This window comes from Pteronotus mesoamericanus, unplaced genomic scaffold, assembly GCF_021234165.1.
Source record: "Pteronotus mesoamericanus isolate MK-2021 breed Mesoamerican mustached bat unplaced genomic scaffold, CSHL_Meso_final contig_78, whole genome shotgun sequence".
Taxonomy (NCBI): Eukaryota; Metazoa; Chordata; class Mammalia; order Chiroptera; family Mormoopidae; genus Pteronotus; species Pteronotus mesoamericanus.
In genome coordinates, this window is record NW_026555258.1 from 25,426,473 (window position 1) to 25,708,733 (window position 282,261).

Below are 282,261 nucleotides of genomic sequence, written 5' to 3' on the forward strand. Positions count from 1 at the left end.
ATCATGATCATTTCAACACCATTTATCCAGAGATCCCAGTACAGGACATGCTCAATGTTTTCTAAAAATTGATGGGGTTGGTGTCAAGAGATCAGTTCATAAAAAAGACCTAGAAGTTTCTTCATAAGGCTTTATCCTCAACATAGGGAGGGTTGCAGTGGCACACAGATTGGACCCAGCATATCAGGCCAGTGATAAAGACTGGACAAAGAGGGGAGAGGACTCTAAACCCAGAACAGTGCCTATCCCTGAAATTGTTGGGGTTTTTGTTTTGTTTTGTTTTGTTTTTGTTTTTTGATTACGCTGGATTCTTGAAACAACCCAACATTTTTTTTTAATTTTTTAAAGATTTTATTTATTTATTTTTTTAGAGAGAGGGGATGGGAAGAAGAAAGAGAGGGAGAGAAACATCAATGGGTTTCTTCTCACCCATCCTCTACTGGGGACCTGGCCCGCAGCCCAGGCACATACCTTGACTGGATATCAAACCAGCGACTCCTTGGTTCGAAGGCGGGCACTCAATCCACTGAGCTACACCAGCCAGGACTGAGACTTTATTCTGACCCCGGCTTGATAATCCAAAACATGAGTTTCAGGAAAAGGGCCAAAACAGGAGAGCCAGTATCACCATACTCTCTAAAACACTGGAAATAAAAGTTGTGATCTATAGGACTGTCCCAGAAATTTCATTTGTTTGACAAGAAGCTTACAGATGCTTCACTGCATTGACAGCTCCACATGGCATCAGAACCCCAAGTCCTCATCAGCAGTCATTACTTTGAAAATCTGTAGACAGAAAAAGAGAAAAGGATACGGCAGACCACATGTACCACGTCCAATAATGTCACTGGCTGTGCTGAGAACTTAGAGAGACCCGGAATGGAGCTGAAGTTACTGCCTTTGTAGAAAGACCCAGAGAAGTGCCATTTTTATTATAAGACTGTAATATATAGTTTTACTCTCAGGTTTATGTGGGCTGAGAAATAAGAATCACATGGTAAGTTTCCTTCTGCGGCATTCAGTCATGTCTTAGAGAGGGAAGCTTACTATGTGATCCATTCACACCTCGGCAGTTCATTATCCCCTTGCCTTCTGTTAAACTGATTCCCAGAAAACATTAGGAAAAATCAGAGGACATAATCAAGCTTCCAGTTCCTTCTCCATGAAGACATTAGTTTCCAAAGTATTCATTTGATCGGGACATTAAAAATAAGTGTAAACTCAAGGGAGGTTGATCCTTCTCTGAGACATTTGTCTTATGAGATCAGAAGACCCAGGTTGCTGTTGGTCTCTGTCTGTAAGGAAACTAACTGGGCAGCACCTAATATGGACTATAAAGAAGATATGCTCTAGAGAAGTTAAGAGATAGTAATTTATTCCACACCTACACTTAGCCCTAGCACCCAAAACGAGTATTCTCCTAATCCTATTGACCTCAGTTTTCTCACCTCTAATCCCTTCCAGTTTCTTTTTTTTTTCCTTCTTTTCTTAAGGGTATAACAGAACATTTGTGGTGACTCACATGAGATCAAGACATTATCAAAATAACATTTTAGTGTGTCATTCCTTACCAAGCTGTATGGGAAATCCTGGCTTATCTGAAGAATGGAGGAGTTTGCTCTGGAGGGAAGTACTAGGAGTGGAACGTGACAGGGAAAAGAGGAACCCCCATCTGTTATTAGCGGGGTGAAGAACTGACCGCTGCAGACCTGTCTTCATGAGGTTTTCATCAACAGGCATAACCAGAATTTTACTCATCTTCGCAAATGAGACTTCGGGAGACCAGAAGAGCTGCTTTGAGGGCACTCATGACAGAGTGAGATCATAGTCAAGGAGCAAATAGATCTTCCTTCATCAGTTTGCATGGAACTCAGAACAAGTCTGGTCTCCTGAGGGTGAGCTACCTTAAAAGCAACTGGAGTTGGCATCCTTCACAAGGGCATTAGGGCACTCAGGGTAGGCAATTGGCAGCATTGTGGATTGTCTGAGCCAAGTGATTTAATGGGTGACGGCCATGGGGAAATGGAATACTGAACAGGAGAGAAAAGTCAGCATGTTTGCTGGGCAGAGGCGGCTGCAGCTGACCCATTGTAGGCACAGAAAAGTCTACCTTCTGAAACTCTCAAAATAACTCCTGTCAGTAAGAAAACTCAATGTAAATAAATGAGATTTTATACTCCACGCAGTCCCCCATGTCTGACGTTTGGTAGGCGCTCAAAAATAATTGTTGTGGAATACATTCTGGATGCTTTAAATTTAACGGAAGCTGATTTCCAACAATTAGTTCAGTGAGTACTTAAGCTAGCATACTTTAATCATTAAAATATTTGTGACATAACTTTGTAGACACAGAGTAGCGGGTGGTATTTGTTTTGTGGGCAGAACTATTTAGTTTAGGTCCCTCTGTAAATAAGGCTTTTCTCCTTTGCACAGGGATGGGGAAGGGAGAGGCCGTCAGGGCGAAGGGCAGCATGATTCCTGCGGGTCCCAGTGGGTCTGGGTCACGGTTGTATGTTTGCGCGTGTAAGGATGCTGCCCTCCCCCCGCTCTGCTCAGCGTCGCTGATCAGACAAAGAATGCCTGTGGGCAGAGCGCTCTAGAATATAGCTTTCCTTCGTGTGATCTCAAATACCAAGACATAGGAACTGCAGCGGCTCCCAAAGTTTCCTTTGAATCGAAAACTTCCTCACACCAGTTTGTACCAAGGCTCTGATAATCCCTCATCAGGCAGTTTTTCAGCAAAAGGTGCCTGTTTAAAATGCAAATATAGTACCCTGGAGGGTTAACATATTAATCCATTACCAGCCTTTAATACTACAACACAAATTAGTTTATCAGTCAGTCAGTCACTGAGTAGGCATTGCCTCAGGGAATTGTACATAGGGTGAATTTGTTCATTCCCCCCCCATCTTATATTATGATTTACAGTGTAAACAAAAATTGCAGCAGCAATAAACAAATCTAAAAAAGGACTAAACTCCCCCCATGGTTCTACTGCAGTAACATATTAATTGTTTTATCTGGGTTCCCTTTCATCTCCTATTCAAATTCAGAATCAGCTTCAATGCAAATGTTTTCCATTTTTTCTGAGTAATATGCTAACATTTATTAAGTGCTTACTGTGTGTCAGGCACTGTGCCAGAAACACTTAAACAAATTAAATCATGTCATCTTAGCAACAGCTCATGAAGTAGGTACAGTTTTATCCTCATTTTGTACCTCAGGGGATTGAGGCTGGAAGAAGTAAAGTTGCTAAAGCCAGTAAATAATTCAAACACAAGCATTTGGCTCCAACATCCATGCTTTTAAACCCTAAACCAAACATCCCATTTACCAATAAGGAAATAGAGTCATCGTAAGTTAATTAACTTGTCTACAGTTCCATAAATAATATGTGGCAGAACCCGAGTCTGAGCAGGCTGTCTGGTTATGTTTTGTCCCCCATCCTTCTTAAATGTACTGTACGTATAATAGGCACTTTATCGTAGTTGATACTCACAGCCTCTGAATGAGGTTGATGTCGTTATGCCCATTTTACAATGTTGAGGTTCAAGAAGACTGATTAATTTGCCCAAGTGCAGATCATAAATGACAAATCCAGGTTATAAATCCAGATTGCCTGACTCTGAGTTCAGTACTTGTTTGTTTATGTTCTTTGTTAACTGCCTCTACTGACATTCAAATTTTCCAGTATAGTTTAAACAAAACATATGATCATTATGTTTTCTACTTTACTCATTCGATGTAATTCAAGGACATCTTCCCTTGTTACTTGGTAGTTTTCATATTTATCATTGTATTGACAGTCCAATAGTACCCTGGGGTGATAAATCATAATGTATTGTACTTAAACACCTTGGTCGAATTTTTTGTTCTCTTTTATGTTTTTCTGCTATGATAAATAATGTCACAATAAAGACATCTGTGCAATACCATTTTTCTTTTCAAGTGTTTCTTCATGAATGGTTAAGTACAGCATCTCTCATTTTGTTTGATTTTCCAACAATGATTCAAACTTATCCAGAAAACAAAGCATCATCTCCTTGCAGACAGCAATAGCAACTAACAGTTCCCAGCAGCTCCTCTGTGCTAGCTGCCTGGGGAGACTTGAATTTTCTACTCTGTGGCTGCTACGGAGGTATTCAGCAAATTGAGCTGGCAGAGTGACCATTAACCGGAACACCTCCTTCTGCCTTCTGGTGGCAGTTTTCTTACAGCTGCTGTGTGCAAGGACCCAAGCCTGAATCTCAGAATAGTTCTGGTTGGGCTTTGGATTGATGCCACCTATCTAGGAATAAGAGTGTACATTTGGGAATTGCCCAACCCCCTGAGGACCTGCCCCAAGTGTGCCTGTCCAGTTGGGCTAAAGGGCACAGATACCCAGTAATTAATGGAGCATCTCTCTTAATATTTTCACCAAGACAAAGTAAATTCTTATCATTCTTGGCTCATCTGTTCTCTAGGATATAAACTCCTTGGTAACAGAAACTGGGTCTTGGCTGGGCCTCAATGGGGTCCCTACACCCAGCGGATGCTCAACTATTAACTGATGACTTCATGTTGAGCAGCGCCTTACGCTCTATAGTTAGCGAACTCAAACGACCACTTTTATTAAAATGAAAGATTAATGACTATGGAGAGAATGTGTGTACTTTAGATTGCATTACAGAAGTAATCTATTTATGCTAATTATAATGTCTCATTCCATAACATTTTCATGAGTGAAATATTGATTTTTTTTAAAAATACAAATCACCTTGAAAAAGCAATGGTTAACATATTCAGCACAAAATTGATAAAATATAATTATTTTTAATTAATCTAATCTCGGTACATAAATAGAGTTTTAAAAATTAATACTTTGCAAAGCTTTATTATTAAAAATTCTTAGGGTTATATTTTTCTGTAAGCACTCTGACTTAGAAAGAAAATAAGATCATTAGAAGGTCTCCTTTCAAAATAAATGATTGAGTTAAAAAAAAATGAAGTTAAAGTTTCAAAGCCAGGATAGAAGTATGCATTCACTTATCTCAGCCGCAGCCAAGAGCTTTCCATTACTAGCTGCAAAATATGAGCTCAGCTCTAGAGAAAACCTACGTTTAGGGCAATTTATGTCATCATTACTTTGAACATTTGAACAAATTCAGTTATGATCTTTAAAATTATTTATCATCTAATTGTATTCTATGTAGCACCTGAACATGAACTGTAACCAGCTGGAAGGTAAGAAATAGATATGTACTGTGACAACCTCTAAATATAAGAATATTAATGCCTCAGTTGTTACAGTCAATAACCAAAGTGAGTTACAAGCTATTAAATATTACTATTAGATAATTTCCCAAGTTCTATAATTTTCATAACCTATAGAGCAGAATTAATGAACACTTGTGTTATGATCTAAATTTCAAATTATATTTTATAGAAACTTGGAAAGAAGAAAGTCGATTGTTGAAATAATGAAATCACATCTAAGGCTTATCTCTGAAATAAAATTCCCCTGGAAGTATTCTGCTCTTTTCTAACTCTGCAGTAGGTTGGGCTCCCATGGATAAATCCATTGATCATCAGCGTAGCTGGTTAATGTTAAAATTCAGTAGTTTTCAAACCACTAAAGAGAAAGTGGAGGGTTCTGTAGAGGTACATCAACCACTGCAGCAGTAGAGGGCGGCCAAGGACTCGGGGATCCCAGCCCTCCTACTGCTTCCCACCAGGGCAGCGCCATTTTTGTCTGTTTTATCTAAAAGTTCCTTCATGGGCATTCACAGACAATAAGAAGTTTTACTGCTAAAACTACTGATATATTTTAACGAAGATTATAATTTATAGAGTAGGACAAGTGAATCATGTTTCTGTTTTTGGCATTCTAGACAAAACATAATTTTAGTATAGACTTAAAACAATCCACAAAGTGAAAGTGGGGTTAACAGACACCAAAAGGAATATATTTGGACCTTTAAGTGATCTAATATACTCAGCGACAGAAATAAAATAGAAGAGGCCTAAGAAAGTAAATCGGGCGGTAGGAAAAGAAAACAGAGCTGTGAGTCCAGAGGGAAAAAAATGCAAGACTATGTTTTCACTTAAAGTTTCAGTTCAGATATTTAAAGGGGAAAGTGTTATTTTTTCAACATTGATTCTGGCTCATCACGACCAAGATTTTTATAGATCTTGTTCAATTGAGCTTATAAACTAAAAAAGAAGAAAAGAGGCTAAACCAGGAAACAAGACTCAAAGGAGGGCAGAATGCAATAAAACGTGAAGCTTCCCCAGGAACCAAGGTCTTTCTCTGTCTGTTAGAAGTTCCAATTTACTCTTTCATTGCATTATTTCCTCAACAAATAATTATTAAGGCTTTACAGTGTACCAAGCCATTCTAGGTCCAGCAAAAAATGAAGAATGGCTTTATTGTCTCCATTAGAGGAGAGATTTATATAGTTGGAAACTTTAAACCCCCACTCTTATTTCAACTTCTTCTGGGTTCCTATTGTAGTTTCTAATATTTTGGGCAGTGTTTATCACATACTTTTAAAAATACAGTTATGTTTGCATGTTATTCCCTGTACTCGACTGCAAACACCTTAAGGTATAAACTATGATATGTTGCCTTTTACATAGCATGTGTTCAATACATCCTTGATGAATTAAATTTTTAAAAACCATAGAGGTAACTATCACTTAAAATAAATTGTCATAAAGCATGCCTTCAATAATGAATGAAGAGCAGGCAGAGAGTGAACTTTCATCTACTTGCTATTGCACTAGGCCATTCTTAGAGTTACACAGGGCCTTTCCTCAAAGAGCTATCATATTTTTCATTTATTTTCACCAGTGGCCTTCAAGGTGAATAAAGATAAGTATTATTAACTCTACTTTAAATATGGAGCAGCTGAGTAGCTGAAATAAGATTAAATACCATTTATTTTATGGAAGAAAAATCCAGGTCAAGTATGCAGTTCTCATACTTTATACTTCAGTATTTTTTTTATAACTTTCCACTATCTATGGCAATTGTTGGCCCATGCATTTGGCCAGCCTCTCTCTCCATTTTGGTCAGAGAGTGAAAACTTCACATTACTGTTCACCTATCAGACAGTTCTTGTCACATATCTGTTCAAACAATCAGGTTTGTATGTTGGTAAAGATGACTTGAGAGTTACTTACTGCTGGGTTCAGACATGAGATATTTATACTACACACAGATGTGCCAGATATTGAAAAGTGAAAATGTTGCCTATTCATCTGTTTTTTCAATACATATTTTAGAATGTTTAAAATATTTACTATGTGCTTGGCACTCAGAAAAACTTCATGGAGTTTATTATACAATGGGGAGATAAAAATAATGAATGAGAAAATCCCACTAATAAATAAAAATTATTAAATATAAAAGGCAATGAAAGGATCAAACATAATACTATGATAGAGAATAAGGTGGGGAGGAACCTGTTTAGAAAGTGTAACTAGTCTTTATGTTGCTCTTGGAGATGATAATTAAACTGAGAAGGAGCCAGTCATGTGAAATTAAGAGAAAGAGTGTTCACAGAAGAAAAAATAGAATGAACAGATATTCTAAAGTGGGTGAAATCTTGGGAGGGAAAGTAAAAGGCAATATGACAAGAGTATAGTGAAAGATGTAAGTTGAGATTCTAGAGATATGCAGGAGTCATTCCATACCAGGCCTTTAATGCCAATATATGAAGTTTGGATTTGATTCAAAGTGCAGTGGAAATCTATTCAAATGTTTTTAATCAGGCAAGTAGCAAAATCTATTTTTAAAAGATCATTCTGGATGCTATAGGGAGAATGGATTGCAGGGGAAGGATCAGTAAATGGAGTAAGGAAACCCGGGAGACTGCTGAAGTAGTTCCAAGTACTACTATATTATATGGCTTAAATTGGAGTGCTGGTAATGGATGTGGAGAGGAGAGAGGTGAGATGCGAGATGTAATTTGTGAGCAAAACGTGCGGGACTTACTAATCGATTGGAAGTGGAGGGATTGGGAGAAGAAAGCATAAAGGATTTTCCCCAGGTTTCCAATTAAGCAGCTGAGGTTGCACCATTTACCGACATGAGGAAGACTATGGATGGAAAAGAATTCACAAGACTGATGTTAAATGTGGGATGTCCATAAAATATCCAAATGAAAATGTCAAATGGGCAGTAGATGTATAAGATTGGAGATCTGAGAAAAGGTTAGACCCAGAGATATAAATTGTAAGTCACCAGCATATAATGGTATTTAAATCAATGGAAACATGGGAAATCTACTACTGAATGAAGCCTCTAGGGAGAAAAATACAGGCCTATTACCAAGTACCGAAGAATCAACAGTAAGGCTGAGAAGAACAAAGGGAGAGGAGAACTAGGAAAGAGAAGTGATACCAAACGATAGAGAAGAATATTTCAGAGAGGTCCTTATTGTCAACATAAAGTAAAAGGAAGACAGAAAGCGTATACAAGACCTCATAACATGCATGTGTCAGAGAGCTTAACAAGAATGGTTTGGGGACAGCATTGGAGAAAGAAGCCAGGCTGGAATGGGGTTAAATGAAGAGCACCTGACTCAGTGCAAGGGCCATTCATTCATTAGACTCTTTTATTCAATTTATTAAAGAAAGAATATCTCATCTTAGCTATGGAATTATCTGATGATCCTTTCAAGACAGATCAATTGGAAAATGTACTTGTGAGTAATGCAATGACTTGATTTGATATATAGAATGATTGACTGTTAGCCAAATAATTATAAAGGATGTCTGGCCCCTGCCCCCCAAAAATGATGAAGTTGGTTTTAAAACAGTTGATCTTAAGCCATTTTTCTGACAGTATTTAAAAGCCAAGACTGATGGTCTAATGAGACCATTAGGAGCATATGTTAATAAAACCTTATCATAAGCAGATAAGAGTATGTATACCTTTTCTTTTTATCTCAGTAACAGGAAGTATATGTATAATTCAACTGGAAGTTGTTTTGGGTCATTAAGAAGCACAGTAGGAGCCAAGCTTAAATCTTTTTTCTCAAGATGCTTAAACTAAGACATGGCACAAGCACTTTTAAATTATAAAGCAGGATCAGCATAAATGATAGAAATGATAAGAGCTGTGAGAGTTTGAAGAAGCATGAGGGTAGATCCCTTATACGTTTTAATTAAACTTACAAGTTAAACAACTAACTCCCATGGATCTGAGCTTTTACATAAGTGCATGACAAAATTATAGCATACGAGTGAAACGGATACTTCACTGAGCCAGGGATACAGTGTGAGTGGGGATATTACAATGAAACCTCACTCTATTATGATGAGAGAAGATTTGCCTGGCAAGCTGTACCTTTCAAAAACTTGTTGATAGAGTGTTTTCCAACATTTTCTTTTATCCAAACATAAATATATTCTGTAGGTATTATCATATATCATCATCTGTTACCAAAGGAAAAAAAAATAGTCTTGTAACAGTTAGTAGTTTTTCAGTTGCACATGAAGGAAAACATAACCTGAAGCGGCCAGGGGAAGCGGTAACCCTGCTGCAAATCACAGGACAAAAATAAGCGCTGGAACCTTTACCAAAGGTACTTCTAGAAAGGCGGAAAGTGGGTATTTATGCCATAAATGATGCTGCAGTCAAACAAGAGCGAAGTCCCAATACACTGACCTTTCTAAAAGTGTTCATGGCTTATAGCGATCAGGACCAGAGAATGAGAACAAGCAAAACGCATTTCCCCGGAGTAAGGTACTGCTCTCAGATGCCTTCCTTAGGTCCATTCCTGTGGGATTGTCAAATTTTAATTTTCCTTCTAAAAACTATTTCAGGTATCTTTACTGAAATAGTGATTTTCTACTCTGCTAATTAGCTTTTTGTATGTCTCCTCAAAGACGACTTCTGATGTACAAACTAGTGCAATACATGAAAGGTTGACCTATATATTTAAAAATAATCACCATGAGTTTGAATTTCTACCAGGGAACTAAAACTATATATAAATTTCTTTGCCATAAGCAATGGGCTTTCTTTCATAAGAAATGGGTTATTGGCTACTTTGTATCATTTTCATTAAATTATCTTTCAGGATCTTTCCACTACTAAAGGTATAATTTCTAAATCTGTTATTCAAGTGGAACACAACACAAATTGTATTTTCATTTTTATCTAGGAAGCTCTGTATTAACTGATCCAAGGAGATTAATATTCCTGTCAGACTATTATATTATATTGAGCTTATAGTATATTTTAAATGCTTGTGTGTGTACATATAGTGTCTTCCCAACTTAAAAAATATCTTTGTATGATAGTCTTTGTACTAAAAGATGAGTGAACAGAACCATTTTTTAATTTCAGTATTTACTACCTTTGGGTTTTAATCTAAGAGATTATATTCAATTTCTCAAATCAAATATGGTTTCACAAGTAGATGTCAAAAATGTGCCAAAATAATTTAATATTTCTAAAGGGGTGTTTGCCAGGATTTGTAATCTGTTCTTTTACACTACCTCCTAAAATCCTATTTTAATTAAAATACTCTGTGGACTCTAACGCAATTGCCTTCGCTTGTAAGATCTATGCGTTCCCTGCAACTGTGCAAGGCTTTTCGGTTCTGAGGTGTCTGGGCTCTCACAGAGCTGCTTGGAGAAGTCAAATCAAAGGCAGAAATCCTTGGCAGAAGATGGCAAAAGAACCTGAGGTACCATGAAGCAAATGCAATTCAAGGGCCCTTCTTTTGCACAAGTACCTCCCAAAGTCTGAGTGAGGCCCCAGCATTGTAATCACCTGCTTCTTCCTTTTTATAAAATTTTCAAAGGTTAGACATGTTAAGAGTAGTCAGTTAAGACCTTGTCTCTCCTTATGGCCAGAGTGGAGGAAGGTTGGGGGACTGGGTGAAAAATGCTAAGGGATTAAGAAGTACAGGTTGGTCGTTACAAAATAGCCAGGGGGATGTGAAGTGCAACACGGGTAATATAGCCAATAATATTGTAATAACTATACAGTAGTGCCAAGTGGGTACTTGAGATACTGGGGGAACCACTTTGTAAAGTATATGATTATCTAACCACTATGCTGTACACCTGAAACTAATACAAAATAATACTTGAAAGTAAACTGCAATTGAAACTAATAATAATAATAATTTTTTAAGGACCCTGTCTTTCCACTCTGCGTTTCCCTCAACTTTGCTTCCTATAGGGTGATGTTAAAGCAGCTGTGGCCACTTTGGGGCTCTAGCTGACAGGATATTTCATGCTTGTATTTAGTTCCTCTATGAAGGAAACTTGATATAAAAATTCCCAAATTTGACAGCTACTAAAAATGTACATGACGTAACCAATAACGAGTTATGAAACTGACAGAAACTCCTACCTTATCTGTGCTTCTGACCATAGCAGAGTAACTGGTTTCAGACTTACTCTGCCATGAGAAACAACCGTACTGCTGAGAAAGTATGTGATATCACTGTTTTCAGGCATTTGGCTCTGGGCAGGACTGTGATTCCTGAGAGAGGGAAAGCACGTGGGCGAAGGCTACTTTGGCCCTGGCTTTCTGTCACAGAACAGTTTCCCATCACGAAGGTGGGAGTTGAGGTCCAAGAAGAGAGCAATGATCTAGCCGAGCCAGGGAGGAAGACAGGGGAGAGGAGGGTGCTGAGGTGCCTGGCATCTGCTGAGCGGGACATCAGAAAGGTGGCACCCCACGGGTCCTTGGTGGAGGCCAGCTGCACGCATGCAGGGCAAAATTATCTCCGCGGGTTGACAAAGCCCCAAGGCAGGGATCTCTGGGAGGCCTGGAGGCAGTGTCAGAGTTCAGCCACCAGAATGTTAAGTGGGGCTGTCATTCTCAGAACAGCCTGGGAGAGCAGGGCAGCGTTCCAGGATGCTAACAAGGAGCATCACAGGTCATCAAAACAAAACCCTGAACGTGTACTCGGTTAAGAGATCTTGGGTGTATGGCAGGGTCAGGCCAACAGCAAGTGGCGGTCAAACAGTTTCAGTACTTCCTGTCTCCAGTCAGAGTTAGTGCTAGGAACTGTGGGCAAGGCTGACACCATGGACTAGAAGGGATTCAATAAAGGGATTTCTCGAGAAAAATCCCTTGGTGACCATAAGTCGGGGTTCAGAGGAGCCAGCGATGGTCATATCTGGACAAGAGAGGCCCAAATGAAATAGGGTGGATAGCGGAGAAGCACAGTGTAAGCTCAGATTCCAGAGGCTGTGAGACCCTCTGTTCAGAGAGGACACACTGGAACAAAGAAAGCAACGTGCCTCCACTGCAAAAGTGCCCTAAGGGCCAGCCTGAGTTTTCTTCCTGCCATTTTAAATGCACAGTCTGGTTCCTAATTAGGACCATGTGTCACTCACAGACCAGGATGACAGTGACCGTTATGTGCTTCTAAGATTACCAATAACTGTGTAAGTGAAAGAGTAACATTGCATTCCTGAGATGACATGGACACTCACTAGATAGACATTGTTAATACAGATCAAAGAACTAATTAGCAATCAAGGGGAGTATTTTTGCCACACAGAGCTGTCTGAAGCTGACTGCATCTGAATACCTTGGCAGTGCTAGGAAATCAAGCATTAGGAATCTGCTCTGGATCCTTCAGGCCAGAAGCAGCCTTGCCAGAGTAATTATAGGAGACTGAATGGGCCGAGCAACAAAAAGAATAATGAGCCGGTCTTGAATAACTGGGAGTTCCAGAATGCAGAGCTTGCTGGTTTCTTCCATGAGCAACAGCAGGTTTGAGGGTTTATTACTACAGAACTTTTCGGGAAACAAAGCACAGAAACAGGAGAGAAAATGTGTGTAAATGAATAGATACTGTGGACAATTATAGATGAAATGATTGTGGTAACGTAAAAACACAAGGAAATGAACATTCTAAAATAATTATCAAGGTGATTAGATTAAGAAATTAATACCCTTCTAATGTTAATGCCTCTGTTTCTACCAACTTCCCCCATTCATAGCCTGATGGAGAATTTCATACCCAGGTTTCTATTATTACATTTTATTGATTTATATTATTAATCTCTTAAAATCTGTTTTGCAATTTATATATTGGTTATGTTTGTAACCATCATAATTACTTAGATTATTCATTTAATTGACTTTACTACTCACTATTGTGCTCCAATATATAAGGTCGCCATCCTCAATGGGTCTTTATTGATCCATCTCTTCATCAGTTAGAGACTATCTCTGAGTAATGTCATCAGGGTTGGAACTTGTGTGTTGTATCTCATGAGTTGTGCATTTTAATACAATGTCTTTTTGTTGCCACCTCACAAGAAAGATAATATGCCTGCAAGTGGGATCTTGACTTGTAATATTGTCAAAGTCTCCCTCGCCACTAGCCTTGTCTTCCAGCAATAGAAACATTCTAGATTCACTTAATTTTTCTTCTACACAAATAATCTGATTTTTCCAACTTGGATGTTTGTAAGAGACTTTTTTTTCTTTATCCTTTGAAATTCACATACCTTCAGCAGGAGGTGCCTAAATATCAGCTTCGTTTCATTAATGCCACTGCTTCTCAGTGAGACTCTTCATTCTGCAGACGCAGTGCTTTCTTCAGTGTAGCAAAGTTTTCTATAGTCACGACTTTGATTATGGATTTTTTTTTTTTACCATTTGTACTGATATCTTGTTCATTTATCTGTTATGTCAGTTCTCTTTAATCTTTCATGTTTCATCTTTACTGTCATCATCTTCATATCTAAATCCTTTCACCCTGTATCCTGGAAAAGTTTCTCAAATACGTGTTTCACATCACTGATCCCCTTTCCTGCAGTATCAGTTTTTATCTTTATTATATCTAATGCATATTTTACTTCTCATATGGCAGTTTTTGGTATCACCCTAAAATTTAATTACCTGTCTGGCTCTGTTTTCATCTCATTCTTTTGCCTTATTTCCTCTTTGTTTACGTGCTTCATAGCATTCATGTTTTAAATCATTGAAATTGTAAATCAACAACATTTAAAATTTCCCTCCGTGTGCTACAATGTGTTATTTCATATTTGCACCTGCACCTGAAATCTGTTCTCCTTTTATGCCACCAATCTGTTCATAGATCTCATGTTAGTATATATTGTTTCCCTATTTACTCATCTTTGAAATCAAACACAATATCTGCCTATATCTGGGGTAGGAGAGAGGAATTCTTCATGACTTCCTCACTCTCCACCTGTATGTTCTAAAAACCACCATCTCAAATACTGATCTGATTTACACATCTTGCTGGCAGTGTTCCCATATTTAGCCATCACTTACCTACCGTCTCTGCAGGGCTAAGAAGGGGCTGCTCTCCCCATACCTAGCCAGCCAAATGTGTACATGGACATATATTCCTGCACGATCAGTTGGGGAGGGGGAAGCTCAGAGCTAACGAAGAGCAACTGTCTGTGGCCACCCTTTCTCACTAACACCTTCAGTTCTTATAATGAAAAGCATCATTTATATGCTTCTCTTTTGCCCCTAACCAATGTTGAATTACTAGGAGTTCTAGACCCTCAATGGACATTGAAAGAGAGGCTCATTGGAAAGATTGATGTGGGGGTAAATTGGGCCCAGCTGCTTCTGCCATTTGGTTGCCTAAGATCTTAAATCTTTGTGATAGATGCATTCAAAGAGGAGAAGAGAAATTATTCTCTCTTTTCCTGTCTGACTTAAATGCTTGTACCCTAGATCCCCATGCTGCCTAAGTAACTGGAAATTTCTCCTAGGACCTGGCAGAGCATTGGAACAATATTCTTAATTGTGTATGTTGTTATGAATGCATATATTTCTGTAACTGTAGTAATACTCAATTGGAATTTGTGACCGTTTGTATTTATTCAAAAACCGCAGACCGTTAAGGAAGGGACATACTCAAGACTATGTCTTTCCCTACATTCTTTCTTTTTCTTGCTCCAGACTGCACATATTGGAAAGAAAAATTTTATTAATCTAATTGATCAGATTCTGGGAGAATAATTAGCCCCCCATTGCCAGTTGAAAAACTAATTATCTATTAAAAGTTTTTATACAGGGGTAAAGCTCCTTTTTTTCCATTACTGGGAAAGTAAGGTTCTCTAAGCACCTGCCTTCTCTGAAAGGACCCTGTCACTTTCCTCTGTCTTCTCTCCTTCCACACCAGCACCCAGAGGGCAGGGAGAGCCAAGACTTGGATTAGAGGAGCAGCGCTATCAGTGGGACGCTGAAAGGCCCCGGCCGTGTCCAGTTTTCCAAAGGGGCGAATTTTGGATGCAAACCTAGGCAATGGTGAAATCACAGTTCCCTGCGGCTTTCTCTCTTTTTAGAATTGTGCGAAGAGAAGCCATGATTTGAGGCAGTAGAGAGTTTTTGTTCCTTGGCCTGTGGCCTAATTTTATCTAACAAACCTTAATCTGTTATAAATTTAATGAAGAAGTAAGCAGCAAATCATCTGTCAGTTGCTTAACCCAGCCTGTGGGTTAACTTTGTACTAACTTAACTCATATTTAAAATATTGGAAAGTTTGTATATAACATAAAAAGTGACCAAGAGCAACTTCAATAAGGAACACACTATGAAAGGCAACAAAAGTCACTGTGTTATTATGCTGGCTAATAACAATGTTGTCTTAGTGGTGGCAAATAGTACATTTATACACATACATTTTTCTTTCCTCAGAGAATTATTTTTAATAAGCACTGTCCCTCCCATTCAGTATGCCTATTATGTATATATGTGATATTATATAATTACATTTACATATAAACTCTATTATATAATTATTATTACTTGTTTTGTTGTCTTATATATACACAGAATGGGTAGTGTGTGTAATATTTATATTAAAAAATTATTAACAAAGATTTGTGTAGAATACTCAGATATACTTTCAAGTGTATCTAATGCGTGCAAACAATAAGAATTCTTAATCAACTTCAGTTTGCAAACACCAAATCCTTTGCCCATGTTTATTCAAAAAATATTTTCAATATGACTCTTTCTTAAATACTTGTGGTATAGACAAAAATAAGACAGAAATGGTCTCTAGTACATGACCATTGATTTAACTCCTTTTCCATACAGGGCAGACAAAACATTACTTACACTTGCTTGCTTGTTTACCATTGCAATAATCTGGAACTCTTCCATACCCACAGAATCTTAAAAAGGAGCATGAATTTTATATCAGCTTGATTTCTAATGGATAATCAGCTCCTGCTTCTGCAAGCACGGTAGCCACCTTTTAGTTATACAGGGATTGTGATAGGCTCACACCGTGGGATGCACAGGCCACACCTAACTTACTCTAGGTGAGCACTATGTCATTTCTCTTCTTTCCTCCCTAGGTTTCCCTCACCCCCTGAGTCATTAGCACCACGTGGACTTTTCCAAGGGCCCTTCAGTTTCCCTTCCTTCACTGCAGTTTATCACTTTACTGTTGCCTTATTATATGCATCACAGTGGAATTGCCACATCTTTGCACTTCATGTAGTGGGTCTGCGTTTACCTGAATAGGATTTGTGGGTTAACAAAGTTGTCGGAGCTGTCACAACTATACTTCGTCATGCTTATGCCTCTTGTTGGTTAAAATACTGTGTTAGTTATAGTTGTCAAAATGCTCAGTGAGTTTTTGTTCCTTTTGACTTTCTGCAGTCATTTGCTATAGTGATTTAGGGTGAAGTTAGCCTAGGGTAGGTATTTGTAGCAATAAAGCACTGTCTTCTGGAAGATTTGCTAGTCCCTTACCTGTTTATTCCTGCTCTCCCATTGCGTACTGAAATGCAATCACTCTATATCATAGCAATTGTTCCCCCATTTATGATGAGCTGATCTTTTACAGGGTATGACAGAGCCTATGTGAAAATGTCTTATAGGCAAAGTTTTAGACAGCTACAATCTAAAAGATTTTCCAAACACATTGCCAAGCAACTCAATGTTTCTGGCTATAACATTTGTACTTTTGAACTCTACAGTGTTGGTACATTCACAGTAAGTGACGTACTGTGAAATCTATTCTGTAAAAAGTGAAACATGCTATAGTAATTCAAGGGTCTCAGGGTTTAACAAATGCATGTGCACGCACGCACACGCGCACACACACACACACACACACACACACACACCTCTCTGAATGTCTCTTACGGCAATTACATTCAATGCTCTTACTTTTTACCTGAAACCCAGTGACTGGGAACTGACCATATTCCAGACTAAGAGAAAATACAGAAATGTGTTATTAAAGAGATGAAGGTAGATAGATATTAGATGCAATCTTATTTCTAAGTGCCTCACCAGTCAGCCAATGATCCTTCTGGGACCAGAGAGATGTACTGGAAAATATCCAATAACAAATGACAAATGCTCTCTTAGCCTACTTCTTTAGGATGTTTGTTGCCTTTTTGTTTCTTCAAAGAGAAAGCAACCAACCCTAGACTTTCCAATATGCCTGTACTCACCTGACTTTAGCATCCCCTTCTCATATATTTTGATTAAAGGCTTGGCAACCTCCCAACCTGATACTAGGAGTTTTAAAAAGCAGCTCCCAAATTTGTACGGAGTATGAAACTAGAACTGGTAAAATCCATTTAATGAGTGAGAGGAATAATATTCACATGTCAGCCAACCAGCAGAGACTCATCTTCTGATCTTTTATCTGACTATACTCTGGGGAATGGACCGGACTGACCCACAGACCCAAGCACCATTGGATTTCAGGGGAAGATAAGGAAACCCAGAGAGTCCAACTAAGCAGAAATGTCTGCTCTGATACACCTAATAGGCATCTTTCTATTTCATTAGGAATACAATTAATGAAAGAGATGAAAGGTTTATATACGGAAAACCATAAAACATTGATGAAAGAAATCAAACAAGAAAAACAAGTGGAAAAAATATCCTATGTTCATGAATTGGGGGACTTAATATTTTAAATTATTCATACTACCCAAAGGAATCTACAGATTCTATTGAATCCCTATCAAAAATCCCAAAGACATTTTTTATAGAATTAGAATTTCATCTCTTAACACCATCCACAACCACCTTCCCAGCGTTAAGCATCAGGGCTGATTCACACAGACCTTTATTCCAATGAGACCAGGCTTTTGTCAGTTCATAGTCTTTGATCACACCTGTCTCTTGAAAGGTATTTTCTACAATACATTTCTTGTACACAATAAAATTCTTTTACCTGAGAGAATTTCTAAACATTATTTAATAAAAACAAAATGACATAAAAATATATAAAGGTATTTGTACTTGAGTAATCTTACCATCCGCATTGTGGTTCAGTTGTGGAACTAATTAATCTCCCTCCCCTAGTCCAGCTGCCTTTCCTTTGCCAGAAACTCATGCTACTAGGTCCCTACATGTTACATGGTAAGAGCTGTCCTATTACTGACATGTCCACTGCCGAGAAAAAAAATAGCAATATAATGTTTTCTCTTTACTGAATCAACATCAAGACTATAAATCCTATAACTATAGTTTTTTTCTAAATAAATATTGATATACTTTTAAAAGGAAAGGAATATTCAAGCACTGAATATTCACTGTACTTAAGCAAACAGAGGTAGAATTACAAAGACTCATGTCTCCCTGTTTAAATGTGTCTCCAGTAAGGAGAAGACCTCCAGCACAATAAAATCTTCAGCATGTGGGACGAGGCCTGAAATTAAGGCTCAATATTACGCACTGCCCTGACCAATGCAGCTTAGTTGATTGGACGTCATCCTGCAGAGCGAAAGGTTGCCAGTTGAATTCACGGTCAGAGCACATGCCTAAGTTGTAGGTTTGGTTCCCGGTCAAGACTCGTACAACAGACAATCAATCGATGTTTCTCTCTCTCACACTGATGTTTCTTCTGCTCTCTTTATCTCTCCCTTTCCCTCGCTCTAAAGATAAATAAATAAATCTTTTAAAAAATACTATGTGCTGCCTTGACATGTGGTAAAATCAGGAGAGCCTACAATTGTCTAACCCCAGGGTCCCTCCCAAGCCTGTTCCCTCAGATAAGGTCCCCTAGCCAAACAGCCCTCTTTATCGAACGGACCAGCACAGCTCCTGCTCATTCCTGAGCAGCGGGATTCAATTTCCTGCCAACCTGCAGAATTATTCAAACAAGCCAGTCATACCTTCCCACAGGAACTAGGGCAACCCTCAACCCTTATTGCTGCAAAGCCTGTTCACACTGTTCCCAAGCCCTGTCTCGTGTGACCCTGCATGACATAAAGTATCCTCCTCCCCTACGCCATGAGTTTATATAGCCAATAAACTACTGTTGAACGCATCTGCCCAGTGCTGTGTCGTTCGTTTGCCCGTGCCCATAACCCTAAGATGGGAATCTCTCCCTCACCCACACGGCGAATAGGAGACAATTACACCATATTAGTAAAAGGGCTTCTTAAAGATGTTTGGCATGCTCACATGCATGAATTTGTTCTTCCTTCAGACTACAGTTCTCAATAAGATGTAGTTTCTTCTTATAGAATCCTCACAATTAGATGTGGCTGAGTGTTGGGTCTAGAACAACATCTGTGTAGTCAATGTTACTCTTTTTGTTTCTCTCTCAAGCACACCAAACATACTCAGCAATGTCCAGACTGCAGCTATCTATTTTCTTCCCTAAAACCTTCAAACCACACACACTGAAAATATTGTCATTATTATGATCAGGGCAAGGATTTCTGTCAAGGTAAGACGAGACGATGCAGATCTTTTAGCATAATGGTGGAGAGAAGTTGTTCCTGGCAAGTGTTTTCCAATTTCATAAGCCAGAATCAAAATATGTTCATATGATAGCTTAAATGGACATTCTATATTTTACCTCTGTTTCTTTATGCTTTTGCTACTGTCCTTAAGGAAAAAAGGAGAATGACTCCAAGGGTGGTGTGACAGAGTACAAGTTGTTCCCAACATCTACTCTTTAGCTACCATCTTGACTATGAGATAGAAGTATAGCATCCCAGTTTAAAAACTAAATTGTTCAATTCTGCTTGCTCCTCCTGCATGTGGCTTTATAGTTAAGCACCAAACCAAAAAAGAAAAGTGCTTTGTGGGGCTTCCAAGAAGTCTTCTTAAAAGAATGCTTTCCCTCCATTTTCCTACCTTCCTGCTGGCTGGAACATGGCAGGGTGACTGGAGTTTGAGCAGCTTTTTTAAACCATGAGACAAAATGCCAAGTAAGACAAAACATCAGAAGAAAAGAGACAAAACCTAGACTTCTAAAGACTATCAAGCTACCATACCAGCCCCGAACTGCCTATCTCCAGACTCTCTTATATAAGGAAGAAAAAAAAAGTCTTTCTTGTTTAAACTATCCTTATATGCAGCCGTATTTCATCTTCACTGATACAGATGGTATACCTAGAATTGATTTTCCACCAGTTTATACCAATATAGTCATACTGAAATTTAAATTATGAAGTTCTTCTGTATGGCTTATTGAGAAAAACACTGCGTAAACGTTGTGCGGCAGGAGAGACGGGCTATCGAACCCGGGAATCTCACTAGTACCAACGTGGGCAATCTCTGATTGCTGAGTAGACCGACCTGGTAGCAGCAACAGTGCCAGTGACATGCTCCAGGCCTGCCTGCTGTTTTGGAGGAACCCAGTATTTGCAGGGGTAAAGTGGCAGAGCAGGTGACAAGAGCAGTAGAACTGGTGGCAATGTTATCATCACTGATTGAAAATCAGGCTCTCTATGTATGCAGACAGGACAGCCAGCCGTCTCCAAGGTGGGAATAATACAGGTACCTGGAACTTATTTACTAACCATCTAATAAAGAAGTCACTGAAATAGTATATGTGATTGCCAATATCATATGATGGCCCAGACAGGAGCAACATATAGTGAGTGAAAGCCATGATGAACAAAAAAAATCATGCTATTAATTTCTAGACAAATCAACAACTGATTTAAAATTTATTAAAATGGGTGAATAATTTATGTCAGCAGTTAAGCAACTGTATGATTTTATACACATACCCAGACATACTTAAAGAATAGAAATAATTTTAAATGCATTTTCATTTACAAATTAATTTGTAATGCCATATCCATTGTTACATTTTGGAATATCACTCCTGATCGTTGTTGGTAGAAGAAAGTCTTATTAAGTTAGAATTTCGTAAGAGGAGCTACCTTTCTATTTTTCCCACTCTGGACACTAAGTTCTTGCCTGCAAATTGCCAGGGATGGTTTATCTATCTATAAAAATAGCTGAGGGATATTTTACTTTAGTATCTCATATGTTTAAAAAGAAAACACTCATGATGAAATAACATCCCTAAATAAAAGCAATGAAACATGAAACAATGAGCAAAAAACTAAGAAGATGTAACAATAAACATAAAGTACAAAACACTGTGATCTAATATTAACTCACCACCCAACTTTAATAGGAAACTGGTGAATCAGTTAGCTCGATGTTGGTAAGGGAAATTTGTCTCCTCTAATCTGTCTTCTATTTTTATTTCACCATAATGATTCATTGATCCTTTAACAATTAATTTTGGAGGCTGATGAACTTCTTATATTAAGGACTTTAATAATAACTGCAGAGATTTCTCTGTCTCACATCAATTGTTCTTTTGTCAGACTTAGTTAAATACAGTTTTTATTAACTGTATCTTTTAAGATTTTTCCTTGTCACAGCTATGACCTGCATAGTTGTTATCCCCATTTACTAAGAGCAGTGGTTTTCAAATAGCAATCTTTTGGGCAGCTGCATCAGAATCACAGGATTTTTAAAAAATTCATATTTCCAGGCTAGACTCCCATAAAATATTCTCAGTGGAGCCCAGGAAACTGTAGTTAAGCAAGATCTTCAGCCCTAAAATCAAAAGCACAGATTGGAGAAATCGATATTTAGGGAAGGGCTGCCTTTGCTACCCCGTGAGGCTGAAACACTGCTCTGACTTTTTGCCTCTTCTGTTGAAGTTCTTTGGGATCTCTCCCTCACCCTAAAAGGGAAAAGTTTTAAGATCTCACTCTGAATTTGGATAAACAGATGGGTTCTCCAGATTCAAACATGGCACCAACTCCATGTGGAAATGTTTCATCCCTAAAATGCAGAAATGTTTATATGTGTTTCTTCCTGAGAAACATCATCCCATACCTCCTGGTGGCTGCAATCCCCTCGGGTTTTACTGTATATTTCACATTCATTGTCAAGTATCCAAGAGATGACTCTGAAAGAGAACAATGAATAATAATTAGGAAAACTGCAGACTAATCAAAGTAAAGCATAAAAGATCATGCGCAAGCACTGATGAGGGCAGTGAGCATCAGACAGAGCAAAATGAGAAGTTTTGAATTCCAACCTGATTTGAGCAGCTACCAACATGAAGTCAGAAGAGGCAATGGGTCAGGATTCCCTTGGGATTTGGAAGACAGAAGTCTGGGGTCAGCAGAGAGCAGGAAAGGGTTAAGTCCATGGTTTTAGGCAAGACTGGAGAGTTTAACAGAATCTTGAAGGTTAAGGCAGGTAGAGAATCCAACAGCTTAGAGAATTTGAAGCGGCAGCATCCATGAGTAGAAACATTAAAGGCTTTCTGAGCCTAAGGCAGTGGATGATTGTCTCTGCTCATGTTGTTTTCTACCTCCTGTTGGATAGCGTAGCCCTGAGACCACCAGTGTGTAATAACTGACAGAGGATGATCAAAGACCAGAAGGACACTCTGTACCCAACTGAAGTGGAGACAGAAGCATGACAGTTGCTGGGACCTCTCAAACATTTCAACTACCCAGCAGGCAATTCATTCCTCCACATTTATTAATCTCTCCCCTGTACTTCACAATATGCAAAGGCAAGTTCTGGTCTCTGCCTGCTGAATGTTTACAATATATAAAAGACCTGAGGAAAATCTTTCATCTCAAATATCTCAGATAGCTTAATTTCTTAATAGCTTTCATAAAGCCAATTTAGTAGGTCAAACTCTGTGCTGTTGTAGAAATTAAAATAGTCTAACCAGAGAAAGTGTCTTAGCATCCACTTGAATAAGAAAGTGGAAGTTGTTGGTAGGAAGTGTGAAGTGCTCAGCCATCACAGCAGTGGGGGTGAGAGGGGTGGGAACCCTAACCTGTGACCTTGAACAAGTCATTTAACATCTCCAGGCCTCAGTGGCCTCCAGTATAAAATCAAGAGCACTGCCCACAGCATTGCAGAGATTACAATGAGGCCAAACTAAGTTAATATTTAGCAAAGCATTTGAGAAGTAAAGCACTATTCATATCATAATTCATTATATTCCTTACATTTCTTTGTCCAGTATTTTATTTAATTAAACATATTTACATGAGTAAGTAATTGCAAATAATCACATTTCAATAGCACAAAGAGTGCAAAACCATTCAGAAAAATGGAAAAAATATAATAGTTGCATAATTTTTAAAATGCATACAATAGAAAAATTCCACAGGACAGGAGAAAATATAGTCCAGATTTAACATTGTTTCATGATGTCATGTTTATTTTCTTCTTTCTCATTGCACAAAAACATTTTAAAAATTATGAGTAGTAGTAAATTTGATAACAATTGATATTTGTAACTAGGTAGATGTTTAATTCTGCTTTTGACAAGCAAATTTTGAAAGAACATATGAACTTAGAAGAAGTAGAGCATGGGAAAGAAATATACCATTCCTGGCTAGATGCTATTTAACTAGTATAGACTTTAAGAAGAACCTCTCTGCCTTATCCAAATGATTCTGAGAGACATAGACCTAAAGTAGGGTGGAACACTTTGCTTATTTCTATATCGATTGTTGAGCTCAAATCTCTATACTCTTACCTTCTTACCTCTCCAAGGCAAGTAAAGATCAATAAACAGAACATGAACAAATGAAAATAAAAAGAGAAGCTAGAGAATTCATGCCAGTGCCTAGAGTATAGCTAGCATAGTCTATACATTCAGCCATGCAAAGAGTTTTCACCCACAGAAATGTAGCCCATGTGTGGAAAGAGAAAATTTTTACTGGGAAATGATGGTTGAAGGGGCTCAACACTTAGCCCTTTAGCCTGCAATGCTTCTTTTGAGAAATTAGCTAATAGTCTGTGGGAGCTCCTTTGTAGGTTACTCTCTGCTTTTCTCTTGCTCCTTTTGAGATTCTCTCTTTATCTTTAACCTTTGGCAATTTAATTACCATGTGTCTTGGTGTAATTCTCTTTGGGTCCAACTTGTTTGGGACTCTCTGTGCTTCCTGGACTTGTATGTCTATTTCCTTCACAAAATTAAGGAAGTTTTCTTTCATTATTTTTTCAAATAAGTTTTCAAATTCTTGCTCTTCCTTTTTTCCTTCTGGCATCTCTATGATTTAGATGTTGGTACATTTGGAAATGTCCCTAGGTAAAGCTAAAGGAGTTCATCATCACCAAGACATTATTACATTAAATGTTAAAGGGACCTATTTAAGAAAAGAAGAAGATCAAAACTATGAACATTAAAATGGCAACAAATTCACAAATATCAACAACTGAACCTAAAAAACAAACTAAGCAAACAATTAGAACAGGAACAGATCCATAGATATGGAGATCATGTGGAGGATTATCAGCTGGGAGGGGGAGGAGGAGAATGGGGGGAAAGGTGCAGGGATTAAGAAGCACAATTGATGGGTACAAAATAGACAGGGAGATGTTAATAATAATATAGGAAATGGAGAAGCCAAAAAGATTATATGCATGACCCATGGACATGACCAATGGACATGAATAAGGTGGGGGGATTGCTGGAGGGAAGGGGGGTACCTGGCAGAAGGGGGCAAAGGGGAAAATATTGGGGCAACTATAATAGCATAACTAATAAAATATATTTAAAAAACACTTAGCGGTTTAAAAACTCTACTTGTGGAAAGTGCTGCCCAATAAAGTATCTCAAAATGATAATTATTAGTGATATAGTCAGCAAATTTTTCCTAGTTCATAATTCTTTGAATTAATCTTTCTGTTGAAATGACTAGTGTGATTTCTGTCTCCTGATTGGACCCTGACTAATCCAGGATAGAAGGTATTTAAGCCATGAGGTAAGATGGCATCACCAAAAGAGTGAGTATAAATAGAGAAGTCAAGAGTTCTCAGGAGTGAGCTTTGGAGCACTTTAACTAATTTGAAGAAGAAAACAGAAAATAAAAGACAGGAAAAAAATAATAACTAGTGAAGTAGAAGGAAAATTCAATGGTGTGATGCTCTGGAAGAAAAGTAGAAATAGACTTTCAAGGAAGAGGGAATGGTCAAAGCAGGCAAAGCAGAGGTCATCAGCAACCTACGAGTGGAGGGGAAAAATCCTTAACTAATATATGCTTAAAATATATCAGAAATTATGATGTTAAAGACAGATATGGTTGAATTCAGGGGAAATTGCATCAAATTAGGAAAAGTGTGCTTTATCATTATAAAGAGGACAATTTGTTCTGAAGGAGTAACAGTTAATATACAGGAATTAGCAAAAGTAGGTTTACAGTTGTGAGTATGTAAAACAGTTTATTTTTGCATTATTATTTATTAATTATTGTACTATTTATTTGTATTACAACTGTAAAGCTATTTTTATCCACCTCTGTATATACCAGATAACATTTATAAAGCTTAATATCACAGAGGATACAAAGATCAATAGAATTTTTTTAAATAATGGGTTTTCGTTTTCTTCCCTCAGCTCATCATAGCTCAAAAGGACAAAATACATTTTTTAAACTAAACGTCATGAATAAAAAGTATATATAATTGATATATATGAAATTCTATACCTTGAATATAGATAATATCTTTAAGTGTTCATGAAACAGTCAGCAAAAAAGTGATCATATATTTAACCACTAACTAAACTTTCATAAATTCAAAAATTTAGAAAGAGTACAGGCAACATCTCTGATCATACCAAAACCAAGAAGAAAAATGTCTCCATCTGGTGTATTACACTAATGCTCGTCATCCATATCTCTAGTATTTCTGCTTTTTGTCATTCCAGGACACAGTGGGATTGTCTCCCTATGCCCTTGAACTTAGACAAGGTGGCATGACTTGAATTAGCCTATCAATATGAGCAGGAGCTAGTCCCCATTTTTCTCCAGCATCTGCTGCAGTAACTAGAAACATTTCAGAAGATTCTGCGTATTAATGAACCTCACTGACACTAATGAACATAAAGTTAGTGTTCACTTATCCTATATTGATTGATACAAACACTTGAGTTTTTTAAAAAACTAAATAGAAATTATAGAACACCTACAGAATAGACTAAAACACTATATGTATATGTCAAAACCTATGGAAATATACCTTTTTAAAAAGCTAGGCTTTAAGCACACATAAAAACATATAGGAAGAGCCTTCCTTCTAGCGAATTGTCATTAATATGACCCAGTTTCAAAACTCACATCCTCATTGTCTCCCCCCTCCCCAATTTACATTCCCAGGGAATAAAATCCAATTGGCCCAGCTTGGATCAGTTATAGAGCCAAAAGTGTGGGATTCAGCAACACAGACATGGTCTCTTGGGCTTTACAGGCCCTCCACTGTTTTGAGGCCAATTCCGGAGGGGGAAATGCAAATTTTATTACATTTCACCCCTTAGTCTCCCAGCTGCCTACAGTGATTCAACTCTCTAGGTTCTGAACTCTGTAAACAGTGACATCAAAGATAGTTGCTGGGTGGAAAATCTCTACCTAACTGAGAAATTACTTGGCATTAATTATGTGTGTCAGGTAGACAGAGCTATTATTGAATAAGAAAATAAAGAACACGCATTGAAAAATGTATGTTCTAAACCAGTTTCTATCAGAATTGTCATGAATTCTAAACTAAGAGTCTATAAATTGATCATATTTTATTATAATGCTACTTTTCTGTGTACATACTCTGTGAAGAGAAATTGTGTTTATGGAGAAAAATAGGAGAAGCAGCATATGTTTCTCTGAATTAATCATTTGAGGCATTTTGCTCCAAATTTGTTTTGGCATAGTTGTTTATAGGTCCTGACTCCTAGAACCACCACAAATGTCTGGTGCAGGTTTTCCAGGCTTTCTCTCTTGTCCTTTCCATAAAAACAGTGGACTTCCATCCAACTTGACTCTTAGCTTTAATGGGACAAAAGCCTTTTTTTTTTAAATTCAGCAAGCCTTACTCTTTAAGCAGCTTCCAGAAGCAGAATATGTACTCCAAAAGGAGCCATGGACATCACTAAACCCTCTTCAGTGGCAAGAGTAAGAGGGAAAAAGAACATCCAGATGGCTCAGCTGGAAGTTTTTTCTCTCTTCTGGATCTACCCAGGGATGGATTTCTGATCAGATGAATGCTCCTGGACTCCTTTCGAGGCATTACATGTAATTAGCTGTTTATTGTTATTGCTAAAAGACTCTGCTGAGTGGCTATCAGGGCACCATCTGGACAGCTCATCACATTGCCCGGTGAAACCCTGAAATCTCCATCCAAAAATGTGTGTCACTTGCAACGTCGACAATACCTGTCAAAAGGTTTCCTCTGTATCCAGTAGGAAACTTGTTTACAGATTATTGCTATTAAAAAACAGAAATACTCTTTCTGTGAGTCAAAATTCTACTTTATAATGTTTGTACTTCTTTAAAACAATAACTTATGAGTAAGTTTAAAGAGTAGTAAGTTTTCCTGTATCTTTAACAATACCATCTATATCACTTTGGGCATTTGATTGCAAACAACAGAAAATGACATAATCTGAAAATAAAAAGAAAATGTATTGGAATGATATTGGAAGACTGAAGGGCCAGGCTTAAAACTTGACCGGTACCAAGTGAGCTCTGGAGGGCTACACAGAAGATAACTAGCAAAGGTCACCCAACTCTAATGGTTACTGTGTTGTGTTATCACTTGCTCAAGATACAAAGTCCTATAAGATAACACGTATTGGCCAAGCGTATATCATAGTTTTACTGTCTGATTTTGTTGGGATGAAAGAGAGAGGGCCCATGTCTCCTTTACTTTCTAGAGTAGGTGACTGTTGCCTTTATGGATGAGGTCTCCAAATTAATGTGAGAGTACAAGTGAAAAACTCACCTAGGAGCTGAACCTCCCCACAAACAGCAAATATTAACTAAATCATTTCACAATGAATCAAATCTGTTTCAGCTGTGTTCCAGTTATATTTGGAAAATCATTCCTGATTCAATTATTAACCTCACATTTTGTTACAAGGTATGATAGGGAAATCTTGGGAATTTAGGGTGAGGTAATACATTTGACCTTTCCTTTTGAGATCAATACCATAAAAAGAAAAAAATGTTCTTCTTCAAGATAGAATACTGGTCTCGGTGGACCATGTTTATGACAAACACAAGCATGTTAAAAATTCCACTGATTTTTTACTTATTCATTTCATATGCATCTACTAAGATGTTTGTGTCACTGTGTAAGGTGATGGTAGGTTAGTACAGAATAGTATCTAGCACAGATTCTACTTAGCCTAACTGGGAAAATAAAACACAGCTATTCAAAACAGGATAATATAAAGTACACACTTTGATTAAAGTCAGTTAAAATTCTATATAACCTGATGTTTATCTAAGAGTACCTCTGCACATAATATTCAGTTCCAAATAATTTGTTCCTTTTACTGGGATATTTAAGTACATCTTACCTAGTTCTAGCTTCCTGTCCCTTCCCTTTTCATCTTTTTAACTCCAGTACATCTTTCAGGATCAACTCATATGTACTTCCTGTAGGAAGGGTTTCCTATTGCACATTATGTGGGTTAGGTACCCGTAAGCTGTGTCCTGAACATCTTGCTTCCTGTCTTTATGGCACGATACCCTAACCACTCAGAAACTCAGGTCCTCCCCTGCGTCCCTGCTCCCCTTCAGTTCATCCAATAAGAATCAAAGACAAAATGGAATTCTCAGACACATACACATAAACCAGAATATCATGGGGTGACACAGTTTAGTGTTGTGGGGTGAATAAGTGGATGGGAGAAAATGCTGACTCTTGGAGTTTTGGCAGCTTCCAGAAGTTCTGGACAAGTTAAATAATGACCCCGCTGCAGGCTCCAACATTACCCTTCTTTAGCATGTAGCTGACTGAATATCAACTGCACCCCGGCCAGACTAGCAGATTGACATTATTATGGAATCTCAACGTGAAATATATAGGAAAGGGTCGGGTTCTGCACCTCTGTGACAAAATCAGAACAGCACTGGGCCCTATTGTATACATTCCTGCACAGTCACACTCACCAGTGATTTTAAAGGGAATTTAATATAAAGAATTAATGAATGGGATAAAAGGAGTAAAAAGGTCCCAGAAATGGTAACTGCAAGAAGCATCTACTGCCCTAGGGTAGTAAGAACTGAGAAGCTTAGTTAGAAGAAAGGTCTGAAAACACTGGACATAGACCTCTGAGAAGGGGCACTGCTACCCGCCACTAGTGCCCCGGAGTTCAGTGGAGGATGCCTGGGACACTCCACTGAACTGGGACTCGGCCTTGTGACGAGAGACCCCAGCTGGCTGGTGCTGGAAATCTAGAGGGATTCAGTGAGGCTGGTACAGGAAATATAGGAAAAGTCACGGAACCTGGAACCACCTGCTGTGTTCAAGATAAAGCACATTTGCACCGTGACAGACGGTTGCTAGGAGGTAGTGGGGTGATCACATCGTAAGGTATAAAAATGATGAATCACTATATTGTACACCTGAAACTAATATAACCAATATAAGATTGTATGCCAATTCTACTTAAATAAAAAATGCATTAAAAAAAAATGAAGTACCAATGCTAAAGTGACCCTGATGGGATGAGGGAACAAAAGATAAAAAAGAAGAAGAAGGAGCAAGCCCCTTTTCCTCCTTCAGCTTCTCCGTTTCTCCCCCGGTCCCTGTAGGAACCAGCTGGCAAAAGGGAACCAGAGTCTGCATAGTCCCAGGCAGAGGATGACAAGGCCAAGGCTGAGAGATCACACTTCCTGATCAGTAGGGAAGGGAGTGAGCAGGAAAGGAATCTCTCCAGTTAAAGAGAGACTCCAGTTCTTCCTATCTCTGTCCCTTTTTCAATTTCAGATTCTCTTAAGATTAATTTTCAAGTCTTCTGAGGCCCTCCAATGATACTGTCACAAGCCTCACAATTACACTTTTCCATCAGACATGAACCAACTTGTCTGTCCATTGGAGAATGACCTTTAAGTTGCCTCTAAGTTACCAACTTGTCCATTTTCTAAGTTGCTCTGCCAATTTTTTTTTTAAAGTTTCTAGAAAGCGACTCATTTCTTGCTTCCCCTTTCATCACCATATTTTCTAATCTAATTAGAAAAACAATGTTTAACACAAATTTTCCTTTGCTTCCAGTCTTGTCTGGAAATGTAGGGATCCATTCCTACTCAACATCCCTGACCCTCTGGATAAAGAAAGAATCACCACTACCACACTGTGCAGGGCAGAGTGAGGCCTATCTCCAGGCAGCCCTGAGCTACCAGTTACATTTAACTCTCAGACATTTAGCAACTTTTATTCTTAATTTTTTTTTTAATCTCTGCATACCCTTCTCTAAGCAGCATTCACCAACACAGACAGAAGTGAGAGGTAAGTTTTCCTTCAGTCTCACAAGGCTGATCTGCAGCTGAGCACTGAGTACAGTTTCATCGGTGAAATGATGATGAATGGGTTTTTTGCTCATACCTAAGCACAACATTCAGTTTAGATTAACACTGCATGACTCACTTTTAAAACTCTTCTGACATTTCCACCCTGTAGCTGGGCCTTAAGCCTGTCTTGCTCTATGGGTTATCACATTTATTCAAGAATCTCCAACAAGCAGCAGCCCTCAGTACCTGCAGCTTTGTGGCTCCTCATGGAGGAAACATCCTTTCCTGCCTTCAAATCTGCTAAAGTAATTTCTCCCCCTCTGATTTTTACAGCTGGTGTCCAGTTGGTCAGTCAAGCATATCTGCAGTGAAAGGAAAATAGCTTTGGGGATGTACCATGGACTGCGTAGAGTAAATCAGTCAAGATAGGAAAGGTCCTATACAGTGTATTTATTCCCTCTCAGTTTTTGGAAAACATCTTTCGCACTTTCCTTCAAAAATAGAGTAATTTAAAATTGTTCAAGTCAATAAATTAGCTTTTACAATGACAACCACAGGCAGCGTGTCTGACACAGTAAATCAAACAGTCTTACAATTAAAAAACTCTTGACAATCTAGTAGGAATAATACACATTTTTTATTCAACATTGTAATGTAACTGTGGAGAGGTGGGGGCCTATGTCCCTTCCCTGTGACCTTGTGTGTGCTCTGTGATTGCTTTAATGCACAGGAAGCTGCAGAGACGAAATAGAAGGTAACATCTTCAAGACATTTTGAGGTTCTTTGTCCAACACACTAGAAACCTTCTTTATTTTTCCACCAGCACACATATTTCCAACCATTAACATATACTCTGAAAGAGGGAAAAGATGTTGATATAAAAAAGTATATCGTAAGAGAGAAAATTCTAAGTCCCACGTCCTATGATTTACCTTGACATGAGCAGCCATCTCAGGAAGGGGGGCTAGTTGCCATTGCCTTGTATTTCTTTCCTTCCACTTCTCCCTCAGCCATTGTGCCCTCCTCACTCATTCCCCCCTTATCTCTGTTTCTTATCTCAACAAATTCAAAATAAAAACTATGGCCCTAAGAGGGGTAGGGAGAGTAGAGCAGGAAAGGGAATGTCAAACCACCAAAAATAATCTTTCATCAACCACAAAGCATCGTTCCTTTCATTTGTGTTCGGAGCACCTAACCCATTTCTTCAACCACTGCAGTGAAAACCACCTAGTTACAGTTGCATTCCTACCAACACACTCTATACCCGCCCCCTTCCTAATTTGTTTCTCTGCTTAGCACTTATTGCCAGATACCATTCCACCTATTTACTTCTGTCTTGCTCTTTTTGTCCATACTAATAGAATATAAGCTCCATGAGAACAGGAATATTAGCCTGTTGTGTTCACTAATACAGAGATGGGCAAAAGTAGGTTTGAATTCAACCACCTCAGGAGGCAGTAGGCTAACCCAAGCAGTCACAGAAATTTAGGTTTGTTAACTGATTTTCAAAAACTACACGAATGTGTAAATAATGAAGGCTGGTAATTTGAGCACTTACAAAATTGTGCACTAAGTGCACTGTGCCATTGTGGCTTTCTTTTGAGCTAAAGGAACTATCGTAATAATCATAACCTGCACGTCTTTTTCCATAAGAACAACTGTAAACATACTTTTGCCCACCCCTGTATATCTCTGTCCCCGGCAACAGTCAGGCCTATGTAAGTTTCCCCATAAATACTTGTTAAATTCTTTCTTCTAAATGGACTCGTATACGTAACCCTTAGAACATATTATTGTTAATATTGGAAAAATGTGCGCCAAAATCCAAAGAGCCAACTGTTAAAAACTAGCTTTTAGAGCACATTCTACTCAGAAATAGGGGATTTATTTTTTATTTATTCTTGCAGCATCGAATTTTTCTAAAAATCAGCAATGTAAAAATATTCCATAAATCAATGTTAAGTATCAAAATCATAATTTTCTTCTTGGATTTTTTTTATTCTTGACTTTGATCAAGACAAACTATTAATAACTTACTGAGAAAAAAACTCTTGGCTGTTTGCTAATGAAAATTTCTGTACTTAAATGAAGCGAACACAATTCGGTGACTTTCTTCCATATCTAGCTCTTAGCATTGGACTTCCCTCTGCTGTTTCCTTTTTTAAATAATTATTTATAAGAAGTAAGAACTAAGTTATTTGGACAAGTAAATATGTGACCACAATAAATATACTACACATTACATATATCTGAACAACAACTACTAAAAAAATAAAGATTGACAGAATAACTTGGACACTTGAATGGATGCTAGAAATAACTAAAATCTATATCTTGTCACTCTTCTGTGTCCTCATCTCCAATAACCCATTGGCCTGAAGGATTTTTAAAACTCATACTATTTCACCATTTGCAAAGTATATTCATGTGTATTGTCTTATTTAATTCCCACAGAAACAAGGACGTATTTTTATTCATTCACTACTGCTGCATAATAAGCCAACACAAAACCTCTGTGGCATAAAACAATGATCATTTACCTTTGCTCATGAGTTGCTGGTATTGGCTGCACAATTCAGCTGAGCCGGGTGACGTTCATTCATGCCCCTGCAGCTGGCTGCAGGTCACCTAGGCAGCTGTGATTCCCTTAGCTGGGTTGTCTCAAGTGCCTTGGGCCTTAGCTGGACAAAGGGGCTGTCTTGACTCTGCTCCACATGCTCATCCCCTAGTTTAGGTATCTTCTCATAATAAGGAAGAAGAACAAGAAGAAGAGCAAAAGCACATTTTCAAGCCTCAGCGTGCATCATTTGCTACTGTCCCATTGACCAAAGCAAGTCACGTTGTTGACCTCAGAGCTATAGTGTGAGGGAAAATATGTTACTACAGGGATGCCATTAATTGTGGTCATTAATACAATCAATCTACCACAAGTGTGTGCTATTATTTTAATGGTTTTACATTTGAAAAAAATGTCCAAGGGGAATCAACTATGGAAATGAGTTAGAAGCTCAGGTCTTCTGACTCTAAATATGTTTTGTTTTTTTTTGTTTGGTTTTGTTTTGTTTTGTTTTGTTTTACTAACCATGTGTGGTCTATACAGTTACATTCATAGGAGCTGAATTTATTGTTTCTAGAAAGATAGAGCCAATTTTCCATTGTTGTGATATCTCAAATGTTCCAAAAACAAACGTTAGGATTACTTACCTTTTTGGAAACTGGATAAATGTGTATCCTGTTAGTCCACACAAATCTCTAATATTTCTAATATTTTTAATATTTTATTCTCTAATAATTTTTAATTTTAACAATTTGAATTGTTATTGAATCTTTGAGCATGAATTGCTTGTCATTCCAGCTAAATTGTCACCTCCTTCCAGACAAAAACTCCATGTTATACAAGATTTATGTCTTTGTATTTCTTCTAGTGCCTGACACAGTGCTGATACAGGTAGTAGGTGTACCACTTGATTGATAAAGCTAAAAGAACATGATGTCAACTTGATAGAGTTCTCTGTTGGAGAAATTAAAATTAAAAGAACAAATCAAAACTGATGTGGAATTGAGTGAAAAGTGGTCATTTTCAACTGTACTTACATAAGAAAAGAAAAAATGTATTCATGTTTTGTTTTCAAATCCTTCATTTGAGCAAATAGATTTCTTATGCTTATTTGCTCTGCCTCAGAGTTGAATCACCTGAGATGAACTGCCAAGAGCTAATCGGTAAACTAATTCTTTTATTCAGTATAGTAGCCATGACAAACGTTGAGTTCAAAGAGGTACTCACTTTTCCATTAAAATAATCGAATCCAGATTTTCTTTACTGCACTCTGAGAGTTAACAGGGTCAATGTCATTCTGTACCCTCTATAGCTTTTTTATTCAATAACTTGATCAGACTTGCGAAAGATAATGGTTTAAAGAAATACAAGGTTTTGTCAAATATTTTTGTTTATGGGTAAATCAGGTTGCCCCTTTTCCCATTGTCCGAGTCACACACAAGAAATAAAAGGGAACAAGAAAGTAATGTAATGATTTCTGTGAAAACTCTGAACATTCCATCCTTTTTTAGCAGTGTGAGTTTTAGAGGAATACACCAGATGATACATGTTGTTTAGTTCCCATTGACAAGACTCTCTATAGAGGAAGGTACTGGAAAAACTCTACAGTGCTAAAATATATGGTCATAAATTTCCACATTTCAGTGAAAACCAAAATTCTTTCTTTAATGTTCAGTTTTAGATCTTCAGTTGGGAGCAACTCAGAGCCAAATCAATGTGTATTGGCACCTCGGAATCCTTGAAAAAAGAAACTTGTCTTCCTCATAAATAAGCCTCTCTAAAGGACCCAGTCCATAGTCATGGCTAACTTCACTATTAAGGCAACAATTAAGTGGCTATAAATGTGAAGAATGCTTCACTTCTCCTATAAATAGATCTATCCTTTTTGAAACATTGCAATAGTGCTTGGGGATAATGTTGTTTCCTTCTGACTTAGATGACATGGCTGGATTGTTACAGGTGTGGAAACACTGATTGATAGTGACACAGGCAAACAAAAGTGCTGTACAAAATTTGAGATCAGGGTGGATTCATTGGTAGATAATTTTTCAACAATAGGACAGTGTAGACACTATTTTGAGTTCAGAGTTAGACTCAATCAATGTCAGTTTCTGAAAATAAAAAACACAACCACTATGACGGTTATTTTTATGTGTCAACTTGACTGGGCAAAGATGCCCAGATAGTAAGAAGACATTGTTTATGGGTATGTCTGTGAGATATTCCTGGAAGAGATTAGCATTTGAATTATGAGACTGAGTGAAACATATCTGCTCTCACCCATGTGGGCTGGCATCATCCAATCTACGCAGGGCCCAAAAAGGGAAAGGAAGGGCAAGTTTTTTTCTTTTCTTGAACTGAGATGTCCATCTTCTCCTGCTCTTGGACATCAGATCTTCTGGTCCTCAGCCTTTACTCTACAATTCAGTTATGCCATTGGTTTTCCTAGTTCTCCAGTTTACAGATTGCAGATCACAGGATTTCTATTCCCACAATAAATCTCCCTTTTAATATCAGCACATATCCTCTTGTTCTGTTTCTCTGGAGAACCCTGATTTATACAATCACTAAGAAGAATCTTTTTCTATGTACAGATTCCTCCCTCCAACAACAGTCTCATGAAAGAAATGCATGGCCCTGTCTGAGTAGCTCAGTTGGTTACAGCGTGATTCCCGTATGCTAAAGTTATGAGTTCGATCTCTGGTCAAGGCACACATAAGAAGCAACCAACGAATGCATAAATGAACAGAACAACAAATTGATGTGTGTGTGTGTGTATGTGTGTGTGTGTGTGTGTGTGTCTTTCTCTGAAATCAATTTTAAAAGAGAAGAAATGAACCAGCAGGAGCACCTTCACTGTGGAATAACAACTGCATAGCACTAAGATGATTTCATTCAAGACTCTTCATAAATTATAAGAAGAATCATTTATGTATATGAAAATTAGACAAAGCCTAAATCTTACAAGACTTCCTGTAAGATTTTTTATATGTAATAATGAAGTATATTTTTAAGTGACTGCAGTTCATTGTCACCAGGTATAGTTCATAGTCATAATGATGAAGTTAAAAAAGATATCAAAAATTTGGTGGAAGAATGATTACAACCAGCATAGTTTAATAAACTGTCTTAAGAATGGAAGTTAGAAGAAATGGATGCTACATGCCTATACGCCACCAACAAGCCTTAGGAAGGTCATGTAAACTCTCTTTGGTTTTCTCTCCAGCTCAGTGGGCAGTCAGATTCTATGATTCCAAAATCCCCATGTCTAATTTTCATCACACTTTAATGTATTCTCTATGCTAATTTTTATGTTATTTAATACCAAAAAACATTACCTCCTATTTGGTTCACAATGATCATGTAGATTTTTAAGTCTATAGCATTCATTTTAATTCCTCGGAGGTGACTAATAGAAAAAGGACATTTTCTACTTTAAATACTATTATATAATGATTGTGAGTTTTTTTTAAATAAAATCACAATTCTCATAAAGACAAATTACACTTATCAATAGTATTAAAATATTTTAAATATTATTATTAAAATTATGTTAAATAAGCATTAAGTAATTATTTATTAAATATTTTAATATTATAAATATTAATATTTTTAATAATTTTAAATAACTATTACAATATTTTTCAAGTGACATTTTTTTGCTGATGATTATATAACAAAGGTTGTACTTTGATAGATTGTTAGTGAATGACATAGATTAGTACAAACCTAATAGAACGAAATGTGATTGTTTGAACATGCAGGAAAATATTCAATATTTAGTTTCACAGTGGGCCGTAGAATTCAAGCAGTTTGGTCCTACACAAATAAGCAAATTAGAGGTCAAATCTGTATTATTATATCATATTTTTAAAATATGTTAAGACAGAAAATGGGATCAAGCAGAAAATTACAAACTCAACACTTTGGCTTGTGGATCTTAAAATGTTTCCAGAGGTTTCAGATGCAAGAACTCAGGTTGTTTCTACTGTTCTATTAAAAACAAAAGTCAGTGCCTGAAGTTCAATTCCCAAAATAATGGTAATACAAGAAAAGAACAGAATAAACCAATACATAGAAAAGAATAGCTAATATTGCCTAAGTCTAAAGAATTAAAATAGCAATTTATCAAATATAAGATTTATTTGATTACACTGAAAAATAATGGCTTCTGTCCTTGTATTTTTGTTCTTGTGGTGGTGATGGTGGTGGTGGTTGATGTTAAGGGGAGAGGTCACCAAAAAATCATCAGAGCTGGTGGCAGGAAGGTGGGATGCTATTAACAGCCCAACGTTCAGGAATCAGGGGTTCACGTAGTCTATCAGGTGCTGTCTCTGAATAAAGTACTATGCCTGTGGAGATGTTTTAAGATTTCAAAAATATATGTCTTCTTCACACGTGTCACTTTTTTATTTTCCTTTTTTTGGAGGATCATCAGCTAAGACATTAGAACCAGCAACCTGGAGTTCCCATGTCGGTGTACGACAAGAAGGTAAGTTGAGCAGAGAAGAAGTACTGGGAGGTGTAGAAAGACAATCCTACTTCCTGGGGAAGCAGATGCCCGAGGGCTATGTAGACAAACTGCAAAAATGAAATGGAGGTGCAGGTCCCAATCTGAAAAGCAGGAGGACTTAGCTGGAGAAAAGTTGGGGGAGAGGGACATTCAGGGGGGTTCAGAGAGCCAAACAAATGGCCATAGCAAATTTAGAAATTGGCTTGAGATGAGTCCAGAGACTCAGTTTGCTAGAAAAGTGCAGTAGTTGTTTTCCTCCCAAGGATTACGATTCTGTGATCTGCAGGCATGTGTATTAAAATTTTTCCATGGCCATGTTCCCTCCAGCAATTCCTTCATTGCATCACACCTCTAACACTCTGCTGCTGAAGGCCAGTTCTGGACTTCACTTCAAATGAAAATGTTCACAGTTTGAGTTTGCAAATCAATGATACTAATTCCCTCTAAGGTATCAGCCACCTATAGGAAAGTGAGAAATTTCATAATTTTCTAAATTTCTGAAATCTATAGTAAATATGGCATATATATATACACATATATGCACATGCACACTCATACATATGTTATACGGTGTGTGTGTGTGTGTGTGTGTGTGTGTGTGTGTGTGTATGTATATATATATATATGCATATATATATAGAAGTGCAGCAGTTTCTTCCTGGGCATCAAGGTCCTTAGAGGTACAAACATCCTCCAGGTGCTTTCAGAAATAGCTGCAAGGAGACTTAAGAATGGAAAACTCACAGAGTGAGTGCAAGGAAATCTGGAAATGTAGATATGACCATATTTGGGAATCTAGTTTGATACCTAGGCTAGTTTGATCTAGAAAACATAATTTATGTTTTTGTAGCAAGTTTACATAAAGTATATTGTGAAATATCTCAGAAGATCGCGTTCAGAACCTTTGCAACTGCTTGTACGATTATGACCAAGGAAGAAATAAGACTGAAGAAGTATATCTAGTGCAAGAGTATGGAACATTAGTATAATATTAGAAATGTTTAAAAAGGTTAAAAGAATATGATATGGAATAGAGAAAACAGACAAAATAGCCTATAGAAAAAAGAGGGGCTAGTTGTAAAATACAGTGAGTGTGTATTTAGGGGATGGAGACCATAGGCCAATAGATTCAGTGGGAGTCTGTGCTCTAACGGGGTGTCTAACCCGTGACCCACAGGCCGCAGGCAGCCCAGGATGGCTATGAATGTGACCCAACACAGAGCTGTAAATTTACTTAAAACCTTTTTTTGCTTATCAGTTTTCATTAATGTTTGTGTATTTAAAGTGTGGCCCAAGACAACTCTTCTTCCAGTGTGGCCCGGAGACACCTAAAGATTGGATACCCTTGCCAGGGTATGACTATCTTTACAGTCTTAATTTAGTCTATTCTTAATTTAGGAAAGGCACTCCCTAAAATTAAACAAATCTATTTTCATCAAATGAGCCTTGTGATTAAATGTTGTAGCCTTTGTCTATTGCCTGCAGGGAAACAATATGCTGATCTGCTAACAAGAGTAATTCAGTCCTAGCTACAGTCATATTTCTCATTACAAGTGAGTAAATTGATATTCTAGTTTCTACATCTCTTTTTTTATTGAAATGAAGCAATTTCCTAAAGTCTAATTATCTCAGAGTTCTGACAAGATCAAATTTCTGGCCTTGCAAGGCTGAAGACTAGACCCTGAAATGTGATCACTCAACCCCTACTCTGTCCCTAAATGGCCCTCTAAGCCGCAGCTGGCATCCCTCGGGGACATCGCAGCATCATAAACCTGGGACATCAACACACCTCGCTCTCTGAATTTCTTACAAATTTAATTGTTTGTTTTCTTAATACTTTGATTTGGTATATTTCCTAAAAGATGCTCACCACTTGAGCAATTAGGGGATGTACGTGGTTTATACATGGTGAATAATTTAAGTGAAGAGTAATTTGCATGCATACACAAGAAGTTAAATTCTAAGTCTTTCCATGGAAGGTTGAGGTGATTTTTAATAACATAAAATAGGAATAAAAATGAAGCCAATACCTTTTGCATCATATGCAAAACATTTTCCAGTATTTAACCTAGAAGTCGTTCTCATTTAATCAAAGGCTAGCACAATCTAAAAAGCCCTGTTATATTAATATCATGATAGAAGAGACAGAAACCATCGTGGATGAAAGGTAGCTTCAGCAAGAATTTTTTCAAGTTTGTATCATAGAAAATTGATCTCCTCAATTTCTAATTAAAGAGCTAAGGTGTTAAATAAAGAATTGATGAGGACTGCACTTAAAAATCTTACAGTAGAGAAATTACAGCTGAGGACTGGGAATTCTCTGCAATTAGTGCAGTATTTTAATATATTCCCCTCCCCCCACCCCCAAAAAAGATATATTTGGTCTTCATTGCTGTATCTGGCACAGAGTTCCTACGAGCCTTGGAATCTCCTAAGTAATAAGAGAAACGGAAGTGTGTCTTTTGTTATGTTAATGGGGTGACTTTTGTAAAGCACCTTGGGATAGGGGCAGGTTACCAGAAGAGCCAGCCAGTCTGGTTAGAAGGTTGGAATATTCAGGTCTATCCCTCTAACCTCCAGGGAAGGGAGGGGGGATGGAGCTTGAAACAATCACCAATGGCCAATGATTTTTCAGTCATGTCTATGTAATAAAGCATCCATAAAAACCCCAAAGGACAGAGTTTGGAGTGCTTCTGGGTCGGTGAACACACGGAGACTTGGGAAAATGGCAAGTTCCAAGAGGACAGGGAAGCTCGGTGCCGCTTCCCTCATACCTTGCCCTGTGCATCTCTTCCATCCGGCTGTCTCTGAATTACTTCTCATTATAAACTGGTAATCCAGTCATTAAAATGTTTCTCTGAGTTCTATGAGCCTCTCTACAAATTAATCACACCGAGAAGGAGGTTGTGGGATCCTCTGATTTACAGCCAGTTAGTCAGAAGCACTGGTGACAACCTGAACTCATGATTGGTGTCAAAAGTCCAAGGAGTGGGTCCTTGAAACCTCCAGTTTGTAGTCAGTAGGTCAGAAGTACATTTAACAACCTGAGTTTACCACAGGAGCCTGAAGTGTGCGGTGGGGGCAGGGAGGCACCTTGTGGGAATAAACCCTTAAACTATGGAATCTGATGCAATCAATCCTCTGGTAGATAGTGTCAGAATTGACACCCAGCTGATGTCTGAGAATTGCTTGCTGGTATGGGGAAACTCCACCCCACTGAGACACACAAACTTTGGAACAGGGTCCAGGAACCCAAAAATACCTGTGCTTGGGTAGATCCATACATATTGTATAGAGGTCCTAAGTAAGTGGTTTGCCATATGTTATACACTTAAAATTTTCACATAGACCATTAGGCAAAAATATGTCTGTGTTCCTTTCTAACCACAGGGAATTAAATTTACTTCTCTGTCTTAAAAATAAAATCAACTAAAAGCTATTAGACAAGTTTGCAGAATCATCACCACTGCCTTCTGGCTTTGTTTCAGTAAGGAGATCACTTAATGTGCCTGTGTTCCCAGACGTGAAATGAAAATAATCAAACCAAATGATCCAAGGTTCCTTTCATCTCTGACTAAGATTCTCTAAGACCTCCAAACTGAGAGGTTCTGAAGATTAGTTGAAAAATAACCATAGTTCTCTTTAAAAAAAAACTCATACTGGAAAGTGATTTTGCATTTATGGCCAGTAACATTCTCAGTTCATAATACTTCATTAAGTGTGCTTCTATAGTAATATTCTTCTGCTTAGAGTAGTTAGAACTTTCAGAGTATAATTAATAGTGGAATATTAAATAGCGTTTTTACTAATATCTTCATGAATATCCTGATTGTCTCCTATAACTGTATTTTTAAATGTTTTAAGGTTTCAAGTGAAAGACATGGCTTTTAAAAAAATTTCCTGTTTTTCTAAAAATATAATTAATATGTTTATAACATTTTACTAAATTTAGAAGATTTAGCAAAATAAAAATTACTTACAATTTCTTAGATGATTCCTACAAAGATCAAAGATATGCACTAAAAACTAGAAAAACTGTTAAAAGTATAGATAATTGTTATTTAAAATTATAAACATTCTTTTAATAACTTACATTTTCCCTTTGACAATATATCTTAAGCATTTAAATGTCATTAAATATTATTACTAAATATGATTTTAATAATTGTACAATACTTTATTCAGTTCTTTATGGTTAAACATTCAGTTTGTTTTAAATATTTCAATGTTATAAATCATGCATCAACAAAGATTCCTACACATACAGTCATCAGTTGATCTCTTTAGATGTTCTAAGAATATGTCCCTAGAGAAATTACCCAGTCAAAAGTAAATTTTAAGGTTTCTCCAGCATGTTACAAAATTTCCCTCCAGAGTAGTCAGAATTGCTCCCTAACCAAAATTGGGTATTACCGTTTCTCAAACTATGCAAATTTGAAAATTTAAATCTGGTAACATGTTTCTATTTATTTTACTCTGGTCATTCTTGGTATTGAATATTTTTCCATATTTATTCATTCTTTTCCTTCTTGTGATTATTCGATCATATTCCTGACCTATTTGCCTATTGGAGTGTTTTTATTTATTGTACTGATTGCTAGTACTGTTTTTATTTTTAAGATACTAAACTCTCTTTCACAAAATGTCAAAATTCTTATACCAAGCTGCCATATGCTCTTTAGTAGGTATATTTTTTTTAAGTTTTCAGATATTTTTCATAAAGTCTCATTCTTATATGTTATTTCCTTTGACCTTGTTTGGAAAATACTTTCCTACCTGAAGATCAGAACCATATCCAGCACTATTTTCTTCTATTTTTCTATAGTTTTATTTTTTACCTTTAACTCTATTCATATTGAATTTATTCTGATATGGAATCTGAGATAGAGAACTAACTTCATCTTAATTCCAAGAAGTTTATCAATTGTTAAAATAATATTTGTTTAATAATCCCTGTAATCTGAAAAGTTAGTGAGTAATCCATTCAACGTGTTATTGGGTGCCTATTCTGTCTCCTTTTCTGTCATACCCTGTATTTTTACTGATTTTATGGTCTGCATCTAGGCTCTAATTGGATTCATTGGCTTGTCTCTTATCCTCAGGCCGATGTCATACTTTTTAAAATTATTGTAGCTTTATATGTCATTGAAAGAATTTCTCTCCAGTTGTTCTTATTATCAATTGTCTTTAGTCATAGTCTGATGTTAATTTTGGCCCAATGCTTATTGAGAATGTCTTTTTTTTTTTTTTCATTTCCAACATAGATGGGTTTATGCTCATATGGGAGATGAATAAACTTCTGTTAATCTCAAATCTTCACATATTTTGATCAAAGAATATGGCCTTACAATTCCTGGTTTGGGGAAATAATCGATGCTTTTTGTGCCCAATTTAAGAAAATTTTTCCAAATTTTCTATAGAATTTTAAAAGGAAAGTATATTCTCTGTGCACACAAAGTTTGTTAGCTATCAAATTACTCTGGAAAACTTCTTCTTAAATAATTTTCAAATACTTAGTTTATTTATGTTATTCCTTTTGTTCAACAAATGGTTGTTGAATTCTGCAAGGCACTGCATGAAAAATGAGCAAAAAACAATATGGCCCCTGTCTTTGAATATGAAATTTTGATATACTGATGTTTATCTGAATGACTTACATATTCTAGTTTGAACCTTGTTTTCTCTCTTCCTTATCTACTGGCTCTTATTGTTTTTAATTCCTTTCCTCCCCCTACCCCCATCTGCATTGAGGTAGAGCCTCTCAGTCTTATTTACCCATTGTTGATGTGACTTTTTTCGTATTGTTCATTTTGCTTTTTCCTGTCAATAATGCAAGTGTGGATTTAGACCCCAGGTAACCACTTCTTATTTCCTCAGTCTCTATTTTTATCTAAAGTTGTTTTCTATTTATGACTTTCTGCTGCTTTGTCTTGATTATATATTCTTGCATCATATTGGGAATATCAAACAATTATCTGTGTCCTGCAGTACAAATTATCAGAAAATTTTCAGAATTTTCTGAGTCTCCAGGATGTTGTTCCCTCCCTTCTGCTTCCTTTATTTACTCATGGGTTTTTTTTTTCTCTTTAGTCATTTTTGAACAAGATTTATCAAACTCAATTCTTACCATTAGAGAAAGTTTGTATTTTGCCTTCAGCTTTGATCGCTTTGTCACTTTGTGTGACCATGAGTTCTATTTTTACGAACTACAGCTGGAGGAAAAACCAGCAATTTTCAACCCAATTTCTGGTTTGTAGAAATTACATATATAGTTCATCCTGCTGCACTGAGGCAGAGTCTACTAAACATCCAGAAAACCCATCAATAGAACGGTCGTCAAATTATAGTACATATGTTGCATGTAGTGCAATGCCACTGTTAACAAGAATTAACTGGTTCTTTATGTGGAGGTGCGGAAGAGTCTCAAAGCATGATGTTAAGTAAAAAATTAAGTCCAGGTACATAACAAAGATACATATTATACTCTTAAGGATGGTCCAATGAAGACTCTACAGCTGGATAGATTTATGAAAAAATATGATGGTGGTGGTTCCTAAAAGTTTACTAATTTATTAAGCACGTATTTATTGTTCATTTATTATGTGCCGGATACTGTTCTAGTTAGTAAAGATACAAAGAGAATAATTTAGTTATTTGCTGATCAGTTTTTGCATTAGTCCCTAAATATTTCCATAGAAACTTACCCCAGTCTACTGACATATTTAAGGTCCAGATATATCATCTCTTTTGTTAATGGTTTGTCAAGATCTTCATTACTCTCTAATCAGCCATATTTATTTTCTTTCCTTTTTCTATTGATGAGCAATGGATGTATTATTGCCTCCATTTTAGAGTCATTAATTTTATACTCTTCATTTCCTGGAATAATAGAATCTAATGACAGAAAGAGACTTCAAATGCCACTTTATGTAAAAATCCATCTGATTCTTGAATCTTTTGTAGTGTCTTGACCAATTGCATGTTCAATCCATATTAAATACCTCCCATGATAGGAACTCTCTCCCTCAAAAGGCTGTGTATTCAGTACATTTGTCTAGCAAATGCTTATTAAGCCACTTATAAATCAGGTGTTATACTATACAGTGAGAAGTAAAACGCAAACGATCTTTGCTCCTCAGAGGAAGGGAGACAATAAACGAGAAATAAATGAATGCATTATGATAAACAGTTATGGGTGTTCTAAAGGAAGCGAGCATTTGCTGTGACAGAGAATAACAGAGGAGAGTTGGAAAAGAGCTCTCTTAGGGAATAATAATTAAGTTAAGATCTGAAGGATGGTGAAAATCCAACCACGCAGATAGTGAAGCAGCAGGAAACTTCTTGGTGTGTTTAAGGAATTGAAAGGAAGCCAGCGTGGCTCTAGTGTGGTGGACAAGGCAGGGGAGTGGCATGATGTGAGGCTGAGGGAGTACTCGTTTTGAATTGAAATCACTTTCCCTGTCATCCCCACACATTAATCCTGGTTTTTCTCCTTTGGGACGATTCCAAACAGATGAATCTGATCTGCCTCTAAAAGGCAGGCTCTCCGGCATTAACTTGAAGCATCTTCCTTGTGCATATGTGGCATCCCTTCAGTCGACTAAACTTCCCCATCCCTTCCCCTCTCCTTTGTATGACTGAAAGGCTGCACTTTCAGGGTCAAACTCCTGTATCTGTTTCATAAGAAACAGAATGGAGGCTTGGCCTGGGTTTCAAAGGATGCCATTGTCAGTAAAATCACAATTAAGGCAAGGAGAAAGTACCTTGCTACTTCCTGTTTCGTCCCCTGGTTTTAAGATTTTAATTTTCCTTCCAATACCCTCTTCAGACAAGAGCACTTCCCAACTCTCTCCTTGATAACCCTACCTCCATAGTGCTAGCTTCTATTAAAAAAGAAAAAAAAAAACACCACCACCACCACCACCACCAACAAAACACCCTATCACCCTATGCTCGGCACCCAAAACACTCTGAATTTTGTATTCTCTCACATCAGCTGTCCTCTGCACCACTTCCAATCACCTCTTGTCTGTGACCCTCTGCTGCCCTCTTTTGGTCCTGATCAATGTGAGCCGATGAACAAGCAACTTAACCCCTCCCTTTGAGGCTCCCCACCTCCCCTTAAACACTGAGGGCAGAAAAACTCCTCCTAATGCAGAACACCTCCGCCGAGCACAGTTCCTCAGAGAGAAGGTGCAATACCCACAGGATGAACCGGCCCCACCCACCTACTGTGTGTGTGTGTGTGTGTGTGTGTGTATGTGTGTGTGTGTGTGTGTGTGCGAGTGTAGGGAAATAGTTCACACATTATGCCAGTTTCTAAAAATACATCAGTAGATCAGAAATTTCTTGTCCTTTGAAGAGTATGTCCTAACAGAGGATATAGCTACATAAACTGGTGATAATATATATTTTGGTCAATACTATGATTAGGAAATTATATAGTGCTACAGGAGCATTTAAAAGGGGGCATGCAACTGTGACTCGAGGGATAAAGAAGGCTTCATATCTCAAATTGTGATCTGAAAATGAGAGTGACAGGTGTCCCAGGTAGTACAGAGGTCAGCACATAGAACCCAACACGCTCTACCACTCTGCAGAAAATTGGGTCACTCACACAGTTCATGCCATCATTCTAGACCTTTGGGGGCACAAACTTCACTTTCAGATCTATTCATTTATCACAAGCTATGACTCCACTGGCCAAAGATGATTCCTAGGAAACCAAAGAGCTCCACTCAACTACAGGATAAAACAAAGACTGATTATCTAGTAACTTTACTAACCATTAAACCCATCAACCCCAAACCCTGCTATCTTTAGATATCAAAAAGGAAAACCTTCTTGTATACAGTCATTGACCAGATCACCTATTGCCCGCCTCTGTCCCCAAGCTTTCACTGCAACCTCTACAATCCTAAGCCTGGGGTTATAAAATCCCTCTATAACCACAGTCTTTTAACTGTTTCCTTCATCCCTCTCATACCTTAAGTTCAACTTGTTCTCATCCACTGCAGCTGCTATAACAGAATACTATAGACTGGGTGATTTATATGCAGCAGAAATTTACTTCTCACAGTTCTGGAGGGTGGAAAGTTCAAGATCAAGGTGTTGGCAGATTCAGTGTCCTGTGAGGACCCACATCCTGGTTCACAGACTGCCATCTTCAAGCTGTGTCTTCACACTGCAGACAAGGCGAGGGAGCCCTCTGGAGTCTCTTTCCGAAGGGCATCAATGCCATTCAAATGGGCTCTATCCTCACGACCCAGTCATCTCCCAGAGGTACTTCTAAATACCATCACCTTGGGGATAGGGTTTCAACATAGGAATCTTGGGGGACACAAACATTTAGTCTATAGCACTCCTCTCAGAATCTTCTTTTTCCTGCAAACTTCTCAAAGGAAGATTTCTTATTCTCTCAGATTCAAAACTCTGTGTTCATTTTCCCTTTTTTTTTTTTTTTAAGATTTTATGTGTTTGTCTTTAAAGAGGAGGAGGGAGGGAGAGAAACATCAATGTGTTGTTGCCACTCACGCACCCCATACTGGGGACCTGGCCAGCAATCCAGGCATGTGCTTTAGACTGGGAATTAAACTGGCAACCCTTTGATTCACAGGCCCACACTCAATCCACTGAGCCACACCAGCCAGAGCCAAAACTCTTTGTTCTGACCACAGTGAAGCACCTTTGAGTCATCCAGTCACTCTCTCCCATGCTAGTCAACAGGAGTCACCATCGTCTACTATCACCTGATCAGTCCCCTTTCCCATGAAAGACCTTGACAATAACAGTCTTCCCCTACACTCTGCTCTTATCCCAAGGAACTTCAAGATCCATGTAGATGATGGGAGTTATAATGGGTCCATTGCTTACAGATATGATTTTCTCTGGCATCTTCATCACAGTCTCATTTAGAGGATCCTATTCTCTGTACATCCCTGTATTAAGAGACCACTATAGTGGCTTTCTTTTCTTCTCACTCTGCACCCTCTCCCCAGGAAATCTTATCTACAACCATGACTTCAATTAACATCTGTGTGCTAATAAATACCAAATATTTACCTCCATCCAAATATCTCTCTTGAGATCCAGAGACACACGCCTAACTATTTAAACAGACATTCTTTTTGATGGACCACAGGCATCAAAACTCAGTCTGTTCATTCATGAATTCATAATTTTTTCCCCCAAAGGAGCTACTTCTCTTGAGAGTGCCACCTAAATGCTCATCTTTTATCATTCCCTCTCCAGTTCACCCACACCCCCACCTCAAGGCCGTCTCAATATTTCTTCCTCTCCCATTGCCATTTTTCTAAAGCAGGCCCGCATGAGCCCTTAGGTAGATTGTTTTGCATCTCATCCAGCCTCCCCTTCAATCCGCTCTTTGTACCATATCCATACTGATTGTCCAGACATGTCGATCTGATTATGCCATTCTCCTGTTTAAAAAATAAAATAAAATAAAACAAAATAAAATACTTCAATAGAACACTGCTTCCCTCAATATAAAGTTGAAACTCCCCAGTAAAACAAAACATACTCTTTTGATCTGGCTCCCCAGTTACTCCCCAGCCTTACCTTTCATTCCTCTCATCCATGGTTGGGTACGCCACAACCATGCTAAACCACTAGATGGCACACTGCAGGATGGGAGAAAATGAACAAGTTTCTTGGAATCATTACAATCCCACTTGAATCCAAGAATAGAAGATTTCCTTATTAAGTGTCTGAGAGTGGGGGAACAGGTTTCTAAATAAATCCATGTTAACGAACCCCAGATTTGTAATTAAAGAGAGCCAGTTACACATCAATTTGATTTCTATAGAGAATTCTGGTGAGTCCTGGGGTGGGGCCAGGGTTAGGGTGCACTAGAGAGGGGAAAAAAAATAACACCATAAAGAAAATTTTAGCTCTACCATGTTCCTTAAATTATGACAACACTTACACATGATTGGCCTAGAATTTAGGCTGCAGTGAACCATCTCTAATGGCTCAATTCCAAGGCTAATAGAGCCAAACAACTCCTTGGAAATCCTCTCTGTCCTCTCATTTTTAAATCCCCAGATGCTGGCACATAATCAATGCTTGAATCTATGCTGAAGGTCCCTTTGCAGAGACTGTGCCCACACAACCCAAATTCTCAGGACAATTGTGATTTAAGACAATCTCCCATCTAAACCATGAAGTTAACAATTTTTATAAAAATAGTCATGGAGAGGATCAAGCACGTAAGCATTGCAATAATATTATACATGTTAAAAGACAAAAAACAAAATCTAATAAATGAGAAGTCAAGGAAGTATATTGTGATCTATCATGAAAATACTGCATACTAACCCATGTCATAGATGTCTAGGTATGTAATGTTAAATGTGTACAAAAACAAATCAGATGAAGGTAATGTTAAGGCAGCATTCTTAAAGGTCACTGTCCTAGTTGACACACATCAGAATTGAAATGAACAGTGAGAGCGTTTGCCTTCCTTTTAAAAAAAAAATTCTTACGACTTCATTAAGAAATTAGTTGAGAAAACTGAAAAACCTGAGTCAATTATGTAAAAAGAAAACAATATACATTTTACAATAAGGTTAAGTCAATATAGGAATTTATAATCATTTTGTCCACCATAAGATGTTTTGATAGACTCCCAGAGCCCTATTTGTTCACTCATTTAATGAATACTGAGCACCTTCTATGTGTCAGGTATTACCTTAGGTACTTGGGATATGAACCCAATGAACAAAACTAACAGAGGTCTCTGCCTTCAAGAAGCTTACATTCTAGCAGTTAAGAGACAGTACCAATAAGTGTGTAAATTAGTAAATCGCATAACATGTTAGGAGATGATAAATTCCATGAAAAAAATAAAAAGTATTGTTGAGAAAGAGGACTGGGAATGCCAGTCAAGGGAGGTGGGCGGAAGCTATACTATTAACAGGGTGATCAGGGCAGGCTCCATGTGCAAGATGTGAGCAACCACTTCAAAACGGTGAGAGAACTAAGCCAACAGCTGAGAAAGCGTGCCCCAGGCAGAGGGAACAGCAGGACTTTCACAATTGTGATATCACATTTCTGTTTTGATAGAAATACTAGAAAAACTCTTCACCTGTTTTGACTAAGACAACATTTTCTTATCTCACCTACTCTGGACTATGCTCCTTCCTTTGCTTTTCAGCAGATCCTGGTTTTGCGTCTTACCCCGTTACTGACGCATCCTAGTCTATAATGGGATGATTGCTTCCCTGCATCAGGATACCAATTACTAATTATGAAAATCTCCAGCCTCATTCTCTACCTGATTACTTTAAGTACAAGAATTCTTATAAACCTTCCCATACTATCTAATAAATGTCTGCAACTGATTGCTTTTTCCCATGGAATTATTTCTGCTTTCTCTTAGCATGGCTGAGCAGGTCCTTTTTTCTCTTTTTTATTCTCCGGCTGGCTGCCTGTATTCTGTGGAATCGGTATTCTGCTCTGCTATGTGATGGACAGGGGTTATCCCACTTCTTTTTGACAGCAAGAGAATCTTCAAGTTTGCCTCTGGGCCGGAAATCAGTAACACATGAAAAAATAAGATCTCCACTATCCTCCCTGTATAATTGCCATTAACCATTTTCTTTGCATGAATTAGCTGAGGAGTTTTGCTGCTTAACTATTTGGGGTCCAATGCAATAACAGATAGAAAGGTACATTATGCTGATGAATTCCACAGCACATATGAAAACCTGAGCAACTATGGTTTAATACATGTTATAATCGAGATAAAGTTTATAGAGTACCTACTGTATTCTAAGATTAAATATTATAGTACATGTAAAATATATCTGTTTATAATAAACACATAATAAATATAAGATAGTTTTATCACCATGAGTGCACTTTTATGATGCATTCATCCCTGAGTTTAATACAGAATAATACTAAAGTAAACCTCATAGAAGAATCTGATCTCACTTAACAAATTTAATGTAAGCAATGCCAGTTAACCCTCAAATGTGTAATATGCAGAAATTCAATAAAGGTGTCAAATAGAATTTGTCTCAAAGGAGGAGATAATTCTATATTGCAATATTTACATTGATCAGTTTTGTGTATTGATTAAAAGGTTATTTTTCCAAGGCAGGCTCTTTGAGTTGAATCTCAATTACTTACTAGCCATGTGCCCATGAGCAAATTAGCTAATCTTTCTGAGTCTTTGTTTATTTCATCTACAAAATGAAGTTAAAAATATGACCTACCTGTGACAGTTTATTTTGTGTGTCTTAGGGTTATTGTTACCGAACAGCAAATGGGGTCCTATTGCCCATGGCCACCCTCTAGGCTAAGTTCCTGAAGCAAAGGTTTGGTGATAAAGGAAAGGAGACTTTATTCAAAAGTTATGCAGTTTTGGAACAGCAGCTTTTCACAGGCATTACTCGCTTAAGCCTATCAATTATGCTAAATTCTTTAACTCTTTAGTTACAGCTTTAATCACTTCAACCTACAATTAAGGCTAAACTCTTTAACACCTGAGTTCTAGCAGGCACCCTGTTAGTTTTTAATTCTTATTTCTATAGGGTTAGTTTACAAACTAAAACAACATAAAATAAAAAAAGCTACACAATTTTGGAAAAACGGCAGGCTTCTGCTTCAGAGCTTGTCCCCTCTAGATCACTCAAAGGATAACCCTGCCACCCTCTGCCAAGTCAGCCTGATCCTAGGCTGTGCCCAGTTCCTTCCCATCCAAACTCTGGTCCAGTCTGTTGGGGAAACGCAGGCCGCTGCAGAAGGATCATCCAAGCATCCTCAAGGAAGAAGAGAGAGAGAGAGAGAGAAAGAGAGCCAGAAAGCCCTTCTTTTACTTCAAATCTTCTGGCTCATAATGCCATGCCCTCTGGAGACATTCACCTCTCAGCCAGTCCCTCCCGAGATTATTTACCATTGTCTCGGGCAAGCTCCTCCTACACACCTTCTCCCTGTTCCGCCCCAATGATCAGATCAGATCTTTATCATAACCGTGGGTCTTTCTAACTCTTAAGATCAGAAAGTCACTTCCACAGATATGTTATAAAAGTATGAGTTTCACTGTGACATTCTTGAACTTGAAGTCCTGCCACATGGGGCAAATAACAAATTTAATGATGATGTTTACCCTTCTCAGAGAAAAGCAGATTTGATAAGGCTGTAAGTACATCAGTGGAAAAAAGGAAGTTCCAGGTTCAGTATCTCAAAAACACAAAGATGATAAAGATTTCATGACGCCATCAATTAACTGCAAAAGAACAAGATTAGGACTAAGGAGCAAGGAAGGGCCTAGTGCACAATCATTGTGCTGAATAATTCATCAATTTTTTTCTTCAGTTGTTATGGTAGTTATTGTAAAATACCCTGTTGTTTCCATAAACATACCATATAAAAAATTAAACTTATGGCATTCTATGAATTTATTCAAGCAAAGTTCAGACTTTGTCACACGCAAATGTATGATTTCTAAAGCCTGTATTTAATCCTGAAATAATACCAATATGTATTAGTTATTTCATTACAAAAATATTTTAAAGAAAAAATGGTCCCCATTATTCCACTATCCTGTTGGAAAAAAATAAAATAAAATAATCAAGAGATAAACTATGAAAAAATGACATCTTTTATCTTTTACCTTTATTCCTATCTGCTTGCTTCTTTGTGGATTTTGACAAGTTGCTCTCATTTAAGGTTTGGTTTGGGTATTTTCAGGAGACTCTTCACTGTCTGGCCTTTTGTTTTGTGATATGCAACTAATGAACTGTAATCATAATGAGACATAATTATCAATTTTGGAATTACTCTCTTTTTAGACAACATCTTAACTCTCAAGACTGAGATTAATTTGATTACTTATCTGAAACTTACTGACCTATCTGAACTAATTCTATCTTTTGCAAAAATTAGAAATAGTAGAACTTTGGGGGACAAGAATTTTGTTCTTAAATTGCCATGATTTCATACTTATTCTCTCCTTTGAGAACTAACAAGAGAGTTTGTGGAGAGAAAAGAAAACTGAGGGAAAAATCAAAGAGTCTTTTTCACTCAAGAATAAAACTACCATGTGGATCAAGAGATTTCCACTGAATAATCTAAAAAAATAAGTCAAGAAAGAGGCTACGAAAAACTCTATCCTGGTAATATTTGGAGTCTATAATTGATTAAGGGATAACATTTAAAATGTCTTTAATTCCCATACTTATTTCCATTTTTCTCTGCATAGTATCCTGTAGTGAACAGCAGAAGGACTCTAAACAAAGAGTAGCCGTGTGCCTGTTTAAAGGAACATAGGGATACTACCTAGTAGACAGAGTTTTCTATCTTAGTTTTCTCACCCAGGTGGTTGCCTGAGTTCTGATCCTGACTCTGTGGTTTAACACTTGTATTCAGACAAGTATTTAATTCCTCTAAGACTTGGTTTTCTTGAGTGTAAAATAAAGTATCAGCAATAATACTTAACTCACATAACTCTTGTCAAGATTAATGAGAAAATGCCCCTAGAATAGTCAGTACTTAGTAAAAAGAAAAAGGGAAATCTAATGTTTATTATATGTCAACTATTGCCAGATATTTATGCATCTTATATACATGATTTCTAATTCTCGCACAGTAGCCATGATATTTTTCGTCTCAAAAATTAAGAAACAGCTCAAATGGATAACTCACCCAAGAGCAAACATCTAGCAATTGACATAGTTAGAATTAAAATCCAGATCTTTCTCAATTAAAAGGTTTTCTTCCCTTTATACCCCAGAGTCTGTCAAGCAGGGCAAGCTGATTGTAAATAGGGATATATTTCTTACTGGGAGATGCTATTATCGTCACGTAATTACCTGTGAATGTTTTAAGAAGATAACACATAAGGGCTTACGCCAGTATTTGACACATACTTACCGTCATTATCACAACGTCCCATTTTGCTTCCTAACAGCCCTGTCGGGTGTGGGGTTCTGTGTTCCACCCTCACATTGCTCAGTCTCTGGCACTTTCTTTTTAAAGTATATCCTAGTTGGCCACTTGATTCATGGGTTAGATTACTAGAAATTTTTGTTCTGTATTAATACTATACACATATCACACTATAAGTATCGTAAAATAGAAGCATGATGTTAATTATAATATTAATTTTTTTCCCCAAATGCACACATACCCCAGACTACCCTGTTACTTCAAATGAGCCAAGCCTAAGGGGAAATCTTCAAAGGAAGGAGCCATTTTTGTATATACAGATAAATATTTTTTAAAAAGAGGAGAAAATGCAGAGTCCACATTATCCATACTATTCAAAGTATTTGCATTTTTTCCAGCTTTAGTGAGGAATAATTGACATACAACAGTGTGCATAATATGCACATTTTTTGCCCAGATGTTTGAAGGAAAACTAAAGATGAGCATTATACATGGGTAGTACCTGAAATACCTTGTATCTCCTCTGTATTTTGTAATTTTTTTGTCACATAAAATTTCTTGTACCATAATATGTTTAAAAAATAAATGCTGCAATTCCTTTATAATACAAAAAACAAGCGTCTACATATAAATAAATAAATAATTGAATTTAAAAATTAAAACAGAAGATTTTTTTTTCCTGAACATTTGGGTCAAAAACATGACTCTGCATTATACATGGCAAAATATGGGTATACAGGGCCCAGCACAAATAATGCCCCTTTTTTATTATAAAATCTTTTATTACATAATCATAAGCATGTGATTCTGTAACATAACAATATCACACTCAAGCACACCATGTGACATTTTTAGTTGAAATGCTCAAATTGCTGTCCACCTCATATAAGACATTCATGTTCCCACAATCAAGCAAGCCTTACTTCTGCTGGACCCTATATATGTTGATTGCGAAATGATTGTCACAATTAGGTTTGTTAACATATCTATCACCTCACATAATTACTATTTGTGTGCGTATGTGTTGAGAACATTTAAGACCTACTCTCTTAGCAGCTTTTAAGTTTATAGCACAGTATTGTTAAACATAGCTACCATGCTGTACATTAGATCCCTGAAATTCGTAACTAGAAATTTGTACCCTTTGGCCAATATCTTCCCATGCGCTGTACCTTACGGCCCCTGGAAACTATCATTTTCACTCTTTGTGATTTAGGCTTTTTAGTGTCTATACAAGGTGGAGCAAAAGTAGGTTTACAGTTGTGCGTCGGTGAAACATAGAATTTATTCTTTTATTGTTTATTAAGCATTGTATTATTTTCCATACAAACTGTAAACCTACTTTTGCCCAACTCAGTATATAAGCGAGATCATATGAATTTGTCTTTCAAGTCTGATTGATTTCGCTTAGCATAATGCTCTCAGAGTTCATCCATGTTGTTGCAAATGGCAGGAGTTTTTTCTTTCTGAATAATATTCCACTATATCTATACCAGCTTTCCTTTATTCCTTCATTCATTCATGGACACTAAGGTTTGTCTCCAGCTCTTAGCTGTTGTGATAATGCTGCAAAGAACATGGGAGTGCAGATACCCCTTCAAGCTCCTGATTTCATTTCCTTTGGGTGTAAACCCAGAGTAGTATTGCTAGGTCATACAGAGGTAGCTTTAGCTTTAATTTTGAGGACCTTCCATATAGTTTTCCTTAGTGGGTATGCCAATTTTTAATGTAGCTTAATTTATTAAGACTTTCTTAATAAATAAGGTATTATCTTCTCTTTAAATGAATTAGGATGCATCTCAAAGCACCTATCTGATTGTACCTGGTTTCATTCAGCAATTCTCAATTGGGGGCAATTTTGCCCCTCAAGAAAATTTGGTAATGCTTGGAGAAATTTTAGTTGCCACATCTGATGAGGAAGAAAGTGCTGCTGACATCCAGTGGATAGAGGACAAGGATGCTGCTCATCATCTGTAATACACAGGGCAGCGCCACAACAAAAAATTACCCACCACAAAATGTCAGTAGTGCTGAGGTTGAGAAACTCTAGTCTAGATCAGGAGATCTCAACTCTGGCTGCACATTAGAGCTACCAAGGGAGCTTTTAATATGCCAGTGATGCTTGGGTGTCCCCCTACCCAGAAATTCAGACCTAAGTGGTCTGAGAGAGACATTAGCATATATAATTGACACTGGCTGTGACCTGTCCAGAAAGTATCCAGCCGCGTACTATGCTAAAGAGAGGCGTTTATTGAAGAAGATTCAAGATACGAGGAAAATTGTACATAGAACAATGACACCACAGTCCCCTTCAAAGTAGACACATTGGGACCCCACACAGTTCTCCCAATCACTATCAGCTGCCCAATCATATTTTCCTGAATCTCATTGATGATCTGAAGTCTCTTCCCTTTCAAAGGTGATTTTAGTTTTGAGAATAACCGGAAGTTGTCGTGCACCAAAGCTGGGATGTAGAGGGGATGAATCACCTTAGTGATTTGATGTTTCACCAAAAAACTCTACACAAGATGTGATGCCCAAGTGGGCATATTGTTGTGATGAAGCTATCAATCACCAGTTGTCCGTACCTGCAAGGCCTTCTGAATCATCTGAATAATTTCTGTGAAGGAATGTTCAAGCCTCATGCAAAATTTGATGTAGATTCATTGCTCTACTGGCTCAGTCATTTTGAATGCAACAGCCACACAGTACATGCGCTCACTCAATAGCATCTACCGCCTCCACTGACTAGTACAGGGAAGTCATCATTGTTCACACATGTGCATTCCCATCCACTCTCCTTGGCTGCCAGGTTACATCAATATCATGCAAACCGTTCTTGTTATATTAACAATGGCTGGACTTTTTCTGAACAGACCTCATCATATATTTAGGCACACATATATTACATATCATATATGCCAGTTCCATAGGTGATTGTATTGTGCTATGCAACCAGAATTGTAAACCACTGGGCTAGATGAAGCTAACTAGTTCAAATAAAGAAATGGAAGAGATCATTGCAATGAGAGGAAATCCTTCCTGTGATTTTGCCGGAAAGGTTCCTGCCCTCCCCCTTCCCTCTCCAGTGTGCCAAAGAGAGTCCTAGCTTTTACCAGAAATCTCAGTAGAATTTTTTTTGTTACGGCATTTTCCAAAATAGTATGTTTACTAATAGGATTAATTCTTAACTAGACAGAAAAACCAAAAGCAGAAAACAGTATCTTGTCCCCACACAGAATATTCCCTACTAACAGCATCACATATATGGCTTTTATCTGCAATCCTTCCTGTGAACAGCCATGGGGTATTTTTTTCTTTGTCTCTAAAATTAACTAAAAGTTTACCTGTCTTAACTTGGACTTGCCATGTCGTTATCCTTCCTGCAAATTCACCTTGTCCTTGCCTCCTCGTTCCTGTGCTCTCTTTGGTCTACTGCTTAATTACCTCCAACTCATCCCAGAAATGAACCTCTTCCAGCTAAATTTTCTCATGTGATGTTAAGCCAAAGTGTGGAAGAATTTGAGGATCCCATTAAATACTGGTCTTTCAGAATCTCTCCAGGGTCTCTCCTCAGTACAGGAAGTAGCTTATTAAATTACTACCATTATTGTTTAATGAAAAATCAAAATGAGTGAGGAGAAAGAGGTTATTTAATTTTTCTAATTTAAGTTTCTCCACACATATTGACTTAGAAATCTCTCTAGGCTGAGTGAAAGATTTAAAAATACACAATGGAAGATGATTTCAGGCACATTTATAAGAGAGCTGATGACTGTAAATGCTACAGAATAAATGTTCAGAGCATTCCCTCCTCCAGATAACAGCTTTGCCATTGGCTGCTGGAAGTCCGATTCCTGCCAAAGGAGCAAAGTTATTTTTAGTTATTTGACAAAATGGTTTTAACTCCGAGAAATAAAGCAAGCTGCTTTAATGAGTATCAACTGTAGTCTTTACTTCCTCCTCATGTAACATGTTTGTGCAGAGTAAATGGAAAACTCCTACACTACATGGGACTTGGACATTTTCTGTTATAAAATATGGCAAATGTAAATGGAAGAAGCAACATAGTGAGAAATTTAGAACTCCATTAGTTGCCATATGGCAAAGGTAACCCAGTAACACATGTCAAGAAGAGGAGACCATTAAAAATAATGTAATTTGCATCATGAAAATATTGCTCATCAGTGCCAAAGAGAATCTGAGGGCTGTCTGAACAAGAAATAACTTGGAGTGAATGAATACTCATGAATTACAAAGGAACTATCCCTTCCTTAGCAATTTTCTCTCTCAACTCCCTGTATTCAATAAACCTGAGAGGTGTTGAATTATGAACTTTAAAGCCCTATGAACTTTTTCTGTAAATGGCCAAATAGTAAATATTTTAGGCTTTGGGCCATGCTCTATCTGGCTCAACAACTCATCTCTGCCACTGTGGTGGTAAAGCTGCCACAGACAACACATAAACCAATGAGCTTGAATGTATTCCAGTAAAACTTTATTTATAGACACTGAAATTTTAATTTCATGTAATTTTCACATGTCAGAAAATATTATTCTTCCTTGTTTTTGACCTTGTAAAATGTTAAAATCATTTTTACCTCACAGGCTATACCAAAAGAGGCAGTGGACTCAACTTGACCCATGGACCCTCGCTTACAAAACCCTGCCTTACAGGATTAGTATTTCTTTTCTAATATTCAATTTGAAGCTTTCTTTTTAATTGTTGGAAATCAAAGTCATCAACTGAGTGTAAGGTGGAAGTCAGTGGGAAGATATGAGAGTTTGAGAGAGTATGGAATAATTGTTAAAAAGGGTTGAAGAGTGAATGAAGAGGAAAATAGAGCCTGATTGCTGCCAACATTAACAGTCTTGAGGTTTGTGGTCATGAATTTAAAGCAAGGCCATTCAGCTTTGGAAGTACAGGAAGATGGCAGGCGGGGAGTTGGATTTAATCAGGGCTGGGTTTTGGCAAAGTGAAGAAAATGCATTGATATAGAAACAAGGAATACAAAGCTGTACAAAATGTGATTATAATGATTTGGCTAAGTAAAGAAAAAAGTGAAAAAATGAAGTGGGTGAGAAACAATTAGAATATGGTAGAAAATAAATATAAGGTTCAGCTGGAATCACATGAATGAAATCAGAACAGCAGAGTAAACAGCCTGGGAAAGATAGAAGGCAGTGGTCAAGGAGTAGCCAGCTCCAAGAGCTTATGGAGGGCTTGTAGTTTTTGGTAACAACAAAGGCCTTCAAGGAGAAGACTGTGGAAGTGATGAGCTGAATCAAGCTCTCTGAGGGGAAGAAATTCAAAAAACTGAGAGGCCAAGAGTGTCAGAAGGATTTTCTATGTGCATATTAAAATTAACAAGAACTAAACTGGGAACTGTTGAAAGGAGGGACAGTGAGCTAAGAGTTAAATTTTCTAGAAACAAAGCGTAGTGACCTAGAAGACATTAGATGACTACAGCATAAAGAGATAGTGGGTGTTACAGACAGATGACATTAGTTTCAAAGAAAGCTAAGTTTTAATGAGGAAGGATGGAGGACGGTCTGGATGTGTCAGTGAAGACTGTCCTGTGCATGGTAAGATGTTTAGCAGCTTACTTGTCCTCTATTGCCTAGTTGTCAGTAGCGCTCCTGGTCCCAGTTGTAACAAATAAAAATGTCTCCAGACATTACCAAATTTCCACCACAGAAAATTGCTCCAACTGAAAAATCACTGCTCTGTAGCAAAACTTCACGCCAAATCCTCCATTCTATTCAATTTCTCTACTCTTATTTTCTCATCTTTTTTATCTCACATCCACTTCTACAACTCCATTAAATGTGCTATGATTAAGGTCACTGATGAACTTCCCATTGCTAAATTCAGTGTTTAGTGCTTGGTCTCCCTTACATGCCTCCCAGCATTTGACAGAGTTGATCATTAAAATACTATTGTTGCTTGGGTAACAAGGCATCTCATTCAGCTGATTTTTATATTCTCCCACCAGCTGCTTTTTCTCACATCCTTTCCAATCTCTGATATCGGTCAAGTGCCTAAGATTCAATTGTTGAGCCTCTTCTTTTTTCTAATCTCACTCCTTGGGTGTCCTCATTCAATCTCATAGATTTAAATACCATTTATATATTAATGACTCTCAGTCTGATGTCACTATCCAAGTCTTTTTCATTGCATTAGGCTTATATGTCCAATTACATAATTGACATGTTCACTTCCATATTAAATTGGCATCTGAATTTATATAAAAAATGAATCATCCAATATTTCCCTTAAACTTGTCCCACCCACAGCCTTTCTTATTTTGGTTGATGGCAACTCCTCTTTTCCTGAAGTGCCAGAAGTCAAAAATTTCGAGAAGCGCTCCCCTCCTAGGAGCACACCTGTACTTTTGCCTTCCCTCTCTTCTCCCCACAGAGACATACACCTCCTGTTCTCTAAGTGTCCCCAAGAGACTTGCAATCAGGGGAGCAATGGACAGTGACAGCTCATTGTGGATTAACACCTGAACCTGTCCCCAAGGCCTCCTTTTCTCTGACTCTCCAGTGAGCTGAGAGCAGCCCCTCCTTGGCTCATTTCTTTTCTATAACATTTTTAGAGAGCCAAAGCAGCCCTGCCTAGACTCTCCTGTTGCTTCTTCTATCCTAAGCCCTTCCTTGTTTCACCCTCCCCAGCTTTAATAAACATACTCTCAAGAAACTTTTTTTTTTTTAAATCTTTAGCCTCTTTTTCTTTCATGCCACCTCCAATCCACTGAAATATCCTGTTGGCTCTACTTTCAAAACACTCAGAATATAATCATTTTTCATTCCTTTGGTCCCACTACAATCCAAAACATTATCTCCTGGCATCTGAATTATTTTAGCAATAGTTGGAGGCTAGCCTCCCCTCTTCCTACCCCTGTCCCCTACAATCTATTCTAAACACAGCAGCAGGTAACCTTTTCAACACTTACTAGATCATGTCACTTCTTGGCTCAAAGCTCTCCTATGGCTTCCCATTTTCCTCAGAGTAAAATCCAAATATATTGCAACAGCCTACAAAGATCTCCTTGTTACTTCTTATACTGGGTTGTATACGTCTACAAAACATTCATGTTTATGTCTTCCTAGAACCTCAGAATCTCATTTATTAGGAAATAGAGCCATTGCAGATGTAGTTAGTTAAGATGAGGTCATACTGGATTAGGATGGGCTCTAATCAATGACTGGCATCCTTATAAGAAGAGAAAACAAATATAGACGCACACAAGTTGTGTGGGAGAAGGGGTAGGAAAGAAGGCAATGGAAAGTGATATTGGAGTAATGTATCTATAAACCAAGGAAAGCCAAGAATTACCAGCAGCCACCAGAAGCTAGGAGAGAGGCATGAAACAGTTTCTCCCTGAGAACCCCCAAAAGGAATCAACCTGCCAACACCTATATTTCAGACTTCTAGCCTCCAGAACCCTGAAAGAATAAATTTATGTTGTTTTAAGTTACTAGTAACTTAAAACATTTTTGTTGGACTTTGTTATGGGAGCCCTTGGAAACTAATAGCCATCTTTAATTATGTCTTTCTACTCTTTCCCTTGCTCATTCTCCCCCAGTTAAACAGACTTGCTAGCCCTTGAATACCTAGGCATGCTTCTGCCTCAAAATCTTTCTATTTCCTGTTTCCTCTGCCAGGAACACCCTTCCCCCAGATGTTTGCATATCTCTTCTCTCCTGTATGTCTGTTCAAAAGTCACCTTTGCATGATATCTGATGTATTTAAAAGTGCAACAGCACTTCCTTCCCTCTTCCCAGCTTTATTTATCAACCTAGATATAAATTTTGACCTCCCAAAGGTCTATAAAATATACTTATTTTTAAAGTTGTCTTTCTCTTTGTACCAGAATGTAAACACAATGAAGGCAGGAATTTTGGTCTCTTTTATTCATTGACATATCTCCAGTGCTTAGAAATATGATTGGCCCATGGTAAGATATACAGGCCTCTGCGTTACTTACCACCGATGATACTAGCTTTGATCACCTGGACAAAGCAGTGTTTTCCAGGTTTCTCCACTTGAAGTTATTGTTACTATTTTTCATGCTCTATTCTTTGGAAGCAAGTAGCTAAATGAAGTGCACATTATTGGAGGATGGGAACGGGGAAGGGAAAAGCTTAAGTTTCACCTTTGGAGGAGGCTGTGTATTTACATAAATTATCTGCAATTCCTTCTTTAAGGAAGACTTGTTCCTTACTCAATTTATTCAATCATTTATTTGTATCAGTTTGAACTTTTGAAATTGTATTTATATTTTAAGTTGTAATTCAATACTGCATTATTGTTTTACTCAAAATATTCTAGTTTTGGTCTTTAGGAGCTTTTCAAGTTGGCCCCTGTGAATATTGATATATTCAGAGAATTATATCAATCAGACCACATTTGCTGAATTCAATGGGATAAATCTTAAAAATTATTATAAAAATATGGCAATCCTACATAGTCATGGAAATTTAAAAGCATTTCTCTAAATGACTCATGGGTCAAAAACAAAATCATAATGAGAATATTAAAATATTAATAATTGAACAGTAATGAAAATATGACATACTATGGCTTAATGAATACAACTAAAATAGTACTTAGAGAAAAATATGGAGCGGTAATTGCTTTCATTAAATTTTTTTTCAAAATAATTACCTAAACATACAAAGTAAGACCTTAAAAAAAGATCATCTGAATAAAGCCAAATAAAGCAGACAGAAAGAAAGGTTAGAGCAGAAAATAATGAAATGGCAACCAAACATGGGATAAAGAGACCAACAAAGCAAAATGTTGGTGCTTTGAAAAGATAAATAAAACAGAGGAACAAGATTAATCAAGAACAAATGAGATCATGTAAAACAAAACATAGTGAAAATACTAGGAATTAAACCACAGATGTAGCAGAGACTAAACAGATAAGAAGGCATGATGAATAAGAGCTTTTAAAACAAGTGAAATGAACAAATTCCTAAAAAATACCAAGACTGATTCCAGAGGAAATAGAGCATGCTAATAGTCAGTCCTACAGCCATTAAAAAGTTGAGCCAGCTTAAATCTTTCTATCAAGAAAATAGGAAGATCAAATGGAAATTCAGGTGATTTCTACCAAGCATTCAAAAATACGTATTCTTCCAGAAATATTATACAATCTTACACAAATTCTTCCAGAAATAAAGAGGAAACTCCCCAACTCACTTGATGAGGCTAGTATAACTTTGATACAAAACCTTAAAAAGAGAGAAGATTAAATAACAGTCTGTTTCATGCATTAACATAGACAAATAATAATAATTTTAGACTTTAGTAAACCAAATCCAATAATGCTTAAAAAGGATAACTAATCATAATTATTTTTGTTTATCTCAGGCCTGCAAGTTAGTTTAATATTATAAAAACAAAAAAAGTAATATACCATGAATAAATTAAGGAAGAAAAATTACATGATAATCAATAGATGAAAAATCATTTCTGATAAAATTCATTATCTTTTCATGATACTATAAAAACAAGAAGCTTCCTGTCAAGATGGCGGCATAGGCAGACATGGCTCACCTCTTCACACAACCATAGCAAAATTACAACTAAAAAACAGAACAACCATCACTAAGGACCATCAGAAATCAAGCTGGATGGAAGTCTGACAACTACGGAATTAAAGAAACCACATCTATGAAAGCTAATAGGAGGGGTGCAGATGCGGAAAAGGTTGGTCTCTTACCCATGTGTGGTATATAAAAATTTAAGAGAGCTGTCTTGGAATCAAGAAGTCCCAGCCCCACACCAGGCCCCACAGTCCAGGGGTCCAGTGCCAGAAAGATAAATACCCACAACTTCTGGCTGCAAAAACCAGTGGAGTTTGAGGCAGTGGAAGAAACTGCTAGAGCTCTAAGCAGTTCCTCTTAAAGAACCCACACACAGACTCGCCTACTCAGAGTCACTCCCTCTGAGCTCCAGCACCAGGGTGGCAGCTTGAAGGGCACCAGTGGCATACTGGGAGAGGCTGATGTATCTGGCATTGGGACGAGCAGAAGCCACTGTCCCTTTTCTGACAAAAACCACGTTGTCAAAAAACTGCATTGTCCCTGCAGAACCACAAAGCTAGCAGGCTGGTGCCATATTTGAGACTCCATCAACCTGGCTATCACTGTTTGCCCCACATTGGAGATCCCCAGAGACTCCGCCCCACTCCACATAGGAACCCACCCAAGCTGTTTTTCCATCTGAATGGTAGTCTTGGCTCATGCTTCACAACTTCTTAAATCTTATCAAACAAGCAACAGCTGGCCTCAGTGAACTCCAGGACAGGCACTAGCAGCAGCCAGATTACCACAGTTTCACAGCTTGGCTTCAACTGGGGATCTCCAAGCCCAGCACAAGTAGCAGCAATCTCAGCTTGCTTTCTAGCTCAGGAACAAGCGGCTCCAGGCAAAACACAGGCTGGGGCTGATCTTGGTCTGTGCCACCCGGGAAACTCCAGGGCCAGCACACCCAGTGGACAGATACAGACCACTTCAGAGAACCACTACTCTGCCCCTGCACAGCTGATCCTCTGTGGAGGGTAGAGATTGATGGTAAATGGCACAGCCAATCCTTGCAACTGACTGGCTTGTGTAAATCCCTTCCATTGATCAGTCAATAGCAACAAGGATCAACTACAAGAGGAGGGTGTATTCAGAGCACATGAAGGACAAACCCTGAATACCCTTTGGGTGATAGGGGAAGCTTTGCCACTGGACCCAACATGATACCTACTACATTAGGCCACTCTACCAAGCCTGGGAGACAAAGCAGCTCTACCTAGTACATAAAAACAAATACAGGGAGGCTGCCAAAATGAGGAGCCAAAGAAACATGGCCCAAATGAAAAAACAGATCAAATCTCCAGAAAAAAGAGTTAAAAAAAAATGTAGATAAGCAATCTATCAGATGCAGAGTTCAAAACACTGGTTATAAGGATGCTCAACGAACTTAGCAGCATAAAAAAATACAGTCAGAAGCAAAGGATAGACTAATTGAAATAGAGAACAACTTACAGGGAAACAACAGTAAAGTGAATGAAGCCAAGAATCGAATCAATGATTTGGAACATAAGGAAGCAGAAAACAATCGTGCAGAACAACAAGAAGAAAAGAGAATCCAAAAATATGAGTGTAGTATAAGCAGGCTCTGGGACAACTTCAAGACGTTCAATATTCACATCATAGGGGTGCCAGGAGGAGAAGAGAAACGGCAAGAAATTGGAAATCTATTTGAGAAAAGTAATGAAAGGAACCTTCCCTAATTTGGTGAAGGAAATAGACATGCAAGCCCAGAAAGCACAAAGAGTCCCAATCAATTTGGACCCAAAGAGGACCACACCAAGACACATCATAATTAAAATACCAAGGGTTAAAGATAAGAATCTTACAAGCAGCAAGAGAAAGCAGAGAGTTACCTACAAAGAAGTTCCCATAAGACTATCAGCTGATTTATCAAAAGAAACTTTGTGGACAAGGAGCGGCTGGCAAGAAGTATTGTGATGAAAAAGCAAAGGACTTACAGCCAAAGTTACTTTATCCAGCAAAGCTATCATTCAGAATGGAAGAGCAGATAAAGTGCTTCCCAGACAAGGTAAAGCTAAAGGAATTCCTATCACCAAGCCATTATTACATGATATGTCAAAAGGACTTATTTAAGAAAAAGATCAAAACTATGAATGTTAAAATGACAAAAAACTCACAACTATCAACAACTGCATCTAAAAAATAAAAACAAAATAAACTAAGCAAACAACCAGAACAGGAACAGAATCATAGGTACAGGGATCATTTGGAGGGTTATCAGCTGGGAGGGGGAAACAGGGAAAGGAGGAAACGGTACAGGGATTAAGAAGCATAATTGGTAGGTACAAAATAGACAGGGGGATATTAAGAATAATATAGGAAAGGAAAAAGCCGAAGAACTTATATGCACGACCCATGGCCATAAACTAAGTGGGGAATTGCTGGAGGGAAGGTTGGTACCAGGCAGAGCGGGCCTAAGGGGAAAAAAGTTGGGACACTTTTTCCCATCAATGCAGGATTTAAGGCAGGGGGCGGGAGAATGAAAGTTATAAGGATAAGAAATGAATACACTGAACTGCTAACATTTGCAAATGCAATTAGGCCCCAGAGAAACCTAAAAAGAATACACAGATATATTTTTAGAAATACTAAAATGTTTTAATGATGTTGCTAAATATAAAATCAATACACAAAATCCATTGCATTTCTGGACATTAGCAACAGTTTGATGAAAATGTAGGTTTAAAAATATAACCATTTATCATAGCAAAAAATACATAAACTGCCTATAAATAAATCTAACAAATGATGTACAGGACCTTAATAGGTAGAGCTATAATACTTCATTAAAAGCTATTAAAGACATCCCCCAAAATATAGTGATAAACCATGTTCTTATAAAGAAAAATTCAAAATCATAAAGATGTCTATTCTGTCAACTTGATCTATAGAGTCAAAGCAATTGAATCAATCTAATCAGAATCCCAATAGGATTTTTTTCTCATGAAACTTGGCAAGTTGATTCTAAAATTCATATGAGAAAGCAAAGAGCCAAAACTACACAAAATATTCCTATGGAAGAAAACAAAGTTGGAGAATTTGCCATACTGACTACCAATACTTTATTTTACAGCTGTGGGTATTAAGTCAATGTAGTGCTTCATCAATGTTAGTAAAATAGAGCAACAGAATGCAGAGTCCCAAAACAAGCCCACAGGTGTATGGAAACTGATTTACCACAGAGACAGTACTACAGAGCAATAGGAAAAGGATAGACTATTTAATAAATGGTGAGAAGATAACTGTTTATTCGTATTGAAAAAATAAAATCGGATCACAACGACACACCATATATAAAATCAATTCCTAGAGGGTTAAAAATTAAGATGAAAAGCAAACCCGTAAAATATCAATATTTAGAAAACAATCTAGGAGAATATCTTTGTGAATGTATAATAGAAAAATATTTCATGAAAAACTCAAAAGACACAAACCATTAAGGAAAATATTGATCAACTTAACCACATTAAAATTTAAAGTGAGAACTGCTGTGGGGAGAAGGGTATAAGGGGGCTAATTAATTGGTAATGGAAAACAAAGAGAATAAAGATTAAATAAAAAATAAAATAAAATAAAATAAAAGCTTAAAATAATAGGTCCCTTGCAACAATTAGCAGGAAAAAAAGTATAGTAAGAATTGCTAATCAGGGAGAAAAAAATCTATGTATATATGCATGTATGCATATGTGTTGACATACACACACAAATACATACACAAGGGTCAGAGGATTAGTAGGTACAGATTGTAAAGATCTCCAAATTATGAAAAAGACAACTAAGTTTTCAGAGAGAAGGGGAGAACCACTTTAACAAGCATTTCATAGAAAAGAAGGCACAAATGGCTCATAATTAAAAGAAAAATTGCCCTTCTTCATTAGTAATAATAAAATGCTAATTAAAATCACGATTCTAAGCTTCATAATTTATATACTCTTTGTAACGTATAATGAATTTTACCAAAACATTATTAAAAAATCACTCTAGTAGTAAGGTAAAGAACTGACTAAAGAAAGATTGAACCAGTAGATTCAGAATATTACCACCATAAACAGTAAATAATGACTAAACTTTTAAAGCTATACTAATAGAGAAAAAGGAGAGGATATTCTAGTGAATGATATTAAGGAAGACCTATTCATAATTCACCCTTAGACATACAGTAGTGTCTAGCACACAGTAGATATTTAATGAATATATGCCAAATTTGTAAATAATTCAATGATTAATAAAATGTGAGAGATAAAATAACCAAAAGAATCTATAATTATTGTCAAGTTATTTTTCATTTTTATTCTTATTTTCATAAGTATAAAATTGTTCCTCTGTATGTTATGATTTTAATTTTTATACCTAGTTAAATAAAAAAGTGAACATTTTTAATAAATGGCAGTAGGACAATTTCATTTATTTCATCATTAATGAAGAAAAAATCTTCTATATTCTTGTTTATAGTTGTATCTCTTTTTTAAATGAATTATGCTTTTGTCAATTTAGTGTTTAAAATTTTTAATATTTTGTAAAATGATGTTGGTATAAATCCTTTGTCTCTCATTTTCTAAATGCTATTTCTAAATTTGTTGATTTTTATTTTGCTTTGGTAATGTTCATTTAAATTTTACAAATGTGTAAAATGTTATTTAATTGAATTGGATTATTTTGAATGTACTAGATAGAAAAGTATTAACTCTACAATTTTAACTCAACTCTAATCAAAATTAGGTGTATAATAATCTAGATTTTGTCTATCATTTGACTTTCATACTTATTTATCTACTTACACATATACTTAGGTTTATGATACAAAGTATGTATGGATTTTAATTATATTTCCCTAGACTCCAACAATTTTCCCAATTCCACTATATTGTCACAGAAAAAATATATAAATCAAGGTCATTTCCTGACTTTTCTGTTATTGCATTTATCTACATTGTTGATTTTCAACTAGTGTGCCACGAGTTTTAAAACATGAAATACCTGACTTGCATCTGACTTCTTTTCCCTTAGATTGTCAAATAAAAAAGTTACAACAGCCAACACAACAATAACCTTCCAGTGTGAATGCTCTGCCTTGAACCATAAATACAGACTTGCATCTTATTGGTCACTTTGTGTAATAAGGTTGCATCTTATTGATTAATTCTTGATAGCAGAAATCCTTATATACAAGAATAGGCACTTGATTTTTTTAAAAAGTCACTTTGGAGTAAAAAGTGTAATTATTATTTTTTGTAAGTCAATCAAAATTATACCTGTTTTTGTCAGATTGTCAAAAAATATATATTTCGGTGTGCTACAGAATTTTAGTACTCCGTTTATGTGTGCCATGAGATGAAAAAGGTTGAAAATTGCTGATCTATATTTCTGTTCTTGAATGTAAATGTAGCTTTTTATATATATATTATATTTTATTGTTTATGCTATTATAGTTGCCCTCATTTTACCCATTCGTCTCCCTCCACGGAGTCCACCCCACTCCCTCAGGCAATCTCCACACCATTGTCAATGTCCATGTGTCATGCATATATGTTCTTTGGATACTCTATTCCCTATGCCTTACTTTACATCCCCGTGACTATTCTGTATCTACCAATTTGTACTTAATCCTTTCAGCTTTTTCATTCATCCCCCCAACTCCCCCCGCATCTGGCAAGCATCAAAAAGTTCTCTGTATCTATGATTCTGTTTCTATACTACTTGTTTATTTTGGTTTTTAGAATCAGTTGTTGATAGATAATGTATTTATTAACATTTTATTGCTCATATTTTTTATTTTCTTCTTTTTCTTCTTAAAGAAGACCCTTTAACATTTCATATAATACTGGTTTAGTAGTGATGAAATTCTTTAGCTTTTTCGTGTCTAGAAAGCTCTTTGTTTGTCCTTTGATTCTAAACGATAGCTTTGCTGGGTAGAGTAATCTTGGTTGCAGGTCCTTGCTTTTCATCACTTTAAATATTTCTTGCCAATCCCTTCTAGCCTACAAAGTTTCTTTTGAGAAATCAGCTGACAGTCTTTTAGGAGCTTTCTTGTAGGTAACTAATTGCTTTTTTCTTACAGCTTTTAATATTCTCCCTTTGCCTTAATGTTTGACATTTTAATTATGATGTGTCTTGGTGTGGGCCTCTTTGGGCTCATCTCGTTTGGGACTCTCTGTGTTTCCTGGACTTGTATGTCTCTTTCCTTCACCAAGTTAGAGAAGGTTTGTGTCATCTTTTCAAATAGGTTTTCAGTTTCTTGCTCTCTCTCTTCTCCTTCTGGCACCCACAAGATGCAAATATTGGTATTCTTGAGGTTGCCCCAGGGGCTCCTACACTACCCTCATTTTTTGTATTCTTTTTCCTTCCTACTGTTCTGAGTGGTTGATTTTTGCTTCCTTAAATTCCAAATCATTGATTTGATTATTGGCTTCATCCACTCTACTGTTGTTTCCCTGTAAATTGTTTTTCATTTCAATTAGTGTATCCTTCATTTCTGAATGGATATTTTTAATGCTGTTGAGGTCCTCACTAAGTTCTTTGAACATCCTTATAATCAGCGTTTTGAACTCTGCCTCCAGTAGATTGCTTGTCTCCATTTTGTTTAGTTCTTTCTCTGAAGTTTTGATCTGTTTTTTCACTTGGGCCATGTTTCTTTGTCTTCTCATTTTGGCAGCCTCCCTGTGTTTGTTTTTATATATTAGGTAGAGCTGCTACATCTCCCAGGCTTGGTAGAGTGGCCTAACATAGTCAGTGTCCTATAGGGTCCAGTGGGACTGCCTCCCCTATTACTTAAACTTGGTACTTAAGGTGTGCCGAGTGTGTGGGCTGTGTATACCCTCTTGTTTTAGTTGAGCCCTAATTGCTATTGGCATGTCCAAAGGTCAGCCACCAACTGTGTTCTGTCCATGGTCACACAGCATAAGCTACAAAGGGACTGCAGATGGCTGGTAATTGTGCTGGGCTTTGAGGTGCCTGGGAGAGGCCAAACTGCAATCCAAGGCCAGCTGCTGCTAATGCCAGGCCTCAGGCAACTTAGCAAGAGGTATGGGGCTTGCTGAAGCCAAATGCTGCTTGCTTGAGAGAATCTAGGGAAATCTGATGCATGGGCCAGGATACGCCATTCATATGGAAAAGCCACTGGAAACAGCTTAGATGGGCCCAAAATTTGGGTGGGGCATAGCCTCGGGGAATCACCAGGGTAGGGTGAACAGTGTGAGCTATGTTGATGAAGTTTCAAATACAGTGCCCACCTGCCAGCTCTGTGGCTCTGTGGAAGGAGGGCTCAGAAAAAGAACAATGGCCTCTGCCAGCACTTCTGTCTTGGAGAAAACTGCCCCCCAGCTCTCAACCTAATGCAGATCCTTCATAGCAGACTCATAAGAATCCACCATAGGAAGCATTGTGGAAACTTACAATGCACTACACCCTTCCCTCCAAGTGGTCAGATTGTCTGAAAACAAATCAACACATGTTGAGTGCCCAAGTGCCTATCTGCCAGCCAGTTTCAGTGGGGTCAAAGGGATTCTCCAACCCTCTCCCTCAAAAACCAAGTGAAAAGCTGCACTGAAACTCTGAAATCTAATTTGGAAATGCATTACAGTGGAAACTCAGGTTCCTTGATTAATCTGATGTTTCCCCTTCACCTCCTCCTTGATGAATAAGCCATCCATTGTCTCATTGTCCAATCAGTACAACTTTGAGTTGCAACAAAGGAGTCGGCTTTTGCATGAACACAGTTCTCTACAGGGGAAAGCAGCACAGACTCACTGAGTTGTTCAGGGCCAGCTGTCAAATCAGAGATGAAAGGAATGATTTTTTTTGCAGGAGTTCACAGAGCAGATGATGAAAACACTTTTAAAGTGTTGTCAAGGTACAGCTGTCCTTGAAGAAATGGCTTCCTGACAGCTGCTGGTGCCTTCTTTCCTGCCAATGTTTAATTTCTCTCGGAGAGGCAGGGCTTTAATTAGGTTCCTAGGGCAGCTCACTCTGTATCTTTGACCTTATCAAGGATGCAGGGTTTCAAACCACAGACTCAGATAGGTCTCCCTTTATTACTGATCAAAAGTCTCCCCAAGAACACTCCTAGGCTCAAGCTTCAGTTCCTCTGAAAGCAAAGATGCCTTTTCGTCTTCCTCCTAGTGGGTAGTCTTGTAACAGCATCCCTGTTCTTCAACTCAGAAGGGACTGTTCAGAAGACAGAAATTAGATGGAATTCATATAAGAAACTTTTCATATCTGAAACTACTTGCATATATCACTGTGAAGGCCTTCTAATATTAGAAGAGCTTTGCTTCTGGTTTATTGACTTGGTTTTCCAATGTATAACATTCAGTCAAAAAAAAAATTTCTGTAATTGAATACTAGGGCTTATTTTCAACCTGGTTGAGAGTGAGTAATTCCTCTAAAAAGACAGGTGTTGAATTTTAATAATAGAATTTTTCGGCATGTAAAAGTAAGCATAGAGCATCTGCTTTTACAATGCCAACATCTGTTTCTTTGACATCCTTGCCTTCCCTCTGCTAGAGCCAGCTGTGAATTTGCTTTAGAACTGATATGAAAAACAGATAAAATTGTTCTTGACATGCTGAATTCTACAGAGCCAGCAGAAACTAAGCTATCATGATTAAACTCCTATTCTAAAAGAAGAAAAATGTCATCATATTCAGATTTCCAATTAAAATAAAGAAATGCATAATTTCTCAAGGAAAGGGTAACATCATTTACAAATGACATTGTGGGTTCTGTGACTTTCTTTTGAAAAACTTTTTAAAAAATATTTAAAAGACAACTGTTTAAGACTATCATTCATAGTATCACTCAGTATATGTCAGTCTTATAACACCAAGAAAATTCCCTCCAGAAAAGAAATTTTATTGATTATAAACTTTAAACAAAAGCATTCAGAGAGACTAAAATCATTAAAAATGCAATACATTTTCATAGTAAGAAGAAAATTATCATATTAGGTAACCATAATAATCTTGTACTAAAGCAAAGCAAATTCTTGGTTCAATGATGGGCTGCTGAATTTTTCACTCCTACATCACTTTAATTCCCATGTATTTACCTATTGATTCATCAGATGTTATTAGAGTCTAATTCTGTGCCGCAGGGTTAGTTGTTAGGCATATCACTAACTCAGGCAAACATAGGCCCTGCCCTTGAGAAGTGTAAGGCCTAGTAGAAGAAACATATATTCAACATATAAACATTCAAGTAAATATATAATTACAAATTTTCCAAAGATCTCTGAGAAAAACCTACAAATTGTTCTGAGATAAAGTAGAAGTGTTGTATATTTTAGAATTATTAGTCGAGGAAGGGATGTTTAACCCGAAACATGAAGAATGATTAGGGATTAAAAATGAGGAGAAAGTAAGGTCTTCAGGAGAGAAAGAGCAACACTTAAGAAATGGGAAAAGGCCAATGTGACTAGGCAGTATAATGAGTAAGAACAAAGAAGAAGGTGAGACTGGAGAAATATTACTGAGTTCATATGGGTCCTAGCAACTGCCTCGATCTTGCACTAGGTTCAAAAGCCACTGTTGTTCTTGGCCTGGGAGAATAAGAAGACAAAGATTCAGTTGTCAACACACTGGTAATATGACCTTACTACTGGATCCACTCTATTCATAAGCCATGGTCATAAGCCCAACCTTATATCCCAGTCTTAATAATGTGTCACTTGGCATGACTCCTGCCTCAGTCCTATGCTTAGGACCCCCATTAATGTACCCAGTTCTGCTGGGCCTGGGGCCAGACTAATACTGTCAGTACCCCTGAGCTGATCGTCAATCCTCAGCACCATAACTGAGCACTTTTCTCCTATTCTCTAGGGTAACAAACAAATGAATGAACAAAAAAACAGAAAACAAACAAACAAACAAAAAACAAACAGCAATTTATTCAAGGTCCTGCAGGCAATGGCAGTAGTATATGAAAACCTAAACATCCAGGCCTCAGGAACAGCAGAGACTGGAGACTCGTGTTGAGTCTATGGCAGCTCTGGGGACCTCATGCCTTTCCCCTCAAATACTCATCGATTTACGTGACTCAGAAACAGTCTCCCTACTTCTATACCAACTTTGCCACTTGTGTCTATTACCCCCAGCTTGTGCTCCATCCTAACTTTGGCTGCACATGGCATTGCCATTTTCTCTCAGCATTCTGCAGGGATAGAATCAGACAGGCTCAATTTGTCTTTTTTGCATCAAAGTAGCTAACTGATTGGTTCAACTTGGATCAGTGCCATCCCTTAATCTCATAAGTTATGTCCAAATGAAATAGAGTCTGATATCAAAAAAATTGCCAGTCTTGATTTTAAACTATATTACAAAGCTACAGTAATCAAAACTGTATGATACTGGCATAAAAATAGAGACATAGACTCATACAACAGAATCAAGTAAAAAAAAATAAAGAGTTAGTCTTTCAATAAATAGTGTTGGGAGAACTGGCTAATCACATGCAGAAGAAAGAAATTACCAGTAGACCTCTACCCTTCACCACTCACAAAAATTAGCTCAAAATGAATTAAAGACATAAAAATAACACTTGGAACCATAAAAATCCTAAAAGAAAACATAAGGAAAAGTTCCCTTATTGATCTTGGCAATAATTTTCTGGATATAACACCAAAAGCAAAAATAACAAATACAAAAATTAATAAATGGGACTACATCAAACTAAAAAGCTCTGTACAGCAAGTGAAACAATCAGCAAAATGAAAAAGCAACCTACAGAATACAAGAAAATATTTTTCTAGGGTTATGAAATCATCTAAAAATAAAAGTCACATTTTGTGGTTCAGGCATTATTATACTTAAAATATTATTATAAGTGTCAAATTAAAGTACAACAAACAAAATTCCACCGGATTGCTATAATATAAAGGGAGAAGCATACCGTGGATTTAATCTCTACTTTCAACACCATCTCACCTTCTTGTTTGTGTATCTCTATCTCCCCGATTAGGCAACTAATTAAGCAAGTATTTTTTGTACCAGACACTATGCTAGGAATCTGATATGCAACACTAAACAATTAAACTCAAGGAGCTCATTGTCTAACCAGAAAGACAGACAACTAAAAAGCCATACCTATAAACAATGATAAGCATATGATAGCTTTGTATGTCCTACTTAATGTATAGTACTTAAGTGCGTATTCATATGAGGCAGTGACCATGCTTTGTGTTCTAGGACCCAGTTCTAATGTGTAGTAGAGAGGTCCCCACACCAACAGGCTATTCTCTGGACACCAACTGAGTGTCCTACATTTAACTCAATTCTAACACTATCTATTCAATTCCACAGATTAAGGGTTCAGTATCACAATACTCCCCATACCCCCACTTCAGACATCAGTCGCAAGTCCAGGTTAATTCCTGTGCTTCTAAAAGACCAGTTAGAGATTGGACATTCTCATAATGTCCTTCTTGGACTTTAAGACACCAGCAGCAAGCCCAGGTTATTATCTGTGCTTCTGACCAACTGACAATTAATAAAGGGTTCCCATGATCCCCACCTTCTTTGGGTTCAATTAATTTGCTAGAGTGGCTCACAGAATTCAGAAAAACATTTTACTTACTGGATTGCCAGTTTATTATAAAAGGATATAACTCAGGTACAGCACATGTAAGAGATACATAGAGAGAAGTGCGGGGAAAGGGCACAGAGCATCCACGCCCTCACCAGGGGCGCCACTCTCAGCACCTCGATGTCTCCACCAGCCTGGGGGCTCTCTGAAGCCTGGCCTTTGGATTATTATGGAGGCTTTATTACATAGGCATGAATGATTAAATCATTGGCCATTGGGAATCTATTCAACCTTCAATTCCTGTCCACCAGGGATCAAGGCAGGGGAACTGAAAGTTCCAGCTCTGTAATCACACCTTTGGGTTTCCTGGCAACAAGCCCCCAACCCTTTGGGTTCCTGAAGTCACCTCATTAACATAACAAAAGACACCTTTCCTCGAGTCATTTAGGAAGTTCCAAAGGGTTTTCGGATCTCTGTGCCAGAAAAGGGAGTGAAGACAAAGAAAGTATTTCTTATTATAAATCACAGTATCACAATGTGTAATTATTATCTTACTTTCCAGTAGATACTATAAACTCCTGCCTCATACCAGATGATGAGCTCATGTTTAGTAAGTTCAGCCTTCTGGGACCCAATGAGGAAAAGAATAAAGTCTAGTGTGAAACAGAGAGGAGGATTTCTCAAGAAACTCTTTGCCAACCTAGAGAGGCCACTTACAAAGAGTTAGCTGATGAAATATGTATATGTGTTTATGTGTACATGTATGTGCATGTGTATATATACATGTATATATACACGTATATGTATATATACACACACATATATACACATGTATATGTATATACACATGTATATGTATACACACACATATATATACATATAGAATATATATATATTCTATAAATGGAAGTAATAAGTACATAGTTAAGCACTCCATAAATGTTAGCTGTTATTATTATTACTATTGTCTCTGGACTGATTGCAAATATGCCATTACAGTGAAGAATCAAGCCAAGCATTTAGAAGCTTTTCACATTAAATTTAAAAAGGTGCACATAAACCATGTACAAAGAGCAAATTATTTGACTTGCATTATAATTGAATTAGGGCTAAAATGAGGTGTCTCCTGGTAGGGAGGGAGGCTACAAAATCACTTTTATTCCTCTGATTGTCTTTGAAAATGATCCTGTAAATGTATAATACAAACAATAAGGACAGAGAGGGGATAATCAAACAAGTTATATTTTGTAAGAACAATGAACGTTTGTTGTGTTTAAATTTCTAGGAATGTGATTCATTGCATAACTTGTTTCACTCTCATTGCATTCCATTAAGTTTGGAAGATTGTCGGTTGGTTATGCTGAGTGCTCCTTTTCATTAGCCTTAGAGCACAAATAATAAGTTGATTTTCAAACTACAAGTGCTTTCTTTTTAATCAAGCTTTTGCCAAAGTAGAGCTTAAGTTCAAGAGTTGTTATTACTTTAAAAATCTGTTTTAACAACACAAATCACTGTGGTTTCTAAGCTCTCTCTTGCCTCTAGATCATATTAACATGAGCACCTGTAGACTGGGGTGTTGGGCCAGATCTCAGAAATCTAAATGAGAAAGAAAAATTCACTGACCGTAGATAGTGTAAATGTCCTGGTTTTAAATACTTTTGGTTGTTTCAAAGATCATACAGACAGACCATGTGAAGATAATTTCTACATATTTTTTCCTCAGATTCCTGATTCTGAAAAGTACACAGAATGTCTTCATTGGATATCTGCATGTACCCTAATTTAAAGAAAAGATATTGTACAAGAATAAGATCTTCACAATTAGAAAGATGCCATATGAATCAACACTTGACTCTTTTGAATTCATTTAGAAGTTTTGGGGGGGAGGGTAACACTACAGTCAATTATATGATTATCCTAGTATCTACTACCCAAATTAATGATGAAGAATCTATTGAATTGCCTTTTCCAAAAATTCAAAATAGTATATACTGTATTTCATGAATCCATCTGATGTTTGACTATCCTGAGATTGCAAGGAGCCTTCTAGGTATCATCTAGGATTTCTATTTTATCTGCTTCCTGAATATTTTCTGTGGCAAGCCTATGTCTAAGGCTTGACCCAAAGGTGAGGAAATTACTACCAATTATTACTAATAATTACTAATACCTACTAAAGCTAGTTTAATTGAAAAACCTCTCTTGAACTCAGCCCAGGACCTCCAAAGTTTACCTCTGGGGGAAAAAAAATCTGCAAAGACAATCAAGAGATTCTAACTAGGTTCTTAAGTTCTAACTTTTCCCCTTGTATTTTACTCTTGGATTCCTACAGCCACTATCGTACTAGCTCTTGGAGATTGTACTATTTTCCCATTAAAGCTCTGGCTCAGGAATAGATGATAACTCTCCTCTCTCTCCAATTTCTTTTGGATGCTTCAGCAGTGTGGGAGACTTCAAAATATCCCTGAAAGCAAAGAGGAAAGCATAGGGTCTACAAAAGCTAAGTCTGGCTCCTGCTATAGCCAGTGCTCTTCCTGGCTACATGAAGCCCAACAAGTTGTTGTCACTTCTTCCTTCTGCTTCATAAACTAGATCCTCAGGAGCACCCGGACAGATTCCAGTGCCTACAGAACTGAAAAACAGGCATGTGGGCCTAAGATGCCTTTAGCACAACAATGCTGCTGTCACCAGCACTAAACACTGGTCATGATACTGAGAAAGGGGGGAAAGAAGAGAGCCCTTAATGCAGAGCTTAATGGAGCAGCAGTGGAAGATTCTAAGCAATGTCTTTAAAGAAGCGTGTCATGTGCATACGTGGTCTGGGAAACCTGTGTGAGTCCTTTGGAAGAATTAGGTCACTTTAACAACTATGTTCCATGTACCCATTTTCAGTATGCCATACATGCTTTTGCATTTCTTTCATCCAATCTCTGGCACCACTCTCACTATTCATAGCCCCTCTCCTGGTTCCCCCTACCACACACTCAACATGCAGAGGACACTTCCAGCCTATGGCCTGAGAAGCACACCTCACTTTATCTTGACTCTACCTCTTGGACAGGAGACCAAAGTGCCATGGTTGTTTCTCACTTACTGACGTGCTCAATTTCAGTTGACTAGCACTCCCTTTTCCAAGTAGCTGAAGACTTCATAATACTCATTGTAAGTCTTCAGTATTCAGAAGCCTGCCTGGTCCATTTTAGGATCATGGTTTGGTCTAAGGTCAGAACCAGCATATTATGGGCCTATTAATGGACTCATTAGAAAAAGTATTGAATGCCATTGATGAGATTTTTGGAACATCTGAAGTTCAAGGGTTAAGCTTATTTGGCATCCAAATGAGCTGGTCAGGTAAGAGGACAAGAGTAGAGCCTACATGTAGAGGGCTCATCTAGGCTGCAATGTTGGGCAACTGCATAATATAGATAAGAACAGTGGAGCTTGGGGCTTGGGAAATTCTAACGATTGTGCTAAATGATTGTTGTTATCCCCTTATCATTTAAGACCACTTTGCCTTAGGAGTAGACTTAAACACACACCAGGAAGCTTTTGATGTTAATCTGCCTCTATCATGGAATAGCCTCTTCTGAGTAGGCAGGAAGGGATCAAAGAATAGCCCTATTCTGCAGTCTTCTTCAAACATTCAACTAAAACAGAGTGGGTTGCATGGAAGACACAAACTCTTCACAAAACGGCATATATTTACTTGGTGTTTTTAAAATATACACACAGAAAGAAAGCTATGATGGTCTTGGAGATTTTCAAATGTCACTACACATATACCTGACTTCTTGGAACTGCCACATACATGGTGTTCTGTAAATGCAACCACCGTAGTGTATTCAACTAATTATCAATTTATGAATTTTGCTCATACCAATAATACTGGGGTGTGCATCCTTCTACCTACTATGTCCACATAGAAATAGTTCTCAAAAACAGACACCTAGAAGTGGGGTTGCTACCTCGATGATTAAACACATTTAAGTTTTTACAAGAGGCTGACAAATTGCCATCCAAAAAGCGATACCAATTTATAAATCTAGAAGCCAAGCATAAATGGGACTTCCCACAACTTCATGATTATCATGATTAAAACTCTGTCAGTGTGTTAGGTGAAAATATTTTATTGTTTTTATTTGCATTTTCTGATTATTAATAAGGTTGAGCATCTTTTCATATGTTCACGGATCTTTTGCATTTCTTCTTAATCATATTATTTTGTGCTATACATCCTCTAGATGGATAGCTTTTCTCCTGAAAAGACAATTTAAAGAACTGGGCTTTGAGGCGAAGGATGGTACTTCAATAAGAAAATGAAAAACACTATAGACAAACATATATATTGCATTGTTACTGAAAATTGTAACACAGAACCTCTTGGAGATAAATACAGTCAATATTGTTAGCCATTAAGTAGATTTAACATATTAACATAAGATAGAATACTGTGTAAGTTTAATTTAGTGCTTCACAAAACTTTTGACAAATTACTTCTCTGTAGCTCAGTTATCTCACCTGTAAAATGGAGGTATTACCCACCTGATAGAATTTTTTTGAGGATTAAATGAGTTTGATGTTTATAAAGGACTTGGAATAATGCCTAACATATAGTAAGTGCTATATAAATATGAACTATTATTATAATTTCCAGGAGGAAGATTGTGCACTTGTGCAGTTGAGCAGAGTTTATACAAAAAGTGGTGATTTAAGAAGCCATTCAAGAGTTATATGTGTATGTGTGTATGAATTTATCATGTGACTTGAGGAATAGGGTAGTGATATATATGAAATCTCCCAAGAGAGGATCAGGTATCTGAGAAGTCTACCTGATGCAGCCAGCTAGCTGTTTGAGTTGTATTTATCTCCTGGAGTCCAGATAGGTAAGTAGGTGGAAGCCAGGAAAGCCAGCTGAGCAGGGTATCCTACCAAAGGACATTTAAAGCAGGGGATGCCAGTAACACATCCAAGACAAAATCCTTCTGAGTGACATGAAAGTTAGGAGCTTTTCAAACACAAAGAATAAGAGAGATGCAGCCCAGTACCAGGAATTGAACAGGAGTTAAGTCAGAATGATAACATGCAACAAGAGAAGACGAAGTAGGACAATCACATTACTCTTGTTGAAACTACTTGCCTCACTTTTATGAGTCAGTGGATGTTAGGCAGTACTTAAAAGCAAAGGATAAAAGGATTCACCACCTAAACCAAGTGGAGAATGATCGTGATCCAGATTGACTAGACTAAAACCACCATGACCTTGAATTTCTACATTGTTCCTTTGTGCCGAAGACATGATACGCGGCAAGCTCTCTGAATTCAGGGCTCTACTGACTGAATATGACACTAAGAATCTGCTCATTGTGCTAGATTTCTAGGGTTCAAACACCTAGATCAATTTTATTAGGCATCAAACAAATGAACATTATTAACATTAACCTGTTTCTTCTGCTCAAGGAAACACTTCATCCCCAGTTGATAAATGTAGACATGAAAGTGGATTTCAAATGTGTAAATATTAAGAGGCTCCTGTAAGTAGAAACAAATGACATCAATGAGAGAACAAGAGGTTGTATTTTTTTCTAAGCCATGAAGAATAATCATTGCAAATTCTTCCTAAACTAAGAATACAACAATGAAAAGTTTGCTTCATGCCTTTCTCCTGCTGTTTCTAGTGTATGCTTTGTATTAGCAGAAAGGTGTCTTTCACTTCCATTTTAAAGTTTTGTCTGAATATGTAATCTTGACATATCCTCTGAAATATTTCTGGAAATTCATTCTAGTATTGTAACCTTTCACAGTTTGACATATCTGTATGTTATTGAAATCTTACAGGGATTGTTCATGAGTCATTGGATTAATTTTGAGTATCTGGTCACTGCTATTATAGACTTATACAAACAGCATAAATTGTAAGAGCATCTTGTCCATATCTGAGAGCAGAGGGGAGGACAAGGAGATGGGGAACAGGAAGAAGGGGTGTGAAAAGGGACAGGAAGCGGGTTGTGAAAAAGGCCTTGAACTTGGAGTCAAAAGATGCATAATTGAGATAAATATTACCACTTACCAGCTCGTCAAGTCATTGAACTAACTTTCTTACATTTGCAAAGTAAATAACTGTATGAGTTATAAAGCTAATGTATATAAATTTTTCCCATAATAATAGCTAACACATTTGAATGCAAATTAAGTGCCAGAAAGTTGGCTAAGTGCATTATGTGGATCATTTCATTTAATCCTCATAGCAACCCTGTGAGTTAGGAATTATTAGTTGCCACATTTTACAGACAAACAGCCCAGAGAAGACAAATAACTGATCCAAAGTGAAAAAGTTTGTAAGTGTAGAAAGTGGAGTTTCAAGCTCAGCACTAACTCCAAAATTAAACGGTATCTAGTACTTTTTTCTGCATTTTATTGGCTCCTAATACATATATCAGTACAAATCAGCTTTTAGCTGTTAAGCCTACCCTGACTCTCTGGAGTTCTATGTTTGATAATGAGTTTTCTTTTTTAATTTAGTTATTTAATTTTTTCCATCACCATTTATCGCTGCTAAACCTCTCTTCAACCTCCACCCACTGCTCTCTCCCCTGCAATCACCAAACTGTTATCTATGTCCTTGAGTTCTTCCTCTTTTTTTTCTTTCTAGCCCAATTCCTCCACCCTCCCTCAAAGCTCCCCAGAGCTGTCAGCCTGCTCTCTATCTATGAGTCTGTCTCTATTTTGCTTGTTAGTTCAGTTTGTTCATTAGATTCTACATATGAGTGAAATCATATGGAACTTGTCTTTCTCTGACTGGCTTATTTCACTTAGCATAATGTTCTCCGGGTCCATCCATGTTGTCACAAAGGTAAAATTTTCTACTTTTTGTGGCAGAATAGTATTCCATTGTGTAAATGTACCACAGTAGTTTTATCCATCATCTACTGATGGTCATTAGGGCTGCTTCCAAATCTTGGCTTTGGTAAATAACGCTGCAATGAACAGAGGGGTGCTTATATTCTTTCAAGTTAGCGTTCCGGGTTTCTTCAAATGAATTCCCGGAAGTGGAATCACTAAGTCATAAGGCAGTTGTATTTTCAATTTTTTGAGGTGGCTCCATACTGCTTTCCACAGGGGATATACCGCTCTGCATTCCTACCAACAGAGCACAAGGGATTCCTTTCTCCACATACTCATCAACTCTTGTTTGTTGATTTATTGACGGTAGGATTTTTCTGAATAGACAACTTATTGCTCATTGTGCTAAGTGTTTTATGTGTTTCCATTTAATCCTCATGACAACCCTATATTATAGGCTTATCCCCATATTTCAGAAGAGGAAAATAAATAAATCATGAGAAGTTAATTGAAGTCCTCAATATCCCACATGGTATGTAGGAAATGTGATTCAAACCCTGACTTTGAATGAGGCTCCATTCAGGGTCCATTTGTTTAATGACAATACTATATGGAGTCACATGATATTCAAGGGTTAAGTTCTAAAGTCAGTATATAAGACAAAAAAAATGCATATAATTGGAATTTTCACTAAAAACCCCTTTAATTACAGATCAACTACCACACATGGGCTATTCTATACCACCCTGGAGACCAATAAGTTCAATGCAAGAAATTTTTTCCTGAAGAATTGAAACAGATTGCTGTTTCTTTAATTTAGATGCAATAGATGAAATAGTTTATGTTTAGAGGCCATGTGTTGGAAAACTAAGTGCCTTTAACTTAAGAATCATGCCCAGTTCAGTAAAGTGTTCATATTATAAGAAATAAATGGAAACTAAAGCTAAATGACTGAATAGCAAAGGAATATTTCCCATTTCATGTTCTCTCCAGGGCATGTAGTCGATGAAAGTAATGGCTCACCTCTACTACTAAATTTTCACTTTTTTAAATTTCCTTTTGAGCATATTTAATGTGATTCTAGTACATACTGTGAAGCCACATCCAGGGTCAGGGGGAATAGGGTAATCATTATTGATTTATGAAGGTTTTGAGTATAAGAGTGGCAGTTTTGGCTGTAACTGTAGGAAGTATTTAAGGATTAACTGAATCTGAAGCTTACTCTTCTTCTCATATCCACATAGCTCATATTTCCTTTTTACAAAATTTAACACACTTTCCTTACTTGACCATAAGTCTTCAAGCACAGGAACAATGATGGTCCCACTATCCACTTTACCTCTGAGTCCAGCATAATAGCCGCAACACAATGGTCCAACTCAAAAAAAAAATGTTTGTTGAATAATGAATGCATAAGCAGATAAATTACTATGTTCTCTTTAAAATTAGAATCTTGCTGCATTGTCAGAAAAACCCATATGATTTTATGGAGTTAATCTTCACTCGGTGTGACCCTCTCATCCGAAAGACGTGGAGAACACAATCTATTCAATTTCCTTGATCTCTACCCATCAAATACACTTAGTACTTTATTACAGAAAATGTTCAGAAAATGGATTCAGTAGTCAATTTGTCCGAGTTCATGTGCTGTGGCATTTATCAAACCTCACTAAGCCTCAGTTTTCTCTTTGTAAAATAGATAAGAACAATAATTATAACTAACGTTTCTTAAGTATAAATTATATGACAATTGCTCTTCTAAATGCTTTCTACGAACAAGTTCATTTAACATTCCCAGGTGTCCTGTGAGACTGCATCTGTGAGTTTAAGGATCTTGATCTGGGCTGCACAGCCAAACAGGCACTTTACTCAAGCACTTTGACTCCAAAGCCTCTGTTTCTAACCAATGCTCTATATTGCTTCACAGCATGGTCACTCTTAAAGTGACCAGCCTCATAAAGCATCAGGCACAGTGTCCAATGCATAAAGAGGCCTCAATAACTGTTAGCTCTAATCATCAGCAATAACAATACTCATATAATAATTGCATGCTCTGCATCCAGCAGGGCATGGTAACCACGGAGACTGCTGTGGTCAAGGCCCACTAATCCCCCTTCAGGACAGAGACCACATTATCCCAGCTACCAGGAGTGGTGATGGTAGATAACTCACAACCAAGCTACTTTCTGGGACATGCCCTCTGATAGATGGAGCAGCCTTTGCCAAGGTTCTTACCCTCTGGAGGCAGCCTTCTTCCAATGTCTGGTTGATAAGGCAAGGTTGGGGGAGACAGAGCAAAAGCCCTGTCCCCTTGCAGCAATGCAGGACAGTTCTGAGAGGCCAGCCCTGCCAGCACTCCCTGTGGGATCTGTTAAGTCCTCTGTTACAATTGCAGCACCTTCTCCCTCTGCTCAATCCCTCACCCCCTCCCCTCCTACAAGTATCATTCCTCCTGTAAACTTCCTACATTCAACTCTTCGTGTCAGAGTCTGATTCTGGAGAACCTGACCCAAGACCATAAGCAAAGACTCTACAGTGCCTCACAGCTTCCTAAGCCACAGGCTGCTCCACAAGTGCTTGGTTTCCCATGGAGAACTGTCACCCAGGTCTCCTACAGAACATGAAGGGTAGGACTGTCTCCTGATAGGTAAGCTCTGTTCCTGGCATCATTTTTCTCTGACTGCTACATACTTACCCAAACACCTTTCTTGTTATACAACTCTCTGTACCCTCTTACTTCGGTCTTGAAACTGTCATAAACTTTTTCACTGAAAATTTGATGATTAAAGTATATAAAATTACTTAACTATATAAAATTACTTAACAAGTATGGAGCCAATTCATCTACTGTAATGAAAATAAATTAAAACATGCCAAAATTTTAGAGTTTCCAAGGAAATCTAATATCGCATCCAATTTAAAATGTCTTACATTTGTTTCTTAATTTTGCTGCCTAAATTGGAATGTCATCCTGAAAGTAATCTTAAATTGACTTATGCACAAACATCAGCTTTCATGTTTTTAACTTAAAAACTCAAGTTAGTAACAGCAAGTTGGTAACAATCTTGCAACTTCCCTAAATTGTACTGTAAAACAAAATCTCCGTCTCAGATTGCTCCTTGCTGGAGCCCAAGTGAGGTGACAATTTTATATATTCTGGGTTGGCTGAGTTGAGCTTCTCTGACCAGACTTCTCTATGGAAAGAGTTATGTATATGTTAATGGAATTAACCAGAAAAAAAAAAGACATGTTCATAATTCTCCAATGTCTGAATGAATATAAAAACATAATAATCCACTCTTAATTCTAGCAGAAGAATTATGTGGGTCACTTGCCATGCCCTTGGCAATGGATAGTGTCTCACTTGACAATTGATCAAATCTGGTTAGAATATTAATATTTGAGTGAACTTGTATAGACATTATTTTGAAAGTAAAAGACTGTTTATTTCTATCTATATCCAAATACTTCCACATATGACAATAAAGTAATTTTTCACTAATTGGCTCATTGAACATTTGATGTTCTGAAGTGATACACAACAAAGTACAAACATAAGAGAAAGAAAAGAGTAAACACAAGCTGTCACCCCAAGACTGCAGTCCTTGCAGGAAATGCGCCAGACATTTGCCCAGGAAGACATACCCATGGTCTTCAGTTTCGGGGTAGCCCTCAGCCTATTTCTGGTACTGGTATAAATTTAAATTGGGGGACGCAAGAAACACTTTGCAAGGGTTTTCTATGGTCTGCATGTTTTTGTCCCTTGCCCCAGATTCATATGTTGAAATTTTAACCCCTAATAGTATTAGCAGGAGGGGCTTTGGAGAGGCGATTAGGTCTTGAGGGCGAGGTCTTCATAAATGGGATTAGTGCCCTTATTAGATAGACCCCACAGAGCACCCTCACCGCTTCCATCAACTGAAGACACAAGGAGAAGCCTACAACCCAGAAGAGGGCCCTCACTGGGCTGTGCTGGCAGCCTGAAATCGAACTTTAGGCTCCAGAAGTGTGAGAAATAAACTTCTGCTGTTTACAACCTCCAGTCTATGGTATTTCTTATAGTAGCTCAAATGGACTAAGACAGGGTTCTCCCATTGAACGGTGTCTTCTCTAAGCACCCACAGAAGTTCTTCATCATAGAATGAGTACTTTGGGTCTAACTGAAATAAACAAGTGAAGATTTTCTCCCTTCCTTTCTCAGGGAAAGGAACTGCTACAACCATTTATGCCTGACTCAACTTTTCTTAGAAGGAAGTGTTTCCACAGACAATGCCTCTGCAGAGGCTCGTGGAATCAGGGAAGTGGATGGTTCAAAGGGCAGGATTTTACCACCGCCGTTAACAGGAGCCTCTTCTCTCAACACAGTCCAGCAACCCCAGCTGCGATGACTGCCCATTCCTACACAGAACCAACCATAACAAGCAGTTTTATTTTCATTGGCAGCTACTTTTATGATTCAGATGTCCCCAGTTCCTCAGTGAGGCTTTCCAGAGCCGTTGAACAATTTTTCCATGTTGTCTGCAACTTGACAGGGTGCTGGGGAGAGTGGGACAGAGGTCACTGACAAACTGGGGTGTGCTTGCTCCCCGTGCTTGAGATGAACTGTTTACCAAGTTTCTAGGCTTTTTTTTAAACTTAATACTGACTAAATTTTGAGCCTAGGCACAAATTTAAATAATGATAAAAGATAAATGCCATATGATCTCACCTATAAGTGGAAACCAAAACAAACAAGCGAGCAAAATAGAACCAGAGACATGGAAATAAAGAAAAACTGACAGTGCCCAGAGGGGAGGAGAGATGGGCTTACCGTGGGCCAGATGGGGAAGGGGTAAGTCAGGGAACATGTATGAAGGACCCATGGGCATGGACAACGGGGTGAGGATTGACTGTGGGAGCGGCAGCGTGGGGGGCGGGGCGGGGGAGAGCAACGGGTGGGGGGACGACTGTAATTGAACAACAATAAAAAATTTGCTCGACCTTTTTTCAAATCTTAGAAAAATTTACAAAGGCACAAATTAGATGTTATATTTAGATAGCAGATAATGCTTACCTACCAACACTCAGATGAATGTAAATAAATCAGAAATAAGTGGTTTGAATGAGCCTTGGGATATGAATGTATAAATAAAATACATTTACACAAGTAAAACAAAAAGGATTAAAATGCTTTCACTTTTAGTTAAAATTATGTGGTATGCTGATGTATGTTATCATTATTGAACACTCCTACCTAAATTTAAATGAATATGTTTTTAAAATGCTTATTTGTTACAAGATTCAAAAATAACTATACACCAAGCTTTACAAAATCTTCAGAAAATATGATGTCAACAGGAATGGAATAAGCTAAGGGATTGAAGATGAAACTAGGTGATCTCTGAAATTCTTTCAGTTCTAAGTGTCTAACATCTAGAATAACTTTGTATTTGGCTGAGCATTTCCCTTATCAAACTTAATAAATTTAGGTAAATGCATCATGTGTCATCTTTAAATGTGTATTGTGTCATCTGCACACTTTTCTCTTCAAACAGAATACACAAAACTTGGTGGACTTGATTGATGGATTGAAAGCATGGTTTAATTTTGATCTATTATTTTCTACAAAGGATTTGAAGACAGCTGGAAAAAGGAAAAAAAGCATGAAATGCAATAGTGGAATATAAATGGTGTAAAACACAAAATCAATTTAATGTTATTGAGGTGGTAAATATACAATATACAGATGATGTATTGTAGAATTTTATACCTAAAACCTATACAATTTTATTAACCCCAATAATTTTAATTTAAAAAAGAAATTAATATTAACAAGGCCAAAGAAAATTGTCTGCATCTGTATGCTCTGACCTCAGCAGCTCCTACCAAGTACTTCTTTGTCTTGACTGTTTATTTGTGAGTAAGGACTTTCGTTGTTCTTCTATCATTTTGTTTTTCAAAAGTGTTTATGAAACATATAGATATATATTCTTACAAACCAGGGCGGGAGGGTGGGAAGGAGGACCAGAGCTGAGACCTCTAGTGGCCCTGGCCACTTACATTCATTCATCAGTCCAAGTATGTGAAACATCTGTTCTCCAGACTGGTGGAAGGCAAGTAGAATATGGTTAATTCAGCTAGTTTCTACCTGCTGATAGCAGGAAAATCTGAATTTTCCAATAGTTACTGCACATCTAATTGGTATCATAAGCAAGTTAGGGAGGTATCAAAGAATTAAGTTTATATATATCATCATCCAAGGAAGAGTAGATCCCATTATCTCTTTATATACACAATCAGTCCTGTTTTCCTGGGTTCAAAGTTTAACTTGTTAAAACAAAGACATGACAGAAATGTAATTTAAGATAGTAAATGTCAAGGATGTGTGGTGTTTGCGCATGTGCCCTGTGTATGTTGAAAAAATTACCGGCACCAAAATTACTTCTCTGAGCAGTCCTTTTTATGGTCCAAGGTAATCTAGAAAATACCAATTAATCTGGCCAGAAACACTTTAGAAAATATTAAATACTTCATGAAGTCAAAAGACAACATGAGAAAGAATAACATGATGCCTCAAGCTCATTTCAAAGGAGCACCAATTGACTCAGGTTTCTGTAGATCACAGAAGTCTTTGCTCATGATGGAAGCTTTTGAGGTCCATTTTTCAGGGCCTTGCCTTCTTTCTAAAATCCATGCTACAACAGCAAGTAAAATTGTACATATTTCCATTCACTAAGATGTACTAGAATGAAAAGTGGCACCTGTATTTGAAAAATCCCAGTGTTCCTGACTTTTTTATTCTGTGATTAGAATGAAATCCATAGAGGCTAGGAGAACGTGAAGATTCAGAGTGGCAAGGATGTTCAGAAGAGAAACAAGCATCTGTATGTATGCACACACTTAAGATTTGTTTGCCTTAAACTAATGTCAAATTCCAAAGTGAAGTAGGCAGTGCAGGAATTTGTTCAGTTTATTCCGTGTCCTGCTTTAGCTTCAAGTACATGTGTATTGTCCTTAAAGTTTTTCCATTCTGCCAGTTAGACACTATGCCAACCACTTTAAATGCATTTTCTCATTCAATTATCACAACAGCCCTAAAAATGTTTTCCTCATTTTATAAATGAAGAAATTGAGTCTTAGAATTGCCATATAGCAGCAGGTAAGTCAGGAGTTAAGAACAAGTCTGACTGATCTGGGACCTGCTTTGCTGACCTTTCAAGTTGGCAGACAATCGGATGTCACTCTGCACAACTGCAAAACAGCAGATGCAGTGAAGGTGAAGAGATTAAGGAATTTGAATTTACCAGGAAGTTACACAACCTTGAGCAAAGACATTTAACCACTTAGGTGTCGATTTTCTCTTCTGCCAAACAGGCACAATGAAAAAAATAATATCTCAAAGTTTTTGTATGAACCAAATGAAATAACAGATGTGAATGCACTTTACAAATAGAGAGATTGTTTGGCTCTTATTATTAACATTAATCTTCTGGGGTTCTGTCTTTGTCTCCTGATTAGCTCTTTAAATCTGCCAGGGTATAGGAATCAGTCTCCATAAGATGCCCTGAATAAAAGTTGGAAGTATTTTTCTATAAATAAAATGTGTGAACTTCAGTGCATTGGCCCTCCAGTGATTTATTTTTCTCTTTTGCTCCTCAGATACACATTTACTTATTTTCTGGTTCTTAATAATTTTTTAAATAAAAGGTAACTAGGTAATTACTTGTTGAATTAGTTACAACTTTAATTTGAACATTACTTTTTTCACATTAAGATGTGTAAATGGGGTGCTATTTATTTAAAAGAGATGATAACTATTATTTTATTTCTCTGATCTTCAATTTCTATCAATGTGTAATTTTATTTTTTTAATTTTATTTTAATTTATTTTTTCAAATACATTTGTCTCTGCCTACCCCCCACTACTTTCCCTTGCCCCCTCCCTCCTACCCTCCCTCAGCTCTCCCCCTTTGGTTTTGTCCATGAGTCCTTGCTATATGTTCCTTGACTGTGTAATTTTATATACAGAATTGTAATCAAAGAGTATGCAGTCCATACTTGATTTGTTTTCATATTTGTAGGTGATTTACCAAAAGCTAAAATTTTCAAGTTCATCACTTTTACTGAATGAATGAAATAACGTAGAATATGCCATAAATAACTTAATTATTTCCTTATTACTAAACATTTATGTTGCTTTGGGGCTATCCATAATGTTTCAATTGTGCTGGAAAATACATTTCTACTTACACTTTTTGGTTTTTCTTCTTTTCTTTCTTCATTTTCTTTTGGTATTAATTTCCATGAACCAGATGATTTTATCAAAAAGGATCAACAGTTACATGGTCCTCCATATGTGTTGGTAGCTTAATTTTTATAATCAGCATAGGCATATTCCTATTTTTTCAAAATATCAATGATATTACCTTAAGTACTTTGATCTATACATTTTCCTATGTGATTATATTTAGCTCTTTAACCAAAATATATTAGTTAAAAAGTGAGTTTTCTCAATGTTGATATGCAAACTTCCAAGAAGCAGTCATTTCATTATAATAATAGCATTCCCCACTGATTTTATGCCTATGGACCAGAATTGTATTTTGAACATCATTTGATATACTTTTTCTCCTTGATAATTAATTTGTTGTTAATTTTGCATCCATCCCATCATTAAAACTGGACAGAAAGGAGGAAGTTTATTACATAATTTAAGAAAGAACAGAGAGGACAGGATCATCTTTTAGCTTTTTAGCTCCTGAGTAGATTTTTTCAACTTTTTACATTTTGTATTTTCTTCAATCACAGTTAATATTCAATATTATTTTGTATTAGTTTTCGGTGTATAGCATAATGGTTAGACAATCATATGCTTTCCTGGGTAGGTTTTTGAGAGATGATTATTCTTTTTTTTAAGTTTTTATTGTATTTTTCTATAACCATTTAACCCCCTTCTAGCCCCTGCCCCCCTGCAATCACCACACTGTTGTCCGTATCCATGAGTCATTTTCCCTTTTTGCTAGATCCCTCCATCCCATAACCCACCCCTCACTCAATAGCTGCAGCCTGCTCTCTATGTATCTGTCTCTATTTTGCTTGTTTGTTCATTTTGTTTATTATATTCCACATATGAATGAAATCATATGGTATTTGTCTTTCTCTGGCTGGCTTATTTCACTTAGTATAATGTTCTCCAGGTCCATCCATGCTGCTGCAAAGAGCAAACTTTTCTTCTTTTTTTACAGCCAAGTAAAATTCCATTGTGTAAATGTCTCATAGTTGTTTTATCCACTCATCTACTGATGGACACTTGGGCTGCTTCCATATCTTAGAGATTTAAGTAACACTGCAATAAACATAGGGGTGCTTATGTTCTTTTGAATTAGTGTTTTGGGCTTCTGCAGATATATTCCCAGAAGTGGAAGCGCTGGGTCAAAAGGCAGATCCATTTTTAATTTTTTGAGGTACCTCCATACCGCTTCCCACAGTGGCTGCACCAGTCTGCATTCCCACCAGCAGTGCAAAGCGTTCCCCTTTCTCCACACTGGAGAAATGGAAATTTGAAAGCTAAATTGTTTTATTTATAGAGAAGTAAAGGGACATTTTTACAACCTAACATGCCAGCTACTTCATCACAAAATTTGGGAACACTTGTGTTTACTGACAAATACAAAATATATACTTATGTTTGTACACATATGCTAATATTGTATTTGGGCTTTATTTTGAACTATTAGCCCACTTTCTAATTTTTGGCATGTATTCTATATTCTGTGACCTGATGTTTTCTGTTGATTCCTTTATGCTTGACATTCTTATAAGGAAACCTATGAACAATTCAGGAAGTATTTTCTATTTCAAGCTTTATTCCTCCTATCTTTGTTAGAATGACAAAATTCTCTAACACTATTGAGATATCAAATCAGGGACCCTTTCATTTGTGTCTGCATTCTATACCAGTCATCTATCATGTCCCCAACACAGAGCTGATTTCGTTTCTACAGTGATGTGTCAACAGTTATTAAATTATGAGTGTTCCTAGCCTTTATCCTAACTCTGGCCACCAAAGACAATTCTGGCTTGAAATCCTCAGTCTCCTGACAACTGGGTTTGGCATGCAGAACCAGGAGGAAAGGTGGAGGCAGAGGAAGATTGGGATAAAGACTGTGGCTGAGGAAATCTTCAAATGAGGAGGTTTGAAGATTTTAGGGATAATTTAGGATAGAAGAAATGTGGAAGCAATTACAATGAGTAAAGTAAATGAATAGGAAAGATTAAGAAAACTTTAAATTATTACTGCAGCGTATGGCTCTCTCTTCATTCCCTTTTGAAAAGAACACATAAAGTATTTGTTATTTTAAAATTATTTTGTGACTGGATGTGTTCATTTTCACCTTGATATCCCTTATTCTACATACTATGTGAATGATAGAATTGTCTTTTGTCACAAGTACATGCTGAGTATTTCAGTTTCCTGAGGGTTCAAGATCTTTATTGTGGTGGATCATGCAGTGTGAGGAACTTCACTGTTTGATGTTATAGAAGTAAATGTGAGTGCTTGGACTGAACGTGGGCTCTCCTCAGGATATACTATGGAGATATTTGAAGGTTTTTTTCCTGAATCGATTAATCTATGGTTTATTTTCCCCCTAAAGGTGAACAGGATGCATCTCGTTACATTTTTTTCCCAGAGATTTATACATGTGTTTCAGTCATTCTGCTGCAAAACAGGTAACAAAATCTCGGTGGCATAAAACACAGCATTTCTCTATCACTCACCAGACTGTTGTTTACTCGGGTTCAGCTGATCTAGGCTGAGGTCAGTCGGACTTGGTTCCAAACTGCAATTGGGTCCAGATACGTTTTACGTACCTCTCATGGTCTTTGGACAAGCAGCTGTCCAAAGAATGTCCTCTGGGTAAAGGCGTCAGCCCAGGAAATGGCAAGCACATTTCAAGGCTTTGTTAGCATCATGTCCACTGAAATCCCTTTGGTCAAAACAATGGCTTTGCCAACCCCCAAGGCAAGGACTAGAGCTATACCCTCCATCAAACATGAGGACGTACTACAGAAGAATGGAAAATTGAGACTAATAATTTAACTTGTACATATTGCTAAGTTACATTTTAATACATACATTTTACATTATATGACATATGAATATATTGCTATAGCCTTTCCTAATACACTCCTAGGACTCAGTGTAATGTCACTATCATATATTTTCTGAGTTTATAAAAAATATAGTCAAAGATCATATTGACTGGTTTTCATTTCTTTAAACCATATCCGCTGACTATATAGATAAATGAGACTTGCTGGCATTAGCAGAATCAGAATGAAATGATGTATGACCAACGCACAGACATTGTAGTCACTTGAAAACTGTGGATGCAGAAGCAAAAAAACTATAGGCAATCGCCCCCACCCATCCCATACACATACAGATGACTGCACCACTAACTGTGGACACTGTCAGAAATAAGTTTCTGACCACCCACTTCTGGAGTGAAGATGCTGTATTTTGGCACTAGAGAAGATATCGTTGGGGGGGGTGTGAAAATCTGTAATAGCAAATTTAAACCCCACGATGGAGAGGCTGATAAACCAGGAAAATCACATCTTGATTTAGAAAGCAGCAGGGAGCTAGTAAGGAGACTTAAAGAGGAAGATTGAATAGCAGCAACACTAGAAAAAGAAGATTGCTTTTGCTGAAGACCGTTTTTGAAACTTCACAGAAACATGACTGTGCTGCCAACCAGAGGAAGGACTTCAGGAAGAAGCCATACTAAGATGGAAAGAAATTATAACTCTCCCAGTTTAAAAAAAAAAAACAACGGAATGAAGATTAAGGCAGATATGGCCATATAAACAAATGGGCTATGAGCATTTTCATTACCAGCAAAGCTCAGCTCACACCTTAATGGCATCTAACAGCAAAATCAAACAGGGGTCGTTCTGCATGGGATCAGACCAGAGGAGAAACACCAGCCTGCACAGCACCAGCTCCCCCATCTGTGTTCACGGTAGTAAATGCTGCTTTCTCACTGCTATAAAGAAACAGGATTTTAGTCCTCATCTGCCATATGTGTGGAAGCTTGGCCTATCAATTTATTGACTGCCTCAGGCATCAGCTATTCACAATTGATTTAAAACTATATAAATACATTAATATCTGCCCTCTCCTTACGTTAGAAAGTATTTTTTTAATCTGCACAAAACATGTGTGTAAAAAGGGGGTGTCATCTTATTTCAGAATACAGTAGATGTAATTTTCATCCTACCTCATCCCAGTTAGTCTCATTATACCAGCACTTTTAATGGACGGAATGTTTTCCTATTGAGTTCTTGGTAGAGCTCCATGTGATCGTAAGCTAATCGCCATGGCCATTGTCTAGTCACTGCAGTATTGCTCAGTCTGCACTCCATAGTGTGATAATACTGTTAGGGGAGAGGAGCTGCTCCTTTATTTTAACCCAATGATGTCACCCCAAAAGAAAGAGGTACAGTGTGGAGGGAATTTCAAATTCAAGAAGAAAGCTTATTCATCTTTCAATAACAATGTCTAGATGACTAGCAATCATTTCAGAGGTATAGTTCCCAGAAGATTTTCCTTCAGCATAACCATAAATTTTTTTTCTGCACAGAGGGCAACTCTGTTTAGCAAAAGCTCCCCTATCACCATATGAAGCATATCCAAAATCATTTTTGAGTGCACTAACTTACACCAAGCAAACTGTCTAGTCCTTTGATCAAGATAAAAGTCTTGTCAATGAGAGTATGTGAAGAAGCAGCTCCAGTATGCCTTATAGGAAATAAAAGTTCCCCTTGATTGACATTTTCCCAGCGAGAACATTCTAGAAGCACCATCCCAAATTGCCCAAATTTTCACATATTAAAGTATTCCTTAATATCTTGAGTATGTGGTTGCTGAACAGAGACCCTAAGGAGGATAATGAGTTATGTCCAATGACATTTGAAACTACAACTGAGGTAGATGTTATCATATATGAAACAGAAAAAAGATATCTGCTGGATATTTTGTGGCCCAATAGAAAATCATAATAATTCATTATGTGTAGTATCAAAGTAAGAAAACCATTTTCTAAGATCTCCTTATATATTAAAACTTTTATAGTTTTTATTTATATGCTCTGAAAAATGCTAATCAAATAGCTTTGTGATGATGTTCATCCCTGTACGTTGGTTAGATAATGGTTCTAGAGTCAGCCAAGCCTGATCATGATGCTTCCATCCACCTGAAGAGGGAAATGAAAAGCTCATGGTGTTTGGAGTCCGAGAATCGGATCTGGGTTTGCTTCCCAGTTCTTAGCAAATGGCTCAACCTCACCGAGTATTGGTTTCATCATCTATAAAATAAACATAAACACCACCTATTCACTAAATTAGGAGATCATGCATATAAAGTGTCTGGCATGTAGAAGTCCCTTATGATAATAAGCTCCAGAATAGTAGAGATCTCATAATTCTCATACCTGTCCTGAAAATCTTCCTGAAAGTCTCTTTCTAAAGAAACAAAAACATTTTTTCTTAAACAAAATGCTTTTACCAATGTAAAGTATTAGATCCATGAAGGCAAATAGCACTTAGAAAATCCCCAAATTCTTTTGGCTTCAGTTATAAAATTTGTGCTACAAACTGGGCACAAAAATTCCTTTATAAATGCCGCAGTCCACGATGGGCCAAGTTTTATTTCATAACTCATTTGGATAAAGACTAAGGTGAAATTATTGCCACCAAAGGGGGGGGAGAGAGAGAGAGAGAGAGAGAGAGAGATGAGAGAGGTGAGAAACCCTGCCTTATTGGCCCCTCCAAGTCCTATCTGATTTCCTTGTAGTGCATAGTTTAGGAGAGGCATCGGGAAATCCAAATACTCAGCTAATAATCTTCAGTGGAGGTTGAAAAAGCCACATGCTTGTCACAACTGATAACTTACTCCCCTGACAACAACTAAAGTAAGGATATCACAGTGTACTTTTTCATTTTTGAAAGGTAAACAACTATTGGCAAATCCTAATTTATAGATAGGTAATGGCGCTGGCCTGAATTTGTTTTTCTGGTATAGCTGATCACATGGTGCAAAAAAGAAGACCTTTCCCTTTATATGTTCTAGGATAAGGGCAAAGCTTAAGCACTATTTGAAATAGACAGAGTTAGTTTTTTGTTTCTTTTTCTGCACACCATTTTCTTACTACCTAATACCCCTCTTACCCTGTTACCAGTCCTTTCAGTTATCCAAAACTCCTTTTGTGAGATCCCAGCTTGTCCTTTTCAACCAAATTTCCATATAATGCCAAATGAATTCCTCCTCCCCCTAAAATTCCCAAGAGAATATTAATTTTACAATAATCAGACTAAAGTAATTTATGCCAATGTTTGATAGATAGTCCCATAATCACGAGTTCTTTGGACTTTTAAAAAGGAGGACTATTGCCAAAATTAATATCTAAATAGTAGAATACAGGACAGTGTTTTTAGGTATCAAGTCAATATAAGCTTTTCTTTTTTTAATTGGGAGAATAAGAAAAGAATGATTAGCATTTAGACAGGGTATACTCCACTAAACTGACCTAGTTTGTTTGTTGTTGTTTTTTTTTTTTTCTTCTAGATTTATTCCTTTCTCAGATTGTGCTACCACAATCAGATAGCTTTTCTACCAACTCCAGATATTTTTTGGTTGGTTTTTACCCAGAAAATTTCTCAAAACAGCAGGGTCTCTGACAACGGACACAAAGAAGTTGATGTGAGAAAAGGCGCAATTTGGGTTTACAGATATTATTAGTGAGAAGTAAGCATATTTTTCACCTGAATATTGATTTAAAAAAACAAACCTACCTTGCTACGACTGCATAAAACCCTGAATGACTGTGAGTTACAAACATGCCTCTTAATATTATTCCCATCTGCAAAAACTAGAAATGGGTAGAACTTGAAATATGTCAGGGCATAGGCAACGGAAAAAAAAGAAGATAGTTGTCCAAACTTTTCTTAATATATTACGACTAAACTGATAGTGCTGGAGAAGCCTCCTATTTCGTGTGGAACTTGAAGAGTCACCGGAGCCCACACACTGCTGTGTAGACAACTGGAAAGAGCTGTCGCGAGGACCCCAATAGAAAGGAGGAAGCTTGAGCTTTGGGAGGCTAAATGTCACACCCATAGGGAACCAGTGCTGAAAATAGAAGGGAAGTTCTGACTGCCACAGCATCCCTCGCCGCAGCCTTTCCTGGGCTACCTCCAGAATATCTCAGTTTTCAGTCGACCCTTTTCTGGTACCAGGAAGCGCAGATGTGCACAAAAGCACATTTTAAATTGCCAGCATTTAGATTCATTTTTGTTTCTTTGACTCTCCAACATGGGTTCTTAGATTAGTAGTCCTCATTTCCAACCTGGTAATAAAAAGAGCTTCATCTTCTCTGGGTGAGCCAATTTTGAAATTTGGCTGATTCTTGCTACCAACAATGCAGCTGGGATGAACTTAGAATTTCAAATCCACGCTGCCACTCACTAACTGCGTGATGACTTTGTGCAAATAACCCAACGTTTGTCAAATACAATTTCCTCTCTACAGAATAAGGATAACACTAACCTGATATGGTTGTTTTTGTGATTTTACAGTAATGTTATCTCTTATGTGGGTTATTGCAACAGCCTCATATCTGGCCTCGGACATCCATCCTTGACCGCCTCTTATCTACTATCAACATGGCAACCAGAATGGCCCTGTTACCGGATAAGTTCTGTAATTCTTCTGCAAAATGCCCCCTCCCCAATGCCTTCTCACTGCTTTCCGTGTAGAAACCAAAGTTGTTCGCTGGCTTACACGATCTGCCACGTCCTCACTGCCTTCCTGACCTCCTCTGCCACCACTCTCATTCTGCTACCACAACTCTGGACACCTCACTGTCCTTCAAACATACCAGAGACACTCCTGCCTCAGGACATTTGCACTTCTGTTTCATCTGCTTGGAAATTCTTAAGTGTCCAAATAGAGTACTCTCTCATCTCCCTTTAGGTCTTTATTCAAAAGTTATCTTCTCAGCCAGGTTTTCCCTGGCTGCTCTATCGAAAGTTTCAACTCCTCTTCTCCTAATATTTCCTCTTGGTGCTTCATTTTTCTCCCTACCATGAACTAACATAGCCTACGTTTCCTTGTGTGTGTTACACTGTCTGTCTCTCCCAAGGTTAGCATTTTGTTTACTCACTAACAATGTGATTTTGTTGGGGGGAAACTCAAATTGACTGAACTAGACTTTATTCATCTATCCCCACGACAGTCCTACAGCAATGCCTGGCACATAGGAGTTTAATAAATGGTTGTTGAACAGATGGCTGAATCTCAAAAATTATGACCATTGAAACATGGAAAAGAAGGAGAAGAAGGAGAATGAAAAAAGAAAAAAAGGAAGATGTGGGGAAAGGAATGAAAAGAATCGTGTCAGAGACTCTCAGATTATAGTGATATGGAAAAAAGAGAACCAAGCAGCAAAATAAACAGAGGGAAAACTAGTGTATTATAACTGAAAAGCCCAGAAAAGAAACAAACAAAAAAAAAAGCACAGGAAGGAAGGGGTGTTTTTCACTGTTCACTCAGTATTCTCGTGATTCAGCTGCAGTTTTATCATGACTTGGGGCAGCACTAACCCCAGAACCATGGGGATCATCCTCTCTACTATAAACCATAAGTCAAACTGTTCCCTCAAAGTAGTCATGAACTTATGAGAGGCCTAAAGGGCACACAGTGACTGTAAGATGCCATTAACCATTAGACCTGTTAACGGCAAATGGCACCAGATGTTAGACCTCAGTCCTTGAGTTCGGCTAAGAAAGAATTCAGAGCCAAGAACCCAAATACATGCAAAAGTTTATTTGGAAAGTCACAGATGTAGAAGAAATGAGTCATAGAAGAAGCAAGCCCCCTGGGCTGTGTGGTCTCAGGAAACAAGTTGCAAAGGCAAAAGAAGGGCCCTTGGAGGTTAGGAGAAAGAAAGGCAAAGAAAAGGTACCTGGGGAAAGAAGAGGAGGGGGAAGGCACAGCACACTCCAGAGACAATATGCTTGGCGAAACAAGGAGTAGGGAAAGGCATGGGCATGAGAGAGAGAGAGAGAGAGAGGGAGAGAGAAACAAAATGTGTTTGGTCCTTTATCGTAACCATTTCCAAAGGCAGGGATTTTAGGGAAGGTCTCAGGGGAGGATCTCAACTGAATATTCATCAGCTTTCCATGTGTGTCCTTACAGGATCCTGGTCTCTAATGATTGGTTGGCACTAAGGTAGGGGATCATTAGTAATTGCAGCTGGTCCTGATGTCAGCCATACTATCAATTAGCCTGGTTTTGCCATTTCTCTGGGCCTGGAGCTGAAATGCAACTGAGGGCTGGATGTTATGCCTAGTTTGACCAAAACTCTCTCTGTTTTATCTGTTTTCCAAAGGTAGGGATTTTCAAGAGACCCGAAGCTTTGTTCTTAAGATTATTTGATGCCAGGGCCAGAGCCTCATGGCCCGGAGGGTTTAAGGCTTAAGGGAGAGGTCGTACAGGGCTTATATTCTCCTGTTTCCTCGCTCCTCCTCGTAAGGGGCCTACCACAGATCTAGAGACTTGCCAGGGAGAGGAAAAGTCAGAGGAGGGTCCAAACTGCATGACCAGTGATGTGAAGGGTCAGGGGGTCAAAACCACATGACATTTACATGCTAGGGCAGGAAAGGTTACCCTGGGGGCGAGGTCCCACCCTATAATACTTATTTTCCCAGTTTTGTCCTGGCTAGGCAACCAGGACTCTCTGCCATAGTGACCTTCTGTACCTGGCCTATTGTTCCCACTCTACACCTGTCTGTCTAACTACCTACTATATCAGACCTATCTATTCTTCATCACCACCTGTTTTCTTGGGAACCTCATTTGAATGTATATGTAATTCCGAGAACCATTCTGGGGCATGGACACCAGCTGGAATGTGATACTCCTCAATGCACACAAACACTTACATAGACAAATACACCTTCTTACTACACAGTTCATAGAGTCCCACTTTCTGCAATATAAAGACCAGAGAATTCTACATTCTTCTTACTTAGATCCCAATCAGTGGTACCCTCTGGGGCATCCATGCATGGGGTGCCCTCTAGGAAATCAGGAGAAACCTTTTCCATTTTGGTTTAGCCTCTATTTTGACTTTCACTTTTCCCCCTTGGAAGCCTTTTTTCTCTGGCACCCCAGCCTTGCAAGAGCTATTTTGAGTGTTAGGTAAGTTTTGCTCTGAGATGCCTTTAAATGCCTGAGGAAAACAGCGTTCACTTTGCAAACTTCTTGGGAATGCTATTTAGCTAGACCCTCTTCATCCCAAGGATTTAAAGCCTGATGGAAACTTTGGCTCATGAGTCAAAACAGCTCTCCAGAGCTAAAAGCTAACTGTATTTGCATAACACTTCAACAGATCCAAACAACAGAGAAAGGTCAAGTGAAATAAATTGTCAAGGTCGTGGTTCTCTTGAAGTGGCTGGCGTTGAAATTCAGAATTGCTGATGCCCAGTGCTTGCTTTGCCGCTACTCTCCTAAATGATACTGTGGCATAAAATTTACTGTATGTGTGAAAACCACAGACCTGCCCTTAAATTTCTCCTTTCCTTCTAATTCCAGGTCATGTAAATCATGGAGGAAAAGATCATAGCATAACCCACTGACCTCACTGTATTAGCATACAAATGAAAGAACTCACTAGACACGGCAATCTGGGGAACTCCTCCTGGTCTAAACCAGGAAACGCTGTTGACTGTGCTTGAAACTCTACAAGTATTTGGTGTCTCTTTAATTTCTTGATCAAATGATTGCTTTTAATTCACTGTTTTAATTCTGAGCATCTAAAATCATAGGGATCCTTAAAAACCGCAGAGGCCCACATGCTAGCGAGGAACTGAGGAGGTGAAATGTGTCAACGATTCTCGCTCTAATACCCTTAACTCAAAACAACTTTAAAGCGACACATGGGAAAGAAAGAAGTTCGTTCAAGTCACAGCCTCTTTGAATTTATCCCAGTGAACAACTGGATTTCAGATTCCTCGGGCGCAATTCCGAATTCAGAATTCGCCGCCGCTCGTAGTCCTCGCTCTCTGAGGTCGCAGGGAAAGTCGCACACTACGACTCCCAGCCTTTGAAGGGAGAGGACTTTTCCGGCGCGCAGGCAGCGCGGCCGGGGAATCTCACCACCAGTGGGCGTTTAGCGCAGCCAAGCGACTGGCTGGTGCCAGGGCTCAGCAACAGGGAGGCGCCGGCTGAGGCGGGGAGAACTTTGCGCTCCGAGCAGAACCACCCTTTGCTGTCCAGTCGCGTTGCTCCTCCGAGGAAGCAAGCGGCAGCGGCAACTGGGCGGGAAGAGGACAAAAGGAAGAGAGGAAGAAGCGAGAGAAGGAAAATGAAGCCAGAGCTGGTGGAGCCCGCGATGAGGTGGCCCGCGGTGGAGCAAGACGGATTTAGCTTCTTTTCCGCACCCCGGGCTTGAACGCCTTCTCCTGCGCGACCCCAAGGAAATAAGTGGGTCTCGCCTGGGTGGAAGAGGAAGAGAAAAGACTCCAAGTGAGCGCGTTGCCTTCGCGATCGCCGCTGCCCCCTAGGACTCCGGGGACTTGTCAGACCAGCCTCCCCGCGGGGCCAGACGCAGTGCCCGAGCAGCCCTGCAGATGGGGCAGATAGGGAACCGGCGCCCCAGCCGCGGGTGAGCGGCACCGGCCCGCCCGTCTGCCCGGCTCCGCTCAGGGACCGGGCGGGAAAAGGATGCGAGGCGCACGGACCCGGGAGCGGGATCTGAGACTGCCGAGGGCGCGCTAGGCTACCACTTGGATGGCCCCGAGACCGCTCCAGCTCCTGGGACCGCTTCACCGCGCCAAGTGAGCTGTGCGCTGGAACTAGGGGCGGAGACCTTAGGCGGCGGCTGCAGGGGGGGCGAGCCGGGCGCAGGAGGGGGCGCGCTTTCTCCCTGCGGGTCTCAGTAATGAGGAGACTGAGTTTGTGGTGGCTGCTGAGCAGGGTCTGTCTGCTGCTACCGCCGCCCTGCGCACTGGTGCTGGCCGGGGTGCCCGGCTCCTCCTCGCACCCGCAGCCCTGCCAGATCCTCAAGCGCATCGGGCACGCGGTGAGGGTCGGCGCGGTGCACTTGCAGCCCTGGACCACGGCCCCCCGCGCAGTCAGCCGCGCTCCGGACGGCAGCCGGGCAGGCGCCCCGCGGGATGAGCCCCAGCCAGGGACTTGGCGGCCCCCGGCGCCCTGGCCCGGCGTTCGCTGGTTGGGGAGCGCCTTGCATGGCCGGGGGCTGCCTGGTGCCCGGAAGCCCGGGGAGAGTGCCAGGGCGGAGACCCTGTGGCCTCGGGACGCCCTCCTCTTTGCCGTGGACAACCTGAACCGCGTGGAAGGGCTGCTGCCCTACAACCTGTCTTTAGAAGTAGTGATGGCCATCGAGGCGGGCCTGGGCGATCTGCCGCTCTTGCCCTTCTCCTCCCCTAGCTCGCCGTGGAGCAGTGACCCTTTCTCCTTTCTGCAGAGCGTGTGCCACACCGTGGTGGTGCAAGGGGTATCGGCGCTGCTCGCCTTCCCCCAGAGCCAAGGAGAAATGATGGAGCTCGACTTGGTCAGCTCCGTCCTGCACATTCCAGTGATCAGCATCGTGCGCCACGAGTTTCCACGGGAGAGTCAGGTGAGAGGACGCTGGCGCGTGGAGTGGAGATGGGCGCCGCTGGGGGCTGGTACCGCCGCGGAGGTTGGGTGTGGGGTGGGGGGGGCGGGTTAAGGCTAAAGGGACTTTGGGATTTACAACTTTGATACTGTTTAAAGATTGGACTATATCCGTAGGTGGTAGGTAGGAGTAAAATAAAAACATTTTAAGCGCGAATGGGAATAAAATGAGAGATAAGGGTAGCAGGTGGGAGGAAGGAAGGGAGAGGAAAAAAAATAATGTTTTAACTAACTGCGAGAAACCTAGTGGATGCCGGACGGAAGTAGAAGTCTAAATTCAAGATTTTGGAGAGCGATGGCGTTCTAGTGACTAGCGCCGGGTAGGGGGCGGGGGAGGGAGGGTGGGGGCGCGAACGGGAAGGGGAGGGATGGAGGATCCCTGACTGCGCGAGTTTCACTCCCTAGAGGAACTCGGAGAGCATGTGGCGGAGAGAACAGCATCTGCTCTCTGACTTCTTTAGAACATGTGCCTGAGCCATAGGCGATGGTGTAAGGAAAGAAGCACATCTCTCTGAATTCCTCTGAGTAAATAAGGAATCTGTAACTAGTACAGAAGCAATAGTTAAAGCAGAGCAGCTAATTAGGCTTCAGTATTAGAAGTAGTATGTGATCGCGTGCAAATGGATGGGATGAGTCATTTGGGATAATTTATTTGTGACTACCTTCTTTTTTATGTGATGGTGGGCTCAAAGACTGACAATATGCAGCAGTTGCTCTGTTCAGCCCATTTCTGCTCCAGTTTTCTAGAAATAAGGAAGAAGACTGTAGTGATTCAGTTTCCTATGGGTAAAAAAATCAAATATATTTTCAATAAAAGAAGCTATTTGTGAATTTAGTTGTTGACAGCAATGATGAGATACATATTTAAGGAGAGGGCGGGGTCTTTTAAACTGGATGTTTTCTGCATTTTGTACATTACTTTTATCAAAATATCAAGGTTCATTAAGCCTTTCACAAAGTACGATGAAACAAATAGGTTAATTGGTATTGGTCCCATTTTAAAGACTGAGAAACTAAGGAAAGTTCTGGGGCTTGATCAATGTTGGTCAGCGTACTAGTAGAAGAGTCCAGAGACTGGAGAATTTCTAACTCTATCCTTTTCACTAGAAAAAAAATAATTCTAATCCCTCTTCTTTCAACAAAAATATATATACATGAAAATGAGTAAGGGCAAATATCAAAAGTTTGCTTAAATCCATGCATAAAATGTCAAGAGAGTGCTAAAGATTTATTTTTCTAGAAAAATGAACCTTACATTTTTAATCTTACGAAGGGTGGGCACAAGCTACTTTCAGCAGTTGCCCAAAAGGTTCCTGTGTAATGCTGAACTGTAGAGATTTGATCTGCAGAGTGCAAGCTAATTAACTTTTATGTGAAATATTTCTGTCACCTGAATCTGAATGACTATAGACAGCAGATGGGAAGGCATGGAAAACACAGGTGCACAGTGCTGCCAATGACCAAAGTGTTATAAACATGAAATTGCATCCGTAGGGTACGTCATTATTAATATATATGCAGAATCAGATCTAATGAAATGCACGAGTCAGCATCACTTGCTTCTCTTCATTGCTTCTTTATTATCTAATATTTCATAAGCTGCCAATAGTGTCCACAGTCTCCAGACTCCTCTCCATTTGTAGATTGTTTGGCATGAGTCCTAAATAGCAAGAATCTCCCCTCAAATTAGCGTTCCTTGGTTAGAAGGAAAATTGTCTGTGTTCCCTGATGGATTTGTGTGATACACAGCAAGGGGACCAGAGCAGGCCATGAAGCAGCATCCAGCGTCAGCCTTCAAAGCTTTAGGACCCCTAGGGGAACAAAGTCCTCTAGGGACAATCCCTACAAGCAGACAATAAAACAAATACTCTGCAAAACACATTAACTTCTGTATTTGAATTCAGAAAGTTCCTTTAAATCACTGCTGTCACTGTTATTTTCATAGCACGCATCTTGAAAGGGAGAAATTATTATATTACTCAGATCTAGTTTGCCCCAACGGAGGACGTTTTCTTTCGTTTATCTCTGTATTTTAGATTCAAACATATCTAACTTGTCTTACTTTAATATATCATGTAAATGTCATTCTGTAATGTTGTATATTAAGAATGTCTAGCTCAAGGCCAAATCACTGTAATATATAATTTTAGGATCATGACCATAATCCGCTTTCAGCAAAAATAATAACTGATCTTGCTTCTCAAAAATAGACCTTTCTCTAATACATTGGTGTGATTTAAAAAAAAAAAAACACTATATATAAAAGACTGTTGAAGTCATTTTACACATTAAATAAAATTGACTTAATTTAGCCACTGTCCTTTTTAGAAGCTACTGCCCAGTGACCCGAATTGTTGATTGTGCCAGTGTCTAAAGAAAGGATTCTAGAAGAAAGTGGACTTGTCCACCCAACCAAGGAAAATAAAATTGTATCTCTTTTTCAGACAAATCAAAAGTGCTTTTAGAGAAGGAGCCCAATGGTGTTTTCTCTCCCACTCAAGCTGCTGGTTTCTCTCCTGTGAAGCCTTTAATTAATAAATAATGGTGTTTGTGCTATCCTGCCACAACTTCTGGATAGAAGGAGAAACCACTGGTGTGATAAAACTCCTGAGGAAAGCATAGTAGTTTTATTTCAATGTATTATTTACTCAAAACATAAACACAGATCATCAGCTTGGATGGAATCGACTTCCTTCAAGCAGGGAAATCCATTAAAAGTAAGATAGTTGACCACTCACTTTGGGAAACCATATGTGTGTTAGCACAATATAATAAAAGCTTAAAGCAGCATTACACATAGGTTAGGATCAAAGCACGTTTCCATCCAAAAAGTTCTGACGTTACTACCACACTCAAACCTCTGCTTAAGGATAATTTATGTTATTAGTTCTAAATTCTTTTCCCATGACCTTCAAATACTTATGTTGCCTGTAGGTCCAGTTATATTTACATGTAAGTTACACTGAGTTTCTATACTTGGTCTTTCTTTTTCTTCCCTCCCCATAGTATTTTTTCATGTAGTGGTTTTGTACAGTCTCTCCAAAGTTAACTTCTTAAAATTTACCTGCTGAGGTAGTGACAGATACTCATTTCTCTCTAAAATGTATATCTCCTGTTAATAACATGTTGGTTTCATTAGGCAGTTAATGGAGTAATATAATTGGCTTAGAGCCAAACTCATGCAATTAAAAAGTGACTACACTACTATTTTCAACTCTTGTTGGCTATACCATCCACAGTTTGTCTGTCTTGTGAGTCATATATACTAATTAACATATGTTTATTCTCATAGAAATGCAAGTGCTTTAGATGGTCCATTTTCTTGACGATACATGGCTAGGTACTGAAGGCTCTTTATTAGAATTCGGCTAACACAGCACCACTTTTGTATGGGACAGGGGACAGAACAACAATACCACTACATAACTTCAGTGCCTCGTGAGGGGATAAATAAAGGACATTTATTTTTAAAACATCTGCTCTCAATTGTGTTGGCTTTCCTTGACTTGCTCCATGCTAAGCACCGTTCTCTCACTGGAGGAAATGTATTCTGCAATTCATGATGAATGGCTGATAGTAGCACCTAATTATTGCTGACTTGAAGATAAACGATTGCAAATTAAATGTCAAGTGATGCGAAACTTTTCTTAGCAGTGATCTTTTACAGGATCCCCTTAAAGAACTGAGACCTGGGATTAATTTGGAAATTTTTATTGTTTAGGAATTGTTTTACAATATTAATTTATTTTTTCTAGACAAATAAAAAAGCAGAGACTAGCAGACACTATTCATTAGGCAATTAGTCCATCTCATCCACGTTTCTTTGTGCCTGCCACAGTGTAGTCACCTTGTTCTCTACCTACTCCCCCATTTTCTTTCTCTTAAAAAAAAAATAGATTCACACACACACACACTCCCCCAAATAAAGGGGGAAAAAAAAGAACTGAGTTCCTAAGTAGGTTGCATACTTGCCTAGGAATGGAAGGCATGCCATATTAGAAGCTTCAATACAATGCCCCGGGTTTTTCAGAAATGTTGGTCTCTCACATTGATCATAAGTTTCTCCCATAGACACACTCATAGTACAGCGTTCATGAGATTATGGCCACGTAGTTTAACCTCTCTCTCCACCCCCAGGCCACCCACTCTACCACTAAGCACACTGGCTCATTTGACATCATTTTCACAGTATGTCTTTCTTCATGAAGAAAGCAGTCTGTTGGTTCACACTGGCACAAGCTTCTTATCTCAACATGGAGAGAGAACAGCTTGCAAAGCAGCTACTTTGAGTACCATTGCCCTAGACAATTATATGGGGCTTCTCATATCATAGAGGCCCAACTTAATGTAGAGATGGGAATCTCATTGCCTTTTCTCCTGCCCACTCTAGCTACTCCCATTGATGTACACAGAAGAGTAGAGGAACCATACAGCACCAGAAACATGATGCCACTTCTCTAAAACTAGGCAAGGAAGAAAAAGAGTATCTTAGCATCTGCCACACTGCTTTCTAAGAGAATACACGAATAACAGACTAATGGAAACCGTTAAGCCACTCATTTGTGATTCTCAGATCTTTCCTTTATGGGATGGTGAGAGAAAAGAGCAATGGGGGGAAAAAAAGTAAGCAAGGAGTAAGCCAGCCATCTGCTGCCTCCCACCTCTTCCCCCAAGCTAACACCTCAGCCAGATGCTCAGATCTCCTTCTGAATGTGTAAGATTCAGACACTTTCAGGGGAGACTGTGTTTGATCTCCTGCATACAGGGAGCACGGAGCAGCCTGGGCTGGTATTAACCGTGACACTGAAACCCTAAGTATCTGGTTGGCCAGGATGGTCTACTGGTGGACATGAGCCTTCAAGGTTCAAGTGGTAAAGAATGAAGCAAAGTGACTTCTTTTTTAGTCAGGCTGAAATATGCCTCATAATTATTCATGTGAGATGTAGATATAGGAAAAAAACTCTCATATATATTTTTGCAGAATTTATGTTTTATAAGGCTTCTTCACAAATGTGCTCCTGTAATCCTCCCAGCAGTGCTCTGAAGCAGAAACAATGTACACACAACACACAGAGTACCAGGACAAGCCAGGCATTGTAGAAAGTGAGAAGTCAACAAGAAGAGAAGAGACAGCGCCTTCTGAGTTTAGTGTATTTGTCAGCCTACAATCCAAAAACAGACTGGATCCATCACTGTTTTTGAATTATCTCAGAGAAAAGGATAAATGAGAGCGATCTACCTCTAGGTTTGATTATTAAAAGAATATTTCATACTAAATATCCAATGAGAATTAATTAAATGAATTTATATAATGGAATACTATTCATTCAAAATAAAAACAATTATTGACACAGAGAGATAGAAAAAAATTTATGTAAAATATGGCCTGCAAAATGCAGGATTGGCAAAAGTAGGTTTACAGTTGTGAGTATGTGAAACACAGAGTTTATTCTTGTATTATTATTAATGTTATTTTCCATATTAACAACTGTAAACCTACTTTGCCCCACCCTGTATAAAGTCTAGAATTTTATTCATAAAAATGTTTACAGTGACTATAACTAGATGGTAGAAGTCCACAATCTCCCCTATCCATGCTTCAATTTTTCTAAAAATAAGTATGTATTACCTACACAATTAAAAACAGTAAGAGAAAAAAAGATGTTACCTTCACATTTCCTCACCAATGCTTCCAATACTTCAATATGAAAATGTAAATTTCAGGAAAAAATACATTGTAGAGTATGTTTAAATTTATCAAAGTCATGCCCTGGCTGGTGTGGCTCAGTGGATTGAGTGCCAGCCTGTGAACCCAAGGGTCACAGGTTCAATTCCAAATATTTGGGTTGGGACATACGGCTTGGGCTTCAGGTTTCTATAGCATTTTCTAATTCTAATTGTTGATATCTACTACCCTATATCCAGGAAAATCCGAAACAAGAAAGTGGCAAAAAAAGAAAAGAGATCGTGGACCAGAAGTATGGGTTCTGGAAGAACAGGAGTTAGCTCACTTTGCTGTGGTAGGCAGGACTGTGGTCTCCCAAAGACCTTTATGTCCAAATCCCCAGAACCTGTGAATAGGTTACCTTCTACAGTAAAAGGGACTTTGCAGCTCTGATTACATTAAATATCACGAGAGAGGGAGGTTATCTTGGAACATCCAGTTGGACTCACAGGCTCCTTGTAAAAATGATGCAGGAAGTGTCTGAAGAGAAGTCATTGTGCTGATGCAATGGTGAAAACGGAGAATTGGGGTGACGCACGTCGAAGGTGGAAGGAGGGGCCATAGCCAAGGAATATGGGCAGCTACTAGAAGCTAAAAGACAAGGAACAGAATTATTTCCTCAGAGGCGCCATAAAAAAATGCAGCCCTACCAACACCTTGATTTTAGCCCAGTGAAACTGATTTCAGACTTATGAATTCCAGGCATAAGCGGTAAGAGAATAAATTTGTGTTGCTTTAGATCACTAAGTTTTGGTAATTTGTTACAGCTGCATTAAAGACTAGTAAAGACATAGACTTGTGCCTTGGGGAGGTGAAAAAGAGAGGGTCACCTGACCCAGGCTGCCCTGGGGAGGCAGGTTCTTGTTGGGCTTACACGTGTTGCAGCTGGACAAAAGGAAAAAATTAAATAGAGAGGTAGAGCTTGTATCTCTTAAGGTAGAGTGACCCCACCCACTTGTAACCACAACCCAACTGATGTTGTGGGCTTCTTAGGGGAGAATGGGGTTGTTAGAAAGGGCAGAGTCTAACTTGTGGTAGATTGAAGATTCAAAAGTATCCCCTCTTTCTTACAGGCTTTATCTGTGCTAATGTAACTGACTTGTGGCACACGTTAGCTCACGGTTGAAAGGACTATAGCCCTATATTATACTGAGGCTTATAGGAAAATGATACCCATAAAGCAAACTCTGTGTTTTATTGAATGCTGACTATATCAAAATTGTTTGATTCATACCACTTTGAGGGACTTGTTAAATGTGTATTGCTTTTATGATCATAAAAGTAATGCATATGCATTACTACCCCGCAGCATCCACAGATCACCTTGAGTAACATTTTGAGGCCTTTGTTCTCTCAAGCCTATAATGGTTTAAAAATTTTAGAAGCAGTCGGGGGACAATTAAAGAAAGCCTATTGTCACTCCAACTGAGCACTGGCATCAAAGAATAGAGGAAAGCAAAATCTTTTTTTTTTTTTTAATTTTTAAGAAAGCTCACAGTTGACATGGTTTTTTGAAGCCTGAGCACTCTGAGTTGATGGTATTTCTACATTAAAAGGTAGGATTTTTCCTTTGTATTTGCAATCTAGTTTTATATTGTCATTATTCAGCAAAAGGGCAGAGTCTGTACAGTTCCAAAGATAGCTCTCTGTCTGGACCTTTCAGTGGAATTCTTAGAAATGACTTACAAATGGGTGGCCACTACTGTCCTCTCAATCAGGGATGGTCCTGAGCTGAACTTTTAGAATGAAGCACTTTGATGGCTGCGCAACCTGCATCTAATCTATTCGTGTGTGTATATTGAAAGCCTCACCTTGAAGTCAAACAAAAGTTGGGTTTATATTCTCTAGGTCAAATGAAAAAAAAAATAAAACTTTATTTCCATAAACAAAGTTAGATGCTCAGCACGTCTTTAACTAATAGAATCACAGTCTGGCTCAGTTATGGAATTTATTTGTTCAGTCCCAACCATAAGTACTTAAACAAGAATTTCATTAAACAAAGAATTTGCTTCTGTATATGGTGAATTTAATAGGTACAGAGAGCTGTTATTATGTTGGTGCTATACGTGGAATTAATTTGAATCACATCATGCATTGTGTTATACACATAAGGAAATGCTTCATTGTATGCCTGAAAATGAATGATAAATCCATACCTGAATTAATCCAATGTGCCTTCTCCTGGTCGCAGGCACAAGAGAGCCATCTAGTGGTCCCTAAAATATAGCTTTAAGTCAAAGCATCCTAGGAATCCAACCTCACAAGACACACAAAGGACTCCAAGCAACTTTTAGTCCTTTTCGTGGTCTTTTAACAGTGGATATATAAATCTAGGTTAATCTATGAAAGAAAAGACCTTCTGCCTTCTAAAAAGATCCAACAATATCTTTGTTCTTCCACCATATCTCGTAACTGCAGTTATAAACAATTAAGTAAGATATCTCAAAGTGTGTATCTAGAGTGGTTGGGAGAAAATTGTGAATGACTCTTACTAACTTTAGAAATGTAGTGTGGTTAATATTTTAGTAGCTGTATTTACAATTATCAGGTTCACAATACAATGTGAAAAGATGCAGCCATTTATTTTGTTAAGTAGAACATTTTTTCTTTCATCTCTGATTATATAAATTTTATATTCTATGTAGGTAATTCTGAAAATTAATAAAATGATGAAGAATAAAATAAAAATTACCCATAAACCCAAAACCTAGAAGATATATGTATGAGTTATAAAATTGGGGGATGCTGTATTACGAATTTTTTGGCTTATCTATATATTATAAATATCTACATTATTAATATTTTTCCATTATTTTTATTGGCTAGATAATTTTCCTTTAATTGGGCTGTTTTATGAGTAGTTTAACCCTTGTTGTTTGCATTCAGGCTTTTCCCATTACAAAATCAGTAACACTGCTACTAATGGAACTCAGTCAGACTTATCCTCCCTTAGCGTTCCCATAATTTGTGGAGTTGTGTGACACTCACTGCTTGAGTTCTATGACACCATCATGGTTTTTTTTCTGTGTTTTTCTCTCTTTCATTGTGTTTTACTGATTGTGCTTTTTGTCTTTGACCCCTTATAGTAATAATAACCATAGTACTACGCTAACATGATAGCTACTAGCCTTCTATAAATACTTAAGTTTAAATTATTTAAAATGACATAAAATTTAAGTCAGTTTTCCAAGCATTCTAACCCCATTTCAGATACTCAGTGGTCGTATGTGGATAGTGGCTACTGTGTCCAACAGTGCAGATATACAAGATTTTCCATCTTCATGAAGTTCTGTTGGATAGTTCTGTTGCTGACTAAGGGCATGCAGTTGTACGAAACGGAAACTCCACTGAGCTCAGAAGCAAAGGGTTTGTGCTAAAAAAAATAAAAATAAAAACACTACAAGAAAATGAAAAGAAGTGGAATTGCAGGACACACAGCTGGGCCATACCACTGGAGAGTGTTAGGACAGCCACTTTTTTCTTCGGACTTTGTAACTCTAATCAAATCATCTGACTGTGGTCCTTATCTCTCTTAGTTTACATTCTCCAGACCTCTGCTTGGCCCAACCCACAAATTGTTTCCCTCTCCATCCCCAGTTACCTGTCCCTCCTTAATCCAATCAGCAGTGGCCAGATTCCTGAGTTAAGTGCTCAGCATAAACCTTAGAATAGAGCAGTAAGTAAAATATCCAAACCCATATCTCAAAGAACTTACATTCTGGTCGGGGAGACAGATGATAAAACATAGAAACAAATAAATACATACTATGATATTATTAAGTAGAAGCAAATGTGACAGAGAAAAATAAAGCAGTGTAAAGGACCGGAGAATGACTATGGTTAGTCAACGAGGCTTGTCTGAAGAGGTGATGTTTGAGCAAAGAATGAAGGAATGAACCTTGCAAGTTTCCAAGGGAAGTGCATTACAAGCAAAGAGAATAAAAGTGCAAAGAACTGGAGGCAGGAATGAGCATAGCAATAAATATTTATTGAATAAATGAGTAAATGGACTATCCTTAGCATTATTCATTTCAAGATTTGTTAGTGGGCAAATTTCAAGGAAGGAAATGCCAATAGTAAGACCATCGCAAGACCTAGTATACTCACGTACGGGTATTTTTCAAAGTTTAGATTCCTGAATTTGTCTCTTTACATGTGCAACACCAGAAATTTCAAACTGGAATTTCCAGTTATACCTCTCATTCTCACCTTAAGCCCCAAATTTCTAAAGATACCCTAAGACAGTGTTCCTTCTCACCTATAGCAAGATTCACATAACATCTTTAACTTTTCCCTTTCCTTCTTACTGGGCTCTCTTGCCTTCCTGAGTATATTTCTCACATCCCTATCCTTCTTGCTTATTTTCAAAAGACGTTAGTTCCTCTCACCAATACTCTTGAATAGCCTTTAAATATCTAGGATTTTTCCTCCAAACCCATTGTGCATACTGATGCTAGATAAATCTTCCTAAAGCAGAGCAACTTTCATTTATTTATTCCTTTTTTTATTCATTCAATAAACACATATCGAGTATAATGCACTGAGCTTCATGCCACCTTCTTGCTCAAAAGTCATTTTATTTTACTATGACAATATTATCATTCCTTTCCCATAATCCATTCTTTTCCTGAGGAGTGAACACACACCTTAACATTGCAGATTTGCTACAAGAGTAATTTGCACAATAGGAACAGGGTTCACACCCTTAAGAGAATGTATCACATTCTCCAGGTTTTGTGATTATAGTTCAAAAAACAAACCATTCCATCCCAACTCAAGATTTGGGCATGCCTTCCCTGAAGCCAGAGAAACACAGGCTAGTAATTATTAACAAACTTATAGAACCTGGTTCTCAAGGCCTTCCACAAACATGTGCAAATGACCCCAATTTGTGGCAGTCTGTTAAGATAGAGGTGCCCTAAAAGCGTAAGATCCCTAGAAATAGAAATAATGTGTGTGATATTTTTATTGATAAATGTAAATCATTATATTAAAAAGCTTTTTTCTATAATATATCTATACAGAAAGACAGATATACACCCAAGTTGTAACAATCTGCAGATGAATTAAGTTCCAATTCAGAATTGATTTTTCCATTGAAACAATGTTATCTGTGGCTATTAAGACCTCAGGCTGGGCCAAAAAGCCTGTTTGACCCATAATATAGCCGAGCTACGGTACTAATAGTTCTATATACACTAAACATTATCTGTAACTAGTTCTTTCTGCTTGAGACCAAGGGGATGTGGAGTGAGGAGGAAAGCTGGAAGGCCTGGCTTCAAGTCATAGCTCCAGGCTCATCTGTATAGCCTTGGAAAATCTCTCTGAGCCCCAGTTTCCTCTATGATACATGATAGTCAGTAAAGAGGTATTCATGGAGTGCCTACTACGCTATTTTAAAGAATTGATATGGGTCTCAATGATTTAATATACATAAAAACACTTTGCAAATTCAAATTTAAAAAAAAAAAACAGATGGGAAGTATTTTTATTGAAACATCTTTCTCTTCAGAAAAACATTCCCCAGCTCCAATTTTGGAAGCCAGGACATACCTTCCTTAGAACTAATTTGACAGGAGGAACCCTTGTTCTAGCCTCCTGCTTCAAACCAGGCTGGCCACACCTTAACTCCTGAAGGGTCAGCAGTAGCTGGAAAGGGAGGCCTAGGGGGCAAGGTTTCCCCCTTCCCAAACAGGCACTAAATGCCCGCTGGTCCAGGTGCCTATCGGAGAGGGAAGAAGGGAGTTTGAGGAGCTGACAGGGTAGGAGGACCACAGCCAGGATGCAGATTAGAATGAGAGAGACACTTCGGAAACCAAGTATTAAAACCAAGATTGTCTGCTTCTGTCCTATAACATAGATTAGGTAAGATTTTTGGATTGTATCTGGTTCTAAATAATACCTCATACTGGGTTGGGTCACTGGAAAATAATTAAATTCCACTGAAACCTTCATTCTGAGTCTGCCTTTTAATACTTGTTGGGCAGCCAGCTGGTACAGATCTTTGCATCTCCATCAGGATTTAGCCCGGGCCAGGAGAAGCTTAGGATTTTCTTTGTGCAAAGGAGCACCAGGAAAGATCAGGAATAAACCAACAGGATTAACCACAGCCACAGGTCTCTGCCACGGCATTTCAGTGACCTTCTAACCTGACTTCTCTGCCTCCATCCTTGACTTTACATGATATTCTCTAAGCTGCTGTCAGAAAGAAAACCAACTCACTACCCTGCTTAACCTCTTGCACTGCTCCCTAAGAACAACAGCATTGTTTCCTAAACTTCAGGCATTCACATTACTGCCTTCATGATGTTTGCTGTATCTCTGCATCCTCTATTGCTATTCATTTGGAAAATTAACTTACGGTTTTCCTTAAATAAATTTATTTTTAAAAAATCTTTCCATCATGACATTAATGAAAACCCTTGCCACAAATAGAAGTTAACTGTAAAAATAAGTACACAGTGAAATCAAAACAATTTTAGCTAGGTACCCTTGCCTGAGCCCTTTTTTAAATGAGAAAATGTCCAGGTGTTAAAGAAGTATTAAAGACAAACTGAGGTTTTCTCCTTGATTTAACAGAAGGATTAAGTGCTAATTGAAATGGGATTAACTTTCTCACTTTGTGATTCAATGTTATTTAATGTCAGGTCCCTGAACAACCTAAATTCTCCCTTGAACCAACTGTGCTCTGCCAAACTCTAACTCACAGGATGAATTCTAAGCAGCATTCAAGACCTTTCATTACCTGAGCCTTGCCTGACTCTCATTTCTTCTAGATCTTAACCCTCACCCTTTGTACTCTGTGCTCAGCAATGCCTGAACATACAATGCTGTTCCAACCCTTGGCACATGCTCTTCTCGCTGCTTGGAATGCCCTTTGCTCTGTATCTGCCTGAAACTCCTATTCAACCTTCAGACCTTTGGTCAAACATCACCTGTGCACAGTTCACTGCCCACCCTCTTCCTACCATGCCCTACCCTTTCCTTTTCTCTTCTGTGTGACTTTTCTACCTGTACTTTTTTCTTTTCGAGATCTATGACACAGCAGTGTAATTATTTGTTAACATGTGACTCTCTCCTTCACTAAACAGAACCCTAAGCTCCTCGCACAGTGTGTGGCTCATAATTGATGCTTAGTGACTGTTGATTAAACTCGATTAATGGTCCATTTCCATCCCTTCCAGTGTAACAGAACTAAGTAACATCTGTGGAAACTCACCATCTGTCAAGGTGGGGTTATGTGAACCAAATAAATTGTACTGCCTTATGAAAAAGGGTCCTCATTCACCGTGGTGGATAGAGTTCATGACCACCCAGAATTTACTATGTTATGTAGAACAAAGCTGGAAGAGAAAGGCCTTCAGAAAATTGATTTTGTAAGAAATAGGAAACCTGTTTCTACTACCCTTTTGAACTTTTCATGCGTCCTTCATTGTCCCTCAATTGGTTTTCAATTTCCTGGAGGCTACAAGTGACAGAAAAGGGACATTGTTCTCATGTCTTTGAGTCATGGCTTTCCCTAATTCCCATCCCCTCCCCTCGTCAGCCAATTTCACTATATTTTGAAGCCAAAATTTCTTGACATGTAAAATTAGAGAAAGCCAGAGTTAATGAAATGTAAAATTACTGGAAATAATCATCAATGAAAAAGAGAAAAAGCCTGGAATTGTAGTTTATCACGTCATCTCTTGTCAAACAGTCAGGAAATCAGACAAGAGTTCAGATCTGCTAAGAATACCCAGGTCTATTCCTGGCTTCCCATTGTATTCACTGCCTTTCTTTCATCAAGTACAATTTCTTAGGTTTTCAGCCTTCTGGAGTGTCAGTCTTCTGTGTGGGAGTCACACCCAGATAACTTTTCAGAATATAGATTCCCAGGCTTATCAAATGAAAACCCATAGAGCTGGAGCATAGAAGTCTACTTAAAAAACAATTCCATAAGCAATTGTGTCCACAGGTGATTCTGAGTGTTTTGGGCGACCACATTATCCTAAGAGTCTCCCCTCATGTGATTTTAAAATTGTGACTAGGAGCCACCTGAAACAAAATTGAATTAGGTAATTTTTTAAAGTGTAGATTTTCAGCCTCACTGAACTGCACTCACCTATGGCCTAATACATACATTAAGAAGAAACTCCTCAGGCGAGTCATATAGGCACAGTAGTTTGAGAAGCAACAACCTGGGGCAGAGGTCTCAAATTCAGATGCCTTAAAGGGGAATGGGAAGGTAATGAAAATGTGAAATAAACAGTCCCAGATAATACAGTAGGGAGTCATAGAAATTGCAGGTAACTGAGGAGGGCCTGACCTTTCTAAAGGAGGCAGACAGCCAGCCACCTGCAATGCATGGGGACGTCGCCAGATATTGTAACTTTTCAAAAGAAGCCAGGCTATGGATTTGTTTAAATGTAAACACTTAAATGTTGACAATAAACTCATTTTTAATGAATTATAATGGATAAAACTAATATATTTAAAGTATACACATGATGACTTGATATATCTATACAGTTGACTTTTAAATAACGTGAGGGGGTACAAACACCCTGTGCAGTCAAAAGTCTGCATGTAAGTTTTCACTCCCCCAAAACTTAACTACTAATAGCCTACTGTTAACCAGAAGCCTTATTGATAACATAGTCAACAATACATACTTTGTATACTATATATAATATACTATATTCTTACAATAGAGTAAGCTATAGAAAAGAAAATATTACTAAGAAAATGATAAGGAAGAGAATATACATTTACAGTATTAGTTTAAAATTTTGCATATAAGTAGACCCACCCAGTTCGAACTGTGTTGTTCAAGGGTCAACTATGCATTGTGAAAGCTTTCTACCATCAAGTTAATTGAGTAACTCACATTTTAAAAAATAATCTGCAGGCCCACTAGGGCTGGCGGGTTACCAGTTTGACACCTTTGGAATAGGAAATATCAATGCCTTTGTTGTAAAGAAGTATTAACCAGAACTACTTCAATGCCTTGCAGAGTAATAAGAGGTGACATATGACAGTAGCCATAATAGGTACAGTGGCTTTAAGGTGCAGACAGAAAGAGATAGAATAAGTACATATTGTAAAGGAGAAGTAGCCAGCTTCATCTGAAAGCAAGAAAACAAGAGGAAAAAAAGACACTAAAAGATAATAAATGTAATCCATTCCAAGTATACTTGTAAACGAATCTTAGAAACCTTAGTAAAATAGAGATATTGAGATAACAATAGCTACTTTTAATGTTTGAGGTATTAAGTAGAGTGGTTTGTATCAAGCGGATTAGCAGCATCATGTACATATAGCAGGTACTCAATTTAAAATAAAAATTATATGCTGGCTCCCTTATTTTCTGTTTTCTTAAGCCTCTGTTCCCTTACACTAAAATTCAAAAGGCACTAAAAAAAGCCAAGCTCATGACAAAAAAAACCTGAAAAATTCCCTTGATATTTGTGTGTGTATTTTTTTAAAAAAAGAAAACTAATAACGTCTCTGTGATGAGATAATTAACAAGGTAGTGATGACAAAGTGACTGAAGTGCCTCATAAGAAATGTTATTTCAAAATAGAAAAATGTCCTTGAATCTCATCATTGGATTTCTTTCCACTACTGTGGATTCTGTGATTCTAAATTCTGTGCAAAAGAAGATGCTAAGCAAATGGTCTGCAGGATTCTCATGGATAATTCTGAAAAAGCTAATAATATTCTGGTTCAGGAAGGTTGCTTACTTTATGGCACTCTATTATTCATTGAGTTTTTGGTTTTTTAACATTTTATTTATTTTTAAAGAGAGGGGAAGGGAGAGAGAAAGAGAGAGAGAAATATCAATGTGAAAGAGATACATCAGTCAGTTTCCTCTCACACGCCCCCAGCTGGGGACCTGGCCCACAACCCAGGCATGTGCCCTGACTGGGAATCGAACCAGTGACCTTTCAGTTCGCAGGCTGATGCTCAATCCACTGAGTCACATTAGCCAGGACTTCATCAACTTTTTAAAAAAATAATAATTTTATATTTTAAAAACAGTGCAATGATTACATGAAAAAAAATGTATTTACCGTTCTAAAGACTAATAATTTCATCACCTTAACATACATTCTGATCTAATTTTTGTCCCCTTGTATACATGGTTTTTATCTCTGAGGTCAATATTTTCTGTTTTACTTGCCATAATAATCCAAGGGCCTATAACAGTCCTCTGCACATAGTAGACACTCATATATCTGTTTAGGGAATAAATGAATGAACTTCTGAAATGATAAATATACAATCAATTTTGTATTCTGCTTTGCTCATTTCTATTATGTCATGAATCTTTTAGTCACCACAGACTTCAAACAAATCATGTTTCTCTGTTTGGTTGATTTTTTTCTAATTATAAAATCAGAAAAATATGAAAAGCTAGGAAAAAATTTCTTAATCTCACTCAAGAAATAATCACTCTTAACTTGCTGAGATATTTCTCCTAGTATTTGTTACATAAAATTTGTTCTTAAACGTGGGGAGTCTTTATTCAGATTCTTTCACTTGATGTGACATTGCTAGTGTATTCCCATGTTATAAGAAACCTGTTTTTATTTTATTTATTATTTTTGAAAACAATACTTCATTGCTTTTTCTTCCAAAGCTTTGTGAATTTATTTAAAAAAAAAAAAAAAGGATCAAAGTTTACAGATTGCTTTGTAAACAACCTGGTCCACTGTGGTTTCTGGGTGTTCCCAGACACGCACGGCCATCTGAACGACTCCCCCCCACTTGCTTTATAGCCTTTAGAGGCGCTGCATTCCAGACACAGCATCTCCCATGACCTGCTTGGGTCATTAGTCAAAGTCACTGGAATGGTACAGAGGATTTTTTGTGAGGTTTTTCGTTGTTGTTTTTGTTGTTTTTATTGCCTTCCCGCTGTAAAATGAAAATTTCAATTTATTTCTGAAAAATATATTGGTCAATAAATTCATTTTGTTCTGCTTCTACTTTACACAAAGCTTCATATTCAACCCAATACCTTTCAAGCTGCATTTTCGTTTCTGCTGTGAGTGCTTGGAGTGGCTGCTATTGGGCTTCTCTCTGCTTTGCGGTAGATTTGAGCAAGTTCCAAGCACCAATGACCTCCATCTTCTCATTTCCTGCTTCTTCTGCAAGTTGTTCAACAAGCTTAATTGAACCACCAACTATTTTCTGAAATTGGCAGTTTTGTCCCCAAAGTCCTTGCTCTCTTCCTTGAGCTCTATGATCTGCTGGATGACCCCTGGGTCCAACACCCAAAGCTTGTTCATCTCATCGAAGTGCAGCCCTGCTTCACCCAGCATGTCCTTGACCATAGCTCTTTCCCTTTCGGCTTCTCTACTGACCTATAGCAGCCAAGCGCTGCCTGTCATCATTATGTGTTAACTGAATATTATCTCAAGCATTTTGGATATACCTGGAATGCTGACAGTTAAGTTCTTTTTACAGTTTTTGTCATAAAATGTTCCACAATAAATGCCTTTGTTAATAGACTCATCGTCCACTTTGTAGATTACTTCCTTAGCACAGATTTCTGGAAGGGGAAAATAAATGCTAATTAATTGAAGTATTTCCAGGGATCTATGTCATATAAGGTATATTTTCTACACCTTATATATCTCAGCATGTCTTCATTATTTTTCTTACAAATAAAAGGTTGACAAGGCATAAAATTCAATCCCAAACAAATTCAGTTTGATATCACTTTATTGTCTGAGCATTTAATGTAACAGAAATGAGAAACCCATGATATTTATATTTATCCCTTTGAAATTTACTTTTTTCCTTTTCTTTCTTCTCAAATGCTTGACAGTATTTTTTTTAATTAAAACATTTTGACAGATGTGTTTAAGTGCAGTTCATTTTTATTGAGTTTGCCAAGAATGAGGTGAGCCTATCAAGCTGAGTTTTTTTAAACAAAATTTTTCTTCAAATCTGTCTTTAATTGATCCTTCTGTTCCTGTGGTTATGGTTTCTTTCTTAAGCACACTATAATTCTTAAATTTACTTCCCATATTTAGGTGACCAAATAGTTTATATCCAAACCCGGACAATTTTGAAAGTGAAAAGGAGAGCAGTTATTAATTACACAGGACAGTAGACATAAAACGGAAACTGTCTGAGTAAGACTGAAACACACAGCCACCCTGACCATCCTTTCTCATTATTTACAGGTCTTGATTCTTTTGTTCTGTATCCTGAAAGATATTCTAAATTTGTTTTCCATATCCGTAATTCAGTATTTCACAATATTTATTATGCCTTTTATGCTTTCAAAGCATATTTGAAATCTATTATTGAATTTTCAGTTTTCCTGTTTCTTTCCATGTAACACTATTCTTTTCCATTCGATCCTATTATTGTTCATCTCAACATGTTCTCCTCTTGTGAATTACTCATATTTTATAAATGTTATTCTGTTTATTGTGTAAATGTCAGGGTCTTTGTGGGTTTCTTCCTAATTTTCTTTTGGCTTCTAAAATACACCATTTTCCGAATGTCTTTCCTTTTCTTTGCCTGTTCTACAGCATTTGTAGAACAAATGGTCTGTGTTATTTTGAGTTTTGTTTTTTTTATAGGGTGGGTGGAGGAGTTCTTATTCTAGAACAATAAGAAATCTATCTAAACCTTCTGTTTACCAACAAACAGGCTACTTAGATTGCTAATGGCCTTCCTTGACATTCACTTAGGTTCTCTCTGAATCCCCTTCTGATAAATACAGCTGGACATTCCACATCGCCTCTAAATCCCAGTCTTTAGCTGTCACCAAGCATGTGGTGTTACTCTGCTGCACAAAGAGCTGGAATCTCCTTCTCCCCTACTGTGTTGCTTTCTGATAATATGAACCAGTAGCTCTTAATCAGTTCTTCAACCTAGGCAGCCTTTTCAAAGTATACACCTAGGCTCCATCCTAGACCTCCTGGTCCAGAATCTTAGGAAATGTAAGCCTTTGTATGTAAAAGATTTCCCTGGTGTTTCTGATGTGCCCACTTGGTTGGGAATCACTGATCTGAACCAAAAGTTCAATACACTGATCTCTATTGAATGAAGTATATGAAAAACAAAAAACACTGCTATTGGTTTGAATGCCTACTGGGGTGATTTCTGATTCTTCTACCTTCTATGACACTTTTCCTGTGAGAATTAAACCTCTCCAATACACACTCCTCTTGGAGATGCAGTTTTTACCTACATTTAGGAATAAAAATACTAATCAGAGGAGTAAAGTGATTGAATGTTATTCTGACTACTTCAAAAAGCAGAGCCCATGCAGTAAAGGGGCCGTGGCAGCTCTTCTAATTGAACTAAGTGGCAGAAGGAGAGAGATGATAGTCATAGGAGTGAGGAGCCAAAGGACCCAGACTGACTGAGTTTGAATCCTATCCCTGCCACTTACTAGCTGAATGCTACTAGGTAAGTAGCTTACCCTCTTGTGCATTACTTCCTTCATCTAAGACATGGATAATAGGACCTATTTCATTGAGTTTTAAAGAAGATTAAATGAAATAACTTATAGAAAATGTTTTTTTAATGCTTGATATGTATTACATATTCAAGAAATATTAGCTACTTTTAGTTCCCGGCACAATTATCAACTTTATATATTTTTTTCTGATTCCACCAGCTTGTAGTTTGTGCAATATCCTTCCATTCCAGCAATAAGTTGACTGTAAGAGTTTTTTTAGAGTTGTGGGCTTTCATATTTTTATGTCTCATTTGATACTTTAGTAGGAAGTTGTAGAGTGCTGCATCAGATCAGTTCCTGAGTTTTATTGGAATTTTATGGATAAGTACTTGCATGGTGATCCATCACTGTAATTTCAGTCTGAACGGGCAATCGATCATTTCATTTCCACCCATGCCTTCATGCTGTTTCCTAGTGGCTGCCTTGTCTACCTCACCTCTTGTTCCGCCTCGTTCTGTGCCTTTGGAGCAGTAACTGGTTTGAAACATTCTAGCACTGGATGAGCTAGTGAAGTCCAGGAGGGGAGCAGTTCTGTGTGCTTCGAAAGGCTCCCAAAGGTGATTGTCACTACGAGAGAAGTTTAGCTCAAAACCAAGGGCTTTCTAAGCTGTCCAAGTGGTTCAATAAACTGATAGCAAATGTATCAGTGAGTGCCACTCAGGAAATAGAAACCATACCAGTTATTTAAGGAGAAAAGCTTTAATATGATGAATAATTAACTAGGTACAGAGTCATTAGATAACTGGAAGGATTTTAAGAGATAAGATAACTGTATGGTGTGAAGATGGCAAATCCTGGAACAAGTTACCACCCATGGAACTGAGGATCAGTAGGAAGAGACTGGAATATTAACATTTACAAACTAGAGAAAAAGCTACGTGAAGCTGAAACTCAGATATTTGAGAAAAAAGAACGCGCTGTTCGGGGGAGCGATGGTGTCTCTGAGCTCCGAGGAGAGCCCAACGGGCTCGGATCCAGACCTCTAACTCGCAGGCCAAAGTGGCTCTGCAAGTGCTGGAAACGGGGTGCAGGATTTAGCTGTTTCCTGGAAAGGAACCACTGCAGGGATGAAGAAGTATCGCTGGAGTGATGCTTAAAGGAACCTCAAACAAAAAACCCACAGAAAACAGACAGGAGGAAGGTCCTTCTCTTCCTTCAGTGTTGCAGTCTCCCCAGAGTGACCTCCAGTGGCAAAGCCCCCAGGATTTTTTTGGCAAAGCAGAAAGGTGGTTTGTAGACTACTGGCTCCAGCATCCCAAAGCAGAGAAGAGCAAAGTGGGTTTGGAGTTGAGACAAATAGTCATATCTGAGACTCCAGGTATAAAAAAAATAGCAGTAAGGATTGCTGGCTTTCATTGCACCATTGCTGTGCACTAGGCATCGTGCAGTATCGCATTTAATTCTCCCTAAATCTTCTCTCGTAGCTAATATTTTTATCCTCATATTATTGTGAAAAGATTAGAGGCTACTTGCTTATGGTCGCCCAACTAGTAAGAGGCACAGCCAGGAATCAAGTTCAGTCTTTGTAGCTCCAAAGCCTCTACACAGCAGTGCCTCCTACAATGGATGGCAGCAGTGCTATGATTTCTTCTAATTCTGAGATGCATTTATGAGTAATTAATGTCTCTTTGCTCAACATTGTTTGATTTTGTTTTATTACCAATGAAATTATTATTTCACAACACTTAATTTAGTATGTTAGGCATGTGTGCCTAACAGCTGAGAGCTGTGGAGACTGGGCAATTTTCCAGTTCATCTGAACTAAACAGATAGTTGAATCAGACATTATGAAATTTAGAAAAAAAAATATATTAATGTGAATTATTTGCTTTGGCTATCTACTTTGTCTTTCCGATTGCCTGGAACAATGCCTGGTTGCCAATTGACTTTATGCCACATAATGTCACTGTAATTGTTTGGCAAAATTCCTCCCTTGGGTACCTCATCACCAGAGGTTGACTCTCCTCAGTAGCCTCTTCATTAGAAAAGCAATTTGGATTTGTACAATTTTGCCATAAGTAGAAATCTCTGAGTTGCAAGATGGATCTATGGAACAGGGTCGAAATTGGAAAATATCAGCTTACTGCAGATCTCTAGGCTAGAAATCTCTATTTAGATAATAAATTATTGCTCTTGAGAACAGATTTGGGGCATTAATCTTTGCCAAACCTTAATATACCCACGGATTTCTGCAAAAGATTACTAAAATGTGCACATATTTTGACATTCTCCATGCAACAATAAATTTTTGTCTTAATTTGTATTTATACTTGAGACTCAAAATTAAAATAAGAATTCTCTGACATAGCAAATTTGGTTGGAATACACAATACTATTATTCATCATTTGAGATTCTTTGATAGTTGAGACCTAGATCATTAATTATCTTAACTCCTTAGTTCCCACTCACCCACCCCAACTCTACCCAGACTCCCTGTTATTACTTACCTATACATACTAAACCATTTTTTTAAAGATTGGACTGATATTGCCAACACATAAAGTCTAATCTCTTTATAGTTCCTTCTTCCAGCCTCCCAAATTACTGGGATTCATTCAGAGGTCTCCAAAACAAAGGACTTCCATGAAACACAATTTAAAACAAAGGACTTCCATGAAACACAATTTAAAAGAGTAATGGTAAAAGAGACACAATGTATATAGAATAAGTTTAAATTTGGGATATTTAAACAACACTTTTTAAAGGCCCTCTACATCCTTATATTATTGATATGATAGATCACAAAAATACTATTCCTACATTGTCTAACAAGCTCTTTCATAGCTAAAAGAGGAATAAGTACAGTATGGAGTTGCAGTAGAGTGTCTCATTTCCTCTCTGTCTTGGGTATAGGGCATGTGCCTTTTTTGTATCTGTATAATACAAACAATAACTCTCATTTTATGAGGGTTTTACAATATACAAAGTAATTTTAGTTCACATAACCTCAGACACACAGAACAATCTACAAGAACTCTCGAAGAAAAGACTCCCCCAAATTACAAATGAAGTTATAAAGAAACTGAGCCTCAGATAGACTGTTTTACTGAGCAGGTATTAAAATGAAATTTTCTGATTTTTAGTCCAGTCCTCTGTTACCTAAAACACTGCAGATTCAGAGAGTCTTCCTCTGAGAACTTAGCTAGTACGCATGAGAGCTGCTGTGGCATCAACCTCAGAATCCAAAGGTCCTGACTCCTCTCTTAAGACTTTAATCACCAGGCTCTGTTTCCACAAAAAAACCAGGGATAGATCCCTGGTTTTGGCAGGGATAGTCTGCCAAGGATCCCAACAGCAGAGAGTTGTCCTCTGTTTCAATAAATGATAGATTCTTTAAAGCTGCCTTTAGATTACCCCTTTGGCATCTGAAAATGCTATCATCTGTGGTTGTTGAGATGAATAAATAATGAATCTTGTTTTTTCTGGAAGACATTGTTAAAATTTTCTGAAATGTATTTGACCTTGAATACATATTTACTATTAGCTTCCCTGATTCATATCTGGCCCCTAGAAATTTTAAGCAACCCATTCTCCTAGGATGAGTAAGTTTCAAAAGAAAAAAAAATACTAATTGCAACCCAGGATATGGCTGGGAAAATATGAACATGCTGTTGAAAGAGTGAACACATTGCCAAGGGTCATGGGAGCATTTTGAAATGGCCTGTGTGTTATGATCATTTTGAATAGTTTTCAGAGTTTTTTGAAAATATTTACAAGAGTTAAAAATTTAATATTGAGCTTCCTACTATAATGTGAGATTCATAAAATATATTCATGTTGCAAATTTATTGCAACATCTTTCGTATAAGTCCACCAAGTTACTTTGAGAACTTTTAATAAACATCTGGGAGACATTAGTGGAGACTGTATAATTTTGGAGCTAGAGGTTCAATGCATCTGGTATAAAAATGCCAGGCTTAGAAATGCATAGGAGAAATCATTATTCCGCTATTTCTGAAGATTGATGCTTTGAACAGATATTAAATTTAATTCTGTATCTCTAAAACAAAATGGCATATTCATTATTAATTATAATTATATAAACAGAACCTTATCATGCCAGGTGTCATATAGATAATTCCTGGGTCACATTGACATCTGTCTTTGACCTTGAGCTCACTGAGGGGAGCGGGGGACTAAGCCACAGTACCCCATCTCTCCTTTCGTGCAGAACATTCTCCTCCCACTATGGCTTAGCAATACTGTCACACAGTTCCCTCGTGCCAGTGGAGCAAAACATACTTCAGTTGGCTCTGTGTATAAAGCCATCACAAAACCCACATTATCTTGTTTGAAAAAATGTTTACAAGGCATATGATGCTAGTCTCTCTACCATTGGACATCCCATTCCCCATAATAAATAATATTAAATCCCGGAAAAATCATAAAATTCAATTAGCTATTCAAATCCAAAAATGAGATTGCATTAGTCACTCAGTGATCTATTTATTGACTACCATTAGCACACAATCACTGACAGCTTGGCCTCAGGACCCTTTATAATGAAAAATATTTTATTCTCATGAGAGAACTCATTTTAGACTCTTTATCCAAATTGTAGAATGTCCCATTCTCTTTTTAGTTAAGTCTGTTACACAGGCAGCACCTCTATGGACTGCCCCCTTCCACTTTTTGCACTGAGGAACTCCCTCTTGTCCTCACCTGATAATCAGCAAGATCCAGCTGGTTACCAGTAAGGGGAAAGTCTTGCCAAAGAACTATTAAAAGAGAAGCACAAGTAACTGATGGGTTTTTTTCTGCTTTCCACTGTCTTCCTCGTCAGAAACATTAAACGTGAAGAAGGGAAGGGCATTCATTACCCTTTCCCTGAAGGTTCGCACATTCCTAGAGGGAAGGAAAAGCTCACTATCTACTATTTTCACATCATTAGGATGCATAGTCTGTTACAGTTAGGGATGAAGACAATTGCCTTGATATCACCTTAAAACTGCATGCATATTATGTAGTGTTAGAAATGTTTGCTTAAACTAGAGAGATAAATATATTAGTAATTACTTCTTAATTAGATGACTCCTGTCTATATCTGTTTCATATTTCTGGGAGCTGCCAATCTGGGATATTTTCAAAGCATATAAAGAAGGTATCACCAGGGCAACCAAAAGGGAGTTCTCTCTTGATTGTGTCAAATATATGCAGAACCAGACAATAAACAAGCCATGAAGTAGAGCAGTCAAATGGATGTATATAGGATTTGGGTTTGAATTTTATCCTTTTATCTTCAGGCATAAGTAAGCTAGCCAGTGTGTGTCCAGTTCAGCTCATTAATGATTACCATAGACAAAGCACTAAAGACATTTCTGCTGATATAGTTATAACCCGGGGACTGTTTGTGGACCGTTGTGCATAATGCTGTACTCCGTAAGACAAAATATGCTGCTGGGAAATTTTACACTGCATTTTTAACATACTATTTCCACAGTTGACATTTCAACATCATGATTGTTTACTCTCCTGGGAAATGCTGGCATCTTTTGCAAATTTCAGTGGCTGTTGAATAATTACCATTGGGATGCCTCTTGTTTCTCATTTGCTGATTTAGTCTCCTGCCTCATTACAAGTCTGATTTCTTTTCTGAAATCTGTGAGTTTCATCTGCAAGTTTAAAAAAAACACAAGGAGATCAGTCGTCTTGGACTTGGTCATTTAGCAATACCTTCATTCTTCTTTCTCTCCCTTGTGTGCAACGTTCTATATTTTTAGATAAGGATTTGGGTGAAGAATGAAATCTGTGACCAAGGAACAAACTGAAGCTTCCTGGTCTCTCTGGGAACTAGGTGAACTGTTGTTTCAAAGGAGCCTTAATGATGACCATTATCAGCACGTTCTTGTGCTTTGGTGCTTTGCCCCCTGGGCAGGGAGGAATGTTTTCCTAACAATGTGTCATAAATTAAATGTTATAATGTCATTTCTTCTAGTACCCTGATTACATAAAGTGATATTCTTAAATACTTCCTTTTCAGACTATAGTTTCATCTACAAGTGGCTAGAAGGGGTCACAAAAGAATGGGAGTTAATATAGTTCACTTCTTAAGGTTATTATTGAAGGCATCATATTCATCCTGAATTCACATTTAACCTAAGACATATCATGGCCACCCAGAGAGTTTTATATGTGCATCTGATTCATACGTGTTTGTTCTAACTCCACATTAAGTTAAACAATAGCAGGGATTGATTATATCTCTGCTATTAGGAAAGTGGAAAGGTCAGGAAAAAAAATTAACTACCAAATTATCAATAAGGAGTATATGCATTCCTTTGAAAAGAAGGTTCTAGTATTAGGTGGGGCATAACTGGGTTGGAGGGAATGAAATATAAATTAATTCGATCTTTCCCATCTCAGTTCTAATACCTCTTCCCTAAAAAAAAATCTCTGATTCCCCAGATGAGGTCACTCTGGAATGTACTCTCTTCATGCTCTTTACCTTAGGTTCATAGAACTATCATTACAATTATGAACTTGTTTAAAAATAAATGATACCTTGTTAAAAAAATAAAAATAAATGAGAGGTATCATTTATTTTTAAACAAGTCTCATGAGGGAGTAAAATGTGGTGATTAAAAGTATGTCTCTTGAGCCTGATTTTGAATCCCATCTGGGCTTCTTACCAGTTGTGTGACCTTACTATGCAAAATGGGGATGTTCGGAATTCCTTCAACACAGAGGGTTGTTGTGAGGATTAAATGAGTTAGTGGTTGTAAAACACTTAAGACACTGTCTAGCACACAGTAAGCATTCATCCAACAATCAATACCTAATATTAATTTTTATTTTATTAATATATGCCGCTCCCTTAAAGCTCTAAGCTCTGTGGAGACAGATGTCATGTTTGTTTTGTTCACTCCCATCACATTCCCAATATATGTTACAATGCCCGGCACATTGTTGCACTTCAACAGATATTTTCTGAATGAAAAATGTTGTCTAAAAACATGAGTTAATTACTCTGAAAGTGAACATAACCTCAAATGCCAAAGGATTAAATTGTGCCTCTCTGTAACATTGCATGAAGTTATTGAATGAACTAATGAGCCCTATTCAATCAAAATATACTGTTTGAGAATATTTTAGGAAACATGATTTGATCTACTGTTATCCAATTTTTCAGTAAAGGGCTGTGTCACAATGAGTTATTTTCTAATAGCTAAACTGTCTCATTGTTTTAAGACAATTGCAAAGTGTTTGAATATGATGATAATGGTTTCTAATGCTCAGCAAATATAGTCATTTGCCATTATTGTGCTCCATTGAAAGGAAACCCTTTTCTTTTTTTGTTTTAATTGTTCAAGCAGGAGAGAAAGCTAGAGATAGAGCCACAAAGGAGGTTTAGGTAAAGAAATTTAGGGACCCAGGTAGATCAAGATCAAGACAGAGACAGAAGTACAAGTAACAGAGAAAGTACCCAATAGGCTTGAAAGGAGCCAGAGACTGCAAAGAAAGACAGATTTCAATAAGTCAACCACCACAAAATAATTGTCAGATATGTCTTATCAATAAAAAAAAAAGAGTTTTTGAAGTAATCAGTAGAAAGATAAATTTTAATATGTGATCGAGAGGCATCCTGAGTCCATGAGTCAGCCAGCCAACAAACACCATCAAACATACATCTAGGTCCTGAGGACATAGTTAGAATCAACGGTCTGGACCCTCTAGAAACTTTCATTTTAGTAGTGAGAAAATATTCAACAAACAAGATAATTTTCCTACTGATCAATGCTCTAAAGAAGATAAAATTGTTCTGTGGAGAAAATGAGGGATTTCATGGCGGGTGATGCAGTGGGGAGGCTGCTAATGTTCGGTGGAAAGCCCAGACACTTGAGCTGAGACCTGAATGGTGAGAAAGAATCAGTCATCTGGGGGAAGAGCATCCCCACTTTGCATGAGGAAGAAGGGGCAGCAAGGGCAAGGTTGGAGCGTAACGGCTTTGAGACCACACAGGCGGGGTGAATGAGCAGGGCCAGATCATTGAGGGCGGCATAGGGCAAAGAGCTTACATTTTGCTTTCACTGCAGAGGAAAGCTATTAAAGTGTTTTAAGCAAAAGAATGATGTGGATCTTGGGTTTTTTTAAAAAGATCACTCTGACTGCTTTGTGTAAAACCGACTGCCAGCCAGGCAGTGTGGAGGCAGGGAGAGTAGTGAGGGGCTGTCACATTAGTCCAGGTGATAGATGGAGGCTCACTCTAGAGGCAGTGAGATGATGAAAGTGATTGAGTTTTGGACATATTTTGGAGGGAACAGGACTTATGAATGGATTAATGAGTGATGTGAGGGGGGGAAGGGGACTAAAAGCTGATGTCTTAGACTTTGGTCTAAGTAATTGATGTGCATGATGGTACAATCATGGTGACTTGGGGAGGGCTTTAAGGGAAGTGGATTTGGCAGGGGTATCTGGAGTCGGGGGGTAAAAGGAAAGAACGCAGTGAATCTCTGGACTTGTTGTTTCAGATGCCTAACAGGAACCCAAAAGGAGATATCAAGAAGGCAGTTGTATATGCAAGGTCCAGGTTACAGAATAAAGGGTATAGGTGATATTTAAATGTAGTAGGCTGGAGTGTAGCTAGGAAAAGGAGAGGCAAGGACAGAGCCCTGGGGCACCTCAAATTTAGAAAGTGATACCCTGAGGCAACTGGTGAGATAAGAATAAAACAAGATGTATGGACTGAGAAGCGTTGAGGATGAAGTGTTTCAAGAGGAAGTAAACAATTGTGTCAAATGGTATTTAGAGGTTGGGTCACAGGTAGAGTGAAAATCATCCTTCAGTTTCAGTAGTATTTGGTCACTGATTGCTTTAATGAAGGTTGTTATGGTAAGTTTGAAATCCTAATTGGATAAGAAAAATGGAAAATGAGGAAGTGGAAACTTTAAGCATTAAGAAATCTTCAGACTTATGCTGAAGAAAAGGAGTAAAATTTGGAGTAGGAGCTGGAGGAAGAAAGTGGCTGATATAAGGAAATTTGTAAGCTGATCAAAGATCTCAGGGGAGAGAAATTGCTGAAACAAATTCCAGAACAAGGTCACTATGGAGATGAGAGAGAGGAATGAAAAACTCCCCATCATTTCTATACCCAAAAGTTGCTAGACCCTTCAGGAACTAATTTTGAGCCTGCCTGACTTGAGCTCCTAGAAGTCTGCATTTTATTTCCTTAAGAAAGTTAAGCATCCTCACTCTTCCACCATATACACTGCGGCAAACTAGACTAGTTCAGGGCAAGAAGAGGTTTATACTGAGCTTAGTTGTCCGTATTTCCTTCTCCCCATCCTCCACGCAATGCAGAGCTGTGTCTCTGAATTCAAGTGAACAGAAGCCTGATTACTTTCTTTGTTATGCAAAATGCAAGATACTTTCATAGTAATAATAAATGCATAGTAACAACAGATGTGTTATATTTAAGTTTAAAAATCCTGATAAAACTTCTGCCATCTTCTCTTCTGTCTCCTCTTCATAGTCCATATACCCTTAACATAGTCTTGTTTACTTCCTGTTGTTTCCATTTACTTTCTTTGGATACTATTCTAGGTTGGTTGCTGAGATTCCGATTATTTCCCCAGTTGTATAATGGTACCTCACGTTAGGTAACAGATAAGTAACTGAAAGTTTGCCTCAATGTTGATACCTCTTAATGTTGAATCATATTTAAATGCATCAGTTGAACATTCAAATAAATTCGATTATGAATAATTTATAAAGCACAATAAATGTTTCCCCACAACCACCTTGAGTATAGAGAAAATGGCTGACATTCCCTGAGTTTGTGCAGATCATGATTCACTTGTATTTCTAAACAGCGCCGCAGGTGCAGATGCACTCGAGCAGTTCTGTCAATCCTCTCGGCGTTCAGGTGCCACCATTTTGATTGACACCGGAGAAGATCTGTGTCTTCTTAGAAGGATAAGGCTTTACGGGAATGCAGATAATAATTACTCGTGCCTCTGGAGAGAAACTGTTTTAGTCAAATGTTACGGAAAATGGCTCATATAAAATAGACACACATCTCAGCTAACAGTCAGGCTTCTGTGTCTAAATCTAAACTACGCATCACCATTTATTCATTCAACCCACAGATCTTCGCTGTGAGTTTCCTATATTCAGGGCACTGTTATTTGGAATTTTAGTATAAAAGACAAACATCTCTAGCCCCCAAATAGTCCAGGAAGGAGGGAGAGGAGTAAGCTCATGATGACTATGCCGCGTGTAAGTGATTGGGGGTGTACGGAGTGCGGTGGAGCAGCAGTTCAAAGCGAGGCAAGTACTACAACTTAAGGGCGAGGCAAGTCAGGAATGTTGACCTGGAGAAAAGAATCCCAAGTGCAGCCCTGAAAGAGGACTGGGAGTTAGGATGTAAAGAGGGGGGTAGAGAGAAAATGAGAGATAGTAGGGTGTACAAGTCGGGTAGAGCCTGAATCTTTCCTTTAAAATTCAGGAGATAAAATTAAACACAAGCAGCTATTCCTAAATATTAAAATGTAGTCATATTCACTAAAGACCATATGAAGACAGACCACATCAGCTCAGCACATTATTAACCCGTCTGTTAGAAGGAGAAATGCCTCTAACTCTCCCCCTGATTCATGGCATTCTATAAACTGTACAGGAATTTGGGTTTGGTGAGCTTCAAGGTCCCTTCCAAACCAAATGCTAAAATCATAAGTGTACCATTTGGCTTTTGGTGAATCATTCAAACTTAATATTTCTGCCCTATGTGATTATTATTTAATTATTGAATGGATATGGGCAAACATTTGACAAGTGAGCTCCCGACAGGGCCAGAGTCAATCCAAAGCTTAAATCTGAAAACTAGCCAACTAGGTCTTTTTTATTTCCTAGTTAGTGACAATGCCCACATAGACCATCCTGAAAGAAGAGAGACCTGTGCATTTAGGATTCATGTCCTGGGCCTGAGATCCCCAGAACGGCCTGAAGAGCCTTTGAGTTTGGTCACTAATTCATGAGAAAGTAGTGCCTCTGTGGCCAGAGACTTTAAGGACTAAAATTAACATTTCCAGTGCCTTCTCACTTTGAACCAGGATTTAAAAAGTACAAAGAATTAATCATGTTAACATGCACCTAGTAATGCAAGTGAAATAAATGTCATGGCAGCAAAGCCTAATCATAATTAGTAGATCACAAGTCTTGAAATAAGATGCTAATATGGAAATGTACTGAGATACTGTTTAATGGCATGCTAATACGATTGCTAGCATTTATGCTGACGACATGGCCACAATACTATTTCCAGTGTTAAACTGGTCAATGGCAGGTATCAAACAATGAATGGATTAATTTATTAAAATGGGTCAATAAATTTTTTTTAAATTTCCAAATGAAATAACAGGGCATTATGCAATTAAACTGATCTTACAATGGTGAAATTATTATAAAAGCCATATGGCATCACAGTTAGTTGGACCATGTTTAAATGCATAAAGCATGTACTTGTATCAATAAAAAATGGCTTATGGAACGGAGGATAAAAGTTTATGTCAACTGTAATGTTAGTTCTAAAGAGTATTTGAAAAGAAATAATCAGCATATAGCTGACTTTTCATTTTTAATGTAATAAAGCAAATTAGCATATGACATAAGCCATCTCTTAATAGTGGTTTTAAGCTACACTGACATAGTCAAATTTCCAGAGGAAATTTAACTTGCATGCTAGACAGTTTAATTATCTGGGCACATTTCAATAGTTCCAGCCCTGTTGTGAGCTTACTTGTCAAAAATACATAAATATTTTGACAGAAAATATGCCAGAGTTTGTCACCAAGAGTGTCTATAACAATAATTTGAATACTTTGATAAGTTTTAATTATCTGGTAAATCATCTGCCTGCTGATACATATAAATTTGTAGGTTCATTCAAATATTACTTAATTTGACTAAAACCTGGGTGGTGATATAAGAACTAAAATCAGTCTTAAGCCAATATCTTTAATCCAAAAGTTCTGAAAATGGAACAAATAATCATGTCTTCCTTAATACGAAGATGAAAAAGTTGGCTTAGAATGAGAAAATTTTATCTAACTTTAATATTCTTCTTCAGAAATGCCTCCTTTACCTGCTTTATCCAGGTTACTAACCCTGCTACCTGCTACTGTCCGGGAAATAGGTATTCAGATACAATGTGTCTTTCATTTTTACAGTGCTCTGTATTTCATGAAACACTGTTCCACACATAAAATCGTGTGGTCCCCACATTACCTTGACATAGTTAGTTGATTATTAATTATTATTCTCTTTTCACAGTTAGAGAAATGAAAGTCAAGTTTCCCAGAACAGCCCTGATTTCAAATCCAGCCCAGAGCCTCCTCAGTATGGCTAAAGCTGACTCATTTTGCTTATATAATGGTCTTGATGTGTTTTACTCTTATATTAGATGTAATTGTGACATGAGAATCATATTCTTTTTCTAGTTTAAAGTATATCAAAGGGGCTGCAAGAAATTGATAAAAATAGGCACAATAAAAAGGGATAGCAGAGAACCTGATACCATGGCAGAAAAGAGAGGAAATACACTGTTGAAAGAGGCTCAAGAGCTCCAGTGTCACCAGAAGCTCAGCTCCCCTTGGTCCAACATGGAGCCAGCAGGCTCCGTGTCCCTGAGCACACCATGGTCCTGCATCCAGGCACTGTGGCTGGCGTTGCCATCAGAATGCTGTGGGTCATTGAGGAAGGATCTTTATGCCAGCTCACAGAAATGTGATGATATTATTAGCACCAATAATAATTATAATAATAATAAAACTAATATTTACCGAGTACTTACTACATGTGAAGCATGTGATGAAGCCTCCTTTCCCAATCATCCATGGTCCCTTGACCTTCACCTATAGACTTGGTCTTGCCCTAGTAGCCAGCATTTGTCCAAAATTCAAGCAAGAATGCTATGAAGATATTTGCCTCATAATCTACAATTCAAAAAACCAAACCATCACTTCTCTTAGTCTGGCTCAAATTTCAGGCTCTATTTCTTGTCATAGTCTACTGCCCTATTCCTAACCTATTTCCCCAATACATGCTCTGGTGCTGATAATAATACTCTCTAGATTTTAAATTCCATGAAAGAAAAGGTCTTATTGGTCTTATTCACTTCTGTGGCCTCAATAGTCAGTATCCAATGCCTGGCACAAAATAGGTACTTAAATAAGAGTTCCACCAGTTTGTTAAATAAATTGAATGTACTAGTCTAGCCTTTACACTTCAGTTCTCTTAGTGTAACATTCCTAATATCATCATTATTATCATCATCATTATCATTAACTACCACTTACTATGTGCTGATGCTTTATATACATTATGTTATTTAATTCTCACAAACCTTGCAAGGCAGCAAGTATCATTTTCATTGCTCAGAAGAGGAAAATTAAGCTCCATGAAGCTAAATGATTTCCACAGATCCTTTCATACACAACTGGTAAATAGCAGAACCACAGTTCAAACAAAGATGTAAGTCCACATAGGGCCAACCTGTTCCCTCCTCTAGGCTCTCCTGGGAATTGCAGTCAGCTTCTGAACCCCAGACCAATATTTTGGATCTTAGTGCTTCCTGATGGTCTTTCCTGGTGTCAGATGCCCACAGTTTCCAATGACTGTCTGATGTTGCTTCACTCTTTACTGTGTTGGGACATTTTGCCTTAGCCGTCTCTCTCTTAAGCACCATTTGACTACATGTCTTTGGTAGCCACACCCCTTGATCAAAGCCATCCCTCTACCAAATATACCAGTGGTAGTTTTTATCTCCAGAGTTGCACCTGGGTAGGTAGATCTTCTATGTATGGGGTGGGAAAACAGGGTTCAAAGAGTGAGTGGCAGCAAAAGGCTTTCAAGGTTGCTAAGGGTCAGCAAGAGTAAATATAACCATTCAGAACAAAAGGCAGAAGTGGGGTGGAATACGGATGAACCAGTTTGAGTATTAATTATTAGATGGGACTAGAATGGGAAAGATGAAGATCAAAAGCACTGTGCAGGAAGCTTGAGTGATTGCCATAAACTGGCCTGTTACGCCCTTGACTTCTGTTTTTGGAAATCAGCCTGGGGAGAAGGATTGAGTTGGTTCAATGGGAACCACGTGCTTGCTTCTGCTATTTCTTTTGCCTGAAGGCATGCATCTCTGTATCCATGGCCTGGCTGATAATAGGGTTTCAACACATTTTGTTGGATGAGTAAATCAGCATTTCTTTTTCTGAAGACAGTGTTAGACATGCCAATACTTCCTCCTACGACTGGGCTGGTCTACCACTGCCTGCTATATTCCCAATGTTGCTGCAGTGAAATAGACCGTAACCCAGCATGACTGGCAATATTATGCCAACTGCACCATGCATCCACGAGGCTGCCTTCTAAAGCACTCAATTGAGTTTTACTCCTCTGTCATGTATGGTCTTATACATGTATCACTGAAACTCCTGAGGGACATGTCCTAAGATCTTCGTTGACAACCCCAAACATACTGGTTGAACACCACTACGGATAGTTTGGACCATGAAATTCAGTAGCATCTTAATGAAAAATTGAAGTGAGTTTTCCCAAACTTTTTTGTTCTGCCAAACATAAAACGGATGTCATTCATTATACAACTGAATTTCTTAAATTAAATTGCTGTTAATGAAGAAATGCAAGTCTTATGCTTTCACAAAAGTTGCTATAAATGGGAGGATGAATGAAGAAAAAGGCTGGGGAGCCAGGTGCATGCTGGGCAGCAGGCTGGGCCCCCTCACTGGCTCCCATGTGCCAGCCACATGGGGCATGTCACTCTAACCCATGCCAGGACACATCCTAAAAGTGACTTGATTCCATGGGCCTTTAGGATTACTTGCAAGTAACTGGAACTATAAATATTAAATGTACAAATGTCAAGGCTCTCCTTCACACGTCACTCATATCAAGTAGAGGGAGCCGTACAGAAAGCACAGGCTTTCAAGTCCTACAAATTTGGTTTTGGGATCCAGGTCCCCTTTCTTAATAACTGTGCAACCATGGGAAAATTACTCATTCCATCTAAGCCTCATTTTAGTCACCTGTTAAAGGAGGCTGATCATTGTAGTCACCTCATGGGGCCACTGTGAGGATAAAATAAAGCAATATGCATAAAGCACTAGGGGCATCAGTAGGTATTATTAGCTTTTAATTTGTATTATTAGATCACACTATCTGGGCAATGCCTGTGCATTATGTTTGCCCGAATCCTTAATGCAACTGAAAAAAAAGTTAATTTATTTAAAAGCCTGGGCTTCTAAAGGAATAAGCTTTAATTTTCAGCAAAGATACTTCCATATAATACAGGTCACATGAGGTGAGATAATGAGAAAAAGAAAACCTGCAGCTTCTTAGGCAGAACAGGAGTGATGGCAGTGTAGAAAGTGGTTTTGAGCCCCTTAAACACCTTTAGTAATCAGCAGACTTATGAAAGGAAGGGGATTTCGTTTCTGTCCAAAAGGAGTGTAAATATTTTGCTCACTTGAACTTCCTGAGCTTTAGCCTAGAAGGTAAAACTAAATGGGTTTGCTTGCCAGGGAAGAGCTAAGAGAATTTCATCTTTCCTCCACTCTTAACGCAAACCTGGTTTCATTACCTCTTTTCTTCTGCCAAGGGAATATCTCAAAGCACTCTGGCAAGCTCCTCGCTGCAGCCAATCCTGTTTTTGAAACTTTTACTGATCCAGAAAATAGTTTAATCTGTGCTCTCAGGGAAAACAAAGATTGATGGGGGATCTCCAGCAGTTAGCACCAAAAATTCCTTAACTTGTAAAGTGATACTAGATCTAGTCACCAAAGAAAGAGGCTTTTGCAGGGAAGGGGGTTTGGCTGGGGATGGGGGAGCAGGTACTCTGTTGTAAACATAGTATCTCCCCCCAAAATGGCCTCTGCCAGCCTGAGAGAGAGTAGCTGTTTCGTGTAATTGATATTTGTAAAAGACATCTATTTCAGGGACAATTGTTTGAGAAGAGACAACAGAAAGAAAAAAGAACAATAGCAAAGAAAAAAGTTGTCCAGCGGTCAAGTCACTTTAGCAGCACTTCCAAAGCAACGATTTAACTCAAGCAGATTGTAACAGCCACCACTTTCTGACCCTCACTCTGTGACAGGCATTCCCCGTGTGTTATTTCCTCTTCACATTGAATTCTCAAAATGAATCTGTAAGGTAGGAGGTAGAATTGATCTCATTTTGGAGACAATAAATTTATGATTCTGAAATACTAAATGACTTGTCGAAAACCACATGGCTTCTAAGTGATGCAGCTGAAATTTAAGTATGTGTTGTCTTAACTTCTAAGCCCTAACCATTCTGCTTCACTGCCATCCAGAAGAGGAGAGAAAAACTCAGCTTGATTACCTTACCACCTGCGAGGACAGCTTAGGACTTAAGAACATTGTAGACACTACGAAAGAGGACAATGCAGAATCAAACAGAAAAACTGTAGGAGTTGGTGGCTCCCACCATTTATCGGGGACTAGAAAGATAGTACCTAGTCAAAGAACAGAGAGTCAAAATGAGACTACATTTTTAGTTAAATATGTATGTTTTTATAAATCATTATGTTTACCTTTATATAGTGAATAACCATTTTTATATGCATTCTTTATTTTTGTAAAAGTCTCAATTAGAGAATGCCTGTATAGAGCAAACACTTCATCCACCTACTCCTACTAATCATAATTATTGAACTCTTTCTGGAACGTTCTTCCCCCTTTCCCAGTTTGCCACATCCTGTTACATTTACACTAATTTCCATAATTTATAATTATATTGTCTATTTGTCTACTTACTACAAACATGTCATTCCTACTTTCAGATATCTGGAATGGGGTTCAGAAATGCATCCTTCACTGTTTCCATGGGTCTAGCTGACAACAGAAAAACCAAGGATGGGATCAAAGGGTCATTGGTATTTTTTCATTTTAACCAAGTCCCATGTGGCAGATAAAAATCAGGAGGAATATCTCAGCTACAGAGGTGCCCTCTGAAGAGTGAATGATCTCAGTTCTACACCAGGCCCCCAAGCCCAGGGTTCCAGTGCCAGGAAGAGAAGTCCCCATAACTACTGGCCATGAAAACCAGCAGGGAATGTGACTGAGAGAGACGGAGGGCTTCTGGAGTCCCAGGCAGTTCCTCTTAATGGATCTGGGCATAAACTTAATTGAACTCACTCCCTCAAGTTCCAGCACTGGGGCAGCAGCTTAAAAGGCACTAGGGACATACAGGGAGGAACTAAAATGTCTGACATCAGAGTGAGAGCTGGAGGGATAGCTTTCTTCCAGACAGGAGTGTTGGCAGAGGCCATTGTTCCTTTGATGATTCCTCCCCCTACAGAGCCAGCGAGTGCCACATCTAAGTTTCTATCAACCTAGCCCACACTGTTTGCTTCCCTGAGACCCTGCCCCACCAACCTGTTGGCCCATCCAAGCTGTTTCCAGTGGCTTTTCCATGCAAATGGCCTATCTTGATTTGTGCTTCCGACTTCCCTAAAGTCTCTCAAACAAGCAGCATTTGGCTTCAGCATGCCCCACACATCTTGCTAAGTGGCCCCAGGCCCAGCACTAGTGGCAGCTTGGTTCTCAGCTTGGTCTTTCCTGGGCATATCCAAGCCCAGGACAAGTAGCAGCCATCTGTGTAACTCATTCTGAGTGGTCTCGGTAGAACACAGGCAGTGGCTGACCTTGGCCTGTACCTCCTGGGGACCCCAGAGCCAGCACACCTGGTGGACAGCTTCACTCTACATCAAAGCACCACCCAACCACCTCCACAAGCAACACACTCAAGGGATGGGATTCAGTAGGCACCGGAGCCCTGCTGAAATAAGTGCTGCTCCATTGGGCGGACCCCTGAATAGCAGATCATTCACAGTGGTTGTAGCCATTCCTTGTAACAAATAGGGCTGGGGGTAAATTCCTCTCATTGACATGCCAACAGAAATTAAGACTCAACTACAACAGGAGGGTGTATACAGTCTACAGAGGTATTGCATCTGGAGTGTCCAGCTTGGATGAACAAGGAGACTGTGCCACTAGATTCTACAGGACATCTACTATGTTAGGCCACTCTACCAAACCCGGGAGATATAGCAGCTCTACCTAATAAATAGAAACACACACAGGGAGATTGCCAAAATGAAAAGATAAATAAATATGTCCCAAATGAAAGAACAGAACAAAATTCCAGAAAAAGAACTAAATAAAATGAAGATAAGCAATCTACTAGATACAGAGTTCAAAACACTGGTTGAAACACTAAGGATGCTCAATGAACTTAGGGGAAGAGTAGATGAACTTAGAGAAAACTTCAACAGCATAAAAAAAGGACATGAAAGCCATAAAAAGAGAACCAGCCAAAAATGAAGGATACACTAAGTGAAATGAATAATTTGCAGGGATTCAACATAGAGTAGATAAAGCCAAGAATAAAAAACAGCCATTTGAAAAATAGGGAAGCAAAAACACCTAATCAGAACAGTAAAAAGACAAAAAAGAATCCAAAAACAATGAGGATAGTGTAAAGAGCCTCTCAGATAACTTCAAGCATATTCATACTCTCATCATGGGGGTACCAGAAGGAGAAGAGAAAGTGCAAGAAAATGAAAACCTATAGGAATAAAATAATAAAACTTCCCTAACCTGGTGAATGAAATACACATACAAGTTCAGGAAGCAGAAAAAGTCCCAAACAAGATGAACCCAAAGAGGCCCACACCAAGACATAATAATTAAAATGCAAGTTTAAAGACAAGGAGAGAATCTTAAAAGCAGCAAGAAAAAAGCAGTTATTTATCTACAAGGGAGCTCCCATAAGACTGTCACCTGATTTCCTAACAGAAACTATGCAAGCCTGAAGAGATGGGCAAGAAATATTCAAAGTAAGGAAAAGTAAGGACCTACAACCAAGATTATTCTACCCAGCAAAACTAACATTTAGAATCAAAGGACACATAAAGAGCTTTCCAGACAAAAAAAAGGAGTTCATCACCATCAAACCAGTATTACATGAAACATCAAAGGGTCTTCTTTAAGAAGAAAAAAAGATAAAAATATGAATAATAAAATGGCAATAAATACATATCTATAAACAATTAAATCTGAAAACAAACAAACAAGTAGAACCAAAACAGACTTGTAGATACAGAGAACATTTTGATGGCTGCTGGAGGGCATGGGGGTTGTGGGGTTGGATAAGAAAGGTGAAAGGATTAAGAAGTACAAATTGATAGAAACAGACTTGTCATGGGATGTAAAGTACAGTATAGGAAATAGAGCCCATAATATTTAATTCAGTATATATGGTGTCCCTTGGGTACAAGATTTATTGGGATGATTACATAGTAGGTTATAAAATGTCTAATCATTGGGATATACACCTGAAACTAATATTGTATGTCAACTATAACTGAAAAATAAAAATGATTTAAAATAAATAATATTATTTTTCCAAATTATCTATTTTCTCAACTTCCATACTTCTTTGTAATTTTCAACCTGTAATATGCTAATATAGTACATTAAGTCAATGTATTTCTTTATACATATAAATTAACATCTGTTCTACTTATTTATCTATTAATCCTTTTGCTAGTATTTCCCTGTTTTAATTATTAATGTTTTATAAAAATTGCAAGGCCTTGCTCTCATTTCTATTCTAAGTTTTCTTACCATCTTGCCAGACTTTTCTGTCTGTGGAATTCAAAGTTTAGGAAAATTACATTTGGCAAATCCCTGATAATATTTGTTTAGTTTGGCACATATGGTTTTATGTATACAACTATGTATAATAATATTTATATATTACAATACATAAAATTATAACATGCCATATATAATAAAGAGTTCATTCATTTAGGGAAATGGGAATTACCAGTATATTTAGCTTCATATTTTCTCTCCCCCTACCTCCTTCCACTGAGCCTGTTCAATTTATATAAATTGAATGTACCTATAAGGCAGTTTTACCCTATTGCATGGTTGAGAGAAGCTTCCTGATTCTTGGGTTGTTTTCTTATTAGCCCTCTGACTTAGGAAGAAAACAATGTGAAAAATATCATTTTTAAACTATACCTTCTGTCAAGCTATGAGTTTGCCCTTTGCAAAGAACAAACTATATGTAAGACTTAGATTTTTTTCTTACTTTGATTTGATAGGTCTTACTGAATGTTTACCTAAGAATCTGAAAAACTTTTAAGCCTGAATTTTAGTGTTTTCATATCTTTGTGTGGGTATGCCTTAATCATTAAACAGAGAGAAATTGGGAGATGCTACATCTGAGGCTGCAATATCACTAGAAATATCTAAAATATTATTGAATAAATATTTGTTTGAAGAATTGGGTTCCTTGAGTTTGTGAAAGGATTAACTTTGACATCTAGATTTGCTTAATAGAATTGTTTATAGGGATGGCTGTGATTGTATGCATTAATTATTATCCATGGGAGTGGGGAGGGGTCTTCATTTTTACTTTCATGTCACTCTTTCATGCCAAATGCATTTGTTTCTCTTTCTGGTGCTAAAGGCCCAATATGACTAGCTAATTTTACTTCCCCGTTTAGCAAGAAGACAACATTTTCATCCCTCCTCACATATAATTTAATAAATCCCTCTGTGGGAAGTGATGGGCCTTTGTTCGAAATGGGGACAAAATTGGGTCTTGAAGTTCTGCTAGGAATGGACTTCTCAGTCTTTCAGTGAAGAGATTATGATCATAGCCCAGGACTTGAAGCAAAGAAAAAAAGAATCCTGTTTGACAAGTACTCTCTAGTTAACTGAGAACTGTGCTAGAGGAAATCATTGCAATATGGTCTTTGTCCCGAAGTGCTTCCAGTCTAGTCTGGTAGATAAACATATAACCAAAAAGCTACACTGTGGTGTGAAGAGTTGTGTAGTAAAGGGATGAACATGACCCCATGATGCCGGCAGGAGATGATTAAGTCTGCCTGGTGAGCAGTCAGAGAACAAACAAACAAAAACCCAGTTCGCCCCTGCAGGAAATTGACAGGGCAAAACTACTGTGAGTAAAAAAAAAAAAAAAAAAAAAAGATAACCATCAGCAGCAACAGATGTAGCATTTATGTAGTTGTAAATGCTACATAAACTAGTTTCTGGAAATCTGCATTGAAAAGCTGAATTTCTGAAGGATGACACTGAATGCATTTGAAGGAAGGCAAATGCATTTCCAGGTGATGAGATCAGTTTATCAAATTTGTATAGGCATGAAAATGCTTGCTCTGGCAGAGGAGAAATAAATTGTCCACTATGACCTGTCTTGGCGTGCATATCTGGAGCATTGGACGTTAAAGACTAGGAATGGCCTCCTAAGCCATGCTGTTGGTTTTGAAATGTGTCCTATGGGTGACTCAAAGGGTATGGTGCAGAAGAATGATATGGTCATATTTATGTTTTAGAAAGAAAACTGTCAACAGAATAGGTAGCTGAGGCCAAGAAAACAGTTGGGAATAGTTTGTTCCTGCCAGCTAGACATGGAGCTTGCCTTCCATCGCTCTTTGCTTCTGGAAGAGGGTTAAGGCAAAAAAGGAAATAAAAAGGAAGAAGAAAAGGAAGATAAGCCTGATAAAATTTAAGACCAGATATATGTATGGTTGCGTCGCCCCGACATTTACACCAAGAACCACCTGCTGTCTGATACTCTTAGCAAAAGTTATAAGGAAATCAGCCGTAAAGAATCGATAACTCCATTAGACAGAAAACATAGCTTTCCAAATTAAGGGAATTTTATCCCAGATATGCATTTGAATACTACAGGGAAAAATAAAGAATTAAGCCGCATAGGAAAGCAAAAGTGTACCCTATGTTATAATCATTGGCCAATGCTTTCTAATTGTTCTTTTTCATATCTTTAAATACAGAATCCCCTTCACCTACAGCTGAGTTTAGAAAATTCATTAAGTTCTGATGCTGATGTCACTGTCTCAATCCTGACCATGAACAACTGGTACAATTTTAGCTTGTTGCTGTGCCAGGAAGACTGGAACATCACCGACTTCCTCCTCCTTACCCAGAATAATTCCAAATTTCTCCTTGGGTCTGTCATCAACATCACGGCCAACCTCTCCTCCACCGAGGACCTGTTAAGCTTCCTGCAGGTCCAGCTTGAGAGCATTAAGAACAGCACGCCCACAATGGTGATGTTTGGCTGCGACATGGAGAGTATCCGGCGGATTTTTGAAATTACCACCCAGTTTGGGGTAATGCCCCCTGAGCTTCGTTGGGTGCTGGGGGATTCACAGAACGTCGAGGAGCTGAGGACAGAAGGTCTTCCCTTAGGGCTCATTGCTCATGGGAAAACAACGCAGTCAGTCTTTGAGTACTATGTGCAAGATGCCATGGAACTGGTCGCAAGAGCTGTAGCCACAGCCACCATGATCCAGCCAGAACTTGCCCTCATTCCCAGCACAATGAACTGCATGGATGTGGAAACTACAAATCTCACTTCAGGACAGTATCTGTCAAGGTAGGATGCGAGACCTGGGTTACATCCCCATTCACAGGGCTGGGACAGGATGTAAAATTTCCCTATCTGCCTTGCAAAAATCTTGATTCTCAGTAACTTTAAACTCTAATATTTCTGAGAGGTTTTCGGATGACATAAGGCTAGTGTTTCATGGTCTGTCATCTGGAATTTGATCTATAGACTTTTAGCACATGGTATATAGTGGGACACACTCTGCATACCTGCTTTTAAACCCTAGCTTAGTCCCTTACTAGCTGTATGTTCTTGGAGGGTTATTTAATAACTCTGAGCCTCAGTTTTCTAATTAGTAGACTGAGATAATATTGAATAGCTTGATATTATAATAAAGATACCATGAAATTATATATGAAAAGCACCTAACATTGTGGCTTGGCTCGTAGTAAGTACACAACAAATGTTTCTATCCTGCCTGCAACTTTCTCATATCAACAGACTTCGGCAAATCTCTCTAAATTTCAGAGAGAAAAAATTAGCCAAGCAGAAAATAGACTTTCTCTCTCCTCCCAGGCATTGATGTTTGACAGTATAGAGTCGTGGTTAAAGGCATAGACACTGGAGCCAGACTCTGAACTTGAATTTTGGCTCTGCCACTTACTATTTACATGACTTGGTCAAGCTACCTAACTTCTCTAAGCCCTAGTTTGCTCTGTTATATATTCGTTTATGTAATCAATAGATTCTACTATCCATGGAGACATTGTGATAGATACATCGGTAGATAAGTAGATAAATGCATGCATACATACCTAGATACGTGCATAGAGAGCTAGAACAAACTCAGAGTTCCTACAAGAGTATTTTATATATATATATATTTGATTTTTTAAAATTTAGGTATTTTTCCTCTCCACTTCCTCAATCTGGCTCAGAAGCTAAAATGAAAAAGCCCACTTAAATTAAAGAGTAACATATTTTATAGAAATGTTTTTCATGATCCCCCAAAAGGAGAATATCCTTAAAGGATATTTTACAGTGGCCTAATTTTTCTTCTGAAAAGGATCACCTATGGTCAGAGAGGCCAAATCAGAAAACCATTGCTCTTTCAGAGGCGATCACTTGGCTCTAGACTAGGCCCCATTTTTAGTCAATTCTCTTGGAACAGGGACATCTGATGATATTGAGAAACTCAAAGCAAAATCATAGTATCTTACCTTTTAGAAAGACATGATTATTTGATGGAAGGTACGGAGATGCTAAGCATTTTACATGTAATTTTACATATGTGGGTTGAGCACCTATTATATGCAAGACAACATGCTAAATGCCATGTGTGGCAGAGTTTAAGCAGAGCTTATATGCATACTCACTAAAGAAGGTAGTTAATAAAATAAACAACTTGAAATTTATTTATTAGAAAACTTTTAATGATAAAATGAGATGTTCTACCATAATCCAATCTTTCCATTTTTTTCCATATCACATTTGAATTTCCACACAATGGAATTCTATGAATATTTTCATTTTATAGCTTCTGTCCAGATTTAATATACTGTTTTGAACTAGCACATAATTGAGGCTCAGGATTTTATTTAGGATAAGAAACATTTTCCTTCATAACAAAAATATAAGCAAAGTTTTTATTTATAATTCAGAATAGTCATTATTTTGAAAGGAGAACTATAAACAGCAGGCAGGAAAAACCACTTTGTGAAAAATACATTAAATATTTAGCATCTTTCTGTCTCACATAAAATGGAGAGCCCAGGAAAAATAATGCTGTTTGGATCCTAAAAATGTTTAAAAACTACAGGGAGAAATATTTGTTGACATATGTTATATATACCTTTGGGGTTCATGTTCTCAAGATCAAGCTCATCTTTCTGGCTCCTCAAGATTTAATTTATGTTAAAGTTGTGTGCCTCCTTCCACAAGGATCCCATGGCACTTTGTACATGAAATTATGTACAAACCATCATTATTTGTCTGTGTCTGACTTCTGAGCCAAAATACAAATTTTATTAAGTAGAAATATTATTATTCAGTCCAGTTTAATACCTAGTATGTAGTGACCACTTAATACATATTTATTGAATTTGATATAGAAAAAAGGAAAGGAAATTTTCTATTATATTGGGTTGGCCAAGAAGTTCATTTGTGTTTTTTTCCATAAGATAGTTCTAGTAGCACTTAGCTGTCTTTAACTTCATTCAAAACAATTTTGTTAAATTACATTGTGACAGCTGTCATATCAACATGCATTTATAAAATTATCAACATGCATTTACAAAATTATCAAAATTATCAGTATTTTTGTGTAGCCATTTTAATATTGAAGATGGAAGAAAATACACAACCTTTTCAGCATATTAGGCTGTATATTTCAAGAAAGGTAAAAACGCAACTGGAACGCAAATAAAAAATTTGTGCAGTGTACGGAGAAGGTGCTATAACTGATCGAATGTGTCAAAAGTGGTTTGCAAAGTTTCATGCGGGAGATTTCTCACTGGACAATGCTCTAAAGTGAGGTAGACCAGTTGAAGTTGATAGCGATCAAATTGACACATTAATTGAGAATAATCAACATTATACTACACAGGAGGTAGCCGAAATACTCAAAATATCCAAATCAATAAAGCTATGGTGAAAATGAAAAACGTGTCTTTCATTTTACAGAAAAAACTAAATGGACTTTTTGGCCAACCCAATATTTACATCCTACATCAAATGTAGCTGTAGAAGAAAAACAACTGGTTGACAGACAAATAAAAATTTATTTAAATTAAAAATATAGTTGTTTTTTAACTTATCTAGATACCATCTAGTTGTCATTGTCGTCGTCGTCGTCTTCTTCTTCTTTTTCTTCTTCTTCTTCTTCTTCATCTTCTTCTTTTTAATGAAATGTTAAGTTAGTGAATAACCTTGGTGCTTGTGGCTATTTCCACATGTTTATTCCACAAACTATAAAAACTACAAAAGAAGATTGTGAGACGTGGAGCCCAGCAGCAATTCACAATGTATAAGGGTCAGTGACAATATTTTCATCTCCATGGATGTGTTTGAGAATGAACTCAAAGAATTTCAAAAAAATGTCCAGACCTTCTTAAACTCCCTGGTAATGCAGTCAAGGAGAAAGTTTCAAAGTGTTCAGGAAAGGCTCAAGGGAAGTGGAAGAACCCTGGGCAAAGTCTTTATAACGAATAACTGAAAAGCTGCCTTAAGGTATAAGACATCTGTGAATTTTTTCATCATTATTTATTTTGTTGAATACAGTCTTTTATAAATTTTGTTATTCTCAGTCCATGAGTCACATCTGCATATACTAATTTTCTTAATTGTTCCTGAATTTTGTGAAGCTGACCCTGCTTCCTCACTGCATAATGCAAGTCTTGAGGATAATGAGCCATGAATAGTGAGTGTCAAAGTTATGCAAGCTTTCATTTCTCACACAGTCATTTTCAGTTTGGGCTGACAGAATTGTTAACATTTTTAAATGTTAATGAAATCACCAAAAGCAGCTTTTCCAGCCTAGCCTTTTAGACTAGAAAAATCATTTCTCATGGCAGACTACACAGACGTAATTACAGGTATCAAGGATTTTATTCTTCCTGGGTCTCCACATGCCAGAGCAAACATCAACACAACTAAATAGAGACAAAACCACTTGGCGGGCATGGGGGGCGTCAAATTCATAGCTCAACCTTTAACAATTTATTTGCATGTTGCTTGATTAAATATGAACTATGTGAAGCAATGAAATCTAATCAGTTATTTGATAATGACCCCATAAATACCTATGCGTGGATGTTTTTGTGCAGCTGGTGACTATTTGTTGAACTAGGTGAGGCAGACAGACTGAGGATTTGCATACTGCCATTTTGGAGTTGAGAGCCTAGTGAATGAGGTTGCAAAGTAAGTGGTTATAAAACACAGGGATATGTGATTCTTAAAATAGAGTTATATTCAGATACACAGAGGAGGAAATAATGAACTCTCCTTTGAGATTTGGTGATAAGAGAGAAACATTGGAACTGGATCTTGATAAATAAATAGGAGTTTTCTGGTTTGGAGCTAATTCACAGGCAATGCAAATTCACTAAGACCTTAGGGAGAATTTGAGTACAGTTGGAGTATACACTGCATATGAAGAGGATTTGACGTGATTCTGGAAAAGTAGTTAATTTGATAGCATGCCACACGGGGCTTTTATGCCGAGCTAAGGAGTTTGCATTTTATATACACATTGAATATCACTGGAATGGCAGAACATTAGCCATGACATATTATAAAATCATAATCCTGTAACAAATTAATTGAATACAATAATACAGCATAAAAGCCTTGCAAGTAATTTTTTAAAACTATTAGAATTTAAATGTTTTTATTTCAAAAATTGATTTTAACCTTGCCTGTATTTACTCCTTTATTGCATTCTAAACACCAGACTCTGGTGAAAATGAATAGGAGTTTGGGGACTTACCTGCTGATTCTAGGGTTAGGATTTGCCCATGTTTATCTATCTGAAGGCCTTGGGTGCTAATGAATCTGTTATTCCTGGAGAAAGATCTCCCTGGGGCCTGTTCAAAGGCAATTTATCCTCTAAGACGTCTGAGAGTCTCCACACTGATATGCCCTTTGTTTCCTTTGGCCTAAGAAGTCACTGATCCTTTGGCTAATTCATCATAGTCCTGATAGTTATTCTAGCTTCTAAGTAGGATATGGAATCTTGCCTTTCTTCTTTGAACAGCTTCTGCAGTTCAGTCCTGTATCCAGTAGGCAGTGATTAATTCATTTATTTATTCACAAACATTTGTTGAAGCTGCAGATATTAGGCTAGGCCCCAGCTCATGCTGGTGACATAAAGAATAGAAGACAGAGGCTCTGCTCTCAGGAAGCTTACAACCCTCTTTTTCTATCCTCCAACCAGGAGAGGATATGCTCCTCTTATTACCTATATTTTTTATCTATTTTCTTTGACCTAGCTGTTTGGTTATGATTCTCATTGGGACAACACCCATTCTACTAGTGATTACCCTTCTCCATTAGGGGACATTGTTAGGCCTCCTCCTCAGTTGTCCTTGAAAAATGGTCCAACATACTGGAGACTCTTTCCCCTCTAAGCCATGTTCGTTTTTATGCTTATATGGTCAAGCAATACCAAGATTCACTGGCCTTTCATTAATAGTAAAGGTTGCTGTGTTTATTGATTCTGCATATAATATTCCGAACCTATTATGTGTCAGATATTCTGAGGCACAAGGAAGCGTCGGGACTCGGGGGAAGAAAACTAAAACAAACATCCATTCAGAAATTCCAAGGTATAAATTAATAATGGTCCCTATTTCATTCCTGGATATTAGAAGAGTTCCAGAAGAACCTGAAGGTGCATGATATAATTCTAATTTTGGATATTTCCATCCACCTTTACAATAATTTGCTGGCATTGTGACCTTGGCAAAATTTTTGATTCTCTGTGAAACTTTAATTTCCTGAACTATAAGAATTCCTACTTTGAAATTTAAGTGATATGCCTAAGGTCATTCAGCGAGTACATTATAAAGGGAGATTTAAATCAGTACATCTGAATCTAAGTTCCAGGCTCTTCCAGAATTTATATAAATTTACCTTAATTGGGATCTCATTTTTTTAAACATTATTTCAGCCAAAAGTTATATAAATCGGGAAGAATGATTACCCACATATAGACATTTTTGGCCTAAGCAACACTATCGAGCCAAACTAGTTAGCCTGTATGTTCAACAGGTACTGTCGCATTGAACATGGAAGCCAGGGGTTGAGTGCTGGTAACACTGGTTCCTTGGATCCCTAAGGAGAGCCCACTACTGCAGGATGACCTATTCTGTCCAGCTTTTATCCTATATTAGCTTCTCTACTAGAGCTACCAAGGAGTCAGTACCTCTAGAAAACCCAAGTGTTGGTGTCGTGAATCTTAGGGACCAAAACAAGGTCTATGTTTTCAGATATTTTCAACAGGAACCCCTGTCACTGGAATAATTTGGCTGAAATCCTTTGGAATTGTCCCTTCCTTCTGTGTCACTTAAGGCATGTCAAGAGCTGAGTCTGAAATTTTCTCTAATTCATCAGGGCCTCAGATAAAGAGCAGTGAAAAATATGTATCTCCTCAAGACTCTCTTTTGTGAATGCAGCTTAAATTTGCTTAATCTAACATCCAGAAGGTATTAAAATGTGGAGTTTTTCCAAATTAGGAGAGCTTTCAAGCTTTTATTTGCCTGAGAGGTAACTGTGTTCTCTGTTGACTTTTTTACTTTGTATGCATCTACTATAAAATTTGGAACTATATCAAAAAGAAGTAAGAAGATATAGAGTGCAATACTATAGCTTTACTCTGAATTCCAGATCTGTCCCTTGGGGACGCTTCAACCTTCAGACCCTGTAAACTCTTTGGATGGATGCTTGACTAGTAAATAGTGCGTAATGTTCCATTGCCAGGACTATGATATGAGAAGAGATATCAACACCTAGACTAGTGCTGGCGCCAGATCTAGGGAGCTAGAATGAATTAAGTTGGAATATTAAACAAAGCAACCAGGAGCCGTCCAAGGGGTGAGATCATAATGGTGTGGAAGAGTCAAGGTTCATACCAAAAAGCAAAGGGAAAGGAAAACAACCTAAGAGTGGGGAACAAATCTAACTACTATGTGTGAGAAAAACAGAAAAAAGTGTCAGCTTGCCAGTTGTGCCACATGAAAGCAGGGAAAAGAGAATGCTGTATCCATATGTCAGATCTCTTGACATAGTAACCCCCTCACATGCATCAATAGTAACACAGCCCAAAATTTATATTCAACTATGACCCAATCACATAGATTAGTATTTTCCTCCTTTTGGGAAAAAAGCCAAGGAAAACTGGAGCTCTCCTACCCTTCCCTTCGTCTCACTTGTAAGTAACTGAATTTTGCAGATATTAGCAAAACATAGATCCAAGTGATTCATATGTATGTACATATGTACATTTAATATGTTATTAAATTGCTCTTTTCCATTAACTGATAAAAATCTATTTTGAAAGATGAGCTTTGTAAGTTACTTTAAAAGATGACACAATCAATAATTACAATGGGAGGGGTGGGTGGCGTTGCTGTAAAGATTGAAACTGAGCAATTTCTAATTCCTATTAAATTCCTTGTCATCAGAGAGGTTTCCCAGTGAACTCATGTCTATTATTGATACTACCCATTCATTATTCAGGGAGAAATGAATTGGAATTTTAATGTTTGGAACAATCTATAAATTGCAAATGCAAATACTTCCTGGCTGGCAGAGCCCTGTTCTTCTGGCAAAGTGATGTCTGATTTGTGCAGAAGACATGCGGTTAGTTGCATTTACCCCACACACATTACTGAGAAGTTACTCTGATCAGGCACTGCATGCTACCTGAGATCCAAAGACAACTCAGTGAGGTCAAAGCTTAGATGAATTTCTCTTTCAGCTTTACAGCCTGCATTATTAGGAAACAGGGCAGTGGGAAAGGGAGGGTGTGCTCGTTCCTGAAAGCAACTCTGTGGAAGAAGCTACTCACCGAATGTATAGAATGTCAAAATCCATGCCTTGGAGGATTTAACAGTCTAAAAAGTCAAAGACGAATTTAATCAGCTGCCAAATACTGATATGCTTGAGTATTAAGGAGGACTCAAGAAGACAGCTGAGTCATTTTATACTTAGCTCAAGAAAACATCTACAGTTAATGTTTAATTTGGAGACCTGTCCCATGTATGGAGAACAAAATCAAAGCAATGTCCTCTGACAGAATTGGACCATCCCTAAGCTCTGTGGCTAAGAAGGCAAATTCATGTTATCATAAAAATTCATATTATCAGTAAAAGATGCCATGTAGGAAAAAATGAACTAGTAACAACTTGCCGTGCAAATAGACAAAAGTTCTCCCAGACCATGAAAAAAGGAAAGATGGCAAAGGGGACATTGAAGAAATAAAAAGGAAATAAATAGATGGATTTCAGAGCGTAATGAGAAGGAGCCTAGCATGGCACCAACAAAAAATACTTAGCTAGAAATAGTCAGTAGCTGATTTAAGACAAGATCTCTTCCTAACAAATGAAATATTGTCATTTCCATTGTACAAAGTCCATGAAAGGCAAGAGAAGGAGGGAGAGGAAGAAAGAAGAGCATAAAATTCAGGGAAATAAAATAAGAGCAAGAACATTAAAGGAATAATGAGATAACTACAGATTAACCCACATGCCAGAAACTGGGAGAATACTGGAGGAAGGGGAAGTAATCTTCAGCCTTAGGAAGAAACACAACATGAGAATGATACAGGGAATTAGAAAGATTAGGGAAAAGTCCTGAAGAATTAAGAAAAATGATGGATTAAAATACAAACAATATAAATTGCTAATAATTCAGTCAATTGGATGTCTATGGAGTTGTCAAAGATCAGAACTGGGTGTTAAGTTTTCTGAAAGACATGAGACTATCCAAGAGAGATTAGTTTGGGGCTCCCCAATGATAAAGAATAGAAAGCAACAATGAAAGTGTGAGCATATGACAAATACAATAGGAGAACTGTGGAGAATTTGATTGGAAGATTTGTTATATGATTGATGATTGTAGACATGAGTCACATGATGAAAAGATTGGATTTTTTTGAACATCTACTGATCTCTTCCCAACTCTCCTTTTGTCTTCCTGGAAAAAGAAGAATGGGAGACTTTATGAATATGCCTTTGTTTCATACTGAAATGGCTTTATTGAGCTTTTCCACTATAGCCAATAGATCTGGGGTTAAATTAGGTGTGACCAAGAAATACATATTTAGATTCAGGACCTACGAGCAAGTAAACCTGACAAGAATTATGTGGTGCTGGGGGAGGTGGGGGAGAGTTAGGGAAAATGTCACTAACAACAATATAGCCAAAGATTTCTAATAGGCAAAAGCAAAAAAAAAAAAATTCACACAATTAAGTTCTCACAGGCTAAAAAATTTTATAGAGCTTTATGAAAGATGAATAAATCTTTTATTCCTCAGAGGGAAAACATTAAAAATGATGAGATGATCATGGGAAAAGAAAATCAGCTCATTTTTCAAGATATAAGAGAATGAGAATACAAATTTTTTAATGACACAAAGAAAGTCCCCAAAGGGAAAAATAAATTTTAAGGCTTTATGGAACAAAATAGATATTCCCATGTACAGATATGATTAATGGAAGGCAACGATATGGGGAAAGAACAAAGATAAGAGGGCAATTTAGTAAGAAATAAAAAAACAAATGAGAGAAGCAGATATACAAAGAGGCAAGTTGGTGAGTAGAAAAGATTAAAGTAGAAATAAATATATGACCTAAGAACAACTGAGCATGGAAGAAGACACATGAAGGTGATGATACATTTAAAGACACAAAGATGGATTCACATGTCTACAAAATGAACACTGGAACCAATGTAATTATTATAAAACGAGTTCAAAAGCAATAAAAGATACAAATGTATAATAAATATAAAAACATAATATTTGTAAAACTCTGTATGCTAAATAAAATGGGAGAAAAATCAGGTGGCAACAGCCTTAAAATCTTTTAAGAACATGATGTTGCTAGTCGCAGATTTATTTATTTAAAGTTAAATAAAATTTAACTTTAATAAATTGTAGTAAATTTAGAGTTAGGAAGAGACCATAGACATTAAGATATTAGTAAACTTTAGTAAAACTTTAACTAGAGTAAATTTAGGAACTTTAGTAAATTTTGGCAAGTAAAAGTAGGCCCTGACTGGGTAGCTTGGTTGGTTAGAGCATCATCCCGATACACCAAGGTTGTGGCCTTGATCCCCGGTCAGGGCACATAAAGAATCACCAGTGAAAGCATCGTAAGTGAAACAATAAATCCATGTTTCTCTCTCTCTCTCTCTCTCTCTCTCTCTCTCTCTCTCTCACTCTCTCTCTCAAATCAATACATAAATTCTTTTTAAATGATAATAGTGTGTAAATAGTATAATTAATCAGATAAATGAAGACAAACACTGCAGTTAATGTCCTATCCTTAAAGAAGAATATATGAATACAAACAGGTCCTCATCCAAAGAATCTAGAAGAGAGAGAAGTGGGAGGAGACCTAGGAAGAAAGGATTAAGACAAAAAAAAAAAAAAACAAGATTAATTGAGGAGAAATCCTTAAATCAATACAAATGGCATATGCGGTTCTAATTCATAGAAAAATATTTGCCAAAATTGACTCAGAGAAATGGAAAGCTTAATAGAAAAGACTGAAAAAGGTAATTAAAAAATTACAATTTTTTTAAAGTGCCAGGTCCAGATAGTCTTACAACTGACTCCTGCATATTCAGAAGGAAAACAGAATGCTAAACATTTTAGTTGAGATTGATCTAAAATATTTCTTATGAAATATTCTCTGCTTTCTATACTTTTAAGAGTACCTTTGTTTCCACTTTGAAAATACTACAATAAAACTTCCCTCAAGTGAATTATATGAGGAGGTATAATGAGATCTGTAATTTACATTCTAATTGACAAAAACTGAGTTCAGGCAATCAGTACAGAACTCCCACAAACGCTCTTGTTCACATCCACCCATCTGATTGCCTCTGGGCCTCATATTCTCCCTGTCTTCTCTGTACCCAGGCTCTGCTCTTGTCACAGCAAGGGGTATCACCTCCACTTGCACCTCAGTGCACAGTCTTTTTGCCCCTCAAGGACATTGTCTTAGGAATTCTTTTTCTTCTCTCCTAGATCAACAATTTTTCTAATTTTACTGGATCATTTTCATCAGCATAAAAATCCGTCCTTTTATATATGTTATACACATATGTGGAGGGCCCCCCAAGGAGGGAACTTATTTATAAAAAATTGTGAATTTATTCTTACATGTTTAAACTTCAGTCATCTTCAAAGCACTCTCCACTTGATGCAATACAGCTATGAAAACCTTTTTTCCGCTGCTCAAAACGGTTTTTAAACTCGTCAATTTTGATGCCTTTTAGTGCTTCTGCTATTTTTTGTTTCACCTCTTCCTTGTCAGCAAAATGTTTCCCTGTGAGGACATTTTTCTTCCCAGGGTAACAAAAAAATCTCTCAGGGAAAGGTCAGGTGAATAGGGAAGGTGGGGTAAGGGGGTCATGCCAGTTTGGGTCAAACACGTGGGTCAAAATGGCTGAACACTCAACACAGCGTGCGCTTGTAAATTGCCCATCGTGAAATGGGCAAACACATTGAAAGAGCCTTCAAAACAAATTCACTGAAGCTGAGTGCACTGTCTCACAACAACGCCAACTGGTACACTGATACAGATGGGTTCATAGAACACTCACCTAGTAGAGGATTTAGAAGATAATTTCAGGGTTTTGGGAGGGTCCTCCCTTGTACATAAATGTTTATACACACAAACATATACTTGATTTTTCTCCTCCACCACAATTTTATCTTTCTCCTTCTCTTTACAGCATAACCAGTGTTCTCTACTTTATCTATTCCCATTCTCCCTTGAAGCATTAGGTTCCAACACTTTACTGAAATTACTCCAGTGAAGTCACCGGTGGCCTACATTTCTAAAGCCAGTAGTCAGTTCTCAGCTGTCATTGCATTTGATGGATTAGACATATATGACACAGTTGATCACTGTCTCCTCTTAGACAAAACTTGTTTACCTGGCTTTTAGAACACAACACAGCCTGCTTTTCTCCTACTTTTCTTTATCTGATTACTTCTCAGGGGTTTTTTGGTAGTTCTCCCTCACCTGCACCACCTGCAAATGTTGGCGTGCCCTGGTCTTATTCCATGACTCCTCTCTACAATTACATTGTGATCTCACTGGTCTCCTTAAATATAGCATGTATGGAGCGATGGCTCCCAAATTTGTACCTCTTGTCCAGATGTCCTTCCTGAACTCCAGACAATCTCCAACTACCAACTTGGCATCTCTATTTGGATGTCTGTAATTTATCTCAAATTTAAGATTAGCAAAATTGAATTCCTGGTATTTCTCACCCACTTCAAACCTGATTTTCCTATAGTTTTCTTTATCTCAATTAATGGCAACTCCATCTTTCCAATTGCTCAGGGTAAAAACTTTGTATCATTCTTGTATCTCTTTTTCTTAGAAACCATATCTGAGCCAGCAGCAAATCCCATCAGTTTCAGCTTTGACATATATCCAGATCCTACTAAATCTTCACCTTCACTGCTACCATCTCAGTCCAAACCACCATCACCCTTTGTTTGGGAGTTAGAAACAACTTTCTACTGGTCTTTTTACTGGTCTTTCTGGTTATGCTCTTGTCTTTAGTCCATTCTCAACACTGTGCTGTGACGATCCTGTTAGAATGTTAAGTCCTATCATATCGCTTCTCTGCTCAAAACCCATCGATGGCCTTCCATCTTATGAAGAAACAGGAAAAGTCCTTACAAAATCCTATCTTCCCAATTCCCATTCCCTGTAAATTTTCTTTGACCTCATTTTCAATTCCCCTGTCCTTCACTCCCGTAGCTGCTCCGCAAGTGTACCAGACACAATCCAGCTTCAAGGACACTGGAGTTTTTCTCCTTATATTGGAAATGCCCTTTACTCAGATATCCTCCTGGTCCAAAAAGGGATTAAAGCCCTGGCCGGGTGGCTAATTGGAGCATCACCCCATACACCGAGGGGTTGCTGGTTCTATTCCTGCTCAGGGCACATACCTAGGTTGAGGGTTTGATCCCTGGTCGGGGAGTGTGAAGGAGGCAGCTCTCTCTGTTTCTTTCTCTCTGAAATCAATGGGTGTATCCTCCAGTAAGAATTTTTTTTTAAGTTATTAAAGATAAAAAATAAATTCCCTTTCTCCAGCCCTTTACTCAATTACCACTTTCTCAGAAAGGCCTTTTATAGCCTCCCTAATCTAAAATCTCCCCTGACTACCACAAATCCTGACACATCTTATCTCCTAATTATGCTTTATTTCTCCTCCCTTGCACTTAGCAGTATCTATCATCCCATACATATTACATATTTATAATATTTATTCCATCTCCTTCAATAGAATGTAAGTTGCATAGATTTTTGTCTGTTTTCACTACTACATCCGCCAACACTTAGAACAAGGCCTGGCACATAGTGTTATTAAGTGAGTAAATGATTGAATGGGACATGTGTTGGTCTGTTAACATCTCTGTTCATTTGTTTAATTAATAAGAAAATCCTTTAATTAGTACATCAAGCATTGTGTGCAAATGCGGCTTTAAAATATACCTTAAATATATGAAACACTGATCTTGTTTACACTGTGAGCTGTTGCAAAAACATTTTTTATGCAAAGTGGAAAGTTTATCTCAGCTCCTATACAAATCAATACCTATTCTTAATTTGTGCCACAATCGGGCATTTTTACTAAAGTCATAAGTTATCCCACTGTAAATTAATTAATGAGCTTCATTCTTTTGAACAGAGTGGTACCTTAGGAGGTTCACTAATTTTAAAAAAAGAATTGTATACCTGAACTTCTTTGTTCCTCACTCACCATGTTCAAGGTGCAGTGCTAAACTAGGTTCTCACTCACAGAGTGAGATTCAAGCCCTCATCATACCATGACAAAGCTACTGTAATATTCTTCGAAGCTGTCATCTGGTCTCTTCCTAAACCTACGTTTCTTCTCAGACCAGTATTGCTAATGCAGATTTCTGGTTATATCATTTATTGTGCTCAAAAATGTTCCAAGCTCCAATCAGCTTGTTGTACTTACCACCTCCTTACTGTTCCTTACAATGCTCCTGGATCTGGAAGGTTTATTCAAAATTCATATCTAGGCTGGAGTAACACTGTGATCAGCATGGGATACAGTGTTATTATTGGTTCTGGAACACAAGTTCTAAATTTCTATTTGTAAAAATGAAGATTTTTTTCCCTTTTTTTATACCCACATTGTTTCATGGACTCACACAGAGTTCATATTCGCCTGAATATTCCAGAGCTTATTTATGTGACCTTCCATCAAGCTGAGTTTCACATGTTCTTAGTGTGGTTTGTGAGCTAAATGCAACGCTGTGCATCTGGTCATCTTAAAATTACTACTTTTCTTCTTGAAACTGTGTGTCTCCTGATTATGCCATCTTCTCTCTGTTGCTGCTGCTATTATAGTAGCCCTCATTGCCTGAAGCCCCTTTGAAACAAGCAGAGAGAAGGGAAGAGAGGAAGCAAGCAGGGGGAAGGGCGTTATACCTCACATCTGAAACTATGCCCAGCCCCCTCTTCTTCTAAACCATTTCCTGTATAGCTAGGGAGAAAAAAAAATCTTTCCAAAATCAAATCTGATGATCGTGTCCTTCCCTCGGTAAAATTTCCTCAGTGGCACACCCTTCCTTTCATGATGGTGTCAACCCTTTTGTAATTCATTTCCTACCCCCCTGTCCAGCCTTACTCCTCTCTGCTCCCACGGCTTGCCGTCTCGGTCTCAGCCTTTCGCACACACATCTCCTTGGATTGACAGCATCAGTCCCCAGCTTTTCTTTCTGGCCAACTGGAGTTCCTTCTTCAAGACTCAGCTCTGGTACTTCTTCCTCTAAGAAGCCTTCCTGGTCACTCTTAAGAGTAAAATGTGTAGGTGCCCTGCTCTCTCTTCCAGTGCTATGATGCGCATACACTAGTTTAGAATTGCCTGTTCACTCTGCTTTCTCGCCATTCCTATGCTTTGATCCATTTGTGAACAAATGTGTCTTTCATCTCTGTAACTTTAGTGCTAAGAACAGCGCCTGGTGTTGGTATGTTTATCTTGCCAATAAAATTATTCATAATTTTTTTTCTTGTTCACCCTAGGAGAGACATGAGCAAGATCAAAATGGACATGGTAGGATTTGACTCATACAGAATTAGGATTTCAGTCTTTTAATTGACATAGTGATCATTGAAACTTTGCCTCACATTGTCATTAAAAGACAGTGTGAGGTGTGACTCTGAAAGCTATCAACGAGATCATTTCAATTTACCCTCACCATAACACTGAAAATAAAAGAGATAGAAATAATCTGTCATAAGTGGGGATTCTCTGAGACCCAGTTTCTTGGTGCCAATTACACAGTGAAACAAGCACTACAGTCTGGGAACACTGAAGACCTCTAGATCCTGATTGATTTGCCTTTCTGTGACAAATGAATGCCTCGAAGACAACTGAGCACTTAGTCATGGCCACCTTGAATGCTAACAATAGGAGGAGGAATTGTTTTACTGCCATGAGAGAGTTACATAATTTCTGAAGGATTTCTGATGACTTCCAGTGCGTTCTTTTCTGAGATAATTTAAGTATATATTTATTCATTGATAGTCTGTCAAGGGTCCATCCAGTTAAAAACCTGTAATCAGTAAGTCCCAATATTCTTAAAATAATGAAGGACCCCTCTTTCTACAACTTTAACTTTACTTTCCCAATCACTGAATTAACCAAATGAAATTAACCTATTTACCATTTTATTCCCTAGGCTATGTCAGCAATTGCGCATGTGCGTTTTGTGTGTTTTTGAACAAATCTAAAAGTAGATTGTTCATCAGAAACACAATTGTAGTCACCCTTTCCTTGTAGTACGTAGGTAATTATCAATTGATTAATCTGTATATTTTAATGACTTGGATCCCTACTTCTCTAAAGATGCAGAAGGCTGTTTTAAAGTCTAAAATAACTGAGACTTCATTATTGTTGCAAAATCGAACTCATTTTATGTGGTTGAACCCCACTGGGGAGTGCTAACATGAATAACTACCATTACACACAAATCTACCAAAATGAGTAGTTTCATTACATTTAGTGATGTTAACATCTTCAAATGTGAATTACATTTATATCACTAATGAAGATTAGTACATTCTTCAGACTTTCTGATTTTTCTATCTCCCTTCCGGGGCAGCATAACTTCTTACTCTTTGTATTTGCACTTGTGATTACTGGATAATGTTTGTGGCAGGCGATGGATGAATATGTTTTGCTGAAAGCCTAGGTTTGTATTATCTATTCCTAAAAAAAAAAAAAAAAACTTTCTATGGCACATTCTACATTTCAATTTAATTCCTTTCCATTTTAAATGTGTTTTGAGTAACTTCCATGAGTTTATCATAATACAATATTTTGTGTCTCCAACTAGAAAAATTATAATAAAAGACAGGAAAACGACCTGGGGGCAGCCTTAATTGAAATAACTTGAATGACACTAAAAAATGCTCCCATATTTGGAATATTTGTTTTATGCGAGAAGGTGTGGTATGTGCTTTAAGTGCATTATTTCCAATCCTTCTAGTGGAGCAAGTATTATCTTTCCCATTTTGCTGATTACGAAACTGAAGGCTAGAGTTCAGTAAGTTGTCCAAGGACAATGCTAACAGGTTGATTTATTGCTGATTGCCATTCTGATCTGTGTGTAGCTATATCATTGTGGTTTTAATTTACATTTCTCTGATGATTAGTGATGTTGAGCATCTTTTCATATATGTATTGGCTATATGTATGTTCTCTTTGGAGAAATGTCTATTCAGGTCCTTTGCACTGAATTTTTAAATTGGATGTTTTGGGTTTGTTTTTCTTTTAATTAGTGTTGAGTTTTATAAATTTTTATAAATTTTGGATATTAATGCCTTATCAGATGCATTGATGAATACGTTGTCCCATACCATGGGTTGTCTTTTTTATTTTGTTCATGGTTTCCTTTGCTGTGCAAAAACCTTTTAGTTTTATGTAGTCCCATTTGTTTATTTTTCTTTCTTTCCCTTGCCTGAGGCAGTATATCACATAAAATATTACTACAAGCAATGTCTGAGATTTTACTGCCTATGATTTTTTCTAGGATTTTTATGGTTTGGGGGCTAACATTTAAGTCTTTAATCCATTTGAATTTATTCTTGTGTGTGGCATAAGAAGGTGGTCTAGTTTCATTTTTCTACACATATCTGTCCAATTTTCCCAACACCATCTGTTGAATAAATTATCTTTAGCCCACTATATGTGCTTATTTCCTCTGTCAAATATTAATAGACTATAAAGGTGTGGGTTTATTTCTGGGCTCTCTGTTCTATTCCATTGATCTATGTGTCAGTGTTTATGCCAGTACCATGCTGTTTTGATTACTCTGGACTTATAGTTTTATACTAGGTAGCACGATTCCTCCAACTTTGTTCTTCTTTCTCAGACCACTACTGCTATGTGGTTCTTTTGTGGTTCTATATAAACTTTTGAAATATTTCTTCTAGTTCTGTGAAATACAGCATTGGAATCTTAATTGGAATCCCATTGCATCTATAGATTGCTTTGGGTAGCATGCACAATTCAATGATGTTCATTCTTCCCACCCCTAAACATGGTATGTACTTCCACTTATTTGTATTTTCTTCAATTTCTTTATTTATTTATTTATTTTTTAATTTTAATTTATTTTTTCAAATACATTTGTCTCTGTCTAACCCCCACCACTTTCCCTTGCCCCCTCCCTCCTTCCCTCCCTCAGCTCTTCCCCTTTGGTTTTGTCCATGAGTCCTTGCTATATGTTCAGTTTCTTTCTTCAGTGTCTTATAATTTACCAAGTACAGATATTTTACATCCTTGGTTAACTATATTCCTAAGCATTTTATTTTTATTTTTTTTTATTCAATTGTAAATGGGATGTTTTCTCAGTTTCCCTTTCTGATAGTTCACTATTGGTGTGTAAAAATGCAACTGATTTTTGGATATTAATTTTTTATCCTGCTAGTTTGATGAATCCATTTATCAGTTTCAGTAGTTTCTAGGTGGAATCTTTAGGGTTCTCTCCGTACAGTACCATGTCATCTGCAAATAATGACAGTTTTACTTCTTCCTTTCCAATTTGGATGCCTTTAAATTCCTCTTCTTGCCTGATTGCTGTGGCTAGGACTTCCACTACTATGTTGGATAAGAGTGGTGAAAGCAGACACCCCTGCCTTTTCCCCTATCTGAAAGGAGACGCTTGTAGATTTCGCCCATTAAGTAGAATGTTGGCTGTAGGTTTGTTATATATGGCCTGTATTGTATGCAGATATGTTCCCTCTATTCCCAATTTGCTGAGAGTTTTTTTACTGTAAATGGATGCTATGCTACATTTTATCAAATGCTCTTTCTGCATCTTATTGATATGATCATACAATTTTTATCCTTCATTTTGTTTATGTAGTACATCGCATTAATTGATTTGCAGATATTGTGCCAAGCTTGCATCCCAGGAATAAATCCCACTTGATCACAGTGTATGATCTTTTTAATGTATTGCTGTATTCGGTTTGCTAATATTTTTTGAAGATTTTTGCTTCTATGTTTATCAGGGATATTGGCTTAAAATTTTCTTTCTTTGTGGTGCCTTTATCTGGTTTTAGTATTAGGATAATGCTGGCTTGGTAAAATGAGCTTGGGGGGTCTTCCCTCCTCTTGAATTTTCTGGAATACTCCTGGCTGGCTTCTGGCCCGGGGGCCACACTTAGCACAGTTGTCTCTTCCCCATGATTATCAACACATAAATTTTGTTACATAAATTTTGTAAAAAAAATTATGATCACTAATCTACCTGGAATTTCCCTTTGAAATAATCAAAATTCTATTTCAGATAAAAATAAACAATAATATGTGAGCAGACACAAAAAAGGCACCTGTTGTAAGATTCCATTTAGAGGAATAGGTACAAGAACAAAGATAGTATTCAAACACAGGTGTGTCTGATGTCAAACTGTGGCCTTTTATTCTGACACTAGGTCCTAATTAAGAGTGAAATGCCACAAACTTACATGTTAACTCTTATTGTCTCATCTTCCCATACTCAAGAAAGACAAGGGTTCTGACCAAGCATTTTCCTGTTCCATTCATATCAAAATATATACGTTCTGACAGTGCCCTGGTTCACAGGGTTGGGAATCAGTGTAACATTCAGTTGGTAATTTTCCTTCGTGGGACTTCTGGCAGAAGCTCTTCCTAGCGCCAGAGCCAATTGTTTTTCTCTAATGACTTAGGGGGAGGGTAGCCTGAGGGAATCTATTTATCATCTTTTTCTTTGTTCCATGGACGATAGTCTACATACAACTCTAACTGGCCTCATGGGAATAAATATGTTGATTGTTTTCATTCTACCAGGCAAAAACACTGATAACAAGATTTGGCTATTTTCTAGAATCATGAATGCAATTTTTAAGCTATTATAAAAGTATATGCATACTTGCCAAAATTTATTCTTCACACCAAAAACTATTTATTGAGCTGATTGAGTTGCAATCAAATGTGGTGACCAGCAGACATGACACATGTTAAAGATGCTGAGAAACACCATAGCTTGTTAAATATATAATTTACAGCTACCAACAGAAAACAATTACCACCACCATCAAGTAGGAATAGAGAAATTTGGAGTAAGACCAAGAGCCAAGTCTAACCTGGGTGTTTAGAGCCTGAGGATGAGATTTCATTGGCTCAATGAGATAAGACTCTTCTCCTAGAAAGAGACCAGCTTATTAATTCCAGGAAAAAAAAATTATAGGCAGTGCCTTTTTAAAAAGAGTAGAGTTTCTTTTTTCTGTGGCAGAAAAGCAAAATGAACACAGCTGCCTGTCTTTGGCTTCACCTCTCCCTCTTACTTTTTGCCCTTGCTCTTCTTTGCCAGGTTTCTAGCCAACACCACTTTCAGAGGCCTCAGTGGTTCCATCAAAGTAAAAGGTTCCTCCATCATCAGTTCAGACAACAACTTTTTCATCTGGAATCTGCAACATGACCCCATGGGAAAGCCAATGTGGACACGCTTGGGCAGCTGGCAGGAGGGAAATGTGGTCATGGACTACGGAATATGGCCAGAGCAGGCCCAGAGGCACAAAACCCACTTCCAGTACCCAAGTAAGCTACACTTGAGAGTGGTTACCCTGATCGAGCATCCATTTGTCTTCACACGGGAGGTAGATGATGAAGGCTTGTGCCCTGCAGGCCAACTCTGCCTAGACCCCATGACTAATGACTCTTCCACATTGGACAACCTTTTTAGTAGCCTTCATAGCAGTAATGATACAGTGCCCATCAAACTCAAGAAGTGCTGCTATGGATATTGCATTGATCTGCTGGAGAAGCTAGCAGAAGACATGAACTTTGACTTTGACCTCTATATTGTTGGAGATGGAAAGTATGGGGCCTGGAAAAATGGGCACTGGACTGGACTGGTGGGTGATCTTCTGAGTGGGTCAGCCCACATGGCAGTCACTTCCTTCAGCATCAATACTGCACGAAGCCAGGTAATAGATTTTACCAGTCCTTTTTTCTCCACCAGCTTGGGCATCTTAGTAAAGACCCGAGACACAGCAGCTCCCATTGGAGCCTTCATGTGGCCACTCCACTGGACATTGTGGCTAGGGATTTTTGTGGCTTTGCACATCACTGCCATCTTCCTCACTCTGTATGAATGGAAGAGTCCCTTTGGTCTGACTCCCAAGGGGCGGAATAGGAGTAAAGTTTTCTCCTTCTCTTCAGCCTTGAATGTCTGTTATGCCCTCTTGTTTGGTAGAACGGCAGCAATCAAACCCCCAAAATGCTGGACTGGAAGGTTCCTAATGAACCTTTGGGCCATCTTCTGTATGTTTTGCCTTTCTACATACACAGCAAACTTGGCGGCTGTCATGGTGGGTGAGAAGATCTATGAAGAGCTTTCTGGAATACATGACCCTAAGGTAATATTTGATTTTTACTCTAGCTCTCTTTATTGTTTGTTATAATTCCATATATTGTGTCCTGTGCTGTAGTATGTCTATGTTCTTTCATCTAACACAAAATATTCTCTCAGCCCTCTATGGAGACTAGTCCAAAAATCTCTTGCCTTATTGAATTAAATATTTTATTGCTGTATTACATGAAACAAAAATAGTGGCGAGTTTCAGGGGGTGTTTGTTCTAGAGAAAGACTTTCTGGAAGAGATGTCTATTAGCGCAATTTTTCCTTGTGTTATTTGACTGGCAAAATAGCTATCAGGGAATAGCCTTACAAAGTATATTTACCCAAAGTAGATTTCATTATGAATTAATTACTTCTCTTGGAAAATAAATAGTGAGATCCATACTTTAAATGGCAAAGAATCTTTTTTTTCTGCCATTAAAAATAGTAAAATGGAAAGAACTAATATTTTATCATAAGCTCCCAAAGTCAGATGCTAGAGAACTCAACGGTATAGAAGTGCAGAACTGAGGTGGCAAGGTTAGCTAAGAACAGGGTGTCCTTACAGGGTAAGGAAAGCTGTATAGCCGGCCACCTTGGGTTGGGGAGAGGTCACCAAGAGTTATGTTACAATTGTCCAAGGACAATTAAGAAGAACATATCTAATCTAGGCTACCTTTCATATCCTGGATATTTGACCCTACACGTAGAGGGAAGGAGGAGGGTGGAGTTCAGGTAAACAGAGAAAGCAGTGGTGAGTTTCACAAATCAGAACCAACGATTGCCAAAATTAAGTGACAATGTTATGCATGAGAAACATGAAGCAATGACTTTAGGGGTTTAAAAGGAAAACTATAAAGATAAACTATATGCAGCAGTAAGACAATTTTTTAAACAAAAGAAACAATCATTCCATTCTCCACTGTACCAGAATAGATAGGTGAAATTGTAAATCTAACCTAGCCCACAAGACAAAGTGAGTAGTGCAAAAAGTCAACTTTCTGTTGTAGCTAACAAGTTCTTAATGAAGTGAGATAAGCCTACATCTAAACCTTTTTTTAATTTGAGGTAACAAATGAATTTCCACTAAGGTTCCCCCCAAAATATATGTATATTCCCAAGTATTGTTTTTATGTTAAAGTCTCTTGCTTATAGGGTTTCTTTTTTCATATAAAGATACCCAGATTATTTGACTAAGCAATACTTGACTTAAAAAGTAAGATTTGTAGTCTTGATTTATACACACTTCACAAGTGAATTGAGTCCTTGCTACATAAGTATCTGTAATCACGATTATCAGATAACTTGCGATGAATATAATAGCCCCATTTTTCTTCTTGATCATAATTGTTTAGCATGTTAGATATATGTTTAACACAATTAATAACACTGTTAAGAGTTAAGAATGTGAACATTTCATCACCATTTCAGAGCTGAGATTCACTTGCTTCAACCAACTACTTTGAATCAGAAATAAAATTTAAAGCAGAAGGCTGAGCAGGACAGACCAATTTTATGATTCACTACATGTTGCAGTAGCCAAGGCAGACTGGAATCCTTTTTTTTCCCCTCTAATGGGTCAGAGGGAAGGAATAACCTTGTTGCTGGCTGCTCTTATAGATAACCCCAAGGGAAAGGGACTGGCCTGCTGAGCAAATGAAATTCAGGATGATGGCTCTATCCTCACTCAACTATTTTTGCCAGAATATTTTATTTTACACTAAAAGAAGTACATGTAGTTTCTCATGGCCTCCCACCGACTCTTCCGGGAAGCAAGCTCCATGCCTCAACGCAGGTGGGCTCTTAAAGCATGAAACACGAGGGAAAGATCTTAGGAGTGATATATTTCATAGCAATTATATGGGTATTTCTCTGACATACAACTAGCACTATTCATTATAGCCAATGTAGAAAATAGAGTGAAGTAGTCAGATGGAAACAAGCACCCATTGGCTCATCATCCAAGGTCATTTCCCTTTCACATTATGAGATGATTGACAGGTGATAGAAACTGCAGTATTATTTTTATCCAACAAGGTCTTCACCTGGGCCTCTGATCTAAGGTATAGACCTGGGCATTCTTAGAACCTTCCAACCACTGATATCCATTCTGCTGAGATATAAGACAAGGCATAAAAAATCACTTCATAATTTGTAAAGTACATTGAAAAAGAAAACCCTACCACCCCCTTGGAGTTGAATTGGCCCAGCTGAAAGGATACACGAGCATCTGAAATGAGCTATTTGCTGATTTTAATGGACTTTAGTTCTTCTTTTCTAGCTTCTCACATAAAATGTTCCCTTTAGCCCTGTTGCGTAATATGTTTTTTTTAAATGTCAGCTCCTTTGAGAAAATAGGAGGTTAGTGTCATTTTTGTACAGGCAAATTATGATGCTGCATTAGAAAAACAGTCCGGGTGAACATTCAAATAAATATTAAAAATTAAATAGACCCACTGTGAAGTCAAGAACAAACTTTAACCAGAAATATTAAAGGACATTTGCATAGTCCTAGCAAGATATAAGCATTTCCCCAAATTATAAAAACCACCTTTATTGATCTTCATATAACAGCATGTGGCTGCCTCATATAACATGTGAATTCATGTAATAAAAGCTGGCCTTGAAGGAGAAAGGAATGCCGTAACTCTGAGGCGAACAGACCCTGAAAATGGAGCTTGAGGTGAGGGAAAGAAAACTGAACTACACCAAACCATTCATTCATTCTTTAATTCATCCAATAAGAGCAGCTTCTGTTCCAGGCACCATGGTAGGTGACTGGCTATTGACTAGTGAACAAAACAGACACTGTCCTTGCACCATGGAGTTTGGTGAGGAAGAGAGACATTTATCAAGGTTGCACATAAGTCAGCTAATGAATTAAACCATGGTAACTTTACTGTAAAGGAAAAATTACACAGAACCAGAGAGCCTCATAGGAAACCTGATCTGCCTGGAGAATCGGAGAATCCTCCCCACCCAAAGCCCTTCCCCTGAGGAAAGTAGGTCAGGCCGAGCTCTGAAGGATTAAATGAGCTACTGAGAAGTGGGATGTTAGGAGAGCATCTCAGGGTGACCAGGCAGCATGCGCAGAAGTCCTGAGTCTGGAAGAAGAGGGGTGCAACTGTGATCACCCCATCATGAGCTAAGAGATTGAGAAGCCGGGGAAAAAGAACAAGAATAAGACAAGTTTAAAAAACATGAGTGGATTTGATCACCAGATGTTCTAGGGAGAAAATTTCTCAAAAGAAAAAAACCAAGAAATACTATAGTCTAAGGAGAGCTGCACTTCCCACGGGCCCCGTGTACCTCCAGATTGAAAACATATGAGAGAAACGTTTCATTCACTCTTGCAACAAAAATTCATAGTAGATGAGGAAAGCATCCTCTATAGGAATTGCATGAAAAGTAATGTTCAATGTACAAACATAAGGTTCGTATCAAAAATTGAATGTGCTGATGATTGCACACATCTTGTCAATATACTAAACATCATTGAGTTATACACTTTAAATGGGTGATGTATGATATGTGAGTTATATCTCAATAAAGCTGTATTAATAATAAGCAAACTACCATGTTACTAAATTGGAAGACCAAATATTTAAACATGTCAAATTTTTTCTTAGTTTACAGATCTAAAGCAAGTCTATTTAAAATCCCAAGGGACATTTTTGTTTGTTGCTTAATCTTCTAAAAATAGTATATTAAAGTTAATATTAGAAATAGAAGCTTCAAGAGATTTGATATTGAAAACTTAATACTAGTAAAAATAACAGAAAAGCTAATACTCATTGACCACTCCCAAATGACAGATGCTATTGTAAACGACATTAATATAGTATATCCCCTCATTAAGTAGTCATCAAGAGTAAAATAATCCAAGGGAAGCAACTTATACAAATACACACACACACACACACACACAAAATAAGAAAAATAGTTAAAAGTCTTGTCAAATTTTAATACCAATATTAATTATATTTATCTTGAACAATTAGTTCGTGTTCTTTCATTCTCTTTCTCATTGTCAATGTGAACTTGATAAATGGCAAGATTCTCTTTCTCAGCCAACATTTGGAGATCTCACAGGCAAATCTCTTGCCTACTAATAGCAGATTTATTGTCACTGCAGTGTGCATTTTAAGTACCATTCCTGGCTTCGTGTTGTTTCTTTTTTCACTTCTTCCTATTTTAATTTATGCCACCTTGCATTTTGTGTTCTTTCAGCTGCCTTAAATCCTTTCAGGAAGAGAGCAAGATATACATTAAATAATGTTAAAATCAAATAATAAATAAAAATATCAAACAGCAATTCAGCAAAAGAAATAAAATGGACCAAGAAATTAAAAAATGTTGAATCCTACTTGTAATCAAAGAAATTCTAACAGAAACAGTAATGAAATGATATTTTTACCTATCAAATTAGGAATCTTTAACTGATAGTTCTCAATCTTGGTGGATGCACATTTAGACTGGCACGAGCATACACTGCTCTTAGGAGCGTAAGTAGGTACAATATCTTCATAAATCAGTGTGGCCATTTGTATCAAGAGCCTTGAAAGTCTTCATTCCCTGTCACCCTTGACTTCTACTTCTAGGAATCTGTCCAAAGGAAATAATAACAATTTATTGCAAAGATTCACTACTATCTTCCTCAAAATAGCAAAAATTTGAAAACCAGGTAAATGTCCAACAGTAGCACAATTAATACATTACAGTATTCCTATGTGCTATAAAAATGTAGCCAGCAGAGATGATTTTAAAGAGTTTCAAAATATCAAAAAAATCAAAATATCATATTCAGTAAAAATTTAGGATACAAAAGCATATACTGTATTTCCAGTTTCATAATACCCATACGTACATGCTATAAAGAGAAGTGATTAAAAGGAAATATAACACAGTGTTAACAGCATTGATATCCAAGCACTGTAATTACAGGAAATACATATTTTATTGTTTTTACTCCATACTTTCTGCAATGTCCATGTATTATTTATGTAATGACAAAGTACATAATAAGCCAAGTAAGAATGAAAATAATTGAGACATGAGACAATAGCCGCAACAGCAACGTTGCTCCACATGCTCTGCACTGCGCAGCCTTCCCAGTCCAGGAAGGGTGAGTTCCCCAGTGAACAGCACTCCCATAACAATAAAATGTTGGCATCTTATAGAAACTATGCTTTACACAGAGACTTTCCAAAGCATATTTTGATTCCCAACCAGTTGGTTCCTTTCACAGGATTTAACACAATCTGAAATTGTCATGGCATCTATTTGTTTACTTGGTAATTGTCCCCCTGTGTTTTGCTCATCACTGGATCTACAGTGGTGGGTGAACAGTAAATATTCTTAAATGTTGTTCCGTTAATAGACAGATGAAAAATGGCAGCAATCATTGGAATAGGGGTATAACCCTCTGCAGGGATTACTTTGAAATCAGTGCTTTTGGTAAGACCTTTTATAACTATTTTCACACTAGATGCTATGGAATGAGTAGAAGGAAAGCTCCAGTAGGGGGTGCTGTGCTATGATACAGCGAGCCAAGTCCCAGTGTTGGACAGATCTACATTTTACATATGCCTCGATCACAGGTTAGTTGCGTGAAGTTTAGCAAGCTACTGGCCATGGCCTCTATCTCCTTATTTGAGCGCATTCTAGGAGATAATAGGTGTGAAAATATCTAACTGAAGTTCTGATTCCATTCACCACTCAATAATGAACTTCATGAGGGTGGAGGCCAGATCTATCTTATGCACCTGTATCCCTAGAATCTAAGCATATGGCAACCACTCACTTAGGTAAGCATTGGGTAAATAATGGACTTGGCCATGAAGCCAAGCAGAAGTGTCCTGTAGGATAGAGGCAGAAGACAGAAGCATCTCTCACTTGAAACTGGAGAACGTACCCAGGTGAGTTTCAGATTATATCCAAGAGTGACCGGGAGTGTCTGAGCTTTGAGACTGATATAATCAGATGTCAAAGTGAAGGAAACCTAAGGCCATGATGCCCATCTCTGAGCCAAGGGTCAGAAGTGCAGGATCCTTGAGACAGATGATACTGCCCTAGCCTGAGCTGGTTGCCAGTCCCAGCAGCAGATTGTGGAGTCAGGTCAGAAACACTTAACGGTTCAAAAAGGACAAGACACACTGTACACAACTCTTATTAGGAGTGGAAAGTGTGTATTCCTCTTCCCTTCCTGAATGTTGTCCAAGGAAATTCAGGGAAACTATCAAGACTTAGCTAATTCAGGTTGATAAATGGAAAACTCAAAAATTAGCATGTGATCTGTTTATTTCCTCATCTACATCCAAACCAATTTTGAATGGTTCTTAATAGAATTTTTAAAATAACTGCAGCTTTATTACTTTCAAATAGATACACTAATTCATACTAACTGCAGCAAAGTGTTTTCAATTAAACACCCTGCTGTGTTTGCTTTAATGAATGTCTAAGTTCACTTCCTTCATTTGAATACAAACAGAGATTGTGCCAAATTTTTTCCAACCCGTCCCTTAAAGTAGGGGGAAATAGGCAGGTTATATTATTAACCTGCTTAGCAAGCACTACCTTTATACATAGATACTTTATATACCAATGGATATGTCATAGATATCTTTAAATATTCACATATATCTCATGTAATTATAAACAATTATCCATAGACATGTCTATGGACTGTATGTTCACATCCATTTATATGAAGTTAATGCAGGGTAATGGAGTCACTCACTTGTAATTTGGGACAACTAAGTTACTCCAGGCCACTCTTGAACATAATGTGGAAACCACCTGGCTACACCCTCCAACTGCAAGTAAGAGGTCCCCCCCGCTCCTGCCTCTATCTGTCTGGACTCATCTTGGCCACCTCTGCATGGCCTCATAACCATTCAAACCCTTCAAAACCATCCTCACACTAGATGCTATGGAATAAATAGAAAGAGAGCCTTGGTAGGGGGGCAATGTGCTGTAACACAAAGAGCAAAGTACCGGTGTTGGACAGAGAGAAATTGGATGCAATTTAGGTTCAATGGTTTGCCCATGAAGAATCTCATTTTCATGCTCAGTAAATATCTATATGTGTCTGAAGAAGTTGCAGACAACCCCCAAAGAGGCTCTTTTGATGTCTAAAATACATATTTTAGTCCACACACAATATGACTTAAGGTGAATGTTGAATTTTTATGATTGACCCTCAGCTTGACATTTTGATCCTTAATTAGATCAGAAGCCAGCATGATGTAACCACCAGTGAATCCATTGCCAAGTCTGGAAGCTGAACTGTGAATTCAGCTATATTATTAACTCAGTCCAGGAAATTCAACAAGTTAGGGCTCAGTTTTCCGAGTCTGTACTGCATACAAGCCTGCTCTAGCCAATGACACAGATATATATGGTGTTATTCATAATTTAAGTTCAGAAAGACATAGTGTCAGAATCCATTAATATTTTTCAAACTCGAAAAATTCACTTACCATGACATTTCATCAGGAAGCTGCTGCCTAAAAAATGCCAATGACAGAAAATTTTAACAATGCCATCCCAAACACAACCTATAAATGTTTCCTTAAATTATATTTGAGCTAGAGTTTTTTTCCACACATGATTTTAAGACCTAGAATTAATGGAGATAAATATATTGGCAAATAAGAATGTAAATGAATGTAGATATATAAGTATGTATATCTCCTATAGTTTATGTGTTTAAAATGATGATCAATCAACATCTTGTGGGTTCTACATGAACTTAAAATATTAATATTAATAACTAATAATAGCATTTATTGGATACCTTCTATCTTTGAGGGAACTATGCTAACTGCTGTATATGGTTTTTTCTCATTTAAATTTCACTGCACCCATACCCATTGAAAACACAGGGCTAAAAGAAATTATGTAACTTGTCCAAGGCCATACAGCTAATCAATGGTAGAGAGAGGTTTCATACCCAACAACACTTGACTGTAAATTATTTTCTATCCAGTGTTTTATTTATACATGCAATGAAAATGTCCCCCGCAGCCTGCTTTATTCCAGCCAGTCCTCGCCCCACCCTTGGACGTCGCCTAAGAAAGCTGCTCACGCACAAAGATGATGCAAGGGCAGAGACAGCTGCTGAGGCTGTGACATCTGAATCTGTGCACACACAGTACATGGCCGAGCAGGGGGGGAAGAAGTGAGAGACACACACATTAACTCCCACCCACTGTCACCAGCATCATCACTGCTACCCTATCTGGGGAAGTGTTGCAGCAACAAAATACACCCTTCTACGTACTTCAAAAACTAAGAGAAAGAGCATTTTATCTTTACATTGTCTTCTATCCACCCCACTGTGGCATACTGTCACAGTCTTAGATGACACCCTGCTCTCTTGCCACCACCTGTGAAAGAGCAGCTTCTCCTGGCTTACATTAGAAGCCTCCAGGTGAAGCTATAGCATCTGAGTATGAACTGGTGCTAACTCATCTCCCCAAAGTTAAATCCCTCAAGCTGTTACTCCAGGGCCCCTTCAGCACCCCCCAGCTCCTGCAAACTTTGTTCAAAGAGAACAGAGACAACGTCAGTCTCCGCTCATTAAGATGTTGTTTATCCTACAGAAAGCTAGAGATAATCTATAGCCATTAAATAGGTTAAAGTAGGGTACATTCCTTCATTGGAACATAATGTTGCTATTAAGAAAAAGAAATGAACTAGATATATATTGTCATTGAAATAGTAGAGTATACAAAATATGTATATTAACTAAAATAATCTATAAAAACATTCTACTAACATTTTTTGGTTTTCCTGAATTGGCACTCATGTAAAAGGGTTGCCCACCAGTAGAATACAATGGTATCAGCGGCCCCCTAAATCTTCCTTCTTCCACAGGTCCTGAAATTCTCCCAACGGCCATTTTTTTGTGTTAAAAAATTTCCCTCCAGAAAGGCCCTCTATACACTGCATATGTTTCTGTATAAGACAAACATTCCCTGAAAGAGCTACGACTTCTGTTAGTTTCCTCTCTGGGTTATTAATTTAGACTAGATGATTCTCCTTACAGAGAAAACAAAGCCGGTAACACTGGGCAGTTTCATGAATTTTAGGGGAAAGTTACAAGCTATCAAATTTGAGAAAGAAGAAACCAAAGGAGTAGGCAGGCTGCAGAGCTTCCTGCCAAGATGCAGTCTCCTCTCACTCTCTTCTCCTCAGAGCTGAGGCCACTTCTCCCTAACATTCAGGCATAGCCCTCTCCCTTACCTTTCCTTCAACAAGGCCCAGGAACTAATCCTGTTCTTATTCAGAGAGAATTTAAGATACCCTGTCCATATCCTTTCAGAAATATGCTCCAAGAACCAGCAGTTTTAGCTTCTCCACACACTTGTTAGAAATGCAGAACCAGAGTCAGTGCTATAGGTCAGTTCCCACATGGCCCAGCATCAGGTCACTTTGCTGCTGGCTCCGTTCTTACCTTTACCCTTGAATGAGTGACATATCCCAGGACGAAACTTCACCTGAATCGTATAATTGGTGTCATGCCCCATTAACAAGTTCAAGGTTCCAGTGACTTGTATACTGTGATTCTGCTTAGCTCTGGTCCTCTCCCAGCATCTTGGAGATGCTTTGACTCAGAGCGCTAGCCTGCCAGCTACAATTTTAACCCAACTGACCAACAACTTGGCTAATGGACCTATAGAGTTTGGTTCGTTGTCCCCCCCGCAAATTCTCCCCACCCTGCTGTCAATCTGCTCTGTATTACTTCTGTGCATTCCAGTCAAACCAGCGACACACCAGACCACTTCCTGAAGAATTTCAGGAAAGTGTCCTTGGTGCTTGTCACTGGTCTACCCTCAGTGCAAAGAAATTCTCCTCTGTGTTGCTTTATAAGACTTTTTATTCTTGTTTTTCTTCCCTGTGGAAATAGTAACCAGTTTGTCAGCTTCTCCTTTGAATCATTATTAACCCATTTCTCACCCTGCTTTTCACATCTTGTAAATGACTTAAAAAACCATTGTGTTCATCTCGTCTGGAGGAATGAAAGGCAGCTGGAGGAATGAAAGGCACTGCCTTCGTACTCCCATGTTACTCTCACATGCTCTTGCACAGCTTCTTATCTACAGCTGAGTGCTGAAAGGAAGAAAAGTGTTACAGAGAAGAAATACAAGCTCTGATCCTGACCCAGTGATTTTTTTTCTCATTTTTTACATGCTTTTAGAAAATAACCATTTTGCTTCACTAATGTGACAAATAATGACACAAACCATTTGTAAAGCACTCCGTTACTTCCCAGGCGCTTTCAATCCAGCACGTCTGTTTATCCTGTATACCTGGTGGCAGAAAAAGCATTTAACAGGAAAGAAGGCTGAGGCTCAGAGAAATTAAGTGACTTTTCCAAAGTTCAAACAGATACATACACCCCAGTTTCCTCATTTCAGATCCATCACAATTTTAATACAATGTGTTCCTTTATATTAAACTATACTAAAAATGTACTAAGCATACAAGGGTAAGAATGCTCATGGCCCCCAAAGCTCTGCTCGGCATTCAGGAAGGTAATTGGAGAAAAATAATTATCAGAGCAAATAAGAAATTCATAATATGTTCATTTAATTACTGCTCAACTTACCCCTAGTCCTTGTGAATTACCTTAGGTGGTCAGATGGTTTAAGCTTTCAGGGAGCTGAATATTTTGCAGGTCAAATATAAAATCAAGCAGCCCATATACCAAGAGCCAAACTCAAGTCTAGAAATGTAGAATATATTTTGCTTTGTGTCATGTACCAAATGACTAATAGGCAGCAAGGGCTTTCAGGGTTATAATTTTAGTCTGAGGTTCTGGTAACTACATGAAATTCTTGAGTGGTTTATGAGACCATAAGGTGAAATTATAGCTCCCAGTAGGCAAAAGTTGTTGAAATGCTTTCAACCGTTGAGTACCGTAACTAGCCTGTCCTTTATACCAATTATAGGAAAAACTATCTTAAATGCATAGTCATTTTGACAAATGACTTTAAATATACAAATTACTTTTTAAAATGAAAATGGCAGGCAGGAGATCCATTTATCCATCTAGTCCATAAAATACTGTAAATCACCCTATATCTACCACTAAGGTAATAACGGGTTACAACAACAGGCAAGTCAGATCCCTAAACCTGCCCTCAAAGAACTTTCATTTTAGTGGGCAAATTGGACATTAAATGACCATAACTCTGTGATAGGTGTTATGATGATGAACAGAATTCTTTACCAATGTGTTAACAGGAACCTGGCTAATGTGGGAGTGGGGGTCACAATCAGGGAAGGTCTCCTTGAGGAAGAGTCATAGAGCTGAGTTCTGAATGATGAATCAGAATTATGAAGGATAAAAGGAGGAGAAATCTCATTCTTAACAAACAGATAATGAAGTGAGAGAAAAAAAGAGACTTTGAAAGGAGAACACAGAGATCTAACCTCCTTCCAATTGACAGGAACAGCTGTATGGATATGCTAGAGAAAAAACAGAAAAGAATCAGAAAATATTGTAACCTAAGCATTAACAAGGAATAAATATATACACATACATATATACATACACATATGTACATGTACATATGTGTATGTGTATATGTGTTACATGTGTATATTGCTTCTCATGTATATAACATGTGCACATGGTGTATATAGCATACATATATGTACATAGCATAATATATTGTATATAATATATGCATATAATGTGTGTATGTAACATAGTATATAATATGCGTATTTTAGATATATGTGGATGTATATATGTGCATGTGTGTACCAGACCAGAATTTGAAATGAGAAAACACCAAGCTATTTTCTATAAAATGCCTCTCTCCAGTCACAAAAGAAAAGAATAAGATTCAAAGACTGTAGAGATGATATTTAAAAACTACTTAATTAGGATGATGAAATCAGGTAAAATCATAAAATATGTGTTGAATAAAACCATAGGTACAAGATTCTAAAAAAGACAAAGTTATTTAATTACATTAAATGAAATATTTACCTAGTGAAAATATCATTTCTTTTGGAAGAGAATATAAAGGTTGCCATCAGATGGAAAAGCCCAGAAAAAGGTTACTGATCACACAAGTCACATTTCAACAATATTTCAGTATCATTTCAAACAATTAAATTATATTATTATTTTCAGTGATAATACAATTTTCGTTGTATCACACTTTGCAATATACATAATATTTTCTCATCTTAGTAACTAGGTGCACTGAGGGTAGTTTTAGCATAGTTAAATATAAATAAATGATCTAAAGTCATACACATAAAATAAAAAATAGACACAAGATTGTGTTTCAGAATGTCAACTACATCAGTAGTAGGTGGAATGAAAAAACCAATTAGAGACACAGACCAATAGAACAAAGCACTTAGTCAAATATATGCCCCACATTCTAAATAAAGATCCTTAGATATAGGTAGAATTACTTTTGTTTTTATGATACTTACCAGTAATTCTGTTCCCCAAAAGTAGGTTTCACTAAGAAAATGACACTTTTGGGAAAAATTCTCAATAATGTGCCACTTATAAAAGATACAATTAAAACAGATCTAAGCTAAAAAAAATTAAAAGCTTGAATAATATAGTTCATAAAATATAAAAATTATTTTTAAATGTATTTTGTCACTTAAGAGTCCATCATAAATTCAAAAATTATAAAAGTTACCTAAATATTTATTTCCTCTCTGAAAATCTGTGCACTAATGAAACTCTGAAAATAATGAAATGTTCTACCCATTTTTACATTAAATACTATAACATAGTCATATAAAGAAAGAATCTGGCCTTTGGGATTTATAATTCTTTTAAAATCTTGCTCAGAAGTCATTCCTGAGACAAGTGGCGTGTAATGACTGAAGTTTTAATAGCCATTTATACCTGGAATTTTTTATGCACTAATAATACTTGGAGTAAAAATGAACAGCATTTTCCAAATACAATAACTTAAAAATATATGGAGACACTTGTGCAAATATTTCATTTTTGAAAGTCACCTTGGGCTGCGTCAAACCATGGAAAATTTTAGCTCAAAGGAAAACTCTTCCTCTCCCCATTCCCCTTAAAATATCACAGGGACGTGAAAACGGGATTATAATGGAAGCTGTCTTGCAACGTTAACTGCAGTATTCATTCCTCTAAAAGCCATAATTCATGGCTGTTCTACAGCATTTTTCTTTCAGCAATTATGCATATTAGATGAAAGTTTGAATACATAAAAACTAAATGATGATAGAAGACCAAGCCTCACAAAAGACAAGTTTACTTGACTAGTTTGCACTGAAGGGAAATATGAAAGCTAACTAGCCTGCCCAAGTCCCAGGTATCCTTGGTTCAAGGGGCTGGAGAAAGCATATACCCTCCAATCACAGGGCACTGCACAGGGCTTTCTTCCTGGGATCCCTCAGCAACCCACTGGCTGTCGATTCCATCCCCAGGGGACAGCACCTTCAGTGAGAGGAAGATGTGAGAACTACCAGCTCTCCGGCTCTCCGGGCAATTCAATGCAAAAGTTGCTGTCCTAAATAGACAAACTGCTGCACAGAGTACTCAAAATCACTCCTTGCCTTCTTCCCTGTCTTCTTCTGATGTTCAAGGAATAACATGAAGAGCACTTGCCTCATGCTATTTTGCTCATCCTTGTATTTTCAGAACTTAGGACAGAGGCTGGCACTTGTTTTAAACATTAGCTGAGGAAAATAGAAAGATCTCTAAGTCCTGTTTCATGTTAGAAAACTTATGTTTCATCTCTTCTACATGACTGGGCTTTGTGATCCTGGACAAGATACTAAAACTCTGCACATCAGATTCAAATGAAAATAATACCTACTCACAGCCCTGTCTTTAGGTCATGATATAATGCTTATAAATTACCTGAGCACAGTAATTGGCCTGAGTCAATATTCTGTAATTATTTGTTCAATCTACTGCAGAACTATAGATGACCATAACCCCAGATTTACAGATGACCAGGTGAATGGAGAAGGACAGATAATACTTAATACAAGGGCTGAGGATCGCTCTAGTTGTTTCTCTCCTCCTTCTAACAACAGGCCAAAACCAACTGCATCCTTGACTTCTCCAGGAAGAATTACTGCCAACATTCATGGCATTCAGGATTTATGGTTTGATGTACATCTTTAAAATGAAGGCTGTGACCATTTTTAAATGGGAATTCTCAGAAGAAGCCCAGAAGTATTACCAAGGAATATGAAATTTATTTGTATAATTTACAGACTTATACTAACCCTCCAAGCAAGTGGCATAAATTTGAAAATCTGAAAGGAAAACAATACACACACACACACACTGAACTTACTGTGCCCCTCATTATCAGAATAATAAATCAGCCAGCAACTTCTGCTTTGCACCTAGAGTCTGCAGAAGATATGAAGAACAATGAGCACAATTTGTCCTCAGAAAATGTATAATTAAGATTAAAACACTGCAGTAAAACTAAGGAAAGAAGTGTGTTTACCATTAAGCACCCAGTGAGGATGTCGGTATCCTAGCTGACCTATCAAAAGCAGTCTCTGCACCTAACTTTCTATCTCCTCCTACCATTTTTTGCTTTATTTTTTCTCATTTTCTCTGCTTTTGTTTAATTTATCAGTAACTGTTAACTATCTGGTTTGCCTTCTGTTAATTGTGTTTCTCCACAGGGGTAGAGACCTTTTCTATATTATTTATAGGGACTATTAACTGGTACACAGTGTGTATAATATATATGTGCCATTTGTTTAAGAACAAAGAAACCTATTACCTAACCCAGAGATCCTAGCTAAGGTGACAGACAAGACCAAATCAGAAATATATTTGAAATCCTTCATCAAGAAATCATTCATTTCTTCTTCCATGATCTTCTTCCTACCAGTTAATATAATATAAAAATATTAATGAGGTACTTATATTAATGAAACTCATATTCCCTTCAGAAGTACATTCAAGTAAAGAACTACTCTACACTGTGATTTGTGAAATAATTAAAATACATAAAAAGAATTTATCTCTTGGGAAAATCAGAGAAGGCTTCTAAAAGGAGATAGTACCAATCTGGGTTTTAAAGAAAGAATAGGAGGGACCCACAGAAATGGGAATCCCAGGCAGAGGTAATAAATAACCTGTGCAAATGCAAAAGAGCAAGATTGGGTCAAATGGCATGAGCACTAGGTTTAGAGACAGAAGATCTTAGTTAAATTTCCAGATTATCATTTATAGTTGTTAGCACTGTATCAGTTACCTGTTAGTACAGTAACCGACAACCACACAACATCAGCGGCAAACAACAAAAAACATTTATGTATAGCTCACATGCTTGTCAGATTTAGCTGACCAAGGCTCACTTTCATATTTGGGAGTCCACTGGCTGTTCACTGATCTGGGGGGAGAGCTTCAACACTTGCTGGGGGACTTGGCTCTATGCCACATGGCTCATCTTCCAGCAGGCTAACCCAGGCATGTCCTTCCATGGTGATGCAGAGGGCTATAGAACAAGTGGAAATGTGTAAACACTTCCCAAAAACTGCTTACATCTTGCCTGCTAACATTCAAATAACACAAATAAGTCACCTGGCCAGGACCAGAGTTAGAGAAGAAGGGCACTCGCAGTCACTTGGCCGAAGGTATGAATGGAGAGGGGAGAAGAATTGGACACATTAGTACAACCAATCAGCTGCATCCATTTAATCTCTCTAGAGTTTGATTTTCTACTTTATAAGTGGAGAATACAACAGTTCCTCCATCTTTTTATTTTTTTATTTTTCAGTTGAACATTCAATATTATTTTAGTTTCAGGTATACAGCGTAATTGTTAGACATTTATATAATTTATGAAGTGGTACCTTCAATAATTCAATCATATGTAGTTATTGTATTATTTATTATATGCTTTATGCTATGCTTTACATCCACATGACTATTTTGTAACTACCAATTTGTACTTCTTAATCCCTTCACTTTTGCACCCAGCTCCCCAAACCCCCTTCCAACTGGCAACTCCTCAGTTTGTTCTCTGTCTATAAGTCTAACAATTTCTTTACCTTGACATCCTACACTTATTTGGAGGAAATGTATAGAAGGTGTTTTTAAAGTACTTTAGCTGGAAAAACTTAGAGTTATTATGAAAATCTAAGAGACTGGTGTCACTCGGTCATTGCACACCAGCTAGCGATACATTTAGACAAAGCATTAGTTCCTTAGACAAAATATTAGTCTCAAACAAAGCTAGTACATGTTTTAGGCTGTAATCTAAAAAGAACATCTAAACATGGAATTTGGGTCCTTCAAAAGTGAGGTAAGTTCAACAATACTCATGATAGCCACTAAACTATCAATAATGGCTACTTTTAGAATCAGTGAAAAAAAGAGATACTATAATGTTTTGTGCCATAAAGCTTCTATTTGTATTTTACAGTGAGGTTCATGTACTGCTTGTGGCATCAAATAAATATTTATTTAAAATTTAAAAGTTTCATAAAGTGAAACTACTTTTTATATAATTTCCTTTTCAACAGCTCAGACATTAAGCTGGACCTTCAGAGTTGTTTCTATTCAGTTTTCATCCTTAAATATCTGTAAAATCATAGATTTTTAAATTTTATTTTTATTTACATTACTCATATAATCTCAAGTGTCCAGAAAACTGGGTGCTGGTTTCAACTTTGCCATAATCAAATTTTTGGCCTTGGACCAGTCACTCGATCTTGGTCAACTCTAGTTTCTTCATCAGAAAATTAAGGGTTATGAATTAAATAGTTCAAACATAACCAGATCTAACATTCTATAATTCCAGGAAGAAATGGTCCATTGGCAAATAAGCCAACTCGAAATAAGTCAATCAGAGAAAGACAAATACTGTATGGTTTTACTAATATGTGAAATCTAAAAAACAAACAAAACAAAAAGAGATTCATAGAAACAGAGACTAAAGGTTACCAGAAAGGAAGGGGTGGGAGGATTGGTGAAAAGGGGAAGAAGAATATAATCAATAATATTGTGGTTTATAGAGGGCAAATGATTACTAGAATTAGTGGAGTGATCACATGGTAAGGTATAAAAATGTCAAATCATTATTGTACACCTGAAACTAATATAACTGATATAAGATTGTATACCAACCATACTTAAACTAAAAAATAAACAAAAGAACATGAGCAAAAAAGAGAATAATTAAATCAGTGTTTAGTAAGTACGCAAATTTTTTAAATCAATTTTTACTTTAAAATATTTTATATTTTTAATGTATTCAGCAGATGACTTTAAAACAAGCAAATAACTTCCACCTAACCGAAGTGCCCATTAGTAGACAAATGGATAAAAAAAGTAGTGGTACATATACACAATGGATTATATTCAGACATAAAAAAAGAGTAAAATATTACCATAGTGACAACATTGATCGACCTAGAGGGTATTATGCTAAGTGAAATAAGTCAGTCAGAGAAGAACAAATACCATATGATTTCTCTTATCTGTGGAATCTAAAGAACAAAATAAATGAACAAACAAAATTGAAAGAGACTCATAGATACAGAGAATAGACTGATGGTTTCCAGAGGGGAGGAGAGTTGGGTAAAAAAGGTAAAGGGATTAAGAAGTACAAATTGGTAGTTACAGAATAATCACAGGGATGAAAACTACATCATAGGGAGTATAGTCAATAATATTGCAACAACTGTGTATGGTCCATGCGGGTACTGGAAATAACGAGAACTTTGTTAAGTATATGATTGTCTGACCTCTATGCTGTACACCTGAAACCAATACAAAATAATATTGAATGTAAATTGTAATTGAAAAATAAAATTTAAAAAATAGCTTCCACTTACAGTTGTTTTTTATACCAAGGAGATACATTTAACTTCTTTTAATACATGCTTTTAAATTCAGTGTGAATTAATTAACATCATGAGTTTTTAGGTTCTGAGTCAACTTCCACTTTTCTGTCTCTACACTCGGGGTATATTCATTCATCGAACACCTAACTAAGTAAGCATTTACTGCTACTGTCTATCTAGTCTCTAGAGACAATTCATAGATCTGCTCTTCCAGTTTGTACCAAGCCAGGTTCTGCATATGAATAACAAACTATTCATTTCATGTGTCTAGCTTGTTTGCTGTGACAATTGCTCAAGACAGTGGAAACAGAACTTACATGCAACTTAAGTTCCAGAGGCAGCCCACAAGTTCGATGTGTTACATGTGTGTATGGCATAGCTCCACTTAGTTGTCTCATCTTAACCAAATTGCTTAATCTTGCTGATCTTCATTTTTCTCCACTGCAAACTTCATGAATCACTGTGTGTGTGTGTTTTTTTTTTTTATTGCTGCATGAAAAATTTCTCAAATTTGCAAAAGAAGGAGAAAAAAATGCCTCTTTAACTTAGCTGACTGCTGCCCTCTGATGCTTGGCTCACAAAGCAAAATGCTCCTTTAGTTGTGCTGCTCTTGTGATTCATTTAACAGGAGCAAATGTGCTGAACAGAAAAGAAAGATACACAAACACCAGCTCAGCCATAAACAAGGAGACCGGTCTCACGTGGGAAAGCTGCGACAATGCTGCAGGCGGGCCGCCCTGGGGGAGGGCAGAGGGGAGGCGTGTCCTCCTGGATGCACTGATTCAGAGTAGGTGCTGGAATCTTTGAGGGCCCCACCATCATAATGGCACTGGCACTGGTTCCCTGAGCTCCATGGCAAACGCAGGTTCAGTATGCACTGTCAAATAAAATTATTAGAAACAGCCCAAGTCACCCTCAAGGGCTAGCCTAAGAGAAAAGTAAAGAGGAAAGGATTTCTCTTCTTACTGTTTTTCAGTTGTTTGTTTTTATGTTCATTTGATGTTTTTCTTTAGCAGCTTTTCTAAGAGGCTGGTTTCCTGGGATCCATACTGTGGGCTTACAGACCTTTAAGCTAAACCTCCTACTGTACTTTTGCACCCCACCCACGCTGAAGGAAAGCCACATTCTCCAGGACATGCTTTAATACTGAATTCCTCTGAGTTACATAATTAAATAAAAACTGGCATTAAAACAAGTTACTCAGCCACAAGGATTGGGTCGAGTTGTGCCAAAAAGCTTACGTCACTAGACTGGAGGTAAATTGAGAGCCGTTTTTATTCATTTGCATTTAATCAGCCCATAATTGCTGACTCTAGTTTGGACAAGGAACTGGCTGCCTGCTCAGTCTGCAAGGACAGTACTGCTGGCGATGGGCGAGGACTCAAGTGAGACGTTTGAGTTCCGCAGTCCACAGATCGTTTTCCCCCTTGAAGTTTTTGGCTGGATAACAAGTCAATTATATAAACAAAGGCCAGGGTTATTCCGATGCCATGAGCTAAAAGGAATCCTCCCTTTTCCTGCCAGAGGTTCTGGCCTCAGCTGACCTGGTTCAGGCCCCAATTCTGCTATTTGCAGCAGTGGAATTGCATCTTTAGAGGGATCTTACTTCTAAAGTAATTGCATCATGATCATAAATACCTTTGAAAATCTCATTAAGACAATACCTTACATGAGTTGGAATCTAGAGTCAGCTGATAAGTGAGTTTAACAACTGACTCCAGCAGCATGGGCTGAAGAGCCCGGGGGAAGTTATTATTTCATGTCTCTGAGCTTCATTTCCTCCATCCATGAACTGGAGTTATTAACAGAACCTACCTCATGGGGATATCGGAAGTCTGAAATGACATGATGAATGTGGAGGACCGTGCATATCATTAGCACAATAAATCATAGATACTAGTATTAACAGCTCGTTGGGAGCTAATTACGCTCCTGTAATTGGCGGTTGGGCGACAGGTACAATGGCTAAACTCTTGGATAAGGGAACTGAGTCAGTGTCACAGCTGTAAAGGAAACAGCTGGTAAGGCAGAAAACTTTTATAGTGTGTACTGTCGCGCTCAAGAACATAGGCAAGAGAGCCACAAAGGCTGCTCAGTTCTGTCATTCACTGGCTCCATAAGCTTAGTCCAGTTAGTTATTTGCTTTGTGCCTCTGGATTCTCATCTATAAGATGGATATAATGATAGAATCAGCTTCATAGGATTGTTTTAAGAATTTAAAAAGTTAATATGTCTAAAGCATTCAAACAATGCCCAGCACATAGTGATAATTATCATTATCATTACCGCTATAATTATTATTACTCTATGCTTCTTTATTTGGAAACACCAGTAGTATTGGTCGTATTCATAGCAAAATAACCAGTCTGACATAGAAGGGAGAAATGGACTTAGTGCTACAAGATCACTTAACATAAAATGCGATCTGAAGGGGATGTTGAGTAAGACAATTGAAAGGGTCTCAGTGAACTGAAAAGGAAACGCTGCTCCAGATGAATAAAATGAGACATCGAGAGCAGGGTCAGAGGACCAAAACAAAATGACTTACATGAAAAAAGAAGGGGGAGACAAAACCAAGTCATAGATAGACTCTTAGTAGCAGAATAATGATAGTTCCCCATAGGAGGTCTATAATTCTTTCATTTGCCCTCTATAGTGTCAAAAGGCTAGACATTGTGAAGACCACAATCACAGGCTCTCCCTTGTATTACTACACAGGAGACAGAAAGATCCCCAGGACGTTTAGAGGCCTCATAAATGAGCACTGCAGGAAATTATTTTTTAAAGAAGGAAGTAAAGACTGGAAACTTAGAGTTTTATAAAGAGTAGATGGGAAAGTGGTGTTGAACATAACATATTATAATGAACAATTATTTTTGTCAGCCATATTCATTTGGCGGTGGGGCAGGAGGGACATTCAATAGGATTATATCTGGGCCTGAAGGAGGGTTTTCCAGGCTCACCTTTGCATTGTTTGTGTGACCTGGATTGTCCTTTCTTTATCTTTCTCATCATGGGCCTAAATCTGGAGTCCAACAAAGTTCAGAACCCTCCTATATTCCTTTTGCCTGAGCAATTTAGGGAGAGTTACTTAAACGCAAACCTTAGTTTCTTGAGTGAAAGTTAGAAATGATAGTAAATACTTCATAGCGTGGTTATGAGGCTTAAACTAGATAATCCATGTTAACGTTTTAGCACAATACCTGACACTTGGGGCGCTACCTTGCCTTTGCTGGCGTGGCTCAGTTCGTTGGAGCATCAGCTTGTACAACAAAAGATTGCGGTTTTGATTCCCTGTCAGGGTACATATCTCTGTTGTGGTTCAATCCCCAGTCACGGTGCATGTGGAGGGCAACCAGTCGATGTTTCTCTCTCACACTGATGTCTGTCTGTCTGTCTCTCTCTCTCCCCCTGCCATCCTTCTCTCTCTAAAATCAATAAACATATTAAAAATTAAAAAATACATAGAAGCTACCTGAATTATTATTTATTAAAAAAATGAATAAAGTAAATGAACTGCAGCCACCAGCCTTTGCTTTAGCCTGGGCTAGCAAGGGGGTCGGGGCCTTAGGGCTCAGTCCTCCTAAAGGCTACCCCGAAACTGGGATATTGAGACAAGCATTTGACCCCCATGGGATACAGGATGAATATGCTTATTTTAGGGAGCTTGGCCAATCTGTCTAGCTCATTTTTTACCCTCAATGAATAGAACACAGAAACTATCACACTGCTTGTGCCTGGTGAGTGGAATAATATGCATGAATGAGTTTTGTAAACAGCACAGTTCAAATGTTGCTGTTTTTGCTGCTGTTGCTATAACTGATAAACACCTTGTTTAAAAACCCAAAGGATGTGGGCTCTTTGTCTTGTTTCTTTAAGCTGGCACTAGTTGTTTGGATTAAATTGACCAGTAGGCTTGAGGAATGCCTAGTTTACCTATAGCTACTCAAAGAAAAAGAACCTTTCCCCAAGGCAGTATAAACTAGAGATTAATAGAACAAGTCTTCAGGTTATGGGATTCAATTCCTTGATCTGTCACTTTCTGGTTGTGTGTAGCCTTGGGTAAGAAGTTGCTTCAACATTTCAAACTCCAATTCCCCTTCTTTGAAATAGGGATAATGATTATATATACCCCAAAAGGATGTGAAATTTAAAGGAAGTGATTAATTTAAGAGATTGGCACAGTGCCTTGAATGGAGCTATCCATTAAGGATTAGCTATTACCATCATTAAAAAAATGGAGGAAACAATATAGAAAATATTATGTATATTTTCTGTCTCTAAGAAAGCCTGCATCAAAAGGATGAGTAATGGAGGGAAGTGGCAAAGAAAAGAATGAGACAAAACAACTCAGCTGGAGTGACGATGGTCAGTTCTCAAAAACCTCAAACCTGTGGAAGCTGTGGCAACACCACCTGCCCCTGGGATTTAAAATTAAATTTAAAACTAGTCCCAGCAGCATACATGCTTCAATTTAAAATTTTGTAACCAGAGCTTTCCTATCACTTGGTCCTAGAAGGAAATAAAGGACTGAGTAGTTTGGACCTCCTGTTGGAGGACTGTGTAATCCATGCAGCAAGAAATGAGAGGCATCTTCATGCTAAAGCCTAAATCTGGGCAGCACCAGGAAGCCTGCTGAGAGTTATCAAACCTACCTCTGGTCATTTACCTGCAAAGGTGGAATCTCTTAAGTGACCAATGGGATTTTTGAATAGAGAGGAGAATTTGAAGTAATGGGAGATCAATATTGTCTATGCCAGGGGCTGGCAGACATTTTCTGTTTGGGCCAGATAATAAATGAAGGCACTATGAAACCAGACAGTCTCCTTCCCACCTACTCAACATCTACTGTTGCAGTGTAAAAGCAGCCATAGACAACATGTACGTGAATGGGCATGGCTGTGTGCCAATAAAACTTGATTTATAAAAACAGGTGGCAGGCTGGATTTGGCCCATGGGGCATAATTTGCTGAGCCTCAGTCTATACAAGGGATTTAGTGCCATGACTCAAGTTGTCAGAATGACCTGGGCCAAAGCTCACATAAATCAAATATGATGTCAAAGGGTGTGCTGACGAGAGATTAGCTGACCTAACAGACAGGATCTCAGACTGAAATAAAGAGAGAGGCAATAAAAAGCTTAAATTTAAATGGAGAACCTAGCTTCTGTAGAAGAAAATAAGAATAACATGGAAAAAAAAGAATTACAACATAAACGACTCTGTAATTCACATTGGAAACTGGGTAAGGCTCAGAAACATTTTTTTCCAGCCTCATTTTTCTATATTCTAAGGCAGCAATTTTCAACTGGCATACTGAGATACATGGGTGTCCCCCAAGAATTTTTAAAATATGTCATACCTAACTAGTCAGGGACACTGACCCTTTTCCCTTAGAGTGTCCAAAAAATGACAACAGCCAACATAACAGTAGCCATCCATTGTGAATGAATCAAAATTATACCTATTTTTTTAATCGGATCAGCCAAAAGTATATTTTTTGGTGTGCTGCAGAATTTTAGTAATTAGTGTAAATGCATCATAAGATGAAAAAGTTTGAAAATTGCTCTTCTAAGGTTCAAAGCCTGAGTAAAAACTTGGCACACACACATTTCTGTTTGCTGGGGACTGTCCTAGTGTGCCTATGGTTCCCTTGAAATTATCAATAGTGTCCCTTCTTAAAGAAGTGTCCTGGTTTGCAATATAAATTATATGACCACACTGGTATGAACGAAAATGATTTTGAAATTGTAGTGCAGATACATATGTTTTTTTTTAGGTTATCATGAGAATTTGGACAACACACATCTGCAAAGGCAGAATGTAGTGCTGGATAAGGGTCAGACAGGATCAGATCCCCATCTTGGTGTATCACTTTCTGCTGATCTTAAACAATATCCCTGAATCTCAATTCTTCATATATAATAATAAGTAAAATTAGCACTCTTGTTATATTTAAATGTATTAGCATACAGTAAATATCTGAAAATATTAGCTGTTATTTCGTTGTTGTTGTTGTTGTTGTTGTTATACAGATAGATAGATTGGCTGGGTGAGGAAACAAAATTATCCTTCATGTATATAAGATGTGCATCAAAAGGAGTGATTTCCTTATCTCCAGAGACACTGAAGCAGAGGCTTAAGGGACACTTAATGGTGGTGTTCTAAATAAAGCCTTTTCTACTCAGACTGGTCCATGAACCCAGGTATCGGCATCAGCTTGGGAGCTAGTTAGAAATGCAGACTCTCAGGCTCTAACCTAGGCCTAATGAAACAGATTCTACATTCTGAGGGAACTACAGGTGGTATATTTACCTTTGCTCAATAAAGGATTGAGGCATCAGTGGGCAATTTGAGCAAGTGACTTTTAAAACCCCTCCAAACCCTGAGACCATCCCTATTAAAGAGTCCATACGTTCTAAATGAATTCCATTCGGCCAGTTAAGAATGGTCCTTTCCACCCAGTTTCAAAGGACATTACACCAGGTCCAATGCTATATTCCACTTATTATTTAAGTACCATTCTCAGATAAATACAGATGTAGCCCTTAAATGAATATATTCAATATTGGGGTTGTTTTTCAATGGAAAGCATCACATTTACCTTAGCCATAGCAGCTTGATTATTTCTTGAGTTTGCTTCTATTTTGTTTCGAGCCATTTCTCTGCTGTCTTTTAAATGTTTTTCTAATTATTCTCTGTGTAGGTGCTCTGGGTGAAGTTCAATATTCCATTAATACTGAACAATTCACATACAAATAGATAGTTTAACCATACATATTTCCCCAAGGCCTGAAGAGGTTGATGCAAATATAAACAGAATTGTAAGAGCTGGTGAAATATTTAGTTGAGACTTTAAAGAAATTCTTTTCTCTCTGGGACTTCCTGGTGATGGCTGTAATCCAGCTCAAATGCTTTAGCTCTCTGTATACTTTTATCCTCCCTCCTTGAATCAGGCTTTCTGATGTCCCTGGCTGTTTGAATTACACACCACATGGACACACAGGATAGACTATGTGAATCTACTGGGTTGCATCAATCACTTCTTTGATCCCTCTTCTGATTCTATTATTCTGTGACTGCTGAGCAGCCCATTGTGTTTTCCATTAGAAACTCACACACAGAAATAAAAAAAAAAAAGAACATATCATTTTGAATGAATTAGAATAAGAATTAAAGGGAAAAGTTAATTTTTAAGGGAACAGAGGACATGAAGTGTGACAAAAGTATCAGGTTGGTCATGTATCTAACCTGAGACCATTTTGTGTTAATAGTGATAACTTATTAAACCAACATTTCTGAAGCATCAACTATGTGCCAAGCCCTGTATTTGCTGCATAATGATGATGATGGCAATGACGACAGCAGTAGCAGCTGTATGTTCAGGACTTATGACCACACAAATGGGGTAGGCATGGGCCCTACCCTCCTGGAAACTCACGAGCTAGCAGGTAGAGTAGACATGGAACAAATACTGATAATTGCAAGTGTTATCAATACTGTGTGAAATTGCAAGGTACAATGGGAGTCAGCTCAGGGTTCTCTGAGGCGTGACTTAAAGGGTTAGCTATATGAAGACTATGGGGAAGAGCTCTGATCAATCAAAAAATATGCATCGGAAGAACTGAGAAAACTGGCTTAAAATTGGAGGGTCCCAGGGAGCGTGGGGAGATGAAGCTGGAGAGGAGACAGGAGCAAGATCATGTTGAGCCTTATAGGCCATGTGAAGGATGTTTTGATTTCATTCCAAGGGCAGTGGGAAGCCATTGGTAGGTGTTAAGCAAGTGAGGGGCGTGATCATATTTGGGCTCTAACAAGATGACTCTGACTGGATTGGAGGGGAAGAGAGGGGATGTGTAAGGAGCAGAAATGATGGTGGCTTGGACTGGAGAGGCGGCAGTGTTGTAAAGCATCTCTAAGTTAGAGCAGGGTCCCTATCAGGCTAACAAAATGCTTTCTCCCATGGATAATCCATAAAGAACTTTCCATTCTCAAGACCTCAAAACTGTTTCCTTCCCAGGCATTAGGGCCATGGGAAGAGGTGGGAATGTGAGCGAAGGCAGCAGAGAGGTGCCGAGAGGAAGAGGGCCAGTTCTCCACTGGAACTCTGAGCCGGGGCCTGCCAGTTCCCGACTCCAGCCCGTGTCTGGGGAGGGACTGATGTGCTGATACACTCAGTAGAGAAAACAGGCCAAGAGCTTGCCTAGAAACAGTTACAGACCATGAAAGTATTGCCATAGCATTATGTGAGATAATGGACCTCTAAGAGGAATCACTTTCATATCTGAGACAAAAAAAATATTGTAATCACTGACCTAAAACCATTCTTTTACCTTAAAAGGAGGGTTCATTTCAAAGGCTTTAGGTGTAAGCTGTGTTTTTAGCCTCATTTGTGCTAAGTGGGATGACAAAGCTTTCATCTCCTCTGGGTTCAAAGAAGAGTTACCAGTCAATTATTGATCATGCATTTTATTGGGCAGCTGCATGATGAAAGTCATTGGAATACAAGTTAGTTCAATAGTTTACAACGAACTTCCAGTCCACTGAAGAACCTGCAAGTCTAGATATTAAACTATTACACAGTTAAATTTAAAAAGTGCTACTGTGTTAAGTTTTACAAAAGAGAAGTATGTATACTATGAGGGCTTTATGAAAGGGGGGTCTGGCATAGACGGCAAGCTAGGGAAGGGATACCTAAGCTGAGAGGAGAAGGATGAATGAAAGTTAAATGGTTAAAGGGAGGATTAAAGAGTGGTATAAAATTAATGTAATGAACATGTTTAGAGCACCTGTCAGGTACCAACTGACCATAGTAGGTACCTAAGATGCCTGTGATAAATAAATGAATGACATATCATGAACAACCAGGTGATGAGTTCCTATGTGGCAATAATTGCAGATATTTATCTTTGTGGCCCCAGTAAACCTGAGAGCTGTACAAACGGAAGTCCTCAATGAATTTCAAATAAACTAATGAGTGATTTATTTGGCTTGTGATAAAATAGATTTTTCTATTTAAAATCATAAGGCATATTTCTATAGAGAATGTATAAATAACTAAATACACCTGTCATTTCATTTCACGCCCAATGAGACAAATATTGCTAGTATCTTAATACATTTTCTTCCAAGTGCGTGGGTGTCTACATATGTGATATATGTGGAGGATCATAGCATTTATAACTATGCATATTTAAATTTGATCATACCCTACAAAAGCTTTTTACTTATTTATTATATGAGCACTTGTCTTGTTTTGCTAAATGTGTTTCACAAACATACTTATACATGGCATAACATTTATAAATGTGTCATATAATTTATTGCCATATTGCTAGATATTTAGTGTGTGTCAAAACTAGTTCACCTTCAAATATAAGTTATTTGTTACCATATTCAGTGAGTTCTTAAGCTCTTTGGTTTGAAAACCTAATTATTAAAAAAAAAAAAACCTCTGTACTATCTCCTCCATAGAGGAAAATTACAAACACGTATTTACATTAAATGTAGCTTTCAATTTTAGGAACTTTATAAATTCCTTGAAGCCCATCCATGGATTCCTGTCCCCAGGAACTCAGAACCAATGATATCAAATATGTTAACATGAAACATGACAAAAATTGCAAAAACTTTACAATTGTGGGGATAATCTCAAAAATACTCCTGACTATAAAATATTCTACTATTTTCATAATATGGCCCAATCCCAGTTCATTCTTATATTTGAAATAATCTAAGTCTAGACTCCACATTAACACTTCTGTATAACTTTCGGGAACAATAATAGTTCATGTGCTCTCTCTTCACTGTCCTAGTGACAAAAGGCCTCTGCAGGATGCCCAGTGCAGCGCTCCTCACGGGGAGGCCTCGCCCCTGGAGAACGGTGACATCACCGGGTCCATCTGCGCTCCCCTTGTCCTCTGTTACTCCCAGTTGTCTTACATACTATTCCATTTGAGCAAAGGTAGAGCATAACTCAGCACCGGGTAATACTTAAAGGAAAGAGACCATTTCATAGTAACACCAAAAATAAATTCTACAGACTCAAAATGTAAGACAGTAAATCCTCCTTTAATGTCATCGATAGGTTCTTAGAACTGTGGCAAAACAATGTTAACAACATCAGTTTTACATAGGCTAATTGATATAAACAAGAGTTAAGTTCCTATGGCCTCTCATAAGCATCACAATGAAAGAACATTGAACAAAACATTATTTGATGACATGCTGTGTAGCATAAAGACAGATAAAAAAGATATAGCCTTTGCTTTGGGTCAGGTACACTTCAATCTCAGGATGCAAGGTTTTAAGTTGGCCTTTGTCTAATTCTAACCAAGGAGGAACACAATCTTTAATTTATTATCTTAACCATATACTATGTCTGATATGCAACTTATAATAATGAGGTTGATTCTACATGCCAATTCATAGTTTCTAAAGAATTGTGATAAGTTCTCAATAGAAAGCAGAAAATTGTTTTGCTTTCTGTTTCTTTGCCTCTGAAGATAGAATAATTACTAATGTGAAAGCTGGGATATGAAAGAGCATCTCCTTATGTCTGCACATTTCTATGTGCATATTTATGCCAGCATTTAGCATAAAATTCTACATTAACTACATTTCAAAGAGTGATGGAAGAAGAAAATTCTAAGACTAATTTATATTAAAGACATTTCTTTTTCTCCCTCATAGCTCCATCATCCGTCCCAAGGCTTCCGCTTTGGAACTGTCCGGGAAAGCAGTGCTGAAGATTATGTGAGGCAAAGCTTCCCAGAGATGCATGAGTACATGAGAAGATATAATGTACCAGCCACCCCCAATGGAGTGGAGTATCTGAAGTGAGTGTCAACCTCTTGGGTTCAAAAGTTCTCACTGATGCAGGATTTGTTGTTGTTTTTTTAAAAATGACAGCTAACTATACCCACTCTGTGTTCAGTAATACCTCACACTGTGTGAGATCCAGTGTGGAATAGTGTACATTTACTCATGTGACCTAAATTACTAGTTACCTCCATAGTGCCAATTTGGCAATAGATTTGTTCAAAGTGCCAGTGGGGTCATTAGCGTAGCAGATGGTGGGGGAAATAACTGTTGGCTTGATTTTACGTGAGAAAGCAATGGTGCAGAAATGATCAAACACTCAGGGAATGTGGCCAGAGGGTAAGTGCCCCGAAGCAACCCTTTCTTCCTTCACAGTGAATCTGTAAGCCCATAGACTGTCTCCTCTTTTCAAAAAGAAGTGGAAGTTTTTGTAGAGATCTCCAGTAGAAAGGAAATAAGATAAAAAACAATGATCTCATGCCTGCATCCTCCTCATCAGAATATAGGAGAAGCACTCACATCTCCATGGCAGGGTATTGGAGCCTGTAATGCAGTGAGAATGCAAAGGAGGGCAGTGTGTCTATGGATCTGCTAGTCTGGTCAGCCTGAGAAAAGGAAAGGAATGGTTCCTGACAAGAACCCAGCGTGAGAACGAGCCGTCCTCGCCCTCCTGCCTGCTGGTCTCAGGACAATGACATACCTTCAAACCACCAGAATTATGCAGCTTCAGGAAACTGGTGTCTCTACGGTTGATCACAGTAATCTTCCCAATGGACAGCAGAAACTGCCACCTCAAATTCTTTTTTTTTAAGAAAGAAGGAAAAATAAATAACTTTGTAGGGCAGAATGTCTGGCTCTGGTTTCTCAAAAGCTTTAGTAACAAGCCCCTAAAACAATCTTGTAGACCTATAACTAGAGTTAGAGAAGAATCCTTGTGCTCTCAGATTAGCAGAGTTATGTACGGTGCTCAAATACTATGAAATGGTACATTTTATTTTTAAGAACACTAAAGCATTAGAGTCCCTCTCAGACACAGAGTTTGGTGCTCCTTGGCCTACCCGCTCCTCTTCTGCATTCTCCTCTCCAGGCAAACTCATGGATGAGAGAGGGAGGAAGATGTCAGGGAGACAGCAGTGGCTCCCAGCGAGGCAGCAATGGCTGACAAACCAGGTTCTGGCAGAAAGGGGTGCAAAGGGCTACTGCTGCTCTCCCAGCTCCGCTCCCCTCAGGGTTTCCATGACTCAGGGAACTTCACCTGAGAAGTCCCCAGTGCTCAGAGTTGACCCCAATCTAACTTGGAGAGAAGAAATAATTAGAAAAGCAGGTACAGATGAAAAAGTTGAGGCCTGGAGGAAGCAACTTGTTCAGGGTGAGACAGCTAGCAAGTGGCAGACTCGGGACTGAAATTGGGGCTCTAGAATCCAACCAGTGCTGCAGGCTAGTTTAGGAGCCATAACAAAAAGTAGGGCTTGGGTGTTCAAAGAGTAGTCTGTGTTGCACTTAGCACCTGGAAGATGTGAGAAATGCAAAACCTCAGGATTCATCCCAGAATTTTAACAAGCTCCCCAGGTGACTCACCTCGAGGTGAAGTTGGAATACAGACAGAGTTTGCCGTAAATGCCCTCTCCCTTCTTATCTCTGGGCTTCTCTCTCCATTTTTGGCCTAGTTGCTGCCTAAGCTCTTAACCACCACTCCAAGCAACGACAGTCCTCGTGTTACCCCCCTGATATCCCAGCTCCCTGACCTACAGGGCACAACCCTGGAATCCTCTGTGCACAAAAGTTTCCTGTGTTAAACCTGTCCCTTCCCTCTCCTATCAAAATTCCCCTGGGCTTAGTCCTACTCGCTTAGGGCTCTGCTTTCTGAGCTGATGCTTTTAAAATAATAATAATAATAATCCCTATTAAAGCATTAATTTATTTCAGTATATTTATGTATGACTATGTTTTGTGTTTTATGTATTATGAAGTGAATGCTCAAAAAGAGCAAAAGTCTATAATGGGAGAAACAACTGCAGACTCTGCCAACCATAAGGATGATTCAGCCCGTCTAGAAGCTATTTATACCTGGATCACACCCATCCACTTCCTCACCAGTGGCCCAGGGCCCCAGGGGAGTCTGTGAGCTGCAATGTGCAGTCCAAAATCAGGGGTAGTTATTTAAGGATATTAGTCATAATGGACCTCAGGAATTACTTGTCAGAAAAACTGAATCCTATTGCAACCACAAATATTTGCAGAGTATTGGTAAATGGTTACTTGTTGCAGTGTAGCTCCCAAGGTACATTCTGCTACTTACAGCAGTAAAACTTTGATTGGAGAAACATCTTTCAGTTCAATTTTGATTTTATTGCCAAGATTCCATTAAGGTTCCTTATCATCAGCTCCTATGAGACAATTCACATCCCCAACCCTTTCTGAAGTGTCCCACAGCTGTGGAGCTGGAAGTGTTCCATCATTTGGTTAAACATAGACCTCATTGTAACTTAAATCCAATACTACATGGAAAGGAGGATGTATTGTACATTGGCAATTTTACTTCCTGAATGAGGAGGAAGACTCAGTGGTCATTGGCACCAAGAAAAGGGCTTGGCCTACTTAATACAGGTCCATTTGTGCCCCAAAGTCATCCATGTAAAGATATCCATCCTGCCCCATGATGAATCATAGCAGTGTCTAGGGATGTCTTTCCCTTTTAGATTTTGATGGTCCCTGGCCATGTCCTCTATACTGAATTACAACAGCTTCATGCTTGGCTCTAAGTGAGGAATGGCTGAGCCCATATGTGATAGAGAAGGGTTGTTTTCTTTGACAAGCTGTGTGGACAACCGTGAGGGTCAGAAAGCCTTTCTTAAATGGATGTATGCCCTACACTTTTCAAAAAAAGGATTCAAGGTGACTGAAAACAAGAATCATTGCATACACCTTGCAAAACTCTCTTGGAAACTTCCCCTTCCTGGCCCCCCTTTGTAAGTGGGAGCTCAGCTGGTGCCAAGGCATAGCCCTCCTCTGGACTGTCTCTGTGCCTGAGTCCGAAAATATGGGGAGAACTCATGAAGAATGTGTAGGGTGTCTGTTGGCATCTTAAGCCCAGCCCACAACCAATTCACTGATACAGTCCGGAGACACCTCCTTAAATGATTCTTGTCAGAACTGCTTCCTGGGTGGGGAGTGAGACATGAATCTATGGACATAAATTAATAAAGAGGTTACTAAGATCTATTACAGATGCATCCCCTTGCATTTATTGAATGCTTACCTATGGACTTTAAAGAGACTTTAACTCCCTTTCCCCCAAAAGTGCTAGATCTCTTATTTGCATTTCCTTATATGTACTCCTAAATATGAAATGCCTGGTCTCTGAAGAATATGATAGTGATCATGAAAAAAGAAATAAGAATTCCCAAATGCTGATTCATGATCCCACCTTTTTCTAGCTATGTAACCTGAATCAAGTCTCTTCAACTCTCTGAGCCTCAATTTCATCTTCTGTTAAAATGGAATGATACTACCTACCTCACAGCCATTGTGAGTGATAACATGTATGGAAAATACAATGCCTAGCACCAAAAAAAAAAAAAAAAAAAAACCCTTCAGTTATTATAAGAGAAATGAACCTTCCCACTCAATTCAGAGTCTCTCTGGCTTTGTTGTTGGGTTTAGAAGTAGTGAAGGAACTGGTAGACAAACCCACTGGGAGGAGGTCATGCTCTCCTAGAAGAGTGGCTTTGTCTCCTGGTCTGCTGTCCACAGGCCAGTGGGATGTCAGCAAGGCCAAGTCAGCAGCTAGCTAGCTTGTGCTGCCCTTAGCATCCAGGTTTCTGTCCCTTAAACCAAAGCCAGCCATCAGCCCTCATGCTTTCTGTCCACTAATGAATCATTTTTGGCTTTCCTTCTCTTGGTCTTAAATATAGGAATGATCCAGTGAAACTAGACGCCTTCATCATGGACAAAGCCCTTCTGGATTATGAAGTGTCAATAGATGCTGACTGCAAACTTCTTACCGTGGGAAAGCCATTTGCCATAGAAGGTATTAATCAGTCACTCCTAATTCACTTTTACTCAGGATGTGCTCATTTTGCCAACGTAGCAAGTCACAAATGCCAAAGTCAGAGGCAAAATGCTATTTATCTTTCCTTGTTTTTATTTTCAACACATAAGCACTTAGCTATTAAGTTGCTGAAGTTAGGAATTTATTTTTCACCTACTCCACAAACATTTATTTACCCAACTGTTAGGGGAAAAAAAACAACAAAAATATTGTTACCCAAATGATGTTGCTTCAGATATCTAGGAGTGGTGGCATGGTATAGTAAGTGGGGAGTCTAATTTTAAATTAATCTGTATTTTCTAATGGCCAAATCCTATAATGAATCTGATACAAAAGTTGCAAAAACTAGAATGATTGCATTTTACAACCGGAAGGACCCCAATGTTCATATAATCTAATTTACTCACTTCCAAAGGTGTTCAGCCCATGGCCCGTGGGCCACATAAGGCTGAGGGTGGCTATGCATGTGGCCCACACAAAATCGTAAATTTACTTAAAACATTACGAGATTTTTTTTTGTGATTACGTGTCACAGTATATTTAATGTGTGGCCCAAGACAACTCTTCTTCTTCCAGTGTGGTGCAAGGTACCAAAAGTTTAGATACCCCTGCTTTAAACACAAGAAAGCCTGGGGACATTACATCACTTTTTCATAATCACACAATTAGATGATAATACTGGAATTATAATCCAAAGCTCATGGTTCTTAAATAAATGTTTTTCCACTAGTTGGAAAACAAGTAGAAAAACATTTCCCTTTATAGCTTAGTAACATTTAAGAGTCCTAAACAAAATCTTGTTTAGGACCTCAGGTTTGCCTTTCTCCCCACTGGCAGCAAATTTTTGCTTCCAACTTGATCAACCAATCAATCAAACTTCAGGACCAAAGAACGATTGCTTTGTCAGTAGCTTCTTTCATTCTGGACAACAGTTGATATATGGAGCCAGTAGTTTGAACCAGCAAATTTCATATCTCCCAATTCCCAGCTTCCCTTCTCTGGCAGTACATGCTAGCTCTCAAGACAGCGATGTTCACTTGTCAGCAAACACTTGACTTGAAACAATCCCATGGAGATGCCCAAGTCCTGTTTCCATAAAACTATACTTTTCTGTAATGTTAACTAGTATAGCAAGACTATTCTGAATCCAATTTCCCAACCACAGTTGGTCTCTGTCTCCCCTAAGCACATCAGCAAATTTTGTATTTAAGCCTTTGCCTTGGTGATGAATGACAATATGACAGCTGATGCTATTTCTTTGTGCCTTCTCCAAAGAGAAATCAATCTCTTCTCCACGCCAAGTGACCTCCGCCTGAACCAGGGATAGAATTCAGAAAGAGAGAGATTAAGTGGTAGTGGTCTTCTATTAAGACTACAGTCTGAGACAGTAAAGTCACAAAAAGAAAAAGCTTGAACCGAAGAACATTCATTATATAACCCCATTTTGTTGTAACAATGGAAAATTCCAGTTTTTGGTGGCATCTGGAGATATAGAAGGGATTTTTTTTTTTTTTTTTTTTGCCCTAGATTCACTGGGTAATTGAGGACCCTTCTGCCATCAGCAGCTACTAAACAATGAATCATTGGTTGTGGGCGTAAGACTGAGGGACTCCCCTTTCCACCTTTGTCTTCAGGGGGCAGCCCTATCTTGTCAAAAGGCAGTGGTGAGATGGCTTGTTTGCCTCTGCTGGCTCTCAGTGCCAGATGCCAGACAATTAACTTCCCACTGGCTTCCTGTTTACACTTCCATCTGTGCACCCGAGACTTAGTGCCTTGCAGTTCTCATCGTCGCCAGACACCACGTTGTTTTTGAAGAGGATCAGCACCAAAATGGCCCATGAAGGGTTCTCCCTGCAAAAGAGCAGAAAGACTACAGATTTGAACAGAGAGAACATTCTCATCGTTGTTGGTTTATTTAAAAACAAAAACAAAAAACTATTGCTGATTTACTCTGTGTGAGTTGCAAATCAGAAAATTTATTTCATCACTGCCCCTGGCAGCAAGTTCATGCCCTAAAAAGAGAACTTGGTAAAACACAAAGGGAGGTTACTTATAGGTTATAAACAATGTGATGAAGATACTAGGAAAAGTTCTGATTGCTGCTTTTTTAAAAAGCATGTTAATTTATGGATTTTTAAGGAATCTTTCTCTCCTAACAAAATTTTTAAAAATATTACATGCTTTCCTTTAACAACATTTAGCTTTCTGGAACTTGTGACAGTGTGGGCTTTATTAATTAACTAGACTTTATAAGCATAAAAATATCATTAAAGTAATTTATGAAATATTCTTATAAGACTGTTTCATATGTCTGATTCCTCTCACAAGATCTAGTACAATTCTAGGCATATAACAGTTATGTGATAAATGATGTATTACCCAATACATAACTCATTAGATTTGAAATAAGTACTTAATTCCCATACAAATGCAGTCATCAAAAGCACCCAGATGGTCTGCATATGCGTTTCCAAGTGCTTAAATGATTTTGCAAACTTAGGAGGGAAAATGGAGTTCATTGATTCCTTCATGCTCATTGTACATTCGCTCTATATAATACTTAGCACAACAAACCAAAATATTAGGAATTTAAGAACATACAGAACACTTTTGGTCATATTAAATCCTGTATACACCATGGACGCAAAGACATTGCATGCTCTGGGGGCAAAAAGGAAAGTGTTGAGATAAATGAATACATGTCCCAAATTTATGCAGTGGAGTTAGCTGACAGTAAAGGTCAAATGAGAAAAAAGTAATGGAACTGCACAGTAATGATTTGTGACCTTTCTGCCAAAGACCTTTGCCTGTTTTGAGTGTTCTTTTACGTGCCTTCCACTAATTATTTAATACAGTGCTTCACAGCTTGGAGCTCCAGCTGTGACGTCTGTGCTTGGGTTAGGAGAGAGCTGCTGTTACTAACTGTGCAACATAGGGCAAGTCACTTGACCTGTTCTTCAGGTTCCTCACCTGCACTAATATATCTATGAGAGTTGTTGTAAAGACTAAGGAAAATAATACATGTAAAGCATGTACAAGCACATAATAAGTACCCCCCAAAATTAGTGTTCAGTATGTTGAATGAATAAATTGAGAGCAATTCACTATAAAACTGTCCCAGGATAGATAGCCTTCTTAGGTCTCAGCTTCTCCCACACACTCCTCTCTCCGCTGTGATGTGCTGGGAGTAAAGGAAACCCATTTTAAATGTTTCCTTTATAGTTGGGGTTATCCCAACCATTGTCCCAGAGTAGCTAAATATGATATTCTAAGGACAGACTGTAAAACTGAATTAGTCTTTCTTCCTGAAGCCTTTTTTAATGTTATCTGAGATCTTATTTTCAAAATATCTATTTTCCAACCACATTTCAGGAAGTCCTCTTAGTCTATGAATTTTTAACTATACGTTTCCTAGCCAAAATATATTTCCACCACTCTCAGTTGAATAAAGTTGATTTATCCATGGGGAAAAGATTGGAATTCTATTGTAAAAATTGTTCTCTTAAGCTATTAAGCTGTATCCAATATCCAGGGTGCCTGATGCCTTCATCTGTAGAGTTGAAAGATTCCATTTTGCTTCATCCATCAACCACAAAATAGTCAACCTGGTCTTTATTGCAAAGCCATGTTTTTAATGATAATGAAAGCAACTCAGGCTGCTAAGTTGAGTCAGCAATTTTAAAACAAGAATTCTTTGACCAATGAACACAATCCAATTTGAAAAGCAACTAATGAAGAAAAAGATAGAAATGAAAACTTCCAGGTTTTACTTTCTTTTTAATCTTCACCTGAGGATATGTGTATTGATTTAGAGAGAGAGGAAAGGAAAGAGAGAGAGACATAAATGTGACAGAGAAACATCAATCAGTTGCCTCCCCCACACACCCCAACCAGGGACCAAACCCACAACCTGACTGGAAATCTAACCTGCAACCCTTTGGTATATCGGTCAATGTGCAATTGAGCCACCCAGCCAGGGCAAGCTTTTACTATTTTATGTTTCTGAGTAAAATAGAATTTTATGTCTTTTAACAAATACCTCTTCTCATTTGTCACATAACATTTTTCTTATTTCTCCCCTTGTTCCATATGCATAATTCGTTGTAATGAACTAATAATTACTATTAATGCTAAAAATCATTAAAATGTCAATAGAGAATATATTCATTAAAATAGAAAGTTAAAAAGGACGGTAATATATTTTTAGCAGTCAATTTCAACTGAACCTTGACATGATAGAGTAGAGTGATTTAATATTTATTATTTCCTATGTAGCAATTTTTTATAAATGTCTCTACAATTTCAACATAGCTTTTCCTCTGGGGCAATTTTTATACTTTTGTTGTAGTGCCAAAAATTCTATTCTTAGAATATGCAGATTTATTTTAAGTATTAATTTTAGATTTTTAAACTTTCTTATCATGTATTTTTGTCTCATCTGCCTGAAATACCATTATAAAAATCAATCTAAAATGCCTCCTCTTATCCTCTCATCTGGCATCAATCTGTCATTCTTCTGAACTCTACAGAGTTTTATCTATCCTCCTCATTGCATCCTAGTCATTAAATTTTACCTTTACTGAATTTATGCCTCACCTATCTCTTTTCCCAAGAAAAGTCCTGTAACTTCCCACTGTGTTGTGTAGTTATGTGTGTGAGCCTCCTCTTCCCACGTGACCATGAGCTCCTAATGGGCAGACTCGGTGTCTGATTTAACTTGGTGACCACCATAGCACTTGGTAGAGTGCCTGGTACCGAGTGAGTAGTCAATACATGTTTGTGGAATTAATGACTAGATGCATAGAGGTGCAAAAATGCTTATCAAGTGATAAATGAAAACAGTTCTGTCATTATTATACTAATGTGGCCTGTAATAACTTAAGAGAATTTTTAGGAGGAATAATATAGTCAGGGAGCATCCTTGCTAGTTAATTTCCTCACCTATGTATATATGGTATACCTGCATATACACACACTTATATAACAATTAGGGCCATACATACACAGTATTTACACAACTTAATGAAAAGTTTATAAATAAAATCTGCTCATGAATAATATATATTTTTGTCTGCTGTTGAAAACAAACCACCATCTTAGAAGCCTGTTGCCTAGTGTTGGGGGATTACATCAAATAACTGTGGCAATATGGCCTGCATTGAAGGGGCAGAAACAAGCCAGGTATTCCCTTGACATGGTCACGTGCTATACTAGGTACAGTGGGCAGAGCATTGGTTTTAGACTCAAACAGACCTACTTTCGAATGCTAGCTTTTCCAACTATGAGCTGTGTGACCTTGGGTAAGTTACTTATCCAGCCTTTAACACTCAAATAATATATATTCTGCATGGGTTTATAAAGGAATTAGACACACATGGAGTGGCACCTGGCACACAGTAGGGCTCAGGTGTGTTGTAATTCTTATTATTAGAACCCCAGAGTGATTTAACTGAACTGTATGCCACACTCGAGTACATACATGGTCTTGGCCTACTGCATGATCTACAAAATGGGGTAAGGTATGTAAACACTTTATTATAGAGCAGGACTTGGTATATTTTAAGCCCCCAATAAATATCAGATGTTGTTGTTGTTGTTGCTGTTGTTGTTGAAAACTACTGCCTCAGGGGCTGAATGTTAATGTATTTTTACAGTATTTTTGTAATATAATAGTTTATAATGTATTGTAAAAAAATACAATAATATTCAGCAAGCCTGGCCTATTTATCTTGACCATCAACCCACTTCTACGAGAGAGTTCCAAGTCTTCCTACTATATGTTCTTACATGCTCCAGTTCTTCATCCTCATGGCACTTATCTCATTTGTAATAAAATAATCATTATTTGGTGCATTGTTTAATATCTGTCTCCCTCAAAGACAGAGACAGATAACACAGTGCAACAGCCAGGACCATATGTGCCTTGGTCACTGCTAAATCCGGAGCACTCAACACTGTACCTGTTCCCTCAGTATATTTGTTGAGTGAATGAATGCATGAGTGAATCAGTTCATCAATGAATATTATCATACATGTGCCTAAGATTGTGTCTGGCACATAAATAAGTACTGAAAAATGTATGTGCAACTGAACTGTCAATAGCATACATTATAAGAAATGTTTCTAAAGAAAACCGCTTACGTCCTTATACTCATTACAAAAAATGTTATTTAATGATAACATCAGCAGAAGAATAGGCTCCCCATGTAAAGCCTTTTATTGTCAGCCTTGCCTTTCAAACCAAAACTACAAGGCACAAAACAGGCACTCAAAATAACTTTTTGTATGGAAAATTCTAATCACGCTCTTGACATTTGTCATCATTTCCTTGACTTGCCATTGTTAAGGAAAAACAAAATTATCAGGGAAAAGAAAACATACAGCTCTTTAAAACTCAAACATTTTTCTGCATTATTTATGTCTTTTATTGGTTATGCGCACATCTCAGGCCTCATCTTTTTTTAAAGAAGGATTTGTGTAATTTATGTATCTGCAATAAAAAAAGGAACAAAAACTAATTTCCTTAGAAATAAATTTAAGATACAATAATTATAACATGTATTTGTCACCAGTAAATATCTTTGGATTCGTGACAGCCTTTTAGGAAGTAACTATATTTTTAATTTATCTTTCTCAACCATCTTGAGGGCAAAACATCTTTTTCTTGACTCTGCTATCCAATAGAGATAAAATGCAGGTAATTAGCTCTTTCACATGCCTCATCAAAGAGATTAACAGTGCGGTAACAGTGTGGAAAGCAAATAAAACCACACAGAGTGGGGATATAGGGTTCAAGCTGATTAATAAAACTGACAACAAATTACATCCACCTTTCTGTTCCTCCCTCCTCATTTCCCCTGACTCCCTTCCCTTCAGTCACTACTATCTTGGATTCCTGGTTTATCATTTCCTTGATTTTTTTCTAAATATATTTTAATCATGTACATATGAATTCCTAAAGATACACTGTTCAGTTTTGAATGTTTTTACATTTACACAATGGATTTGTGCTGTAATCTTCTGGGGCTGACCTTTTTCACTCTGTATCTTATTGCTAAGAGTCATCCGCATTATTACATATTGTTCTAGTTCATATGTTTCACACCATGTCATATTCGAATTGTGTAAATATTCCACAATTTATTTATCCATTCTCTCGTCAAAGAACATTTGAGTTGTTTCCAATTTTTGCTACTATGAAAAGTGGCTCTGAGAACATTCTCGTGCATATCTCCTGGTGTGCTTGTGGAAGAGTTCTTTGGGAATATACTTAAAATTATTGGCCTTAGAGTATATAAGTGTTCAACTATACAAAATTTAATGTATAGTTGAAACAGTGAACTGTTTTCCAAAGTGTTTATGTCAGTTTGCATGACCACAAACAATATGTAAGCAATCGTATTGATCTGTATCTTCTTTAACACTTAGTATTACCAGATTTTTTTTTAATAATTGAAGTTAGTTATTATAACTTTTTATTGATATTTTAGTTCTCATGCTATGTTATATGTTTACATGGTCTTATTACCTAAAGATAAATACAAGTAAAATAGTGCCATGCATGACCAATGATGGGAGTACGTCATAAGGCAAGATGGTGATTACAACCTGCTTTTGTGTACTTAAGGTCTAAAGGAAGGATCCTAGGAGCGATGAGGAGGGAATCCCAGCCCTGGTAGAAATCTCAAAGATGGTTTCTAATAAATATGTTGAAAGAAAGCCAGAAAGCCATGGAAAACAATGTACCACCCCCATATTATGCACAGCCCATTCCTCTCCTTTCTGGATTCATCTCATCTACTCAGAGAGGCAGCGGACCTAAAGTAATCATACTTCAGATATCTTTGAGTCCTTCAAAGGCAAAATGGTGACAGTTTACTATACCTTTGTCACCGGGCCTGATGGCAATATCACACGAGTATAGTAGCAGCCTCTGAGGAACCTCTTGGGTGAAAAGCTCATCTGAGACTATGTTTTCTCCTAGGATACGGCATTGGGCTCCCACCCAACTCTCCGCTGACCTCCAATATATCCGAGCTAATCAGTCAATACAAGTCCCACGGGTTTATGGATGTGCTGCACGACAAGTGGTACAAGGTGGTTCCCTGTGGCAAGAGAAGCTTTGCTGTCACCGAGGTAAGGGAGAGCTGTGGATAACATTAATGCTTTGTATAGCTTTACCGTGAAGAATAGATTTTTTTAAAACAGAAAACAACCAATTCCCTTTTATAGATGTGAAACTAATACCCAGAGATCCTAAGTGATTTGCCCAAGGCATACAAATAATCAGAATCTACTTCTTTCTATTGCAATGCTCTGCCTTTATGGTGTAATTACAAAGAAACCTGCAAAGTGAGCCAGAAATTGGATGATTAGATAGGGGACTAAAAGGTGTAACAAGAGCCACAAGAGCTCAGGCATTTAAAAGAGAAGCCAAATAAACCAGTACAAGGTCAGCCTGACATTTAAAAGAAAATATCTAACAGCAACAATAATGGCTTCAAATAGCTTGTATTTGCCAACAACCCCCACATATAATATGTATTTCAACACAGATTATCCTCCTGGGTTCCAGAACTATATATCTCATTTCCTGTCTGACAATTCCACTTGAATATTCTACAGGCATCTCACATTTAACTTGTCAAAAACTGAACCCTTGATCTTCTTTGCTAAATGTGCTCTTCCTCCTGTGCCTCACGTCTTTGTAATGGTGCCTCTGTCCATCCTGTGACTCATTCCAGAAACTGGTGGGGATCCTTAATGCTTCCCATGTCTCACCTTCTATATCCATCAACAAGCCATATCCTTTCCTTTCTTTCTATAAAATATGTCTCAAATATGCCCAGATATTGCCATCTCCACAGTAATCACTTTAGCCCAAACCATTATCCCTCACCTGGACCACTGTTAAAGTCTCCTCACTGGTATCTCTGTTTTTCTTCCTGCCTTCCTTCAATTTGTTTTCCACATGGTAGATCACTCTTCTGCTTAGAAGCCTGCCATGGCCTCCCATGTTAATTAGGAAACAGTCTGCAATACTGAACGTGGCTTACAGTGTCCTGTGGGATATGACCCTGCCTAATTCTTCAGCCTCATCTCTTACTACTTTCTCCTGGACCATGGTAGCCCCACCACAATAGTCATTTTAGATAGAGAGTCCCCAGTGGCTCCCTTGCCCTGGGGTCTCTGCACATGCTGTCGCCTCCTCCTCCTTCACTACCCTTCCTCCGACACTTACCCAGCTAATGTCTTCTCATTACAAACTCCCACCTGAAATCTCCCTTCTTCAGAGCCTGCCATTATTCCTGATTCAATCCAAATCATATGTCCCTTTAAAATTTTATCTTACATCTCACATTATTTTATAGCACTCATCATAATTTATCAGCTTTACAATTTGTTAACATATATTTCATCAGATTATTATTTGTTAGTGTATTTCCCCTTCATTAGACTATAGTAGGCACTGAGTAAGTAATTGTGGAATAAATAAACCAGAGAAACTGAGCAACATATCTTAGAAGTTGAAAGGCAAAAGGTAAGAACATAAAGCAAGTGTGATATTGGTAGTGTACTGGGTTGAATAACATCCCCCCAAAGTTAATATCTACCCAGAACTCCAGAAGGTAACCTTATTTGGAAACACAGCCTTTTCAGAGGCAATTGTTTAAGATAAGATGGGACTATACTGGATGAGGGTAGGCCCTAACTCCAGTGACTGGTGCCCTTACAAGAACGCCATGCGTGGAGACATACAGGGAAGAAACTCACATGAAGACAGAGACAGAGGCTGACGTGATGTATCTACAAGCCAACGAAAGCTAAGGATTGGCAGCTGCCACAAGAAGCTACAAAAGAAGCTAAAAGACAGACATGCAACAAATTCTTCCTCAGAGCCTTCAGAAGAAACCCACTCTGCCGATACCATGATTACAGACTTTTGACTTTCTGAAATGTGAGAGAGAACATTTCTGTTGTTTTAAGACACCCAGGTTGTGGTAATTCATTACAGCAGCTCTAGGAACCTAAATACAGGTAGATGATAGACAGACAGACAAACAGATTTTAAGTGCATTTTGGCCTAAATCAGAAATCAAAAACCTGTAAGAGTAGATAACTACAACTAGAATCTGAAGCAAGCCAGTCAATGCTCTTGATGATTTAATTTACCTCTAATGTTCTGGGCAGCCAAGACAAAAAGTAGAATATAAGATCAGTTGGAAAACTTTTTAATCAGAAAAAGAGAAGGAAATTAGTCTGACTTTAGTACTAAATTCTAAAATAATTCTTTTTTGGAAAACTGTCACTAAATAACAGAATCGACAATGTTTGCAAAATGCAAAAATACTTCTCTAGCTAATTCTTGTATTGATGAGTCAGAGAAGTTGTGAGCATGGTGTTAGAGGTGATTCAGTGACAGCCTTTTGGGAGGCACTAAACATATAATTCATATCCTCTGCTTCTTTATGACCTACGCAACCTGCTCCAGAGAGCTTAGACCACCTGTAAGAATGGATTTGTCTTGTCCAACAGTATTTATCAAGCACTCACTATGGTGCCAGACAGTGTTCTAAACACTTTGTACAGTCAAAAAACAAAGGTTCAGCTGCCTGTTGCCACAAAAGCCAAACTCATGAAGCATTGCTGGTGTAAAAAAGAAAAAAGAAGTTTTATTCAGGTGCTGCATGATCTGGGAGGATGGCAGACTCTTGTCTCAAAGCCCATCACCTCAGCAAGACCAAGAAAAAAGCCAGTATCCAGAGTTCCTGTTTCAACTGAAAATAAGTTCTTTGAAGCCCAGAGGTGGCTGCTAAGCAGTCGATATTCCCCATCCAGGTAGCGTGTGGCTTGTTCCCAGCTGCTGCTCATTTCAGGTTTCCTCCTGGAGCCTGTGTGTGAAGCTCACATGGCCCTGGGCCATGCAGCTGCTCGGGCTGCAAGGTCATGTGCTCCTGGGAGAGAGTATGCACCCTCACTGGCAAATGCATCACCAGGATGGTGAAAGGGAGAGAGAGAGAGAGAGAGAGAAGCTCCCTCATGAAGGCTATGGGCCACATGGCCCATGGAGAGAACAGGAGAGTTTGTTTGAAATGCCAAGTGCAGGTCATGAGCCAGCATGCCATGAGCAAGAGAGAACCAGCCTTTCTTTGTTCCCCTGCAATTATATTAGCTTGGGCGTGGGATAAACCAGGTGCTTTCTCAAAATGACCAATCAATTTCCCAGACTTTCACATGCTTTGGGTGAGTCCACCTCCCAAACAACCCCTTCTTTCCCCAGGCTAGACTGGCACCATTTTTGGTCCAGCACCTCTCCTGGGCATTTTCACTTCTGTGGTGCATGTGCCTGCTTCCCCCTGGGTACCCCCTTCAATCTGGTACCAGAAAAGGGGGAGAAAGCCTTTTTCCTCTATCTAGTTATCTCGCTAGTCTTTCACGTGCTCAGTGTATCAACCTCCCCCTGCCACTCTCTTGGCTGATAGAGGAGACTCCCATAGAACTAAGGATAAGACTACCAGGAACAAAACCTCCGTTCTGGAAGATCTTGGCTCTCAAACAATTTGTTTCTTGACTAAGTTGTTCGTGAAAAACAAAAATGTCTCAGTGGTCTAACAAAACTCCAGCGTCCTGATTCACTTCCCAACAATCATGCTGATACCTGCGTGATCAGTCACGTGTCTCTAAGGTGACAAAGGAAATTCAGTTTTTGAACAAATCACTTCTCAAACAGTTTTCCAGAAAGAATTCATTTCAAGAAACAACTGTATATGTCATTGAACAAAGGAGACATAAGTCTTTGCCTTTGAGGAGTTTGCATTGTTGCAGGAGGAGATAATACACAATAGACACACTGCATAAGTAAATTAAATAGTATTTGCAAGATGCGAAGAAGGATAAGGCTGATGAAAACAGTCATGAAGACCTCATTGAGATGATCATTGAGCAAAGATTTTAAGGTAGCAAAGAGGAATTAGAGAACTGGCATGCTCTATTTTTTACCGTATGATAGAAACTGTACTAGCGACTTTCAGTTGTTAGTTCTCACTACAACCCCAATAAGGCAGGCATTTTTATCTTTGTTGGAAGAGATTTACATGGCTTTTCGTAAAAGGAATACCCCTGGGCTTCCATTGGCCAGCTAAGTTAATTCATCCAAGAAGCAAACAAACCAATTGCTAAAATAGTTCAAAGCAACAATCACTTGGTATTTTCTACCATTTGTTGTGATAATGGTTAACTCAAAATCTCCAAGTGATTCAGAGATGACAGCGAGACATTAAACAGACAAAAGGAAACTCCCAGTCATGTCCCCAAAGCCGGCAACATAGAATGATTCACACCTCCCTGACCACAGGCATACTCCTAGGCTGTTGCCATTTCAGAGGACCAGCAGACTGGATGTCAGCTGAGGGGACCGTGTGACTCCCAGGGCAAGCCTCTTGAGGCACAGATCTCTGCAAACTCAGAACCTGACTCCACTTGAGCACACCTTGGGGAAAATACTTTCGGAGACTGGCTGACACAACCACTAACATACATCTGTTTATCCAGATGTAAAAATATATAACACAAAGCATGATAAATTTGAAGCCATGTATTTTGGGATTTGCATCCTTGCTCTACCAATTAATAGCTGAATGACTCTTGAGTCTGAGTTTCCTCTTCTGTGAATGAGTATAAAACCAGCCTTGTGATTTTGTTCTGAGCATAAAAGATCACTTATGGAAATACCTAGTGAGAAACATGGCACAGTAAATAGTAAATACTAGAAAAATGAATACTTCCTCTTCCTCTATCATTTCCTGGGGTCCATAGATATATTCAGGTGTCCTCTAGTTTGTTTGTTTGTTTTTTAAGTAAGGAGACCTTCCCAGAAGCCCTCCAGTAAACGTCTTCATATTTTATTGGCCAAAATTGGGTCATCTGCCCATGTGTAAGACAACCAATAGTGAGAGTGAGGGAATCCCCATGATGACTTAGACCAGGCATGACTCACCGCCTGGGACTGGTGATGGGACAGCTTCCCTTGAAACACATGCTCACACAGAGAAGGGCGAATACCTAAATGAAAGAAGGACTCTTTGGAGAAGACAGGAGAGTAGAGGCCAAATAGGCAACCAATTCCTTCTGCACCTGTCTGTGGATGGGAAAGTTGCTTCCTCTCTCATTTTTTTTTAAATTTTTAATTGCATTTTTTTCCATTACCACTTAACCCTGTTATACCACTCTTCCCTCTGCAATCACCTCACTGTTGTCCATGTTCACGCTTTCTTATCTTGCCCACCTCCAGGCGTATATACAATGAGATATTTGAATTTAGTCAACCTCAAGATTCCTCCCCGCTGTTTGATACAGTGACTCTGGTTTCCCTTTATAGCATCCTGAGACATGACTGGAGGGTGAAGCAAACATAGGTTCACAGTTGTGAGTATGCAAAACACAGTGTTTATTCTTTTATTATTATTTATTGTCATATTAATTTCCCTATGAACAACTGTAAACCTACTTTTGGCCCATCCTGTATTTAATTCCCTAGACAATGTGGTCTAAAGGTCAAAAACATGGGCTTTGGAGACAGTTCTAGGTTTGAACCCGACCAGCTATGTGATACTGCACATGCTACCTGGCCATTCTGAGCCTCGGTTTCCACATAACCATCAAGTTATGGTTGTTAAGACACCCTCAGTCCTGCTTTTCAGGTCAGCTGAATTTAGAAAAGGGAGAGAGGTGTGGGGATTAGGAGAATGGAAGAGAGTTATATCCTTATTTGGAACTTCAGAGACCAAAATAAAGAAGATTCTGGTAACATTCATGTGTGTGGAGCTAGGAGAGCCACCCCCAGCCGTAGGGAATATTATGAACACACATGGCACTATTGTTTCTCAGGGACAGTGGTGTGCACTATGGCATAACCTGGCCAAGGCAGTAACAAACTACTGTGTGATAATGCTCATCTGTGTATATTTAAATAGCCATACATATCCTCATGCACTAACTGGCATATTTATCTTGAAAAACCCAACACAGAATTTCCGGACGTCACTCTCACAGAATCTAAAGTTTCATTGATTGAACTTCCTCTGGGAAGGCTTTCTGTCTGCTGGATTTCCCTTTGCTAATCCATGAGTCTCCACCTGCTTGCCTTGTGTGTGTGTGTGTGTGTGTGTGTGCGTGCGTGCGCGCGTGCGCTTTCTCCCAGAAAAGGTCAGAAGAAGGAAGCATGCCTGGTTAGGCTTTGTTTGCCCTCCCTTTCACCTTAAATACCATGCACTGCTGGGATGAGTGGGTGTAAGAAACAAGGACTGGCTTTGAAATCAGACAGGCCGTACTTGAAGCCTGCCTCTACCACCCGCTTATACCTTGGGGAAGTCCCTAACGCACCTCAGGCCCAGCTTCTTCATCTCTTCAGTGGCTCTTGTGAGGAATTTTTTTTTTTAAATGGTCATTTAATGAACGTGCCCCACCTCTTTCCCCTACGCACAGTACAGCAGGAAGCAGGTATGTTCTGGAGGTTTTCCCACCCAACAGACGCTCTAAGGAAGACATTCCTCTGTTTATTTCTGAGCTTACCTCCCAGTTGCCGGGTACAGTCCAAGTCTGTGTCTGTTGCCACAGAGTTTTAATACCCTTTCATATTCAAATATGTGTGTGTGTGTGTGTGTAAGTGTATGTGTATCTATATGTGTGTGTGTGTATATATACATATACTAGTTTGGCTAAGGAATTATATGGTCACCTAGTAATAAGACATGAAAGATGCCTTTGTCAGTTGGACAGTAATACTGGTCCCCTGTGAGAACTTTGATCTATTCACCTCTCATTTCTTAGCAGGCCCAGAACTGCCTAGCTGCAGTTTCTCTGGAGGATAAACTCATTTTTTTTAAATTCCAGGGTCTTATCTACTCCCCAGAGTCACCTAGGAAATTGGAGGTCCAATTCTGCAGGCCAGGCTCTTGCCATTTTCAGAGAGGAATTTTAAATTGACCTTAGATGTTTCCCCATGATGCTGCCAGCACAGCTGCGCCTATGCCCACAGTAGACTCACTGTAGATCAGCTCCGCTGAAGAAACTTATGGCAGGCTTTAAATTTCCTTCTCTTCCTTAGATTCGGGGGGGCGGGGAGGGGAGAAAGAAGGTAATTGTTGTTTTTTTTTGTTCGAATCACTGAGTGAATTTAAGAGCTCCAACAAAAGTTTTGTGAAATCCGTTATTTACAAATCAGGAAAAGGAAGGCAGCAAGCAGATCACAGTTTAGCAAACTCCTAAAATTCTTCAAGGAATTATTAAGATATATGATGATACCTGTCACAAGCGTATGTTCATGATATAGTCTTTCCTATTAGTCAGCCGGGCAACTGCTTGGCAAGCTGCCAGCTGAGCAGCCCAGCACCAAGGAAAAGGCAAGAGTCACACACAGTGACTATGTTATCCACTCAGCTTTTATTGAATGCAGGTTCACTCAAAGTAGAACATCAACATACATGAATATCCTACTCACACTCTAACAGTCTAAGAGAAATATAAGCTACACACACAGCAATCAATGGGGGATAATGAACCCAAGTCCCAGAGTCTCAGTCTGCAGGTCCAGGAGATAGCACAGTAGGCAAAGGGAAGTTGTCGGCATCTTGCAAGGAAGGCCTTCTGGAGCCAGGTGGGCAGCAGGGCAGGCAAAGTCCTCAGTCCAGCAGGGCAGAGCCTCCGGCAGCTGATGCCAAGGGAGATCAGTGTGGCGTGGAGCAGCACTCTGGTGTGAGGAGCTCGGCTGTCTCAGCAGTGGTCTGGAGCCTGCCTCAGTTATACCTTGAAAGTGGTGCACTCCGCTCTCCTGGGTCTTTTCATAAATGTCTTGGCACCCCTGATGCCAAGTGCAGAACTTCCCCAGGAGCCTACCTATGGGTGGTCCCGCTCTGCAGACATGGCCACTCGGACCACGTGGGCAGATATGTCTTCTTGCCAGATATGTTTACTCTGACTTAGATAACTTTCCTTTGAACCAAAGTGTCATGGCTGGCTGACAGCCTTGTAAGTTGACATAAGTGACTCCACTTTGTTTTACATACTTTATACTCTCTTCATAGGACCAACGCCATCTTATTGGTCCTGCTCTCCACAAAACCTCTTTTTTAAAGTCTACCTTAAATAATAGGCTGAATAATGCACATTTTAACCAACTGGGAATAGTCAAGATGGAAGAGGGGACAGTGATCTTGGCACGGAATAGATAGCACACTCAAACAGCCTGAAGAGAGTTTTCAAGAAACTATCTGCACAGAAATAGTTTAAGGAAACCAACAGACATAGTATGGTCTCCCAGGACAGGTAAAGTGAAAGAGCCATTACCACACTTAAATCAAAGGAAAAAATTGGAGAGTGCCATTCCTAGAACCCGGTAGGGAATAAGAGAGAGTTTTCTAACTGGAACTGTAGCCTTTGGTTAGAGAAAATCCACAGCGATCTGGCCAAGGAAGAGCCAGGGAATAAATGTCTGACATTAATCTCCTCCCGCCTTCCCACCTTCTACCACTGCCTTAGATCAAGACAGCCGTCAATGGGGCCCATGGAAGAACTTCCCCGGGCACAAAGCAGGATGGAGAAAGGTGGAAAGTGGATCTGGAGGGGCAAAAGAATGTCCAGCACACCCCCTTGTGGCAGATGATGGTGGGGCTGGGGCCAGGTAGAAGGAAGCGCTCACAGCCTGACCATCTAAGAATGTGCAGCTTCTGCGCCTACAGACAGAGGTCCAGCGCGCAGGCAGAGATCATGCGTCATGCTGGAAGGAGAGACAAGTATGACAGGTCCACTGAATGACCCTGGTCTTGGGAGTCAGACCACTCTGGCTCTAACATTACTGTGAGGAGTCAACTTTATATCCTCAGGAAAATTACTTAACCCCTTTGAGCCCCAGTTTAATTCGTATCTTGTTGGGCTGGTACAAGGTTTTCCGTCTCTGAATCCAGGGTTCTCATGTTGTTATTGAGTGCTGAGGGAAACAAACACTGATTAAGCAAGAGGTCAAAGGTTGCGGTGAAAGGAGTTCTCTCCCTGGAATCCACAGAGTTCAATTATGTGGGGTAGGAAAGAGGAGAAGTCAATTTTGAAACAGCCTAAAAGTAAATCATTACACTTCTTAGTGTTTTTTATTATTATTAAGGCATGTGCACAATAAAACACTTTGTCCCATTCTAACCCTGACCTCACCCTCAACTTGACCTTCACCCCATCCCTGAACTTACTGCATCCTTGACCTCACCTCTTTATCCCTGACCATGGCCTCAGACCACCAAAATGTGTATCTAATGTGAAACCTGTTAACATTTGTTCACTGAAAAAACAGAGTTGTCTCATGGCAGATCCATTCTTCCCTCTGTATTGGGGCGAGGGAGGTAGGGTTAGTCGACTATACGTTGGAAGCCAAAGAAATCACAAAAGCCACATCAAGAAGCTTCAGTACTGGTCAATTTTCTGCCCAGTTTATTTGTAAAAACCCAAAGGGAATGGTACAGAGTGGGGGAGGGGAGAGTTTTAATACAGTCTTTTCTGCTCATGACAACTAGGTCACGTCTCAATAGCTTCCTGCCCCTTCTCATTCCTATCCCTTCCTTTTTCAATTTAAAATGTCACTGCTATTCAACCTGATGAAACTTATGGTGAGGCAAGGAAAGTTAATGACTGTAGATTGCTTTAAATTGAAAACCCGTGTATGTCAAGAGCCACCTTGACAGCTGAGTGCTTCCCTTGGAATAGCCTAAGTAATTAAGTTTAATATTTAAGCCAAGTATAGGGTCAGATGGAACCTATCCAGGTAGTGCTTTTTGGAAACCTGAAGAAGCACAAAGCTGTTCATGTGTCCCTTTAGGAAGTGGGGTAGAATCGCCCCAGAGAAAGGGAAACCAATCACAGAATAGCTTTGCCTTCTTTTACTCTGCTGTCAGAACAAACTCATCCATCCATCCATCCATCCATCCATCCATCAGGAAACATGCATGGAACTCCTGTGTGCCCTCCAGGCACCGGGAGCAGCCAATGGAGAGATGAATACAGAGCTCCCAGACAGGGAGAGACGGACTTGTGACCAGACCCCCCCCTCCACCTCACCACCACAGGGACAGCAGAAGATACAAGGTAGGACTGTGACACAGGCAAACCCGTGACTGACTCATGGGAGAGCAAGAGAGAGTCAGAGAAGCCTTCCTGGGGAGGTAACCTTTGTAGCAAGGAGAACCCTCCAGCTACAGCATGAGCCACACGCTGAGGCATTGAAATTACAAGCAGTGCCATTTGGCCCCACCCTCCAGAGATGCCACACCATGCCATGCTGGATGGACAGGACTCCGAGCCCTCTTACTGGTGCCCTCCTTGGGGATTCTAAAATTGTAGCTGGCCACCTCCCCGGCTCACCGGGTATGCAGCCACAGCTGGAAGTGGAAGTAAATTATAAGCCATTAACTTTTCCTGTGTCTTGTTGCCCCTTCTTCTGCAAGAGCAGGGACGTCTTTTCTACTGGGGGATCATGAGAAAGGCTACTTGTTAGTAGTGAAATATATTTAATGAGCTAGATTATAGAGAGCCCGTAGCTTAAAAAATGTTTCCTCCTTCTTCCCTGAATATAGAGCTAAGCACACAGAAGAAAAAATATTTGGTAAATAATAAGCATGAGCAAGAAATTACAGTTGGTGTACCCTCCCTCATGGACCCATCTGCAAAAAAAGCAGGAGCATTTTATAATTATAAGCATCTTAGAATTCCAATATAAACTTTCTTTATTATTTACATATGTTTTACAATGGAAGACTTTTTTGGCGGGACTTCAGAAATGCATGATTTGAAATACTCTGTTTCTCAAAATGCTAGCTTAATCAGCTTTTTTTCCTTGCTTTAATTTTTAATTTTTAAGTTAAATTTACTGGAGTGGCATTGTTAATTAGATTATACAGGTTTCAAGTGTACAGTTCTGTTACATCATCTGTGTATTGCATTGTGTGCCCACCACCCAAAGTCAAATCTTCTTCTGTCACCATATTTTGACCCCCTGAATCCTTTACTACCTCCCACCCCCCTTACTTCTGGTAACCGCCATAATGTTGTCTGTGTCTATGTGTTTTTGTTTCTTTTTCTTATTTGTTCATTTGTCGCTTTTAATTTTACACCCCTCATATGAGTGAAATTATATGGTTCTTTTTATTTGACTTATTTCACTTAGAATGATATTCTCAAGATCCATCCATGTTGTGCAAATAACAATATTTCATTTTTTTCTTTTTTTTATTCACTTATTTTTAGAGAGACGGGAAGGAGAGAGAAAGAGAGGGAGAGAAACATCTATGTGTAGTTGCCACTTGCGCAGCCCACACTGGGGACCTAGCCTGCAACCCAGGCATGCGCCCTGACTGGGAATTGAACCAGCGACCCTTTGGTTCACAGGCCAGCACTAAATCCACTGAGCCACACCAGACAGGCCAGATTTTTTCTTATGACTGAGTGGTATTCCATTGTATATATGTACATTTTCTTTATCCAATCATCTATCAATTAACCAGCTTTGATAGCACTATGTTATTTCTTTCTTCCAACTCAGCTCCGAGGTCTGAGTGGGAAAATGAGATGGCTTATACAAATCATTAGGCTGCACTTTTACCAGATCTTTAAAAAAAAATAACAGTACTATTTTCTTTAAATGTGATCGAGGGTATTTCAGTTGAGGTTGCTGGGTAGGCAGGCTGGAGACTGACAGTTCTCGAGTCCTATTTTCCTCTCATCCGGTATCATAACAAGGACTGCTTCTCTGTTGCTCTCCGGTTACTAAGTTTGAATTCTGATACAAAAAAAAACTAATTCCAGCCAGTTTCCCCATCACCCTTGCTAATGACGACATAAACAGATCTCATGGAATAAGGGTCCCCTCTTTTATATACCAGAGATGCTTGGGACATAAATTATACCCCAGAGCACATACTGTCAATTGTTCTTACTTTTCCCCTGGTTAAATTCAGTGAACTCATGAATATTTATGGATGTTATTTATTTATTATGTAACTAAAAGGTATGAACAGGGCTCATACTGATTAGGACTACAGCGAGAGTCTTCCACTTTTTTAGATTGCCTTACACTGAAATCTATGGGTGCTCCCAGGACACGGGCCTCCTCCCTAATTATTCCCTGTGCTAGGTAGTTACCTGCAGGCTCTGGAGATTCTTGGCTGGAAGTAAACAGAGAAAGCCTCGAAATGTGTGAAGATTGCCACCTAGTGTCTGTGATGTGAGATGTCACAAAATATCAGAAAAGCCATCTTTTTTGTTCCCCACAAACGGCATTAACTGAGCCTAAGGATGTTATTGTCCTGACATTTCCTAAAATCTAAGGCTTCTGAAGGTGCTTCCTCCCCATACAGCTGTGGTGGGATTTCAAGTCCTGTTGGCTGAGAAGGCGGCAGGGTGGGAGTGCCCCGTTTACATGTTGTAACAGCATTGAGTAAATTATATCCTGTATGGAATGACTGAATACATATTGCCCTCTCTTCAGTGTCCAGGGCGTGGTCACACCATCTCTTCACTTTGATACTATGCTCTCCCCTGACCTGCCTGTTCAGCCACACTGGTCCTCCTGCTTTGCGCGCTCCTCCTGCCCCAGGGCCTTTGCACAGGGAGCTCCTTCTTCCTGGAACACCCATCCCTGCCTAGAACTTCCTGTTAACTTCTCCTTCTTGAGATTTCAGCTCAATCACTAGTTCCCTATTAAAAGTTCTGTGAATCTCTCTGATGGGATCAAATTCCTGCTGTATTATCTCTCATCTATATCACCACTGGTGCTTCTTTAACATTTATGGGCATGCTAGGGTAGCTAATATGCAACTTTCCTACAAAACTGTAAGTTCCATGAAGACAGAGACAACCTGGAAAGTATCTGCTTTAGATCACTGTTGTGTCCCTCTCATGTAGTAGATGCTCAATAAATATTTGTGAAGAAAACAAATAGTTGAGTATATCTGCAAATATCTGCATGTGTATATATGCAAACAGTCTATTAGAATTTTCCAGTAGGCAGTGACAACATCTACCATGTTTGTACTTACTATGTTTGTGCTAAGCATTGAGTCTAATTCTTTCTGTATTCTATCTCATTTATTCCTGAGGATGACGCTATGAGTTAGCATTTGTATCCTTGTTTTACAGATGAGCAAACAGTGACTCAAACAAGCGACTCTGCCCAAGATCACAAAGTTATTAAATAGAAAAACTAGGATTGATAAATCATATTCTCTAAAGCTCATATTAAAAATCTAGCCCAGAATTACAAAAGAAAGTCAAGCATAATGCTTTTGATCCTTTTGACTATGCATGATAAATGTAAAAGACAGAGCAAATAAACCCTTAAAGCCATATTGCTTACTAAATTGTACATTCCTTAATGGTGAAACTATATATTTCTCAAAGGACTTGCCCTCATTCACCAAAGAAAACCCCATGACCTGGCACAGAGCATGGCACATAGTGGGTGCTCAATCTATTTTTAAGTGGCTTTACACTTAAAACAAAGCTTGTTCATCCTAAGAATACAAAACACATAGAGCCAGAGTCAAATTTCTGCTTCAGAAAACAAATAAAGGCTAGGAAAAGGAAAGTAAAGCAGACCAGGGGCAAAATATACTAAGCACCTCCTGTGTGCTGGCAGGCTATTTCAGATGTTTTTTTCAGTTATCATTTTAGGTATTATCCCACTTAAACCTAAAATAACACTATGCCATCGTTATACTATTCTGCCTTTGCAAATGAGAAATCTGATGCTCATGAAAGGTTTTAAACTCAGGGCTATGGGTCCCACAGTCTACATGGTGACTGACCTCAGTATAGATAGAGGTTAAATACAGTGACTGATAACATCACTGTATTTAGCTGGAAGGGGAGAACTTCCAGCTAAAGGTCCAGGATTCCTGAAAAGTTCCTAGAATGGCCTCATATGAGCCTCAGGCCTCATCACTTACATTTCTGTTGGTTTTATTTTCCAATGTCAGACATTTTTGCACGTAATCATCTCATAGTTCTTCCTCTGGAAACTCTTGAGGAAAAAAAATATATAACTTGCTCAAATGGAAAGTCCACTGGGCTCCTGATTTCTTCCAGAGCAACCTGTCAACTCTTTTAATTTAGTTACTACAGTGACTGTCCGACTCTCCAGATCCCTCCACAGTTCTAAATGGAAAAAGGAACAAAAACTTTTTTCCATAGAAATGACTGAGATCAATGGCCAGAGAAAATCGAAACAATGGCCTTGAATCCCGTAATAATGCTGAACTACCAAGGTTATGAAATGGGGAATGATGAGGAACTCACCCTCACATTGACTGAAACTTCAGGTCCAGCATAACAGTACATCCTCTACCAGGGAGGAGTAAAGCAATTCTGGTTGCACACATGAATTACTTCAATGAAATGGTACCATCTTCCCAGTACTATCTATTTGACCATTAAATTAATTAACTCTTGAGACAATGTTTCTCCTCTTACATGACATTTCTGTATGCATGGTCTCATCTCACTCTTACAATAATAGCCACATGCAGTAGATAAAGCAGGCATAATTATTATCACCTTTTACAGATGAGGACACTGAGGCGGGGACAGTAATAGCTCTTCTAAACTAACAGAGGTAACGTAGAGCCTTGGAACCTGATCTGTTTAATTCCTAGGCCCCCTGCACTTCCCCTTTGATTCCTCCTCCTAACACATCCTCATAGAGGGATACACTTACTGAAAGTTTCCCCACTGATGACTCCTTCCTAAATGACCACCATCAAGACGTTTACTCAGGAGAAAGTCTGAGGATTCCGTAGGTGTGCCTGATGGGCCAGTGAGGCCGGTCACTGGATTCCTCGAGCCTGCAGTGGAAAGTGTGCAGTTAGTCCCAAAGAACGCTGACCCGGAGGAGCCAAAGTGAATGCTTGTAAAATGCTTAAAGCACTGAGTGGCACCCTGTACACAATATATGAGGTATGGTCATTAAACAGACATAACATGCCCTTAAGAGCCCAGGTTGCCAAGAATTCTTTTGGAAGATGTCATCGCCACCAGCAGGGTAAATAGTAATGAAATTAGTAATAATGATAATGATTTATCACATTGGTTAACGTCACCTTTAATCCTCATACAAGTGTACAAAATATATTACTAGCTACATTTTACAGATGGGAAACTGATGTTAAGCAACTTGCCCAAGGCCTTATTGCTAGTAAGCAGCAGACAGCTAAGAATTTTAAATTCTTTTTTTCCTTATAATGCTTCTTTCAGATCTAGTTAATTCAGTCAGTCTGGATAGTAATTCAGTTATCAAATATTTTAGTCTCTGGACTTCTTTTCCCTTAAACTGTCTGGAGCCGGCGGTAAGGTGTCCTGTGGCCTTGTGTCAGTTTCAGCATGGTCACCTGTAGACCGATACTTTGGCTGAACTGAAGAATAGAAAATATGCCAGCATTTTTTAAATGAGGGAATTTTGGCCCCCTTCAAATTAATTTTTTTATTGATTTTAGAGAGAGAAACGTCGACTTGTTGTTCCACTTATTTATGCATTTGTTGGTTGATTCTTGTATGTGCCCTGACCAGGGATTGAACCTGCAACCTTGGCGTATCAGGACGATGCTCTAACCAACTGAGTATCTGGCCAGGGCCATCTTCAAATTGATTTTGTGGCCTGGGGTTCCCCTGGGTCCTTTTGAACTCCATTGTTCTTGAACCAAATGGATTTTTTATGCATTTGGAGTAACTGATGTGCTCCTAAAGGAAAAGGGAATATGAGGGCATGTGATACCAATCTTCAACAGAAAGGACACACCCTTTGAAGGAAGAGGGAAAGAGTGAGATAGCCTAGGAGCCGCTGTCCCTCTCAACACACACAGAGGGCTTCACTGGCATGTTGCAGCTGTGCCCCAAAGAGCCCTGCAGGACAGCCAACAAAGATACAGGCTGTGCATGAGATGATGGATTGGAAGGAATAGCCTGACAGAGGCTATACTCTTGGTGGCTGTGTCTTCTTGAAGGATGCCCCGAACCCAGCACTGTGAACGTTCCTCAGGAATACGCTGCTACCTGTAGGTGACCCACGTGAGCCATTCTGTGTGATATCTGAGCCGCCTCTTAAAAAGACCCTGAGCACCCTGTCCTGAAAAAAGGCCAGTGACCTATCCTGGCTTCCCCTGGGGGAGGATTTAGGGGATATATAACAGGAGTGGTTTGGTGCATTCTCTCACCTAGTGCTCACACTAGGCCGGGAAGGTCAGCATACGGAGCCTTTGACTGCAGTTCACTCCGCCATCAGCTTTCATTTATGAAGCAGGCACTGTATGTCTGGCACTGTGCTGGGGATGCTGCCCTGAGTAGTACCCATTGCAGCCACTGGCCCCTTGGAGTTTAGCGTATAAGGAAAAAAGGAAAAGTGAAGAAGAAAGGAATAGCAAGGAGAACAGGGGTTTTCAACGAAACCTACTAGGGGCTGAGAGCAGGATGAAGGAAGAGTAGCTGCTCCCAGCCTCTTCCTCTGCTGTCCTGCCATCTCCTCTGCCCTGCGAGCCACCCCTCCCGCCCTGTCTCCCCTCTTTCTCTCCCTCCTCTTTCACCACCGCCTCCCGAGACCCCCTCCCAGCGCCGCCTATTTCATGGTCCGGTGGCAGAGCCCCGCGAGCAGCCCCTCCAGCCCCCTCGCCCTCTCGCCGAGCAACTGTCCCCGCGTGCGAGCTGGCGCCCACCGCCCCTGCGCCCCTGGGAGCGGGCTGGGCGTCCACAATGGGAAATGAGGCCAGTTACCCGGAGGAGATGTGCTCCCACTTTGACCATGATGAAATTAAAAGGCTGGGCAAGAGATTTAAGAAGCTGGACTTGGACTCGTCAGGTGCCCTGAGCGTGGACGAGTTCCTGTCCCTGCCCGAGCTGCGGCACAACCCGTTAGTGCAGCGAGTGATCGAGGTTTTCGACGCCGATGGCAACGGGGAGGTGAACTTTGAGGAATTCATCGTGGGGACCTCCCAGTTTAGTGTCAAGGGAAATGAGGAGGAGAAGCTAAGGTTTGCTTTCAACATCTACGACATGGATAAAGATGGCTACATTTCCAACGGGGAGCTCTTCCAGGTGCTAAAGATGATGGTGGGGAACAACCTGAAAGACTGGAAGTTACAGCAGCTCGTGGACAAAACCATCATCACCCTGGACACGGACGGAGATGGGAAAATATCCTTTGAGGAATTCACAGCTGCGGTTAAGGGCTTGGAGGTCCACAAGAAGTTGGTGGTAGTTGTGTGAGTTTTTTAAGAGCGCCACCCAACAATGACTTTGACGTCTTTTTCTCAAGATCAACTCTAGACGCCCAGCAACTGTCTTTCTGACTGACTTGGAAGTATTTCTCTTTGTGAAGCCACACTTTCTGACACAAACCTCATGACCAACTGGTGCCAATTCTTCTTCTCCCAGGGACTGAGAGGAACACCTGAAGGAGCCTGCCGGGGAATGGGGAGGAAACGGCTTTTATAAATGGCTTTTTCTTTGTTTTGATTCAGAGACCAAACTATAAAGAGTCAAGGAGAACTTTAAAAGTTCAAGAATAAGGAAACATCTTTGCCTTTACTTCTCATGATTTTCTATGTGGGAAATAATTTTACAGTTCAAACCCATGTTAGGTTAACAGTTTTCATTTCCTTGTGGTGTTCGGGTGTCTTGAGAGATTGTTAACCTCGCATCGTAGCAACAGAGACCCATTTCTCTTGTCTGAGCGCCTTTTCATCACCTTCCTCTGAGCAACAGAAGCTCATCTTTCCCTTTCCCGGCCGCATCCCACTCCTCATAATGCATCTACAAACCCCCAAGCATGTCTTGAGGGTTAGGAATGCATTTAGGCCCCTCATGCCGCAGGCGTTGCTCCAGCTCCCGGGCAGAAACTGGGCTCAGGGCTCCGGTAAGAAATGCTCAGGCTGGACTTAGTGCCCTGCCCAACTGTCAGCCTCAGTGGCACTGGGTCTTCAAGGTCGGTTGCCTAGCTCGGTATTAGGTTCAGTTAAGGGGTTTCCAGCCAAACAAGGCAGGAACCGTTCCGGAAAGCTTTCTCACCTCCACTACTCAGATGAGAATGGGACAGTTTCAAAGTCATCCTTCCCTGGGGCAGAGGCAGTAGAGATTCCAGAGGCACTGGACTCTCCCCAGGATGCTAACGTGGTGTTGTTCCTAGGGGGTCAAAGATGGGTGGGCACATCCCTGCAGCAGCGGCGAAAGCCATCTGCACCAACTAAGCCTAGTTCCAAAAATCAGACCTGGGGCCTGGCAGGGAGGCTGAGAGCTCTCTCATCCCAGAGTTCCTCACACCCTAATAAGCCTGCAGCCAAGAGCTGTGCTGGAGTCTAGTCACACAGGCGAGGGCCAGTGGGTTTGCATTTCTCCCAGCTCCAAGTTCAGTGACATCATGTCAACATCTTGAAATCAGCTGTGGTAGGAGTAATATGGAAAAAAAGCAAAAACTCGTAGTTGATTTGGTTTTGTTTGTTTTGAAGAGCAATGTACCAGTAAGTACATTGCTGCCTGTACCCTAGACCTTACCAGCTCTCTGAGGTCGCACTTCATCCCAACCCTGTTTCTCCCAGGGGACCACTCCCCATGGGAGGTGCTGAAGACTCTATAACCCCAGGACAATGAAACATACTCTCCCTACACATTCTTAGCCGAGATAAAACTCAGGTGATTTTCCTCAGGACAAGGAAGATCTGTTTCAAGGACATTTATTATCCTTATGTTTTGAAGAAACTGGAAGCTAGTATTAACCAGGGGGGAAAAAAAAAAGGAAAAATAGCTCCACAGATTTAATTATTCTCAGGATAACCTATCTATCAAGGCATCCTGCCATGCTTTTTATTTAATAGATTACTTAGGAACCAAAAAGAATAGGAATCCCTGTCCCTTTAATTCTTGTGCAGTCCTAAAAAAAAAAGTATTAATAATCAGTAAATGCTCCCAACGCTGTAGTGATATGGGTCATGCTCCTACTGCAGGGTAACATAGTTCTAAGACTCAAACACACCTGGGTTTGGATTCAGTTTAAACTGGGTTTTTATTACAGTCACTTCTTACTAGCTGTGTGAGCATGAGCAAGTTACTTAACCTCTCTGTGTCATTCCTCCTATATCCCAGGGTTATTTTGAGGATTCAAAAAGACAAAACATGAAAAAAAGAAAGAAAGAAAAAAAGAAAGAAAGAAAGAAATATGTGAAGTGCTTAGAGCACAATGGGTTCATTCTACTGATTTCCTTCTCTTCCCCCTTCCTCCACTTCTATTAGATCCCTGCATAAGGGAGACAGGAAGCCTACTGATACTTTTAGAACCCTTACTTAGTACTTAGACCACACCCACTCTAAATTTAACTGGATATTTGTGTGATCCTAATCCAGAAAGAAAACAATGTCAAGGTCCTCCCATCTCCTCATTTGCAGAGGAGACAGCAAAATTCTCAGCTGGAGAAAGTTTAAAAGAGAGAGGCTCTCTCGTTCCAGCCGAACCTGTGACTTATGGAGGAAACTGCATGAGGAAAGTGAGCATATATAATGCTAGCCAGATGACCTTTAAAAAAGAGACATTATTTATATACTCTGCAATCTGCACAGTGAAATGTGGAAATTTTAAAAATTGTGGCCAAGGGTTTGAAACATGTTGGATTACATATTCAAATTTAACAAGAAGAGGAAAATATTTCCACTTCTAGAGTGGCTAGAATTAAGCCAACTGCTCTATCAGTCTACTTAGTATAGTTACCCAAGGCTTTGGGGCAGTAACCTTGAACTGAGAAGCTGTTTCTAGCTTCAGCAATGGGAAGGATCTGATTTTAGATGGCTTTGGGGGAAGAAAGGTCATATTTACCTCCAAGTTAGAATGCTTTGATTTTTCTCTCTGTTACTGGTTGCCAATAAATATAGTTCTGTATAGTTGTGGGTGAGATAAATAGTGAACATTTATTGAACAACCGTCCCAGAGGCTGCTACATTTGTTGTATCATTTAATCATTACAACAGCACTGTGAGGTGTGTGCCATCATCTCAGTTTTACAGATAATTCTGTAGAGAGATCTAGAATCTTCTCCAAGGCCTCCCTGATGGTTAGTAGCAAAGCAAGGCCTTCAACCAGCCTTCCTGACCCCAAACACTGAACTTTTCCCACTTCACCGTATTGTCTCATATTTTTATGGTTCCTATTTACCTGCCTCAAATTATTCTGATAGTCTTGTTCACATAATCAAATCAAGCCTCAATTTTCACATAAGAGGTGAATTGCTTATCAAGGAACCCAGCCTCTTAGGTTCTATTCTTTGCAACACACACACACACACACACACACACACACACACACACGTATTCGGCAAGGCAGTCTTAAATCATCTTAGACATTTATCTCATCTTGAAAAACATTGACAGTATTTAGATTAAACTGATATCAGCAACCAATGTCTATTGAGGCTATGGAGGTCAGTAATAATATGTTCTTATGAACCAATTGTGTCTTTTCTCTACTATATGTTGCCAGCCACTAGACACTTCTTCTTTTGAAACACAGGAAAAAATATGAAACTAGAACAGTCAGTTTATCTTCTCAAACTATGAGTCTTTAGAAGATTTCTCAAGGAAAAACTTTCCAGGAATTTTTTTTTTTAATTACAAATTCCATTCTTGACTTACGCTATTGATTCTCTCTGTTAGAATGTAGAGTAGGTAGTTATTCTGGCTACTGTGTTTTATCTATGTAGCATGAATTGAAAAGAAGTGTTTTAAGATAAGGTAGCATCATATAGAGAAGTCAGCCCACCAGCCTGAGAATCAAAACTGGATCCCTTTGCATTCGTATTGGGACCACAACTATCCTGGTGGCCAGAGGCTGTGTGAAGAGCAGCAAATCACATGTCAGCTATAAAGGCAATAGCTGATTCATAATGAAAAACCGTAACACTGAAAGGACACAGCCATAAAGCTGTGTAGATCAAAGGATATAGTCTGACAGCTCAGAGGCTAAACCTGACCCAGAAATAAATTGTTTCGTTGTTAGTTTTACATGGTGTTTGTTCTCACAGTTTTTTTATTTGCTAACATCTATAAAATTTGAAGAATTTTTAGACATAAAAATCAAAATTAACATAAAAGAACGTAGGCCACGCCAGGATGGGGCGGCCTTTTATTGGCTAAAGTACCTCTGAAGCATGGGCTGAAATTAAGTCTCAGTGAAGAGAAACTGTTATGTTTCATTCTTCAGATCAAAAGCTTCAGATGGATTAAAGTGTTCATTGTTTTTCAAAAATAAAGCAACTGGTCATAAAACATTTATTCCAACAAATAGTATTTTTTAGCAACTGAAACAACAGGAGCGTTTACAACAATACAAACACAGCCGTATAAAATTTCCAACCACCGTCTAATAAAATCTAACAGAACAAAACTATCAAGGAAACTTGCAAATGGAGAAACATGTCCCATGTTAGGAAAGGGGTTAACAGCTTTTTTCAAATTTTTCTGAAATGTATAATTGGGCAATGGATATAAATATATATGATTCATACAAAAGGAGATCAAGAAAGCGAACCTTTAAAACTAGCCTCAGTAATTGGAAAAGTACAAATGAGAATATTTAAAACAGGAAACAATGATCAATGATAAAGCAATGTCATTGAGGACAGGAGCATGCGGTGTTCGGGTATCTCTGGCGGCAGCGAGAGCGGCTGCCACGCTTTCCGGGGGCGGTCTGACACCCCACCGAGGGCCGAACAGGTACATCGCCAACCTGGCAATCCACCCATTCCAACAAAGATCTCGAAGAAAGAACCAAAAATAATGATTAAAAAATACTGTACACAGAGGATTTTTTTATTGTAGCAATATTTACATATATATGTAATAGGAAAGAAAATTAAACACCTGACAGTTTGGGAGTAGTTAAGTCAGTCACAGTAGAACAATAGGTTGTAATAGAAAGCCATTCAAATAAATAAAATGACTATGTAAACACATAAAACTTTAGAAAATAATGTCAAGTATTTTTAAAAAGCATAATGGTTATACGTTATGTTTACAGCTCTGGAAAATATATATGCATATGGTCATAATTCAGAAGAGGGAATGAAGGATTGAAAATAATTGTTTATAAAAATGAACACTTGGAAGTAGTTGTTAAAATAACCATAACTCTGTAAAAAGATTATGGTTAATTATCTCAAATTTGCTTTTTAGACTTTTTTCTGAGTTGTTTTAATAATAAATTAAGATTTTTTTTCAAAAAGATTGCACTATGGAACTAATGCAGCAAATTAAGGCCCAGGCCCAAAGCTTACAGGCAGGCGCCCAGGCCGGGAAGGGGCAGCGGCTCAGGGAGCGCAAAGGCAGAGAGAAGCCTCTCCGCGGCCGCAGGGCCGGAGCCGGGCGATGGACCATTGCGCTGATTCCAGGTCAGAGAAGATGGACGCGGCCCAGCCCCCAGGGCCTGGGGAGTGATGGGGAGTTTCCTGATTGCAGCCCCTGATCGCTGCCCATCCATCTACATTGTATTGCTTATCCAAACAAATGTGTGACTACTATTACTGTCATTCATGCAGTGTCTCCATGGATTTTGCAAATCATCTCCTGTTTGTTTCCTTTGTTACATGCGATCTTTCAGTTCGCATCCATCAAAGAGAAAATTTCAGATTTGCTCAGTGAACATCTTCTTTCTCCTTTTTTAAGACTTGTTAAATTTTTTTTTTTTTTTTTTAGAAATCCCAAATAATTACACCGCACAATCTTAGCCCACTCTCTCCAACCAAGCAGATTCCCTCCTGGAAGCTGTTCTGGCCCCTGGGAAGCCCGCACCTCATTCAGGTCTCCACCTTCTACCTCTTCCTCACTAAGGGCCCATGGGTATGGACACAAAAATGAATCTGACACATTTTATTGAGCGAAGACTCTTCTGTGCAAAATAGTGGGATGGCAAAAAATAAAAATCAATTCTTCAAAATTAGAAACAGCATAGGCTTCCTCCTCATTCTGCTTCCAAGGGTATAGGAGTTATCAATATGTCGGAAGCGCCACAGCCTTTCTTTTCTTTACCTCTCACTAAAAGCATTCTTCCTCCCCCACCCCAGCTCTCTTATTAAATAAAAAGAAAATTATCTTGAACACCAAGATTTGGCTTTAACAGACATAGCGAGATCATGCAAAGTTTAATGCACTAGATCACTGAAAAAATAAAATGATTTCCCCAAGTTCTTGTTATCATTTTGCTCTGGGGAAAAGTACTTAATAGACACTGGAAATCTTGAGAGTAATTATAACTAAGTTCTCTTTCAGGTGTGTACTTCATTTAATAAACATTTATTGAGCACGTGCTATATACCAAGCTTGGGGAGGCACACCAAGAAAGGCAAAGCCTCGCCTGTCGGAGAAATCTCTCTAGAGTAGGCCCACACAGTCATTCCAGTGTTCTGCATGAGAAGTCTACCTCAAAAGAGATTATAGTCACACCTCAGTGCTACAGAAGTTTAAATCCTTTAAGCAGCCTATCAGGTCAGATGCTTTGGTTGCAAGCAACAGATTCATTTAAGCAAGAAAAAGAGGATTATCAAAAGAATAATGTTTAGAAGTATATATAAAAAAAAACAAAAACAAGTTGCTACAGTAACCACAGGACTCCAGGGAGGTTAGTGGCAGGAAGCAGGGGCCTGTCTTTTAGGCTGTGAGGATAGACTCAGCTCCAGCCTCTTCAAAAACCAAAGGTCTCTGCTCAAATGCTAATTGGCTTACTTGAGTCACAGGTTTGGCCTGATGTGACCAAGTATTACCATAAGTAATTAACTACTTACTGATTTTTTTTTTTTAAAAAGGAATTAGACATTGAGCTTAAAAAACTGGGGAGCATGAGCCTGTTTGCTTCACCAGGAAGATACAGCTTCGCACCTCAGGGGATTACAGCCTTTCTCTGCCAAGGGGATTAACACTGGTCCCTACTCACCTCCTCCCATACAGGATTGTTGCCAGGCACAGTGGGAGGTTCAGGACCTTAGAAGGCCTTTCAGTCTAACTGAGGTGTATGGACCCAACCAACACCCCCAAAAGCCTGGGAAGTTGATTGGTTCTTTTGAAAAAGCACCTGATCTATCCCAAACCCAGGCTAACATAATCCCAGGGGAAGGAAGAAGCTCTCTGTTTTTCTCCCTCAAGACCTGCACTCACCCAGTGCCCTCTGTCCCGGGAGCAGCCACCACAGCTGCAGCAGATGACAGGGACTCCAAAAGACTAAGCTTTAATATAAACTCTGGACACTAGCTTTTGCATTGGCCTTGCCGAGGACACAGTTGGACATTTTCCATGGCAGGACAGACAGAGATGGGACATTTTAAACCCAGCAGGAGATTTCCACCTGAATAACCATCTTGCCACACCACAGTCTCTCATGTAGGGGTCCTTGGAATGCTTTCCTCATGAGCTGATTTCCACCAACAACACAGGGAGTAGAGAGTCTGACTGGTAAACACACCAAAAACATCAAAGTGGGGAAGGGCTGCTCCCCAAGAAAGGATCCTAAGTAAACAAAATCAATACAATACACTTCCAACATAAGCCTGCTGAAATTACTGCATCCAATGTTCAATTTTGCACTCTACTAATTGTAAGTATGTTTGTCATGCCAGTTCCCGCATTAGGTCCTGAGGTTGATGAACACTGGCATGGCGAAGGCAGGATGGCACGCTTCCCAAGCTCTCTGAGCCCCATCTATCAATTGAGAATATCCATCTATATCTTTCTCTCTCACGGTTATCCTAAATATCTCCTGAGACATTTGAAAGTATTTGAGGGGGTAGGGGAGACATGTATTTTTTTTTATTATATTATACAAAAATGTTCATAAGTTAATATACAAAAAAGATTCTAGTTCTCATAGTCTGTCACCCATCCATTCAAAAAGTTTATTCAAAATCTAGTAAGTGCTAGGCAGTATTCTAGGCCATCAGGGTATATACACTGAACAAGAATTGACAGAATGACTGGACTCTTGGGGCTTTTTCTACTTGAGGAAAAGCATAGGAAATAATCATCCTTACTGGTGTGGCTCAGTGGGTTGGGCCTCATTCTGCAAACCCAAAGGTCACTGGTTCAATTCCCAGTCTGGGCACATCCCTGGGTTGTGGGCCAGGTCCCTAGTTGAAGGCATGTGAGAGGCAACCAATCAATGTTTCTCTCTCACACAGATCTTTCTCTCTCCCTTCCCCTCTCTCTAAAAATAAATAAATAATTTTTTAAAAAAAGAAAATAGGCAATAAACAAATGTATGTTCTGTCAGGAGAAAAATAAAAGAAGGATGAGGGGGATAGATTGTGTCCAGGAGAGAAGGGGAGGAAGGCAGGATTTGCCTTTCAACCACGGTGGTTAGGGTAGACTTCACTGATCAGCGACATTTGAACAGAGACCTGAAGAAAATGAGGGAAGGAGCAATACTGATGGCTGGTGGAAGAGTTTACAGGCAAGGAGAACAGAAAATGAAGACTCACAAGCAGGAAACTACTCGATGGATTTAAGGAACAGTGAGGAAGGCCACTTGGCTGACAGAGTAAACAAGTGAGAGAAGAAAGATATAAAGTTAGGATATATGGGACTAAATCATGTAAGGTCTTCTAAGCCATTGTAAAGACTGACATTTATTCTGTGTGAGATGGAGAACCATCGCTGGGCGCTGAGCACAGGAGTGACGTATTTTAAGTCATTCTGGCTGCTATGCAGAAGGCAGACTGAAGGGGCCAGGGAGCTAATTAGCAAGGTATTTGAATAGACTAAGTGAGAGGTGATGGTGGCTTGGACCAGCCAGGGTGGTTAGTGGAGGTGGTAGGAAGTCATCATATTCTAGACATCCTTCGAAGGTAGGGTCCCCCATATTTGCAGACATCCCAGGTACGGGATGCTAGAGAAAGAGAGGAGTCAAAGGTGGCTCTAAGGTCTTTGGCTTAAGCAATTGCAAGGATGGAGATGTGTTAAAATGGGAAAGACTGTGTGAGGAGCAGATTTCAGGGGTGAAATTAGGAGTTTATTTCAATGTGTTAAGTTTGAGATGTCTATTATATATTCATATAGAGAGGCTGAGTCAGGAGCTGGGGGAGATATAAATCTGAAAGTCACTGGCATATAGGTGGCATTTGAAGCCATGTGTCTGGATAAGAAAGTAGGTGTAGCCAACTAACTGAAGGCCTGCCAATGTTTATGATCAGAAAGATGGGGAGGAACCAGAAAGCAAGACTGATGTATAACAAAGATAGACGTGTCCCAAAAATAGTGAAGACAATATATCGAAGAAGATTAAATAATTAACAGCGTCCAGGCCGATACATGAATAAGGTGAAAACTGACGAGTGGATTTGGCGATGTGAAGGTCATTGATGGCTTTGATGGGTGTTGTTTAGGTTATGGTACGGACAAACGCCTGTTGGACTAGGTCAGGAAAAGAGAATGGGAAGAGAGGGATTGAAAGCAGTGAGGATAGAGGATTCTTCAGAGGACCAGAGAAATGGAGTAGTTGCTGTGTGTTGGGAGATGTTGATTGAGACCTAGTCAAGCTTAGTTCATAGGACTTAGCCAGGAACATCTAAGGCACATGATGAGTGAAATACATTTAAATTTCATATCCTGCTGGGGGTTTGAGAACTAGTCAGTTTTCTAACCAGCTGTCAGATGTTTTGAACGTCTGCATCCGAGCAGGACTCAAAGCAGGGTTTGGGCAGCAACAAAATCAGTGGTCTCAGCCTCTGCCTGTCACTGGAAGCACTGATGGTCTGGACGGAGACCACTCGGAGCATCTGACCGTACAGGCGTCTCCCTTTATCTGAATCTAGTTTGTTCCAGAAAATGTGTTAGCTACTGAAAAACAATAAAGCATTCCCACTTCTACTAAAATCCAGTTTCCCAAAATATCACTAAAACACTCTTAGGCCACCCTATAGATATTTAATATCTCGTCCACAATGCACGCATTGTCATGTGTGGCAATCTACCAAGGATTTCTGCATATACAAAGCAGTTAAGACACCACTTTTTTAATGTGTAATTAACTGGGTATTCATGGGTTCATTATGCAGAGTTTGCTTTCCCTCCACAGTGCAATGCACATATACTAATGTAAATGAACAATAAAATAAAATGTTAAAGAAAACATAAATAACATTTAGTAAAATAAAATATATAAGCAAGGCAATTTTTTGAATGGTTACCTTTTTTTAAGATTTTATTTATTTTGAGAGAGAAGGGGAGAGAAAGGGAGAGAAACATTGATGTGAGAGAGATACATTGATCAGTTGCCGCAGATGCAGGACTGAAACCACCACCCAAGTATGTGCCCTGATAGAGAATAGAACTGGGAACCTTTTGCTTTGTAGGATGGTGCCCAACCTACTGAGTCACACCAGTCAGGGCTGACTTGTTATTTATTGATTAAAGAGTTAACTGAGATTGGGTGAGCCAGAGCGAGCTTGTGAAGGACAAAGGGAACCATAAATGACAGAGATTTCTCCCTGGCTAAATCCTGGGACAGTCTTCTTACCTTGACACTTGGCACCTCAGAAGTGTGTGGCTGTGAGCTATCAGATGAAGCTGCAGGTGAAGCAAAGAAGAAAATAAAAAACATACTTTTGTTTGCATTTCTTTGCTTTCATTTATGCAGCTCCTGATGACAGGAGTCTGGGCTTTGATTGCGTATCTGAATGTGATGTTTCTTCTCATGTCACAACTGCAATCATCATTTTGTCTGCATCAGTTCAGTTTATTTCAAAGATCTGACATTGAATATTCATTGCTCCTCTCCCTCTTCTTCCTCTAACCAATGATATATGTCGAGCTGAACCAGTTCTACCTTCTGAGGAAACCAGTTCTCACATGACAAAGTGGGGCAGGTGCGCATAACCAATGCACAGCACATTGACCCTGTGCCCCTCGAGGACGAGCAGCCGAATTACAGCTGCAGCTGTACATCTTATCACTCAGGCTCAGGCACAATTTAAACATTTCTTTTGGCACTCACAGGCAGATTATAGCGGGTTTTCAATTAGGATGCTGAGCTTTGAATAAAAATTTTTGCAAGTTGTTATAGGGCACAGATAGAGTGCAGAGAGCAAGGGATCTGTAAATGGTGTTCGTTTGAAACACAATGTGGGCTTTGGCATCAGACGGACCTGGATCTGCAGCCTGGCTCCCCATCTATTATCTGTGTGATCTTGGGTTACATCATTAGTCTCTATGAGTCTCAATTTTCTCGGATGTGAAATGGAGATAATAATATTTAACATACAGGGCTATTACAAGATCATAGTACCTATATTGGTGTCTAGTACACATATTAGAGGCCCAGTTTTTTAAAAAAGTAACTATTGATACTTTATCTATTAGTGTGGGGGTGTAAACAACAGAAATTTAAAGAAAAATGTATAAAATAAACTGGATACAGCCTACTTGTTGAGGTCATAAGAGGAAAATGAGACTGTTGTTACACACAAGAAAACAGATGATCCGTGGTGATGACCAGAGGGAAAGAGGGGCAGGGAGAGGTAGGAGAGGGGATAGAGGGGCTAAATGGTGATGGAAGATGTGACTTGGGGTGGTGCACACGCAATACAATATACAGACAATTATTATAGAATAGTATCCCTGAAAACCTGTATAATTTTGTTAACCAATGTCACACCCGTAAATTCGATTTTAAAATAATAAAATAAAGGCAAGATGGCTCACTGTAAGTTACATTTTGCTTCCTCATCTTGGCAGCGCCTTATAAAAAGCAGTGGCAATCTGTTTAGCGTTTTGCCAAATGGTTGATGGTGTTTATGTTCAAGTCTAAAGCGAACTGCCTCAGTTTGCTCTTCATCCATAGCAGTAATAACACATTGAATCCTTCTATGATAGCTAGTTCCTGTATATGTTACAGTAGCTCCAGGTCAAAAGTTATTTCCAATCACATTTGTATGTACTTTCTGGAGATCAAGGTTATACAATTGATCACCACCTGCAGAGAGATGTCCCAGGAAAAGCTCTAGCACCTGTGCGGCACTCGGGGCCCAGCACACCTCCTTGCCCTATCCTAGCCCAGCGTTCCATGTTCCCTAAGGGCCAGGCTTCCGCTGGCATTCCCAGGTCGTCTGCCTAGTCTTCCCGCCCGTGTCCCAGTCTCCTGGACCTGGTGTCTGTTCTCTGCCCCTGCTCTCCTACAGTCGTTAGTTTACCAGGGATCCTAGCACCTCTTTTGAGCCAGAGCCATGGCCTGAACTAGTGCCATGGAGGAAATGAGATTCCATGCCCCCACCTCCACCAAAGCGTAAGATCTCCAAGCTCTGCCCCTGAACTCTGCCCCCTAAATACACAGGGAATACTCAGGAGGTCTAGCCAGGTCTGAACCAAGCCTGGCTGGCTCTCTCTCCAGGACTGGGAGTGGAGGTGGGGAAAATGAAAGAAACAAAAATCCCTTCAAGAAGATGGGAGTATCGCCCACATCGGTCAAATGATGTGATTAAAAGGCTCTGGAGCCCAACCAGCTGGGTTCAAATGGCAGCTCTACTAGTGATGTAGCCTTGAACAAGCTACTTAACTCCTTTGTTCCTAAGTTTCCTCACCCATAAAATGGAGATAGTAACAGTACCTATTTGATAGGTCATTCTGAATATTAAACAAGTTGCTGTGTTGATAAAGAGTTCAGAACTATGCATCCCACATACTGTGTTAAAATATGGATGATGATGATGACAACAATGATGACCAAAAGCCTGCAGCAAAGGAATGACACCCAGGCACCTCCGTAGCCTTGGCACCTGAGGGCTTGCCTGGTGTCCCAGTTTCTCCCTCGCAACACATGCCTCATGCATGCACCTACTCCTAAGCCACAATCTATTTCACAACCCCCTACCTCACTGTGCCAGAAGGTCATGTCTTTCCTTTTTTGCTGCTGTTACCATAAGCGTAGAATGCCTGCTGTTCCACCTGGCTCTCTTATTCTAAATCTTCTCTCATGAGTCAGCTTCTCCACAAAACCCAGGGGGCCTGGAGCAAGGTCTCATGGGGTATACATGTTCGCTTCCTCCCTGGACACAAGCTGATTAAAGGCAAGGACACACCCCTCCCATCTCCATCCTGTGGTACTTTGAAGAATGCCTGGTAGGCACTCAACTTATCAAATGTCCTTCCTTCTGCAGGATCGACTCTTGTCATTGATGTCAGTGACTGAATAACACCTGCTTCGTGGAGAACCCATGAGAGTTCTTAGATATCACACGTAAATCACTTAGCAAAGTGCCCACCACACTTAGTTACTGTGACTGCAGCAGAGCCCAGGCTTGGGAGCAAAGCAAACATGGACCTGCAGACCAACTTTGTCACTTCAAAGCTGCAGGGACATCAGTTTTCTCAACCATAAGTTGTGGTTATAATACCTTTCTCAGTGCAAAAGAGTAAGCAATCAATAAATACTAGGTCCCTTCTCTTTCTCCTCTGTGGCTAATTTGGGGACCTGGCTCAATTTATTTCACTTCTCCGGTCCTGGCTTCCTTATCTGTAAAATGAGCACATTGAACGAGCTGATCCTCATGGGCCCTGCCAGACCAAAATTTCAAAATTATTGAATTCATCTTTTCTCCTGAAACCAACTCATTCTGTGTCCCTTGGTAACTCCCTGCTCGGTGTTTTAATACATTAAATTGTCTCATTCATCGGACTCTCTGTCAGCCTCTCTCTAGAGACTGCAGCATGGTCCAGACGTGGGACCTCTGCCGGAGCCCAGGGCGGTTCGCACACTAGGGCTGTGTGTGAGTGGCTGCCCAGGAACCGGGGCTGCAGCAACCTCGTTCCTGGCTGGATTCCTGTCACAGTGAGGTCTACAGGCCACACAGAGAAGCAGTTTCTGGCTTCCTTTGTCCTGGATAAAAAGAATCTGCATCTGAGCATGAAGAAGTGTGGGTCCAAGCGGAGCATCACATTCACGGCCTTTTCTTTTCTCTTTTGCCCCAGACTCTGCAAATGGGCATCAAACATTTCTCTGGACTCTTTGTGCTACTGTGCGCAGGACTAGGTCTGTCCATCTTGACAGCCATTGGTGAGCACATAGTGTACAGGCTGCTGCTACCACGAATCAAGAACAAATCTAGGCTGCAATACTGGCTCCACACCAGCCAGGTGAGTGCCCCAGGAGTCTTGCTCCAATGGTCTTAAGCCTCAGAATTCCCGGCGGTGGGAGAATCCAGAGCCCCAAGTCAGACTGACAAATGACAAGTTACCATGAGAAGGAGGGCAGCGTAGACACCCTCAGTGTCTAAGACAGAGTTCTCTCTATCCCATTAATTCACTTTCGCCTCAAATTAAGCTCTCCCTTAGAGCCCCTTCTTTTCATATAAACCTCCACTGCTGCTCACAGTGGAAGCAATAGAATTGTTTTTAACCTGGTTTCACTTAGTAGTGACAATCTGAAGAGATGGAGTGTTAAGATTTGTTTTCTACAGATTCTTTTCTTGCCAAAATTGGAACCATTAAATGAGCCTGAAGTCCCTGATTCCCTCCGAACCCACTGACCCTTGTTCTCTCTGCGTTTTCAATCAGTCCAGAAAATGGGGCCACTTTTGCCTCCATCATCTGTATTGCTGCTTTGTTATCACAGTACTTTTTTTTTCTAGGTAACTTACTATCCTTGGTTTGGTTGCATTTGAGCCCTGATTTTCCTGCCTTCTTCCTAGGAAGTGTTTGGTTTCTTAAGGAGAACTCCACAGACAACCGATCTTCATTGTGTGTTAACATGATTAGTTTCATTCTCAAACGCTCTCCTTTCCTTTTTTCTTTTGGCTGCTAGGACGTTCATACTTTTTTTTTCCCTGAACCTTTAACAAATGCACAGGGCCTTTTGCCACACCTCAGTCATGACAGCTCTTCTTTATATCACATACCTTTTTACAACCCAGAGCGTTTCTAAGCTTCCTATCAAATTACTTTTTTCACCTCCAGGTAGAATAATAACTTACACTTGGAATTCTTGTTCTCTTGAGATTTAGGACTGAATGTTGATCTGTTCTCAGGCACCCCTGGAAATTTGTTTAAAGAGGCCAAGGTTTGTAGTGACAAGATACACTATAAAATCTCAGGCGGTACTTTGTCCCTGACTGTGTGTTTCTAATGATCTCTATGTGTGAATTTGTTCTTTCCACCAGAGATTACATAGAGCACTAAACACATCATTTGTAGAGGAAAAGCAGCCACGTTTCAAGACTAAACGTGTGGAAAAGAGGTAAGAAGAAGCCAGTGCTAGCTTTCTTCAGATTTGTTAATACGAAAGTTTAGAGATGTAACTGACACTCCATGCTCAACAGAGAAATTATGTATAGATAATTCAGATCGAATTAGGACCAAGTTGTTGATAAACACAATCAGTAAAAGTATAGGTGATTTCAAGTAGAAATAGAATAGACAAAAAACATATCTGTACACACATGAACACTGAAATGCAGGATAGGTGGTATTTATCATAGTCACAAGCTCAGGTGTGGTCTCTAGAGTGAAGACGCTCTAGGTGTGGTCTCCAAATACCGTCTCTGACACTTAAAGTTATGTGTGGCCTTAGGCAACTTATTTAACTTCTTTGTGCCTCAGTTTCCGCATATGTGAAATTGAGATAAAAACAGTACCTATTCTGTAGACATGCTGTAAGAATTAAATGAAATAATACACATAAAGCCCTGAAAACAAAGCTATTTTAGCAATCACCCTTGTGTACAAAATACATGTAAGACAGTTCATGAATCCTGCAGGTAATTAATTTCATGTAATATTGCGTCTTTGGCACGTTTTCACTCCCCAGCACTCCTAGGAATAGGCAAAATATGCAACAGATATGTTCTGCTTAATCCATTTCCTGGCACTCTTGCTACAAACTCCCCAGAAAAGAGGATCTCATTACAGGAAGTAATAAGCACTAAATGTATAGAACACATATGAAAATTAAAACTTCATGCCCTCCCCACATCCAGCCTGTGGATGGCTGTTCATTCATGGTTGCTCACAACGTCAGAAGCATTTGGGTCTGCTTCCTGTCATGGCTGCCTAAGGCGGCCCTCCTGGCTCCTTCATATGCCCAGGGGCCTCTCTTTAGGGAGTTACCTCCAAGCGGCAGTCAATTATGGCAGATCCTAGGCTCAAAGCTTGGCCTTCTGAGTAATTTTGAAACCTGACACTCACACTTCTCTAGGAGAAGAAAAGGTAAAAGGGGTGAAAAGCACGATTTGTTTTTCTTGTTTGAATCTCCTCTGGGACTGCCGCAGGCCCCTTCTCCCCAGTTTGCATCTAGCTTGTCAGAATCCTTTCCACTATCTCTTAAAGCCTCTTTGCAGTCAGTGAACAGACTGCCCCCTGCCCCGCCACCACGGCCGTTCAGGCTGTGGTCTCCCTGAGTCACATACCACAGCCCTGTCAGCGACAAGCCCTAGACTAATCAGGTTCCCGCTGTTCCATGTCATGTTACATAGTTTTTTTCTATAATTATTTTTGACATAAATTTTTAAACAGAGAAACACAAGAAGACACAGCAGCAAAGACATCATCTCACAACGACAAAGCATTTGTTTCCAGCCATAATGGGAACAGGAAGCCCAGGGTGCCCCTCTCCAACTGTGATGTGAGTCCTAAACACATCTCTTTGGCCTTAATCGAGAACCAAATGTGTCTTCTTTCAATAAACTTTGCCACTTTCCTTGGAAAATTCCCTTCTGGGACCCTTTATTATGAGAAGGAACAAAGGCAGAACATACCCTTGTGTCTCATGTTGGGTCCACATTGCCTGTGCCACCTGCCTACCACCCAACATCCACCTGTAACCTTTCAAATGCAGTGAGAGTTTGAGGTCCCATGGCCGCCGTATCCTTTCTGAATGGTCTGAGGGAGCATCAAACCTCCCTGTTACACTACTGCTCTGTGGAAGCTTGTTTGGCTTATTTTTAGTGTTAAGAACAGCTCACTCACTGGTCACATTACACTTGAAGGCTGAGAAAGGCTTGATACAAAACACAACCTAAACACTGTGGAGAACAGCAGTGTACCACACTCATTCCTTCCAATCAGATACCAAGTCTGACACTCAGCATCTGTCACCTGGTGTTCACAGGTGGCCCAGAGCCACCTACCTGTCCATTATCAGAGCACTTACAATACTAGAGTTTGTCACGGAATCCAGCTTTTGCTTATTCTTCCACATTATATTTCCAGATATGTGTACAAAGCACTACAGAAAACTAGATTAGCTAAATCCAGTTACCTGATTTTTGTGGTTGCCTGTACAGTCCAAGAAAACTTCTAAGATAGATGCCCCCTACTTCCAGGTTTCCCCCGTTATGAATCATTCTATGGTACTAGAGTTAGTTCTGTTGGCTTAAAAACTCTCCTCTTTTTGGGGGAAGAATGTGTATGTAAATGCCCATGTCTGCTAATAACTTGACATCCCGCCTTGTGTGCTCCATATTTGTTGAATGAATAAAGCAGTAGATAAATGAATCAATTACTAACATTGGTTTGAGGAAAGGCTAGGGGAAACTTTGAGTCATGGTATGAGAGTTGATGTTACTCCTTTTTTATTTAAAGCAGAGAAAAAAGTAGGTATTGGGAGAGACTATTTATATATAGCCATTGGTTTACATAACATGTGATTTCATGTAAATTTTGGTCTATCCTTCACCCCCCTGGGTTTCCAGTACACCCCTCTTTTCCCTCTCCCATCACCCCAAGATACACAAAAATTATAAGCCATATAACACACACCACAAATAAGATTGTTTTGAAATTATTCAAACTCAATGGGAAATGAGTTGAAAAAATTAAAGAGAAGTGTAAGGCTAGAAGGGAAAGTATAACCACATCTCTGATCCAGGTATAAAGCCAGTAGAACTGTAAGTGGACTCATTATAGAATTTTTACCCAGCCCAGGACACATGAAAGCTGAGCTCTCGTACCCCCTGCTCATTTATATGAGACTTAAACTATGAGAAATGTTGAAGAACTACAGGGTGGTTTGGAATGTGTCTGTGTGTTTTAATAGCTTGGGGCATATATCAGTTAGTTTTTGCTGTGTGAGAAATTACCTCAATAGTTAACGCTTGAAACAACAGTGAGTTGCTTATGAATCTGTGGGTCAGCTGGGCATTTCGCTGCTCTGGGCCAGACTTGGCTGATCTCAGCTACGCTTGCTCACCTGTCCGCAGCTAGACTGGGGGCAGGGGGAGAGCAGCTCAGGGCTGGCCGGCCTATGATGGATGAGCCCTCCGCTGGGTCCCCTGGGTGCACCGGGGACTTTCCATATGGTCCGTTAGCATCAGCACACGAGGCTCACCTTGCTCACATTGCAGCAGCAGGGCTCTGAGAGAGAGAGTGGCCGTGTGTGAGGCTCTTAAAAGTTTAGGCTTGAAACTGCCACCCGCTACTCCTACCACTTTCCATTGCCCAAAACAGTCATGAGATGGGACCGAATTCAAAGGGGAGGGAAAGCGGACTTCCCCACCTTGAATCCCTCTTGATAGGGAGGACCCGCAAAGTCCCATTGCAGAAGGGCGTGGATGAAAAGAACAAAGGATTGTGACCACCTTTGCCATTGACCGCAGGGAAAAATGAAATAGAATTATCCTATTAAATCTTTGTGGTTCTGTTTTCATCCATGTAACTGAATCAAGACTTTATGATTCCTCCCCTGACCCCTCCCCCTGCAGGCCCTGCCCTTCTCTTCCTGGCAAATAAGAATCCAGGAATAAAAGCTTGCTTCAGTGAAATGGATGGGGACCAAGACACAAGGACTTAATAGAGTGTTTCTATTTTTGTTTGGCCCTGTGGTAGATTGCAAAGTGGTCATAATCCTTCTCCTTCCCCTCCTTCTCCTTCTCCTCCCCGTCCTGCTTCTCCTTCAACAAGGCTAGAAGGAATCATCAGCTTTGCTGCTTAGGGCTCTGATCTGTTCTTGTAGCAAGAAACTCATCCCATTGCATCCAGCTGTCAAAGTGTATTTCAGAGGCCAGATCCTCCCCGCTGCCGCCCCCCTCCCCCCACTCCGCCCCGTGCCTGGCCAGCAGTAACCCTCTGGCTGTCTACAGCCATCTCTCTGCGATGGTGGTGGGTGGTTCCATGCAAGCCTGATAGAGGACTGCGAATCTATCTATATTTCACTTTCATTATCCCGGCAAGAGCTTGACGCTTTCTTGTGTGTTTTGCTGTCGTTGTTAAGCTTCAGAACTGAGCTGTCAGTCTCAACCCATGTAAAGTCATCCCTATAAGGGGAGACTTTGCTGAAACCTGTGGTTTGTATGCTTTTACTCTCCTCTAACTGAAGCGGTGACATCAGGGTGGTCCTACGGGACCAAAGATGAGCCATATTACAGTGTCTGTCCTCAGGCTCATGCTTAGCCTCCAACAGCTGAATAAACCAATTCTTGCTTTTATGGAAGCACCATCTTTCTAGCCACAGAATGTTTCAAGGCCGTGCTGAGTTCGGAGCCTTATGAGCAGGAAGGGAATAAAAGGGCGTCTAAGGTTCTTCCTGTAAGAATGGGTCACACCCTGGTCTATCAGTTCTCCAGGAGGATACACACATTCCAGTTTTAGGGCAGCATAAGATGTGATAAGTCCTTGAACTTTAGCTGAAAAGGACTACGTTGTCTCCTTTCATCCGCATGACATCAGCTAGCGGGCAGTCTGCCCGTGGCTTTGTTCCTGCATCTCTGAGTTATGCACCCCGCTCCATACCACTCACACGGGAAAGAGCTAACTGATGGGGAACAGCACCTTGTGAGCTGCAGAGCGGAAGGTCAACCTACAGTGCCCCTTTGTTTCCTAGGTCCAATGTGGGACCCCGTCAGCTCTCCGTGTGGAATACTTCCCATCAGACACATGACAACCAACGAAAATACATCTTTAGTGAGGAGGGAGAACAAAACCAGCTGTGCATTGGGGCCCACCAGGACATCCCTCTCCCTCCGAGGAGAAGAGAGCTCCCTGCCTCGCTGACCACCAACGGGAAAGCGGAGTCTGTACACGGGGCACGGAACTCAGTGATGCAGGAGCTCTCGGAGCTGGAGAAGCAGATTCAGGTGATCCAGCAGGAGCTGCAGCTGGCTGTGAGCAGGAAAACGGAGCTGGAAGAGTATCAACGGACAAAACGGACTCGTGAGTCCTAGCTGAAGCCACCGCTCCCCTTTGTCGGTTCCTGGCCTTCTTCTGAGCCCTTGAGACACTTTGTAATGCTCTTTTGTAACAACTGACAAAGGTGTGGGGACCCTGAGGTCTAGGTCTTCTTAGAGGTCCAGTCTGTGCTCCCCAGCCGAAAAGGCAACAAGCAGCAGCTCTTCCCAAGCTCACTCCCTAGGTCTCCAGGGTAACCGCCTTTCAGAGCAGGAATCTTAAATTAGTCAGGAGTGAACTCCGCCTAAGGGATCTGTGAATAACCAGACAACCCCAGCTCCTGTTAACCTTTTCACCAGGTGCCACAGTACTATTTCTGGTTTTTAGCCCTTTCTCTGCGCTAACAGCAAGAGATTAAAAAAAAAAAAAAATTGATACCCATACCTGTGTCTTACTGGGTTGTTGGTTTTATTCTCAGTAGAGAACAGGACTACCCAGGGTTGCGGTTTTCAATACAACTCCCCAGTGTCGATTTGTCCCTGTGTTCTGAATGAGGAACAGGGTCAGAGCTCAAGAGACTAAGAACAGGAAGGTGGGTGCTTAAAAATGGTCCCTGAACTCATTAGTGTTACAGCAGGCCAAGGACTGATTAGATCAATAAGAGCCATGTTTCTGAGAAAGTCCTAGCTCTCTGACACCGTCCTGACTGACATGTAGTAGGAACGTGTTTACACGCCACTGTGAAAGAGGACAGGAATGTGGTGAGCGGGAACAGAAGACAGGCCAAAGAGGCATTAAAAATGTACACCGTGCTTTTAGAACAAAAGCCCTGGGTCAGAAAAGCAATTCTGCTAAGAAATGAATAGGACTATACTTGTAATCTAAACGAAGCATCTCCATTATAGTGTGTGCCTTTTGTAAAAGAGAAAGAGAGAAAAGCAAAGCAGGAATGTGGCCTTAGGATGAAACTGGAATATCCATGCTTATTGCAACTGTGGGTTTAGTGAGAATGTTCTGCAAACCACATAGTAGGCCATTTTCAGATCAGCAGTCACCCGTCTCTTAGATCTAAAAACCCCAAAGGTGAACCTCAAGCTTGTGAATATCACAGGCTTCACCATTCAGAAATGTGCCCTGTGCTTTCCGTGTCTGTGCTGATAACAACCAAGTCAGTCTCCCAGCCTCACACCCACTTTCCTCTGAGGACCTACAAACAGACTGGGTCTGAGTCTCTCCCAGGCCACATCTAATGCCCTTAAAGGACTGATATCAGAAAGAAAAAAAAAAAAAAAAAGATTGGTATCAGTAACGTGGCTCCCCTCTGCCTAGGCATCCCTTTACTACTGTTCAGCTACTTGGACATGCGGGAAGGTAAAGGGATCTGGGAACTAGAGGACTTCAGTTCCCAGTGTTTGTGTAGATAGGGATCATCCAGGAACTCGTTAAAATGCTGATTGTCAGGACCCTCCCCCAGACAGTGGGTGGGGACCAGGGGAAAGACTGGAGGTGAGCTCCCAGGTGCCTGACCCATGTGGTCCAAAAATTACTCTTCAACACACACTGTTTGAGAAGCGTGACTGTCCCAGGCAACGGGAGAAGTGAGAAGAGCCTCTCTGAGTTTTTTAAACACTTCTGCAAGTACCTGCTGACTCACCTCTGTACAGCCCCTCCCAGCCACCATTTAGGACTAGACTTCCTTGTTTTTCAGTCATGTGCTTTATCTTCTCAGTACTCTGCTGCACCCCAATCCATCATCCCTCTGCGGGCCTGCAATGAGCTGGTAGCGCTGTGCCAAGCCCCGGGGTTGTGGAACAGCTGCCAATGCTAGAAAGGCACAGCCTACTTTTGAATGGAATCCCTGCATTCCCACTGAGAGCTACCCAGTCACCCAGGGAAAGATAACGTGCTAAGCTGTAATTAGATAATACTTTAGCAATTAGTTAATTGTCTGAGAAAACCCAGGGGTGGATGTAGGCACAGGGACACCACGAGGGAGGTGGGAGGGTTCTAAAGTTAGACTGCATCAACCTCGCAGATGAAACAGTTCAGCAGGGAGGGCACAGGTGAGCCTGGAAAGAGGAAGGACATCTGCTCTGAAATGCCCTATCCTCCCATGTTCTCACCCCAGGGCCAGAAGTAGGTCTGCAACTGCCTTGGAAAGATTATGGCCCTTAGCCGCCCCACCCCCGCCATCTGCTACAGCCAAGGAGGCCGCAAAGACTCTGGTACCCAGCTCTGCACCCCGCCCTCTGAGCAGCCTGGAAGGCTCGTGGACAGGTGTACCTCAACTCACAGAACAGCCATGCTCCTAACGTATGTGCACACTTTTATAACTCATCTCCTGACTGTACTTGAGAAGTTGGCTACTTAAAGGAACCCAGAGGTGAATTCTTTTGTAAAGAAGCCTTTTGTAATGCAATGAATTATCCCTTAATGTATCTGTTTTGTAAGTTTGGATTTTTTGTATATCGGGTTTACCTTAAGCTTCTCTACTGAGGCATTCTGAGCAGTGGTGATAACATTGCCAGACCGCCCTGCCTCTCCACCAGGCAAATGACCAGTGCACAGCGCCGCCGGTAGCCTCGGGGGACCTGCTTGGCCGAAACCGTGGCCAGGATGCGGCCAGCAGCAGCAGGGGCTGCCAGCGAGCTTACCGCCATCGGCACTGCTTGAAATGCGTCCTGGTTCGGGGTGAAGAAAAACAAAGCTTAATTGCTTGTGGTGAAACGAAGCTGTCTTCATGTTAAGTAGCAATGATTATTTTTATCGGTAGTGATTGAACAGTGTTTTTGCAATTTGTGAAACAGTATGTTGTGTTTTGTAAAAAGATTTCATGAAATGGTAGGCCCTTTGGAAACCTTCCTTTCTCTTCTGCCCCACCTCTGTTCTCTCAGCTCTCCTCTGGCTCAAAAACACCAAGATCAGAAGTCCTCGGGTAAAGGTGGTATTTTGGTAAAGAAGGATGCCAAGGATGCTGCTACCTTGCCTCCTCTTGTGGGCTCTTATTCAGGAGATCAGGAAGGCCATTCTTTTCTGAGCCCTGGTGCTGGGAAGCCTGGAACTTGGCATGATTATGTCACACACCCCCAACCCTGTTTTCCGAGGCAGAATTCCTGGCACAGGAAGCACACAATAAATTATGACTGAGTGAGTTAGAACAGATGGGTGCACATAAACAATAATGAAGGCCCCAGAGCATGGATGCCTCAAGGTAGAGGACAAGGGATTCCTCCAACAGTTAAAGACAAGTTGAAAGAATGACTGGGACAAACAAGTGAGGCAGCCACAGGGGCCCTATCAGTCGAGGTCTTTAATGTGCCTGGAGGTGACTCTCCATTATTCATGGAGCTTGCTGCTGCACAAACTCCATACAGGACCCGCTGCTTCTGTGCCAACCAGAGAAGTGTTAAGAGGAGCAGCTGCCAAGGAGAACAGAGCTTTGTCACAGGGGCAATGGGCTTCTCAGTGTTGGTGTTGGGTCTGCCTGGCCTTGCAGCTAGTGAGCTCTCCTGGGTGTGGATAAAGAAGGAAGGGGAAAGAAACTACTTTAGAGCCTCTCTTCCTCCCAACTCAGATTTTTGATAAGCAAACCAGGAAATCCAGTCTTCAGAAGAAACTTTCTAGTCATCAAAACCACTATCTTCACCGTTCAGTCATTCCTTTCTTCACCCACCAACACCATCCATCTTTTCCAGGATTCCCTCACCTTTATTTTAGTTTAGTTCCTAATCATTTTATGAAAATAATGTACTTAAAAGTATTTTCTTAAGGTTTGTAATGAGTGTTTGCATTGTGTCTTCATTCTAATGTGTTTGCGATCGCTCCGCTCCAGGAAGAAGTGAAATGCTGTCTTGTGAGCATGAAGTGAACAGGCTGTTTTGCTCCAGCCACTTTTCTTGTACAACCACGTGGATGGACTAGATGTCCTCAAGTCTTTTCCATCTTCAGTTTCTATGACTGTGGAATAAATGTTCAGATAGAAACTTCATTTTCAATGGACTGCTGGCATTGTCTTTGGGGACTTGGCATTGTCTTTGGGGATTCAAACGTTGATGTGGTACCAGCACCTTCCTCACAGGTACCAGGCCTGCTGATGCTGTCATCTGTGCTTAATTCCTGAGCATAATCCAAAGTGCCACAAAATCTGCTTGGAAAACTCAAGAGCCCTGGCATCATGAAGTAGAACAGAAATGTCTTTGTCTGAGAGAGACTTTCAGGAAAAGCCACAATATTAAGAGAGGACTCAAAACGTTTCCTCTACCTACCCTTGTTAGTAATTCAACAAACGTGTGCTCAACAGTTTGTCTTTATGTGCCAAGGGCTGGAGACACACGAGTGTATGAGATGGGTATGGTCTCTAACCTCAGGGACCCCTCACAATCTGTCCTTTTCATTCCCCAGAAACAGACAATACTCTAAGAACTAACATTTGTTGATCACTTATTTTATAAACCGTGATCTCACATAATCCTCATTATAACCTCATGACACATGGACTCTAGACCGAGAGCAGATACACTAGACCTGTAGTTTATAGGTGGAAAAACTAAGGATCAGGGAATTATGTGGATTGCCTAAGGTCACCCAGCTTTTAATAGGAGTAGCAGAGATTCTTTATGCAGGCAGTGGTTTCCAGGACAACCACACAGCACTGCCAGGATTCCAATCGTTGCCTTGCAACCTCTTCTTCCCCAAACTCCCCTTTAGTCTTTCTGCCCATCACCTCTGGCGGATGCCTCGGCCTGGCTCCCAGCTCCGCAGAGAGGGAACCTGATGCAGCGACGGCACCTGCACTCGTCCGCGGAACTAACACTATTGCCCGAGTCTTGCAGAAATAGTTTTAGGCACCTCTTTTTGCTTTCTTGTCCAACCAAGAGCCAGTATAAATACAGCTGCAAATCCCAAAGCAGTCCTGCAGTCTCGGGTGTCCTGCTGCCTCCGACAAGTCAGGCCGTGTTAGCTGCTGGCAAACTTGCCGCCATGCATTTGCTGGCTCGGTGCATTCTACACACACATTCTTTTGGAATAAACCCAAGTCAAATCTCATAAAAATATAAATCTACTATAACCGAATTCAGCCAACTTATCCAAGGATGTTTTGCATCATTCAGTCATTCATTTGTTGGATTTTAGCCAGGCATTGGGGCTAGCCGCTGGAGATGGAAAGATAAAAAAGCAGATTCCAATCCCATGGAACTCAAAGTCTATTGGGGAGACACGAACTGGCAAAGCAATGTGGCCTGTACTCTGATAAAGAAACACACATCAGATACTATGAGAACAAAGAGAATACTTTCATGTGCACACGTATATGTGTGGTGGATAATAGGCATCCCAGGTAAAAGAAACATATGCAACGTCCCAGAGTTGGGAAACCATGGAAATCAGGCAACTTAGGGACATCATGTAGTTCGATATGACAAAAACAGAAAGCAGAGGGTGGTTGGTAAGTTATAAGGAAAGAAAAAAAGCAGAGGCAAAATCATTGCGCTACCTTGGATTTGTATCCCAAAGACTAGAGGAACTATTAAAGGATTTTAATCTGAAGAGGGACATACATAAAAGATCAGAATCCTCACCACTGGGTGGAACTGCCTCTCATTCACAAACATTGAGTTTGCTTGTAAGGCAGTGAGCATATGAAGTTAGATTTTTGATGTTTTGGAATGACTTAGCCATGGTATCATTTAACCAGGACTAGTGGACTGAGACAGAGACGAACATATGCATCCTAGATTCCAAAGAGAATGTCAGCATTATCCTAGAAATAGGAAAAAAATGTAGAAGAAAAATCGACCCCTCAATTTCTTTATTCACAATAAAAGTTACTACTTAGCAGCGCCTGGCACCTGTGCATCATAACCTGATGCCTAAGTAGTCTGTTTGTCCCCAAGCCAACAAAGTTATGCTCAAGACTGCCTTGCAAGCACAAAGCAGCAACGGAGAGTATCGTACCACTGACTGCAAATGCACTATGTCCAGTAGCAGGGCCTGACCGCACTGTGGATGTGTGCGTGTGAGTGCGCGTGCGTGTATGTGTGTTGGGACTGGGGGTTGAGGGGGTCCGGGGATCCGTGGCCTCTTTGATGACACTGTAAGATTCCCCAGTTAAACTCGGTTCTTAACAACATACCACATGACGGGGAAATTCATCCCAAGTCTTGCTGATCACAGGTAGTGACCACAGAAGGACAAGGAATTTGTCCTTAGCCATCTCCTAGGACAGGGGGTGACCCAGAGGGGGTTCATTTTACACGACCCCATGCCAAAGATGTAAGACGTCAGGCTGGCGGGTTAGGATAAAACTGAAAATTCAAGAACTTGCAACTTAAAAATGCCAGACAGCCTCATACTCCCTGGCAAACAAATCGCAGTCTCTCACCCCGACAGTGAACCACGGAAGAGAACCGAGAAGAGTCAGATGAGCCAGTATCTTTTAAGCATCATCTCCCCCTAGAACAGACTCAATAAAACAGCTAGGAGAAAAATGCTTCAATTAATCAAAGAAACAAATAACTTAATCACAATTAGCCTCTTATTCTAAGTTGATTATTTCTGTTCAAGAGAATTCTATTTTAGAACAGCAGGTATAAATTAACTAATAATGACAAATCCGAAAGTTTCAAAGAAAAACACAAACACAAAAGCAAACTGAATCCTTCTTTATTTGAAGCTTGAGGAATATAAAGTTTTACAAGAAGATTACAGAGTACCTTCTGGAAAACAGGGGTCACAACCACCTCTGTGGAGAGGCTGATGAGCGAAATTCATAGCTCACCTAGGTCTCCCTGAGTCGCGTTCCCGGAGTACCCAGTAGCTCTCTTTAGCATCTCAGTACTGTTGCCCATCCTCTCCAATCTTGATTTCATTTTGAGAAAAAAGGGGCTACAGTATCTGAAATTAACAGGCCTCAAGAAATTTAAAGAATTTAATGAGTAGAACATTCAAAACTTAAATAACTTCAACAAGGAAGCCAGCTGATCTTAACAAGTTACTTTGCTACTGAATAAAAAATGATTTGCGTCATCCTGGAAATATTTCATTAAGGCTTCAAACCATCCAGGAAAGAATAGCACAGTTATAATAACATTTTGTAACCCAAGTTTACAAAAAGTTTACTACCCAAATCCAGAAACGCTCATGCCCATCGATAGGTTATGTCTAAAAGATCGCACACGCTCCCTTCCCCGAACAGCTGTGTGTCTCGTCTGTTCCCCAGTCCCTTCTCCATGCGAAAATACCAACTTCACTTCTTCAGGTGGAATGGACAATCCAAGATTTTACAATGAGCCTGAAGAGGAAAAGGTTGAAAAGTCTGAAAGCAGGAAATAAACAAGACTGGTAGGGAGACAAATAAGAATTGTTTGGAGACAAATAAGAATTGTTTGTTTCTAATTCATTCTATAACCTAAGACTTGCATTTACCAGTCCTTTCCCCTGACGTCACCTAGCTATGAGAGAACCTAGAGGTCAAGTCTGTGAAGGACAGGTAGTTGACAAAGTGCCCTGTGAGTGACTGTCAAGGGGGGAAGAGGTAGAGGTTTGATGGTTAATGTGAAAGTGCCTGTGGAGCCAGCCCCTCCTCTTCTCCTGGCCTGGGTCAACCAATGTAGATGCGATGGAAGTCATTGGCACCAAAAGCAGCGTTACACTTGGGACATTTGCGCTGGCGGGTGTCATAGCGTGTCTTCACACACTCAAAGCAGAAAACGTGGAAACACTTGGTAAGCACAGCATCCTTTTTACGCATGTTGCAGCAGGGACAGGTCAGGCGAGCCTAAAACAGAAGGACAGAGTCTGAGCAACCGTAAAGGCTTATGATCTGAGTGGCACACAAACAGAAGCAAACAACAAAATCCGCTGAGTGCTAAGTACCATTTTTCCCCCCCAAAATAAACCACTCTCTGGTTACCTTCATATAAAGTAGTTCAATATTTATTTTCTGGTCTGTTAGCAGGCTGCTTCAGAAGCCAATTAACAAAAAACAAACAAATCAACCCACACCGCAAAGCAATCACTGAGATAGTTTTCCTTACCTTGTAATCTTTTATCTCCTCCATCAGAATCTCATCGCATTTGGGCACGTTATCTGGTTTCTTTGTGGTCTCCAGCTTCCTTCGAAGTCTAGAGATGTCCTCCTGTGGTAGGACAGCACACCCATTAGACACACTCCCCCAGGCCTGCCATCTGCGACAGAGAGAACCGCTCCAACCTGAACCTTCTATTGTGGGCAGAAGTCATTTCGTGCCCAATTGTCTTTTAGGAATGTAGAGAATTGCAAACAGCAAGACATTTTCTTTGTTTCAAAATAGGCAACTGGGGTCACATCACCAAACGAAAGTTGAAAGTCGCACTGAACTATGGTCAATTTCAGTATTGTGAATATACAGTCTAAGAATTTAGAGGGATTACATTTTTTAAAAAAGAAAAAACTTGATGGACACTTTATTTTAAGGCAATTAGTTTTAAGCTAAAGGTAGATTGGATTAAAATAATTAACAGATTTATGGACAAGATCAGAAAAACTGACATGCCAAAAATAGAAAACTCATAAGAGAACTTTAAAGTCCTCTAATGTAGGTATGTTGTCACTTATTTACTAATTCATACACTTAGTAAGTATTTACTCCATGCCCACTTCATGCCTAACCCTGTGACAGGCTTTGGGGACACAGCAGTGAAGAAAACAGACTCAGGTCTCTTCACTTGAGGAAATTCAGTCAAACAGGAAAGGACATACTTTAGACCAATGACTCTTTCATAAGATGGGTCCTCTGAGAGCTCAGAAAATACCTAACAAGTAAAACCTAAAGAAAAAAGAACTGCTCTTACCTGGGCTCGTTTAAAATTAAACATGTCCTTTTCTTTGGTGACACTATTCTCCACGATCTCATCCTGAAAATCATGCAACTTCTTCTGAGCCAACTCCAATTGTGCTTTGAGGTCATCTGCAAGCTGGGCTGCCTCCATTGCCTACATGGGATGTATGAATAATGTCATCTTATCACCTCTTACTATTTCCAGTGAGCCAAAATGTTACCCCAAGTCCAAGGGATAAGGCGAGCCTATAATTTCATCGGCGTCATACATATTTGTCCCTCTGAGACAGATTGTCACTTTAGATTACAGAGCAATCGATCATACCTTACGTTTATTCATCTCTAAAGCCTGGGTCCTAAGACCCAGCTCCTTCTCCCCGGTGCCAATGTTGCTTTGTAACAGATGTTCCTTCTCTTCCAATTTCCTTACCACCTGTAACTGGGCATCGACCTTGAAAGAAGAAAATCAGATTTTAACACAAACAGGGAGAAAAAGAAACACCGACTAGGCTCTGTTAATCCACAGGCCCACAAATGAGAATATCAGAAATCTCAAACTATTGCTGATTTTTACCCATGAACCCTACAGATTAGAATAATTAAAAGCTTCACTTTTTAACACAAAAATATATTGCTGATGATTCAGAGAGTGTGGGCAACCATGGAAAAGATTCTCTCCAAATTGCCAAGAACAGATGAAGTTACATTGATAAGATATTTATCTTTTCCGGCCACACAATCCTTGTAAGCCTGGCAATTCATACTAGAACATGTATATCATAGCTCAAACAAAAGTCCAGGTGTATCTCTTTCAGAATGGCTGGAGGTTCAAAAGTAGTCATTTTCCTGAAATTCATGCACAAAATAGAATCAAACAATCTTAAGCAGTAAAAAAGTAGAGCCACACACCCACAATGTCTGATCCCAACATCCAGAAGTAATTAGGTAACACTCACCAGTTCTCATGCCACTTTCCAGAAATGTTTAAAATTCACAGCACATGTACACAAAGATATGCATTTTTAACACAAAAGGGATAATAAATCACTTAATGATATATGTTAGATATTTTTCCATATTAGCAGGTCTATATTTGTTTTAAGAGCTACATCATGCTCCTTTGTAGGGATGTTTAATTTATTTACCAGTAACCTAATGATGTACATTCAGTTTTCTGTTTTTCCTGTTACAAAAAAAGTTGCCGCAACCATCACTTTTTAATGCATATTTTCATGTAGAAGTTACCCTACTTCAACAGAATTCTGGAAAGCTCTATTCATTCTAATACCTGAGTCTTCAGGGTCAAAACCTGGTCAGCCAGCTCCTCCTTCTCTTCTTTAAGTAACTTATGGATCTGATTGGACTTGATTCGTTCTGACATGAGTTTGAAATTTGCATCATCCTTCTCCCGCAATTGCTGCATCAAACGGATATTTTGCTCCTGCATGTCTTCAAAGGCCTGGCCTGTGACATCCATCTCAGAGAGGAGAGCTTCTTCCTCCTAAAATAAGGAGAAAAACTTTTCATTTTAATCAAATCATCTGACTTCAAAAAAAATGAGCACCGGAAACTCAACTTTCCCACCGTTTATTTAAAAATAAATTAACCTACTCACAAAGAGACACAGTTATAAGAAGCCTTGTACTGTCCCTGTGTTAGCCGCAGCTGTACAGAAGAAGCCCTGTTATCTGAAGCCACTGGCACTGATAATTGGTCTGACACCGTTAGCTGATCCATTCTCAAGGTCAGTTAAAACAGACAAAAATATTATACATATCAGAATCTAGCAAATCGATCAAGTAGCAGTTGGTTAGGAGAACTTCTAACATAAAACCTCCCATTTTCTCATACTTTTCCTAATTACCATACTGAACTTAATCTACAAACTTTCCAACAGCACTGCAACAGACTGATAGGAGAAGAATATATCTAAAATAGTTTTCTTGTATTTGTGCTATTATAAATGAGCATCTTTTCATATGTCTGAGTCATCTGTATTTTTTCTTCTGTCAACTAGTCATCTTTTGCCTATTATTCCATTGGGTCGGTGGATTTTCTTCCCTATCATTTTTTGGAGTTTTCTTTTTTAATATATTAGAAAGAGAAGCCCTTTTGTGATAAGAGAATTTTTTCCCCTGTCATTTATCTTTTGGCTCTGCTAACAGTGGTTTTTGCCATTTACAAGTTTTGTGGGGGAGTTTTTCTTCATAAGTCAAAATTATCAATCTTTTCTTTCATGTTTTTAGTTATTTATTAATAGCTAGAAAGGTCTTCTCCACCCCAAATTTTTTGGGAGAACTGACATTTTTAGGATAATGAGTTGTCCTACATAAGAACTTTAGTGTGTCTTTCTACTTGTAATACAACCTACAGTAGTACTATTTCCTGGTAATTATTTAAGAGAGAGAGAAAAAAGGAGGAGTGGCAATCAACAGATTTAATGAGTCAAAACCCCACTTTTTATAAAAGGACTGTATACAGGTTCTAATAAGTTCCTCTTTTAAAGGTACTTAATGATCTAGTCACCATGAGAAATAATTTCATTGTCCTTTTGCTATTTCTTAGAAACTAGTGAAGGTGTTTCTCATGGTAAATATGGTTTTCCCAAGCATTTTTTATATCTTTATTACTGAATGTTAGTAAATTCACTAGGACTTAAAGAAATACACGCTCATTATCAGAAGGGAAAAGTCTCTTTAGTTCCATGACACACACCGCAACCACCGTCGAGACACTGGGTATTTATTTATAACCTGCTTGGGACACATGTTTTTCTTAGTTTTGTGTATTTATAATCATTATCTGTATAAAATTTTATATTTTTCTTTTTAACTTAATATTCATTATACCCCCTGATTCCAGATCAGCAGAGAAAGGACAGTCCCCTCAATAAACAATGTTGTCTGAACAACATGCTATATTTGAAAATAAAAGTGAACTTCATGTCTCACAAATACACACAACAAAATAACTGAAGGATGAAAGATTCAATGTAAAACAAACAAACATACATACAGGAGAAAAAATATTTTTAAAAAAGACTGGAGCCCTGGATGGTGTGGCTCAGTGGACTGAGTACTGGCCTGCAAACTGAAAGGTCATCGGTTCCATCCCCAACCAGGGCAAATCCCTGGGTTGCAGGCCAGGTCCCCAGTTGGGGGCATGCAAGAGGCAACCAATCGATGTTTTCTTGCACATTGATGTTTCTCTCCGTCTCTTTCTCCCTTCCTTCCCCTCCCTCTAAAAATAAATAAAATCTTAAAAAAAAAAAAGACTGAATGAAAGTGCAAACTTCACTGTCAATAACTTAATGACTTACTTGTCGGATAACATGGTCTTCAAAAGCTCATCAAATAAAGAAAGCGCACCCACCTGCTTGGCCATGGCCAGCTTCTTCTGCAGGTACTCTATCTGCTCCTCCACTGCCCGGATCTTCCTCAGGGCATCCTCATCAGCCATTTTCTTGTTCTCTTTTTTCTCCTTATCCTCTAGATCCTTGAGTCTTTGCCTTAGATCTTCCAACTACAGGAGGAATCACAGAAAAACAAAGAAAAAGCTATGATAAAACTTCAAAAATCCACTGATACTGTACACAGATGGAGGACCCATAACATCAAAAGCGCGTTTAGAGAATTATGAAAGGAGATAAATGATATACCAGTACACCACATCAAAACACTGTTTTAACATCACTCCATTACATGCTTCTGTAAACAACAGTTCTGAGGAGTGCACATGTATGGTTCTCTAGAATAATAGTTCTCACCATTTTTGTTTTCCTTAGGCTCCAGAATTTTGAGAGAATAAGACATTCTTCCCAAAAGTAATCCGAAACAAGAATCATTAAAACAATGATTTTTTTATAGGTAAGGGTGGATAAAAAGTTAAAAAGACTACTCCTAATCCCAGTAACTTTGATATGCCTTACCCACCACCTAGTGGAGAGTGTGGAAATCTCTATTTCAGATGGTCTTTGAAAGGGAAGGAAATGCTGCTAAGTTTTAAGCACTAACTTTAAAGAGAAGGAAACTATCCTTCGGAAGTGTGAAGAAAAATCCCACAAGGGCAGATTATACCCCAAGCAAGAGGTGACGGCGGACTAGGTTACCTCTGCCTTAGACTTCTTCTCAGCTGCCATTAGCTGAACTTTGTCTCTCTGTTCCTTCGGGGCGGAGCGGTACATATCTAGCAACAGTTTCATCTCCTTCTGGCTCTCCTGTGCCTTCCTAGGATGAGGGCGGTAGAGGAAGGAGAATGGTGCAATGAGAAAGCAAAGGGCACCGCAGCAAGGGAATTTCAAATTGAGCAAAATATTTTACAACAGTTCTATTTTACACTTTATATCACACATCTCAAAGACAAAACCTGCACAGACTACCAAGAGACTTCTGTATATACTCAGTAAGTACAGTAGAAAAGTTGTATAAAGGAATCATTTCTCCTTGCAGACCAAGTTCCCTAACATAAAGTTAGCAAATAAACACTTGTGGCCCTTATTAAACAGGCAAATTTCTGGGCCCTCACTCTTAGAAACCGATATTCAACAGGTCTGAGCTGGGATCCAGGACTGCAGTTAAGTAAGACACCCAAATGATTCTGATACCACACTTGAAAAAACCCTTTGCCATAAAGATACCAAGAGGAAGGAAGAAGAAAAGGTAGAGATAAAAATCAAACATTTAAAATATACTGCTATTCCTAGATTTGATAGTTAAATGATTAACCATCATCAGCCAAAGATGAAAACTTCGCCTCTTACTAAATTATCAAACCTCTTATCAATACTTGTATATACCAAAGAAGTGCAAACATTTTGGGCACAGTGGCCCCTCAAATCCAAACATCAATAAAGGCTTAACCATGACCAATGTGAGGCAAGAAGGAACCAGTTCTGCCAGAGAAGTTATTAGATAAGAAGGAAGAGGAGGGGCAATGTGTGAGGTCTGACAGTGCTTCATTGACCTAAAGAGCTGTTTTACTCTTTTAATGCTTGTAGCAATAAACTTCCTAAGAGCCCCAACTGGTGTGGCTCAGTGGGTTGAGCATCACTCCACAGACCAAAAAGTCTCCGGTTTGATTCCCAGGCAGGGCACATGCCAGGTTGCGGGCCAGATGCCTGACTGGGGGGCATGCAAGAGGCAACGGACCGATGTTTTATATCACACATCCATGTTTCTCCCTCTCTCTTTCTCCCTCCCTCCCCCTCTCTCTAAAAGTAAACAAAACATCTTATAAAAAAATAAATCTCTTGAAATGACTTGATAAGCACACAAACTAGTTAACTGCCAAGCAAACAGATCAGTATTATTCAAATTATAGTGATACATACTCTATCCTAATTTAAATTACAATTAATGCCAGCAATCTGCCAGTGGTTAAATTCAATAATTCTTATGAGTGTTACTTCAATCATGAAACCCCTTCCCTTAACTTGGATTCATGAGAAAAAAAGCCACAACCATGGGGTTTACTGAGACCTGACCACCAAAATGAACTACACAATAGCCATGCAGGTCATTTTGGCTCTACACTTGATCCAGAATTGAGACCACATTAACTGTGCATTTAGTTACACTCAAAATAATATAATGATCAGATAAGCCATGCCATCAACCAAACAGCTCATGCATGATGTCCTAGCTTGTTTAACTTTTAGGTCAGAAAGTTACTCTAAACATTGCTCTTACTTGAGTTCAATCTTCAATTGTTTGATAATTTCTGCTTCCTTTTTCCTTCCATCATCGTGTTTCCCTTTCTCTTTTTCCTTAGCAGAATCTCTCTCTTTTTCTGACTCTTTAAGTTTCTGCTTCTCTCGTTCTCTCTCCTTTTCCTTCTCCCGCTCTCTTTCTCGCTCCCTCTCTTTCTCCCTCCTTTCTCGTTCTCGCTCTTCCTCATCCCGTTTGGACTTGATTTCGTTGACTTCCTCCTGAGGCGCCTTCGCTGCGGAGGGCTGGGCAGATGGCTCCTCAGGATCCGGTTTGACCTCTGCAGGCTCGTCCTTCGGGTCCTCAGTGCTAGACTGAGACTGCAGGAGGGCACTGCCACTGCGCAGACGTGTCTGGGAGGACAAAGAAAGGGAACGAGCACATCACGCATGGCAACCACGCTGCTTTCCTCACTCGGAAACAGCTTTACAAACTGAATAGCAAGCACTACTTATTCTACTCCTCCTGGTTACCTTGTTCAGGTCCGACTGGGCTTCTCTCAGCTTCCGCTTATACCTTAGGACCTCCCCTTTCAGCTGGTGATTGTGGTTCTGGAGGCTGCTGATGAGGTGGCGCATCTCCCGGTTTATGGGGCCTTAAATACAGCAACAGCAATGTTATTAAGAGCTGCGGAAGGCAAAGGCACAGGGGAGACAGGACAGAATGCACACATCAGGGACTCTAAGAAATAGCGAAAATTGCCAAAAGAAAAAGTCCTCATCGGATGATGAAAACAAAACTGGCCAATTTGAGTTAAAAACAAACACTCAGGCTGTGAACCAAAATGAATTACAGGACTTGGTTTTAGGCTCTTCAGGATTCCTGAACTCCAGTTACTACTAGCAAATCCCAGTAACTATGCTGTGTCTTTCAAGGAAAGCATGTGCAGCAGCCAGACTGCAGGGAGGAGCAGTAACAACTATACCTGCTTGTTCATTCGCAGCAAGGGTCTGCTCAAACTCTATCCTCAGCATCTCATATTCCTTGCGGACCTGGGCCAGGGTATCTTCTAGCTGGATCACTTCAGTCCTCAGCTTCTTATGAAGACTAACCTCATCTCGCTACACACAGAAAAAGGAACCAATCAAAAACCCTTATCAAAATGGTGGAAATATATTATATTTGTCCCCTAAATTCAATATTTATGGAGCTAAGAAGAAAAAAAGAAAATAGCAAGAAAAGAGAGATATACACTGAAAAATTCCAACTCAATTAATACTTACTAAGCACCAGTTAGAAAACACTGACTTGAAAACCAGCCAGATAGTAAAGAGATAAAGGAAATGGCCCCTACCTCTGAGAATGTTACAATTTAGTTGGAGAACTAAGCAATAAGACAAAACATAAGCATATGTAAAGTAAGATATATTCAGTTCATTTGGCAGAAATAGAACAAAAGACCAACTACTCTAAACACTGCCTTACGGACTACAGAAGTGAACACATAAATAAAAGTTTCTGCCTTTAAGAGAAGTACTTACACAGGCACTGTAAGCTATCGTGGCGTGTGAAGCAGTGACGCAGCTTCCATCCTCTATTCTCCCCCAGGCACATAAGGCTCCAGCCACACTCACCTACTTTTATGTCTGCTGTTCTCACTGCTGAATACCTTTCTCCTATTTTTATCTACCAGTAAATTTGTATTTACCCATAAGATTCCTACTTTATTTTGGCAAGTGGAAACAAGCAGATTCGAGTCAAATCTGATGCTATCTCCGCTATCACCAGGATGTGCCTCTATTGCACCACACTGCACTTGAATGGATGCTGTGCTCCCCACCAGACTGTATGATTCTGGACGGCAAGATGCCCGCCAGCTGGCAGAGTAAAAACCTACAGCCATTCTGTAAGCATTTGCTGAATGAGTAAGAGATTAACTGCACATGAGAGAATAAAATTAAAAATTTATGAAGCAGAAAAAGCTTATAAACAGAAGTCAAAGTTACTTGGTACCTCAATGAGCTCCACCTGGCGCTGGTGGGTCCCCCTTGTGCCATGGAGCAGGGTCCGAGCCTCGTCCAAGTGCGCTTTCAGCTGCAGGCTCTCATTGTACAGGACAGAGAATTGTGACTGCATGCAGCGATATTCCGGAGTCTCCTTCACCACTTCCTCCACCGCGCTCCGCAGTTCCACCTCGGGAGGACCCAAAGAAAAGAGAGTCAGAAGCAGAATTTTGCATCTGTGCCCTATATGCTAGACAGGAAATAAAACCTTAAACTCACAGACATCCTGTGCAATTGAGATAAGCTCTATGAAGATTATGAAGTAGGTCTACTGACTCCTCTGGATATGTAAAATCCACCTCAAATTAAATTCGACCACCCAAGGGGTGGTACCTGGTACCTGTATTCTTCCACCCAAGAACTGTTTTAATTGATCAGTGTTTTTATATTATGTGTCAACCTAGATTCAAGGATACTAGAAAAGCCCTGTGAAATCTGTCAGATTTAAGGACGGCGGCGAGCACTATGAAGTTTGTCAGGATGCTTATTTTAAGAACACAATAAGGACCCCAGTACTAACTTATTCTCTTTAACAGTCACAGAAAAAAATATTTTTGATATTGTATCAAAAATAGTTACGCTTCTCCTAAGCAACTGTCTGCTTCGATTACCCAAATACTTCAACAGATTTAACTCAGGTTGTTTTTCAGTTCAAACATCTTTCTTCAAATATTTACCTATAAATAAATCAAATTACATAAAGACAGGTGGCTGTGATTGAAAAGAGAAACAGATGACTTTCAGAATCCACTTTCTTTCCCCCAAACACCCGAGGAGAGAAAATTCCAATGGGCAGGTTTGAAAACCAGCAGGATCATTCGCCACTTTTCTTTCTCTGTCTCGGCAGCTAGAAACTGCAGAGCCCAATTCTGTGGCCCACGTCTGGCAGTCGCTGACATGGGAGTGGCCTGTCCTCCTACGGTGCATACGTGTTCCTGACGTATAGCTCATGAACAAGCCCCACTTATTTTTAATCCTCACCCCAGGATGTGTTTACTGATTTTTAAAGAGAGAGGGAGGGGGAAGTAGGGGTAGAAAAAGAGAAACATCAACTCATTGCTTCCTGCACACGCCCAGACTGGGAATCAAACCCACAAGTTAGGTAGGTGCCCTGACCTGGGACCGAACCTGCAACATTTTGGTTTACGGGACAACACCCCAACCAACTGGGCCATCCAACCAAGGCACGGCTCCATTTTTTTAAATCCATTCTGGATCCTCACCCTAGTTTATCCTACTTCTCATTTTTCTCAACAATTCCTAAGTTACAGTACCTTGATTCAGTCTATATATCTTTGTAGGTTGCTTTAAATCTTTTTCAGAATGAGGCAGGATACAAATATATAAGTACATAAATAAATACAGATACACCAATTTTCCTTCATATATTATGAGGGTTCACAAGTACGTACACGAGTTGGCCAGCAAAACGTTTGACTTCACTCCCCGTGAGAGATGTGTCTCCTACCTTCAGCTTTTCGTTTTGTGCAGTGACCTCATCGAAGTCTTGCCGAAGTTTCTCCAGCTCACAGTGACGGTTCTGAGCCAACTCTTTGTTCTCCTCGAGCTCTGCATTCATTTCCTCAAACTGGAGAGAAGCAGAAGAATAGTAAAACGAGAAGAAAGGACAAGAATTTTTAAATCATCCCCACTCCTAAGTTTCTGTCTTCACTGATTCACTTGAGAATGCGACCCTAAGTACCGAGCAGAACGTTGACACCAGGTCAAACACATGGCCTGAGAGTGACTGATTTTACCTTCCGAGCATTGATGGTTATTGTGCCGCCATAGAGACTGCTTCCTGCTCCATACACCTTATAACCTTTCGAATTCACCTACAGAGAGGACAAAGAGTCTTCAGTGGGACAGCAAAATCTCAGTCTGGTAACCAAAGCAGCTTCAAAGCAGTCCCTCTGTCCCCCAGAACTACTACCCAAGCCCATCCTTTCTGAGCAGGCTCCTTAAAATGATTCTAATCTCCAAGCTGTAAGTAAAACAGCACTTGCCCGTTCTAGGACTTCTGCTAAGTGTCGGTTGAGTCGCTGTTCCCTCTTTCGAATTTTGTCAATATCCCACTGCAGGTCATCAATCATGGACTCTAGGACAGACACTCGTGACTCAGCCGTCTCCACTTTACCCTGCAACTTGGAGAACTACATCCCAAAGATGGGCATGCAGAAAAATATAGGGGGGGAAAAAAAAAAAAAAGACCAAGTTAAAAAAAAAAAAAAAAGCCTTGCATCAGTACCTTTTTCCTGATACATGAATATAAAAATGAAATTACAGGTTCTTTTAACAGTTCTGAATAAGTTACAATCATGAAAACCATAGAAGTTTATAAGAACTCTCATACAAAGAAAAGACTACTTAAGATTCAGTAATTGTTCTACCTCAGGGAAGCATCATTTCTCTAGACAGAACAAAACCCACCAGAACATGTGTATTTTTTGAGAGACAAAAGATAATGTCCTTGATTTTATCAGATAATTATAGGAGAAAAATTCAAATATATATTTAAAAAAGACCCTCAACTTTTCCTTCCACATTTCCACAAATGATAACACAAAGAGAACAAAAGGAAAACTTCCATTTTCTTTTCCAAGCTCACCCCAGGGCAATCTTAAATTAGACACTATAAAGATATAAAAATCTTTGTTGTTTTCTGTTTATCTAGGAGCTCCACACCAGCTAACACTATTTAATGCTCTGATCATAAAACTGTTACATGTGCACATTAATCTATACACACCCCTTGTGTTGAGCTTAAAATATGGCCCCAAATATCTTTGACAGGCCTCCAACCAAGAAGCGGGATCACTGTTTCCTTCTCAAGACGCTGAGACAACGGTAGTGACTCCGTGGAAATGCTGCATAGCTTTGAGGCTATGTCTGAAAGGCTATGAAGGTTCTGCCTGGTGTTCCTGGGACATTCATTCTCTGAAAGAAGTCAGCTGCCTTACAGGCAGTGTAACTACCCTGAAACTGCCATGGTGGAGAGGCAAGGTGCAGATGTCCCAGACGACAGGAGCGGTAACAGCTGGCCACGATGCCATCTTAGACATCAGCTCAGCTGAGCAAAGCAATGCCTCTCCCCAGCTCCGTAAACCTCAGTGAGGTGTGGGGAAGGCCTAGAGGAGGAAGGCGCTGTCACCTGGGCAGCAACTAGTTTCCCTTAAGGCATGACCACAGAGTTACTCTATTTTTTTTCTACACTCCAATTTATGTCTAAGCACTGTTTCACTCTAACCCCTTTGAAGGCTGATGAGAATCCACATGTATTAAAAAAAATTTCTCTGGTGCTTCTCATGCAACCAGCCCAGCACAGACGTTGGCCCTGGGGATTAAGAAACAAGGGCACAATGCAGAACACAGGCTTTGAAGTTAAACAGACCTACATCCCAGCCACAGTTCCATCACCTTCTGGCTGCGCGCCCGCCTCGCCGTCACCACCCCTCGGAACGCATTTCCTCTGCAGGAACATGGGAGTTCACATTCACAGGAAAGACCCTCTACTCTTCTTTCCTGTATGTTTACTAAGTGCCAAGCACTACGTAAATGATGGCTAAGGTAGGTCAAACTTCAGCAGAATATCCTTTGAACTGAACTACTGATAGAATGATAATCAAGAATCTCAGAAGAGGCGTCTAAGGCCTATCATCACTTATCTCAGTCATTTTATATGAATACACAAATACCCAAACCTTAACATGGCATAGTCATGGCATCATTTGGGTCCAAGTTTGGACTGAAAATCCACATGCCTCACGTTCCTAGGCTCCATTCTCAGATGAGTAGTTCCTATTGCCCCATTCTCAGATGAAGTTCTACCAACCCATTCCTCAGTATCACTGTACATGGTCTTTTATATTTGGGGTAATTCATTATTTGGGGGTTTGGTGTATTGTTTTGTACACACAAGTATTTCTTCCTAAAGACTAAGATCCTAAAATGTTTGGAATAGAAGCATAGTCAAGGAGAAATATTCAATGATTTCTTCCTTTTACAATACCTGGCCTCACATTTTGACTTCTCAGAGCTGGCTACTTTAGCCTGTCCTGTATGCTCTTTAATATATAAAAATAGGCTTTCTAGAGGAAGGTGACTTTTGAGGCACTCAGAATTCAGGCAGTGTCTGCCACAGGGAACTAGAAACTAGCACTCTCCCTTCTGGTCAAGTACCTCCTGAGACATGGTGTGATGCTTCTCCTGAAGGAGGTCTGTCAATTCCTGTAGCCTCATGTTCTCCTGCGTGAGGAAGGAATTCAGGTCCTGCACTGCTTCCTCCACTATCAGATTATCTGAGGGAGAAGAACTATAGTTTAGCATCTGTGTGTTAAATTACAGAACTGCATATCCCACCAAAGCGTTAACATGAAATCTCACTTTATTTCCCAGAAAACATCAAGAATTAGGATGGTTTTTATTATCTGCACAAGACAGATTACCCAGAGGATAGATGACCTGCTTAAGGAAATGGTCACAGAGCCAAGGTCACCTAACTCCCCTGCCTTTCTATAAAGTCAAAATGCCTTGAGAAAAGAAATGGAGAGCCTTGACTGGTGTGGCTCAGTGGGCTGGGTGTCATCCTGCAAACTGAGAGGTCACTGGTTCAATTCCTGGTCAAGGCACATGCCTGGGTTGCAGGCCAGGTCCCCAGTTGGGGGCGTATGAAAGGCAACCAATCAATGTCTCTCTCCCTTTCTTCGTCCCTCCCTTCCCCTCTCTAAAAACAAATAAATATAATATTTCTTTAAAAAAATAAATGGAGAATTTCTGTAACTTTATTCAGATAAGGGAAAACTACCCAAAAAACTGAATTTTATATGAGGTATCTCTTAATCGGTCTGACATAATAGCAATAAAATTCTGTTTTATAAGGCTACCAAAAACTGCTGTTATTCACTAACACTAACATGAAGCACCTCTATGTTGGGAGAGAGGAGACCAGGGAACAGAAATTTCCTTGTTTGAATGAGCACCTATAAAGTCATAAAGAATAAAGAGCATAGAGTTACTGATCATATCCTGGAATACCATGCTACGGGCACTCCTGAAGCTAAAAAACCAAAATGTACGGTTTGATTTACAAAGAAGGTACGTAACCTACAGAACTAATTACACCAAGCTAATAGGTTTAAAGTTAGAGTCACAAATACGAAGCTCAAATCCAAATGTTAGTAAATGAAATCAGACACTGTCCGGACACACACTTTTACAATTAGACACTTCCTGGGACCCATCCTATGCCCACTAACTAAGAATCTCCATAAGCAGGACAAAAAAAAAAAAAAAGAGTAATGCTCTGAAAACACTCAAGTGATTCAGAACCCAAGTTAACAACTAGGGAACAAACTGTAGTCCTCTTCAAGTCCTAAGGTGTCAGGAAAAAAAAGAATACAATAAGAGCTCAAAAATATTTAGTGAATTAATAAACAAGCTGATAAATTCAGTTCTTTTGAATCAATGACCAAATAAACATGGAAAAAAATGAACTGCCAAAACATTGGAGTTGATGCTACAATTCATACTTTATACATCTTTAGCTCTTAGAAAGATCAGCTTATCAATGGCAACTGCCCCTTATGTTATAAATAATAGCTTTGCAATTAGTAACTTGTAAATAATTTTTAACTTAAATCTTAAAATGTATGCCATCAAAAGAATAATTTGAAAGTACTGTTTAATATACTACTCATTTTAGTTCCTTTTTAAATATAACAACTACCTTATTTGATATTCATTTATAAAATCAAGCTTAACACTGACATAACCTTTGCACATGGCATATTATGTGTGTCTAATATGTACATGGTATATACCATAAAACATATGATAGATCCATGAGGCATCTAACTAGGATTTAACAATACCATCTAACTGCTTGAGTACAACCAAGGGAGAAAAAAGTAACACAGCTTGGTTTAGATTAGGTGACAGGGAGGATTTATAGCTGTTCATTTTCCATTAACTAAGTACCACTAGATACCAGATACAGTGCTAGACACTGGAGAAACAAAGAGGAGTAAGCCAAGGCACTGCACCAAGAGACAGAATTTAGCTGGGAATTCACAAATAGATGCAATACATGTATACAAAAGTCTGTTTACAATGGTTATCTTTGAGAAGTGGGATGGGAAGACTTTTATAGTCCACTTGTAAGTTTTTCTGATTTGTTTATTTTAAAACAACCATTACCCAAATAATAAAATACAAAAATACACAAATAGAAAAGCAAAAGAAACTGTTGCCCACCAAATTGTCACAAATCTTTTATATACCTCTTCTTTTAATTCTGTTGGTAATTTAGCCCAAGTATTCTCAAAATCAAAACTACAGAGTAATAAAATTCTTTGCCCGCCCAAAGGTTCAATCTCCATTACACTTAACGTATTTCTTTCAGAAATAAAAGGTTAAACGTATTAATGAAAATCAGAAAAACTAAAATATTACAACTAGATCAACATTATTATTAAAAAATGGGCAAAGGACCTGAACAGACACCTCTCTAATTAAGACATACACAGGGCCCAGGGGCATACGAAAGGTTGCTCAGCATCACTAGCCTTCAGAGAGATGGAAATTAAAACCACAGTGACATACCACTTCACACCAGTCAGACTGCCCATCATAAACAGATCAACAAACAACATGTGCTGGAGAGAATGCAGAGAAAAGGGAACCCTAGTGCACTGTTGGTGGGAATGCAGACTGGTGCAGCCACTGTGGAAAGCAGTGTGGAATTTTCTAAAAAAATTAAAAATGGAACTGCCTTTTGACCCAGCAACTCCACTGCTGGGGTTATACCCTAAGAACCCTGAAACACAAATTCAAAAGAACCTATGCACCCCAATGTTCATTGTACCACAATTTACCATAGACAAGTGCTGGAAGCAACCTAAGTGCCCATCAGTAAATGAGTGGATCAAAAACTGTGGTACATTTACACAATGGAATACTACACAGCAGAAAGAAAGAAGGAGCTCCTACCCTCCATGACAGCATGGATGGAACGGAGAGCATTATGTTAAGTGAAATAAGCCAGGAGGTAACAGACAAATACTATATGACCTCACCTACAGATGGAACCTAATCAACAAAACAAGCAAGCAAAATAGAACCAGAGACACTGAAATAAAGAACAAACTGACAGTAACCAGAAGGGATGGGAGATAAGAGAGGAAAGAAGGGGAAGGGTTGTCAAGGAATATGTATAAAGGACTCATGGACAAACTAAATGGGGGTAGGACTGAGAGTGCGAAGCAGGGGTCGATGCGGGGGGGGGGGGAGAGCAGTGGGGGGTAAAGCAGAGACAACTGTACTTTAACAACCATACCCCCCAGCAAAAAAAAATAACACGAAAGCAGGGCATTTAATAAGAAGATGCAACCTAATTACACAAATACTTTATAATACAAATACAAATTTCTGCATTAACACTGAATAGTATCATACTTGAATATCAAGTATTTGTATTCTAGACACTTTTCCATTCACCATACTTTATCTTTTTAAACAGAGAGATCATCTAACAACTCCAAAACCTTAGCCAACTTTTTGAAATAATTAGATAACAGAAAAACAAAAAACAAGAACATATTAACTGACTTTTGAAGTCAAAACTAAGTAATCAATTAAGGAAATTTTTTAAAAATATAATTACCAAAATTTAAAATATTATCACTAATAAATCAATGGCCAACATTACAAAAACATCCAGAAACAGAGCTTTTTCTTAAATTGATAAAATTAATTCTGCTACTTATACAAATGTAAATTAATAAAGTATTAGAATGGGGCTGATTAAATCTTGCCTCAGCTTCTCACAGTTGCATGGCTCAAAACGAGAAGCCCTCATAGAATACTAACATGCCACAGTAATAATGCAACCAATAACATTGAAGAGTAGGATTCCAAGAAATTCAATTAAAGAAAATATCTAAGTTTGCAAAGTACAAATCATCATGCAAAGGTGAGTTCTTATTCCTCCCTCTCTGCTCCCCGTCTCCTGCTTCTTGCCTCACCTCCACTGTTTAGCTTCCTGGATAAGAGCTCCACTTTTTCTCGCAATTTATCATAAACAGTCACAATCTGGGACACAGCTCGGCGTGAGGACTCCACACGCTCCTGCAGCTGAGATTCTATTTCTTCACTGGAACTGCTGGCCAAAGTAGCAAGGAAAGAGAAGGCTGGCTCTTGTCCTTCCCCTGAAGGACACGGGGAAAAAAATAAAGACCCCAAATTATTCAACTAGAAATATCCAAATTCATTTTCCCCCCTCAAATGGAGAGCCTAAAAGCAAGGCTCTTCCCCCCCCCCCCAAAAAAAAAAATAGCACGCACTGGTAAATCCACCAGATACTCACCTCTGTCGCGGTCATCTTTCCGTTCCTGATTGCTGTCCGAGTCCGGCTCAGGTTCGGGCACAACAAGGGCTTTTCTTTCCGTGAGTAGGTCCCCCAAACTCTGCTCCAGATCATAACGTTTAAGGATGATACGGATGTTTTCATCAAACTGGAGATTAGGGTAGAGAAGATTAGGAGAAGATTATAATAAAAACAAAAGGACACAAATTTGGTAGTTATGTAGAACCAAAAACACACAACTTTGGAAATGAAGAGAGTGCTAAGGAGAAAGAAAATAAAAATCTGAGCAAATAAACACTTAGCTACCTGACTCCAGTAGCGGTTGACAATCAACAGCGAGGCATCATCAGTAGCCTGTCTTCGTTCCAGTTTTTCAATGTGCTCACGGAGTTCATCTTCAATGGCCTGCCGCTGGTCCAGCATTTCTGCCAGCTTGCGATTTTTGGTTTGCAGGGTCCGGATGTCTGAATCCTCCTGCCCCAGGAAACAATCTTATTAGTCTCCACAATGAAATTAGACAAACCAGCTGATGAATTCAACAAAGCCTTAGTAGTTAGTCATTTCGTATGGATAAAGCTATTCATTAAAAACAAAAAACAAAAAAAAACTTAACAAATAATTAGATAAGAAGTAGGAGCAGGAGAAGTAAAGGGTCTATGATGATGGGAAGAATGATGTGCAGAAATACACTAGACTCTCAACCTCGCTCATCTCACCGTTTTATTCCTGTGTATGTTCACAAAGTTCTGCTACAGTGAGGCCCCGCCATCCAGCTAGATCACCCTCTGCCCCAATCGACCGTCATCCATCACCTAAGCACTGCTCTTCACTCCTTCAAGGCTTTGGCACCTGGGTCCTCCCGAACCCCAGTCCCTGCCTCAATAAACGTGTGCACGTGTGCACGTGTGCACATGTGGACAAGCCACAGCCTCTAGCACCTAAACGGTATTTTGATTTCTTTAACTCCAATGATTAGCTCCTCTACTGTGCTTCAGCCATGCACTTCAAAAGCCACATGCTGGACTTTAGTCTGGAACGGTGTCACACCTGAAATCTCAAATTCCACTTTTCATTCCCTGAATAAACCCACACCTTGCCAGGTATCTCATGCCCTACCCCCATACGCCAGCCCTCATTTGGAGCTCCAAAAATCTGGATTCTCGCCTTTCTCCCTGTCAGTCCCCTCTGTCTCCATTATCTTCCATAAGTTGACTGCCCTCTAGCAGGGGCGTCCAACCTGCAGCCCACGGGCTGCGTGCAGCCCAGGATGGTGATGCATGCAGCCCAACACAAAATCATACATTTACTTAAAACACTGAGTTGTTGTTTTTTGTTTTTTTTTTTATTACACGTTACAATGTATTTAACGTGTGGCCCAAGACAACACTTCCTTTTCCAGTGTGGCCTGGAGACACCCAAAGGTTGGGCACCCCTGCCCTATAGTATGTTCCTTCAAACTCCTGCCTGTCAGGCTCCTCAATTTTCTGCCCTTAATCCTTTATTTCACCCCTGTGAACAAACCCCATTCTGAATTAATCCACATACCTGACTATTCCTTTCCTCTACCCAGTATGCTGAGACTTGCTGATAAGATCATTAAACCAAGGAGAAGGCTGCCATTATTAAATAAATTCTTAACCTGAACAGATCTTAGAATTTTTCTAGAAATATTTCTTTCTTTAACAAGTGAACTACCTCCTGTTCTCCATTGAGATAACAGCAAAGTCCCAATCCCTGCCTCCTCTCATGACACACTCAGCAGATGACTTTGCTTCCCATTTTTAAAGAGAAAATACAAAGCATCAGATGCAAAGCTCCTTGACTCCCCATCTCCTTGACCCCTTCACACCACGTACCAACCCATACACATATTCCTAAAACCTCAGCTTGTGCTCAGAATCCCATTCTCTTCGGTTTCTGCAAACATATCACTCCATCGGTACTTCCACACCCCTCTCAATATCTTTAACTTCTCCCTCTCCAGCTCCTTCCCTCAGATGGTGGGGCGGGGCCGGGGGGCTGTAGTATTGCAGGCAAAGAAGCAGGATTAGAAAGGGCATTTTTACTTTACCCAAGAATTAATGACTATTTTAAGGTAAAAGCTGTTTATTAGAGCACCAATTTCTTGTTTTACTTCTCCCATTTTGGTTAAAACATTCTTGATATATTAAAAGAGGCGATAGTTTCCCAATGTACCAGTTTATTAACACTGTTAAACTATAGCTTCAACCTCTTTTCTGAGCACGTCTTCCCCTTCTTGTGCTAACTGAAACCTGGATGAAAATGCCCACTAACCCGCAGGCTTCTGTGGCAGTCACTATTTCTCCCCTGCACCCCCTGAAGCCCTGGGGCTGAAGCCAGGCAGGTGTCCTCCTTGTTCCCAAATGCCACTTCCAGGCCCTAATCTCACCTTCTTCTCCAAAACCTCCTGGCTTTGCGGCTCCTGCCATTGGTCTGCACCACCTGCACCCTGCCTTGCTGCACTCATCTACCAACGCCCAGGTCACTTCCCTGCATTTCCTTAAGATTTGGCACCGAGGTTATTATCATTCTCTGCAACACCACTCCCGTCAGCGTTCCGACCGACTTCCACTCTCATACTGATGGCCGTTCCTGTGCACGCTGGGGCAAGTCACGGAGCTCCTCTCTTCCAGTGATCCTGTCCCCACCCTCCCTCGCTCACCAAACTCCCGGTTAGTTTTAGTCTCAGCTGTACCTGTATGTTCTCTATAAGCTCAGTTTCAAACACCCCATTCTTCACAATTACCACGTATTTTCCAGCTCACTCTCTCTAGTTTATTCCAGCTGGAATTTCCCGACTCCAGCAACTCTTCAACTCCTCCAGGATCTATGATCCATTGGTCCTGTACTTGTCAATGTCCTTCACTCCTCTCACTTCCTTAAAATTCCTCCTTTAATGAATTTAAATTCTGTGATCCGTCATTATAACTATGCCCTTTTGTAACCTTCTTCTCCTTTGTCGTACTGTTTGGTTAAAAACCCCGAACCCGGTAACACCCAACTCTCCACCTACGCCACACAGGCCGACATCCATGCAGCTGAATGTGACTAGAAAAAATAAAGCGCCATGCCGATGGTTCTCACTTTAAACTCACTTTAAACTTACTGGATCACAAATCCAGTAAGTCCTCAGTGCTGCCCATCAACTCTACTCCGCCTCTCTAGTTCATTCAGGACAACTACTTCATACCTTCTCCTGTCTCTTCAAACCTCCAAAACTTCCTCCCCCATCCTCACTCTCAGATGAGTCTTGCTTCTGATTTCACTGGAAAAAAAAAAAAAAATAGAAGCAATCAGGAGAAGACGTCCACATCTATCTCCCACAAGCACAGCTACTGACCTATCTATGTCTACCCTCTTCCTCCTCCCTGCTGTCTCTGGAAAACCTGACTCTGCTCTCGTTAAGGCCAATTCCCCAACCTGTGCACTGTATTACATTCTCTTACCTACTCAAGGAAATCACACCAGTAACTGTCTCTTCACAGTTACGTATCAATTTTATCTTCTTTCCCCAATCATTTCAATCAACAGAAAAACATGCTGTATCTCCTACCTAAAAAAAAATTTTATTTATTTATTTTTTTAAAACCTTCCCTCAATCTCATATTTCCCTCTGGCTACTGCCCCATTTTTTTGGTTCTATTTTACATCAATACTCCTCCCAAGAATTGTCTTTAACTTGTTTCCCCCATTCCTCTCCTCTTACTGTATATTCTCTTAGGCTCACTGAAATCAGGCTTCTATTATCATGACTCTGTGAACACAGTTCCTGTCAAGTCTCCAGTGAACTTTCTATTGCTGAATCTAATGCTCAGTCCTCCCCTTACTCAACCCATCAGCAGCACCGGGTCAACTCCTTCTTGAAACACTTTCTTCACCTGGCTTTTGGGACCCCACTCTCTCTGGTTCTCCTTCTACTTCACTGGCCCCTTTTTTTGGTCTCTTTGGTTAGTCTCTCCTCATCTTTTTGACATCAAAATGTTGCAATGCTCGAGGTCTCTGTTCTCAGATCTCTTCTCTGTCTATGCTGTTCCCCTGGAGGAGAGCCTCTAGTCTCCTGGATTTCAGTATGTACAAAATGGTAATTCCCAAATGTATGGTTTTAGCCCAGACCTCTCCCCAGACTGCGTATCACTATAGCCAACCTACCCATTCAGAGGTCTAGTAAGTATCTCAGACTTACATATCCAAAATTAAACTCATGATTCATCCTCCCCCGTTCCCAGTAATTCTACTCCTCCCATACTCCTCCCTAGCTCAGTAAGTGGAAACACCATACTTCCAGAATCCTGGGGCCATCTCGCTGCCTTTCTCTCATATGCTTCATGCAATCCATCAGCATATCTCGTCCACACTACCTCCACAGTGGTCCAAACCACCACGGCCCTTCATCAAGACTGCTGCACAGCCGCCTGCAACAGACACCTGGGTGCCCCACGCCATGTCCTGTCAGCCTGCCAGATTCAGCACAGCTGTGGTGGACAGCTCCATTCACACTCTCCTGTTCCTACTTCAAGCACACTTAGCAGTTTAGTTTTTTTGTTCCACAATGTCAGCTGGTAATCTTGAGGTACAAAGGAGGGCTTAGTACCTTCAAGGGCAACCTTCCAAGAACTGGGGCAAGAATCAGTGGGTATATACCCCAGCTTCCCACCCTTAATGAGATGGATAGAGTGAGAGGGGGTAGAGGGAGAAGGAGTGAGGGAACAATTTTGCTAACTGAACTCCTGCTTATAACCCTGGCTCCTCTACAGTCTATTCTCCAAATAAAAGTCAGAGAATGTTACACTCCCCTGCTTAAGACCTTCCAATGGCTCCTCCCTGTCTTCAGGATCAAGTCTAAACTGGTATGTGCGCTCTGCGCTTCCCTTAGAGCATGCGGTTATCCCTATGAACAGCACATATCCCACTGTATTCTAACAGCCTATCCCCTTGTCAGTGCCACTCTACACACTGGAATCCAGGTTCCACGCTCAGTGTAAAGCACAGTGTCTGGCAAATAACAGATGCTTAATAGTCATATTTATTGAATGAATAAATGTCCTTGGGATGCGTGATGGGAGAGAGCGCTCAGATAAAATCACCTTCTGGCAGCAGTATGGAGTAGTTGAACCCCAGACGGACTCAGAAATGACACCTCATCAACAATGTGCTCCAAATGCTGCCATTACTCTCTCTGATCCTCAGCCTCAATTCAAATAACAGATGCCGTTTTGTAGCCCATACAAATGTAAAGCATTGTAATACTGTTTCACCATGGCTGAGTTCCAAAATATAGACTCAACTCTTGATCTAAATCAAAACCTATTATAGTTAGCTTCTGATGTCTAACGGACACATAACATTACTATTAGACTTTGGTGTCTAACAGTCTAATAAAAACGTCAGCTTCATAAGAACGAGGACAGTAACTATTTTATGCACCATTCTATTCATTATATCTAGCCCAATAATAATCATTAACAGCTCACATATATTGAGTACTTACCATATTAAAGGTAATATTTTATCTTTACTTATCAAGGTCTTTCATTCTATCCTTTCAACAACCCAGTGAGATAGGTACTTGTAAGTACATTTTGCAGACAAGGAAACAAGAGGCACAGGGAGACTAAAAAAGAGACCATGCAGCTAGAAGTGATGGAGCTGAGAGTCCACTCCAGGAAGCTGGGCCTCAGTCTCTGACTCTTCACTATCTTTTCATAATTTTGCTACATTACTTCTTAGTACCTGGCACTTAATTTTTTTCTTTTTTTTTTAAACTCACTGAGTTTAAAGAAAGAGAGTGTAAGGGAGAGGGAAAGAGAAAAAAACACCTATCTGTTGTTCCACTTATTCAACAGAAGAAAAGCACACTCTCATAGTACTGTTTCCACGTACCGTTGAAGAGACTCCTCCAAGTTTAATTGTTTCCACTGTGGTCCCTGAATCTTCAACAGCTGTCTTCTTCTCCGGAGGCACAGATGTGCCTGGCTCTCCAGCCACTCTTTTATTTCCAATTCCTGACATCTTGGCACAAGATGACAGATGTTTTCCTAGAGGGGAAAAAAGACAGAAACTTAAATTAAGATACAAAAGGGGAGCAACAACAGAGACCACCTATGATGTAAAAACTAGCCATTCTTCTGACCAACCTTTTAACCTGGATCCATTACTTCCACACCAAGCAACACAATCCCCAAATTCTTCTTGGAAAGAAAGAAGTAAATTGTGGATTAAAAGTCAGGGCTGAATTTACACAACTACAAATTTCTAAAGAGGAGGCTGGTAAGAAATAAGATAATGGGTAAAGGGTGAAGAGACCAAGAAAAATACCAGAAATTTCATTTCCTGAAATGGAAAAATATAGTTTGATTAGGATAGAAGTTAATACTACTGCATTAGAATTACAAAGCTGAAAAGAGATCTGGGAGATGTCTACTAGTCATTAACAGTGGACAAGTCATTTATCATCTCTGAACTTATATTTCCTAAACCAAGAATAACAACAGTAGTGCATCCTCCGTATGCCTTTTATAAAGAATGAGTAAGTACAGAAAAAACTTAGCATAATGCCTGACACGAAGTATGCACTCAGAAATGCCACCTTTTTTTATACTCGCACTTGTTTCCCTATTTCCAAATGTTCTCCCCATGATTTTCTGCAACACAAAAGAAGTAGACCTGGGTGCAAATTCCAGTTCTACCTTTTAGGGAGCCGTGCTGCCCTGAAAGAGTTCTCCTTGAGCTTCATGTTCCTCTTATGTGAACAATCGCTCTGTCTGCCTACCTCTCTCCCAGGGTTCCCGAGCTCAAAGGAAACAGAATGGAAGCCACAGACTTTGCTACTTTAGAAAGCGGCCCTGCGATCAGTCACACTACACACTACCTCCAATTCAAGCTCCATGAGAAGGGGTATCGGTGGCAGCAACCTGAGTCAGCCCTCGCCTGGGGCAAGAGAAGGGCCTCAATCTCACTTGCGAGAGGCCGAGGACCCCCGTGCTCCCGCACGTACAAATGCAGGCCCGGGAGAAAGAGGCCCCAGAACCGGAGAGCGTGGAGATTCCCGCAAATCCCATCGCACCCTAGGCTGAGATCTAACCTGGCTTCTTCCAACTCGCGTCGCCCGAGAGCAGAGCTCGGGGTACTTGTTCACCAACGTCCACGCAGACCTCTCATCTCTCAACCCTGATCCACAGGCAAAGATAGGTCAGGGCTTCCGGGAGGTGGGGCCAGGCACAGGAAAAGGGAAAGAGGGCGTCGCTTCAACCAGCAGACGGAAGTGACGCGCACGAGGGCGCCAAGCGCCCGGAAGTAAGTGCTGTCTTTCAACACTTAGGGGTGGGGAAACCTGTTGAGAGCTCAAGGTGCGCCCCCGGCTCCCTGAGGGTTGAGAGAGCACCTCTGACTTTTTTGGCTTGTTGGTCTTTTCCTGCAACCTGCTGTTTCTTTTTAGATAAAGTGCCTTTTTCTGGTGTCTGTTATTGGTTTACCTAGACTCATTCAAATTGCCGATTGGCTGATAGTCCTGTCAATCTCGGAGCCGAGGGGGGTGGAGTAGCCTCGGGCTCCTTGGGAAACTGATACTTAACGGGAACATCTCGTATTTCAATGAAGGGTTTTGGAGAAAATCCAAGAAATTTGATGGGTTTCGGGGCTGGTAGAGTTTTCTTACAGGGACCTATATACACTCTGAAAGATTTTAGTTTTAGAGGGGAAAGGGGAAGAGAGGGTGAAAAACATCAATGTGTGGTTGCCTCTTATGCGCCCCCTACTGGGGACTCTGCCAGCAACCCAGGCATGTGCTCTGACTAGGAATCGAACCACCGACCTTTCGGTTTGCAGGCCAGCGCTTAAGCCACTGAGCCACTCCAACCAGGGTTGGAGGGAGACATTTTTAAAAAACGTTCCCCCAACCCCCTCCTCCTGAGACTCTAAGGTGCAAACAGGATGATAATTACTGCTTTTGTGCTTTTTTTGGAACAAGAAAATGACCAAGGAAACGATAAATACAAATCAGTAGCTTCTGATCTCAACACTAGTCTATTTTAAGCGAATTAAGCATTGATTTTTTTTTTTTAGTCAATTACAAAGTGCCATTCCCCATCCAATTAAACTAAATGTTTTAATGAAAGGAAGATAATCAACCTAACTTACCAATAAAAAGCTCTATGCATCGCAGAACTATGTAAAACTATCTAATGACATCAGATAGTGGCCCAGAGATGGAAGAATAATTGCTATATCTTTAAAAAGAAAAAGGAATTTAGGCCTCTGGGCAGGGGGGTTGGGGGGGGAGATCAAAACTAATCCATGCTGGGTTTCTAATAGTGTGAAGATTTCAGTCCCTGCTCTTGCTGGGTGTTACCTATGAATAAGTAAGAAGATAAACAATAGGACAACAAGTGTTTGTGGTTTCAGGTACTAGAAGACTTTGCCTAACCTGCAAAGAAGTTGCTCCAGGTGGACTTCACATTTTGTTAGGTAGAGCAGGAGACTGAACTGTGTTAGGGGACCCAGCTACTGAAGTGCACTCTATGAGATAATAACCCTAGTTCTCTGCTCTCCCTCTATTGGCTGCTCTACTCTTGGCAAGGCTTGCATCTACAGAATCACTGAACGGTAAGCAATGGTTCTTCTAGCCCAAAGTTTGTAAACAAGAGTTTCACAGGCTGTATTTGGTCAACAGATATGCTTTTTTATTTTGAGCAGTATTAGCTACCCTTTGTGGTTAAAAACAACACTGATTTAATCACCAACGTTTAAAATAGGGGATTTTACATAAAAGTCCACATTGTCAACTTCTCTTGAAAATATTGTAGATCTAGCAACACTGGGCTTATGCACTTGCATGGCCACATTGCCTGGAGCTGGACAGTGCTTCCACCTTTACCTGTCTTTGCTATAGTCCCCACTATTATCAATTTCCTCACACTAGTTGAGTTTCATTTGAGTATCGTCACTTGTGTGTTGTATTGCGATAAATCAGTTGCTGATACTAAGTCAGTATTGTTGGTTGCCCACCTAGCTTCTACTCCACCTCTCTCACCTCTTAACAGAGCACAACCAGGAAGTTATTCATATATCCACTTAGCTCTCTTCATTCTGTATGTCTTGGAGGAAGCTGATTTCACTTCCAAGGATTGCGTTAATATAAATGGTAAGTCCCATTCCCCAAGCCAAAGTCCTTGTCGTAAAAATGGACAGTTTAATCAGAATGAATCACTTGGCATAGAAGGGCTAAAACAGTTTATTTATCTTCTGAATTTTTTATGTGAGGACCAAAATTTTTGGAGCCTTCTTGCTACCCAGCTTGATAATGAAGCCAACACAGAGGTGACCAGAACTAAGACAATTTCAGGGAAATTGATCCAGATCAATTCGGGATACCCCTAACTTCAACTCACACTTCAGAGTGCTAGGGAAGATGTTGAGAAGAGAGCAGATGTTTGTAGAATCTTCCAATTCTCACGTGTAGATAACCATATTCTCCAGCTGCTCTTCCGAAAGCCCATCAGCCATCTGGCACCGCCCCCATAGCCTATCCTGATCCAAAGAGGTAGCCTCGTCCTAAGAATTGGGAAAAGAGAATAGAAGAAGAGGAGGATGGCAGAGAATTCTCTCATTGACCGCATTCTGCGTGTCCTACCAGCCACCACCTGTTTACCACCTTATTCGGGGGAAAAAGGAATAGCTGTGGAAAAATAGGGTTGACACACATAATAAATACCATAGCAGAATAGCATTTGCTATGCTAAAAGAATACTTAATATTTCATATCACTTGTTTTTGAAAGTTATCACTTTTCTCCACAATATTACAAGTAATAACCTTTTTTCTTAAAGAAGACACTCATAGTTCAAGTGATTTTTTTCAAAGTTAACATTTGTCAAAGGACCCATCTTTTGACTCACAGCCAGTCTTCAGTAACTACCCAATTCTGCCACAAGGTGGCAGCAGGCAATATGCATTCCTCCCAGTTCCTTTTCTAAAACTTTGGTTCCTTTTCTAAAACATTTGGAAGTCTTCCATAATGTTTTTTAACTTAACTCTTAGAAACCTGGACGTCTACTTAGGGTGGGCTTAATGCTCTCATAAAAGACAAAGTTAAGATATTTCAGGTTTTTGTTTACCATTTTGACTATGCTTTCTACAAATGTTCTGCTGTAAGATTGTTGTTCTGTCTCCTTGGAATATAGTCCAATATTCCATGATTGGTTTATTTGTGTGCTAAACATAATTCTAAACGTCCTTTATATATCCTTATTTTAAGTCTAGTTGTATTTCATCTACCATAACATCACTTGTTAAACAGAAACATGTAGATCCCATGGCCCCTGCTCTAGACTTACCAAATCAGAATCTCCAGGGAAAGCTCTTTGGAAATGTAAGTCTTACCTTTGTAATTAGGCCCCGTATCCAGGCACGTTTGAGGAACACTGCTCTAAGTGATGATGTCCAACGCTCCCTGAAAGTATACTACAGAAATCTATTCCCTCCCCTGGTGCTCACTTCCCCACTTTATAGCAATTCACCTTTGTCACATCTTTCTCCTTCTATCCTTGCCTCCTTCTCCCCACATTGCCTGGTCTGCTATACTATGCTATGCCCAGCTCTCTTATTTTGCGATTCCTGAGGACTATGGTGGTGGCTTAGTCTAGGGAGCCAAAGCCAGGCCTGTCGTGCTCAGAGAGTGAGGACAGGGAGTCCCAGCAGGGTCTGTGGAAGGATGAGACCTGATGGATTCACAAAGATCATTGAAGGATGAGAGTCACAAATTGTTGGAGAAGCCCCACTTTATTTAAGGCTACCCTAGAAAGGGCACTGTGTCTATGTTAGTCATAGAACAGGTCTCTTATGTTTTATACCATGTGACATTGTATGTTTAGATGACTAATATTTTTATAATTTTGATTATATAATTGTGCTGGCTATGACTCCCTAATTAGAGGATGAGAATTTGGATGAGAAGCCACACTGTTTGTGAATTCTCACTGGGTAGATGCACTATTTCATATTGCTGTTACTGGGTAACTGGCAATCCATCTGGCCTCGGAGGAGAAAGAACAACATTACTGAAATTCTTGCAGTAGGCATTGGCATGGAGACGCGAAGCATAATTACAAAGATAAGATTTGGTATTTTCCTTTCCAGTCCTGTAGCTTGACCTCTAGAAAACAACCTGAGAACTGAAACTGGATTTCAGCTTAAGAGCATTTTTCAAAATGAGTAAATACAAACTTAGGTTTTCATGGCCTTGAAGGGCAAGGGGGATGGGAGACAAAGCCCAGGGACTATCAGTGTTGAATGCCTGTTAGAGACCCATCCCCATAAAAGTAAACTGGAAATAACTATTCTCACATCCAGGGGACTGAAATAAGATTGTCAGTACCAAAGCTTCATATAAAGATTTCTGTCAACTGATCTGAAATTCCAAAAGGCACTTAAAAAGAATTTCAAAGGATACAGAGAGGCGAAGGACCACAAAGGCCCCAGGCAGAGCCAGTTACAAATAAGAGACTGTTCCTTGTTGGAACAGTAAGGATACAAACTCTGAGATGGAGATTTGTGTGCAAGAGTTTGACACCTGTACAGGGGTAAGTGGGATTGGGCAGAAGGAGAGTTGGACTGTGTTGCCGTCACAACAAAGGCCTCCACTGACACCATGAATAGTAGCTCTAGACATGGGAACTCTAGTAGTTCTAGAGTTGCTTGGAACTGAAGCAAAGAGGCCAGGCTTTTATCCCCCTGCACCAATTGGTTGTTGGATGTGGATACTGGGTGGCATGGAGAAGGGACCAGGACCTTGATCCCGGGGGCTTTCTCTGGCCAAGGGCAAACCCTGGAGGGAAACAACTGAGATCTGTTAAGGTCCAGCATTCCCAGCAGCTGGAAAAACTGAGTTCCTCGGTTTTCAAGGGAGCAGGGGAAGACATTGCCAGCACACCATGGCGTCCACTGGATGGCCAAGGGGAGGAAGTACCCAGTGCTGAAACTCCTAAAGCGAGAGTTGAAAGAATGTCACTCTGGAGTCTTGCTAAAAGGCACAGACGTCTGGGTTTCCCACTCCTGCAAATGAAGTTGATGAAGTTGTGGAGACTGGCTGAAATATGTTCCTTCTCCTAGCACGCAGGCGTCCCCTTGATCCCTTCAGATGATGGTTGTAAAAAGATTATTGTATTTTACACTGACGTTATGGGCTCTGTTGTTATTCCTAAAGAGAGGAGAATGGAAGAAGAGCCCATATGCCAACACTTTCAATAACCCAGTACTGTGGACTGAATTATGTCTCCCCCTTAAAACTCTTATGTGATTCCCAGTATAATGGTACTTAGAGATGGGGCCCCTGGCAACAGCAGGAAATCAAAACAATCTGTAAGCTTCATGAACAAAATTCCAGTGAGATTTTGATATAGTGCATTACATTTATAAAATTAGGGAGAAATGAAAATGTCTAATATTTGGTCTTCTGAACCAGAAACACATCATGTCCCTCCATTTTCTCAAGTCTTCATTTATATTTCCATAAACTTTCATAGTTTTCTTGTTATAAGTCTTTTGTGTTACTTATCAAGCTTGTATCTAGGTAGTCCATAGGTTTTGTTTGTATTAAGAATATGACTTTTAAAATTATATTTTCCAATTGGTTATAAGTGCTATATAGGACAGCTGTGTGTGTGTGTGTGTGTGTGTGTGTATTGCATTTGACTCATTATTTTACTCTCTTGATGATTCTTTTGGAGAGGGTGGAGAATAATCATATCATCTGCAAATAATGGTAGTTTTCTGCTTCCTTTCCAGTATGTACCCCACGTTTATCCTTTTTCTTATCTTTTTTGTCTTGAAGAGAACGGTGGCACTGAAGACTCCCAACTTCACGTATTCTTTTCCCACCACAGATATTTTCCCACAGTGTATATTTTCAGTCCATGCCAACCACCTTACATTTTGTCTGTCAAAGTTAGCAGCTCAGTTTACTTGTATGATATTACCCGTGTTTATTCATCGCCATGCCCCATCTGAGTCGCCCCATCTAAATCACATTTGTCTTTAAAGGGCCAATTCAAGTCTTTATTCCATTGTTTAAGAGTTTCAAGCTAACGTTCAAGCTCTTGCTGCTCAACCCATCAACTCTGACAATGAACGTAGTGTTAAAACTCGAAATGCAATGCAAGAAGGAGGCATCCCCTAGGGAAGGCTGGCTGGTTAGCATAAAGACACCTCCTTAAGTGGTATTATGTACGTGAGGTCGCCTTGTTTCCTGCCTTGGGGCAAACACACACAAAACTGATTACATTTTAGGACCCCCACAGGTAAGCAAGGACTAAAGAAAACACTCATTATCAAAGCTTATATGCAATATCCTAACCAAAATCCTTATTTGTTCATTATTTCAATAAGACCAGATACTTGCATCCTTTGGTAATTAATTTCTTTCCTTCTAGTTGGTCTCTGCATGAAGCCACATATATAGAGAATTAGGCTACTTAACAAACCTGGAATCAAAACAAGCAGAATCAGAGATATTATTTTAATGTTAATAGCACCTATGAAGAAGTGCTGGCTAAAAAAGGGAAAAGGATTCATGGACACGGACAACCTTGTGGTGATTGCTGGGGGCATAAGGGGACTCATGGTCATAGGAAAAAATACAATAAAGACTAAATTTTTAAGAAAAGAAGTGCTGGCTAAATAATGGTGCATTTCACAATGAAAAATGCATCTAAATTTATGGTGCCAAAATGAACTACCATCTCAGTATAAATAATATCTCATTTTTATTTTTAAATTAAACTGTGTTATATAATTGAAATTTGCAAAAATAATAAAACTCAAATGCTCTCCCCCCCATACACACACAAACCCATAAAACTTTGAAAAATGCAATAATCATTATCCCAGCCTTGGGTAATTGTGCTTGTTCAGTTCAACCCCTTGGAGCAAAAATTTGGGGCATTAGTTTCCAGGCGTAGCCTCACTCACCCTTGAAATTTATAGGAGACGCAAGAGAATCAACATGGATAGAAATGAGGCATCTTCCCCATGGAGCAGTCAAGAGTGATGAGATGGATCATTGAATACGAAAGAATCTGTATTATGCCATTTTTACATCGCAAGTAAGGTCTGAATTTCAGCAAAACAAATATCAAATCTCTTTCAAGTGAAACATATTCGGCTTTATTTATATTCAATTTGTAAATATGCTTTGGTTTGTAGAGATGGCTATAAAAACGTAGGCATTTATACCAAGATTATATTTATACATTTTTAACTAGCATTATAATAAAAATAATTTAATTAAATACTAGGTGGTCCATGATAAATTTATTTTCCTTCAGGGAGGGGTCTGTACATTATTTAAGTTTGAAAAATACTACTTATTATTTCATTGTATATATACTGTTTTATGTGGTCCATGATTATTCTCATATCAGTCTTTTTCACTGCCTAGTTTTTAAATTATTCTGAGATCAATAAAGGAAAAGTGATATCAATGTAAGTGATGGTATATCAATTTAAACATTTATTGACTTTAACAGACTGCATGTATTAAGACATTATTCACATTCATTCAGATGCATTCAGATATAAATTTCTGGTGCCTGAGGCACGTGGCCAAATCCAGTCAAAAGGAGGTCAGGAGCAGTAGTCTATGACCAGGCCCCGCTGGATGTTTAGAATCTTGCCTCGCTAGCACCCCTTCCTTACCTCAGAGGAAGAATAAGGCTGACTACACTGATAACTAACCCAGTTACCATTACCTAGGGAGTTGTGAAGTCAACCAAGACTGCTCCCAGCATCCCAGCTTTTGGGAAGCACTCTCTGCTGCCGCCTCCCTCCACCCCCGCCCCATCACTGCCACGACACTTCTGGCACTCAGCCAACTCTTCTGTCACTCTCAGAACCTCTGGAAATATTGACCTCATACATACACATATTAACTATTGTGAATTTAAGTTGATGTGTTACCTCTCACAGGTAGCTTGTTCTCATTTGAAGCTTATCTGATCTTTACTGCAGGATGTTGGTATTATTTCCCATTGAAGA

The 282,261-nt window shown here is 39.2% G+C and overlaps 3 protein-coding genes and 1 pseudogene across 4 annotated transcripts; 2 read left to right on the forward strand and 2 right to left on the reverse strand.

Annotated features, from left to right (window-relative positions):
• Nucleotides 1-101,467: 101,467 nt before the first annotated feature.
• On the forward strand, nt 101,468-242,380 carry GRIN3A (glutamate ionotropic receptor NMDA type subunit 3A). Its single transcript, XM_054584942.1, has 9 exons — nt 101,468-102,166; nt 143,264-143,868; nt 163,445-164,492; nt 193,013-193,158; nt 197,056-197,171; nt 205,177-205,328; nt 236,199-236,363; nt 237,386-237,462; nt 242,041-242,380. Exons 1-9 carry the CDS (start codon nt 101,468-101,470, stop codon nt 242,378-242,380), a joined length of 3,348 nt encoding a protein of 1,115 aa, XP_054440917.1.
• LOC129079662 (intraflagellar transport protein 20 homolog) lies at nt 118,850-119,247 on the reverse strand (annotated as a pseudogene).
• PPP3R2 (protein phosphatase 3 regulatory subunit B, beta) lies at nt 221,967-222,479 on the forward strand. Its single transcript, XM_054584943.1, has one exon. It carries the CDS (start codon nt 221,967-221,969, stop codon nt 222,477-222,479), a length of 513 nt encoding a protein of 170 aa, XP_054440918.1.
• Nucleotides 242,381-249,003: 6,623 nt separating the features above from the next.
• RNF20 (ring finger protein 20) lies at nt 249,004-274,447 on the reverse strand. 2 transcript variants are annotated; one of them, XM_054584594.1, is made up of 20 exons: nt 274,316-274,447; nt 273,115-273,269; nt 267,520-267,687; nt 267,214-267,361; nt 266,873-267,055; nt 263,031-263,149; nt 260,858-261,004; nt 260,609-260,686; nt 260,320-260,439; nt 258,802-258,981; nt 257,774-257,909; nt 257,322-257,443; nt 256,831-257,201; nt 255,252-255,369; nt 254,516-254,665; nt 252,432-252,644; nt 251,469-251,594; nt 251,157-251,297; nt 250,361-250,462; nt 249,004-250,101 (listed from the first exon to the last, which is right to left on the reverse strand). In XM_054584594.1, the coding sequence occupies exons 2-20, from the start codon at nt 273,241-273,243 to the stop codon at nt 249,925-249,927; spliced, it is 2,928 nt and encodes a 975-aa protein (XP_054440569.1). In that variant the 5' UTR covers nt 273,244-273,269; nt 274,316-274,447; the 3' UTR covers nt 249,004-249,924. The 2 variants fall into 2 exon arrangements, with proteins under 2 accessions (XP_054440569.1, XP_054440570.1); XM_054584595.1 differs by lacking the exon at nt 274,316-274,447 and adding an exon at nt 270,425-270,499 and having other exon boundaries at nt 273,115-273,225.
• Between the last annotated feature and the right edge of the window lie 7,814 nt (nt 274,448-282,261).

Excerpts from the sequence above, each read along its gene's own strand:
- RNF20 (XM_054584594.1), bottom strand. The coding sequence starts at position 273,243 with ATGTCAGGAATTGGAAATAAAAGAGTGGCTGGAGAGCCAGGCACATCT. Across the intron at positions 260,440-260,608 it reads TAACCATCAATGCTCGGAAG|TTTGAGGAAATGAATGCAGA; the intron begins GTAAAATCAGTC and ends GCTTCTCTCCAG. Across the intron at positions 257,202-257,321 it reads CCCAGTCGGACCTGAACAAG|ACACGTCTGCGCAGTGGCAG; the intron begins GTAACCAGGAGG and ends TTGTCCTCCCAG.
- PPP3R2 (XM_054584943.1), top strand. The coding sequence starts at position 221,967 with ATGGGAAATGAGGCCAGTTACCCGGAGGAGATGTGCTCCCACTTTGAC.
- GRIN3A (XM_054584942.1), top strand. The coding sequence starts at position 101,468 with ATGAGGAGACTGAGTTTGTGGTGGCTGCTGAGCAGGGTCTGTCTGCTG. Across the intron at positions 193,159-197,055 it reads AATGGAGTGGAGTATCTGAA|GAATGATCCAGTGAAACTAG; the intron begins GTGAGTGTCAAC and ends TCTTAAATATAG. Across the intron at positions 205,329-236,198 it reads GAAGCTTTGCTGTCACCGAG|ACTCTGCAAATGGGCATCAA; the intron begins GTAAGGGAGAGC and ends CTTTTGCCCCAG.